The sequence below is a fragment of the Heptranchias perlo genome, chromosome 25 (assembly GCF_035084215.1).
Source record: "Heptranchias perlo isolate sHepPer1 chromosome 25, sHepPer1.hap1, whole genome shotgun sequence".
In the NCBI taxonomy this organism is placed as follows: Eukaryota; Metazoa; Chordata; class Chondrichthyes; order Hexanchiformes; family Hexanchidae; genus Heptranchias; species Heptranchias perlo.
In genome coordinates, this window is record NC_090349.1 from 4,384,074 (window position 1) to 4,672,431 (window position 288,358).

Sequence of the window (288,358 nt, forward strand, 5' to 3'; positions counted from 1 at the left end):
GCAGTATATATTATATAGAGAATAACACACAGTATATATGCTGGGAATAACACAGGCAGTATATATTATATAGAGAATAACACACAGTATATATGCTGGGAATAACACATGATGTGGAGATGCCGGTGATGGACTGGGGTGGACAAATGTAAGGAATCTTACAACACCAGGTTATAGTCCAACAATTTTATTTTAAAATCACAAGCTTTCGGAGATTATCCCCTTCGATTGTTGCGCGCCAGACAGGAGAGTTCCCTCCCAGTCGGGGAACACTTCAACAGTCAAGGACATTCAGCCACCGATCTTCGGGTAAGCGTTCTCCAAGGCGGCCTTCGAGACACACGACAACGCAAAATCGTCGAGCAGAAATTGATAGCCAAGTTCCGCACCCATGAGGACGGCCTCAACCGGGATCTTGGGTTCATGTCACGCTACACGTAACCCCACCAGCGAATAAAGGTTATCTGTTTTTAATACAACGGGTCATTCTCTGTCTTTCTCTTCCTTTCGGATGTTTCTCCCTCTCTCTCTCTGTCTTGTGTTCTGGCCGTTTGTATATTCGGTGGTCCTGTAGGTAACACCTCTCTGTCTGAACACTTTGATTGCCTTGACAACGGGCAGTTGGAAAGATTATCTGTAATCACCAGGTATTGTTCTCTGACTATAAATGCGAAACGTTCAAGGAGTCCCACGCTCACCTGACGAAGGAGATAATCTCTGAAAGCTTGTGATTTTCAAATAAGATCCCTGAGTGCAGGTTGCCTGCCCCACACTCGAGTACCAGACAAATGTGAGCTGACACTGTTCCACACTCATGGAGGCTGTGCTCAGCTGTACTGCAGGCCCGTGATTAGACACCTTCTAACTTCCAGAAACCCAATGTTATTTGGATGGCCATAGACACTGGGCCCACTATACGCAGGATAACTGAGCTGACTCGCTGAACTCTGTAACACTCCAGGCAATCTCAACTCATAGGGACTCTGCGGCACTGAAGGGCACCTCTGGTTTGGAGACTGGCAAGCATTGACGAGGGACAGATCGCGACCCCCTCCATTCTCCCAGACACTCTGCCCACAGTCCTTACTGCTCAACGCAGGGCCAAAGACAGCACTCAACTCCAGGGGATAGGCCGCCACTACACTGGCTGCTGGCTTGTCTTCACACGCTGGGAGGTTCTCTGACCCAGGCGTCATATTGTTGAACGCATTGAAAACCAATGGTTGCCCATGGATTATTTGCCCATTTGGGCTTCTCCCCTCATTCCTATGGTCTGTATGTGAAGCGGTTTCTTCACTGACTGAGAAGTTACTGTGAAATGAAAAGACAGTTCACTTTGTTTTTAAGTGCATGAAAATCTGAGTTTACATAATGGAGTGTGAGGCACAACGTAAACACCACAGAATATAACACAAGGCATAAACATGTACAAGGTGCATATGTTCAGTAAACTCCAGGAATTGGTCTGCACTGACCTCCAGGAATGGGTCTGCACTGACCTCCAGGAATTGGTCAGCACTGACCTCCAGGAATTGGTCTGCACTGACCTCCAGGAATTGGTCAGCACTGACCTCCAGGAATGGGTCTGCACTGACCTCCAGGAATGGGTCTGCACTGACCTCCAGGAATTGGTCAGCACTGACCTCCAGGAATTGGTCTGCACTGACCTCCAGGAATTGGTCAGCACTGACCTCCAGGAATTGGTCTGCACTGACCTCCAGGAATGGGTCTGCACTGACCTCCAAGAATTGGTCTGCACTGACCTCCAGCAATTAGTCAGCACTGACCTCCAAGAATTGGTCTGCACTGACCTCCAGGAATTAATCAGCACTGACGTCCAGGAATTGGTCAACACTGACCTCCAGGAATTGGTCAGCACTGACCTCCAGGAATTGGTCAGCACTGACCTCCAGGAATTGGTCAGCACTGACCTCCAGGAATGGGTCAGCACTGACCTCCAGGAATGGGTCTGCACTGACCTCCAGGAATTAGTCAGCACTGACCTCCAGGAATTGAACACCACTGACCTCCAGAAACTGGCCTACACTACCTCTAGGAATTGGTCAACACTGACCTCTAGGAATTCAACAGCACTGACCTCCAGGAATTGGCCAACACTGAGCTCCAGGAACTGGCGAACACTGACCTCCAGGAATTTAACAGCACTGACCTCCAGGAATTGGCCTAAACTCACCTCCAGAAACTGGTCAACACTGACCTTAGGAACTGGTCGACACTGACCTGCAGAAACTGGCCACCACTGACCTCCAGAAACTGGTCAGCACTGACCTCCAGGAAATGATCAACTCTGACCTCCAGGAATTGGTCAACACTGACCTCCAGGATTGGTCAACACTGACCTCCAGAAACTGGCCTACACTACCTCCAGGAATTGGTCAACACTGACCTCCAGGAATTCAACAGCACTGACCTCCAGGAACTGGTCAGCACTGACCTCAAGAAACTGGCCACACATGGCCTTGAGGGACTAGCAAGAGCAAAATGTTAAGGGACATGAACCTGACAGACTGACCACAATTGACCCTGAAGGACTGGTCATAATTACCTTGATGGACTGACCATAATTGACATCGAAGGACAGACAGTAATTAAAATTGAAGGACGGACCACTGTTGACCCTAAAGGACTGACCACAATTTACCTTGAAGTTCAGACCACAGTTGACCCTGAAGGACTGACCACAGTTGACCCTGAAGTTCAGACCACAGTTGACCCGGATTGACTGACCACAGTTGACCCTGAAGTTCAAGCCACGGTTGACCCTGAAGGACTGACCACAGTTGACCCTGAAAACTGGCCACAGTTGACCCTGAAGAACTGACCACAGTTGACCCTGAAGAACTGACCACAGTTGACCCTGAAAGATTGACCACAACTGACCCTGAATGACTGACCACAGTTAACCTGAAGGACTGACCACAGTTGACCCTGAATGACTGACCAAGGTTGATCCTCAATGACTGACCAACATTGACCCTGAAGGACTGACCACAGTTGACCCTGAAGGACTGACCACTCTTGACCCTGAAGGACTGACCACAGTTGACCCTGAAGGACTGACCACAGTTGACCCTGAAGGACTGACCACAGTTCACCCTGAAGTTCAGACCACAGTTGACCCTGAAGTATTGACCATGGTTGACCATGAAGTATTGACCATGGTTGACCATGAAGTATTGACCATGGTTGACCCTGAAGTATTGACCATGGTTGACCCTGAAGGACTGAAGATGCCATGTGATCTTTTACATCCACCTGTAGAGGCAAGTAAAATATCTCATCTAAAAGACAGCAGCTCCAACTTTGCAGCACCCCCTCAGTACTGCACTGTAGTGCCAGCCTAGATTATGTGCTTAAGTTCTGGAGTGGGGCTCGAACCCACGATCTTCTGATTCAGAGGCGAGAAGGCTGCCCTCCGCGGACCACACTATTGGTGATCTCACAGAGACTGTCAATCACTCACTGTTGTAACCGCAGTCTGTTTGCCAGTACAGTAGAGGCATTGGCAGAGATGAAATCATTTTAGTCAAATCAAGGGCCAGGTATGTCCCTCTAACCTGTTAATTGTATCTACTCACTGCAGATGGTGTGAGAGTGGATGGTTCCTGGGCCAAACCAGACATTCTAGGAAGGTGCCTGAGATTCTTGTGTGTTGATATAATGACTTTTAAACATAGGATGTGGGACGGTCAGCTCAGTTATTGACATTCTTTGCATCACTCTCGCCTCTGCCCTAAAACGGGAGTCTACACCTGCCCCATTACTGAAGTTGGCTCTATGACTATCTGCTTCCTCTTTCACTCTTCTTTTCCTCTCAACAGCTCTTAACTCTCTATCAAGCCCAAGTCTGACAAACCTAAGTCTGTCCAATCACAATGTGGTCTAAACCCAATGTGGTCCAATCGCAGTGTGGTCTAAACCCAATGTGGTCCAATCGCAGTGTGGTCTAAACCCAATGTGGTCCAATCGCAGTGTGGTCTAAACCCAATGTGGTCCAAACCCACGGTTTCTCTAGTAGGGTGATCCCTCTGTCTCTGAGGAACAAGGTAGTTACTGTCCTCCTCCAGTTTCCACTTACTTCCAACAGGGATCACGGAGAAGCAATGGGAGCCTCAGTGATTTTTCCTTCCCTAATACAGGGGTTCTGAGGCCAATTGCTGCAGGCCTCTTACTGCCCCAGCTGAGATCTGGAACTGGGATCGTCCCCGTCTCTATGACCCAGCTACTCACTGGATAAACATGCTGAAGCACTGGGGGAACCAGCTTAAAAACGCAAGCTTGGAATCCCTATGGAATACTTTTCGATTAACCCGTCTTCTCATGTGCTGGTTTTTAGCTTTGGTCGTGTGCTACACTGAGGATTCAGCCCTTCACTAAAGTTCCTGGATGAAGGAGTAGAAAAATCAGCTCTGGTTCCTGCTCCTCATGGTCTAGTGACACCTGCTGGAAAGGGCACAGTTCAGACATTGGGCAAGGACGGGACCAGATTCCACCAGATAGTGCAACAGCCCACCAAGTCTCATTACCGTGAATTCATGCACAAAGTCCAGCTGGGTGAGATACTAAGGATGGCTGACCAGGGATAGAACCGCAGAACCTTCCTACCCTGTAGGGTTCAGTATCACATCAAGCGTTGTCTTTATCAACAAGGCCATTGGCACTACCTTCAAATAGTCAACATTCTATGGCCTGAAATGTTATCTCAATGAATAAGAGTCAGTATCAGTGCACTCTATGATAGTCACTAATAAATCCAATAGGAACTTCAGGAGAAACGTCGTCACCCAGAGAGTGGTTAGAATGTGGAACTCGTTACCACAAGGAGTAGTTGAGGTGAATAGAATAGATGCATTTCAGGGGAAGCTAGATAAACACATGAGGGAGAAAGGAATAGAAGGTTATGCTGATAGGATAAGATGAAATAGGGTGGGAGGAGGCTCATGTGGAGCATAAACACCGGCATGGATCATAAGGTGTCAGCAGTGGCTCAGTGGACAGCACTCTTGCCTCTGAGCTAGAAGGCTGTGGGTTCAGGTCCCATTCCAGGGACTTGAGCTAAAGTAAACATTGGTCCCTTAGAGGATGAGACTGGGGAAATAATAATGGAAAACAAGGAAATGGCAGAGGAATTGAACAGATATTTTGCATCTGTCTTCACAGTAGAAGACACTAATAATATACCAATAATAGTAGAAAATCAGGGGCAAAGGCGAGGGAGGAACTAAAAACAATCACTATCACTAGAAAAAAAGTACTCTGTAAACTAATGGGTCTAAAGGCTGACAAGTCCCCTGGACCTGATGGCTTGCATCCGAGGGTCTTAAAGGAAGTGGCTACAGAGATAGTGGATGCATTGGTTGTAATCTTCCAGAATTCACTGGATTCTGGAAAGGTCCCAGCGGATTGGAAAATCACAAACGTAACACCCCTATTCAAGAAGGGAGTGAGACAGAAAGCAGGTAACTATAGACCAGTTAGCCTAACATCTGTCATTGGGAAAATGCTAGAATCCATTATTAAGGAAGTAGTAGCAGGACATTTGGAGACTCATAATACAATCAAGGAGAGTCAACATGGTTTTATGAAGGGGAAATCGTGTCTGACAAATTTATTAGAGTTCTTTGAGGAAGTAATGGGCAGGGTGGATAAAGGGGAACCATTGGATGCAGTATATTTGGATTTCCAAAAGGCATTCGATAAGATGCCACATAAAAGATTACTGCACAAGATAAGAGCTCATGGTGTTGGGGGTAATATACTGGCATGGGTAGAGGATTGGATAACTAGAAGATTGAACAGCTTGGGTCTATACTCATTGGAGTTTAGAAGAATGAGAGGAGATCTTATTGAAACATACAAGATTCTGAGGGGACCCAATAGGGTAGATGCTGAGAGGATGTTACCCCTCATGGGGGAATCTAAAACTAGGGGGCATAGTCTCAGAATAAGGGGTCGCCCATTTAAGATGGAAATGAGGAGGAATTTCTTCTCCCAGAGGGTTGTGAATCTTTGGAATTCTTTACCCCAAAAAGCTGTGGAGGCTGAGTCATTGATTTACATTCAAGGCTGAGTTAGACAAATTTTTGATCAGCAAGAGAGTCAAAGGATATGGGGAAAAGGCGGGAAAGTGGAGTTGAGGTAAAAATCAGATCAGCCATGATCTCATTAAATGTCGGAGCAGGCTCGAGGGGCCGAATGGCCTACTCCTGCTCCTATCTCTTATGGTCTTATAGCACAAAATCCTGGCTGATACTCCAGTGCTGAGGGAGTGCTGCATTGTTGGAGGTGCTGATTTTCGGATGAGATGTTGTCTTGAGGTCGCAAAAGCCACTATAGAAAGGTGAGTCTTTCTTTCCATATTGGACTGAATGGTCTGTTTCTCTGCTGCAAATTCTATGTAATTCTACTCACCACTGTGTCTCCTCCTTGCTGGGGGCAGACTGTTCACTGTTTGAGTTTCCCCAGCTTGCCCTGTTTAAACTCAGGGGAATTGATGTGACCGGAGCCCCCTCTTCCTGGTTGGGACCACCCACACTTCTACTGCGGACCACACAAAACTTTGTCTCCTCGGCCTCCAGACTCACATCTTGTTTCTGCTGCTTACAATCTATGGACCGAGAATGAAGAGCAAAACAAGAGTTTCTCAGTGTACATAACCCAGGAGTTTAACAGTGTACATAACCCCTGACATTCTCAGTGTACGTAATCCAGGAGTTTAGCAGTGTACATAATCCAGGAGTTTAACAGTGTACATAACCCCTGACTTTCTCAGTGTACGTAATCCAGGAGTTTAGCAGTGTACATAATCCAGGAGTTTAACAGTGTACATAACCCCTGACTTTCTCAGTGTACGTAATCCAGGAGTTTAGCAGTGTACATAATCCAGGAGTTTAACAGTGTACATAACCCCTGACTTTCTCAGTGTAAATAATCCAGGAGTTTAACAGTGTACATAACCCCTGACTTTCTCAGTGTACGTAATCCAGGAGTTTAGCAGTGTACATAATCCAGGAGTTTAGCAGTGTACATAATCCAGGAGTTTAACAGTGTAACCCTTAATACCCTTACCTAAAAAAAATCGATCAATCTCAGTTTTGAAATTTTCAATTGACCACCAGCCTCAACAGCTTTTTGGGCGAGACAGTTCCAGATTTCCACTCCCCTTTGTGTGAAGAACTGCTTCCTGACATCACCCCTGAATGGCCTAGCTCTAATTTTAAGATTAAGCCTCCTTGTTCTGAACTCTCCCACCAGAGGAAATAGTTACTCTCCATCTACCCTATTAAATGCCTTAGTCACCTTAAACACCCCAATTAGATCACCCCTTAATCTTCTACACTCAACGGAATATAAACCTAGTCTATGCAACCTGTCCTCATAATTTAACCCTTTCATTCTGGTGAATCTGCGCTGCACCCCCTCCAGGGCCAATATCTCCTTCCTGAGGTGCGGTGCCCAGAACTGAACCCAGTCTCCAGATGTGGTCTGACCAGAGCTCTGTACAGCTGGAACATCACTTCCACCCTTTGTATTCCAGCCAGGTAAAGGCCAACATTCCAAAAGCCTTTTTGATTACTTTTTGTACCTGTCAACTAGCTTTTAGTGATTTCACTATATGGACCCCTAAATCTCTCTGCTCATCCACAGTTCCTACGTTCTTTCCATTTAGGAAATAATCTTTCTTAGGTCTAAAGTGGATGACCTCACACTTTTCCACATTAAACACCATCTGACACAGTTTTGCCCACTCACTTAATCTATCACAGCCCCTTTCCAACTTTCTGCTCCCATCTACACTACTTACTGTGCCACCTAACATAGTGTCATCAGCAAAATTGCATATATGGCTTTCTATTCCTTAATTTAAGTTATTGATAAATATAGTGAAAAGCTGAGGCCCCAGTACAGACCCCTGAGGGACACCACTAGTCACATCCTGCCAATTAGAGTACATACCCATTATCTCTACTCTCTGTCTCCTGCCTCCTAACCAATTCCCTACCCATCCAGCAGAGGTGTAGTGGGTCGAATGGCCTTCTTCTGTGCTGTAAGATTCTATGATTCTATGTCAATAGATTGCCTCCAATTCCATGTGCTTACATTTTTGCTTACACTCCTTATGTGGAATCTTATCGAATGACTTCTAGAAGTCCATATAAATAACATCCATAGACACTCCCTTATCTGCAACGTAAGTGAGCCCCTCAAAAAGTTCAATTAGGTTAGTTAGAAATGCCTTACCCTTTACAAATCTATGCTGGCTCTATCTGATTAGCTCATATTTACCAAATACTCAGTCACTCTGTCCATAATAACAGATTCTAGTAACTTCCCCACAACAGACATTAGACTATTGGATCTATAATTTATTGGTTTCTCTCTTCCACCCTTCTTTCTGAACATAACGCAAGACTTTCTAAGTGTACATAATCCAGGGGTTTATCAGTGTACATAATCCAGGAGTTTCTCAGTTTAGATAATCCAATAATTTCACACTGTATATAATCCAGCGATTCTCAGTATACATAATACATGGTTTTCTCATGTGCATAATCCATGGGTTTCTCATGTACATAACCCAGGACTTTTTTAGTGCACATCTTCCAGCGTTTTTTCAGTGTAAATAATCCAGGAGTTTCTCTGTGTTGATAATCCAGGAGTTTCTCAGTGTTGATAATCCAGGAGTTTCTCTGTGTTGATAATCCAGGAGTTTCTCAGTGTAGATAATCCAGGAGTTTCTCAGTGTTGATAATCCAGGAGTTTCTCAGTGTTGATAATCCAGGAGTTTCTCTGTGTTGATAATCCAGGAGTTTCTCAGTGTAGATAATCCAGGAGTTTCTCAGTGTAGATAATCCAGGAGTTTCTCAGTGTTGATAATCCAGGAGTTTCTCTGTGTTGATAATCCAGGAGTTTCTCAGTGTTGATAATCCAGGGGTTTGTCAGTGTATATAATCCAGGAGTTTCTCTGTGTTGATAATCCAGGAGTTTCTCTGTGTTGATAATCCAGGAGTTTCTCAGTGTTGATAATCCAGGAGTTTCTCTGTGTTGATAATCCAGGAGTTTCTCAGTGTTGATAATCCAGGAGTTTCTCAGTGTTGATAATCCAGGAGTTTCTCTGTGTTGATAATCCAGGAGTTTCTCTGTGTTGATAATCCAGGAGTTTCTCAGTGTTGATAATCCAGGAGTTTCTCTGTGTTGATAATCCAGGAGTTTCTCAGTGTTGATAATCCAGGAGTTTCTCAGTGTTGATAATCCAGGAGTTTCTCTGTGTTGATAATCCAGGAGTTTCTCAGTGTAGATAATCCAGAAGTTTCTCAGTGTAGACACATGTGGAGTAGTCACAAACAGGAGAGAGAGCAGCGAGTTTCTCCTGATATTGCAGCGGGTTAGGCTGCAGGAAGCAGCAGGTTCTGTGCGGTCATCGTGTCTGAATATGCAGGCTTCAAATACACCAGTCGACTGAACTCAGAGAACCTGACCTACAGTTAAAAAAGGGCTGACAAATAAAAGCACAGGCCAGAATACAGGTCTATGACCAAGGCCACTGCTTCAAGACAGCTGAAGAAGTTTAAATCCTTTCTTATTGACTTCAGTTTGTATTTCTGTGCAAACTGAATTCCATTGGGCTGCCATGTTTGACAAGCAAAAATAAGTATTTACAATGGGAGTGCAGTAGGACATGAACTGATCACAACTTAAACTGTACTTATCATAGGGAAAAAACGAAGTACACAGAAGTACAACTTTAGCGATGGTGGATATAGAACCTTTTAGCAGTAGGGGCTCTGATGGTGTCAAAGTTATTTTCTAGGGGGGTGTCTGAGACCTGCCATTGGGTCCCATTTACACCCGTCCCATTTACACCCGTCCCATTTACACACGTCCCATTTACACCCCGTCCCATTTACACCCTGTCCCATTTACACCCGTCCCATTTTCTTTTCCATTGCAGTGAATGATATAAACAATCACAGGGGAGGAGAGTGGGGGAGAGAGAGCAGTTGGGGGCAATGAGGGCAGGGGAGTATGGAGGGGGAGTGAGGGTGGGGTAATTGGGGAGAGTAGGGGGAGTTGGGGGCTGAGGGGGAGTCGGGAATTGGGGGGGTGGGCGTGGTGTAACCCAAACGTCTGAATCTCTCTCGCCCTCTTTGCACTACCGCCCGAGACCAATTCCACTCTCTTTGTCCCTCCAAAGTAACAATCGATCCTTGATTTCCACACCATCTGAAGGTGAGTATAACACAACAGTCCTATAATATAGAGGAGAATGGCCTGGAACACTAGTTACAACCATAATGCCATAGAGACAAAAGAGGTATATCAGAGAAAATTTTTAATGCAAAAAGCATTGACGTAATGAACTTACCAATTTGGAGGGTCAATTTTCCTTATGCTTGGCCCCAATGAACACCCGGGAGAAAGGGCTCTCCACCGCGATTACATTGGGTGCAGAGAGGGGATGTGGAAAACTATAAGCTTTGACTGACTAAATTGACTTTCCAATACACTTAAACCATAAAGCTGACCATATTAATGTAGAAATACTGAACCATAAAAGAAGCAAAGCATGATGGAATAAGTTGACCATGTTAGCTGACCAGCTGAATACAATAGAACGCTTATGTTCGGTTCCCAGCAAAGACACACACAAGAGCTATTGTCTGATTATGAGATAACTGTCTGACTAGCAGAAATGAATGATCATATAGCCTTGAGACTGAGTACAAAACTGATAATAAAAACACTTTCTTAGGGGAAAGCCACTTTCCCCTAGACATTGTCTCGTGATGTTGAACAGGCATGGGAACCTAAAAAGGTTGGGTTCCCTATTTTTGATTGACTAACCACTTGACCAATGAGAGTGTACATGTACGCCCATATTCTATGATGGACAGACATTACTAATTGAACCGTATAAAAGTTAACCATTTCATCTGCTCAGCGAAGAGGTGGTTCCAACCATTGCTTGGACACAGCTTCCAACTTGTACAAGTTTCTTAATAAATTCTTACTTGTCTGAATTAAGTGTTTGGAGTTAATGCATTGTGTATAATTGGTAATTAAGTTTTCGACAGTTTCTTGGAGGTCCCACCGAGATCGCTTGTTATCTCCGGTAACTACGGACACAGTTGTCTGCATGAACCCAGACACACAGCGATTGAAAGGTGTATGCATTAACTGACGTGACTAATTCTTCTGTTTGCCTTTAGGAATTGGAAGGCGATCATAGGAAATCATAGAAGTTACAACATGGAAACAGGCCCTTCGGCCCAACATGTCCATGTCACCCAGTTTATACCACTAAGCTAGTCCCAGTTGCCTGCACTTGGCCCATATCCCTCTATACCCATCTTACCCATGTAACTGTCCAAATGCTTTTTAAAAGACAAAATTGTACCCGCCTCTACTACTGCCTCTGGCAGCTCGTTCCAGACACTCACCACCCTTTGAGTGAAAAAATTGCCCCTCTGGACCCTTTTGTATCTCTCCCCTCTCACCTTAAATCTATGCCCCCTTGTTATAGACTCCCCTACCTTTGGGAAAAGATTTTGACTATCTACCTTATCTATGCCCCTCATTATTTTATAGACTTCTATAAGATCACCCCTTAACCTCCTACTCTCCAGGGAAAAAAGTCCCAGTCTGTCTAACCTCTCCCTATAAGTCAAACCATCAAGTCCCGGTAGCATCCTAGTAAATCTTTTCTGCACTCTTTCTAGTTTAATAATATCCTTTCTATAATAGGGTGACCAGAACTGTACACAGTACTCCAAGTGTGGCCTCACCAATGCCCTGTACAACTTCAACAAGACATCCCAACTCCTGCATTCAATGTTCTGACCAATGAAACCAAGCATGCCGAATGCCTTCTTCACCACCCTATCCACCTGTGACTCCACTTTCAAGGAGCTATGAACCTGTACTCCGAGATCTCTTTGTTCTATAACTCTCCCCAACGCCCTACCATTAACGGAGTAGGTCCTGGCCCGATTCGATCTACCAAAATGCATCACCTCACATTTATCTAAATTAAACTCCATCTGCCATTCATCGGCCCACTGGCCCAATTTATCAAGATCCCGTTGCAATCCTAGATAACCTTCTTCACTGTCCACAATGCCACCAATCTTGGTGTCATCTGCAAACTTACTAACCATGCCTCCTAAATTCTCATCCAAATCATTAATATAAATAACAAATAACAGCGGACCCAGCACCGATCCCTGAGGCACATCACTGGACACAGGCATCCAGTTTGAAAAACAACCCTCTACAACCACCTGTCGTCAAGCCAATTTTGTATCCAATTGGCTACCTCACCTTGGATCCCATGAGATTTAACCTTATGCAACAACCTACCATGCGGTACCTTGTCAAAGGCTTTGCTGAAGTCCATGTAGACCACGTCCACTGCACAGCCCTCATCTATCTTCTTGGTTACCCCTTCAAAAAACTCAATCAAATTCGTGAGACATGATTTTCCTCTCACAAAACCATGCTGACTGTTCCTAATTAGTCCCTGCCTCTCCAAATGCCTGTAGATCCTGTCTCTCAGAATACCCTCTAACAACTTACCCACTACAGATGTCAGGCTCACCGGTCTGTAGTTCCCAGGCTTTTCCCTGCCGCCCTTCTTAAACAAAGGCACAACATTTGCTACCCTCCAATCTTCAGGCACCTCACCTGTAGCGGTGGATGATTCAAATATCTCTGCTAGGGGACCCGCAATTTCCTCCCTAACCTCCCATAACGTCCTGGGATACATTTCATCAGGTCCCGGAGATTTATCTACCTTGATGCGCGTTAAGACTTCCAGCACCTCCCTCTCTGTAATATGTACACTCCTCAAGACATCACTATTTATTTCCCCAAGTTCCCTAACATCCATGCCTTTCTCAACCGTAAATACCGATGTGAAATATTCATTCAGGATCTCACCCATCTCTTGTGGTTCCGCACATAGATGACCTTGTTGATCCTTAAGAGGCCCTACTCTCTCCCTAGTTACTCTTTTGCCCTTTATGTATTTGTAGAAGCTCTTTGGATTCTCCTTTGCCTTATCTGCCAAAGCAATCTCATGTCCCCTTTTTGCCCTCCTGATTTCTCTCTTAACTCTACTCCGGCAATCTCTATACTCTTCAAGGGATCCACTTGTTTCGTATAGACAAGGAAAGAAAAAGGGGACAGAGTGTGACGTGCGACAGATTACTCAATATTGTCAGCTGCGGTGATGTAGTAACGGGCTGAGAGAGAGCAATAACGGAGTAGATCTGTGAATACCGGTGATACTAGGAGTGAAGTTGAGGTTGCTGTATGGGACCGATAGACTGTCAGCTCCTAGTGAATAGAGGCGCCAGGAAAAGAGGTAACCAGTTACAGACTTGTTTTTTTAAAAAAAATTTTAGTGTAAAGTTATAATTTGGATAAGCGCAGACTAGATGTTGCGTAATTCGGAAAAGTGCGAAATTTACAAGTCTGTAGTGGCGACAAACGCAGACTGGTGTGGATGTCGTGGATTCGGAAAAAGTGCGAAATTCTGGTTTACCTGAATTACATGTTTAGGTAGAAACACTGATAGTGCTCAAGTGTAAGAGCACTTTTTTAAAAAAAATCTTGCGTAAGTCAGCTGATTCAACTAAGTGCAGACGTTTCTCTCACGCACCTAGTCTGGGCTGGTTATTGGGGCCAGGACCCTGGAGTGGGTGTAGAGAACACATGACGTCTTGTCCAATCAGCTGAATTATCAAGTATAGAATTGTGATAGTTAAGATCGGCCTTGATTGTTGTGTAATTACAGTGTGGAGGATTGTATAAACTATAAGCAGAATCCCTCCAAAGGGAACACCTGCTGCTTACATGTACAGAAACTTTGGGAAAGAAACAACTGACAAGTTGATAATTTGGTCCAAATGGACCAGAACTAAGAAATATCCCTTTCCCAAAGACGGTACATTTAATATGGATAGAATTAAGTGACTAGAAAAATGTTTAAAAGACAGAGACCCGGAAAAGAAAGGGTCCTTTTGTTTTGGTGTACTGTCTCTTTAAAAAAAGCCTGTCCTGATTGTGAGGTTTTTTTTCGGTGTTGTGGGCCACGCCCCCTTCTTACTGCGTCTTACGTGTTTTCTTCTTTTGTGTGTGTTTTGTCTTGTGTTCAATTCTGATAATGCTGAATTAAAATTGGAGTTATTGAGGTTAAGTGACCTATTAAATTCTGGTTCTTATAAAATGTGGGCATGTTAAATTCCAGACATGGGATCTTCTAAAAAATTGGCATTTTGAATTTTTATTTTTGTGATTGGCTGTGGTTTAAAAAAGGTTTAAAAAATTAACGGGACAGAAAAAAAGCTATCTGGTATCACCGTGATAGGAAAAGTCGGAAACCTGGAACAGCTCGGAGAGTTGGTTATAATCAAACCCACTAAAACTATGTGAAAAAAAAATGAATTGGAAAGCTATAGTTGTGTATGACGAGCAAATTATAAAACTTACGAAGACTAACTATAAACTAAAATGTACGATGGAAGATGTTATTTCCCGGTATGAATTTTTTCTAAACAAAAGAATTTATGTGAGAATTACGTTGACGTATGCTGGGAACGCTGCGTGAATCTGATATCTGACTCCTTCGTTTTGTTAAAAAGTTTAACCTTTCCAAGGACACCGACATCTGTTTTCAATTCACCAAGACAAAATGAGGTTTTAATTGTAAAAAAAGATAAAGTGCAGATTTAAAGAATTACAAGTTACAATTGCAGGATGATCTCTAGTTATAAATTAAACTGATCTTCGAAGCATTTTGTGCTATTGTGATTGATTAAACACTATGATTAAAAATAAATCTCAAAAATAGTGTGAAAAAGATAAAGTGAAAGCAATCCACAAATGTGAGAAGTGAAAAAAAAATTCAGTCAAAGCTGTGTGAAGTTAATGTTAACCCCTTCCATCCCAAGAAGCCAGACTGTCATGCCAAGCAGTTCAAACAGACAGAAATGACCCAGTCGGTTGAGAACTGTCTGAGGCTTGCCCAGAACACAGGTTGAACATGAGGTAACAATTGGTATAGGTTATATTATTAAAGTTGACCCAATTACTCGGAAATGCCAAAGGCACCCAGACAATGCTACAGTGAGAAAAAAATTGATAAGAAAGGAATGTAAAACAAATCGTATCAAAAGAAAGCATAGGTTAGACAATTGGAAGTCCATTACTTGAGCTATGTACTGACACAGGGTACTAAACGCCTATCAGTTTTACTCCGCCACAGTATGACAAGGAAGTTCGACAAGTTCGGGGGCTATTCACGAATAGTAGATACAATACAAGATCTGACCAAAGAGGGGAGACCTTCCCTGACAAATTATATAACTCGCATTGAGTATGCTAAGAAAGTTCAACAATTGCATCAACACCTCCTAACTCAAGTGTTAAAACAAAGCGAGACATGGAATGGAGGTGGACATCGTAAAAGAGATAGATTTGTACATCTTGAAAACACAGAGATTAGGACTTGGAGTTAGAAATTCCAGTCTGCAGTCCTACGTACATCTGTATGTGGGAGAGACAGTGTTTATTTCAGACAGGCTGCGTGCTCCAGAGAGAGAGAGAGAGGGACTAGGCAAATTCTCTCTCCTGTTTTATTTTCTGGATTTTGTTTCGGGTAAAAGGATTATTCCTTTGGATAAATAAATAATAAATGATGATTTGACAAATTAACCCCTTGGGCTCTCAAGAAGAGCCGCAATGGATTTTCTGTGTTTCTTTTAAAACAGGTGACCCTGGTTTTTGGGACCACGTGAGTGTTGATGGTGCAGGATTACCAAGAGTAGTTCTTTGACATAAAATGGCTTTACAAAGTTACGGTGCAACCTTTGCTGGAGAAATTTGGTGCAGGAAACGATCCAGTGGTGTTAAAAATTTAAGACTTTAGCTGCAGACATCAACAGATACCAAATGTCACAGCGTGGTGATATCAACCTGATTCTCTTCTTTTGAAAACATTTTGATTTGTTTTGTTTTAACCCATTTATTATCTTCCGAGACAGAGTGCTCGAGGTGGGAAGATATGGGAGTTACATCCAAAAGTAAATACAAGTACTTCTGTCTCTACTATAAAACCACAAAGCCTGGACATAATATGTTTCTGAAATTGGAATTGATAAGAAAAATTTATATGAGTTGCTATTCAAGCACTTGAGGAGAAAAATTTACTTGTAATTTAAGCGGATGATCAAATTATATTTTAAAATAAAAGAAGTCCAATCTAAATGGTTCCTATTAAATGCTGTGTATCAAGAATTCTTTTCGGGAGGGAAGAAAATTTTACATTGACAAGTCCTGTCAGTCCAACAATACTGCTCTCGAGTTGGGATAATTGTGAAATGATAGAAGGGACTCGGGCACAATGTAGTGGGATATTTTGGGGAATGAAAAGCGGTTCAAGAAGAAATTACGTAAAATAAACAAATTTTGGGATATTGGAGCTGACTGTAAATATTGTATCGGACAGTAACATTGATTTGGCAACATTAGATCAAAAGGTCAGAGATTTAGGGTCTCGCATTAAAGATATATTTAAAAATAAATGAAAATACAGATAAGGAATTGTCTGAGGATCAAATGCTGACCATACATTTGCAAAGGATAGCTACAGTGCTAGAAACACATGCCCAAACCATTAATAAATTAATAAAAGAGGAATATAACGTATCTTAGCAGGCGGCTGCTAATGACATCTGCAGTACATATGTTAACTGGATTGTGGAACAGACACGAGAGAACCTAGCCCAGATACAGGCAGGGGAAGTACCCTTATGAATAACGAATCAACAAACTGAGGGTGAACCTGACCTGTGGGCAGGATGGAGGTGGTACCTCCAAGCGGCTGTTAGCAAACAAGAACATCACCCCTTGCCAATTCAGGGCAATGGTGCGGGTGTACCCCACTCAAGTGGAGTGTAAACCTGACGGAGGAGGGCTCCTAGGGTTGGTACTAGTAATACTGGTGATGGCACCCGAAACCCAGGGACGAGAGGTGTACCAAGTACAGAATATTGGGGTAGTGAAGGATGGAATGCACATATCCCATCACAATATGTTACCATATGCTGAAAAAAAAATAGTAGGGAATTGGCTGGAACAAAATTAAAGGGATGTGTTACTAGACATGCTGTCACTGTGTGTCCACATAGTGTTGGACACAGCCCAGAAGCACAGTGTGGGTTTAACAATACCGGTACCAATCAGGATATTAACTGTACCATGGAGGCCCTAGAGGCGGATCTAAAACCCACTCAAGTGGCATATGCCGGAGAGGGCGAATATTGTGTTACAACTAATTTGAAAACATTTAAATATGCCAATCTAACTTGTGATATTTTAAGTCCAGAATTCTACTCCATTCCTGAAGTCCTGGTTCGGATTGGACCCGAGGAACTGGTAGAGATACACCGGCATAACCTCACCACCTTACAAGTTTCTGAGGATGTCAAAAAAGGACTTAAAAGAATATCAGGACACATTTGGGTATCTGACACCCCTGTTGCTTAAATACTTGAAAGCATTGCGAATGGAGATACGCCTCTCCCAGAAGGTTTATTATAACCTACAACAGGACAATAAAAACATTAAGCATGACATTGACCAAATTAAAGTCACCACCTGGTGAAATGACCTCTGGAATTTGGGACTGAATATACAGATCCATCCTTGGATTAGATTAATGTCACATGTATTAGTCGTAGTGCAGTTTGTTGTAATGTCCTTCTTGATTTTCATTGCATGTAATAAATGTAAGCAGAGGATGAAGGGTTTGGCAAAGATAGTAAAACAGAGCCTGGGTGAGAATGTCCCCATTGTCTCTGTGATTTCAACTAAGAACACATCTTAATGGTACCAGGAGTAGCACCCGCTGGGGTAAGGTGCATGTAAAAGGGGAGACAATTATAGTTTGATAGGATTATCAGATGCTCTGCCTCTCTTCCACCCAGACTGGTGGCCAACACGAAGGGAACCTGGTTAAGATGAGGTACAGCATCTAACGGGATATTGTAGGGATAAAATTTGGATTAAGGAATATAAAGGGGTGGGTCCCAATCTCGAGTTCAAAGGTCAGGCCTAGTAGTTGATTAATTAACCCATAAATCCCCATACAAGGACCCCGGCGGTGGCGTACAAAAAAAAACTGACTGATTAATTAAACTGTTATAAGAGACTGTTGCAGCATGGCATGTCCTAAACTTTTAAATCATATGAGAATAATTGGCTCGGCATGCCTGATCACGTGGGTGGGAACTGGCATAAAACCTGCTACAACCCCTGCTGCAAGCAGACTCAATCGTGTTTCAAGGGAACTGCATGTCAATACTTTTTTAAACATGTCATATATGTATGCAAGCGTCAAGGTATCTCTAGTTGCTGGGTGTGCTCACATATCCCAGTTCAATCCAAGGGAGGCATTCCACTCAGACCAGTCCCCCTAACTTCCCAAGAAATAGCGGAGTGGGTAATAAATCAAATTGAAATTAATGGGAACAGAATGCGAGATAGTGGCTGGATGAGTGCGAGAACAAATAAGACAATGTTTGTGAGAAAGCAATGGAAGGAGGACACAATCACAACAAAATGTGAAACCAGATTTCGGGGGTGGTACCAACCTAATTACGATCAGACCCATAAACCTCCTTTTCTAATCCTTACAAATACACCAACAACTAATGGAGCAATATGTTTGAGTAAGAATTCAGTAGGGGGTGATGTAATGGGATGGAGTAATTGCACTCAGTATATAAATATGACAGTAACCAGCATCAGTAGTACCATCAGATGGAAGCCTTGCACAGGTGGCCAAATTTACAAAGATAGAATAAACATAAAGAATTCCCCTGCAATCACTGCGTATAATGAAACCTACTTTATTTGTGGCCACAAGGCATACCCATGGTTGCCTCAAAGATGGACCGGATTATCTCACTTGGGATATGTGATCCCATATATCTGACACTCATCATCCCTGCCTCAATATCCTGCTGGGCAACGAGTAAAAAGGGTAATTACTGAGGCTGACCGATTCTGGGCCATTGCTTTCCCTAGGTGGGGAGTGAGCATGGCCACCAGAGAAATTATTAAATTAGCCAATATCTGGGAAATAGTTGCTAATGATACGGCAGAAGCCTTAAAGGAAATAAGCGCAAAAATGATAGCCATTCGTACGGTCACCTTACAAAACCGTATGGCCCTTGATTACCTGTTGGCAGAGAAAGGAGGAACATGCGCACTAATTGGATCTGAATGTTGTACCTACATACCTGATAGTTCAGAGAATATTACTAACTTGGCCGATCACATTCAAAGGTAAGTTGAGAAATTCAAGCAGCCCCCTTCGTTCACTCTTTGGGGCTGGGCAACAGGATGGCTGGGTTCTATTGGGACTTCTCTAGTTCAGGGACGAGTCATATCTATTGTTATAATTCTTATAGCCTGTTGCTTTGTCAAATGCTGCTGTGTTATGATGTCCAATCTGGGTACACATATAGTGCCCACAAATTTGATGGTGCAAGTAGGGGTGACACAGGATGAGGTGACACAGGAGGAGTTTGAATGTCTGGGTGGAATAATGCCTTATTAAAGTGTTGTCCTTTTATATATATATATATATATAGGACAAAAGGTGGGGAGGTGGAAAACTATAAGCTTTGACTGACTAAATTGATTTTCTAATACACTTAAACCATAAAGCTGACCATATTAATGTAGAAATACTGAACCATAAAAGAAGCAAAGCATGATGGAATAAGTTGACCATGTTAGCTGACCAGCTGAATACAATAGAACGCTTATGTTCGGTTCCCAGCAAAGACACACACAAGAGCTATTGTCTGATTATGAGATAACTGTCTGACTAGCAGAAATGAATGACCATATAGCCTTGAGACTGAGTACAAAACTGATAATAAAAACACTTTCTTAGGGGAAAGCCACTTTCCCCGAGACATTGTCTCGTGATGTTGAACAGGCATGGGAACCGAAAAGGTTGGGTTCCCTATTTTTGATTGACGAACCACTTGACCAATGAGAGTGTACATGTACGCCCATATTCTATGATGGACAGACATTACTAATTGAACCGTATAAAAGTTAACCATTTCATCTGCTCAGCGAAGAGGTGGTTCCAACCATTGCTTGGACACAGCTTCCAACTTGTACAAGTTTCTTAATAAATTCTGACTTGTCTGAATTAAGTGTTTGGAGTTAATGCATTGTGTATAATTGGAAATTAAGTTTTCGACAGGGTGAAGGTGAAACTCCGGCCGACATCTACAGGTCGATTGTCCACCTGCAAATGTGGAGGGAGGGGGCGTTCCTGGCCCCAGCACTCCTGCCACATTTACCTGGAGCATTATTCACTGGGTGTCGCAGTATAGAGACACTGTACCCCATCCAAACCCCCACCCTTACACACTCACACTGTACCCCATCCAACCCCCCACCCTTACACACTCACACTGTACCCCATCCAACCCCCCACCCTTACACACTCACACTGTACCCCATCCAACCCCCCACCCTTACACACTCACACTGTACCCCATCCAACCCCCCACCCTTACACACTCACACTGTACCCCATCCAACCCCCCACCTTACACACTCACACTGTACCCCATCCAACCCCCCACCCTTACACACTCACACTGTACCCCATCCAACCCCCCACCCTTACACACTCACACTGTACCCCATCCAAGCCCCACCCTTACACACTCACACTGTACCCCATCCAACCCCCCACCCTTACACACTCACACTGCACCCCATCCAACCCCCCACCCTTACACACTCACACTGTACCCCATCCAACCCCCCACCCTTACACACTCACACTGTACCCCATCCAACCCCCCACCCTTACACACTCACACTGTACCCCATCCAACCCCCCACCCTTACACACTCACACTGTACCCCATCCAACCCCCCACCCTTACACACTCACACTGTACCCCATCCAACCCCCCACCCTTACACACTCACACTGTACCCCATCCAACCCCCCACCCTTACACACTCACACTGTACCCCATCCAACCCCCCACCCTTACACACTCACACTGTACCCCATCCAACCCCCCACCCTTACACACTCACACTGTACCCCATCCAACCCCCCACCCTTACACACTCACACTGTACCCCATCCAACCCCCACCCTTACACACTCACACTGTACCCCATCCAACCCCCACCCTTACACACTCACACTGTACCCCATCCAACCCCCCACCCTTACACACTCACACTGTACCCCATCCAACCCCCCACCCTTACACACTCACACTGTACCCCATCCAACCCCCCACCCTTACACACTCACACTGTACCCCATCCAACCCCCCACCCTTACACATTCACACTGTACCCCATCCAACCCCCCACCCTTACACACTCACACTGTACCCCATCCCACTCCCCACCCTTACACACTCACACTGTACCCCATCCCACTCCCCACCCTTACACACTCACACTGTACCCCATCCAAACCCCCACCCTTACACACTCACACTGTACCCCATCCAACCCCCACCCTTACACACTCACACTGTACCCCATCCCACTCCCCACCCTTACACACTCACACTGTACCCCATCCAACCCCTCACCCTGACACACTCACACTGTACCCCATCCAACCGCCCACACTTACACACTCACACTGCACATCATCCAACACCCCACCCTTACACACTCACACTGTACCCCATCTGACACCCCACCCTTACACACTCACACTGTACCTCATCCGACACCCCACCCTTACACACTCACACTGTAACCTCATCCAACCCCCCACCCTTACACACTCACACTGTACCCCATCCAACCCCCAACCCTTACACACTCACACTGTAACCTCATCCAACCCCCCACCCTTACACACTCACACTGTACCCCATCCAACCCCCAACCCTTACACACTCACGCTGTACCCCATCCAACCCCCCACCCTTACACATTCACACTGTACCCCATCCCACTCCCCACCCTTACACACTCACACTGCACCCCATCCAACTCCCCACCCTTACACACTCACACTGTACCCCATCCAACCCCCACCCTTACACACTCACACTGTACCCCATCCAACCCCCCACCCTTACACACTCACACTGTACCCCAACCAACCCCCCACACTTACACACTCACACTGTACCCCAACCCACTACTCACCCTTAAACACTCACACTGTACACCAACCCACTCCCCACCCTTACACACTCACTGTACCCCATCCAACCCCCACCCTTACACACTCACACTGTACCCCATCCAACCCCCCACCCCTACACACTCACACTGTACCCCATCCAACCCCCCACACTTACACACTCACACTGTACCCCATCCAAACCCCCACCCTTACACACTCACACTATACCCCATCCAACCCCCTACCCTTACACACTCACACTGCACCCCATCCAACTCCCCACCCTTACACACTCACACTGTACCCCAGCCAACCCCCACCCTTACACACTCACACTGTACCCCATCCAAACCCCCACCCTTACACACTCACACTGTACCCCATCCAACCCCCACCCTTACACACTCACACTGTACCCCATCCAACCCCCCACCCTTACACACTCACACTGTACCCCATCCAACCCCCACCCTGACACACTCACACTGTAGCCCATCCAACCCCCCCACCCTTACACACTCACACTGTACCCCAACCCACTCCCCACCCTTACACACTCACTGTACCCCATCCAAACCCCCACCCTTACACACTCACACTGTACCCCATCCAACCCCCCACCCTTACACACTCACACTGTACCCCATCCAACCCCCCACACTTACACACTCACACTGTACTCCGTCCCACTCCCCACCCTTACACACTCACACTGTACCCCATCCAACCCCCCACCCTTACACACTCACACTGTACCCAATCCAACCCCCCACCCTTACACACTCACACTGTACCCCATCCAACCCCCCACCCTTACACACTCACACTGTACCTCATCCAACCCCCCACCCTTACACACTCACACCGTACCCCAAACCACTCCCCACCCTTACACACTCACTGTACCCCATCCAACACCCCACCCTGACACACTCACAATGTACCCCATCCAACCCACCACCCTTACACACTCACACTGTACCCCATCCAACCCCCCACCCTTACACACTCACACTGTACCCCATCCGACTCCCCACCCTTACACACTCACACTGTTACCCATCCAACCCCCCACCCTTACACACTCACACTGTACCCCAACCCACTCCCCACCCTTACACACTCACTGTACCCCATCCAACCCCCCACCCTGACACACTCACACTGTAGCCCATCCAACCCCCACCCTTACACACTCACACTGTGCCCCATCCAACCCCCCACCCTTACACACTCACACTGTACCCCATCCAACCCCCCACCCTTACACACTCACACTGTACCCCATCCGACTCCCCACCCTTACACACTCACACTGTTACCCATCCAACCCCCCACCCTTACACACTCACACTGTACCCCAACCCACTCCCCACCCTTACACACTCACTGTACCCCATCCAACCCGCCACCCTTACACACTCACACTGTAGCCCATCCAACCCCCCACCCTTACACACTCACACTGTACCCCATCCAACCCCCCCACCCTTACACACTCACACTGTACCCCATCCAACCCCCCAAATTTACACATTCACACTGTACCCCATCCAACCCCCCACCCTTACACACTCACACTGTACCCCATCCCACTCCCCACCCTTACACACTCACACTGTACCCCATCCAACCCCCCACCCTTACACACTCACACTGTACCCCATCCAACCCCCCACCCTTACACACTCACACTGTACCCCATCCAACCCCCCAAATTTACACATTCACACTGTACCCCATCCAACCCCCCACCCTTACACACTCACACTGTACCCCATCCCACTCCCCACCCTTACACATTCACACTGTACTCAATCCAACCCCCAACCTTACACACTCACACTGTACCCCATCCAACCCCCCACCCTTACACACTCACACTGTACCCCAACCAACCCCCCACCCTTACACACTCACACTGTACCCCAACCCACTCCTCACCCGTACACACTCACTGTACCCCATCCAACCCCCCACCCTGACACACTCACACTGTACCCCATCCAACCCCCCACCCTTACACACTCAAACTGTACCCCATCCAACCCCCCACCCTTACACACTCACACTGTAGCCCATCCAACCCCCCACCCTTACACACTCACACTGTACCCCAACCCACTCCCCACCCTTACACAATCACACCGTTACCCATCCAACCCCCCGCCCTTACACACTCACACTGTAACCCATCCAACCCCCTCACACTTACACACTCACACTGTACTCCGTCCCACTCCCCACCCTTACACACTCACACTGTACCCCATCCAACACCCAACCCTTACACACTCATACTGTACCCCATCCAACCCCCCACCCTTATACACTCACACTGTACCCAATCCAACCCCCCACCCTTACACACTCACACTGTACCCCATCCAACCCCCCACCCTTACACACTCACACTGTACCTCATCCAACCCCCCACCCTTACACACTCACACCGTACCCCAAGCCACACCCCACCCTTACACACTCACTGTACCCCATCCAACCCCCCACCCTGACACACTCACAATGTACCCCATCCAACCCCCCACCCTTACACACTCACACTGTACCCCATCCGACTCCCCACCCTTACACACTCACACTGTTACCCATCCAACCCCCACCCTTACACACTCACACTGTACCCCAACCCACTCCCCACCCTTACACACTCACTGTACCCCATCCAACCCACCACCCTTACACACTCACACTGTAGCCCATCCAACCCCCCACCCTTACACACTCACACTGTACCCCATCCAACCCCCACCCTTACACACTCACACTGTACCCCATCCAACCCCTCACCCTTACACACTCACACTGTACCCCATCCCACTCCCCACCCTTACACACTCACACTGTACCCCATCCAACCCCCCAAATTTACACATTCACACTGTACCCCATCCAACCCACCACCCTTACACACTCACACTGTACCCCATCCAACCCCCCACCCTTACACACTCACACTGTACCCCATCCAACCCCCACCCTTACACACTCACACTGAACCCCAACCTACCCCCCACCCTTACACACTCACACTGTACCCCAACCCACTCCTCACCCTTACACACTCACTGTACCCCATCCAACCCCCCACCCTGACAAACTTACACTGTACCCCATCCAACCCCCCACCCTTACACACTCAAACTGTACCCCATCCAACCCCCCACCCTTACACACTCACACTGTAGCCCATCCAACCCCCCACCCTTACACACTCACACTGTACCCCAACCCACTCCCCACCCTTACACAATCACACCGTTACCCATCCAACCCCCCAACCTTACACACTCACACTGTACCCCAACCCACTCCCCACGCTTACACACTCACTGTACCCCATCCAACCCCCACCCTAACACACTCACACTCTACCCCATCCAACCCCCCACCCTGACACACTCACACTGTAGCCCATCCAACCCCCACCCTTACACACTCACACTGTACCCCATCCAACCCCCCACCCTTACACACTCACACTGTACCCCATCCAACCCCCCACCCTTACACACTCACACTGTACCCCATCCAACCCCCCACCCTGACACACTCACATTGTATCCCATCCCACTCCCCACCCTTACACACTCACACTGTACCCCATCCAACCCCCCAAACTTAAACATTCACACTGTACCCAATCCAACCCCCCACCCTTACACACTCACACTGTACCCCATCCAAACCCCCACCCTTACACACTCATACTGTACCCCATCCAACCCCCACCCTTACACACTCACACTGTACCCCAACCACTCCCCACCCTTACACACTCACTGTACCCCATCCAACCCCCACCCTGACACACTCACAATGTACCCCATCCAACCCCCCACCCTTACACACTCACATTGTACCCCATCCAACCCCCCACCCTTACACACTCACACTGTACCCATCCAACCCCCCACCCTTACACACTCACACTGTACCCCATCCGACACCCCACCCTTACACACTCACACTGTACCCCAACCAACCCCCCACCCTTACACACTCACACTGTACCCCATCCCACTCCCCACCCTTACACACTCACACTGTACCCCATCCAACCCCCCACCCTTACACACTCACACTGTACCCCATCCAACTCCCCACCCTTACACACTCACACTGTACCCCATCCCACTCCCCACCCTTACACACTCACACTGTACCCCATCCCACTCCCCACCCTTACACACTCACATTGTAACCCCATCCCACTCCCCACCCTTACACACTCACAATGTACCCCATCCAACCCCCACCCTTACACACTCATACTGTACCCCATCCCACTCCCCACCCTTACACACTCACACTGTACCCCATCCAACCCCTACCCTTCCACACTCACACTGTACCCCATCCCACTCCCCACCCTTACACACTCACACTGTACCCCATCCAAACCCCCATAATCTTAACTTAGGGGCATAATCTTAAGTTAAGGGGCTGCTCTTTCAAAACTGAGATGAGGAGAAACTTCTTCACTCAGAGGGTGGTAGGTCTGTGGAATTTGCTGCCCCAGGAAGCTGTGGAAGCTACATCATTAGATAAATTTAAAACAGAAATAGACAGTTTCCTAGAAGTAAAGGGAATTAGGGGTTACGGGGAGCGGGCAGGAAATTGGACATGAATTTAGATTTGAGGTTAGGATCAGATCAGCCACGATCTTATTGAATGGCGGAGCAGGCTCGAGGGGCCGATTGGCCTACTCCTGCTCCAATTTCTTATGTTCTTATGTTCTTATCCAACCCCCCACCCTTACACACTCACATTGTACCCCATCCCACTCCCCACCCTTACACACTCACATTGTACCCCATCCCACTCCCCACCCTTACACACTCACAATGTACCCCATCCAACTCACCACCCTTACACACTCACACTGTACCCCATCCCACTCCCCACCCTTACACACTCACAATGTACCCCATCCAACTCCCCACCCTTACACACTCACACTGTACCCCATCCAACCACCCATCCTTACACACTCACACTGTACCCCATCCCACTCCCCACCCTTACACACTCACACTGTACCCCATCCAACCCCCACCCTTACACACTCACACTGTAAACCATCCAACCCCCACACTGACACACTCACACTGTACCCCATCCAACTCCCCACCCTTACACACTCACACTGTACCCAATCCAACTCCCCATCCTTACACACTCACATTGTACCCCATCCAAACCCCCACCCTTACACACTCACACTGTAACCCATCCAACCCCCCACCCTTACACACTCACATTGTACCCCATCCAAACCCCCACCCTTACACACTCACACTGTACCCCATCCAACCCCCCACCCTTACACACTCACATTGTACCCCATCCAACTCCCCAACCATACACACTCATACTGCACCCCATCCAACCCCCCACCCTTACACACTCACACTGTACCCCATCCAACCCCCCACCCTTACACACTCACACTGTACCCCATCCAACCCCCACCCTTAGACACTCACACTGTACCCCTTCCAAACCCCACCCTTACACACTCGCACTGTACCCCATCCAACCCCCCACCATTACACACTCACATGTACCCCATCCAACCCCCAACCTTACACACTCACACTGTAACCCATTCCAACTCCCCACCCTTACACACTCACAATGTAAACCATCCAACCCTCCACACTTACACACTCACACTGTACCCCATCCAACTCCCCACCCTTACACACTCACACTGTACCCCATCCAACTCCCCATCCTTACACACTCACATTGTTCCCCATCCAACCCCTCACCCTTACACACTCACACTGTACCCCATCCAACTCCCCACCCTTACACACTCATATTGTACCCCATCCAACCCCACCCTTACACACTCACACTGTACCCCATCTAACCCCCCAGCCTTACACACTCACACTGTACCCCATCCCACTCCCCACCCGTACACACTCACACTGTACCCCATCCAACCCCCCACCCTTACACACTCACACTGTACCCCATCCAACTCCCCACCCTTACACACTCACACTGTACCCCATCCAACCCCCCACCCTTACACACTCACACAGTACCCCATCCAACCCCCGCCCTTACACACTCTCACTGTACCCCATCCAACCCCCACCCTTACACACTCACACTGTACCCCATCCAACTCCCCACCCTTACACACTCACATTGTATCCCATCCCACTCCCCACCCTTACACACTCACACTGTACCCCATCCAACCCCACCACCCTTACACACTCACACTGTACCCCATCCAACCCCACCCTTACACACTCACACTGTACCCCATCCAACTCCCCACCCTTACACACTCACACTGTAAAGCATCCAACCCCCCACCCTTACACACTCACACTGTACCCCATCCAACTCCCCACCCTTACACACTCACACTGTACCGCATCCAACTCTCCACCCTTACACACTCACATTGCACCCCATCCAAACCCCCACCCTTACACACTCACACTGTACCCCATCCAACCCCCCACCCTTACACACTCACATTGTACCCCATCCAACTTACCACCCATACACACTCACACTGCACCCCATCCAACCCCCCACCCTTACACACTCACACTGTACCCCATCCCACTCCCCACCGTTACACACTCACATTGTACCCCATCCAACCCCCCACCCTTACATACTCACACTGTACCCCATCCAACCCCCACCCTTACACACTCACACTGTACCCCATCCCACTCCCCACCCTTACACACTCACATTGTACCCCATCCCACTCCATACTCTTACACACTCACACTGTACCCCATCCAACTCCCCACCCTTACACACACACATTGTACCCCTTCCCACTCCACACCCTTACACACTCACATTGAACCCCATCCCACTCCCCACCCTTACACACTCACACCGTATCCCATCCAACTCCCCACCCTTACACACTCACACTGTACCCCATCCAACTCCCCACCCTTACACACTCACACTGTACCCCATCCAACTCCCCACCCTTACACACTCACACTGTACCCCATCCAACTCCTCACCCTTACACACTCACACGGTACCCTATCCCACTCCCCACCCTTACACACTCACACTGTACCCCATCCAACTCCCCACCCTTTCACACTCACACTGTACCCCATCCCACTCCCCACCCTTACACACTCACACTGTACCCCATCCAACCCCCCACCCTTACACACTCACACCGTATCCCATCCAACTCCCCACCCTTACACACTCACTGTACCCCATCCAACTCCCCACCCTTACACACTCACACTGTACCCCATCCCACTCCCCACCCTTACACACTCACACTGTACCCCATCCCACTCCCCACCCTTACACACTCACACTGTAAACCATCCAACCCCCACCCTTACACACTCACACTGTACCCCATCCCACTCCCCACCCTTACACACTCACACTGTACCCCATCCCACTCCCCACCCTTACACACTCACACTGTACCCTATCCCACTCCTCACCCTTTCACAGAAATCCCTCCATGGCCTCGTCCCACCTCTTGCTGTAAACTCCTCCTGCCCAATAACCCTTCGAGACCTCTGCTTTCCTCTGACTCTGGCCTTGTGTGCATCCTCCCACCCTTTGCCCCACCATTGACGGCCGTGCCCTACACTCTGGAATTCCTTCCCTAAACCTCTCCACCTCCCTCTGCTCCTTTAAGACCTTCCGTAACACCCACCTCCGACCAAACTTGAGGCACCCCTCCTAATATCTCTTCCATTGGGGTGGAATGTGAGCTGTGAGGAGGATGCAAAGAGGCTCCAATGTGATTCAGACAAGTTGGGTGAGTGGACAAGAACATGGCAGATGCAGTATAACGTGGATAAATGTGAGGTTATCCACTTTGGTTGTAAAAACAGAAAGGCAGATTATCTGAATGATGATAGATTGGGAAAAGGGGAGGTGCAACGAGACCTGGGTGTCCTTGTACACCAGTCGCTGAAAGCGAGCATTCAGGTGCAGCAAGCAGTTAGGAAGGCGAATGGTATGTTGGCCTTCATTGCAAGAGGATGAGTACAGGAGCAGGGATGTCTTACTGCAGTTGTACAGGGCCTTGGTGAGACCACATCTGGTGTATTGTGTGCAGTTTTGGTCTCCTTATCTGAGGAAGGATGTCCTTGCCATGGAGGGAGTGCAACAAAGGTTTACCAGACTGATTTCTGGGATGGCAGGACTGATGTATGAGGAGAGATTGGGTCGACTAGGCCTATATTCACTCGAGTTTAGAAGAATGAGAGGTGATCTCATCGAAACATATAAAATTCTAACAGGACTAGACAGACTAGATGCAGGGAGGATGTTCCCGATGGCTGGGGAGTCCAGAACCAGGGGTCACAGTCTCAGGATACGGGGTATGCCATTTAGAACCGAGATGAGGAGAAATTTCTTCACTCAGAGGGTGGTGAACCTGTGGAATTCTCTACCACAGAAGGCAGTGGAGGCCAAGTCATTAAATGTATTCAAGAAGGAGATAGATATATTTCTTAAGTTAAATAGATCAAGGGATATGGGGAGAAAGCAGGAACAGGATACAGAGTTAGACGATGAGCCATGATCATTTTGAATGGCGGAGCAGGCCCGAAGGGCCGAATGGCCTAATCTTGCTCCTATTTCTATGTTTCCACGTTTGGCTCAGCATCCATTTTGTCTGATGACGCTCCTGCAAATCGCCTTGGTTTCCTATGTTAAAGACTGTATATAAGCACACGTTGTGTTGAATCTGATTGCTGTTACAAAGTTGACATGACTCCTGGTGAGAGAGTAATGTCCCGAGAGCTGGGAGAGAACTTTCAGCGGGGGGAGGGAACAGGTCAATGGGTTGGCTGTTCACTGGCAGAACTTGGCCCAGGACCTGTTACCTCAGCTCCCCACCTCCCTCAGGAGGACAACCCATGCTGGTTTGTACCCGGTTGGAACGGCAGTGTACCTGTGCTGGAGTCGCAGGCCCTCTCTGCAGCAGCCGGGCGTCTGTGGCACTGCAGGACTCTTGCTTCTCGTTCCCTGAAAGCACAAAAAGATCCACACTTAGGGTGTGAGCCCGGATCAGGGAGGGGTGCTGCTTATAACAGATTACTGACAGAACCAACATCCCCTTTTTGACTATTTGACTAGGAAATGCATCACAGCTGGGAACAATCCTTTCCTTACCCACTGTTCATGTACATATACTTTGTGGCAGTGGTCACAGGACAGTAAGCAGGAGTGGGAGTGGGAGCGGGAGTGGCAGCGGGAGCAGGAACAGGAGCAGGAACAGGAGCAGAAGCAGGACCACGAGCACAAGTGGGAGCAGGAGCAAGAGCTGGAATGGATGTGGGAGCAGGAGCATGAGTTGGAGTTTGGAGTTGGGAGTTTGGAGTTGGGAGTTTGGAGTTGGGAGTTTGGAGTTTGGAGTTTGGATTTGGAGTTTGGAGTTGGGAGTTTGAAGTTGGAGTTTGGAGTTGGAGTTTGGAGTTTGGATTTGGAGTTTGGAGTTGGAGTTTGGAGTTTGGATTTGGAGTTTGGAGTTGGAGTTTGGAGTTGGGAGTTTGAAGTTGGAGTTTGGAGTTGGAGTTTGGAGTTTGGAGTTTGGAGTTGGGAGTTGGGAGTTTGAAGTTGGAGTTTGGAGTTGGAGTTTGGAGTTTGGAGTTTGGAGTTGGGAGTTGGGAGTTTGAAGTTGGAGTTTGGAGTTGAAGTTGGAGTTTGGAGTTGGAGTTTGGAGTTTGGAGTTGGGAGTTGGGAGTTTGAAGTTGGAGTTTGGAGTTGAAGTTGGAGTTTGGAGTTGGAGTTTGGAGTTTGGAGTTGGAGTTTGGAGTTTGGGTTTGGAGTTTGGAGCGGGAGCGGGAGCAGAAGCGGGAGCAGAAGCGGGAGTGGGAGCAGGAGTGGAAGCGGAAGTAGGAGAAAGAGCAGGAGTGGAAGTGGGAGCGGGAGTGGGAGCGGGAGTAGGAGCAGGAGTGGGAGTGAGAGTGGGAATGGGATTGGGATCAGGAGCATGGCCAGGAGCACAAGTGGGATCAGGAGTAGGACCAGAAACAGGAGTGGGAGCAGGAGCAGGACCAGGAGCAGGAGTGGGAATAGGAACGAGAGCAGAAGCATGAATGGGAGGTGGGAGTATGAGCAGGACCAGTAGTGTGAATGGAAGCAGGAGCAAGAGCAACAGTGGGACTAGGAGTGGGAGCAGGAGCAGGAGTGGGAGTAGAAACAGGATCAGCAGCAGAACCAGGAACGGGAGCAGGAGTGGGAGTGGCATTGGGATTGAGAGCGGGACCAGGAGCAAGAATGGGAGCGGGAGCATGAGCTGGTGCACAAACGGGAGTGGGAGTACTTACATTTTGCTGTTCATTCCATTGGCCCTGAATCCCTTTGCAAAGGGATTATTATCGATCTTCAGCTGCGTAATCTGGAACAAAAGTAACACCCATCGGTCCCACAGTCATCAATAATTCCCGGGACCATCACAGGTGAACGTATCTGATGTAACTGCTTCCCCCCAATTTATAAAACAAGAACTAACTTTGCTCATGGGTAGTCTGAGGTCAGTTGTGATGTTCAGGACAGTCCCATTCCAAACTAAGGAGAAATTGAGCCTCAGGCTTCAGAGACAGGCTAGGCCTGTGCAAGAGGCCCTGCAGAGTGATTTCTAACCTGCAATCGGGGATTTTCTGGGCAGATTTAATGCTCTTTTTCAAAATTATGAGGTTTTTCACCGAATAAATTGTAATTACACGGTGAAATATACCAGGGGGGGAACAAATAAAAAAGGCGGCTGGAATCAAATTGCAGAACTAAATTCAGCGCTGGGATTGGGTGAAACTGCAGGGCCTTCAAGAGAACACTTTCTTGGGGGTTTCTGTGCTGGTCGATATCAACCAATTAAAAGGCATAAATTAATTATTTAAGCCAATTGCAATTGATATATCTGCACCTGAAAAACGATATGTACACCCACAGAGACACGAGACCCACAGAGAGACACGATACCCACAGAGACACGAGACCCACAGAGAGACACCATACCCACAGAGACACGAGACCCACAGAGAGACACGATACCCACAGAGAGACACTATACCCACAGAGACACGAGACCCACAGAGAGACACGATACCCACAGAGACACGAGACCCACAGAGAGACACCATACCCACAGAGACAATATACCCACAGAGACACGAGACCCACAGAGAGACACGATACCCACAGAGAGACACTGTACACACAGAGACAATATACCCACAGAGACACTATACCCACAGAGAGACACTATACCCACAGAGAGACACTATACCCACAGAGACACGATACCCACAGAGACAATATAACCACAAAGACACTGTATCCACAGAGAGACACTATACCCACGGAGACACTGTACCCAGAGAGAGACACGATACCCACAGAGACACTAAACCCACAGAGACATTACAACCACAGAGACTATCCACAGAGACACTATACCCACAGAGAGACACTATACCCACAGAGAGACGATACCCAAAGAGACACTATACCCACAGAGACACTATACTCAGAGAGACACTGTACCCACAGAGAGACACAATACACACAGAGAGACACTATACCCACAGAGAGACACTATACCCACAGAGAGACGATACCCAAAGAGACACTATACCCACAGAGACACTATACTCAGAGAGACACTGTACCCACAGAGAGACACAATACACACACAGAGACACTATACCCACAGAGGGACACTATACCCACAGAGACACTGTACCCACAGAGAGACACTGTACCCACGGAGACATTATACCCACAGAGGGACACTATACCCACAGAGAGACACTATACCCACAGAGAGACACTATACCCACAGAGACAATATACCCACAGAGACACTGTACCCACAGAGAGACACTATACCCACAGAGACAATATACCCACAGAGACACTATACCCACAGAGACACAAAACCCACAGAGAGACACTATACCCACAGACACACTATACCCACAGAGAGACACTATACCCACAGAGAGACACTATACCCACAGAGAGACAATATACCCACAGAGAGACACTATACCCACAGAGACAATATACCCACAGAGAGACACTATTCCCACAGAGAGACACTATACCCACAGAGAGACAATATACCCACAGAGAGACACTATACCCACAGAGAGACACGATACCCACAGAGAGACACGATACCCACAGAGACACTATACCCACAGAGAGACGATACCCAAAGAGACACTGTACCCACAGAGAGACACTATACCCACAGAGAGACACTATACCCACGGAGACACTATACCCACAGAGAGACGATACCCAAAGAGACACTGTACCCACAGAGAGACACTATACCCACAGAGAGACACTATACCCACGGAGACACTATACCCACAGAGAGACACTATACCCACAGAGAGGCGATACCCAAAGAGACACTATACCCACAGAGAGACACTATACCCACAGAGACACTGCACCCACAGAGAGACACTATACCCACAGAGACACTGTACCCACAGAGAGACACTAGACCCACAGAGAGACACGATACCCACAGAGACACTGTACCCACAGAGACACTGTACCCACAGAGAGACATTATACCCACAGAGAGACACTGTACCCAATGAGACACTATACCCACAGAGAGACACTATACCCACAGAGAGACACTATACCCACAGAGACACTGTACCCACAGAGAGACACTATACCCACAGAGAGACACTATACCCACAGAGACACCACACCCACAGAGAGACACTATACGCACAGAGACACTATACCCACAGAGAGACACTATACCCACAGAGACACCATACCCACAGAGACACCACACCCACAGAGAGACACTATACCCACAGAGACACTATACCCACAGAGAGACACTATACCCACAGAGAGACACTATACCCACAGAGACACTATACCCACAGAGAGACACTATACCCACAGAGAGACACTATACCCACACAGAGACACCACACCCACAGAGACACTAAACCCACAGAGAGACACTATACCCACACAGAGACACTATACCCACAGAGACACCACACCCACAGAGAGACACTATACCCACAGAGACACTGTACCCACAGAGAGACACTATACCCACAGAGAGACACGATACCCACAGAGACACTGTACCCACAGAGAGACACTATACCCACAGAGAGACACTATACCCACACAGAGACACCACACCCAAAGAGACACTAAACCCACAGAGAGACACTATACCCACAGAGACACTATACCCACAGAGAGACACTGTACCCACAGAGACACTATACCCACAGAGACACGATACCCACAGAGAGAGACTATACCCACAGAGACACTATACCCACAGAGAGACACTATACCCACAGAGACACTATACCCACAGAGAGACACTATACCCACAGAGACACTATACCCACAGAGAGACACTATACCCACAGAGAGACACTATACCCACAGAGAGACTATACCCACAGAGACACTATACCCACAGAGAGACAATATATCCACAGAGAGACACGACACCCACAGAGACAATACACCCACAGAGAGACACTATACCCACAGAGACATTATACCCACAGAGGGACACTATACCCACAGAGACACTATACCCACAGAGACACTGCACCCACAGAGAGACACTATACCCACAGAGAGACACTAAACCCACAGAGACAATACACCCACAGAGAGACACTATACCCACAGAGACAATACACCCACAGAGAGACACTATACCCACAGAGACACTGCACCCACAGAGAGACACTATACCCACAGAGAGACACTACACCCACAGAGACAATGCACCCACAGAGAGACACTATACCCACAGAGAGACACTGTACCCACAGAGAGACACTATACCCACAGAGACACTATACCCACAGAGAGACACTATACCCACAGAGACACTATACCCACAGAGACACTATACCCACAGAGAGACATTATTCCCACAGAGACGATCCACAGAGACACTATACCAACAGAGAGACACTATACCCACAGAGACACTATACCCACAGACACACTACACCCACAGAGAGACACTATACCCACAGAGACACTATACCCACAGAGAGACACTATACCCACAGAGACACTATACCCACAGAGAGACACTATACCCACAGAGACACGAGAACCACAGAGAGACTATACCCAAAGAGACACTATACTCACAGAGACACTGTACCCACAGAGAGACACTATACCCAGAGAGAGACACTGTACCCACAGAGAGACACTATACCCACAGAGAGACACTATACCCACAGAGACACTATACCCACAGAGAGACACTATACCCACAGAGACACAGTACCCACAGAGAGACACTATACCCACAGAGACACTGTACCCACAGAGAGACACTATACACACAGAGACACTATACCCACAGAGACAATACACCCACAGAGAGACACTATACCCACAGAGACACTGTACCCACAGAGACACAAAACCCGCAGAGAGACACTGTACCCTCAGAGACACTGCACCCACAGAGAGACACTATACCCACAGAGACACTAAACCCACAGAGAGACACTGTACCCACAGAGACACTGCACCCACAGAGAGACACTGTACCCACAGAGACAATATACCCACAGAGAGACACTATACCCACAGAGACACTATACCCACAGAGAGACACTATACCCACAGAGAGACATTATACCCACAGAGACACTATACCCACAGGGAGACACTATACCCACAGAGAGACATTATACCCACAGAGGGACACTATACCCACAGAGAGACATTATACCCACAGAGGGACACTATACCCACAGAGACACTATACTCACAGAGAGACACTATACCCACAGAGACACTATACCCACAGAGACACTGTATCCACAGAGAGACACTATACCCACAGAGACACTATACCCACTGAGAGACATTATACCCACAGAGACACGATAACCACAGAGAGACACTATACCCACAGAGAGACACTATACCCACAGAGACAATATACCCACAGAGAGACACTATAACCACAGAGACACTACACCCACAGAGAGACACAATACCCACAGAGAGACACTATAACCACAGAGACAATACACCCACAGAGAGACACTGTACCCACAGAAACACTACACCCACAGAGAGACACAATACCCACAGAGACACAATACCCACAGAGAGACACTACACCCACAGAGAGACACAATACCCACAGAGAGACACTATACCCACAGAGACAATACACCCACAGAGAGACACTATACCCACAGAGACACTGTACCCACAGAGACACAAAACCCGCAGAGAGACACTATACCCACAGAGACACTAAACCCACAGAGAGACACTGTACCCACAGAGACACTGCACCCACAGAGAGACACTATACCCACAGAGACACTATACCCACAGAGAGACACTATACCCACAGAGACACTATACCCACAGAGACACTGTACCCACAGAGAGACACTATACCCACAGAGACACTATACCCACAGAGAGACACTATACCCACAGAGGGACACTATACCCACAGAGACACTATACCCACAGAGAGACACTATACCCACAGAGACACTGTACCCACAGAGAGACACTATACCCACAGAGACACTATACCCACCGAGAGACATTATACCCACAGAGACACTATACCCACAGAGAGACACTATACCCACAGAGACACTGTACCCACAGAGAGACACTATACCCACAGAGACACTATACCCACAGAGAGACATTATACCCACAGAGAGACACTATACCCACAGAGAGACACTATAACCACAGAGAGACACTATACCCACAGAGACAGTATACCCACAGAGAGACACTATACCCACAGAGACACCATACCTGCAGAGAGACACTATACCCACAGAGACACTATACCCACAGAGAGACAATACACCCACAGAGAGACACTATACCCACAGAGACACTATACCCACAGAGAGACACGACAACCACAGAGACACTATACCCACAGAGAGACAATATACCCACAGAGACACTATACCCACAGAGAGACAATACACCCACAGAGAGACACTATACCCACAGAGACACTATACCCACAGAGACACTGCACCCACAGAGAGACACTGTACCCACAGAGACACTGTACCCACAGAGAGACACTATACCCACAGAGACACTAAACACACAGAGAGACACTATACCCACATAGACACTATACCCACAGAGAGACACTGTACCCAACGAGAGACACTATACCCACAGAGAGAAACTGTACCCACAGAGAGACACTATACCCTCAGAGACACTGTACCCACAGACAGACACTAAACCCACAGAGAGACACTATACCCACAGAGACACTGTACCCACAGAGAGACACTATACCCACAGAGACACTATATCCACAGAGAGAGACTATACCCACAGAGACACTATACCCACAGAGAGACACTATACCCACAGAGAGACAATATACCCACAGAGACACTATACCCACCGAGACACTATACCCACAGAGAGACACTGTACCCACAGAGAGACACTATACCCACAGAGACGCTATACCCACAGAGAGACGCTATACCCACAGAGAGACGCTATACCCACAGAGAGACACTATACCCACAGAGACACTATACCCACAGAGTCACAACACCCACAGAGACTATCCACAGAGACACTATACCCACAGAGAGACACGATACCCACAGAGAGACTATACACAAAGAGACACTGTACCCACAGAGACACTGTACCCACAGAGAGACACCATACCCACAGAGACACTATACCCACAGAGAGACAATATACCCACAGAGAGACAATATACCCACAGAAACACGAGACCCACGGAGAGACAATATACCCACAGAGAGACACTATACCCACAGAGACACTGTACCCATAGAGAGACAATATACCCACAGATAGACACTATACCCACAGAGAGACACGATACCCACAGAGACACTGCACCCACAGAGACACTATACCCACAGAGAGACAATACACCCACAGAGAGACACTGCACCCATCGAGAGACACTATACCCATCGAGAGACACTATACCCACAGAGAGACATTATACCCACAGAGAGACACTATACCCACAGAGAGACACTATACCCACGGAGACACCATACCCACAAAGAGACATTATACCACAGAGACACTATACCCACGGAGACACTATTGCCACAGAGAGACACTATACCCACAGAGACACCAGACCCACAGAGAGACACTATACCCACAGAGACACTACACCCACAGAGAGACAATATACCCACAGTGAGACACTACACCCACAGAGACACTATACCCAAAGAGAGACAATATACCCACAGTGAGACACTACACCCACAGAGAGACAATATACCCACAGAGAGACACTATACCCACAGAGAGACACGATACCCACAGAGACACTATACCCACAGAGAGACACTATACCCACAGAGAGACGATACCCAAAGAGACACTGTACCCACAGAGAGACACTATACCCACAGAGAGACACTATACCCACGGAGACACTATACCCACAGAGAGACACTATACCCACAGAGAGGCGATACCCAAAGAGACACTATACCCACAGAGAGACACTATACCCACAGAGACACTGCACCCACAGAGAGACACTATACCCACAGAGACACTACACCCACAGAGAGACAATATACCCACAGTGAGACACTACACCCACAGAGACACTATACCCAAAGAGAGACAATACACCCACAGAGAGACACTATACCCACAGAGACTCGAAACCCACAGAGAGACACTATAACCACAGAGACACAATACCCACAGAGAGACATTATACCCACAGAGACACGATACCCACAGAGAGACATTATACCCACAGAGAGACACTATACCCACAGAGAGACACTATACCCACAGAGACACTATACCCACAGAGAGACATTATACCCACAGAGACACGATACTCACAGAGAGACACTATACCCCCAGAGAGGCACGCTACCCATAGAGACACTATACCCACAGAGACACTACACCCACAGAGAGACACTATACCCACAGAGACACTATACCCACAGAGAGACACTATACCCACAGAGACACTATACCCACAGAGAGACACTATACCCACAGAGACACTATACCCACAGAGAGACACTATACCCACAGAGACACTACACCCACAGAGAGACACTATACCCACAGAGACACTATACCCACAGAGAGACACTATACCCACAGAGACACTACACCCACAGAGAGACATTATACCCACAGAGACGATCCACAGGGACACTATACCCACAGAGACACTATACCCACAGAGACACTACACCCACAGAGAGACACTATACCCACAGAGACACTATACCCACAGAGACAATACACCCACAGAAAGACACTATACCCACAGAGAGACACTATACCCACAGAGAGACACTATACCCACAGAGACGCTATACCCACAGAGAGACGCTATACCCACAGAGAGACACTATACCCACAGAGACACTATACCCACAGAGAGACACTATACCCACAGAGACGCTATACCCACAGAGAGACGCTATACCCACAGAGAGACACTATACCCACAGAGACACTATACCCACAGAGACACTATACCCACAGAAAGACACTATACCCACAGAGACACTATACCCACAGAGTCACAACACCCACAGAGACTATCCACAGAGACACTATACCCACAGAGAGACACGATACCCACAGAGAGACTATACACAAAGAGACACTGTACCCACAGAGACACTGTACCCACAGAGAGACACCATACCCACAGAGACACTATACCCACAGAGAGACAACATACCCACAGAGAGACAATATACCCACAGAAACACGAGACCCACGGAGAGACAATATACCCACAGAGAGACACTATACCCACAGAGACACTGTACCCACAGAGAGACAATATACCCACAGATAGACACTATACCCACAGAGAGACACGATACCCACAGAGACACTGCACCCACAGAGACACTATACCCACAGAGAGACAATACACCCACAGAGAGACACTGCACCCATCGAGAGACACTGTACCCATCGAGAGACACAATACCCACAGAGAGACACTATACCCACAGAGAGACACTGTACCCACAGAGAGACACTATACCCACAGAGACACTATACCCACAGAGAGACACTATACCCACAGAGACACTATACCCACAGAGACACTATACCCACAGAGAGACATTATTCCCACAGAGACGATCCACAGAGACACTATACCAACAGAGAGACACTATACCCACAGAGACACTATACCCACAGACACACTACACCCACAGAGAGACACTATACCCACAGAGACACTATACCCACAGAGAGACACTATACCCACAGAGACACTATACCCACAGAGAGACACTATACCCACAGAGACACGAGAACCACAGAGAGACTATACCCAAAGAGACACTATACTCACAGAGACACTGTACCCACAGAGAGACACTATACCCAGAGAGAGACACTGTACCCACAGAGAGACACTATACCCACAGAGAGACACTATACCCACAGAGACACTATACCCACAGAGAGACACTATACCCACAGAGACACAGTACCCACAGAGAGACACTATACCCACAGAGACACTGTACCCACAGAGAGACACTATACACACAGAGACACTATACCCACAGAGACAATACACCCACAGAGAGACACTATACCCACAGAGACACTGTACCCACAGAGACACAAAACCCGCAGAGAGACACTGTACCCTCAGAGACACTGCACCCACAGAGAGACACTATACCCACAGAGACACTAAACCCACAGAGAGACACTGTACCCACAGAGACACTGCACCCACAGAGAGACACTGTACCCACAGAGACAATATACCCACAGAGAGACACTATACCCACAGAGACACTATACCCACAGAGAGACACTATACCCACAGAGAGACATTATACCCACAGAGACACTATACCCACAGGGAGACACTATACCCACAGAGAGACATTATACCCACAGAGGGACACTATACCCACAGAGAGACATTATACCCACAGAGGGACACTATACCCACAGAGACACTATACTCACAGAGAGACACTATACCCACAGAGACACTATACCCACAGAGACACTGTATCCACAGAGAGACACTATACCCACAGAGACACTATACCCACTGAGAGACATTATACCCACAGAGACACGATAACCACAGAGAGACACTATACCCACAGAGAGACACTATACCCACAGAGACAATATACCCACAGAGAGACACTATAACCACAGAGACACTACACCCACAGAGAGACACAATACCCACAGAGAGACACTATAACCACAGAGACAATACACCCACAGAGAGACACTGTACCCACAGAAACACTACACCCACAGAGAGACACAATACCCACAGAGACACAATACCCACAGAGAGACACTACACCCACAGAGAGACACAATACCCACAGAGAGACACTATACCCACAGAGACAATACACCCACAGAGAGACACTATACCCACAGAGACACTGTACCCACAGAGACACAAAACCCGCAGAGAGACACTATACCCACAGAGACACTAAACCCACAGAGAGACACTGTACCCACAGAGACACTGCACCCACAGAGAGACACTATACCCACAGAGACACTATACCCACAGAGAGACACTATACCCACAGAGACACTATACCCACAGAGACACTGTACCCACAGAGAGACACTATACCCACAGAGACACTATACCCACAGAGAGACACTATACCCACAGAGGGACACTATACCCACAGAGACACTATACCCACAGAGAGACACTATACCCACAGAGACACTGTACCCACAGAGAGACACTATACCCACAGAGACACTATACCCACCGAGAGACATTATACCCACAGAGACACTATACCCACAGAGAGACACTATACCCACAGAGACACTGTACCCACAGAGAGACACTATACCCACAGAGACACTATACCCACAGAGAGACATTATACCCACAGAGAGACACTATACCCACAGAGAGACACTATAACCACAGAGAGACACTATACCCACAGAGACAGTATACCCACAGAGAGACACTATACCCACAGAGACACCATACCTGCAGAGAGACACTATACCCACAGAGACACTATACCCACAGAGAGACAATACACCCACAGAGAGACACTATACCCACAGAGACACTATACCCACAGAGAGACACGACAACCACAGAGACACTATACCCACAGAGAGACAATATACCCACAGAGACACTATACCCACAGAGAGACAATACACCCACAGAGAGACACTATACCCACAGAGACACTATACCCACAGAGACACTGCACCCACAGAGAGACACTGTACCCACAGAGACACTGTACCCACAGAGAGACACTATACCCACAGAGACACTATATCCACAGAGAGAGACTATACCCACAGAGACACTATACCCACAGAGAGACACTATACCCACAGAGAGACAATATACCCACAGAGACACTATACCCACCGAGACACTATACCCACAGAGAGACACTGTACCCACAGAGAGACACTATACCCACAGAGACGCTATACCCACAGAGAGACGCTATACCCACAGAGAGACGCTATACCCACAGAGAGACACTATACCCACAGAGACACTATACCCACAGAGACACTATACCCACAGAGTCACAACACCCACAGAGACTATCCACAGAGACACTATACCCACAGAGAGACACGATACCCACAGAGAGACTATACACAAAGAGACACTGTACCCACAGAGACACTGTACCCACAGAGAGACACCATACCCACAGAGACACTATACCCACAGAGAGACAATATACCCACAGAGAGACAATATACCCACAGAAACACGAGACCCACGGAGAGACAATATACCCACAGAGAGACACTATACCCACAGAGACACTGTACCCATAGAGAGACAATATACCCACAGATAGACACTATACCCACAGAGAGACACGATACCCACAGAGACACTGCACCCACAGAGACACTATACCCACAGAGAGACAATACACCCACAGAGAGACACTGCACCCATCGAGAGACACTATACCCATCGAGAGACACTATACCCACAGAGAGACATTATACCCACAGAGAGACACTATACCCACAGAGAGACACTATACCCACGGAGACACCATACCCACAAAGAGACATTATACCACAGAGACACTATACCCACGGAGACACTATTGCCACAGAGAGACACTATACCCACAGAGACACCAGACCCACAGAGAGACACTATACCCACAGAGACACTACACCCACAGAGAGACAATATACCCACAGTGAGACACTACACCCACAGAGACACTATACCCAAAGAGAGACAATATACCCACAGTGAGACACTACACCCACAGAGAGACAATATACCCACAGAGAGACACTATACCCACAGAGAGACACGATACCCACAGAGACACTATACCCACAGAGAGACACTATACCCACAGAGAGACGATACCCAAAGAGACACTGTACCCACAGAGAGACACTATACCCACAGAGAGACACTATACCCACGGAGACACTATACCCACAGAGAGACACTATACCCACAGAGAGGCGATACCCAAAGAGACACTATACCCACAGAGAGACACTATACCCACAGAGACACTGCACCCACAGAGAGACACTATACCCACAGAGACACTACACCCACAGAGAGACAATATACCCACAGTGAGACACTACACCCACAGAGACACTATACCCAAAGAGAGACAATACACCCACAGAGAGACACTATACCCACAGAGACTCGAAACCCACAGAGAGACACTATAACCACAGAGACACAATACCCACAGAGAGACATTATACCCACAGAGACACGATACCCACAGAGAGACATTATACCCACAGAGAGACACTATACCCACAGAGAGACACTATACCCACAGAGACACTATACCCACAGAGAGACATTATACCCACAGAGACACGATACTCACAGAGAGACACTATACCCCCAGAGAGGCACGCTACCCATAGAGACACTATACCCACAGAGACACTACACCCACAGAGAGACACTATACCCACAGAGACACTATACCCACAGAGAGACACTATACCCACAGAGACACTATACCCACAGAGAGACACTATACCCACAGAGACACTATACCCACAGAGAGACACTATACCCACAGAGACACTACACCCACAGAGAGACACTATACCCACAGAGACACTATACCCACAGAGAGACACTATACCCACAGAGACACTACACCCACAGAGAGACATTATACCCACAGAGACGATCCACAGGGACACTATACCCACAGAGACACTATACCCACAGAGACACTACACCCACAGAGAGACACTATACCCACAGAGACACTATACCCACAGAGACAATACACCCACAGAAAGACACTATACCCACAGAGAGACACTATACCCACAGAGAGACACTATACCCACAGAGACGCTATACCCACAGAGAGACGCTATACCCACAGAGAGACACTATACCCACAGAGACACTATACCCACAGAGAGACACTATACCCACAGAGACGCTATACCCACAGAGAGACGCTATACCCACAGAGAGACACTATACCCACAGAGACACTATACCCACAGAGACACTATACCCACAGAAAGACACTATACCCACAGAGACACTATACCCACAGAGTCACAACACCCACAGAGACTATCCACAGAGACACTATACCCACAGAGAGACACGATACCCACAGAGAGACTATACACAAAGAGACACTGTACCCACAGAGACACTGTACCCACAGAGAGACACCATACCCACAGAGACACTATACCCACAGAGAGACAACATACCCACAGAGAGACAATATACCCACAGAAACACGAGACCCACGGAGAGACAATATACCCACAGAGAGACACTATACCCACAGAGACACTGTACCCACAGAGAGACAATATACCCACAGATAGACACTATACCCACAGAGAGACACGATACCCACAGAGACACTGCACCCACAGAGACACTATACCCACAGAGAGACAATACACCCACAGAGAGACACTGCACCCATCGAGAGACACTGTACCCATCGAGAGACACAATACCCACAGAGAGACACTATACCCACAGAGAGACACTGTACCCACAGAGAGACACTATACCCACAGAGACACTATACCCACAGAGAGACACTATACCCACAGAGACACTATACCCACAGAGACACTATACCCACAGAGAGACATTATTCCCACAGAGACGATCCACAGAGACACTATACCAACAGAGAGACACTATACCCACAGAGACACTATACCCACAGACACACTACACCCACAGAGAGACACTATACCCACAGAGACACTATACCCACAGAGAGACACTATACCCACAGAGACACTATACCCACAGAGAGACACTATACCCACAGAGACACGAGAACCACAGAGAGACTATACCCAAAGAGACACTATACTCACAGAGACACTGTACCCACAGAGAGACACTATACCCAGAGAGAGACACTGTACCCACAGAGAGACACTATACCCACAGAGAGACACTATACCCACAGAGACACTATACCCACAGAGAGACACTATACCCACAGAGACACAGTACCCACAGAGAGACACTATACCCACAGAGACACTGTACCCACAGAGAGACACTATACACACAGAGACACTATACCCACAGAGACAATACACCCACAGAGAGACACTATACCCACAGAGACACTGTACCCACAGAGACACAAAACCCGCAGAGAGACACTGTACCCTCAGAGACACTGCACCCACAGAGAGACACTATACCCACAGAGACACTAAACCCACAGAGAGACACTGTACCCACAGAGACACTGCACCCACAGAGAGACACTGTACCCACAGAGACAATATACCCACAGAGAGACACTATACCCACAGAGACACTATACCCACAGAGAGACACTATACCCACAGAGAGACATTATACCCACAGAGACACTATACCCACAGGGAGACACTATACCCACAGAGAGACATTATACCCACAGAGGGACACTATACCCACAGAGAGACATTATACCCACAGAGGGACACTATACCCACAGAGACACTATACTCACAGAGAGACACTATACCCACAGAGACACTATACCCACAGAGACACTGTATCCACAGAGAGACACTATACCCACAGAGACACTATACCCACTGAGAGACATTATACCCACAGAGACACGATAACCACAGAGAGACACTATACCCACAGAGAGACACTATACCCACAGAGACAATATACCCACAGAGAGACACTATAACCACAGAGACACTACACCCACAGAGAGACACAATACCCACAGAGAGACACTATAACCACAGAGACAATACACCCACAGAGAGACACTGTACCCACAGAAACACTACACCCACAGAGAGACACAATACCCACAGAGACACAATACCCACAGAGAGACACTACACCCACAGAGAGACACAATACCCACAGAGAGACACTATACCCACAGAGACAATACACCCACAGAGAGACACTATACCCACAGAGACACTGTACCCACAGAGACACAAAACCCGCAGAGAGACACTATACCCACAGAGACACTAAACCCACAGAGAGACACTGTACCCACAGAGACACTGCACCCACAGAGAGACACTATACCCACAGAGACACTATACCCACAGAGAGACACTATACCCACAGAGACACTATACCCACAGAGACACTGTACCCACAGAGAGACACTATACCCACAGAGACACTATACCCACAGAGAGACACTATACCCACAGAGGGACACTATACCCACAGAGACACTATACCCACAGAGAGACACTATACCCACAGAGACACTGTACCCACAGAGAGACACTATACCCACAGAGACACTATACCCACCGAGAGACATTATACCCACAGAGACACTATACCCACAGAGAGACACTATACCCACAGAGACACTGTACCCACAGAGAGACACTATACCCACAGAGACACTATACCCACAGAGAGACATTATACCCACAGAGAGACACTATACCCACAGAGAGACACTATAACCACAGAGAGACACTATACCCACAGAGACAGTATACCCACAGAGAGACACTATACCCACAGAGACACCATACCTGCAGAGAGACACTATACCCACAGAGACACTATACCCACAGAGAGACAATACACCCACAGAGAGACACTATACCCACAGAGACACTATACCCACAGAGAGACACGACAACCACAGAGACACTATACCCACAGAGAGACAATATACCCACAGAGACACTATACCCACAGAGAGACAATACACCCACAGAGAGACACTATACCCACAGAGACACTATACCCACAGAGACACTGCACCCACAGAGAGACACTGTACCCACAGAGACACTGTACCCACAGAGAGACACTATACCCACAGAGACACTATATCCACAGAGAGAGACTATACCCACAGAGACACTATACCCACAGAGAGACACTATACCCACAGAGAGACAATATACCCACAGAGACACTATACCCACCGAGACACTATACCCACAGAGAGACACTGTACCCACAGAGAGACACTATACCCACAGAGACGCTATACCCACAGAGAGACGCTATACCCACAGAGAGACGCTATACCCACAGAGAGACACTATACCCACAGAGACACTATACCCACAGAGACACTATACCCACAGAGTCACAACACCCACAGAGACTATCCACAGAGACACTATACCCACAGAGAGACACGATACCCACAGAGAGACTATACACAAAGAGACACTGTACCCACAGAGACACTGTACCCACAGAGAGACACCATACCCACAGAGACACTATACCCACAGAGAGACAATATACCCACAGAGAGACAATATACCCACAGAAACACGAGACCCACGGAGAGACAATATACCCACAGAGAGACACTATACCCACAGAGACACTGTACCCATAGAGAGACAATATACCCACAGATAGACACTATACCCACAGAGAGACACGATACCCACAGAGACACTGCACCCACAGAGACACTATACCCACAGAGAGACAATACACCCACAGAGAGACACTGCACCCATCGAGAGACACTATACCCATCGAGAGACACTATACCCACAGAGAGACATTATACCCACAGAGAGACACTATACCCACAGAGAGACACTATACCCACGGAGACACCATACCCACAAAGAGACATTATACCACAGAGACACTATACCCACGGAGACACTATTGCCACAGAGAGACACTATACCCACAGAGACACCAGACCCACAGAGAGACACTATACCCACAGAGACACTACACCCACAGAGAGACAATATACCCACAGTGAGACACTACACCCACAGAGACACTATACCCAAAGAGAGACAATATACCCACAGTGAGACACTACACCCACAGAGAGACAATATACCCACAGAGAGACACTATACCCACAGAGAGACACGATACCCACAGAGACACTATACCCACAGAGAGACACTATACCCACAGAGAGACGATACCCAAAGAGACACTGTACCCACAGAGAGACACTATACCCACAGAGAGACACTATACCCACGGAGACACTATACCCACAGAGAGACACTATACCCACAGAGAGGCGATACCCAAAGAGACACTATACCCACAGAGAGACACTATACCCACAGAGACACTGCACCCACAGAGAGACACTATACCCACAGAGACACTACACCCACAGAGAGACAATATACCCACAGTGAGACACTACACCCACAGAGACACTATACCCAAAGAGAGACAATACACCCACAGAGAGACACTATACCCACAGAGACTCGAAACCCACAGAGAGACACTATAACCACAGAGACACAATACCCACAGAGAGACATTATACCCACAGAGAGACACTATACCCACAGAGAGACACTATACCCACAGAGACACGATACCCACAGAGAGACATTATACCCACAGAGAGACACTATACCCACAGAGAGACACTATACCCACAGAGACACTATACCCACAGAGAGACATTATACCCACAGAGACACGATACTCACAGAGAGACACTATACCCCCAGAGAGGCACGCTACCCATAGAGACACTATACCCACAGAGACACTACACCCACAGAGAGACACTATACCCACAGAGACACTATACCCACAGAGAGACACTATACCCACAGAGACACTATACCCACAGAGAGACACTATACCCACAGAGACACTATACCCACAGAGAGACACTATACCCACAGAGACACTACACCCACAGAGAGACACTATACCCACAGAGACACTATACCCACAGAGAGACACTATACCCACAGAGACACTACACCCACAGAGAGACATTATACCCACAGAGACGATCCACAGGGACACTATACCCACAGAGACACTATACCCACAGAGACACTACACCCACAGAGAGACACTATACCCACAGAGACACTATACCCACAGAGACAATACACCCACAGAAAGACACTATACCCACAGAGAGACACTATACCCACAGAGAGACACTATACCCACAGAGACGCTATACCCACAGAGAGACGCTATACCCACAGAGAGACACTATACCCACAGAGACACTATACCCACAGAGAGACACTATACCCACAGAGACGCTATACCCACAGAGAGACGCTATACCCACAGAGAGACACTATACCCACAGAGACACTATACCCACAGAGACACTATACCCACAGAAAGACACTATACCCACAGAGACACTATACCCACAGAGTCACAACACCCACAGAGACTATCCACAGAGACACTATACCCACAGAGGGACACGATACCCACAGAGAGACTATACACAAAGAGACACTGTACCCACAGAGACACTGTACCCACAGAGAGACACCATACCCACAGAGACACTATACCCACAGAGAGACAACATACCCACAGAGAGACAATATACCCACAGAAACACGAGACCCACGGAGAGACAATATACCCACAGAGAGACACTATACCCACAGAGACACTGTACCCACAGAGAGACAATATACCCACAGATAGACACTATACCCACAGAGAGACACGATACCCACAGAGACACTGCACCCACAGAGACACTATACCCACAGAGAGACAATACACCCACAGAGAGACACTGCACCCATCGAGAGACACTATACCCATCGAGAGACACAATACCCACAGAGAGACAATATACCCACAGATAGACACGATACCCACAGAGAGACACTATACCCACAGAGACACTGCACCCATAGAGAGACACTATACACACAGAGAGACACTATACCCACAGAGACACGATACCCACAGAGAGCCACTTTACCCACAGAGACACTACACCCACAGAGATAATACACCCACAGAGAGACAACACACCCACAGAGAGACACTGCACCCATCGAGAGACACTATACCCATCGAGAGACACTATACCCACAGAGAGACATTATACCCACAGAGAGACACTATACCCACAGAGAGACACTATACCCACAGAGACACTATACACACAGAGAGACATTATACCACAGAGACACTATACCCACGGAGACACGATTGCCACAGAGAGACACTATACCCACAGAGACACTATACCCACAGTGAGACACTATACCCACAGAGAGACATTATACCACAGAGACACTATACCCACGGAGACACTATTGCCACAGAGAGACACTATACCCACAGAGACACTATACCCACAGAGACACTATACCCACAGAGAGACACTATACCCACAGAGACACTCTACCCACAGAGAGACAATATACCCACAGTGAGACACTAGACCCACAGAGACACTATACCCGCAGAGAGACACTATACCCACAGAGACACCAAACCCACAGAGAGACACTATACCCACAGAGACACTATACACAGAGAGACAATATACCCACAGAGACACTGTACCCACAGAGGGACACTATACCCACAGAGAGACACTATACCCACAGAGAGACAAGAATCCCACAGAGAGACAATATACCCACAGGGAGACAATATACCCAAAGAGACACTATACCCACAGAGAGACAATATACCCACAGAGAGACACTAGACCCACAGAGACACTATACCCACATAGACAGTGTACCAACAGAGAGACACTATACCCACAAAGACACTATACCCACAGAGACACTATACCCACAGAGACACTGTACCCACAGAGACACGATACCCACAGAGACACTATACCCGCAGAGAGACACTATACCCACAGAGACACCAAACCCACAGAGAGACACTATACCCACAGAGACACTATACACAGAGAGACAATATACCCACAGAGACACTGTACCCACAGAGAGACACGAAACCCACAGAGAGAAAGTATACCCACAGAGAGACACAATACCCACAGAGACACTGTACCCACAGAGAGACACTATACCCACAGAGACGCTATACTCACAGAGAGACACTGTACCCACAGAGAGACACTATACCCACAGAGACGCTATACCCACAGAGAGACACTATACACACAGAGAGACACTATACCCACAGAGACGCTATACCCACAGAGAGACAATATACCCACAGAGAGACACAATACCCACAGAGACACTGTACCCACAGAAAGACACTATACCCACAGAGAGACAATATACACACAGAGAGACACTACACCCACAGAGAGACACTATACCCACAGAGAAACTACACCCACAGTGAGACACTATACCCAAAGAGAGACAATACACCCACAGAGAGACTCCATACCCACAGAGAAACTACACCCACAGAGAGACACTATACCCACAGAGACACGACACCCACAGAGAGACAGTGTACCCACAGAGATACTGTACCCACGGAGAGACACTGTACCCACAGAGACACTATACCCACAGAGAGACACTATACCCACAGGGACACTATACCCACAGAGACTCTATACCCACAGAGAGACACTATACCCACAGAGAGACACTATACCCACAGAGACACTGTACCCACAGAGAGACACTGTACCCACGAGACACTATACCCACAGAGAGACACTATACCCACAGAGAGACAACATACCCACAGAGAGACACTAGACCCACAGAGACACTATACCCACAGAGACACTGTACCAACAGAGAGACACTATACCCACAGAGACACTGTACCCACAGAGAGACACTGTACCCACGAGACACTATACCCACAGAGAGACACTATACCCACAGAGAGACAATATACCCACAGAGAGACACTAGACCCACAGAGACACTATACCCACAGAGACACTATACCCACAGAGACACTGTCCCCACAGAGACACTGTACCAACAGAGAGACAATATACCCACAGAGACACTATACCCACAGAGACACTGTCCCCACAGAGACACTGTACCAACAGAGAGACACTATACCCACAGAGACAATACACCCACAGAGAGACACTATACCCACAGAGACACTGTACCCACAGAGACACTATACCCGCAGAGAGACACTATACCCACAGAGACACAAAACCCACAGAGAGACACTGTACCCAGAGAGACACTGCACCCACAGAGAGACACAATACCCACAGAGACACTATACCCACAGAGAGACACTATACCCACAGAGAGACAATACCCACAGAGACACTATACCCACAGAGAGACTATACGCAAAGAGACACTATACCCACAGAGACACTATACCCACAGAGACACTATACCCACAGAGAGACTATTCGCAAAGAGACACTATACCCACAGAGACACTATACCCACAGAGAGACACCATACCCACAGAGACACTGTACCCACAGAGACATATACCCACAGAGACACTGTACCCACAGAGACACTACACCCACAGAGAGACATTATACCCACAGAGACTATCCACAGGGACACTATACCCACAGAGACACTATACCCACAGAGACACTACACCAACAGAGAGACAATATACCCACAGAGACACTATACCCACAGAGAGACACTATACCCACAGAGACACTATACCCACAGAGAGACACTATACCCACAGAGACACTACACCCACAGAGAGACACTATACCCACAGAGACAATACACCCACAGAGAGACACTATACCCACAGAGACACTGTACCCACAGAGAGACACTATACCCACAGAGACACTATACCCACCGAGAGACATTATACCCACAGAGACACTATACCCACAGAGAGACATTATACCCACAGAGAGACACTATAACCACAGAGAGACACTATAACCACAGAGAGACACTATACCCACAGAGACAGTATACCCACAGAGAGACACTATACCCACAGAGACACCATACCTACAGAGAGACACTATACCCACAGAGACACTATACCCACAGAGAGACAATACACCCACAGAGAGACACTATACCCACAGAGACACTGTACCCACAGAGACACTATACCCACAGAGAGACAATACACCCACAGAGAGACACTATACCCACAGAGACACTATACCCACAGAGACACTATACCCACAGAGAGACAATACACCCACAGAGAGACAATATACCCACAGAGACACTATACCCACAGAGACACTATACCCACAGAGACACTGCACCCACAGAGAGACACTGTACCCACAGAGACACTGTACCCACAGAGAGACACTATACCCACATAGACACTATACCCACAGAGAGAAACTGTACCCACAGAGAGACACTATACCCTCAGAGACACTGTACCCACAGACAGACACTAAACCCACAGAGAGACACTATACCCACAGAGACACTGTACCCACAGAGAGACACTATACCCACAGAGACACTATATCCACAGAGAGAGACTATACCCACAGAGACGCTATACCCACAGAGAGACACTATACCCACAGAGAGACAATATACCCACAGAGACACTATACCCACCGAGACACTATACCCACAGAGAGACACTATACCCACAGAGACGCTATACCCACAGAGAGACGCTATACCCACAGAGAGACACTATACCCACAGAGACACTATACCCACAGAGACACTATACCCACAGAAAGACACTATACCCACAGAGACACTATACCCACAGAGTCACAACACCCACAGAGACTATCCACAGAGACACTATACCCACAGAGAGACACTAGACCCACAGAGACACTATACCCACAGAGACACTGTACCAACAGAGAGACACTATACCCACAGAGACACTGTACCCACAGAGAGACACTGTACCCACGAGACACTATACCCACAGAGAGACACTATACCCACAGAGAGACAATATACCCACAGAGAGACACTAGACCCACAGAGACACTATACCCACAGAGACACTATACCCACAGAGACACTGTCCCCACAGAGACACTGTACCAACAGAGAGACAATATACCCACAGAGACACTATACCCACAGAGACACTGTCCCCACAGAGACACTGTACCAACAGAGAGACACTATACCCACAGAGACAATACACCCACAGAGAGACACTATACCCACAGAGACACTGTACCCACAGAGACACTATACCCGCAGAGAGACACTATACCCACAGAGACACAAAACCCACAGAGAGACACTGTACCCAGAGAGACACTGCACCCACAGAGAGACACAATACCCACAGAGACACTATACCCACAGAGAGACACTATACCCACAGAGAGACAATACCCACAGAGACACTATACCCACAGAGAGACTATACGCAAAGAGACACTATACCCACAGAGACACTATACCCACAGAGACACTATACCCACAGAGAGACTATTCGCAAAGAGACACTATACCCACAGAGACACTATACCCACAGAGAGACACCATACCCACAGAGACACTGTACCCACAGAGACATATACCCACAGAGACACTGTACCCACAGAGACACTACACCCACAGAGAGACATTATACCCACAGAGACTATCCACAGGGACACTATACCCACAGAGACACTATACCCACAGAGACACTACACCAACAGAGAGACAATATACCCACAGAGACACTATACCCACAGAGAGACACTATACCCACAGAGACACTATACCCACAGAGAGACACTATACCCACAGAGACACTACACCCACAGAGAGACACTATACCCACAGAGACAATACACCCACAGAGAGACACTATACCCACAGAGACACTGTACCCACAGAGAGACACTATACCCACAGAGACACTATACCCACCGAGAGACATTATACCCACAGAGACACTATACCCACAGAGAGACATTATACCCACAGAGAGACACTATAACCACAGAGAGACACTATAACCACAGAGAGACACTATACCCACAGAGACAGTATACCCACAGAGAGACACTATACCCACAGAGACACCATACCTACAGAGAGACACTATACCCACAGAGACACTATACCCACAGAGAGACAATACACCCACAGAGAGACACTATACCCACAGAGACACTGTACCCACAGAGACACTATACCCACAGAGAGACAATACACCCACAGAGAGACACTATACCCACAGAGACACTATACCCACAGAGACACTATACCCACAGAGAGACAATACACCCACAGAGAGACAATATACCCACAGAGACACTATACCCACAGAGAGACAATACACCCACAGAGAGACACTATACCCACAGAGACACTATACCCACAGAGACACTGCACCCACAGAGAGACACTGTACCCACAGAGACACTGTACCCACAGAGAGACACTATACCCACAGAGACACTAAACACACAGAGAGACACTATACCCACATAGACACTATACCCACAGAGAGACACTGTACCCACAGAGAGACACTATACCCACAGAGAGAAACTGTACCCACAGAGAGACACTATACCCTCAGAGACACTGTACCCACAGACAGACACTAAACCCACAGAGAGACACTACACCCACAGAGACACTGTACCCACAGAGAGACACTATACCCACAGAGACACTATATCCACAGAGAGAGACTATACCCACAGAGACGCTATACCCACAGAGAGACACTATACCCACAGAGAGACAATATACCCACAGAGACACTATACCCACCGAGACACTATACCCACAGAGAGACACTATACCCACAGAGACGCTATACCCACAGAGAGACGCTATACCCACAGAGAGACACTATACCCACAGAGACACTATACCCACAGAGACACTATACCCACAGAGAGACGCTATACCCACAGAGAGACACTATACCCACAGAGACACTATACCCACAGAGACACTATACCCACAGAGACACTATACCCACAGAGTCACAACACCCACAGAGACTATCCACAGAGACACTATACCCACAGAGAGACACGATACCCACAGAGAGACTATACACAAAGAGACACTGTACCCACAGAGACACTGTACCCACAGAGAGACACCATACCCACAGAGACACTATACCCACAGAGAGACAATATACCCACAGAGAGACAATATACCCACAGAAACACGAGACCCACGGAGAGACAATATACCCACAGAGAGACACTATACCCACAGAGACACTGTACCCATAGAGAGACAATATACCCACAGATAGACACTATACCCACAGAGAGACACGATACCCACAGAGACACTGCACCCACAGAGACACTATACCCACAGAGAGACAATACACCCACAGAGAGACACTGCACCCATCGAGAGACACTATACCCATCGAGAGACACTATACCCACAGAGAGACATTATACCCACAGAGAGACACTATACCCACAGAGAGACACTATACCCACAGAGACATCATACCCACAAAGAGACATTATACCACAGAGACACTATACCCACGGAGACACTATTGCCACAGAGAGACACAAAACCCACAGAGACACCAGACCCACAGAGAGACACTATACCCACAGAGACACTACACCCACAGAGAGACAATATACCCACAGTGAGACACTACACCCACAGAGACACTATACCCAAAGAGAGACAATATACCCACAGTGAGACACTACACCCACAGAGAGACAATATACCCACAGAGAGACACTATACCCACAGAGAGACACGATACCCACAGAGACACCATACCCACAGAGAGACACTATACCCACAGAGAGACGATACCCAAAGAGACACTGTACCCACAGAGAGACACTATACCCACAGAGAGACACTATACCCACGGAGACACTATACCCACAGAGAGACACTATACCCACAGAGAGGCGATACCCAAAGAGACACTATACCCACAGAGAGACACTATACCCACAGAGACACTGCACCCACAGAGAGACACTATACCCACAGAGACACTACACCCACAGAGAGACAATATACCCACAGTGAGACACTACACCCACAGAGACACTATACCCAAAGAGAGACAATACACCCACAGAGAGACACTATACCCACAGAGACACGAGAACCACAGAGAGACTATACCCAAAGAGACACTATACTCACAGAGACACTGTACCCACAGAGAGACACTATACCCAGAGAGAGACACTGTACCCACAGAGAGACACTATACCCACAGAGAGACACTATACCCACAGAGACACTATACCCACAGAGAGACACTATACCCACAGAGACACAGTACCCACAGAGAGACACTATACCCACAGAGACACTGTACCCACAGAGAGACACTATACACACAGAGACACTATACCCACAGAGACAATACACCCACAGAGAGACACTATACCCACAGAGACACTGTACCCACAGAGACACAAAACCCGCAGAGAGACACTGTACCCTCAGAGACACTGCACCCACAGAGAGACACTATACCCACAGAGACACTAAACCCACAGAGAGACACTGTACCCACAGAGACACTGCACCCACAGAGAGACACTGTACCCACAGAGACAATATACCCACAGAGAGACACTATACCCACAGAGACACTATACCCACAGAGAGACACTATACCCACAGAGAGACATTATACCCACAGAGACACTATACCCACAGGGAGACACTATACCCACAGAGAGACATTATACCCACAGAGGGACACTATACCCACAGAGAGACATTATACCCACAGAGGGACACTATACCCACAGAGACACTATACTCACAGAGAGACACTATACCCACAGAGACACTATACCCACAGAGACACTGTATCCACAGAGAGACACTATACCCACAGAGACACTATACCCACTGAGAGACATTATACCCACAGAGACACGATAACCACAGAGAGACACTATACCCACAGAGAGACACTATACCCACAGAGACAATATACCCACAGAGAGACACTATAACCACAGAGACACTACACCCACAGAGAGACACAATACCCACAGAGAGACACTATAACCACAGAGACAATACACCCACAGAGAGACACAATACCCACAGAGACACAATACCCACAGAGAGACACTACACCCACAGAGAGACACAATACCCACAGAGAGACACTATACCCACAGAGACAATACACCCACAGAGAGACACTATACCCACAGAGACACTGTACCCACAGAGACACAAAACCCGCAGAGAGACACTATACCCACAGAGACACTAAACCCACAGAGAGACACTGTACCCACAGAGACACTGCACCCACAGAGAGACACTATACCCACAGAGACACTATACCCACAGAGAGACACTATACCCACAGAGACACTATACCCACAGAGACACTGTACCCACAGAGAGACACTATACCCACAGAGACACTATACCCACAGAGAGACACTATACCCACAGAGGGACACTATAGCCACAGAGACACTATACCCACAGAGAGACACTATACCCACAGAGACACTGTACCCACAGAGAGACACTATACCCACAGAGACACTATACCCACCGAGAGACATTATACCCACAGAGACACTATACCCACAGAGAGACACTATACCCACAGAGACACTGTACCCACAGAGAGACACTATACCCACAGAGACACTATACCCACAGAGAGACATTATACCCACAGAGAGACACTATACCCACAGAGAGACACTATAACCACAGAGAGACACTATACCCACAGAGAGACACTATAACCACAGAGAGACACTATACCCACAGAGACAGTATACCCACAGAGAGACACTATACCCACAGAGACACCATACCTGCAGAGAGACACTATACCCACAGAGACACTATACCCACAGAGAGACAATACACCCACAGAGAGACACTATACCCACAGAGACACTATACCCACAGAGAGACACGACAACCACAGAGACACTATACCCACAGAGAGACAATATACCCACAGAGACACTATACCCACAGAGAGACAATACACCCACAGAGAGACACTATACCCACAGAGACACTATACCCACAGAGACACTGCACCCACAGAGAGACACTGTACCCACAGAGACACTGTACCCACAGAGAGACACTATACCCACAGAGACACTAAACACACAGAGAGACACTATACCCACATAGACACTATACCCACAGAGAGACACTGTACCCACAGAGAGACACTATACCCACAGAGAGAAACTGTGCCCACAGAGAGACACTATACCCTCAGAGACACTGTACCCACAGACAGACACTAAACCCACAGAGAGACACTATACCCACAGAGACACTGTACCCACAGAGAGACACTATACCCACAGAGACACTATATCCACAGAGAGAGACTATACCCACAGAGACACTATACCCACAGAGAGACACTATACCCACAGAGAGACAATATACCCACAGAGACACTATACCCACCGAGACACTATACCCACAGAGAGACACTGTACCCACAGAGAGACACTATACCCACAGAGACGCTATACCCACAGAGAGACGCTATACCCACAGAGAGACACTATACCCACAGAGACACTATACCCACAGAGTCACAACACCCACAGAGACTATCCACAGAGACACTATACCCACAGAGAGACACGATACCCACAGAGAGACTATACACAAAGAGACACTGTACCCACAGAGACACTGTACCCACAGAGAGACACCATACCCACAGAGACACTATACCCACAGAGAGACAATATACCCACAGAGAGACAATATACCCACAGAAACACGAGACCCACGGAGAGACAATATACCCACAGAGAGACACTATACCCACAGAGACACTGTACCCATAGAGAGACAATATACCCACAGATAGACACTATACCCACAGAGAGACACGATACCCACAGAGACACTGCACCCACAGAGACACTATACCCACAGAGAGACAATACACCCACAGAGAGACACTGCACCCATCGAGAGACACTATACCCATCGAGAGACACTATACCCACAGAGAGACATTATACCCACAGAGAGACACTATACCCACAGAGAGACACTATACCCACGGAGACACCATACCCACAAAGAGACATTATACCACAGGGACACTATACCCACGGAGACACTATTGCCACAGAGAGACACTATACCCACAGAGACACCAGACCCACAGAGAGACACTATACCCACAGAGACACTACACCCACAGAGAGACAATATACCCACAGTGAGACACTACACCCACAGAGACACTATACCCAAAGAGAGACAATATACCCACAGTGAGACACTACACCCACAGAGAGACAATATACCCACAGAGAGACACTATACCCACAGAGAGACACGATACCCACAGAGACACTATACCCACAGAGAGACACTATACCCACAGAGAGACGATACCCAAAGAGACACTGTACCCACAGAGAGACACTATACCCACAGAGAGACACTATACCCACGGAGACACTATACCCACAGAGAGACACTATACCCACAGAGAGGCGATACCCAAAGAGACACTATACCCACAGAGAGACACTATACCCACAGAGACACTGCACCCACAGAGAGACACTATACCCACAGAGACACTATACCCAAAGAGAGACAATACACCCACAGAGAGACACTATACCCACAGAGACTCGAAACCCACAGAGAGACACTATAACCACAGAGACACAATACCCACAGAGAGACATTATACCCACAGAGACACGATACCCACAGAGAGACATTATACCCACAGAGAGACACTATACCCACAGAGAGACACTATACCCACAGAGACACTATACCCACAGAGAGACATTATACCCACAGAGACACGATACTCACAGAGAGACACTATACCCCCAGAGAGGCACGCTACCCATAGAGACACTATACCCACAGAGACACTACACCCACAGAGAGACACTATACCCACAGAGACACTATACCCACAGAGAGACACTATACCCACAGAGACACTATACCCACAGAGAGACACTATACCCACAGAGACACTATACCCACAGAGAGACACTATACCCACAGAGACACTACACCCACAGAGAGACACTATACCCACAGAGACACTATACCCACAGAGAGACACTATACCCACAGAGACACTACACCCACAGAGAGACATTATACCCACAGAGACGATCCACAGGGACACTATACCCACAGAGACACTATACCCACAGAGACACTACACCCACAGAGAGACACTATACCCACAGAGACACTATACCCACAGAGACAATACACCCACAGAAAGACACTATACCCACAGAGACGCTATACCCACAGAGAGACACTATACCCACAGAGAGACACTATACCCACAGAGACGCTATACCCACAGAGAGACGCTATACCCACAGAGAGACACTATACCCACAGAGACACTATACCCACAGAGAGACACTATACCCACAGAGACGCTATACCCACAGAGAGACGCTATACCCACAGAGAGACACTATACCCACAGAGACACTATACCCACAGAGACACTATACCCACAGAAAGACACTATACCCACAGAGACACTATACCCACAGAGTCACAACACCCACAGAGACTATCCACAGAGACACTATACCCACAGAGAGACACGATACCCACAGAGAGACTATACACAAAGAGACACTGTACCCACAGAGACACTGTACCCACAGAGAGACACCATACCCACAGAGACACTATACCCACAGAGAGACAACATACCCACAGAGAGACAATATACCCACAGAAACACGAGACCCACGGAGAGACAATATACCCACAGAGAGACACTATACCCACAGAGACACTGTACCCACAGAGAGACAATATACCCACAGATAGACACTATACCCACAGAGAGACACGATACCCACAGAGACACTGCACCCACAGAGACACTATACCCACAGAGAGACAATACACCCACAGAGAGACACTGCACCCATCGAGAGACACTATACCCATCGAGAGACACAATACCCACAGAGAGACAATATACCCACAGATAGACACGATACCCACAGAGAGACACTATACCCACAGAGACACTGCACCCATAGAGAGACACTATACACACAGAGAGACACTATACCCACAGAGACACGATACCCACAGAGAGCCACTTTACCCACAGAGACACTACACCCACAGAGATAATACACCCACAGAGAGACAACACACCCACAGAGAGACACTGCACCCATCGAGAGACACTATACCCATCGAGAGACACTATACCCACAGAGAGACATTATACCCACAGAGAGACACTATACCCACAGAGAGACACTATACCCACAGAGACACTATACACACAGAGAGACATTATACCACAGAGACACTATACCCACGGAGACACGATTGCCACAGAGAGACACTATACCCACAGAGACACTATACCCACAGTGAGACACTATACCCACAGAGAGACATTATACCACAGAGACACTATACCCACGGAGACACTATTGCCACAGAGAGACACTATACCCACAGAGACACTATACCCACAGAGACACTATACCCACAGAGAGACACTATACCCACAGAGACACTCTACCCACAGAGAGACAATATACCCACAGTGAGACACTAGACCCACAGAGACACTATACCCGCAGAGAGACACTATACCCACAGAGACACCAAACCCACAGAGAGACACTATACCCACAGAGACACTATACACAGAGAGACAATATACCCACAGAGACACTGTACCCACAGAGGGACACTATACCCACAGAGAGACACTATACCCACAGAGAGACAAGAATCCCACAGAGAGACAATATACCCACAGGGAGACAATATACCCAAAGAGACACTATACCCACAGAGAGACAATATACCCACAGAGAGACACTAGACCCACAGAGACACTATACCCACATAGACAGTGTACCAACAGAGAGACACTATACCCACAAAGACACTATACCCACAGAGACACTATACCCACAGAGACACTGTACCCACAGAGACACGATACCCACAGAGACACTATACCCGCAGAGAGACACTATACCCACAGAGACACCAAACCCACAGAGAGACACTATACCCACAGAGACACTATACACAGAGAGACAATATACCCACAGAGACACTGTACCCACAGAGAGACACGAAACCCACAGAGAGAAAGTATACCCACAGAGAGACACAATACCCACAGAGACACTGTACCCACAGAGAGACACTATACCCACAGAGACGCTATACTCACAGAGAGACACTGTACCCACAGAGAGACACGATACCCACAGAGACGCTATACCCACAGAGAGACACTATACACACAGAGAGACACTATACCCACAGAGACGCTATACCCACAGAGAGACAATATACCCACAGAGAGACACAATACCCACAGAGACACTGTACCCACAGAAAGACACTATACCCACAGAGAGACAATATACACACAGAGAGACACTACACCCACAGAGAGACACTATACCCACAGAGAAACTACACCCACAGTGAGACACTATACCCAAAGAGAGACAATACACCCACAGAGAGACTCCATACCCACAGAGAAACTACACCCACAGAGAGACACTATACCCACAGAGACACGACACCCACAGAGAGACAGTGTACCCACAGAGATACTGTACCCACGGAGAGACACTGTACCCACAGAGACACTATACCCACAGAGAGACACTATACCCACAGGGACACTATACCCACAGAGACTCTATACCCACAGAGAGACACTATACCCACAGAGACACTGTACCCACAGAGAGACACTATACCCACAGAGACACTGTACCCACAGAGAGACACTGTACCCACGAGACACTATACCCACAGAGAGACACTATACCCACAGAGAGACAACATACCCACAGAGAGACACTAGACCCACAGAGACACTATACCCACAGAGACACTGTACCAACAGAGAGACACTATACCCACAAAGACACTGTACCCACAGAGAGACACTGTACCCACGAGACACTATACCCACAGAGAGACACTATACCCACAGAGAGACAATATACCCACAGAGAGACACTAGACCCACAGAGACACTATACCCACAGAGACACTATACCCACAGAGACACTGTACCAACAGAGAGACAATATACCCACAGAGACACTATACCCACAGAGACACTGTCCCCACAGAGACACTGTACCAACAGAGAGACACTATACCCACAGAGACAATACACCCACAGAGAGACACTATACCCACAGAGACACTGTACCCACAGAGACACTATACCCGCAGAGAGACACTATACCCACAGAGACACAAAACCCACAGAGAGACACTGTACCCAGAGAGACACTGCACCCACAGAGAGACACAATACCCACAGAGACACTATACCCACAGAGAGACACTATACCCACAGAGAGACAATACCCACAGAGACACTATACCCACAGAGAGACTATACGCAAAGAGACACTATACCCACAGAGACACTATACCCACAGAGACACTATACCCACAGAGAGACTATTCGCAAAGAGACACTATACCCACAGAGACACTATACCCACAGAGAGACACCATACCCACAGAGACACTGTACCCACAGAGACATATACCCACAGAGACACTGTACCCACAGAGACACTACACCCACAGAGAGACATTATACCCACAGAGACTATCCACAGGGACACTATACCCACAGAGACACTATACCCACAGAGACACTACACCAACAGAGAGACAATATACCCACAGAGACACTATACCCACAGAGAGACACTATACCCACAGAGACACTATACCCACAGAGAGACACTATACCCACAGAGACACTACACCCACAGAGAGACACTATACCCACAGAGACAATACACCCACAGAGAGACACTATACCCACAGAGACACTATACCCACAGAGACACTATACACACAGAGAGACATTATACCACAGAGACACTATACCCACGGAGACACGATTGCCACAGAGAGACACTATACCCACAGAGACACTATACCCACAGTGAGACACTATACCCACAGAGAGACATTATACCACAGAGACACTATACCCACGGAGACACTATTGCCACAGAGAGACACTATACCCACAGAGACACTATACCCACAGAGACACTATACCCACAGAGAGACACTATACCCACAGAGACACTCTACCCACAGAGAGACAATATACCCACAGTGAGACACTAGACCCACAGAGACACTATACCCGCAGAGAGACACTATACCCACAGAGACACCAAACCCACAGAGAGACACTATACCCACAGAGACACTATACACAGAGAGACAATATACCCACAGAGACACTGTACCCACAGAGGGACACTATACCCACAGAGAGACACTATACCCACAGAGAGACAAGAATCCCACAGAGAGACAATATACCCACAGGGAGACAATATACCCAAAGAGACACTATACCCACAGAGAGACAATATACCCACAGAGAGACACTAGACCCACAGAGACACTATACCCACATAGACAGTGTACCAACAGAGAGACACTATACCCACAAAGACACTATACCCACAGAGACACTATACCCACAGAGACACTGTACCCACAGAGACACGATACCCACAGAGACACTATACCCGCAGAGAGACACTATACCCACAGAGACACCAAACCCACAGAGAGACACTATACCCACAGAGACACTATACACAGAGAGACAATATACCCACAGAGACACTGTACCCACAGAGAGACACGAAACCCACAGAGAGAAAGTATACCCACAGAGAGACACAATACCCACAGAGACACTGTACCCACAGAGAGACACTATACCCACAGAGACGCTATACTCACAGAGAGACACTGTACCCACAGAGAGACACGATACCCACAGAGACGCTATACCCACAGAGAGACACTATACACACAGAGAGACACTATACCCACAGAGACGCTATACCCACAGAGAGACAATATACCCACAGAGAGACACAATACCCACAGAGACACTGTACCCACAGAAAGACACTATACCCACAGAGAGACAATATACACACAGAGAGACACTACACCCACAGAGAGACACTATACCCACAGAGAAACTACACCCACAGTGAGACACTATACCCAAAGAGAGACAATACACCCACAGAGAGACTCCATACCCACAGAGAAACTACACCCACAGAGAGACACTATACCCACAGAGACACGACACCCACAGAGAGACAGTGTACCCACAGAGATACTGTACCCACGGAGAGACACTGTACCCACAGAGACACTATACCCACAGAGAGACACTATACCCACAGGGACACTATACCCACAGAGACTCTATACCCACAGAGAGACACTATACCCACAGAGACACTGTACCCACAGAGAGACACTATACCCACAGAGACACTGTACCCACAGAGAGACACTGTACCCACGAGACACTATACCCACAGAGAGACACTATACCCACAGAGAGACAACATACCCACAGAGAGACACTAGACCCACAGAGACACTATACCCACAGAGACACTGTACCAACAGAGAGACACTATACCCACAGAGACACTGTACCCACAGAGAGACACTGTACCCACGAGACACTATACCCACAGAGAGACACTATACCCACAGAGAGACAATATACCCACAGAGAGACACTAGACCCACAGAGACACTATACCCACAGAGACACTATACCCACAGAGACACTGTACCAACAGAGAGACAATATACCCACAGAGACACTATACCCACAGAGACACTGTCCCCACAGAGACACTGTACCAACAGAGAGACACTATACCCACAGAGACAATACACCCACAGAGAGACACTATACCCACAGAGACACTGTACCCACAGAGACACTATACCCGCAGAGAGACACTATACCCACAGAGACACAAAACCCACAGAGAGACACTGTACCCAGAGAGACACTGCACCCACAGAGAGACACAATACCCACAGAGACACTATACCCACAGAGAGACACTATACCCACAGAGAGACAATACCCACAGAGACACTATACCCACAGAGAGACTATACGCAAAGAGACACTATACCCACAGAGACACTATACCCACAGAGACACTATACCCACAGAGAGACTATTCGCAAAGAGACACTATACCCACAGAGACACTATACCCACAGAGAGACACCATACCCACAGAGACACTGTACCCACAGAGACATATACCCACAGAGACACTGTACCCACAGAGACACTACACCCACAGAGAGACATTATACCCACAGAGACTATCCACAGGGACACTATACCCACAGAGACACTATACCCACAGAGACACTACACCAACAGAGAGACAATATACCCACAGAGACACTATACCCACAGAGAGACACTATACCCACAGAGACACTATACCCACAGAGAGACACTATACCCACAGAGACACGACACCCACAGAGAGACACTATACCCACAGAGACAATACACCCACAGAGAGACACTATACCCACAGAGACACTGTACCCACAGAGAGACACTATACCCACAGAGACACTATACCCACCGAGAGACATTATACCCACAGAGACACTATACCCACAGAGAGACATTATACCCACAGAGAGACACTATACCCACAGAGAGACACTATAACCACAGAGAGACACTATACCCACAGAGACAGTATACCCACAGAGAGACACTATACCCACAGAGACACCATACCTACAGAGAGACACTATACCCACAGAGACACTATACCCACAGAGAGACAATACACCCACAGAGAGACACTATACCCACAGAGACACTGTACCCACAGAGACACTATACCCACAGAGAGACAATACACCCACAGAGAGACACTATACCCACAGAGACACTATACCCACAGAGACACTATACCCACAGAGAGACAATACACCCACAGAGAGACAATATACCCACAGAGACACTATACCCACAGAGAGACAATACACCCACAGAGAGACACTATACCCACAGAGACACTATACCCACAGAGACACTGCACCCACAGAGAGACACTGTACCCACAGAGACACTGTACCCACAGAGAGACACTATACCCACAGAGACACTAAACACACAGAGAGACACGATACCCACATAGACACTATACCCACAGAGAGACACTGTACCCACAGAGAGACACTATACCCACAGAGAGAAACTGTACCCACAGAGAGACACTATACCCTCAGAGACACTGTACCCACAGACAGACACTAAACCCACAGAGAGACACTATACCCACAGAGACACTGTACCCACAGAGAGACACTATACCCACAGAGACACTATATCCACAGAGAGAGACTATACCCACAGAGACGCTATACCCACAGAGAGACACTATACCCACAGAGAGACAATATACCCACAGAGACACTATACCCACCGAGACACTATACCCACAGAGAGACACTATACCCACAGAGACGCTATACCCACAGAGAGACGCTATACCCACAGAGAGACACTATACCCACAGAGACACTATACCCACAGAGACACTATACCCACAGAAAGACACTATACCCACAGAGACACTATACCCACAGAGTCACAACACCCACAGAGACTATCCACAGAGACACTATACCCACAGAGAGACACGATACCCACAGAGAGACTATACACAAAGAGACACTGTACCCACAGAGACACTGTACCCACAGAGAGACACCATACCCACAGAGACACTATACCCACAGAGAGACAATATACCCACAGAGAGACAATATACCCACAGAAACACGAGACCCACGGAGAGACAATATACCCACAGAGAGACACTATACCCACAGAGACACTGTACCCATAGAGAGACAATATACCCACAGATAGACACTATACCCACAGAGAGACACGATACCCACAGAGACACTGCACCCACAGAGACACTATACCCACAGAGAGACAATACACCCACAGAGAGACACTGCACCCATCGAGAGACACTATACCCATCGAGAGACACTATACCCACAGAGAGACATTATACCCACAGAGAGACACTATACCCACAGAGAGACACTATACCCACAGAGACACCATACCCACAAAGAGACATTATACCACAGAGACACTATACCCACGGAGACACTATTGCCACAGAGAGACACAAAACCCACAGAGACACCAGACCCACAGAGAGACACTATACCCACAGAGACACTACACCCACAGAGAGACAATATACCCACAGTGAGACACTACACCCACAGAGACACTATACCCAAAGAGAGACAATATACCCACAGTGAGACACTACACCCACAGAGAGACAATATACCCACAGAGAGACACTATACCCACAGAGAGACACGATACCCACAGAGACACTATACCCACAGAGAGACACTATACCCACAGAGAGACGATACCCAAAGAGACACTGTACCCACAGAGAGACACTATACCCACAGAGAGACACTATACCCACGGAGACACTATACCCACAGAGAGACACTATACCCACAGAGAGGCGATACCCAAAGAGACACTATACCCACAGAGAGACACTATACCCACAGAGACACTGCACCCACAGAGAGACACTATACCCACAGAGACGCTATACTCACAGAGAGACACTGTACCCACAGAGAGACACGATACCCACAGAGACGCTATACCCACAGAGAGACACTATACACACAGAGAGACACTATACCCACAGAGACGCTATACCCACAGAGAGACAATATACCCACAGAGAGACACAATACCCACAGAGACACTGTACCCACAGAAAGACACTATACCCACAGAGAGACAATATACACACAGAGAGACACTACACCCACAGAGAGACACTATACCCACAGAGAAACTACACCCACAGTGAGACACTATACCCAAAGAGAGACAATACACCCACAGAGAGACTCCATACCCACAGAGAAACTACACCCACAGAGAGACACTATACCCACAGAGACACGACACCCACAGAGAGACAGTGTACCCACAGAGATACTGTACCCACGGAGAGACACTGTACCCACAGAGACACTATACCCACAGAGAGACACTATACCCACAGGGACACTATACCCACAGAGACTCTATACCCACAGAGAGACACTATACCCACAGAGACACTGTACCCACAGAGAGACACTATACCCACAGAGACACTGTACCCACAGAGAGACACTGTACCCACGAGACACTATACCCACAGAGAGACACTATACCCACAGAGAGACAACATACCCACAGAGAGACACTAGACCCACAGAGACACTATACCCACAGAGACACTGTACCAACAGAGAGACACTATACCCACAGAGACACTGTACCCACAGAGAGACACTGTACCCACGAGACACTATACCCACAGAGAGACACTATACCCACAGAGAGACAATATACCCACAGAGAGACACTAGACCCACAGAGACACTATACCCACAGAGACACTATACCCACAGAGACACTGTACCAACAGAGAGACAATATACCCACAGAGACACTATACCCACAGAGACACTGTCCCCACAGAGACACTGTACCAACAGAGAGACACTATACCCACAGAGACAATACACCCACAGAGAGACACTATACCCACAGAGACACTGTACCCACAGAGACACTATACCCGCAGAGAGACACTATACCCACAGAGACACAAAACCCACAGAGAGACACTGTACCCAGAGAGACACTGCACCCACAGAGAGACACAATACCCACAGAGACACTATACCCACAGAGAGACACTATACCCACAGAGAGACAATACCCACAGAGACACTATACCCACAGAGAGACTATACGCAAAGAGACACTATACCCACAGAGACACTATACCCACAGAGACACTATACCCACAGAGAGACTATTCGCAAAGAGACACTATACCCACAGAGACACTATACCCACAGAGAGACACCATACCCACAGAGACACTGTACCCACAGAGACATATACCCACAGAGACACTGTACCCACAGAGACACTACACCCACAGAGAGACATTATACCCACAGAGACTATCCACAGGGACACTATACCCACAGAGACACTATACCCACAGAGACACTACACCAACAGAGAGACAATATACCCACAGAGACACTATACCCACAGAGAGACACTATACCCACAGAGACACTATACCCACAGAGAGACACTATACCCACAGAGACACGACACCCACAGAGAGACACTATACCCACAGAGACAATACACCCACAGAGAGACACTATACCCACAGAGACACTGTACCCACAGAGAGACACTATACCCACAGAGACACTATACCCACCGAGAGACATTATACCCACAGAGACACTATACCCACAGAGAGACATTATACCCACAGAGAGACACTATACCCACAGAGAGACACTATAACCACAGAGAGACACTATACCCACAGAGACAGTATACCCACAGAGAGACACTATACCCACAGAGACACCATACCTACAGAGAGACACTATACCCACAGAGACACTATACCCACAGAGAGACAATACACCCACAGAGAGACACTATACCCACAGAGACACTGTACCCACAGAGACACTATACCCACAGAGAGACAATACACCCACAGAGAGACACTATACCCACAGAGACACTATACCCACAGAGACACTATACCCACAGAGAGACAATACACCCACAGAGAGACAATATACCCACAGAGACACTATACCCACAGAGAGACAATACACCCACAGAGAGACACTATACCCACAGAGACACTATACCCACAGAGACACTGCACCCACAGAGAGACACTGTACCCACAGAGACACTGTACCCACAGAGAGACACTATACCCACAGAGACACTAAACACACAGAGAGACACGATACCCACATAGACACTATACCCACAGAGAGACACTGTACCCACAGAGAGACACTATACCCACAGAGAGAAACTGTACCCACAGAGAGACACTATACCCTCAGAGACACTGTACCCACAGACAGACACTAAACCCACAGAGAGACACTATACCCACAGAGACACTGTACCCACAGAGAGACACTATACCCACAGAGACACTATATCCACAGAGAGAGACTATACCCACAGAGACGCTATACCCACAGAGAGACACTATACCCACAGAGAGACAATATACCCACAGAGACACTATACCCACCGAGACACTATACCCACAGAGAGACACTATACCCACAGAGACGCTATACCCACAGAGAGACGCTATACCCACAGAGAGACACTATACCCACAGAGACACTATACCCACAGAGACACTATACCCACAGAAAGACACTATACCCACAGAGACACTATACCCACAGAGTCACAACACCCACAGAGACTATCCACAGAGACACTATACCCACAGAGAGACACGATACCCACAGAGAGACTATACACAAAGAGACACTGTACCCACAGAGACACTGTACCCACAGAGAGACACCATACCCACAGAGACACTATACCCACAGAGAGACAATATACCCACAGAGAGACAATATACCCACAGAAACACGAGACCCACGGAGAGACAATATACCCACAGAGAGACACTATACCCACAGAGACACTGTACCCATAGAGAGACAATATACCCACAGATAGACACTATACCCACAGAGAGACACGATACCCACAGAGACACTGCACCCACAGAGACACTATACCCACAGAGAGACAATACACCCACAGAGAGACACTGCACCCATCGAGAGACACTATACCCATCGAGAGACACTATACCCACAGAGAGACATTATACCCACAGAGAGACACTATACCCACAGAGAGACACTATACCCACAGAGACACCATACCCACAAAGAGACATTATACCACAGAGACACTATACCCACGGAGACACTATTGCCACAGAGAGACACAAAACCCACAGAGACACCAGACCCACAGAGAGACACTATACCCACAGAGACACTACACCCACAGAGAGACAATATACCCACAGTGAGACACTACACCCACAGAGACACTATACCCAAAGAGAGACAATATACCCACAGTGAGACACTACACCCACAGAGAGACAATATACCCACAGAGAGACACTATACCGACAGAGAGACACGATACCCACAGAGACACTATACCCACAGAGAGACACTATACCCACAGAGAGACGATACCCAAAGAGACACTGTACCCACAGAGAGACACTATACCCACAGAGAGACACTATACCCACGGAGACACTATACCCACAGAGAGACACTATACCCACAGAGAGGCGATACCCAAAGAGACACTATACCCACAGAGAGACACTATACCCACAGAGACACTGCACCCACAGAGAGACACTATACCCACAGAGACACTACACCCACAGAGAGACAATATACCCACAGTGAGACACTACACCCACAGAGACACTATACCCAAAGAGAGACAATACACCCACAGAGAGACACTATACCCACAGAGACTCGAAACCCACAGAGAGACACTATAACCACAGAGACACAATACCCACAGAGAGACATTATACCCACAGAGACACGATACCCACAGAGAGACATTATACCCACAGAGAGACACTATACCCACAGAGAGACACTATACCCACAGAGACACTATACCCACAGAGAGACATTATACCCACAGAGACACGATACTCACAGAGAGACACTATACCCCCAGAGAGGCACGATACCCATAGAGACACTATACCCACAGAGACACTACACCCACAGAGAGACACTATACCCACAGAGACACTATACCCACAGAGAGACACTATACCCACAGAGACACTATACCCACAGAGAGACACTATATCCACAGAGACACTATACCCACAGAGAGACACTATACCCACAGAGACACTACACCCACAGAGAGACACTATACCCACAGAGACACTATACCCACAGAGAGACACTATACCCACAGAGACACTACACCCACAGAGAGACATTATACCCACAGAGACTATCCACAGGGACACTATACCCACAGAGACACCATACCCACAGAGACACTACACCCACAGAGAGACACTATACCCACAGAGACACTATACCCAAAGAGACAATACACCCACAGAAAGACACTATACCCACAGAGACGCTATACCCACAGAGAGACACTATACCCACCGAGACACTATACCCACAGAGAGACACTATACCCACAGAGACGCTATACCCACAGAGAGACGCTATACCCACAGAGACACTATACCCACAGAGAGACACTATACCCACAGAGACGCTGTACCCACAGGGAGACGCTATACCCACAGAGAGACGCTATACCCACAGAGACACTATACCCACAGAGACACTATACCCACAGAAAGACACTATACCCACAGAGACACTATACCCACAGAGTCACAACACCCACAGAGACTATCCACAGAGACGCTATACCCACAGAGAGACGCTATACCCACAGAGACACTATACCCACAGAGAGACACTATACCCACAGAGACGCTATACCCACAGAGAGACAACATACCCACAGAGAGACAATATACCCACAGAAACACGAGACCCACGGAGAGACAATATACCCACAGAGAGACACTATACCCACAGAGACACTGTACCCACAGAGAGACAATATACCCACAGATAGATACTATACCCACAGAGAGACACGATACCCACAGAGACACTGCACCCACAGAGACACGATACGCACAGAGAGACAATACACCCACAGAGAGACACTGCACCCATCGAGAGACACTATACCCATCGAGAGACACAATACCCACAGAGAGACAATATACCCACAGATAGACACGATACCCACAGAGAGACACTATACCCACAGAGACACTGCACCCATAGAGAGACACTATACACACAGAGAGACACTATACCCACAGAGACACGATACCCACAGAGAGCCACTTTACCCACAGAGACACTACACCCACAGAGATAATACACCCACAGAGAGACAACACACCCACAGAGAGACACTGCACCCATCGAGAGACACTATACCCACAGAGAGACATTATACCCACAGAGAGACACTATACCCACAGAGAGACACTATACCCACAGAGACACTCTACACACAGAGAGACATTATACCACAGAGACACTATACCCACGGAGACACGATTGCCACAGAGAGACACTATACCCACAGAGACACTATACCCACAGTGAGACACTATACCCACAGAGAGACATTATACCACAGAGACACTATACCCACGGAGACACTATTGCCACAGAGAGACACTATACCCACAGAGACACTATACCCACAGAGACACTATACCCACAGAGAGACACTATACCCACAGAGACACTCTACCCACAGAGAGACAATATACCCACAGTGAGACACTAGACCCACAGAGACACTATACCCAAAGAGAGACAATACACCCACAGAGAGACACAATACCCACAGAGACTCGAAACCCACAGAGAGACACTATACCCACAGAGACACAATACCCACAGAGAGACACTATACCCACAGAGACACTGTACCCACAGAGGGACACTATACCCACAGAGAGACACTATACCCACAGAGAGACAAGAATCCCACAGAGAGACAATATACCCACAGGGAGACAATATACCCAAAGAGACACTATACCCACAGAGAGACAATATACCCACAGAGAGACACTAGACCCACAGAGACACTATACCCACATAGACAGTGTACCAACAGAGAGACACTATACCCACAAAGACACTATACCCACAGAGACACTATACCCACAGAGAGACACTGTACCCACAGAGACACGATACCCACAGAGACACTATACCCGCAGAGAGACACTATACCCACAGAGACACCAAACCCACAGAGAGACACTATACCCACAGAGACACTATACACAGAGAGACAATATACCCACAGAGAAACTGTACCCACAGAGAGACACGAAACCCACAGAGAGAAAGTATACCCACAGAGAGACACAATACCCACAGAGACACTGTACCCACAGAGAGACACTATACCCACAGAGACGCTATACCCACAGAGAGACACTGTACCCACAGAGAGACACTATACCCACAGAGACGCTATACCCACAGAGAGACACTATACACACAGAGAGACACTATACCCACAGAGACGCTATACCCACAGAGAGACAATATACCCACAGAGAGACACAATACCCACAGAGACACTGTACCCACAGAAAGACACTATACCCACAGAGAGACAATATACACACAGAGAGACACTACACCCACAGAGAGACACTATACCCACAGAGAAACTACACCCACAGTGAGACACTATACCCAAAGAGAGACAATACACCCACAGAGAGACTCTATACCCACAGAGACACGACACCCACAGAGAGACAGTGTACCCACAGAGATACTGTACCCACGGAGAGACACTGTACCCACAGAGACACTATACCCACAGAGACACTATACCCACAGAGACTCTATACCCACAGAGAGACACTATACCCACAGAGAGACACTATACCCACAGAGACACTGTACCCACAGAGAGACACTGTACCCACGAGACACTATACCCACAGAGGGACACTATACCCACAGAGACACTATACCCACAGAGACACTGCACCCACAGAGAGACACTATACCCAGAGAGAGACACTAAACCCACAGAGACAATACACCCACAGAGAGACACTATACCCACAGAGACAATACACCCACAGAGAGACACTATACCCACAGAGACACTGCACCCACAGAGAGACACTATACCCACAGAGAGACACTACACCCACAGAGACAATGCACCCACAGAGAGACACTGTACCCACAGAGAGACACTATACCCACAGAGACACTATACCCACAGAGAGACACTATACCCACAGAGACACTATACCCACAGAGACACTATACCCACAGAGACGATCCACAGAGACACTATACCAACAGAGAGACACTATACCCACAGAGACACTATACCCACAGACACACTACACCCACAGAGAGACACTATACCCACAGAGACACTATACCCACAGAGAGACACTATACCCACAGAGACACTATACCCACAGAGAGACACTATACCCACAGAGACACGAGAACCACAGAGAGACTATACCCAAAGAGACACTATACTCACAGAGACACTGTACCCACAGAGAGACACTATACCCAGAGAGAGACACTGTACCCACAGAGAGACACTATACCCACAGAGAGACACTATACCCACAGAGACACTATACCCACAGAGAGACACTATACCCACAGAGAGACTATACGCAAAGAGACACTATACCCACAGAGACACTATACCCACAGAGACACTATACCCACAGAGAGACTATTCGCAAAGAGACACTATACCCACAGAGACACTATACCCACAGAGAGACACCATACCCACAGAGACACTGTACCCACAGAGACATATACCCACAGAGACACTGTACCCACAGAGACACTACACCCACAGAGAGACATTATACCCACAGAGACTATCCACAGGGACACTATACCCACAGAGACACTATACCCACAGAGACACTACACCAACAGAGAGACAATATACCCACAGAGACACTATACCCACAGAGAGACACTATACCCACAGAGACACTATACCCACAGAGAGACACTATACCCACAGAGACACTACACCCACAGAGAGACACTATACCCACAGAGACAATACACCCACAGAGAGACACTATACCCACAGAGACACTGTACCCACAGAGAGACACTATACCCACAGAGACACTATACCCACCGAGAGACATTATACCCACAGAGACACTATACCCACAGAGAGACATTATACCCACAGAGAGACACTATACCCACAGAGAGACACTATAACCACAGAGAGACACTATACCCACAGAGACAGTATACCCACAGAGAGACACTATACCCACAGAGACACTATACCCACAGAGAGACAATACACCCACAGAGAGACACTATACCCACAGAGACACTGTACCCACAGAGACACTATACCCACAGAGAGACAATACACCCACAGAGAGACACTATACCCACAGAGACACTATACCCACAGAGACACTATACCCACAGAGAGACAATACACCCACAGAGAGACACTATACCCACAGAGACACTATACCCACAGAGACACTGCACCCACAGAGAGACACTGTACCCACAGAGACACTGTACCCACAGAGAGACACTATACCCACAGAGACACTAAACACACAGAGAGACACTATACCCACATAGACACTATACCCACAGAGAGACACTGTCCCCACAGAGAGACACTATACCCACAGAGAGAAACTGTACCCACAGAGAGACACTATACCCTCAGAGACACTGTACCCACAGACAGACACTAAACCCACAGAGAGACACTATACCCACAGAGACACTGTACCCACAGAGAGACACTATACCCACAGAGACACTATATCCACAGAGAGAGACTATACCCACAGAGACGCTATACCCACAGAGAGACACTATACCCACAGAGAGACAATATACCCACAGAGACACTATACCCACCGAGACACTATACCCACAGAGAGACACTATACCCACAGAGACGCTATACCCACAGAGAGACGCTATACCCACAGAGAGACACTATACCCACAGAGACACTATACCCACAGAGACACTACACCCACAGAAAGACACTATACCCACAGAGACACTATACCCACAGAGTCACAACACCCACAGAGACTATCCACAGAGACACTATACCCACAGAGAGACACGATACCCACAGAGAGACTATACACAAAGAGACACTGTACCCACAGAGACACTGTACCCACAGAGAGACACCATACCCACAGAGACACTATACCCACAGAGAGACAATATACCCACAGAGAGACAATATACCCACAGAAACACGAGACCCACGGAGAGACAATATACCCACAGAGAGACACTATACCCACAGAGACACTGTTCCCATAGAGAGACAATATACCCACAGATAGACACTATACCCACAGAGAGACACGATACCCACAGAGACACTGCACCCACAGAGACACTATACCCACAGAGAGACAATACACCCACAGAGAGACACTGCACCCATCGAGAGACACTATACCCATCGAGAGACACTATACCCACAGAGAGACATTATACCCACAGAGAGACACTATACCCACAGAGAGACACTATACCCACAGAGACACCATACCCACAAAGAGACATTATACCACAGAGACACTATACCCACGGAGACACTATTGCCACAGAGAGACACAAAACCCACAGAGACACCAGACCCACAGAGAGACACTATACCCACAGAGACACTACACCCACAGAGAGACAATATACCCACAGTGAGACACTACACCCACAGAGACACTATACCCAAAGAGAGACAATATACCCACAGTGAGACACTACACCCACAGAGAGACAATATACCCACAGAGAGACACTATACCCACAGAGAGACACGATACCCACAGAGACACTATACCCACAGAGAGACACTATACCCACAGAGAGACGATACCCAAAGAGACACTGTACCCACAGAGAGACACTATACCCACAGAGAGACACTATACCCACGGAGACACTATACCCACAGAGAGACACTATACCCACAGAGAGGCGATACCCAAAGAGACACTATACCCACAGAGAGACATTATACCCACAGAGACACTGCACCCACAGAGAGACACTATACCCACAGAGACACTACACCCACAGAGAGACAATATACCCACAGTGAGACACTACACCCACAGAGACACTATACCCAAAGAGAGACAATACACCCACAGAGAGACACTATACCCACAGAGACTCGAAACCCACAGAGAGACACTATAACCACAGAGACACAATACCCACAGAGAGACATTATACCCACAGAGACACGATACCCACAGAGAGACATTATACCCACAGAGAGACACTATACCCACAGAGAGACACTATACCCACAGAGACACTATACCCACAGAGAGATATTATACCCACAGAGACACGATACTCACAGAGAGACACTATACCCCCAGAGAGGCACGATACCCATAGAGACACTATACCCACAGAGACACTACACCCACAGAGAGACACTATACCCACAGAGACACTATACCCACAGAGAGACACTATACCCACAGAGACACTATACCCACAGAGAGACACTATATCCACAGAGACACTATACCCACAGAGAGACACTATACCCACAGAGACACTACACCCACAGAGAGACACTATACCCACAGAGACACTATACCCACAGAGAGACACTATACCCACAGAGACACTACACCCACAGAGAGACATTATACCCACAGAGACTATCCACAGGGACACTATACCCACAGAGACACTATACCCACAGAGACACTACACCCACAGAGAGACACTATACCCACAGAGACACTATACCCACAGAGACAATACACCCACAGAAAGACACTATACCCACAGAGACGCTATACCCACAGAGAGACACTATACCCACCGAGACACTATACCCACAGAGAGACACTATACCCACAGAGACGCTATACCCACAGAGAGACGCTATACCCACAGAGACACTATACCCACAGAGAGACACTATACCCACAGAGACGCTATACCCACAGAGAGACGCTATACCCACAGAGAGACACTTTTCCCCACAGAGACACTATACCCACAGAAAGACACTATACCCACAGAGACACTATACCCACAGAGTCACAACACCCACAGAGACTATCCACAGAGACGCTATACCCACAGAGAGACGCTATACCCACAGAGACACTATACCCACAGAGAGACACTATACCCACAGAGACGCTATACCCACAGAGAGACAACATACCCACAGAGAGACAATATACCCACAGAAACACGAGACCCACGGAGAGACAATATACCCACAGAGAGACACTATACCCACAGAGACACTGTACCCACAGAGAGACAATATACCCACAGATAGACACTATACCCACAGAGAGACACGATACCCACAGAGACACTGCACCCACAGAGACACGATACGCACAGAGAGACAATACACCCACAGAGAGACACTGCACCCATCGAGAGACACTATACCCATCGAGAGACACAATACCCACAGAGAGACAATATACCCACAGATAGACACGATACCCACAGAGAGACACTATACCCACAGAGACACTGCACCCATAGAGAGACACTATACACACAGAGAGACACTATACCCACAGAGACACGATACCCACAGAGAGCCACTTTACCCACAGAGACACTACACCCACAGAGATAATACACCCACAGAGAGACAACACACCCACAGAGAGACACTGCACCCATCGAGAGACACTATACCCACAGAGAGACATTATACCCACAGAGAGACACTATACCCACAGAGAGACACTATACCCACAGAGACACTATACACACAGAGAGACATTATACCACAGAGACACTATACCCACGGAGACACGATTGCCACAGAGAGACACTATACCCACAGAGACACTATACCCACAGTGAGACACTATACCCACAGAGAGACATTATACCACAGAGACACTATACCCACGGAGACACTATTGCCACAGAGAGACACTATACCCACAGAGACACTATACCCACAGAGACACTATACCCACAGAGAGACACTATACCCACAGAGACACTCTACCCACAGATAGACAATATACCCACAGTGAGACACTAGACCCACAGAGACACTATACCCAAAGAGAGACAATACACCCACAGAGAGACACAATACCCACAGAGACTCGAAACCCACAGAGAGACACGAAACCCACAGAGACACTATACCCACAGAGACACTGTACCCACAGAGAGACACTATACCCACAGAGACACTATACCCACAGAGAGACTATACGCAAAGAGACACTATACCCACAGAGACACTATACCCACAGAGACACTATACCCACAGAGAGACTATTCGCAAAGAGACACTATACCCACAGAGACACTATACCCACAGAGAGACACCATACCCACAGAGACACTGTACCCACAGAGACATATACCCACAGAGACACTGTACCCACAGAGACACTACACCCACAGAGAGACATTATACCCACAGAGACTATCCACAGAGACACTATACCCACAGAGAGACACTATACCCACAGAGACACTATACCCACAGAGAGACACTATACCCACAGAGACACTACACCCACAGAGAGACACTATACCCACAGAGACAATACACCCACAGAGAGACACTATACCCACAGAGACACTGTACCCACAGAGAGACACTATACCCACAGAGACACTATACCCACCGAGAGACATTATACCCACAGAGACACTATACCCACAGAGAGACATTATACCCACAGAGAGACACTATACCCACAGAGAGACACTATACCCACAGAGACAGTATACCCACAGAGAGACACTATACCCACAGAGACACCATACCTACAGAGAGACACTATACCCACAGAGACACTATACCCACAGAGAGACAATACACCCACAGAGAGACACTATACCCACAGAGACACTGTACCCACAGAGACACTATACCCACAGAGACACTATACCCACAGAGAGACAATACACCCACAGAGAGACACTATACCCACAGAGACACTGTACCCACAGAGACACTATACCCACAGAGAGACAATACACCCACAGAGAGACACTATACCCACAGAGACACTATACCCACAGAGACACTATACCCACAGAGAGACAATACACCCACAGAGAGACAATATACCCACAGAGACACTATACCCACAGAGAGACAATACACCCACAGAGAGACACTATACCCACAGAGACACTATACCCACAGAGACACTGCACCCACAGAGAGACACTGTACCCACAGAGACACTGTACCCACAGAGAGACACTATACCCACAGAGACACTAAACACACAGAGAGACACTATACCCACATAGACACTATACCCACAGAGAGACACTGTACCCACAGAGAGACACTATACCCACAGAGAGAAACTGTACCCACAGAGAGACACTATACCCTCAGAGACACTGTACCCACAGACAGACACTAAACCCACAGAGAGACACTATACCCACAGAGACACTGTACCCACAGAGAGACACTATACCCACAGAGACACTATACCCACAGAGACACTATATCCACAGAGAGAGACTATACCCACAGAGACGCTATACCCACAGAGAGACACTATACCCACAGAGAGACAATATACCCACAGAGACACTATACCCACCGAGACACTATACCCACAGAGAGACACTATACCCACAGAGACGCTATACCCACAGAGAGACGCTATACCCACAGAGAGACACTATACCCACAGAGACACTATACCCACAGAGACACTATACCCACAGAGAGACATTATACCCACAGAGAGACACTATACCCACAGAGAGACACTATACCCACAGAGACACTATACCCACAGAGAGACATTATACCCACAGAGACACGATACTCACAGAGAGACACTATACCCCCAGAGAGGCACGATACCCATAGAGACACTATACCCACAGAGACACTACACCCACAGAGAGACACTATACCCACAGAGACACTATACCCACAGAGAGACACTATACCCACAGAGACACTATACCCACAGAGAGACACTATATCCACAGAGACACTATACCCACAGAGAGACACTATACCCACAGAGACACTACACCCACAGAGAGACACTATACCCACAGAGACACTATACCCACAGAGAGACACTATACCCACAGAGACACTACACCCACAGAGAGACATTATACCCACAGAGACTATCCACAGGGACACTATACCCACAGAGACACTATACCCACAGAGACACTACACCCACAGAGAGACACTATACCCACAGAGACACTATACCCACAGAGACAATACACCCACAGAAAGACACTATACCCACAGAGACGCTATACCCACAGAGAGACACTATACCCACCGAGACACTATACCCACAGAGAGACACTATACCCACAGAGACGCTATACCCACAGAGAGACGCTATACCCACAGAGACACTATACCCACAGAGAGACACTATACCCACAGAGACGCTATACCCACAGAGAGACGCTATACCCACAGAGAGACACTTTTCCCCACAGAGACACTATACCCACAGAAAGACACTATACCCACAGAGACACTATACCCACAGAGTCACAACACCCACAGAGACTATCCACAGAGACGCTATACCCACAGAGAGACGCTATACCCACAGAGACACTATACCCACAGAGAGACACTATACCCACAGAGACGCTATACCCACAGAGAGACAACATACCCACAGAGAGACAATATACCCACAGAAACACGAGACCCACGGAGAGACAATATACCCACAGAGAGACACTATACCCACAGAGACACTGTACCCACAGAGAGACAATATACCCACAGATAGACACTATACCCACAGAGAGACACGATACCCACAGAGACACTGCACCCACAGAGACACGATACGCACAGAGAGACAATACACCCACAGAGAGACACTGCACCCATCGAGAGACACTATACCCATCGAGAGACACAATACCCACAGAGAGACAATATACCCACAGATAGACACGATACCCACAGAGAGACACTATACCCACAGAGACACTGCACCCATAGAGAGACACTATACACACAGAGAGACACTATACCCACAGAGACACGATACCCACAGAGAGCCACTTTACCCACAGAGACACTACACCCACAGAGATAATACACCCACAGAGAGACAACACACCCACAGAGAGACACTGCACCCATCGAGAGACACTATACCCACAGAGAGACATTATACCCACAGAGAGACACTATACCCACAGAGAGACACTATACCCACAGAGACACTATACACACAGAGAGACATTATACCACAGAGACACTATACCCACGGAGACACGATTGCCACAGAGAGACACTATACCCACAGAGACACTATACCCACAGTGAGACACTATACCCACAGAGAGACATTATACCACAGAGACACTATACCCACGGAGACACTATTGCCACAGAGAGACACTATACCCACAGAGACACTATACCCACAGAGACACTATACCCACAGAGAGACACTATACCCACAGAGACACTCTACCCACAGATAGACAATATACCCACAGTGAGACACTAGACCCACAGAGACACTATACCCAAAGAGAGACAATACACCCACAGAGAGACACAATACCCACAGAGACTCGAAACCCACAGAGAGACACGAAACCCACAGAGACACTATACCCACAGAGACACTGTACCCACAGAGAGACACTATACCCACAGAGACACTATACCCACAGAGAGACTATACGCAAAGAGACACTATACCCACAGAGACACTATACCCACAGAGACACTATACCCACAGAGAGACTATTCGCAAAGAGACACTATACCCACAGAGACACTATACCCACAGAGAGACACCATACCCACAGAGACACTGTACCCACAGAGACATATACCCACAGAGACACTGTACCCACAGAGACACTACACCCACAGAGAGACATTATACCCACAGAGACTATCCACAGAGACACTATACCCACAGAGAGACACTATACCCACAGAGACACTATACCCACAGAGAGACACTATACCCACAGAGACACTACACCCACAGAGAGACACTATACCCACAGAGACAATACACCCACAGAGAGACACTATACCCACAGAGACACTGTACCCACAGAGAGACACTATACCCACAGAGACACTATACCCACCGAGAGACATTATACCCACAGAGACACTATACCCACAGAGAGACATTATACCCACAGAGAGACACTATACCCACAGAGAGACACTATACCCACAGAGACAGTATACCCACAGAGAGACACTATACCCACAGAGACACCATACCTACAGAGAGACACTATACCCACAGAGACACTATACCCACAGAGAGACAATACACCCACAGAGAGACACTATACCCACAGAGACACTGTACCCACAGAGACACTATACCCACAGAGACACTATACCCACAGAGAGACAATACACCCACAGAGAGACACTATACCCACAGAGACACTGTACCCACAGAGACACTATACCCACAGAGAGACAATACACCCACAGAGAGACACTATACCCACAGAGACACTATACCCACAGAGACACTATACCCACAGAGAGACAATACACCCACAGAGAGACAATATACCCACAGAGACACTATACCCACAGAGAGACAATACACCCACAGAGAGACACTATACCCACAGAGACACTATACCCACAGAGACACTGCACCCACAGAGAGACACTGTACCCACAGAGACACTGTACCCACAGAGAGACACTATACCCACAGAGACACTAAACACACAGAGAGACACTATACCCACATAGACACTATACCCACAGAGAGACACTGTACCCACAGAGAGACACTATACCCACAGAGAGAAACTGTACCCACAGAGAGACACTATACCCTCAGAGACACTGTACCCACAGACAGACACTAAACCCACAGAGAGACACTATACCCACAGAGACACTGTACCCACAGAGAGACACTATACCCACAGAGACACTATATCCACAGAGAGAGACTATACCCACAGAGACGCTATACCCACAGAGAGACACTATACCCACAGAGAGACAATATACCCACAGAGACACTATACCCACCGAGACACTATACCCACAGAGAGACACTATACCCACAGAGACGCTATACCCACAGAGAGACGCTATACCCACAGAGAGACACTATACCCACAGAGACACTATACCCACAGAGACACTATACCCACAGAGACACTATACCCACAGAGTCACAACACCCACAGAGACTATCCACAGAGACACTATACCCACAGAGAGACACGATACCCACAGAGAGACTATACACAAAGAGACACTGTACCCACAGAGACACTGTACCCACAGAGAGACACCATACCCACAGAGACACTATACCCACAGAGAGACAATATACCCACAGAGAGACAATATACCCACAGAAACACGAGACCCACGGAGAGACAATATACCCACAGAGAGACACTATACCCACAGAGACACTGTACCCATAGAGAGACAATATACCCACAGATAGACACTATACCCACAGAGAGACACGATACCCACAGAGACACTGCACCCACAGAGACACTATACCCACAGAGAGACAATACACCCACAGAGAGACACTGCACCCATCGAGAGACACTATACCCATCGAGAGACACTATACCCACAGAGAGACATTATACCCACAGAGAGACACTATACCCACAGAGAGACACTATACCCACAGAGACACCATACCCACAAAGAGACATTATACCACAGAGACACTATACCCACGGAGACACTATTGCCACAGAGAGACACAAAACCCACAGAGACACCAGACCCACAGAGAGACACTATACCCACAGAGACACTACACCCACAGAGAGACAATATACCCACAGTGAGACACTACACCCACAGAGACACTATACCCAAAGAGAGACAATATACCCACAGTGAGACACTACACCCACAGAGAGACAATATACCCACAGAGAGACACTATACCCACAGAGAGACACGATACCCACAGAGACACTATACCCACAGAGAGACACTATACCCACAGAGAGACGATACCCAAAGAGACACTGTACCCACAGAGAGACACTATACCCACAGAGAGACACTATACCCACGGAGACACTATACCCACAGAGAGACACTATACCCACAGAGAGGCGATACCCAAAGAGACACTATACCCACAGAGAGACACTATACCCACAGAGACACTGCACCCACAGAGAGACACTATACCCACAGAGACACTACACCCACAGAGAGACAATATACCCACAGTGAGACACTACACCCACAGAGACTCGAAACCCACAGAGAGACACTATAACCACAGAGACACAATACCCACAGAGAGACATTATACCCACAGAGACACGATACCCACAGAGAGACATTATACCCACAGAGAGACACTATACCCACAGAGAGACACTATACCCACAGAGACACTATACCCACAGAGAGACATTATACCCACAGAGACACGATACTCACAGAGAGACACTATACCCCCAGAGAGGCACGATACCCATAGAGACACTATACCCACAGAGACACTACACCCACAGAGAGACACTATACCCACAGAGACACTATACCCACAGAGAGACACTATACCCACAGAGACACTATACCCACAGAGAGACACTATACCCACAGAGACACTATACCCACAGAGAGACACTATATCCACAGAGACACTATACCCACAGAGAGACACTATACCCACAGAGACACTACACCCACAGAGAGACACTATACCCACAGAGACACTATACCCACAGAGAGACACTATACCCACAGAGACACTACACCCACAGAGAGACATTATACCCACAGAGACTATCCACAGGGACACTATACCCACAGAGACACTATACCCACAGAGACACTACACCCACAGAGAGACACTATACCCACAGAGACACTATACCCACAGAGACAATACACCCACAGAAAGACACTATACCCACAGAGACGCTATACCCACAGAGAGACACTATACCCACCGAGACACTATACCCACAGAGAGACACTATACCCACAGAGACGCTATACCCACAGAGAGACGCTATACCCACAGAGACACTATACCCACAGAGAGACACTATACCCACAGAGACGCTATACCCACAGAGAGACGCTATACCCACAGAGAGACACTATACCCACAGAGACACTATACCCACAGAAAGACACTATACCCACAGAGACACTATACCCACAGAGTCACAACACCCACAGAGACTATCCACAGAGACGCTATACCCACAGAGAGACGCTATACCCACAGAGACACTATACCCACAGAGAGACACTATACCCACAGAGACGCTATACCCACAGAGAGACAACATACCCACAGAGAGACAATATACCCACAGATAGACACTATACCCACAGAGAGACACGATACCCACAGAGACACTGCACCCACAGAGACACGATACGCACAGAGAGACAATACACCCACAGAGAGACACTGCACCCATCGAGAGACACTATACCCATCGAGAGACACAATACCCACAGAGAGACAATATACCCACAGATAGACACGATACCCACAGAGAGACACTATACCCACAGAGACACTGCACCCATAGAGAGACACTATACACACAGAGAGACACTATACCCACAGAGACACGATACCCACAGAGAGCCACTTTACCCACAGAGACACTACACCCACAGAGATAATACACCCACAGAGAGACAACACACCCACAGAGAGACACTGCACCCATCGAGAGACACTATACCCACAGAGAGACATTATACCCACAGAGAGACACTATACCCACAGAGAGACACTATACCCACAGAGACACTATACACACAGAGAGACATTATACCACAGAGACACTATACCCACGGAGACACGATTGCCACAGAGAGACACTATACCCACAGAGACACTATACCCACAGTGAGACACTATACCCACAGAGAGACATTATACCACAGAGACACTATACCCACGGAGACACTATTGCCACAGAGAGACACTGTACCCACAGAGACACTATACCCACAGAGACACTATACCCACAGAGAGACACTATACCCACAGAGACACTCTACCCACAGAGAGACAATATACCCACAGTGAGACACTAGACCCACAGAGACACTATACCCAAAGAGAGACAATACACCCACAGAGAGACACAATACCCACAGAGACTCGAAACCCACAGAGAGACACTATACCCACAGAGACACAATACCCACAGAGAGACACTATACCCACAGAGACACTGTACCCACAGAGGGACACTATACCCACAGAGAGACACTATACCCACAGAGAGACAAGAATCCCACAGAGAGACAATATACCCACAGGGAGACAATATACCCAAAGAGACAATATACCCACAGAGAGACAATATACCCACAGAGAGACACTAGACCCACAGAGACACTATACCCACATAGACAGTGTACCAACAGAGAGACACTATACCCACAAAGACACTATACCCACAGAGACACTATACCCACAGAGAGACACTGTACCCACAGAGACACGATACCCACAGAGACACTATACCCGCAGAGAGACACTATACCCACAGAGACACCAAACCCACAGAGAGACACTATACCCACAGCGACACTATACACAGAGAGACAATATACCCACAGAGACACTGTACCCACAGAGAGACACGAAACCCACAGAGAGAAAGTATACCCACAGAGACACACTATACACACAGAGACACTGTACCCACAGAGAGACACTATACCCACAGAGACGCTATACCCACAGAGAGACACTGTACCCACAGAGAGACACTATACCCACAGAGACGCTATACCCACAGAGAGACACTATACACACAGAGAGACACTATACCCACAGAGACGCTATACCCACAGAGAGACAATATACCCACAGAGAGACACAATACCCACAGAGACACTGTACCCACAGAAAGACACTATACCCAAAGAGAGACAATACACCCACAGAGAGACTCTATACCCACAGAGAAACTACACCCACAGAGAGACACTATACCCACAGAGACACGACACCCACAGAGAGACAGTGTACCCACAGAGATACTGTACCCACGGAGAGACACTGTACCCACAGAGACACTATACCCACAGAGACACTATACCCACAGAGACTCTATACCCACAGAGAGACACTATACCCACAGAGAGACACTATACCCACAGAGACACTGTACCCACAGAGAGACACTGTACCCACGAGACACTATACCCACAGAGAGACACTATACCCACAGAGAGACAACATACCCACAGAGAGACACTAGACCCACAGAGACACTATACCCACAGAGACACTGTACCAACAGAGAGACACTATACCCACAGAGACACTGTACCCACAGAGAGACACTGTACCCACGAGACACTATACCCACAGAGAGACACTATACCCACAGAGAGACAATATACCCACAGAGAGACACTAGACCCACAGAGACACTATACCCACAGAGACACTATACCCACAGAGACACTGTCCACACAGAGACACTGTACCAACAGAGAGACAATATACCCACAGAGACACTATACCCACAGAGACACTGTCCCCACAGAGACACTGTACCAACAGAGAGACACTATACCCACAGAGACAATACACCCACAGAGAGACACTATACCCACAGAGACACTGTACCAACAGAGACACTATACCCGCAGAGAGACACTATACCCACAGAGACACAAAACCCACAGAGAGACACTGTACCCAGAGAGACACTGCACCCACAGAGAGACACAATACCCACAGAGACACTATACCCACAGAGAGACACTATACCCACAGAGAGACAATACCCACAGAGACACTATACCCACAGAGAGACTATACGCAAAGAGACACTATACCCACAGAGACACTATACCCACAGAGACACTATACCCACAGAGAGACTATTCGCAAAGAGACACTATACCCACAGAGACACTATACCCACAGAGAGACACCATACCCACAGAGACACTGTACCCACAGAGACATATACCCACAGAGACACTGTACCCACAGAGACACTACACCCACAGAGAGACATTATACCCACAGAGACTATCCACAGGGACACCATACCCACAGAGACACTATACCCACAGAGACACTACACCAACAGAGAGACAATATACCCACAGAGACACTATACCCACAGAGAGACACTATACCCACAGAGACACTATACCCACAGAGAGACACTATACCCACAGAGACACTACACCCACAGAGAGACACTATACCCACAGAGACAATACACCCACAGAGAGACACTATACCCACAGAGACACTGTACCCACAGAGACACTATACCCGCAAAGAGACACTATACCCACAGAGACACTAAACCCACAGAGAGACACTGTACCCAGAGAGACACTGCGCCCACAGAGAGACACTATACCCACAGAGACACTATACCCACAGAGAGACACTATACCCACAGAGAGACAATACCCACAGAGACACTATTCCCACAGAGAGACACTATACCCACAGAGACACTAAACCCACAGAGACACTGTACCCACAGAGACACTGCACCCACAGAGAGACACAATACCCACAGAGACACTATACCCACAGAGACACGATACCCACAGAGACACTATACCCACAGAGAGACTATTCGCAACGAGACACTGTAGCCACAGAGACACTATACCCACAGAGACACTATACCCACAGAGAGACACTGTACCCACAGAGACACTATACCCACAGAGACACTATACCCACAGAGACACTGTACCCACAGAGAGACACTATACCCACAGAGGGACACTCTACCCACAGAGACACTATACCCACAGAGAGACACTATACCCACAGAGAGACACTATACCCACAGAGACACTATACCCACACAGAGACATTATACCCACAGAGATACTATACTCACAGAGAGACACTATACCCCCAGAGAGGCACGATACCCATAGAGACACTATACCCACAGAGAGACACTATACCCACAGAGAGACACTATACCCACAGAGACACGATACCCACAGAGACACTATACCCACAGAGAGACTATTCGCAAAGAGACACTGTAGCCACAGAGACACTATACCCACAGAGACACTGTACCCACAGAGACACTATACCCACAGAGAGACACTGTACCCACAGAGACACTATACCCACAGAGACACTATACCCACAGAGACACTGTACCCACAGAGAGACACTATACCCACAGAGAGACATTATACCCACAGAGAGACACTATACCCACAGAGAGACACTATACCCACAGAGAGACATTATACCCACAGAGACACTATACTCACAGAGAGACACTATACCCCCAGAGAGGCACGATACCCAAAGAGACACTATACCCACAGAGACACTACACCCACAGAGAGACACGATACCCACAGAGACACTATACCCACAGAGACACTATACCCACAGAGAGACACTATACCCACAGAGACACTATACCCACAGAGAGACACTATACCCACAGAGACACTACACCCACAGAGAGACACTATACCCACAGAGACACGATACCCACAGAGAGACACTATACCCACAGAGACTATCCACAGGGACACTATACCCACAGAGCCACTATACCCACAGAGACACTACACCCACAGAGAGACACTATACCCACAGAGACAATACACCCACAGAGAGACACTATACCCACAGAGACACTGTACCCACAGAGACACTATACCCGCAGAGACACTGCACCCACAGAGAGACACTATACCCACAGAGACACTACACCCACAGAGAGACAATATACCCACAGTGAGACACTACACCCACAGAGACTCGAAACCCACAGAGAGACACTATAACCACAGAGACACAATACCCACAGAGAGACATTATACCCACAGAGACACGATACCCACAGAGAGACATTATACCCACAGAGAGACACTATACCCACAGAGAGACACTATACCCACAGAGACACTATACCCACAGAGAGACATTATACCCACAGAGACACGATACTCACAGAGAGACACTATACCCCCAGAGAGGCACGATACCCATAGAGACACTATACCCACAGAGACACTACACCCACAGAGAGACACTATACCCACAGAGACACTATACCCACAGAGAGACACTATACCCACAGAGACACTATACCCACAGAGAGACACTATATCCACAGAGACACTATACCCACAGAGAGACACTATACCCACAGAGACACTACACCCACAGAGAGACACTATACCCACAGAGACACTATACCCACAGAGAGACACTATACCCACAGAGACACTACACCCACAGAGAGACATTATACCCACAGAGACTATCCACAGGGACACTATACCCACAGAGACACTATACCCACAGAGACACTACACCCACAGAGAGACACTATACCCACAGAGACACTATACCCACAGAGACAATACACCCACAGAAAGACACTATACCCACAGAGACGCTATACCCACAGAGAGACACTATACCCACCGAGACACTATACCCACAGAGAGACACTATACCCACAGAGACGCTATACCCACAGAGAGACGCTATACCCACAGAGACACTATACCCACAGAGAGACACTATACCCACAGAGACGCTATACCCACAGAGAGACGCTATACCCACAGAGAGACACTATACCCACAGAGACACTATACCCACAGAGACACTATACCCACAGAAAGACACTATACCCACAGAGACACTATACCCACAGAGTCACAACACCCACAGAGACTATCCACAGAGACGCTATACCCACAGAGAGACGCTATACCCACAGAGACACTATACCCACAGAGAGACACTATACCCACAGAGACGCTATACCCACAGAGAGACAACATACCCACAGAGAGACAATATACCCACAGAAACACGAGACCCACGGAGAGACAATATACCCACAGAGAGACACTATACCCACAGAGACACTGTACCCACAGAGAGACAATATACCCACAGATAGACACTATACCCACAGAGAGACACGATACCCACAGAGACACTGCACCCACAGAGACACGATACGCACAGAGAGACAATACACCCACAGAGAGACACTGCACCCATCGAGAGACACTATACCCATCGAGAGACACAATACCCACAGAGAGACAATATACCCACAGATAGACACGATACCCACAGAGAGACACTATACCCACAGAGACACTGCACCCATAGAGAGACACTATACACACAGAGAGACACTATACCCACAGAGACACGATACCCACAGAGAGCCACTTTACCCACAGAGACACTACACCCACAGAGATAATACACCCACAGAGAGACAACACACCCACAGAGAGACACTGCACCCATCGAGAGACACTATACCCACAGAGAGACATTATACCCACAGAGAGACACTATACCCACAGAGAGACACTATACCCACAGAGACACTATACACACAGAGAGACATTATACCACAGAGACACTATACCCACGGAGACACGATTGCCACAGAGAGACACTATACCCACAGAGACACTATACCCACAGTGAGACACTATACCCACAGAGAGACATTATACCACAGAGACACTATACCCACGGAGACACTATTGCCACAGAGAGACACTATACCCACAGAGACACTATACCCACAGAGACACTATACCCACAGAGAGACACTATACCCACAGAGACACTCTACCCACAGAGAGACAATATACCCACAGTGAGACACTAGACCCACAGAGACACTATACCCAAAGAGAGACAATACACCCACAGAGAGACACAATACCCACAGAGACTCGAAACCCACAGAGAGACACTATACCCACAGAGACACAATACCCACAGAGAGACACTATACCCACAGAGACACTGTACCCACAGAGGGACACTATACCCACAGAGAGACACTATACCCACAGAGAGACAAGAATCCCACAGAGAGACAATATACCCACAGGGAGACAATATACCCAAAGAGACAATATACCCACAGAGAGACAATATACCCACAGAGAGACACTAGACCCACAGAGACACTATACCCACATAGACAGTGTACCAACAGAGAGACACTATACCCACAAAGACACTATACCCACAGAGACACTATACCCACAGAGAGACACTGTACCCACAGAGACACGATACCCACAGAGACACTATACCCGCAGAGAGACACTATACCCACAGAGACACCAAACCCACAGAGAGACACTATACCCACAGCGACACTATACACAGAGAGACAATATACCCACAGAGACACTGTACCCACAGAGAGACACGAAACCCACAGAGAGAAAGTATACCCACAGAGACACACTATACACACAGAGACACTGTACCCACAGAGAGACACTATACCCACAGAGAGACACTATACCCACAGAGACGCTATACCCACAGAGAGACACTATACACACAGAGAGACACTATACCCACAGAGACGCTATACCCACAGAGAGACAATATACCCACAGAGAGACACAATACCCACAGAGACACTGTACCCACAGAAAGACACTATACCCAAAGAGAGACAATACACCCACAGAGAGACTCTATACCCACAGAGAAACTACACCCACAGAGAGACACTATACCCACAGAGACACGACACCCACAGAGAGACAGTGTACCCACAGAGATACTGTACCCACGGAGAGACACTGTACCCACAGAGACACTATACCCACAGAGACACTATACCCACAGAGACTCTATACCCACAGAGAGACACTATACCCACAGAGAGACACTATACCCACAGAGACACTGTACCCACAGAGAGACACTGTACCCACGAGACACTATACCCACAGAGAGACACTATACCCACAGAGAGACAACATACCCACAGAGAGACACTAGACCCACAGAGACACTATACCCACAGAGACACTGTACCAACAGAGAGACACTATACCCACAGAGACACTGTACCCACAGAGAGACACTGTACCCACGAGACACTATACCCACAGAGAGACACTATACCCACAGAGAGACAATATACCCACAGAGAGACACTAGACCCACAGAGACACTATACCCACAGAGACACTATACCCACAGAGACACTGTCCCCACAGAGACACTGTACCAACAGAGAGACAATATACCCACAGAGACACTATACCCACAGAGACACTGTCCCCACAGAGACACTGTACCAACAGAGAGACACTATACCCACAGAGACAATACACCCACAGAGAGACACTATACCCACAGAGACACTGTACCAACAGAGACACTATACCCGCAGAGAGACACTATACCCACAGAGACACAAAACCCACAGAGAGACACTGTACCCAGAGAGACACTGCACCCACAGAGAGACACAATACCCACAGAGACACTATACCCACAGAGAGACACTATACCCACAGAGAGACAATACCCACAGAGACACTATACCCACAGAGAGACTATACGCAAAGAGACACTATACCCACAGAGACACTATACCCACAGAGACACTATACCCACAGAGAGACTATTCGCAAAGAGACACTATACCCACAGAGACACTATACCCACAGAGAGACACCATACCCACAGAGACACTGTACCCACAGAGACATATACCCACAGAGACACTGTACCCACAGAGACACTACACCCACAGAGAGACATTATACCCACAGAGACTATCCACAGGGACACCATACCCACAGAGACACTATACCCACAGAGACACTACACCAACAGAGAGACAATATACCCACAGAGACACTATACCCACAGAGAGACACTATACCCACAGAGACACTATACCCACAGAGAGACACTATACCCACAGAGACACTACACCCACAGAGAGACACTATACCCACAGAGACAATACACCCACAGAGAGACACTATACCCACAGAGACACTGTACCCACAGAGACACTATACCCGCAAAGAGACACTATACCCACAGAGACACTAAACCCACAGAGAGACACTGTACCCAGAGAGACACTGCGCCCACAGAGAGACACTATACCCACAGAGACACTATACCCGCAGAGAGACACTATACCCACAGAGACACCAAACCCACAGAGAGACACTATACCCACAGCGACACTATACACAGAGAGACAATATACCCACAGAGACACTGTACCCACAGAGAGACACGAAACCCACAGAGAGAAAGTATACCCACAGAGACACACTATACACACAGAGACACTGTACCCACAGAGAGACACTATACCCACAGAGACGCTATACCCACAGAGAGACACTGTACCCACAGAGAGACACTATACCCACAGAGACGCTATACCCACAGAGAGACACTATACACACAGAGAGACACTATACCCACAGAGACGCTATACCCACAGAGAGACAATATACCCACAGAGAGACACAATACCCACAGAGACACTGTACCCACAGAAAGACACTATACCCAAAGAGAGACAATACACCCACAGAGAGACTCTATACCCACAGAGAAACTACACCCACAGAGAGACACTATACCCACAGAGACACGACACCCACAGAGAGACAGTGTACCCACAGAGATACTGTACCCACGGAGAGACACTGTACCCACAGAGACACTATACCCACAGAGACACTATACCCACAGAGACTCTATACCCACAGAGAGACACTATACCCACAGAGAGACACTATACCCACAGAGACACTGTACCCACAGAGAGACACTGTACCCACGAGACACTATACCCACAGAGAGACACTATACCCACAGAGAGACAACATACCCACAGAGAGACACTAGACCCACAGAGACACTATACCCACAGAGACACTGTACCAACAGAGAGACACTATACCCACAGAGACACTGTACCCACAGAGAGACACTGTACCCACGAGACACTATACCCACAGAGAGACACTATACCCACAGAGAGACAATATACCCACAGAGAGACACTAGACCCACAGAGACACTATACCCACAGAGACACTATACCCACAGAGACACTGTCCCCACAGAGACACTGTACCAACAGAGAGACAATATACCCACAGAGACACTATACCCACAGAGACACTGTCCCCACAGAGACACTGTACCAACAGAGAGACACTATACCCACAGAGACAATACACCCACAGAGAGACACTATACCCACAGAGACACTGTACCAACAGAGACACTATACCCGCAGAGAGACACTATACCCACAGAGACACAAAACCCACAGAGAGACACTGTACCCAGAGAGACACTGCACCCACAGAGAGACACAATACCCACAGAGACACTATACCCACAGAGAGACACTATACCCACAGAGAGACAATACCCACAGAGACACTATACCCACAGAGAGACTATACGCAAAGAGACACTATACCCACAGAGACACTATACCCACAGAGACACTATACCCACAGAGAGACTATTCGCAAAGAGACACTATACCCACAGAGACACTATACCCACAGAGAGACACCATACCCACAGAGACACTGTACCCACAGAGACATATACCCACAGAGACACTGTACCCACAGAGACACTACACCCACAGAGAGACATTATACCCACAGAGACTATCCACAGGGACACCATACCCACAGAGACACTATACCCACAGAGACACTACACCAACAGAGAGACAATATACCCACAGAGACACTATACCCACAGAGAGACACTATACCCACAGAGACACTATACCCACAGAGAGACACTATACCCACAGAGACACTACACCCACAGAGAGACACTATACCCACAGAGACAATACACCCACAGAGAGACACTATACCCACAGAGACACTGTACCCACAGAGACACTATACCCGCAAAGAGACACTATACCCACAGAGACACTAAACCCACAGAGAGACACTGTACCCAGAGAGACACTGCGCCCACAGAGAGACACTATACCCACAGAGACACTATACCCACAGAGAGACACTATACCCACAGAGAGACAATACCCACAGAGACACTATTCCCACAGAGAGACACTATACCCACAGAGACACTAAACCCACAGAGACACTGTACCCACAGAGACACTGCACCCACAGAGAGACACAATACCCACAGAGACACTATACCCACAGAGACACGATACCCACAGAGACACTATACCCACAGAGAGACTATTCGCAACGAGACACTGTAGCCACAGAGACACTATACCCACAGAGACACTATACCCACAGAGAGACACTGTACCCACAGAGACACTATACCCACAGAGACACTATACCCACAGAGACACTGTACCCACAGAGAGACACTATACCCACAGAGGGACACTCTACCCACAGAGACACTATACCCACAGAGAGACATTATACCCACAGAGAGACACTATACCCACAGAGAGACACTATACCCACAGAGACACTATACCCACACAGAGACATTATACCCACAGAGATACTATACTCACAGAGAGACACTATACCCCCAGAGAGGCACGATACCCATAGAGACACTATACCCACAGAGAGACACTATACCCACAGAGAGACACTATACCCACAGAGACACGATACCCACAGAGACACTATACCCACAGAGAGACTATTCGCAAAGAGACACTGTAGCCACAGAGACACTATACCCACAGAGACACTGTACCCACAGAGACACTATACCCACAGAGAGACACTGTACCCACAGAGACACTATACCCACAGAGACACTATACCCACAGAGACACTGTACCCACAGAGAGACACTATACCCACAGAGAGACATTATACCCACAGAGAGACACTATACCCACAGAGAGACACTATACCCACAGAGAGACATTATACCCACAGAGACACTATACTCACAGAGAGACACTATACCCCCAGAGAGGCACGATACCCAAAGAGACACTATACCCACAGAGACACTACACCCACAGAGAGACACGATACCCACAGAGACACTATACCCACAGAGACACTATACCCACAGAGAGACACTATACCCACAGAGACACTATACCCACAGAGAGACACTATACCCACAGAGACACTACACCCACAGAGAGACACTATACCCACAGAGACACGATACCCACAGAGAGACACTATACCCACAGAGACTATCCACAGGGACACTATACCCACAGAGCCACTATACCCACAGAGACACTACACCCACAGAGAGACACTATACCCACAGAGACAATACACCCACAGAGAGACACTATACCCACAGAGACACTGTACCCACAGAGACACTATACCCGCAGAGAGACACTATACCCACAGAGACACAAAACCCACAGAGAGACACTGTACCCAGAGAGACACTGCACCCACAGAGAGACACAATACCCACAGAGACACTATACCCACAGAGAGACACTATACCCACAGAGAGACAATACCCACAGAGACACTATACCCACAGAGAGACTATACGCAAAGAGACACTATACCCACAGAGACACTATACCCACAGAGACACTATACCCACAGAGAGACTATTCGCAAAGAGACACTATACCCACAGAGACACTATACCCACAGAAGACACCATACCCACAGAGACACTGTACCCACAGAGACATATACCCACAGAGACACTGTACCCACAGAGACACTACACCCACAGAGAGACATTATACCCACAGAGACTATCCACAGGGACACTATACCCACAGAGACACTATACCCACAGAGACAATACACCAACAGAGAGACAATATACCCACAGAGACACTATACCCACAGAGAGACACTATACCCACAGAGACACTATACCCACAGAGAGACACTATACCCACAGAGACAATACACCCACAGAGACACTACACCCACAGAGAGACACTATACCCACAGAGACAATACACCCACAGAGAGACACTATACCCACAGAGACACTGTACCCACAGAGACACTATACCCGCAAAGAGACACTATACCCACAGAGACACTAAACCCACAGAGAGACACTGTACCCAGAGAGACACTGCACCCACAGAGAGACACTATACCCACAGAGACACTATACCCACAGAGAGACACTATACCCACAGAGAGACAATACCCACAGAGACACTATTCCCACAGAGAGACACTATACCCACAGAGACACTAAACCCACAGAGACACTGTACCCACAGAGACACTGCACCCACAGAGAGACACAATACCCACAGAGACACTATACCCACAGAGACACGATACCCACAGAGACACTATACCCACAGAGAGACTATTCGCAAAGAGACACTGTAGCCACAGAGACACTATACCCACAGAGACACTGTACCCACAGAGACACTATACCCACAGAGAGACACTGTACCCACAGAGACACTATACCCACAGAGACACTATACCCACAGAGACACTGTACCCACAGAGAGACACTATACCCACAGAGGGACACTCTACCCACAGAGACACTATACCCACAGAGAGACATTATACCCACAGAGAGACACTATACCCACAGAGAGACACTATACCCACAGAGACACTATACCCACACAGAGACATTATACCCACAGAGATACTATACTCACAGAGAGACACTATACCCCCAGAGAGGCACGATACCCATAGAGACACTATACCCACAGAGAGACACTATACCCACAGAGAGACACTATACCCACAGAGACACGATACCCACAGAGACACTATACCCACAGAGAGACTATTCGCAAAGAGACACTGTAGCCACAGAGACACTATACCCACAGAGACACTGTACCCACAGAGACACTATACCCACAGAGAGACACTGTACCCACAGAGACACTATACCCACAGAGACACTATACCCACAGAGACACTGTACCCACAGAGAGACACTATACCCACAGAGAGACATTATACCCACAGAGAGACACTATACCCACAGAGAGACACTATACCCACAGAGACACTATACCCACAGAGAGACATTATACCCACAGAGACACTATACTCACAGAGAGACACTATACCCCCAGAGAGGCACGATACCCATAGAGACACTATACCCACAGAGACACTACACCCACAGAGAGACACGATACCCACAGAGACACTATACCCACAGAGACACTATACCCACAGAGAGACACTATACCCACAGAGACACTATACCCACAGAGAGACACTATACCCACAGAGACACTACACCCACAGAGAGACACTATACCCACAGAGACACGATACCCACAGAGAGACACTATACCCACAGAGACTATCCACAGGGACACTATACCCACAGAGCCACTATACCCACAGAGACACTACACCCACAGAGAGACACTATACCCACAGAGACACTATACACACAGAGCGACACTATACCCACAGAGACACTATAACCACAGAGACAGTACACCCACAGAGAGACACTATACCCACAGAGAGATTATACCCAAAGAGACACTATACCCACAGAGACACTATACCCACTGAGAGACACTATACCCACAGAGAGACACTATACCCACAGAGACACTATACCCACAGAGAGACACTATACCCACAGAGACACTATACCCAAAGAGACACTATACCCACAGAGAGACACTATACCCACAGAGACACTATACCCACAGAGAGACACTATACCCACAGAGTCACTATACCCACAGAGAGACACTATACCCACAGAGACGCTATACCCACAGAGAGACACTATACCCATAGAGAGACACTATACCCACAGAGGCACTATACCCACCGAGACACTATACCCACAGAGAGACACAATACCCACAGAGACTATCCACAGAGACACTATACCCACAGAGAGACACTATACCCACAGAGACACTATACCCACAGAGAGACACTATACCCACAGAGACACTATACCCACAGAGAGACACTACACCCACAGAGACTATCCACAGAGACACTATACCCACAGAGGGACACTATACCCACAGAGACACTATACCCACAGAGAGACACTATACCCACAGAGACACTATACCCACAGAGAGACACTATACCCACAGAGACACTATACCCACAGAGAGACACTATACCCACAGAGACGCTATACCCACAGAGAGACACTATACCAACAGAGACACTATACCCACCGAGACACTATACCCACAGAGAGACACTATACCAACAGAGACACTATACCCACAGAGAGACACTATACCAACAGAGACACTATACCCACAGAGAGACACTATACCAACAGAGACACTATACCCACAGAGACACTATACCCACAGAGAGACACTATACCAACAGAGACACTATACCCACAGAGACACTATACCCACAGAGAGACACTATACCAACAGAGACACTATACCCACAGAGAGACACTATACCAACAGAGACACTATACCCACAGAGAGACACTATACCAACAGAGACACTATACCCACAGAGACACTATACCCACAGAGAGACACTATACCAACAGAGACACTATACCCACAGAGAGACACTATACCAACAGAGACACTATACCCACAGAGAGACACTATACCCACAGAGACACTATACCCACAGAGAGACACTATACCCATAGAGAGACACTATACCCACAGAGACTATCCACAGAGACACTATACCCACAGAGAGACACAATACCCACAGAGACTATCCACAGAGACACTATACCCACAGAGCCACTATACCCACAGAGACACTACACCCACAGAGAGACACTATACCCACAGAGACACTATACACACAGAGCGACACTATACCCAAAGAGACACTATACCCACAGAGACACTATACCCACAGAGAGACTATACCCAAAGAGACACTATACCCACAGAGAGACACTATACCCACAGAGACACTATTCCCACAGAGAGACACTATACCCACAGAGACACTATACCCACAGAGAGACACTATACCCACAGAGACACTATACCCACAGAGAGACACTATACCCACAGAGACACTATACCCACAGAGAGACACTATACCCACAGAGACAATACACCCACAGAGAGACACTATACCCACAGAGACACTATACCCACAGAGAGACACTATACCCACGGAGAGACACTATACCCACAGAGACACTATACCCACAGAGAGACACTATACCCACAGAGAGACATTATACCCAGAGAGACACTGTACCCACAGAGAGACACTGTACCCACGAGACACCAGACCCACAGAGAGACAGTATACCCACAGAGAGACACTATACCCACAGAGACACTATACCCACAGAGACACTATACCCGCAGAGAGACACTATACCCACAGAGGCACTGAACCCACAGAGAGACACTGTACCCAGAGAGACACTATACCCACAGAGAGACACTATACCCACAGAGACACTATACCCACAGAGAGACTATACCCACAGAGAGACTATTCGCAAAGAGGCACTATACCCACAGAGACACGATACCCACAGAGACACTATACCCACAGAGAGACTATTCGCAGAGAGACACTATACCCACAGAGACACTATACCCACAGAGACACTATACCCACAGAGAGACACCATACCCACAGAGACACTGTACCCACAGAGACACTATACCCACAGAGACACTATACCCACAGAGAAACTATACCCACAGAGACACTGTACCCACAGAGAGACATAATACCCACAGAGACTATCCACAGAGACACTATACCCACAGAGAGACTAGACCCACAGAGACACTATACCCACAGAGAGACACTACACCCACATAGACTATCCACAGAGACACTGTACCCACAGAGTGACACTATACCCACAGAGACACTATACCCACAGAGAGACACTATACCCACAGAGACACTATACCCACAGAGAGACACGATACCCACAGAGAGACACTATACCCACAGAGACACTATACCCACAGAGAGACACGATACCCACAGAGAAACACTATACCCACAGAGACACTATACCCACAGAGAGACACGATACCCACAGAGAGACACAATACCCACCGAGACACTATACCCACAGAGAGACACTATACCAACAGAGACACTATACCCACAGAGAGACACTATACCCACAGAGAGATTATACCCAAAGAGACACTATACCCACAGAGACACTATACCCACTGAGAGACACTATACCCACAGAGAGACACTATACCCACAGAGACAATATACCCACAGAGACACTGTACCCACAGAGACACTATACCCGCAAAGAGACACTATACCCACAGAGACACTAAACCCACAGAGAGACACTGTACCCAGAGAGACATTGCACCCACAGAGAGACACTATACCCACAGAGACACTATACCCACAGAGAGACACTATACCCACAGAGAGACAATACCCACAGAGACACTATTCCCACAGAGAGACTATACGCAAAGAGACACTATACCCACAGAGACACTATACCCACAGAGACACTGTACCCACAGAGACATTATACCCGCAGAGAGACACTATACCCACAGAGACACTAAACCCACAGAGACACTGTACCCACAGAGACACTGCACCCACAGAGAGACACAATACCCACAGAGACACTATACCCACAGAGACACGATACCCACAGAGACACTATACCCACAGAGAGACTATTCGCAAAGAGACACTGTTGCCACAGAGACACTATACCCACAGAGACACTGTACCCACAGAGACACTATACCCACAGAGAGACACTGTACCCACAGAGACACTATACCCACAGAGACACTATACCCACAGAGAGACACTGTACCCACAGAGACACTATACCCACAGAGACACTGTACCCACAGAGAGACACTATACCCACAGAGGGACACTCTACCCACAGAGACACTATACCCACAGAGAGACATTATACCCACAGAGAGACACTATACCCACAGAGAGACACTATACCCACAGAGACACTATACCCACACAGAGACATTATACCCACAGAGATACTATACTCACAGAGAGACACTATACCCCCAGAGAGGCACGATACCCATAGAGACACTATACCCACAGAGAGACACTATACCCACAGAGGGACACTATACCCACAGAGACACGATACCCACAGAGACACTATACCCACAGAGAGACTATTCGCAAAGAGACACTGTAGCCACAGAGACACTATACCCACAGAGACACTGTACCCACAGAGACACTTTACCCACAGAGAGACACTGTACCCACAGAGACACAATACCCACAGAGACACTATACCCACAGAGACACTGCACCCACAGAGAGACAGTATACCCACAGAGAGACATTATACCCACAGAGAGACACTATACCCACAGAGACACTATACCCACAGAGAGACACTATACCCACAGAGACACTACACCCACAGAGAGACACTATACCCACAGAGACACGATACCCACAGAGAGACACTATACCCACAGAGACTATCCACAGGGACACTATACCCACAGAGCCACTATACCCACAGAGACACTACACCCACAGAGAGACACTATACCCACAGAGACACTATACACACAGAGCGACACTATACCCACAGAGACACTATACCCACAGAGACAGTACACCCACAGAGAGACACTATACCCACAGAGAGATTATACCCAAAGAGACACTATACCCAAAGAGACACTATACCCACTGAGAGACACTATACCCACAGAGAGACACTATACCCACAGAGACACTATACCCACAGAGAGACACTATACCCACAGAGACACTATACCCAAAGAGACACTATAGCCACAGAGAGACACTATACCCACAGAGACACTATACCCACAGAGAGACACTATACCCACAGAGACACTATACCCACAGAGAGACACTATACCCACAGAGACGCTATACCCACAGAGAGACACTATACCCATAGAGAGACACTATACCCACAGAGACACTATACCCACCGAGACACTATACCCACAGAGAGACATAATACCCACAGAGACTATCCACAGAGACACTATACCCACAGAGAGACTAGACCCACAGAGACACTATACCCACAGAGAGACACTACACCCACATAGACTATCCACAGAGACACTGTACCCACAGAGTGACACTATACCCACAGAGACACTATACCCACAGAGAGACACTATACCCACAGAGACACTATACCCACAGAGAGACACGATACCCACAGAGAGACACTATACCCACAGAGACACTATACCCACAGAGAGACACGATACCCACAGAGAGACACTATACCCACAGAGACACTATACCCACAGAGAGACACGATACCCACAGAGAGACACAATACCCACCGAGACACTATACCCACAGAGAGACACTATACCAACAGAGACACTATACCCACAGAGAGACACTATACCCACAGAGAGACACTATACCCACAGAGAGACACTATACCCACAGAGAGACACTATACCCACAGAGACGCTATACCCACAGAGAGACACTATACCCATAGAGAGACACTATACCCACAGAGAGACACTATACCCACAGAGACACTATACCCACAGAGAGACACTATACCCACAGAGACGCTATACCCACAGAGAGACACTATACCCATAGAGAGACACTATACCCACAGAGACACTATACCCACAGAGAGACACAATACCCACAGAGACTATCCACAGAGACACTATACCCACAGAGCCACTATACCCACAGAGACACTACACCCACAGAGAGACACTATACCCACAGAGACACTATACCCACAGAGAGACACTATACCCACAGAGAGACACTATACCCACAGAGAGACACAATACCCACAGAGACTATCCACAGAGACACTATACCCACAGAGCCACTATACCCACAGAGACACTACACCCACAGAGAGACACTATACCCACAGAGACACTATACACACAGAGCGACACTATACCCACAGAGACACTCTACCCACAGAGACAGTACACCCACAGAGAAACACTATACCCACAGAGAGATTATACCCAAAGAGACACTATACCCACAGAGACACTATACCCACAGAGAGACTATACCCAAAGAGACACTATACCCACAGAGAGACACTATACCCACAGAGACACTATTCCCACAGAGAGACACTATACCCACAGAGACACTATACCCACAGAGAGACACTATACCCACAGAGACACTATACCCACAAAGAGACACTATACCCACAGAGACACTATACCCACAGAGAGACACTATACCCACAGAGACAATACACCCACAGTGAGACACTATACCCACAGAGACACTATACCCACAGAGAGACACTATACCCACGGAGAGACACTATACCCACAGAGACACTATACCCACAGAGAGACACTATACCCACAGAGACACTATACCCACAGAGAGACACTATACCCACAGAGAGACACTATACCCAGAGAGACACTGTACCCACAGAGAGACACTGTACCCACGAGACACTATACCCACAGAGAGACAGTATACCCACAGAGAGACAATATACCCACAGAGACACTATACCCACAGAGACACTATACCCACAGAGACACTATACCCGCAGAGAGACACTATACCCACAGAGACACTGAACCCACAGAGAGACACTGTACCCAGAGAGACACTATACCCACAGAGAGACACTATACCCACAGAGAGACAATACCCACAGAGAGACTATTCGCAAAGAGACACTATACCCACAGAGACACGATACCCACAGAGACACTATACCCACAGAGAGACTATTCGCAAAGAGACACTATACCCACAGAGACACTATACCCACAGAGACACTGTACCCACAGAGACACTATACCCACAGAGAAACTATACCCACAGAGACACTGTACCCACAGAGACACAATACCCACAGAGAGACATTATACCCACAGAGACACTATACTCACAGAGAGACACTGTACCCCCAGAGAGGCACGATACACATAGAGACACTATACCCACAGAGACAATACACCCACAGAGAGACACTATACCCACAGAGACACTATACCCACAGAGACACTGTACCAACAGGGAGACACTACACCCACAGAGACACTATACCCACAGAGACAATACACCCACATAGAGACACTATACCCACAGAGACACTGTACCCACAGAGACACTACACCCACAGAGAGACACTATACCCACAGAGACACTATACCCACAGAGAGACACGACAGCCACAGAGGGACACTATACCCACAGAGACACTATACCCACAGAGAGACACTACACCCACAGAGAGACACTATACCCACAGAGACACTATACCCACAGAGAGACACTATACCCACAGAGACACTAAACACACAGAGAGACACTATACCCACAGAGACACTATACCCAGAGACACTGTACCCACAGAGACACTATACCCACAGAGACACTGTGCCCACAGAGAGCCCCCATACCCACAGAGACATTATACCCACAGAGGGACACTCTACCCACAGAGACACTATACCCACAGAGAGACATTATACCCACAGAGAGACACTATACCCACAGAGAGACACTATACCCACAGAGACACTATACCCACAGAGAGACATGAAACCCACAGAGACACTATACCCCCAGAGAGGCACGATACCCATAGAGACACTATACCCACAGAGACACTACACCCACAGAGAGACACTATACCCGCAGAGACACTATACACACAAAGAGACACTATACCCACAGAGACACTATACCCACAGAGAGACACTATACCCACAGAGACACTACACCCACAGAGAGACACTATACCCACAGAGAGACACTATACCCACAGAGAGACACTGTACCCACAGAGACACTATACCCACAGAGAGACACTATACCCACAGAGACACTATACACACAGAGAGACACTATACCCACAGAGACACTATACCCACAGAGAGACACTACACCCACAGAGACACTACACCCACAGAGAGACACTATACCCACAGAGACACGATACCCACAGAGAGACACTATACCCACAGAGACACTACACCCACAGAGAGACATTATACCCACAGAGACTATCCACAGGGACACTATACCCACAGAGACACTGCACCCACAGAGAGACATTATACCCACAGAGACTATCCACAGGGACACTATACCCACAGAGACACTATACCCACAGAGACACTACACCAACAGAGAGACAATATACCCACAGAGACACTATACCCACAGAGAGACACTATACCCACAGAGACACTATACCCACAGAGAGACACTATACCCACAGAGACACTACACCCACAGAGAGACACTATACCCACAGAGACAATACACCCACAGAGAGACACTATACCCACAGAGACACTGTACCCACAGAGAGACACTATACCCACAGAGACACTATACCCACCGAGAGACATTATACCCACAGAGACACTATACCCACAGAGAGACATTATACCCACAGAGAGACACTATACCCACAGAGAGACACTATACCCACAGAGACAGTATACCCACAGAGAGACACTATACCCACAGAGACACCATACCTACAGAGAGACACTATACCCACAGAGACACTATACCCACAGAGAGACAATACACCCACAGAGAGACACTATACCCACAGAGACACTGTACCCACAGAGACACTATACCCACAGAGAGACAATACACCCACAGAGAGACACTATACCCACAGAGACACTATACCCACAGAGACACTATACCCACAGAGAGACAATACACCCACAGAGAGACAATATACCCACAGAGACACTATACCCACAGAGAGACAATACACCCACAGAGAGACACTATACCCACAGAGACACTATACCCACAGAGACACTGCACCCACAGAGAGACACTGTACCCACAGAGACACTGTACCCACAGAGAGACACTATACCCACAGAGACACTAAACACACAGAGAGACACTATACCCACATAGACACTATACCCACAGAGAGACACTGTACCCACAGAGAGACACTATACCCACAGAGAGAAACTGTACCCACAGAGAGACACTATACCCTCAGAGACACTGTACCCACAGACAGACACTAAACCCACAGAGAGACACTATACCCACAGAGACACTGTACCCACAGAGAGACACTATACCCACAGAGACACTATATCCACAGAGAGAGACTATACCCACAGAGACGCTATACCCACAGAGAGACACTATACCCACAGAGAGACAATATACCCACAGAGACACTATACCCACCGAGACACTATACCCACAGAGAGACACTATACCCACAGAGACGCTATACCCACAGAGAGACGCTATACCCACAGAGAGACACTATACCCACAGAGACACTATACCCACAGAGACACTATACCCACAGAGTCACAACACCCACAGAGACTATCCACAGAGACACTATACCCACAGAGAGACACGATACCCACAGAGAGACTATACACAAAGAGACACTGTACCCACAGTGACACTGTACCCACAGAGAGACACCATACCCACAGAGACACTATACCCACAGAGAGACAATATACCCACAGAGAGACAATATACCCACAGAAACACGAGACCCACGGAGAGACAATATACCCACAGAGAGACACTATACCCACAGAGACACTGTACCCATAGAGAGACAATATACCCACAGATAGACACTATACCCACAGAGAGACACGATACCCACAGAGACACTGCACCCACAGAGACACTATACCCACAGAGAGACAATACACCCACAGAGAGACACTGCACCCATCGAGAGACACTATACCCATCGAGAGACACTATACCCACAGAGAGACATTATACCCACAGAGAGACACTATACCCACAGAGAGACACTATACCCACAGAGACACCATACCCACAAAGAGACATTATACCACAGAGACACTATACCCACGGAGACACTATTGCCACAGAGAGACACAAAACCCACAGAGACACCAGACCCACAGAGAGACACTATACCCACAGAGACACTACACCCACAGAGAGACAATATACCCACAGTGAGACACTACACCCACAGAGACACTATACCCAAAGAGAGACAATATACCCACAGTGAGACACTACACCCACAGAGAGACAATATACCCACAGAGAGACACTATACCCACAGAGAGACACGATACCCACAGAGACACTATACCCACAGAGAGACACTATACCCACAGAGAGACGATACCCAAAGAGACACTGTACCCACAGAGAGACACTATACCCACAGAGAGACACTATACCCACGGAGACACTATACCCACAGAGAGACACTATACCCACAGAGAGGCGATACCCAAAGAGACACTATACCCACAGAGAGACACTATACCCACAGAGACACTGCACCCACAGAGAGACACTATACCCACAGAGACACTACACCCACAGAGAGACAATATACCCACAGTGAGACACTACACCCACAGAGACTCGAAACCCACAGAGAGACACTATAACCACAGAGACACAATACCCACAGAGAGACATTATACCCACAGAGACACGATACCCACAGAGAGACATTATACCCACAGAGAGACACTATACCCACAGAGAGACACTATACCCACAGAGACACTATACCCACAGAGAGACATTATACCCACAGAGACACGATACTCACAGAGAGACACTATACCCCCAGAGAGGCACGATACCCATAGAGACACTATACCCACAGAGACACTACACCCACAGAGAGACACTATACCCACAGAGACACTATACCCACAGAGAGACACTATATCCACAGAGACACTATACCCACAGAGAGACACTATACCCACAGAGACACTACACCCACAGAGAGACACTATACCCACAGAGACACTATACCCACAGAGAGACACTATACCCACAGAGACACTACACCCACAGAGAGACATTATACCCACAGAGACTATCCACAGGGACACTATACCCACAGAGACACTATACCCACAGAGACACTACACCCACAGAGAGACACTATACCCACAGAGACACTATACCCACAGAGACAATACACCCACAGAGAGACACTATACCCACCGAGACACTATACCCACAGAGAGACACTATACCCACAGAGACGCTATACCCACAGAGAGACGCTATACCCACAGAGACACTATACCCACAGAGAGACACTATACCCACAGAGACGCTATACCCACAGAGAGACGCTATACCCACAGAGAGACACTATACCCACAGAGACACTATACCCACAGAGACACTATACCCACAGAAAGACACTATACCCACAGAGACACTATACCCACAGAGTCACAACACCCACAGAGACTATCCACAGAGACGCTATACCCACAGAGAGACGCTATACCCACAGAGACACTATACCCACAGAGAGACACTATACCCACAGAGACGCTATACCCACAGAGAGACAACATACCCACAGAGAGACAATATACCCACAGAAACACGAGACCCACGGAGAGACAATATACCCACAGAGAGACACTATACCCACAGAGACACTGTACCCACAGAGAGACAATATACCCACAGATAGACACTATACCCACAGAGAGACACGATACCCACAGAGACACTGCACCCACAGAGACACGATACGCACAGAGAGACAATACACCCACAGAGAGACACTGCACCCATCGAGAGACACTATACCCATCGAGAGACACAATACCCACAGAGAGACAATATACCCACAGATAGACACGATACCCACAGAGAGACACTATACCCACAGAGACACTGCACCCATAGAGAGACACTATACACACAGAGAGACACTATACCCACAGAGACACGATACCCACAGAGAGCCACTTTACCCACAGAGACACTACACCCACAGAGATAATACACCCACAGAGAGACAACACACCCACAGAGAGACACTGCACCCATCGAGAGACACTATACCCACAGAGAGACATTATACCCACAGAGAGACACTATACCCACAGAGAGACACTATACCCACAGAGACACTATACACACAGAGAGACATTATACCACAGAGACACTATACCCACGGAGACACGATTGCCACAGAGAGACACTATACCCACAGAGACACTATACCCACAGTGAGACACTATACCCACAGAGAGACATTATACCACAGAGACACTATACCCACGGAGACACTATTGCCACAGAGAGACACTATACCCACAGAGACACTATACCCACAGAGACACTATACCAACAGAGAGACACTATACCCACAGAGACACTCTACCCACAGAGAGACAATATACCCACAGTGAGACACTAGACCCACAGAGACACTATACCCAAAGAGAGACAATACACCCACAGAGAGACACAATACCCACAGAGACTCGAAACCCACAGAGAGACACTATACCCACAGAGACACAATACCCACAGAGAGACACTATACCCACAGAGACACTGTACCCACAGAGGGACACTATACCCACAGAGAGACACTATACCCACAGAGAGACAAGAATCCCACAGAGAGACAATATACCCACAGGGAGACAATATACCCAAAGAGACAATATACCCACAGAGAGACAATATACCCACAGAGAGACACTAGACCCACAGAGACACTATACCCACATAGACAGTGTACCAACAGAGAGACACTATACCCACAAAGACACTATACCCACAGAGACACTATACCCACAGAGAGACACTGTACCCACAGAGACACGATACCCACAGAGACACTATACCCGCAGAGAGACACTATACCCACAGAGACACCAAACCCACAGAGAGACACTATACCCACAGAGACACTATACACAGAGAGACAATATACCCACAGAGACACTGTACCCACAGAGAGACAATATACCCACAGATAGACACTATACCCACAGAGAGACACGATACCCACAGAGACACTGCACCCACAGAGACACGATACGCACAGAGAGACAATACACCCACAGAGAGACACTGCACCCATCGAGAGACACTATACCCATCGAGAGACACAATACCCACAGAGAGACAATATACCCACAGATAGACACGATACCCACAGAGAGACACTATACCCACAGAGACACTGCACCCATAGAGAGACACTATACACACAGAGAGACACTATACCCACAGAGACACGATACCCACAGAGAGCCACTTTACCCACAGAGACACTACACCCACAGAGATAATACACCCACAGAGAGACAACACACCCACAGAGAGACACTGCACCCATCGAGAGACACTATACCCACAGAGAGACATTATACCCACAGAGAGACACTATACCCACAGAGAGACACTATACCCACAGAGACACTATACACACAGAGAGACATTATACCACAGAGACACTATACCCACGGAGACACGATTGCCACAGAGAGACACTATACCCACAGAGACACTATACCCACAGTGAGACACTATACCCACAGAGAGACATTATACCACAGAGACACTATACCCACGGAGACACTATTGCCACAGAGAGACACTATACCCACAGAGACACTATACCCACAGAGACACTATACCCACAGAGAGACACTATACCCACAGAGACACTCTACCCACAGAGAGACAATATACCCACAGTGAGACACTAGACCCACAGAGACACTATACCCAAAGAGAGACAATACACCCACAGAGAGACACAATACCCACAGAGACTCGAAACCCACAGAGAGACACTATACCCACAGAGACACAATACCCACAGAGAGACACTATACCCACAGAGACACTGTACCCACAGAGGGACACTATACCCACAGAGAGACACTATACCCACAGAGAGACAAGAATCCCACAGAGAGACAATATACCCACAGGGAGACAATATACCCAAAGAGACAATATACCCACAGAGAGACAATATACCCACAGAGAGACACTAGACCCACAGAGACACTATACCCACATAGACAGTGTACCAACAGAGAGACACTATACCCACAAAGACACTATACCCACAGAGACACTATACCCACAGAGAGACACTGTACCCACAGAGACACGATACCCACAGAGACACTATACCCGCAGAGAGACACTATACCCACAGAGACACCAAACCCACAGAGAGACACTATACCCACAGAGACACTATACACAGAGAGACAATATACCCACAGAGACACTGTACCCACAGAGAGACACGAAACCCACAGAGAGAAAGTATACCCACAGAGACACACTATACCCACAGAGACACTGTACCCACAGAGAGACACTATACCCACAGAGACGCTATACCCACAGAGAGACACTGTACCCACAGAGAGACACTATACCCACAGAGACGCTATACCCACAGAGAGACACTATACACACAGAGAGACACTATACCCACAGAGACGCTATACCCACAGAGAGACAATATACCCACAGAGAGACACAATACCCACAGAGACACTGTACCCACAGAAAGACACTATACCCAAAGAGAGACAATACACCCACAGAGAGACTCTATACCCACAGAGAAACTACACCCACAGAGAGACACTATACCCACAGAGACACGACACCCACAGAGAGACAGTGTACCCACAGAGATACTGTACCCACGGAGAGACACTGTACCCACAGAGACACTATACCCACAGAGACACTATACCCACAGAGAGACAACATACCCACAGAGAGACACTAGACCCACAGAGACACTATACCCACAGAGACACTGTACCAACAGAGAGACACTATACCCACAGAGACACTGTACCCACAGAGAGACACTGTACCCACGAGACACTATACCCACAGAGAGACACTATACCCACAGAGAGACAATATACCCACAGAGAGACACTAGACCCACAGAGACACTATACCCACAGAGACACTATACCCACAGAGACACTGTCCCCACAGAGACACTGTACCAACAGAGAGACAATATACCCACAGAGACACTATACCCACAGAGACACTGTCCCCACAGAGACACTGTACCAACAGAGAGACACTATACCCACAGAGACAATACACCCACAGAGAGACACTATACCCACAGAGACACTGTACCAACAGAGACACTATACCCGCAGAGAGACACTATACCCACAGAGACACAAAACCCACAGAGAGACACTGTACCCAGAGAGACACTGCACCCACAGAGAGACACAATACCCACAGAGACACTATACCCACAGAGAGACACTATACCCACAGAGAGACAATACCCACAGAGACACTATACCCACAGAGAGACTATACGCAAAGAGACACTATACCCACAGAGACACTATACCCACAGAGACACTATACCCACAGAGAGACTATTCGCAAAGAGACACTATACCCACAGAGACACTATACCCACAGAGAGACACCATACCCACAGAGACACTGTACCCACAGAGACATATACCCACAGAGACACTGTACCCACAGAGACACTACACCCACAGAGAGACATTATACCCACAGAGACTATCCACAGGGACACCATACCCACAGAGACACTATACCCACAGAGACACTACACCAACAGAGAGACAATATACCCACAGAGACACTATACCCACAGAGAGACACTATACCCACAGAGACACTATACCCACAGAGAGACACTATACCCACAGAGACACTACACCCACAGAGAGACACTATACCCACAGAGACAATACACCCACAGAGAGACACTATACCCACAGAGACACTGTACCCACAGAGACACTATACCCGCAAAGAGACACTATACCCACAGAGACACTAAACCCACAGAGAGACACTGTACCCAGAGAGACACTGCGCCCACAGAGAGACACTATACCCACAGAGACACTATACCCACAGAGAGACACTATACCCACAGAGAGACAATACCCACAGAGACACTATTCCCACAGAGCGACACTATACCCACAGAGACACTAAACCCACAGAGACACTGTACCCACAGAGACACTGCACCCACAGAGAGACACAATACTCACAGAGACACTATAACCACAGAGACACGATACCCACAGAGACACTATACCCACAGAGAGACTATTCGCAACGAGACACTGTAGCCACAGAGACACTATACCCACAGAGACACTGTACCCACAGAGACACTATACCCACAGAGAGACACTGTCCCCACAGAGACACTATACCCACAGAGACACTATACCCACAGAGACACTGTACCCACAGAGAGACACTATACCCACAGAGGGACACTCTACCCACAGAGACACTATACCCACAGAGAGACATTATACCCACAGAGAGACACTATACCCACAGAGAGACACTATACCCACACAGAGACATTATACCCACAGAGATACGATACTCACAGAGAGACACTATACCCCCAGAGAGGCACGATACCCATAGAGACACTATACCCACAGAGAGACACTATACCCACAGAGAGACACTATACCCACAGAGACACGATACCCACAGAGACACTATACCCACAGAGAGACTATTCGCAAAGAGACACTGTAGCCACAGAGACACTATACCCACAGAGACACTGTACCCACAGAGACACTATACCCACAGAGAGACACTGTACCCACAGAGACACTATACCCACAGAGACACTATACCCACAGAGACACTGTACCCACAGAGAGACACTATACCCACAGAGAGACATTATACCCACAGAGAGACACTATACCCACAGAGAGACACTATACCCACAGAGAGACATTATACCCACAGAGACACTATACTCACAGAGAGACACTATACCCCCAGAGAGGCACGATACCCAAAGAGACACTATACCCACAGAGACACTACACCCACAGAGAGACACGATACCCACAGAGACACTATACCCACAGAGACACTATACCCACAGAGAGACACTATACCCACAGAGACACTATCCCCACAGAGAGACACTATACCCACAGAGACACTACACCCACAGAGAGACACTATACCCACAGAGACACGATACCCACAGAGAGACACTATACCCACAGAGACTATCCACAGGGACACTATACCCACAGAGCCACTATACCCACAGAGACACTACACCCACAGAGAGACACTATACCCACAGAGACAATACACCCACAGAGAGACACTATACCCACAGAGACACTGTACCCACAGAGACACTATACCCGCAGAGAGACACTATACCCACAGAGACACAAAACCCACAGAGAGACACTGTACCCAGAGAGACACTGCACCCACAGAGAGACACAATACCCACAGAGACACTATACCCACAGAGAGACACTATACCCACAGAGAGACAATACCCACAGAGACACTATACCCACAGAGAGACTATACGCAAAGAGACACTATACCCACAGAGACACTATACCCACAGAGACACTATACCCACAGAGAGACTATTCGCAAAGAGACACTATACCCACAGAGACACTATACCCACAGAAGACACCATACCCACAGAGACACTGTACCCACAGAGACATATACCCACAGAGACACTGTACCCACAGAGACACTACACCCACAGAGAGACATTATACCCACAGAGACTATCCACAGGGACACTATACCCACAGAGACACTATACCCACAGAGACACTACACCAACAGAGAGACAATATACCCACAGAGACACTATACCCACAGAGAGACACTATACCCACAGAGACACTATACCCACAGAGAGACACTATACCCACAGAGACAATATACCCACAGAGACACTACACCCACAGAGAGACACTATACCCACAGAGACAATACACCCACAGAGAGACACTATACCCACAGAGACACTGTACCCACAGAGACACTATACCCGCAAAGAGACACTATACCCACAGAGACACTAAACCCACAGAGAGACACTGTACCCAGAGAGACACTGCACCCACAGAGAGACACTATACCCACAGAGACACTATACCCACAGAGAGACACTATACCCACAGAGAGACAATACCCACAGAGACACTATTCCCACAGAGAGACACTATACCCACAGAGACACTAAACCCACAGAGACACTGTACCCACAGAGACACTGCACCCACAGAGAGACACAATACCCACAGAGACACTATACCCACAGAGACACTATACCCACAGAGAGACTATTCGCAAAGAGACACTGTAGCCACAGAGACACTATACCCACAGAGACACTGTACCCACAGAGACACTATACCCACAGAGAGACACTGTACCCACAGAGACACTATACCCACAGAGACACTATACCCACAGAGACACTGTACCCACAGAGAGACACTATACCCACAGAGGGACACTCTACCCACAGAGACACTATACCCACAGAGAGACATTATACCCACAGAGAGACACTATACCCACAGAGAGACACTATACCCACAGAGACACTATACCCACACAGAGACATTATACCCACAGAGATACTATACTCACAGAGAGACACTATACCCCCAGAGAGGCACGATACCCATAGAGACACTATACCCACAGAGAGACACTATACCCACAGAGAGACACTATACCCACAGAGACACGATACCCACAGAGACACTATACCCACAGAGAGACTATTCGCAAAGAGACACTGTAGCCACAGAGACACTATACCCACAGAGACACTGTACCCACAGAGACACTATACCCACAGAGAGACACTGTACCCACAGAGACACTATACCCATAGAGACACTATACCCACAGAGACACTGTACCCACAGAGAGACACTATACCCACAGAGAGACATTATACCCACAGAGAGACACTATACCCACAGAGAGACACTATACCCACAGAGACACTATACCCACAGAGAGACATTATACCCACAGAGACACTATACTCACAGAGAGACACTATACCCCCAGAGAGGCACGATACCCATAGAGACACTATACCCACAGAGACACTACACCCACAGAGAGACACGATACCCACAGAGACACTATACCCACAGAGACACTATACCCACAGAGAGACACTATACCCACAGAGACACTATACCCACAGAGAGACACTATACCCACAGAGACACTACACCCACAGAGAGACACTATACCCACAGAGACACGATACCCACAGAGAGACACTATACCCACAGAGACTATCCACAGGGACACTATACCCACAGAGCCACTATACCCACAGAGACACTACACCCACAGAGAGACACTATACCCACAGAGAGACAATACCCACAGAGACACTATACCCACAGAGAGACTATACGCAAAGAGACACTATACCCACAGAGACACTATACCCACAGAGACACTATACCCACAGAGAGACTATTCGCAAAGAGACACTATACCCACAGAGACACTATACCCACAGAAGACACCATACCCACAGAGACACTGTACCCACAGAGACATATACCCACAGAGACACTGTACCCACAGAGACACTACACCCACAGAGAGACATTATACCCACAGAGACTATCCACAGGGACACTATACCCACAGAGACACTATACCCACAGAGACACTACACCAACAGAGAGACAATATACCCACAGAGACACTATACCCACAGAGAGACACTATACCCACAGAGACACTATACCCACAGAGAGACACTATACCCACAGAGACAATACACCCACAGAGACACTACACCCACAGAGAGACACTATACCCACAGAGACAATACACCCACAGAGAGACACTATACCCACAGAGACACTGTACCCACAGAGACACTATACCCGCAAAGAGACACTATACCCACAGAGACACTAAACCCACAGAGAGACACTGTACCCAGAGAGACACTGCACCCACAGAGAGACACTATACCCACAGAGACACTATACCCACAGAGAGACACTATACCCACAGAGAGACAATACCCACAGAGACACTATTCCCACAGAGAGACACTATACCCACAGAGACACTAAACCCACAGAGACACTGTACCCACAGAGACACTGCACCCACAGAGAGACACAATACCCACAGAGACACTATACCCACAGAGACACTATACCCACAGAGAGACTATTCGCAAAGAGACACTGTAGCCACAGAGACACTATACCCACAGAGACACTGTACCCACAGAGACACTATACCCACAGAGAGACACTGTACCCACAGAGACACTATACCCACAGAGACACTATACCCACAGAGACACTGTACCCACAGAGAGACACTATACCCACAGAGGGACACTCTACCCACAGAGACACTATACCCACAGAGAGACATTATACCCACAGAGAGACACTATACCCACAGAGAGACACTATACCCACAGAGACACTATACCCACACAGAGACATTATACCCACAGAGATACTATACTCACAGAGAGACACTATACCCCCAGAGAGGCACGATACCCATAGAGACACTATACCCACAGAGAGACACTATACCCACAGAGAGACACTATACCCACAGAGACACGATACCCACAGAGACACTATACCCACAGAGAGACTATTCGCAAAGAGACACTGTAGCCACAGAGACACTATACCCACAGAGACACTGTACCCACAGAGACACTATACCCACAGAGAGACACTGTACCCACAGAGACACTATACCCATAGAGACACTATACCCACAGAGACACTGTACCCACAGAGAGACACTATACCCACAGAGAGACATTATACCCACAGAGAGACACTATACCCACAGAGAGACACTATACCCACAGAGACACTATACCCACAGAGAGACATTATACCCACAGAGACACTATACTCACAGAGAGACACTATACCCCCAGAGAGGCACGATACCCATAGAGACACTATACCCACAGAGACACTACACCCACAGAGAGACACGATACCCACAGAGACACTATACCCACAGAGACACTATACCCACAGAGAGACACTATACCCACAGAGACACTATACCCACAGAGAGACACTATACCCACAGAGACACTACACCCACAGAGAGACACTATACCCACAGAGACACGATACCCACAGAGAGACACTATACCCACAGAGACTATCCACAGGGACACTATACCCACAGAGCCACTATACCCACAGAGACACTACACCCACAGAGAGACACTATACCCACAGAGACACTATACACACAGAGCGACACTATACCCACAGAGACACTATACCCACAGAGACAGTACACCCACAGAGAGACACTATACCCACAGAGAGATTATACCCAAAGAGACACTATACCCACAGAGACACTATACCCACTGAGAGACACTATACCCACAGAGACACTATACCCACAGAGAGACACTATACCCACAGAGACACTATACCCAAAGAGACACTATACCCACAGAGAGACACTATACCCACAGAGACACTATACCCACAGAGAGACACTATACCCACAGAGTCACTATACCCACAGAGAGACACTATACCCACAGAGACGCTATACCCACAGAGAGACACTATACCCATAGAGAGACACTATACCCACAGAGGCACTATACCCACCGAGACACTATACCCACAGAGAGACACAATACCCACAGAGACTATCCACAGAGACACTATACCCACAGAGAGACACTATACCCACAGAGACACTATACCCACAGAGAGACACTATACCCACAGAGACACTATACCCACAGAGAGACACTACACCCACAGAGACTATCCACAGAGACACTATACCCACAGAGAGACACTATACCCACAGAGACACTATACCCACAGAGAGACACTATACCCACAGAGACACTATACCCACAGAGAGACACTATACCCACAGAGACACTATACCCACAGAGAGACACTATACCCACAGAGACGCTATACCCACAGAGAGACACTATACCAACAGAGACACTATACCCACCGAGACACTATACCCACAGAGAGACACTATACCAACAGAGACACTATACCCACAGAGAGACACTATACCAACAGAGACACTATACCCACAGAGAGACACTATACCAACAGAGACACTATACCCACAGAGACACTATACCCACAGAGAGACACTATACCAACAGAGACACTATACCCACAGAGACACTATACCCACAGAGAGACACTATACCAACAGAGACACTATACCCACAGAGAGACACTATACCAACAGAGACACTATACCCACAGAGAGACACTATACCAACAGAGACACTATACCCACAGAGACACTATACCCACAGAGAGACACTATACCAACAGAGACACTATACCCACAGAGAGACACTATACCAACAGAGACACTATACCCACAGAGAGACACTATACCCACAGAGACACTATACCCACAGAGAGACACTATACCCATAGAGAGACACTATACCCACAGAGACTATCCACAGAGACACTATACCCACAGAGAGACACAATACCCACAGAGACTATCCACAGAGACACTATACCCACAGAGCCACTATACCCACAGAGACACTACAACCACAGAGAGACACTATACCCACAGAGACACTATACACACAGAGCGACACTATACCCAAAGAGACACTATACCCACAGAGACACTATACCCACAGAGAGACTATACCCAAAGAGACACTATACCCACAGAGAGACACTATACCCACAGAGACACTATTCCCACAGAGAGACACTATACCCACAGAGACACTATACCCACAGAGAGACACTATACCCACAGAGACACTATACCCACAGAGAGAAACTATACCCACAGAGACACTATACCCACAGAGAGACACTATACCCACAGAGACACTATACCCACAGAGAGACACTATACCCACAGAGAGACAATACCCACAGAGACACTATTCCCACAGAGAGACTATACGCAAAGAGACACTATACCCACAGAGACACTATACCCACAGAGACACTGTACCCACAGAGACATTATACCCGCAGAGAGACACTATACCCACAGAGACACTAAACCCACAGAGACACTGTACCCACAGAGACACTGCACCCACAGAGAGACACAATACCCACAGAGACACTATACCCACAGAGACACGATACCCACAGAGACACTATACCCACAGAGAGACTATTCGCAAAGAGACACTGTTGCCACAGAGACACTATACCCACAGAGACACTGTACCCACAGAGACATTATACCCACAGAGATACTATACTCACAGAGAGACACTATACCCCCAGAGAGGCACGATACCCATAGAGACACTATACCCACAGAGAGACACTATACCCACAGAGGGACACTATACCCACAGAGACACGATACCCACAGAGAGACTATTCGCAAAGAGACACTGTAGCCACAGAGACACTATACCCACAGAGACACTGTACCCACAGAGACACTTTACCCACAGAGAGACACTGTACCCACAGAGACACAATACCCACAGAGACACTATACCCACAGAGACACTGCACCCACAGAGAGACACTATACCCACAGAGAGACATTATACCCACAGAGAGACACTATACCCACAGAGACACTATACCCACAGAGAGACACTATACCCACAGAGACACTACACCCACAGAGAGACACTATACCCACAGAGACACGATACCCACAGAGAGACACTATACCCACAGAGACTATCCACAGGGACACTATACCCACAGAGCCACTATACCCACAGAGACACTACACCCACAGAGAGACACTATACCCACAGAGAGACACTATACCCACGGAGAGACACTATACCCACAGAGACACTATACCCACAGAGACAGTACACCCACAGAGAGACACTATACCCACAGAGAGATTATACCCAAAGAGACACTATACCCACAGAGACACTATACCCACTGAGAGACACTATACCCACAGAGAGACACTATACCCACAGAGACACTATACCCACAGAGAGACACTATACCCACAGAGACACTATACCCAAAGAGACACTATAGCCACAGAGAGACACTATACCCACAGAGACACTATACCCACAGAGAGACACTATACCCACAGAGACACTATACCCACAGAGAGACACTATACCCACAGAGACGCTATACCCACAGAGAGACACTATACCCATAGAGAGACACTATACCCACAGAGACACTATACCCACCGAGACACTATACCCACAGAGAGACATAATACCCACAGAGACTATCCACAGAGAGAGTATACCCACAGAGACACTAGACCCACAGAGACACTATACCCACAGAGAGACACTACACCCACATAGACTATCCACAGAGACACTGTACCCACAGAGTGACACTATACCCACAGAGACACTATACCCACAGAGAGACACTATACCCACAGAGACACTATACCCACAGAGAGACACGATACCCACAGAGAGACACTATACCCACAGAGACACTATACCCACAGAGAGACACGATACCCACAGAGAGACACTATACCCACAGAGACACTATACCCACAGAGAGACACGATACCCACAGAGAGACACAATACCCACCGAGACACTATACCCACAGAGAGACACTATACCAACAGAGACACTATACCCACAGAGAGACACTATACCCACAGAGAGACACTATACCCACAGAGAGACACTATACCCACAGAGACGCTATACCCACAGAGAGACACTATACCCATAGAGAGACACTATACCCACAGAGAGACACTATACCCACAGAGACACTATACCCACAGAGAGACACTATACCCACAGAGACGCTATACCCACAGAGAGACACTATACCCATAGAGAGACACTATACCCACAGAGACACTATACCCACAGAGAGACACAATACCCACAGAGACTATCCACAGAGACACTATACCCACAGAGCCACTATACCCACAGAGACACAACACCCACAGAGAGACACTATACCCACAGAGACACTATACCCACAGAGAGACACTATACCCACAGAGAGACACTATACCCACAGAGAGACACAATACCCACAGAGACTATCCACAGAGACACTATACCCACAGAGCCACTATACCCACAGAGACACTACACCCACAGAGAGACACTATACCCACAGAGACACTATACACACAGAGCGACACTATACCCACAGAGACACTCTACCCACAGAGACAGTACACCCACAGAGAAACACTATACCCACAGAGAGATTATACCCAAAGAGACACTATACCCACAGAGACACTATACCCACAGAGAGACTATACCCAAAGAGACACTATACCCACAGAGAGACACTATACCCACAGAGACACTATTCCCACAGAGAGACACTATACCCACAGAGACACTATACCCACAGAGAGACACTATACCCACAGAGACACTATACCCACAAAGAGACACTATACCCACAGAGACACTATACCCACAGAGAGACACTATACCCACAGAGACAATACACCCACAGAGAGACACTATACCCACAGAGACACTATACCCACAGAGAGACACTATACCCACGGAGAGACACTATACCCACAGAGACACTATACCCACAGAGAGACACTATACCCACAGAGAGACACTATACCCAGAGAGACACTGTACCCACGAGACACTATACCCACAGAGAGACAGTATACCCACAGAGAGACAATATACCCACAGAGACACTATACCCACAGAGACACTATACCCACAGAGACACTATACCCGCAGAGAGACACTATACCCACAGAGACACTGAACCCACAGAGAGACACTGTACCCAGAGAGACACTATACCCACAGAGAGACACTATACCCACAGAGAGACAATACCCACAGAGAGACTATTCGCAAAGAGACACTATACCCACAGAGACACGATACCCACAGAGACACTATACCCACAGAGAGACTATTCGCAAAGAGACACTATACCCACAGAGACACTATACCCACAGAGACACTGTACCCACAGAGACACTATACCCACAGAGAAACTATACCCACAGAGACACTGTACCCACAGAGACACAATACCCACAGAGAGACATTTCCCCACAGAGACACTATACTCACAGAGAGACACTGTACCCCCAGAGAGGCACGATACACATAGAGACACTATACCCACAGAGACAATACACCCACAGAGAGACACTATACCCACAGAGACACTATACCCACAGAGACACTGTACCAACAGGGAGACACTACACCCACAGAGACACTATACCCACAGAGACAATACACCCACATAGAGACACTATACCCACAGAGACACTGTACCCACAGAGACACTACACCCACAGAGAGACACTATACCCACAGAGACACTATACCCACAGAGAGACACGACAGCCACAGAGGGACACTATACCCACAGAGACACTATACCCACAGAGAGACACTACACCCACAGAGAGACACTATACCCACAGAGACACTATACCCACAGAGAGACACTATACCCACAGAGACACTAAACACACAGAGAGACACTATACCCACAGAGACACTATACCCAGAGACACTGTACCCACAGAGACACTATACCCACAGAGACACTGTGCCCACAGAGAGCCCCCATACCCACAGAGACATTATACCCACAGAGGGACACTCTACCCACAGAGACACTATACCCACAGAGAGACATTATACCCACAGAGAGACACTATACCCACAGAGAGACACTATACCCACAGAGACACTATACCCACAGAGAGACATGAAACCCACAGAGACACTATACCCCCAGAGAGGCACGATACCCATAGAGACACTATACCCACAGAGACACTACACCCACAGAGAGACACTATACCCGCAGAGACACTATACACACAGAGAGACACTATACCCACAGAGACACTATACCCACAGAGAGACACTATACCCACAGAGACACTACACCCACAGAGAGACACTATACCCACAGAGAGACACTATACCCACAGAGAGACACTGTACCCACAGAGACACTATACCCACAGAGAGACACTATACCCACAGAGACACTATACACACAGAGAGACACTATACCCACAGAGACACTATACCCACAGAGAGACACTACACCCACAGAGACACTACACCCACAGAGAGACACTATACCCACAGAGACACTATACCCACAGAGAGACACTATACCCACAGAGACACTACACCCACAGAGAGACATTATACCCACAGAGACTATCCACAGGGACACTATACCCACAGAGACACTGCACCCACAGAGAGACACTATACCCACAGAGACACTGTACCCACAGAGACACTATACCCGCAGAGAGACACTATACCCACAGAGACACTAAACCCACAGAGAGACACTGTACCCAGAGAGACACTATACACACAGAGCGACACTATACCCACAGAGACACTCTACCCACAGAGACAGTACACCCACAGAGAAACACTATACCCACAGAGAGATTATACCCACAGAGACACTATACCCACAGAGACACTATACCCACAGAGAGACTATACCCAAAGAGACACTATACCCACAGAGAGACACTATACCCACAGAGACGCTATTCCCACAGAGAGACACTATACCCACAGAGACACTATACCCACAGAGAGACACTATACCCACAGAGACACTATACCCACAAAGAGACACTATACCCACAGAGACACTATACCCACAGAGAGACACTATACCCACAGAGACAATACACCCACAGAGAGACACTACACCCACAGAGACACTATACCCACAGAGAGACACTATACCCACGGAGAGACACTATACCCACAGAGACACTATACCCACAGAGAGACACTATACCCACAGAGAGACACTATACCCAGAGAGACACTGTACCCACAGAGAGACACTGTACCCACGAGACACTATACCCACAGAGAGACAGTATACCCACAGAGAGACAATATACCCACAGAGACACTATACCCACAGAGACACTATACCCACAGAGACACTATACCCGCAGAGAGACACTATACCCACAGAGACACTGAACCCACAGAGAGACACTGTACCCAGAGAGACACTATACCCACAGAGAGACACTATACCCACAGAGAGACAATACCCACAGAGAGACTATTCGCAAAGAGACACTATACCCACAGAGACACGATACCCACAGAGACACTATACCCACAGAGAGACTATTCGCAAAGAGACACTATACCCACAGAGACACTATACCCACAGAGACACTGTACCCACAGAGACACTATACCCACAGAGAAACTATACCCACAGAGACACTGTACCCACAGAGACACAATACCCACAGAGAGACATTATACCCACAGAGACACTATACTCACAGAGAGACACTGTACCCCCAGAGAGGCACGATACACATAGAGACACTATACCCACAGAGACAATACACCCACAGAGAGACACTATACCCACAGAGACACTATACCCACAGAGACACTGTACCAACAGGGAGACACTACACCCACAGAGACACTATACCCACAGAGACAATACACCCACATAGAGACACTATACCCACAGAGACACTGTACCCACAGAGACACTACACCCACAGAGAGACACTATACCCACAGAGACACTATACCCACAGAGAGACACGACAGCCACAGAGGGACACTATACCCACAGAGACACTATACCCACAGAGAGACACTACACCCACAGAGAGACACTATACCCACAGAGACACTATACCCACAGAGAGACACTATACCCACAGAGACACTAAACACACAGAGAGACACTATACCCACAGAGACACTATACCCAGAGACACTGTACCCACAGAGACACTATACCCACAGAGACACTGTGCCCACAGAGAGCCCCCATACCCACAGAGACATTATACCCACAGAGGGACACTCTACCCACAGAGACACTATACCCACAGAGAGACATTATACCCACAGAGAGACACTATACCCACAGAGAGACACTATACCCACAGAGACACTATACCCACAGAGAGACATGAAACCCACAGAGACACTATACCCCCAGAGAGGCACGATACCCATAGAGACACTATACCCACAGAGACACTACACCCACAGAGAGACACTATACCCGCAGAGACACTATACACACAGAGAGACACTATACCCACAGAGACACTATACCCACAGAGAGACACTATACCCACAGAGACACTACACCCACAGAGAGACACTATACCCACAGAGAGACACTATACCCACAGAGAGACACTGTACCCACAGAGACACTATACCCACAGAGAGACACTATACCCACAGAGACACTATACACACAGAGAGACACTATACCCACAGAGACACTATACCCACAGAGAGACACTACACCCACAGAGACACTACACCCACAGAGAGACACTATACCCACAGAGACACTATACCCACAGAGAGACACTATACCCACAGAGACACTACACCCACAGAGAGACATTATACCCACAGAGACTATCCACAGGGACACTATACCCACAGAGACACTGCACCCACAGAGAGACACTATACCCACAGAGACACTGTACCCACAGAGACACTATACCCGCAGAGAGACACTATACCCACAGAGACACTAAACCCACAGAGAGACACTGTACCCAGAGAGAAACTGCACCCACAGAGAGACACAATACCCACAGAGACACTATACCCACAGAGACACAATACCCACAGAGACTATCCACAGAGACACTATACCGACAGAAAGACACTATACCCACAGAGAGACTAGACCCACAGAGACACTATACCCACAGAGAGACACTATACCCACAGAGAGACGATACCCACAGAGAGACAATATACGCACAGAGAGACTATACCCACAGAGACACTGTACCAAAGAGAGACAATATACCCACAGAGAGCCACAAAACTCACAGAGACACTGCACCCACAGAGAGACACTATACCCACAGAGACACTATACCCACAGAGAGACACAATACCCACAGAGACTATCCACAGAGACACTATACCCACAGAGAGACTAGACCCACCGAGACACTATACCCACAGAGACACCACACCCACAGAGACACTATACCCTCAGAGACACCACACCCACAGAGACACTATACCCACAGAGACACTGCACCCACAGAGAGACACTATACCCACAGAGAGACACTATACCCACAGATTGACACTATACCCACAGAGACACTATACCCACAGAGTGACACTATACCCACAGAGACACTACAGCCACAGAGGGACACTATACCCACAGAGACACTTTCCCCACAGAGAGACACTATACCCAAAGAGACACTGTACCCACAGAGAGACACTATACCCACAGAGACACTGTACCCACAGAGAGACACTATACCTACAGAGAGACACTATACCCACAGAGACACTAAACCCACAGAGAGACACTATACCCACAGAGACACGATACCCACAGAGTGACACTATACCCACAGAGACACTATACCCACAGAGGGACACTATACCCACAGAGACACTGTCCCCACAGAGACACTATACCCACAGAGAGACACTGTAACCACAGAGACAATACACCCACAGAGACACTATACCCACAGAGAGACACTATACCCACAGAGACACTATACCCACAGAGACACTGTCCCACAGAGACACGACACCCACAGAGAGACACTATACCCACAGAAGGACACTATACACACAGAGAGAAACTATACCCACAGAGAGACAATATGCCCACAGAGAGACACTATACCCACAGAGAGACAAATTACCCACAGAGACACTATACCCACAGAGACACTATACCCACACAGAGACACTATACCCACAGAGACAATAAACAAACAAAGAGACACTATACCCACAGAGACACTATACCCACAGAGATACACTATACCCACAGAGAGACACTATACCCACAGAGAGACAGTACCCACAGAGACACTATACCCACAGAGAGACACTATACCCACAGAGACACTAAACCCACAGAGAGGCACTATACCCACAGAGAGACACTACAGCCACAGAGAGACACTACACCCACAGAGAGACACTATACCCACAGAGAGACACTATACCCACAGAGAGACGGTACCCACAGAGACACTATACCCACAGAGAGAAACTATACCCACAGAGACACTACACCGACAGCGAGACACTACACCCACAGAGAGACACTATACCCACAGAGACACTATACCCACAGAGACACTATACCCACAGAGAGACACGATAACCACAGAGAGACACTATACCACAGAGACACTATACTCACAGAGAGACACTATACCCCCAGTGAGACACTATACCCAAAGAGAGACACTATACCCACAGAGACACTACACCCACAGAGAGACACTGTACCCACAGAGACTATCCACAGGGACACTATACCCACAGAGACACTATACCCACAGAGACACTATACCCACAGAGAGACACTATACCCACAGAGACACTATACCCGCAGAGAGACACTATACCCACAGAGACACTGAACCCACAGAGAGACACTGTACCCAGAGAGACACTATACCCACAGAGAGACACTATACCCACAGAGACACTATACCCACAGAGAGACTATACCCACAGAGAGACTATTCGCAAAGAGACACTATACCCACAGAGACTCGATACCCACAGAGACACTATACCCACAGAGAGACTATTCGCAGAGAGACACTATACCCACAGAGACACTATACCCACAGAGACACTATACCCACAGAGAGACACCATACCCACAGAGACACTATACCCACAGAGAAACTATACCCACAGAGACACTGTACCCACAGAGACACAATACCCACAGAGAGACATTATACCCACAGAGACACTATACTCACAGAGAGACACTGTACCCCCAGAGAGGCACGATACACATAGAGACACTATACCCACAGAGACAATACACCCACAGAGAGACACTATACCCACAGAGACACTATACCCACAGAGACACTGTACCAACAGGGAGACACTACACCCACAGAGACACTATACCCACAGAGACAATACACCCACATAGAGACACTATACCCACAGAGACACTGCACCCACAGAGACACTACACCCACAGAGAGACACTATACCCACAGAGACACTATACCCACAGAGAGACACGACAGCCACAGAGGGACACTATACCCACAGAGACACTATACCCACAGAGAGACACTACACCCACAGAGAGACACTATGCCCACAGAGACACTATACCCACAGAGAGACACTATACCCACAGAGACACTAAACACACAGAGAGACACTATACCCACAGAGACACTATACCCACAGAGACACTGTACCCACAGAGACACTATACCCACAGAGACACTGCGCCCACAGAGAGCCACTATACCCACAGAGACATTATACCCACAGAGGGACACTCTACCCACAGAGACACTATACCCACAGAGAGACATTATACCCACAGAGAGACACTATACCCACAGAGAGACACTATACCCACAGAGAGACATGAAACCCACAGAGACACTATACCCCCAGAGAGGCACGATACCCATAGAGACACTATACCCACAGAGACACTACACCCACAGAGAGACACTATACCCGCAGAGACACTATACACACAGAGAGACACTATACCCACAGAGACACTATACCCACAGAGAGACACTATACCCACAGAGACACTACACCCACAGAGAGACACTATACCCACAGAGAGACACTATACCCACAGAGAGACACTGTACCCACAGAGACACTATACCCACAGAGAGACACTATACCCACAGAGACACTATACACACAGAGAGACACTATACCCACAGAGACACTATACCCACAGAGAGACACTACACCCACAGAGACACTACACCCACAGAGAGACACTACACCCACAGAGACACTATACCCACAGAGAGACACTATACCCACAGAGACACTACACCCACAGAGAGACATTATACCCACAGAGACTATCCACAGGGACACTATACCCACAGAGACACTACACCCACAGAGAGACACTATACCCACAGAGACAATACACCGACAGAGAGACACTATACCCACAGAGACACTGTACCCACAGAGACACTATACCCGCAGAGAGACACTATACCCACAGAGACACTATACCCACAGAGAGACACTATACCCACAGAGACACTATACCCACAGAGAGACACTATACCCACAGAGACACTACACCCACAGAGAGACACTATACCCACAGAGACACTGTACCCACAGAGACACTATACCCGCAAAGAGACACTATACCCACAGAGACACTAAACCCACAGAGAGACACTGTACCCAGAGAGACATTGCACCCACAGAGAGACACTATACCCACAGAGACACTATACCCACAGAGAGACACTATACCCACAGAGAGACAATACCCACAGAGACACTATTCCCACAGAGAGACTATACGCAAAGAGACACTATACCCACAGAGACACTATACCCACAGAGACACTGTACCCACAGAGACATTATACCCGCAGAGAGACACTATACACACAGAGACACTAAACCCACAGAGACACTGTACCCACAGAGACACTGCACCCACAGAGAGACACAATACCCACAGAGACACAATACCCACAGAGACACTATACCCACAGAGACACTATACCCACAGAGAGACTGTTCGCAAAGAGACACTGTTGCCACAGAGACACTATACCCACAGAGACACTGTACCCACAGAGACACTATACCCACAGAGAGACACTGTACCCACAGAGACACTATACCCACAGAGACACTGTACCCACAGAGAGACACTATACCCACAGAGGGACACTCTACCCACAGAGACACTATACCCACAGAGAGACATTATACCCACAGAGAGACACTATACCCACAGAGACACTATACCCACACAGAGACATTATACCCACAGAGATACTATACTCACAGAGAGACACTATACCCCCAGAGAGGCACGATACCCATAGAGACACTATACCCACAGAGAGACACTATACCCACAGAGAGACACTATACCCACAGAGACACGATACCCACAGAGACACTATACCCACAGAGAGACTATTCGCAAAGAGACACTGTAGCCACAGAGACACTATACCCACAGAGACACTGTACCCACAGAGACACTTTACCCACAGAGAGACACTATACCCACAGAGAGACACTATACCCACAGAGACACAATACCCACAGAGACACTATACCCACAGAGACACTATACCCACAGAGAGACATTATACCCACAGAGAGACACTATACCCACAGAGACACTATACCCACAGAGAGACACTATACCCACAGAGACACTACACCCACAGAGAGACACTATACCCACAGAGACACGATACCCACAGAGAGACACTATACCCACAGAGACTATCCACAGGGACACTATACCCACAGAGCCACTATACCCACAGAGACACTACACCCACAGAGAGACACTATACCCACAGAGACACTATACACACAGAGCGACACTATACCCACAGAGACACTATACCCACAGAGACAGTACACCCACAGAGAGACACTATACCCACAGAGAGATTATACCCAAAGAGACACTATACCCACAGAGACACTATACCCACTGAGAGACACTATACCCACAGAGAGACACTATACCCACAGAGACACTATACCCACAGAGAGACACTATACCCACAGAGACACTATACCCAAAGAGACACTATAGCCACAGAGAGACACTATACCCACAGAGACACTATACCCACAGAGAGACACTATACCCACAGAGACACTATACCCACAGAGAGACACTATACCCACAGAGACGCTATACCCACAGAGAGACACTATACCCATAGAGAGACACTATACCCACAGAGACACTATACCCACCGAGACACTATACCCACAGAGAGACATAATACCCACAGAGACTATCCACAGAGACACTATACCCACAGAGAGACTAGACCCACAGAGACACTATACCCACAGAGAGACACTACACCCACATAGACTATCCACAGAGACACTGTACCCACAGAGTGACACTATACCCACAGAGACACTATACCCACAGAGAGACACTATACCCACAGAGACACTATACCCACAGAGAGACACGATACCCACAGAGAGACACTATACCCACAGAGACACTATACCCACAGAGAGACACGATACCCACAGAGAGACACTATACCCACAGAGACACTATACCCACAGAGAGACACGATACGCACAGAGAGACACAATACCCACCGAGACACTATACCCACAGAGAGACACTATACCAACAGAGACACTATACCCACAGAGAGACACTATACCCACAGAGAGACGCTATACCCACAGAGAGACACTATACCCACAGAGAGACACTATACCCACAGAGACGCTATACCCACAGAGAGACACTATACCCATAGAGAGACACTATACCCACAGAGAGACACTATACCCACAGAGAGACACTATACCCACAGAGACACTATACCCACAGAGAGACACTATACCCACAGAGACGCTATACCCACAGAGAGACACTATACCCATAGAGAGACACTATACCCACAGAGACACTATACCCACAGAGAGACACAATACCCACAGAGACTATCCACAGAGACACTATACCCACAGAGCCACTATACCCACAGAGACACTACACCCACAGAGAGACACTATACCCACAGAGACACTATACCCACAGAGAGACACTATACCCACAGAGAGACACTATACCCACAGAGAGACACTATACCCACAGAGACACTATACCCACAGAGAGACACTATACCCACAGAGACGCTATACCCACAGAGAGACACGATACCCATAGAGAGACACTATACCCACAGAGACACTATACCCACAGAGAGACACAATACCCACAGAGACTATCCACAGAGACACTATACCCACAGAGCCACTATACCCACAGAGACACTACACCCACAGAGAGACACTATACCCACAGAGACACTATACACACAGAGCGACACTATACACACAGAGACACTCTACCCACAGAGACAGTACACCCACAGAGAAACACTATACCCACAGAGAGATTATACCCACAGAGACACTATACCCACAGAGACACTATACCCACAGAGAGACTATACCCAAAGAGACACTATACCCACAGAGAGACACTATACCCACAGAGACACTATTCCCACAGAGAGACACTATACCCACAGAGACACTATACCCACAGAGAGACACTATACCCACAGAGACACTATACCCACAAAGAGACACTATACCCACAGAGACACTATACCCACAGAGAGACACTATACCCACAGAGACAATACACCCACAGAGAGACACTATACCCACAGAGACACTATACCCACAGAGAGACACTATACCCACGGAGAGACACTATACCCACAGAGACACTATACCCACAGAGAGACACTATACCCACAGAGAGACACTATACCCAGAGAGACACTGTACCCACAGAGAGACACTGTACCCACGAGACACTATACCCACAGAGAGACAGTATACCCACAGAGAGACAATATACCCACAGAGACACTATACCCACAGAGACACTATACCCACAGAGACACTATACCCGCAGAGAGACACTATACGCACAGAGACACTGAACCCACAGAGAGACACTGTACCCAGAGAGACACTATACCCACAGAGAGACACTATACCCACAGAGAGACAATACCCACAGAGAGACTATTCGCAAAGAGACACTATACCCACCGAGACACGATACCCACAGAGACACTATACCCACAGAGAGACTATTCGCAAAGAGACACTATACCCACAGAGACACTATACCCACAGAGACACTGTACCCACAGAGACACTATACCCACAGAGAAACTATACCCACAGAGACACTGTACCCACAGAGACACAATACCCACAGAGAGACATTATACCCACAGAGACACTATACTCACAGAGAGACACTGTACCCCCAGAGAGGCACGATACACATAGAGACACTATACCCACAGAGACAATACACCCACAGAGAGACACTATACCCACAGAGACACTATACCCACAGAGACACTGTACCAACAGGGAGACACTACACCCACAGAGACACTATACCCACAGAGACAATACACCCACATAGAGACACTATACCCACAGAGACACTGTACCCACAGAGACACTACACCCACAGAGAGACACTATACCCACAGAGACACTATACCCACAGAGAGACACGACAGCCACAGAGGGACACTATACCCACAGAGACACTATACCCACAGAGAGACACTACACCCACAGAGAGACACTATACCCACAGAGACACTATACCCACAGAGAGACACTATACCCACAGAGACACTAAACACACAGAGAGACACTATACCCACAGAGACACTATACCCAGAGACACTCTACCCACAGAGACACTATACCCACAGAGACACTGTGCCCACAGAGAGCCCCCATACCCACAGAGACATTATACCCACAGAGGGACACTCTACCCACAGAGACACTATACCCACAGAGAGACATTATACCCACAGAGAGACACTATACCCACAGAGAGACACTATACCCACAGAGACACTATACCCACAGAGAGACATGAAACCCACAGAGACACTATACCCCCAGAGAGGCACGATACCCATAGAGACACTATACCCACAGAGACACTACACCCACAGAGAGACACTATACCCGCAGAGACACTATACACACAGAGAGACACTATACCCACAGAGACACTATACCCACAGAGAGACACTATACCCACAGAGACACTACACCCACAGAGAGACACTATACCCACAGAGAGACACTGTACCCACAGAGACACTATACCCACAGAGAGACACTATACCCACAGAGACACTATACACACAGAGAGACACTATACCCACAGAGACACTATACCCACAGAGAGACACTACACCCACAGAGACACTACACCCACAGAGAGACACTATACCCACAGAGACACTATACCCACAGAGAGACACTATACCCACAGAGACACTACACCCACAGAGAGACATTATACCCACAGAGACTATCCACAGGGACACTATACCCACAGAGACACTGCACCCACAGAGAGACACTATACCCACAGAGACAATACACCGACAGAGAGACACTATACCCACAGAGACACTGTACCCACAGAGACACTATACCCGCAGAGAGACACTATACCCACAGAGACACTAAACCCACAGAGAGACACTGTACCCAGAGAGAAACTGCACCCACAGAGAGACACAATACCCACAGAGACACTATACCCACAGAGACACAATACCCACAGAGACTATCCACAGAGACACTATACCGACAGAAAGACACTATACCCACAGAGAGACTAGACCCACAGAGACACTATACCCACAGAGAGACACTATACCCACAGAGAGACGATACCCACAGAGAGACAATATACGCACAGAGAGACTATACCCACAGAGACACTGTACCAAAGAGAGACAATATACCCACAGAGAGCCACAAAACTCACAGAGACACTGCACCCACAGAGAGACACTATACCCACCGAGACACTATACCCACAGAGAGACACAATACCCACAGAGACTATCCACAGAGACACTATACCCACAGAGAGACTAGACCCACCGAGACACTATACCCACAGAGACACCACACCCACAGAGACACTATACCCTCAGAGACACCACACCCACAGAGACACTATACCCACAGAGACACTGCACCCACAGAGAGACACTATACCCACAGAGAGACACTATACCCACAGAGTGACACTATACCCACAGAGACACTATACCCACAGAGTGACACTATACCCACAGAGACACTACAGCCACAGAGGGACACTATACCCACAGAGACACTTTCCCCACAGAGAGACACTATACCCAAAGAGACACTGTACCCACAGAGAGACACTATACCCACAGAGACACTGTACCCACAGAGAGACACTATACCTACAGAGAGACACTATACCCACAGAGACACTAAACCCACAGAGAGACACTATACCCACAGAGACACGATACCCACAGAGTGACACTATACCCACAGAGACACTATACCCACAGAGGGACACTATACCCACAGAGACACTGTCCCCACAGAGACACTATACCCACAGAGAGACACTGTAACCACAGAGACAATACACCCACAGAGACACTATACCCACAGAGAGACACTATACCCACAGAGACACTATACCCACAGAGACACTGTACCCACAGAGACACTACACCCACAGAGAGACACTATACCCACAGAAGGACACTATACACACAGAGAGAAACTATACCCACAGAGAGACAATATGCCCACAGAGAGACACTATACCCACAGAGAGACAAATTACCCACAGAGACACTATACCCACAGAGACACTATACCCACACAGAGACACTATACCCACAGAGACAATAAACAAACAAAGAGACACTATACCCACAGAGACACTATACCCACAGAGATACACTATACCCACAGAGAGACACTATACCCACAGAGAGACAGTACCCACAGAGACACTATACCCACAGAGAGACACTATACCCACAGAGACACTAAACCCACAGAGAGGCACTATACCCACAGAGAGACACTACAGCCACAGAGAGACACTTCACCCACAGAGAGACACTATACCCACAGAGAGACACTATACCCACAGAGAGACGGTACCCACAGAGACACTACCCCACAGAGAGAAACTATACCCACAGAGACACTACACCGACAGCGAGACACTACACCCACAGAGAGACACTATACCCACAGAGACACTATACCCACAGAGACACTATACCCACAGAGAGACACGATAACCACAGAGAGACACTATACCACAGAGACACTATACTCACAGAGAGACACTATACCCCCAGTGAGACACTATACCCAAAGAGAGACACTATACCCACAGAGACACTACACCCACAGAGAGACACTGTACCCACAGAGACTATCCACAGGGACACTATACCCACAGAGACACTATACCCACAGAGACACTATACCCACAGAGAGACACTATACCCACAGAGACACAATACCCACAGAGACACTATACCCACAGAGAGACAATATACCCACAGAGACACTATACCCACAGAGAGACACTATACCCACAGAGACAATACACCCACAGAGAGACACTATACCCACGGAGACACTATACCCACAGAGACACGATACCCACAGAGAGACACTATACCCACAGAGAGTCACTATACCCACATAGAGACACTATACCCACGGAGACACTATACCCACAGAGACACTATACCCACGGAGAGACACTATACCCACAGAGACACTATACCCACAGAGGGACACTATACCCACAGAGACACTATACCCACAGAGAGACACTATACCCACAGAGACACTATACCCACAGAGGGACACTATACCCACAGAGACACGATACCGACAGAGTGACACGATACCCACAGAGACACTATACCCACAGAGGGACACTATACCCACAGAGACACGATACCCACAGAGAGACACTATACCCACAGAGACACTGTCCCCACAGAGAGACACTATACCCACAGAGAGACACTATACCCACAGAGTCACTCTACCCACAGAGAGACACTATACCCACAGAGACACTGTCCCCACAGAGAGACACTATACCGATAGAGACACTATACCCACAGAGACACGACACCCACAGAGAGACACTATACTAACAGAGAGACAATATACCCACAGAGACAATATACCCAAAGAGAGACAATATACCCACAGAGAGACACTATACCCGCAGAGACACTGTACCAACAGAGAGACACTGTCCCCACAGAGACACTATACCCACAGATACACTATACCCACAGAGAGACACTGTACCCACAGAGACAATACACCCACAGAGAGACACAATACCCACAGAGACACTATACCCACAGAGACACTATACCCACAGAGACACTACACCCACAGAGAGACACTATACCCACAGAAGGACACTATACACACAGAGAGAAACTATACCCACAGAGAGACAATATACCCACAGAGAGACACGATACCCACAGAGAGACAAAGTACCCACAGAGACTCTACACCCACAGAGACACTATACCCACACAGAGACAGTATACCCACAGAGACACTAAACAAACACAGAGACACTATACCCACAGAGACACTATACACACAGAGAGACACTATACCCACAGAGAGACACTGTACCCACAGAGACACGATACCCACAGAGAGACACAGTACCCACAGAGACACAGTACCCACAGAGACACTATACCCACAGAGAGACACTATACCCACAGAGAAACTATACCCACAGAGACACTACACCGACAGCGAGACACTACACCCACAGAGAGACACTATACCCACACAGAGACACGATACCCACAGAGAGACACTATACCCACAGAGACACTATACCCACAGAGACACTATACCCACAGAGAGACACAATAACCACAGAGAGACACTATACCCACAGAGACACTGTACCCACAGAGAGACACTATACCCACAGAGACATTATACCCACAGAGAGACACTGTACCCACAGAGACACTATACCCACAGAGAGACACTATACCCACAGAGACACTATACCCACAGAGAGACACTATACCCACAGAAAGACACTGTACCCACAGAGACGCTATACCCACAGAGAGACACTATACCCACAGAGAGACACTATACCCACAGAAACACTGTACCCACAGAGAGACACTATACCCACAGAGAGACACTATACCCACAGAGACACTGTACCCACAGAGCGACACTATACCCACAGAGAGACACGATACCCACAGAGACACTGTACCCACAGAGAGACACTATTCCCATAGAGACACTACACCCACAGAGACAATACACCCACAGAGAGACACTGTACACACAGAGAGACAATATACCCTCAGAGACAATATACCCACAGAGAGACAATACACCCACAGAGAGACACTATACCCACAGAGACACTGTACCAACAGAGAGACACTATACCCACAGAGACTATCCACAGAGACACTATACCCACAGAGAGACACTATACCCACAGAGACATTATACCCACAGAGGGATAATATACCCACAGAGACACTATACCCACAGAGAGGCACTATACCCACAGAGAGACACGATACCCACAGAGAGACATTATACCCACAGAGACACTACACCCACAGAGAGACACTGTACCCACAGAGACTATCCACAGGGACACTATTCCCACAGAGACACTATACCCACAGAGACACTATACCCACAGAGACACAATACCCACACAGAGACACTATACCCACAGAGACACTATACCCACAGAGACACTAAACCCACACAGAGACACTGTTCCCACAGAGACACTATACCCACAGAGAGACACTATACCCACAGAGAGACACTATACCCACAGATAAACTATACCCACAGAGAGACACTATACCCACAGAGACACAATACCCACAGAGACACTATACCCACAGAGAGACACGATACCCACAGAGACACTTTTCCCACAGAGAGACACTACACCCACAGAGAGACTATACCCACAGAGACACTACACCCACAGAGAGACACTATACCCACAGAAGGACACTATACCCACAGAGAGACACTATACCCACAGAGAAACTATACCCACAGAGAGACACTATACCCACAGAGAGACAATATACCCACATAGACACTATACCCACAGAGAGACAATATACCCACAGAGAGACACTATACCCACAGAGAGACACTATACCCACAGAGACACTATACCCACAGAGAGACACAATACCCACAGAGTCACTACACCCAGAGAGAGACACTATACCCACAGAGACACTATACTCACAGAGACACTGTACCCACAGAGACACTATACCCACAGAGACACTGTACCCACAGAGAGACACTATACCCACAGAGAGACATTATACCCACAGAGGGACACTCTACCCACAGAGACACTATACCCACAGAGAGACATTATACCGACAGAGAGACACTATACCCACAGAGAGACACTATACCCACAGAGACACTATACCCACAGAGAGACATTATACCCACAGAGACACTATACCCACAGAGAGACACTATACTCCCAGAGAGGCACGATACCCATAGAGACACTATACCCACAGAGAGACATTATACCCACAGAGGGACACTCTACCCACAGAGACACTATACCCACAGAGAGACATTATACCCACAGAGAGACACTATACCCACAGAGAGACACTATACCCACAGAGACACTATACCCACAGAGAGACATTATACCCACAGAGGGACACTCTACCCACAGAGACACTATACCCACAGAGAGACATTATACCCACAGAGAGACACTATACCCACAGAGAGACATTATACCCAGAGAGGGACACTCTACCCACAGAGACACTATACCCACAGAGAGACATTATACCCACAGAGACACTATACCCACAGAGACACTACACCCACAGAGAGACACTATACCCACAGAGACACTATAACCACAGAGAGACACTATACCCACAGAGACACTGTACCCACAGAGACACTATACCCACAGAGAGACACTATACCCACAGAGACACTATACCCACAGAGAGACACTATACCCACAGAGACTATCCACAGGGACACTATACCCACAGAGAGACACTATACCCACAGAGAGACACTATACCCACAGAGAGACACTATACCCACAGAGAGACACTATAGCCACGGAGTCACTATACCCACAGAGAGACACTGTACTCACAGAGTCACTATACCCGCAGAGAGACACTATACCCACAGAGACAATACACCCACAGAGAGACACTATACCCACAGAGACACTATACCCGCAGAGAGACACTATACCCACAGAGACACTAAACCCACAGAGAGACACTGTACCCAGAGAGACACTGCACCCACAGAGACACTGTACCCACAGAGAGACACTGTACCTACAGAGACACTATACCCACAGAGACACTATACCCACAGAGAGACACTATACCCACGGAGACACTATACCCACAGAGACACGATACCCACAGAGAGGCACTATACCCACAGAGACACTGTCCCCACAGAGAGACACTATACCCACAGAGAGACACTATACCCACAGAGACACTATACCCACAGAGAGACACTATACCCACAGAGAGACAATACCCACAGAGACACTATACCCACAGAGAGACGATACGCAAAGAGACACTATACCCACAGAGACACTATACCCACAGAGACACGATACCCGCAGAGAGATACTATACCCACAGAGACACTATACCCACAGAGAGACACCATACCCACAGAGACACTGTACCCACAGAGACACTGTCCCCACAGAGACACTATACCCACAGAGAGACACTGTACCCACAGAGACACTATACTCACAGAGACACTGTACCCACAGAGACACACCATACCCACAGAGACACTGTACCCACAGAGACACTGTCCCCACAGAGACACTATACCCACAGAGAGACACTGTACCCACAGAGACACCATACCCACAGAGACACCGTACCCAAAGAGACACTATACCCACAGAGACACTGTACCCACAGAGACACTATACCCACAGAGAGACACTATACCCACAGAGACACTAAACCCACAGAGAGACACTGTACCCAGAGAGAAACTGCACCCACAGAGAGACACAATACCCACAGAGACACTATACCCACAGAGACACAATACCCACAGAGACTATCCACAGAGACACTATACCGACAGAAAGACACTATACCCACAGAGAGACTAGACCCACAGAGACACTATACCCACAGAGAGACACTATACCCACAGAGAGACGATACCCACAGAGAGACAATATACGCACAGAGAGACTATACCCACAGAGACACTGTACCAAAGAGAGACAATATACCCACAGAGAGCCACAAAACTCACAGAGACACTGCACCCACAGAGAGACACTATACCCACCGAGACACTATACCCACAGAGAGACACAATACCCACAGAGACTATCCACAGAGACACTATACCCACAGAGAGACTAGACCCACCGAGACACTATACCCACAGAGACACCACACCCACAGAGACACTATACCCTCAGAGACACCACACCCACAGAGACACTATACCCACAGAGACACTGCACCCACAGAGAGACACTATACCCACAGAGAGACACTATACCCACAGAGTGACACTATACCCACAGAGACACTATACCCACAGAGTGACACTATACCCACAGAGACACTACAGCCACAGAGGGACACTATACCCACAGAGACACTTTCCCCACAGAGAGACACTATACCCAAAGAGACACTGTACCCACAGAGAGACACTATACCCACAGAGACACTGTACCCACAGAGAGACACTATACCTACAGAGAGACACTATACCCACAGAGACACTAAACCCACAGAGAGACACTATACCCACAGAGACACGATACCCACAGAGTGACACTATACCCACAGAGACACTATACCCACAGAGGGACACTATACCCACAGAGACACTGTCCCCACAGAGACACTATACCCACAGAGAGACACTGTAACCACAGAGACAATACACCCACAGAGACACTATACCCACAGAGAGACACTATACCCACAGAGACACTATACCCACAGAGACACTGTACCCACAGAGACACTACACCCACAGAGAGACACTATACCCACAGAAGGACACTATACACACAGAGAGAAACTATACCCACAGAGAGACAATATGCCCACAGAGAGACACTATACCCACAGAGAGACAAATTACCCACAGAGACACTATACCCACAGAGACACTATACCCACACAGAGACACTATACCCACAGAGACAATAAACAAACAAAGAGACACGATACCCACAGAGACACTATACCCACAGAGATACACTATACCCACAGAGAGACACTATACCCACAGAGAGACAGTACCCACAGAGACACTATACCCACAGAGAGACACTATACCCACAGAGACACTAAACCCACAGAGAGGCACTATACCCACAGAGAGACACTACAGCCACAGAGAGACACTACACCCACAGAGAGACACTATACCCACAGAGAGACACTATACCCACAGAGAGACGGTACCCACAGAGACACTATACCCACAGAGAGAAACTATACCCACAGAGACACTACACCGACAGCGAGACACTACACCCACAGAGAGACACTATACCCACAGAGACACTATACCCACAGAGACACTATACCCACAGAGAGACACGATAACCACAGAGAGACACTATACCACAGAGACACTATACTCACAGAGAGACACTATACCCCCAGTGAGACACTATACCCAAAGAGAGACACTATACCCACAGAGACACTACACCCACAGAGAGACACTGTACCCACAGAGACTATCCACAGGGACACTATACCCACAGAGACACTATACCCACAGAGACACTATACCCACAGAGAGACACTATACCCACAGAGACACTATACCCACAGAGAGACACTATACCCACAGAGACAATACACCCACAGAGAGACACTATACCCACGGAGACACTATACCCACAGAGACACGATACCCACAGAGAGACACTATACCCACAGAGAGTCACTATACCCACATAGAGACACTATACCCACGGAGACACTATACCCACAGAGACACTATACCCACGGAGAGACACTATACCCACAGAGACACTATACCCACAGAGGGACACTATACCCACAGAGACACTATACCCACAGAGAGACACTATACCCACAGAGACACTATACCCACAGAGGGACACTATACCCACAGAGACACGATACCGACAGAGTGACACGATACCCACAGAGACACTATACCCACAGAGGGACACTATACCCACAGAGACACGATACCCACAGAGAGACACTATACCCACAGAGACACTGTCCCCACAGAGAGACACTATACCCACAGAGAGACACTATACCCACAGAGTCACTGTACCCACAGAGAGACACTATACCCACAGAGACACTGTCCCCACAGAGAGACACTATACCGATAGAGACACTATACCCACAGAGACACGACACCCACAGAGAGACACTATACTAACAGAGAGACAATATACCCACAGAGACAATATACCCAAAGAGAGACAATATACCCACAGAGAGACACTATACCCGCAGAGACACTGTACCAACAGAGAGACACTGTCCCCACAGAGACACTATACCCACAGATACACTATACCCACAGAGAGACACTGTACCCACAGAGACAATACACCCACAGAGAGACACAATACCCACAGAGACACTATACCCACAGAGACACTATACCCACAGAGACACTGTACCCACAGAGACACTACACCCACAGAGAGACAATATACCCACAGAGAGACACTATACCCACAGAGAGACACTATACCCACAGAGACACTATACCCACAGAGAGACACAATACCCACAGAGACACTACACCCAGAGAGAGACACTATACCCACAGAGACACTATACTCACAGAGACACTGTACCCACAGAGACACTATACCCACAGAGACACTGTACCCACAGAGAGACACTATACCCACAGAGAGACATTATACCCACAGAGGGACACTCTACCCACAGAGACACTATACCCACAGAGAGACATTATACCGACAGAGAGACACTATACCCACAGAGAGACACTATACCCACAGAGACACTATACCCACAGAGAGACATTATACCCACAGAGACACTATACCCACAGAGAGACACTATACTCCCAGAGAGGCACGATACCCATAGAGACACTATACCCACAGAGAGACATTATACCCACAGAGGGACACTCTACCCACAGAGACACTATACCCACAGAGAGACACTATACCCACAGAGAGACACTATACCCACAGAGACACTATACCCACAGAGAGACATTATACCCACAGAGGGACACTCTACCCACAGAGACACTATACCCACAGAGAGACATTATACCCACAGAGAGACACTATACCCACAGAGAGACATTATACCCAGAGAGGGACACTCTACCCACAGAGACACTATACCCACAGAGAGACATTATACCCACAGAGACACTATACCCACAGAGACACTACACCCACAGAGAGACACTATACCCACAGAGACACTATAACCACAGAGAGACACTATACCCACAGAGACACTGTACCCACAGAGACACTATACCCACAGAGAGACACTGTACCCACAGAGACACTATACCCACAGAGAGACACTATACCCACAGAGACTATCCACAGGGACACTATACCCACAGAGAGACACTATACCCACAGAGAGACACTATACCCACAGAGAGACACTATACCCACAGAGACACTATACCCACAGAGAGACACTATACCCACAGAGACACTATACCCACAGAGAGACACTATAGCCACGGAGTCACTATACCCACAGAGAGACACTGTACTCACAGAGTCACTATACCCGCAGAGAGACACTATACCCACAGAGACAATACACCCACAGAGAGACACTATACCCACAGAGACACTATACCCGCAGAGAGACACTATACCCGCATAGAGACACTATACCCACAGAGACACTAAACCCACAGAGAGACACTGTACCCAGAGAGACACTGCACCCACAGAGACACTGTACCCACAGAGAGACACTGTACCTACAGAGACACTATACCCACAGAGACACTATACCCACAGAGAGACACTATACCCACGGAGACACTATACCCACAGAGACACGATACCCACAGAGAGGCACTATACCCACAGAGACACTGTCCCCACAGAGAGACACTATACCCACAGAGAGACACTATACCCACAGAGACACTATACCCACAGAGAGACACTATACCCACAGAGAGACAATACCCACAGAGACACTATACCCACAGAGAGACGATACGCAAAGAGACACTATACCCACAGAGACACTATACCCACAGAGACACGATACCCGCAGAGAGATACTATACCCACAGAGACACTATACCCACAGAGAGACACCATACCCACAGAGACACTGTACCCACAGAGACACTGTCCCCACAGAGACACTATACCCACAGAGAGACACTGTACCCACAGAGACACTATACTCACAGAGACACTGTACCCACAGAGACACACCATACCCACAGAGACACTGTACCCACAGAGACACTGTCCCCACAGAGACACTATACCCACAGAGAGACACTGTACCCACAGAGACACTATACTCACAGAGACACTGTACCCACAGAGACACACCATACCCACAGAGACACTGTACCCACAGAGACACTGTCCCCACAGAGACACTATACCCACAGAGAGACACTGTACCCACAGAGACACCATACCCACAGAGACACCGTACCCAAAGAGACACTATACCCACAGAGACACTGTACCCACAGAGACACTATACCCGCAGAGAGACACTATACCCACAGAGACACTAAACCCACAGAGAGACACTGTACCCAGAGAGAAACTGCACCCACAGAGAGACACAATACCCACAGAGACACTATACCCACAGAGACACAATACCCACAGAGACTATCCACAGAGACACTATACCGACAGAAAGACACTATACCCACAGAGAGACTAGACCCACAGAGACACTATACCCACAGAGAGACACTATACCCACAGAGAGACGATACCCACAGAGAGACAATATACGCACAGAGAGACTATACCCACAGAGACACTGTACCAAAGAGAGACAATATACCCACAGAGAGCCACAAAACTCACAGAGACACTGCACCCACAGAGAGACACTATACCCACCGAGACACTATACCCACAGAGAGACACAATACCCACAGAGACTATCCACAGAGACACTATACCCACAGAGAGACTAGACCCACCGAGACACTATACCCACAGAGACACCACACCCACAGAGACACTATACCCTCAGAGACACCACACCCACAGAGACACTATACCCACAGAGACACTGCACCCACAGAGAGACACTATACCCACAGAGAGACACTATACCCACAGAGTGACACTATACCCACAGAGACACTATACCCACAGAGTGACACTATACCCACAGAGACACTACAGCCACAGAGGGACACTATACCCACAGAGACACTTTCCCCACAGAGAGACACTATACCCAAAGAGACACTGTACCCACAGAGAGACACTATACCCACAGAGACACTGTACCCACAGAGAGACACTATACCTACAGAGAGACACTATACCCACAGAGACACTAAACCCACAGAGAGACACTATACCCACAGAGACACGATACCCACAGAGTGACACTATACCCACAGAGACACTATACCCACAGAGGGACACTATACCCACAGAGACACTGTCCCCACAGAGACACTATACCCACAGAGAGACACTGTAACCACAGAGACAATACACCCACAGAGACACTATACCCACAGAGAGACACTATACCCACAGAGACACTATACCCACAGAGACACTGTACCCACAGAGACACTACACCCACAGAGAGACACTATACCCACAGAAGGACACTATACACACAGAGAGAAACTATACCCACAGAGAGACAATATGCCCACAGAGAGACACTATACCCACAGAGAGACAAATTACCCACAGAGACACTATACCCACAGAGACACTATACCCACACAGAGACACTATACCCACAGAGACAATAAACAAACAAAGAGACACTATACCCACAGAGACACTATACCCACAGAGATACACTATACCCACAGAGAGACACTATACCCACAGAGAGACAGTACCCACAGAGACACTATACCCACAGAGAGACACTATACCCACAGAGACACTAAACCCACAGAGAGGCACTATACCCACAGAGAGACACTACAGCCACAGAGAGACACTACACCCACAGAGAGACACTATACCCACAGAGAGACACTATACCCACAGAGAGACGGTACCCACAGAGACACTATACCCACAGAGAGAAACTATACCCACAGAGACACTACACCGACAGCGAGACACTACACCCACAGAGAGACACTATACCCACAGAGACACTATACCCACAGAGACACTATACCCACAGAGAGACACGATAACCACAGAGAGACACTATACCACAGAGACACTATACTCACAGAGAGACACTATACCCCCAGTGAGACACTATACCCAAAGAGAGACACTATACCCACAGAGACACTACACCCACAGAGAGACACTGTACCCACAGAGACTATCCACAGGGACACTATACCCACAGAGACACTATACCCACAGAGACACTATACCCACAGAGAGACACTATACCCACAGAGACACAATACCCACAGAGACACTATACCCACAGAGAGACAATATACCCACAGAGACACTATACCCACAGAGAGACACTATACCCACAGAGACAATACACCCACAGAGAGACACTATACCCACGGAGACACTATACCCACAGAGACACGATACCCACAGAGAGACACTATACCCACAGAGAGTCACTATACCCACATAGAGACACTATACCCACGGAGACACTATACCCACAGAGACACTATACCCACGGAGAGACACTATACCCACAGAGACACTATACCCACAGAGGGACACTATACCCACAGAGACACTATACCCACAGAGAGACACTATACCCACAGAGACACTATACCCACAGAGGGACACTATACCCACAGAGACACGATACCGACAGAGTGACACGATACCCACAGAGACACTATACCCACAGAGGGACACTATACCCACAGAGACACGATACCCACAGAGAGACACTATACCCACAGAGACACTGTCCCCACAGAGAGACACTATACCCACAGAGAGACACTATACCCACAGAGTCACTGTACCCACAGAGAGACACTATACCCACAGAGACACTGTCCCCACAGAGAGACACTATACCGATAGAGACACTATACCCACAGAGACACGACACCCACAGAGAGACACTATACTAACAGAGAGACAATATACCCACAGAGACAATATACCCAAAGAGAGACAATATACCCACAGAGAGACACTATACCCGCAGAGACACTGTACCAACAGAGAGACACTGTCCCCACAGAGACACTATACCCACAGATACACTATACCCACAGAGAGACACTGTACCCACAGAGACAATACACCCACAGAGAGACACAATACCCACAGAGACACTATACCCACAGAGACACTATACCCACAGAGACACTGTACCCACAGAGACACTACACCCACAGAGAGACACTATACCCACAGAAGGACACTATACACACAGAGAGAAACTATACCCACAGAGAGACAATATACCCACAGAGAGACACGATACCCACAGAGAGACAAAGTACCCACAGAGACTCTACACCCACAGAGACACTATACCCACACAGAGACACTATACCCACAGAGACACTAAACAAACACAGAGACACTATACCCACAGAGACACTATACACACAGAGAGACACTATACCCACAGAGAGACACTGTACCCACAGAGACACGATACCCACAGAGAGACACAGTACCCACAGAGACACAGTACCCACAGAGACACTATACCCACAGAGAGACACTATACCCACAGAGAAACTATACCCACAGAGACACTACACCGACAGCGAGACACTACACCCACAGAGAGACACTATACCCACACAGAGACACGATACCCACAGAGAGACACTATACCCACAGAGACACTATACCCACAGAGACACTATACCCACAGAGAGACACAATAACCACAGAGAGACACTATACCCACAGAGACACTGTACCCACAGAGAGACACTATACCCACAGAGACATTATACCCACAGAGAGACACTGTACCCACAGAGACACTATACCCACAGAGAGACACTATACCCACAGAGACACTATACCCACAGAGAGACACTATACCCACAGAAAGACACTGTACCCACAGAGACGCTATACCCACAGAGAGACACTATACCCACAGAGAGACACTATACCCACAGAAACACTGTACCCACAGAGAGACACTATACCCACAGAGAGACACTATACCCACAGAGAGACACTATACCCACCGAGACACTGTACCCACAGAGCGACACTATACCCACAGAGAGACACGATACCCACAGAGACACTGTACCCACAGAGAGACACTATTCCCATAGAGACACTGCACCCACAGAGACAATACACCCACAGAGAGACACTGTACACACAGAGAGACAATATACCCTCAGAGACAATATACCCACAGAGAGACAATACACCCACAGAGAGACACTATACCCACAGAGACACTGTACCAACAGAGAGACACTATACCCACAGAGACTATCCACAGAGACACTATACCCACAGAGAGACACTATACCCACAGAGACATTATACCCACAGAGGGACAATATACCCACAGAGACACTATCCCCACAGAGAGGCACTATACCCACAGAGAGACACGATACCCACAGAGAGACATTATACCCACAGAGACACTACACCCACAGAGAGACACTGTACCCACAGAGACTATCCACAGGGACACTATTCCCACAGAGACACTATACCCACAGAGACACTATACCCACAGAGACACAATACCCACACAGAGACACTATACCCACAGAGACACTATACCCACAGAGACACTAAACCCACACAGAGACACTGTTCCCACAGAGACACTATACCCACAGAGAGACACTATACCCACAGAGAGACACTATACCCACAGATAAACTATACCCACAGAGAGACACTATACCCACAGAGACACAATACCCACAGAGACACTATACCCACAGAGAGACACGATACCCACAGAGACACTTTTCCCACAGAGAGACACTACACCCACAGAGAGACTATACCCACAGAGACACTACACCCACAGAGAGACACTATACCCACAGAAGGACACTATACCCACAGAGAGACACTATACCCACAGAGAAACTATACCCACAGAGAGACACTATACCCACAGAGAGACAATATACCCACATAGACACTATACCCACAGAGAGACAATATACCCACAGAGAGACACTATACCCACAGAGAGACACTATACCCACAGAGACACTATACCCACAGAGAGACACAATACCCACAGAGACACTACACCCAGAGAGAGACACTATACCCACAGAGACACTATACTCACAGAGACACTGTACCCACAGAGACACTATACCCACAGAGACACTGTACCCACAGAGAGACACTATACCCACAGAGAGACATTATACCCACAGAGGGACACTCTACCCACAGAGACACTATACCCACAGAGAGACATTATACCGACAGAGAGACACTATACCCACAGAGAGACACTATACCCACAGAGACACTATACCCACAGAGAGACATTATACCCACAGAGACACTATACCCACAGAGAGACACTATACCCCCAGAGAGGCACGATACCCATAGAGACACTATACCCACAGAGAGACATTATACCCACAGAGGGACACTCTACCCACAGAGACACTATACCCACAGAGAGACATTATACCCACAGAGAGACACTATACCCACAGAGAGACACTATACCCACAGAGACACTATACCCACAGAGAGACATTATACCCACAGAGGGACACTCTACCCACAGAGACACTATACCCACAGAGAGACATTATACCCACAGAGAGACACTATACCCACAGAGAGACATTATACCCAGAGAGGGACACTCTACCCACAGAGACACTATACCCACAGAGAGACATTATACCCACAGAGACACTATACCCACAGAGACACTACACCCACAGAGAGACACTATACCCACAGAGACACTATAACCACAGAGAGACACTATACCCACAGAGACACTGTACCCACAGAGACACTATACCCACAGAGAGACACTATACCCACAGAGACACTATACCCACAGAGAGACACTATACCCACAGAGACTATCCACAGGGACACTATACCCACAGAGAGACACTATACCCACAGAGAGACACTATACCCACAGAGAGACACTATACCCAAAGAGACACTATACCCACAGAGAGACACGATACCCACAGAGACACTATACCCACAGAGAGACACTATAGCCACGGAGTCACTATACCCACAGAGAGACACTGTACTCACAGAGTCACTATACCCGCAGAGAGACACTATACCCACAGAGACAATACACCCACAGAGAGACACTATACCCACAGAGACACTATACCCGCAGAGAGACACTATACCCACAGAGACACTAAACCCACAGAGAGACACTGTACCCAGAGAGACACTGCACCCACAGAGACACTGTACCCACAGAGAGACACTGTACCTACAGAGACACTATACCCACAGAGACACTATACCCACAGAGAGACACTATACCCACGGAGACACTATACCCACAGAGACACGATACCCACAGAGAGGCACTATACCCACAGAGACACTGTCCCCACAGAGAGACACTATACCCACAGAGAGACACTATACCCACAGAGACACTATACCCACAGAGAGACACTATACCCACAGAGAGACAATACCCACAGAGACACTATACCCACAGAGAGACGATACGCAAAGAGACACTATACCCACAGAGACACTATACCCACAGAGACACGATACCCGCAGAGAGATACTATACCCACAGAGACACTATACCCACAGAGAGACACCATACCCACAGAGACACTGTACCCACAGAGACACTGTCCCCACAGAGACACTATACCCACAGAGAGACACTGTACCCACAGAGACACTATACTCACAGAGACACTGTACCCACAGAGACACACCATACCCACAGAGACACTGTACCCACAGAGACACTGTCCCCACAGAGACACTATACCCACAGAGAGACACTGTACCCACAGAGACACCATACCCACAGAGACACCGTACCCAAAGAGACACTATACCCACAGAGAGACACTGTACCCACAGAGACACTATACCCACAGAGACACTATACCCACAGAGAGACACTGTACCCACAGAGACACTATACCCACAGAGACACTCTCCTCACAGAGACACTGTACCCAAAGAGAGACACCATACCCACAGAGACACTGTACCCACAGAGACACTGTACCCACAGAGAGACATTATACCCACAGAGGGACACTCTACCCACAGAGACACTATACCCACAGAGAGACATTATACCGACAGAGAGACACTATACCCACAGAGAGACACTATACCCACAGAGACACTATACCCACAGAGAGACATTATACCCACAGAGACACTATACCCACAGAGAGACACTATACCCCCAGAGAGGCACGATACCCATAGAGACACTATACCCACAGAGAGACATTATACCCACAGAGGGACACTCTACCCACAGAGACACTATACCCACAGAGAGACATTATACCCACAGAGAGACACTATACCCACAGAGAGACACTATACCCACAGAGACACTATACCCACAGAGAGACATTATACCCACAGAGGGACACTCTACCCACAGAGACACTATACCCACAGAGAGACATTATACCCACAGAGAGACACTATACCCACAGAGAGACATTATACCCAGAGAGGGACACTCTACCCACAGAGACACTATACCCACAGAGAGACATTATACCCACAGAGACACTATACCCACAGAGACACTACACCCACAGAGAGACACTATACCCACAGAGACACTATAACCACAGAGAGACACTATACCCACAGAGACACTGTACCCACAGAGACACTATACCCACAGAGAGACACTATACCCACAGAGACACTATACCCACAGAGAGACACTATACCCACAGAGACTATCCACAGGGACACTATACCCACAGAGAGACACTATACCCACAGAGAGACACTATACCCACAGAGAGACACTATACCCAAAGAGACACTATACCCACAGAGAGACACGATACCCACAGAGACACTATACCCACAGAGAGACACTATAGCCACGGAGTCACTATACCCACAGAGAGACACTGTACTCACAGAGTCACTATACCCGCAGAGAGACACTATACCCACAGAGACAATACACCCACAGAGAGACACTATACCCACAGAGACACTATACCCGCAGAGAGACACTATACCCACAGAGACACTAAACCCACAGAGAGACACTGTACCCAGAGAGACACTGCACCCACAGAGACACTGTACCCACAGAGAGACATTGTACCTACAGAGACACTATACCCACAGAGACACTATACCCACAGAGAGACACTATACCCACGGAGACACTATACCCACAGAGACACGATACCCACAGAGAGGCACTATACCCACAGAGACACTGTCCCCACAGAGAGACACTATACCCACAGAGAGACACTATACCCACAGAGACACTATACCCACAGAGAGACACTATACCCACAGAGAGACAATACCCACAGAGACACTATACCCACAGAGAGACGATACGCAAAGAGACACTATACCCACAGAGACACTATACCCACAGAGACACGATACCCGCAGAGAGATACTATACCCACAGAGACACTATACCCACAGAGAGACACCATACCCACAGAGACACTGTACCCACAGAGACACTGTCCCCACAGAGACACTATACCCACAGAGAGACACTGTACCCACAGAGACACTATACTCACAGAGACACTGTACCCACAGAGACACACCATACCCACAGAGACACTGTACCCACAGAGACACTGTCCCCACAGAGACACTATACCCACAGAGAGACACTGTACCCACAGAGACACCATACCCACAGAGACACCGTACCCAAAGAGACACTATACCCACAGAGAGACACTGTACCCACAGAGACACTATACCCACAGAGACACTATACCCACAGAGAGACACTGTACCCACAGAGACACTATACCCACAGAGACACTCTCCTCACAGAGACACTGTACCCAAAGAGAGACACCATACCCACAGAGACACTGTACCCACAGAGACACTGTACCCACAGAGAGACACTGTACCTACAGAGACACTATACCCACAGAGACACTATACCCACAGAGAGACACTATACCCACGGAGACACTATACCCACAGAGACACGATACCCACAGAGAGGCACTATACCCACAGAGACACTGTCCCCACAGAGAGACACTATTCCCACAGAGAGACACTATACCCACAGAGACACTGTACCCACAGAGAGACACTATACCCACAGAGACACTGTCCCCACAGAGAGACACTATACCCATAGAGACACTATACCCACAGAGACACGACACCCACAGAGACACTATACCCACAGAGAGACACTATACCCACAGAGACACTATACCCACAGAGACACGACACCCACAGAGACACTATACCCACAGAGAGACACGATACCCACAGAGACTATCCACAGAGACACTATACCCACAGAGAGACACTATACCCACAGAGACATTATACCCACAGAGGGACAATATACCCACAGAGACACTATACCCACAGAGAGACACTATACTCACAGAGAGACACTATACCCATAGAGACACGATACCCACAGAGAGACATTATACCCACAGAGACACAACACACAGAGAGACACTATACCCCCAGTGAGACACTATACCCATAGAGACACTATACCCACAGAGACACTACACCCACAGAGAGACACTGTACCCACAGAGACTATCCACAGGGACACTATTCCCACAGAGACACTATACCCACAGAGACACTATACCCACAGAGACACAATACCCACACAGAGACACTATACCCACAGAGACACTATACCCACACAGAGACACTATACCCACAGAGACACTAAACCCACACAGAGACACTATACCCACAGAGACACTATACCCACAGAGAGACACTATACCCACAGAGAGACACTATACCCACAGAGAGACACTATACCCACAGAGACACAATACCCACAGAGACACTATACCCACAGAGAGACACTATACCCACAGAGAGACACTATACCCACAGAGAGACACTATACCCACAGAGAGACACTATACCCACAGAGAGACACTATACCCACAGAGACACTATACCCACAGAGAGACACAATACCCACAGAGACACTACACCCAGAGAGAGACACTATACCCACAGAGACACTATACCCACAGAGAGACACTATACCCACAGATACACTATACCCACAGAGAGACACTATACCCACAGAGACACTATACCCACAGAGAGACACTATAACCACAGAGACACTACACCCAAAGAGAGACACTATACCCACAGAGACACTATACCCACAGAGAGACACTCTACCCACAGAGACACTATACCCACAGAGAGACATTATACCCACAGAGAGACACTATACCCACAGAGACACTATACCCACAGAGAGACATTATACCCACAGAGACACTATACTCACAGAGAGACACTATACCCCCAGAGAGGCACGATACCCACAGAGACACTATACCCACAGAGACACTACACCCACAGAGAGACACTATACCCACAGAGAGACACTATACCCACAGAGAGACACTATACCCACAGAGACACTGTACCCACAGAGAGACACTATACCCACAGAGAGACACTTTACCCACAGAGACGATCCACAGGGACACTATACCCACAGAGAGACACTATACCCACAGAGACACTATACCCACAGAGACACTAAACCCACACAGAGACACTGTTCCCACAGAGACACTATACCCACAGAGAGACACTATACCCACAGAGACACAATACCCACACAGAGACACTATACCCACAGAGACACTATACCCACACTGAGACACTATACCCACAGAGACACTAAACCCACACAGAGACACTATACCCACAGAGACACTATACCCACAGAGAGACACTATACCCACAGAGAGACACTATACCCACAGAGACACAATACCCACAGAGACACTATACCCACAGAGAGACACTATACCCACAGAGAGACACTATACCCACAGAGAAACTATACCCACAGAGAGACACTATACCCACAGAGACACTATACCCACAGAGAGACACAATACCCACAGAGACACTACACCCAGAGAGAGACACTATACCCACAGAGACACTATACCCACAGAGAGACACTATACCCACAGATACACTATACCCACAGAGAGACACTATACCCACAGAGACACTATACCCACAGAGAGACACTATAACCACAGAGACACTACACCCAAAGAGAGACACTATACCCACAGAGACACTATACCCACAGAGAGACACTCTACCCACAGAGACACTATACCCACAGAGAGACATTATACCCACAGAGAGACACTATACCCACAGAGACACCATACCCACAGAGAGACATTATACCCACAGAGACACTATACTCACAGAGAGACACTATACCCCCAGAGAGGCACGATACCCACAGAGACACTATACCCACAGAGACACTACACCCACAGAGAGACACTATACCCACAGAGAGACACTATACCCACAGAGAGACACTATACCCACAGAGACACTGTACCCACAGAGAGACACTATACCCACAGAGAGACACTTTACCCACAGAGACTATCCACAGGGACACTATACCCACAGAGAGACACTATACCCACAGAGACACTATACCCACAGAGACACTAAACCCACACAGAGACACTGTTCCCACAGAGACACTATACCCACAGAGAGACACTATACCCACAGAGAGACACTATACCCACAGATAAACTATACCCACAGAGAGACACTATACCCACAGAGACACAATACCCACAGAGACACTATACCCACAGAGAGACACGATACCCACAGAGACACTTTTCCCACAGAGAGACACTACACCCACAGAGAGACTATACCCACAGAGACACTACACCCACAGAGAGACACTATACCCACAGAAGGACACTATACCCACAGAGAGACACTATACCCACAGAGAAACTATACCCACAGAGAGACACTATACCCACAGAGAGACAATATACCCACAGAGAGACATTATACCCACAGAGAGACACTATACCCACAGAGAGACATTATACCCAGAGAGGGACACTCTACCCACAGAGACACTATACCCACAGAGAGACATTATACCCACAGAGACATTATACCCACAGAGACACTACACCCACAGAGAGACACTATACCCACAGAGACACTATAACCACAGAGAGACACTATACCCACAGAGACACTGTACCCACAGAGACACTATACCCACAGAGAGACACTATACCCACAGAGACACTATACCCACAGAGAGACACTATACCCACAGAGACTATCCACAGGGACACTATACCCACAGAGAGACACTATACCCACAGAGAGACACTATACCCACAGAGACACTATACCCACAGAGAGACACTATACCCACAGAGACACTATACCCACAGAGAGACACTATAGCCACGGAGTCACTATACCCACAGAGAGACACTGTACTCACAGAGTCACTATACCCGCAGAGAGACACTATACCCACAGAGACAATACACCCACAGAGAGACACTATACCCACAGTGACACTATACCCGCAGAGAGACACTATACCCACAGAGACACTAAACCCACAGAGAGACACTGTACCCAGAGAGACACTGCACCCACAGAGACACTGTACCCACAGAGAGACACTGTACCTACAGAGACACTATACCCACAGAGACACTATACCCACAGAGAGACACTATACCCACGGAGACACTATACCCACAGAGACACGATACCCACAGAGAGGCACTATACCCACAGAGACACTGTCCCCACAGAGAGACACTATACCCACAGAGAGACACTATACCCACAGAGACACTATACCCACAGAGAGACACTATACCCACAGAGAGACAATACCCACAGAGACACTATACCCACAGAGAGACGATACGCAAAGAGACACTATACCCACAGAGACACTATACCCACAGAGACACGATACCCGCAGAGAGATACTATACCCACAGAGACACTATACCCACAGAGAGACACCATACCCACAGAGACACTGTACCCACAGAGACACTGTCCCCACAGAGACACTATACCCACAGAGAGACACTGTACCCACAGAGACACTATACTCACAGAGACACTGTACCCACAGAGACACACCATACCCACAGAGACACTGTACCCACAGAGACACTGTCCCCACAGAGACACTATACCCACAGAGAGACACTGTACCCACAGAGACACCATACCCACAGAGACACCGTACCCAAAGAGACACTATACCCACAGAGAGACACTGTACCCACAGAGACACTATACCCACAGAGACACTATACCCACAGAGAGACACTGTACCCACAGAGACACTATACCCACAGAGACACTCTCCTCACAGAGACACTGTACCCAAAGAGAGACACCATACCCACAGAGACACTGTACCCACAGAGACACTGTACCCACAGAGAGACACTGTACCTACAGAGACACTATACCCACAGAGACACTATACCCACAGAGAGACACTATACCCACGGAGACACTATACCCACAGAGACACGATACCCACAGAGAGGCACTATACCCACAGAGACACTGTCCCCACAGAGAGACACTATTCCCACAGAGAGACACTATACCCACAGAGACACTGTACCCACAGAGAGACACTATACCCACAGAGACACTGTCCCCACAGAGAGACACTATACCCATAGAGACACTATACCCACAGAGACACGACACCCACAGAGACACTATACCCACAGAGAGACACTATACCCACAGAGACACTATACCCACAGAGACACGACACCCACAGAGACACTATACCCACAGAGAGACACGATACCCACAGAGACTATCCACAGAGACACTATACCCACAGAGAGACACTATACCCACAGAGACATTATACCCACAGAGGGACAATATACCCACAGAGACACTATACCCACAGAGAGACACTATACTCACAGAGAGACACTATACCCATAGAGACACGATACCCACAGAGAGACATTATACCCACAGAGACACTATACTCACAGAGAGACACTATACCCCCAGTGAGACACTATACCCATAGAGACACTATACCCACAGAGACACTACACCCACAGAGAGACACTGTACCCACAGAGACTATCCACAGGGACACTATTCCCACAGAGACACTATACCCACAGAGACACTATACCCACAGAGACACAATACCCACACAGAGACACTATACCCACAGAGACACTATACCCACACAGAGACACTATACCCACAGAGACACTAAACCCACACAGAGACACTATACCCACAGAGACACTATACCCACAGAGAGACACTATACCCACAGAGAGACACTATACCCACAGAGAGACACTATACCCACAGAGACACAATACCCACAGAGACACTATACCCACAGAGAGACACTACAGCCACAGAGAGACTATACCCACAGAGACACTACACCCACAGAGAGACACTATACCCACAGAAGGACACTATACCCACAGAGAGACACTATACCCACAGAGAAACTATACCCACAGAGAGACACTATACCCACAGAGAGACACTATACCCACAGAGAGACACTATACCCACAGAGACACTATACCCACAGAGAGACACAATACCCACAGAGACACTACACCCAGAGAGAGACACTATACCCACAGAGACACTATACCCACAGAGAGATACTATACCCACAGATACACTATACCCACAGAGAGACACTATACCCACAGAGACACTATACCCACAGAGAGACACTATAACCACAGAGACACTACACCCAAAGAGAGACACTATACCCACAGAGACACTATACCCACAGAGAGACACTCTACCCACAGAGACACTATACCCACAGAGAGACATTATACCCACAGAGAGACACTATACCCACAGAGACACTATACCCACAGAGAGACATTATACCCACAGAGACACTATACTCACAGAGAGACACTATACCCCCAGAGAGGCACGATACCCACAGAGACACTATACCCACAGAGACACTACACCCACAGAGAGACACTATACCCACAGAGACACTATAACCACAGAGAGACACTATACCCACAGAGACACTGTACCCACAGAGAGACACTATACCCACAGAGAGACACTTTACCCACAGAGACTATCCACAGGGACACTATACCCACAGAGAGACACTATACCCACAGAGAGACACTATACCCACAGAGAGACACTATACCCACAGAGAGACAGTATACCCACAGATTCGCTATACCCACAGAGAGACACTGTACCCACAGAGTCACTATACCCGCAGAGAGACACTATACCCACAGAGACAATACACCCACAGAGAGACACTATACCCACAGAGACACTATACCCGCAGAGAGACACTATACCCACAGAGACACTAAACCCACAGAGAGACACTGTACCCAGAGAGACACTGCACCCACAGAGAGACACAATACCCACAGAGACACTATACCCACAGAGAGACACTATACCCACAGAGAGACAATACCCACAGAGACACTATACCCACAGAGAGACTATACGCAAAGAGACACTATACCCACAGAGACACTATACCCACAGAGACACGATACCCGCAGAGAGACACTATACCCACAGAGACACTATACCCACAGAGAGACACCATACCCACAGAGACACTGTACCCACAGAGACACTATACCCACAGAGAGACACTGTACCCACAGAGACACTATACCCACAGATAGACACTGTACCCACAGAGACACTATACCCACAGAGACACTGTACCCACAGAGACACTGTCCCCACAGAGACACTATACCCACAGAGAGACACTGTACCCACAGAGACACCGTACCCACAGAGACACTATACCCACAGAGAGACACTGTACCCACAGAGACACTATACCCACAGAGACACTATACCCACAGAGAGACACTGTACCCACAGAGACACTATACCCACAGAGACACTATACTCACAGAGACACTGTACCCACAGAGAGACACCATACCCACAGAGACACTGTACCCACAGAGACACTGTACCCACAGAGACACTATACCCACAGAGACACTATACCCACAGAGAGGCACTATACCCACAGAGAGACACTATACCCACGGAGACACTATACCCACAGAGACACTATACCCACAGAGAGACACTATACCCACAGAGAGACACTGTACCCACAGAGTGACACTATAACCACAGAGACACGATACCCACAGAGTGACACTATACCCACAGAGACACTATACCCAAAGAGGGACACTATACCCACAGAGACACTATACCCACAGAGAGAAACTACACCCACAGAGAGACACTGTACCCACAGAGACGCTATACACACAGAGAGACACTATACCCACAGAGAGACACGATACCCACAGAAACGCTGTACCCACAGAGAGACACTATACCCACAGAGAGACACTATACCCACAGAGAGACACTATACCCACCGAGACACTGTACCCACAGAGAGATACTATTCCCATAGAGACACTACACCCACAGAGACAATACACTCACAGAGAGACACTGTACACACAGAGAGACAATATACCCACAGAGACACTATACCCACAGAGAGACAATACACCCACAGAGAGACTCTATACCCACAGAGACACTGTACCAACAGAGAGACACTATACACACAGAGACACTTTACCCACAGAGACACTATACCCACAGAGACACTGTACCCACAGAGACACTGTAACAACAGAGAGACACTATACACACAGAGACACGAAACCCACAGAGACAATACACCCACAGAGAGACACTATACCCACAGAGACACTGTACCCACAGAGACACTATACCTACAGAGAGACACGACACCCACAGAGACAATACACCCACAGAGAGACACTATACCCACAGAGACATTATACCCACAGAGGGACAATATACCCACAGAGACACTATACCCACAGAGAGACACTATACCCACAGAGAGACACTGTACCCACAGAGACACGATACCCACAGAGAGACATTATACCCACAGAGACACTATACTCACAGAGAGACACTATACCCCCAGTGAGACACTATACCCATAGAGAGACGATACCCACAGAGACACTACACCCACAGAGAGACACTGTACCCACAGAGACTATCCACAGGGACACTATTCCCACAGAGACACTATACCCACAGAGACACTATACCCACAGAGACGCTATACCCACAGAGACACTAAACCCACACAGAGAAACTATACCCACAGAGACACTATACCCACAGAGACACTATACCCACAGAGACACTATACCCACAGAGAGACACTATACCCACAGAGACACAATACCCACAGAGACACTATACCCACAGAGAGACACTATACCACAGAGACACGATACCCACAGAGAGACACTATACCCACAGTGACACGATAACCACAGAGAGACACTGTACCCACAGAGACACTATACCCACAGAGAGACACTATACCCACAGAGAGACACTATACCCACAGAGACACTATACCCACAGAGAGACACTATACCCACATAGATACTATACCCACAGAGAGACACTATACCTACAGAGACACTACACCCACAGAGACAATACACCCACAGAGAGACACTATACCCACAGAGAGACACTATACCCACGGAGACACTATACCCACAGAGACACGATACCCACAGAGAGGCACTATACCCACAGAGAGACACTATACCCACGGAGACACTATACCCACAGAGACACGATACCCACAGAGAGACACTATACCCACAGAGAGACACTATACCAACATAGATACTATACCCACAGAGAGACACTATACCTACAGAGACACTACACCCACAGAGACAATACACCCACAGAGAGACACTATACCCACAGAGAGACACTATACCCACTGAGACACTATACCCACAGAGACACGATACCCACAGAGAGGCACTATACCCACAGAGAGACACTATACCCACCGAGACACGATACCCACAGAGACACTATACCCACAGAGACACTATACCTACAGAGAGACACGACACCCACAGAGACAATACACCCACAGAGAGACACTATACCCACAGAGACATTATACCCACAGAGGGACAATATACCCACGGGGACACTATACCCACAGAGAGACACTATACCCACAGAGAGACACTATACCCACAGAGACACGATACCCACAGAGAGACATTATACCCACAGAGACACTATACTCACAGAGAGACACTATACCCCCAGTGAGACACTATACCCATAGAGAGACTATACCCAAAGAGACACTACACCCACAGAGAGACACTGTACCCACAGAGACTATCCACAGGGACACTATTCCCACAGAGACACTATACCCACAGAGACACTATACCCACAGAGAGACACTATACCCACAGAGACACTATACCCACAGAGACACTATACCCACAGAGACACTAAACCCACACAGAGAAACTATACCCACAGAGACACTATACCCACAGAGACACTATACCCACACAGAGACACGATACCCACAGAGACACTATACCCACAGAGACACTATACCCACAGAGAGACACTGTACCCACAGAGACACAATACCCACAGAGAGACACTATACCCACAGTGACACGATAACCACAGAGAGACACTGTACCCACAGAGACACTATACCCACAGAGAGACACTATACCCACAGAGAGACACTATACCCACAGAGACACTATACCCACAGAGAGACACTATACCCACAGAGAGACACTACACCCACATAGATACTATACCCACAGAGAGACACTATACCTACAGAGACACTACACCCACAGAGACAATACACCCACAGAGAGACACTATACCCACAGAGAGACACTATACCCGCGGAGACACTATACCCACAGAGACACGATACCCACAGAGAGGCACTATACCCACAGAGAGACACTATACCCACGGAGACACTATACCCACAGAGACACGATACCCACAGAGAGACACTATACCCACAGAGAGACACTATACCCACAGAGAGACACTATAACCACAGAGACACGATACCCACAGAGTGACACTATACCCACAGAGACACTATACCCACAGAGGGACACTATACCCACAGAAACACTATCCCCACAGAGAGACACAATACCCACAGAGACACTGTCCCCACAGAGAGACATTTTACCCACAGAGAGACACTATACCCACAGAGACACTGTACCCACAGAGAGACACTATACTCACAGAGACACTGTCCCCACAGAGAGACACTATACCCACAGAGACACTATACCCACCGAGACACGATACCCACAGAGACTCTGTACCCACAGAGAGACACTATACCCACAGAGAGACACTATACCCACCGAGAGACACTATACCCACAGAGACAGTATACCCACAGAGGGACAATATACCCACAGAGACACTATACCCACAGAGAGACACTATACCCATAGAGACACGATACCCACAGAGAGACATTATACCCACAGAGACACTATACTCACAGAGAGACACTATACCCCCAGTGAGACACTATACCCATAGAGACACTATACCCACAGAGACACTACACCCACAGAGAGACACTGTACCCACAGAGACTATCCACAGGGACACTATTCCCACAGAGACACTATACCCACAGAGACACTATACCCACAGAGACACAATACCCACAAAGAGACACTATACCCACAGAGACACTATACCCACACAGAGACACTATACCCACAGAGACACTAAACCCACACAGAGACACTATACCCACAGAGACACTATACCCACAGAGAGACACTATACCCACAGAGACACTATACCCACAGAGAGACACTATACCCACAGAGACACAATACCCACAGAGACACTATACCCACAGAGAGACACTGTACCCACAGAGACACTTTTCCCACAGAGAGACACTATACCCACAGAAGGACACTATACCCACAGAGAGACACTATACCCACAGAGCAACTATACCCACAGAGAGACACTATACCCACAGAGAGACAATATACCCACATAGACACTATTCCCACAGAGAGACAATATACCCACAGAGAGACACTATACCCACAGAGAGACACTATACCCACAGAGACACTATACCCACAGAGAGACACAATACCCACAGAGACACTACACCCAGAGAGAGACACTATACCCACAGAGACACTATACCCACAGAGAGACACTATACCCACAGAGACACTATACCCACAGAGAGACACTATACCCACAGAGACACTATACCCACAGAGAGACACTATACCCACAGAGACACTATACCCACAGAGAGACACTATAACCACAGAGACACTATACCCGCAGAGAGACACTATACCCACAGAGACAATACACCCACAGAGAGACACTATACCCACAGAGACACTATACCCGCAGAGAGACACTATACCCACAGAGACACTAAACCCACAGAGAGACACTATACCCACATAGACACTGTACCCACAGAGACATTATACCCACAGAGGGACACTCTACCCACAGAGACACTATACCCACAGAGAGACATTATACACACAGAGAGACACTATACCCACAGAGAGACACTATACCCACAGAGACACTATACCCACAGAGAGACATTATACCCACAGAGACACTATACTCACAGAGAGACACTATACCCCCAGAGAGGCACGATACCCACAGAGACACTATACCCACAGAGACACTACACCCACAGAGAGACACTATACCCACAGAGACACTATAACCACAGAGAGACACTATACCCACAGAGACACTGTACCCACAGAGACACTATACCCACAGAGAGACACTATACCCACAGAGACACTATACCCACAGAGAGACACTATACCCACAGAGACTATCCACAGGGACACTATACCCACAGAGAGACACTATACCCACAGAGAGACACTATACCCACAGAGACACTATACCCACAGAGATACACTATACCCACAGAGAGACACTATACCCACAGAGTCACTATACCCGCAGAGAGACACTATACCCACAGAGACAATACACCCACAGAGAGACACTATACCCACAGAGACACTATACCCGCAGAGAGACACTATACCCACAGAGACACTAAACCCACAGAGAGACACTGTACCCAGAGAGACACTGCACCCACAGAGAGACACAATACCCACAGAGACACTATACCCACAGAGAGACACTATACCCACAGAGAGACAATACCCACAGCGACACTATACCCACAGGGAGACTATACGCAAAGAGACACTATACCCACAGAGACACTATACCCACAGAGACACTATACCCGCAGAGAGACACTATACCCACAGAGACACTATACCCACAGAGAGACACCATACCCACAGAGACACTGTACCCACAGAGAGACATATTACCCACAGAGACACTATACCCATAGAGAGACATTATACCCACAGAGACACTATACCCACAGAGAGACACTATACCCACAGAGACACTATACTCACAGAGACACTGTACCCACAGAGACACTATACCCACAGAGACACTATACCCACGGAGACACTATACCCACAGAGACACGATACCCACAGAGAGGCACTATACCCACAGAGAGACACTATACCCACGGAGACACTATACCCACAGAGACACGATACCCACAGAGAGACACTATACCCACAGAGAGACACTATACCCACAGAGAGACACTATAACCACAGAGACACGATACCCACAGAGTGACACTATACCCACAGAGACACTATACCCACAGAGGGACACTATACCCACAGAGACACTATCCCCACAGAGAGACACAATACCCACAGAGACACTGTCCCCACAGAGAGACATTTTACCCACAGAGAGACACTATACCCACAGAGACACTGTACCCACAGAGAGACACTATACTCACAGAGACACTGTCCCCACAGAGAGACACTATACCCACAGAGACTCTGTACCCACAGAGAGACACGATACCCACAGAGACTCTGTACCCACCGAGACACGATACCCACAGAGACTCTGTACCCACAGAGAGACACGATACCCACAGAGACTATCCACAGAGACACTATACCCACCGAGAGACACTATACCCACAGAGACATTATACCCACAGAGGGACAATATACCCACAGAGACACTATACCCACAGAGAGACACTATACCCATAGAGACACGATACCCACAGAGAGACATTATACCCACAGAGACACTATACTCACAGAGAGACACTATGCCCCCAGTGAGACACTATACCCATAGAGACACTATACCCACAGAGACACTACACCCACAGAGAGACACTGTACCCACAGAGACTATCCACAGGGACACTATTCCCACAGAGACACTATACCCACAGAGACACTATATCCACAGAGACACAATACCCACACAGAGACACTATACCCACAGAGACACTATACCCACACAGAGACACTATACCCACAGAGACACTAAACCCACACAGAGACACTATACCCACAGAGAGACACTATACCCACAGAGAGACACTATACCCACAGAGACACTATACCCACAGAGACACTATACCCACAGAGAGACACAATACCCACAGAGACACTATACCCACAGAGAGACACTATACCCACAGAGACACTTTTCCCACAGAGAGACACTATACCCACAGAAGGACACTATACCCACAGAGAGACACTATACCCACAGAGAAACTATACCCACAGAGAGACACTATACCCACAGAGAGACAATATACCCACATAGACACTATTCCCACAGAGAGACAATATACCCACAGAGAGACACTATACCCACAGAGAGACACTATACCCACAGAGACACTATACCCACAGAGAGACACAATACCCACAGAGACACTACACCCAGAGAGAGACACTATACCCACAGAGACACTATACCCACAGAGAGACACTATACCCACAGAGACACTATACCCACAGAGATACACTATACCCACAGAGACACTACACCCACAGAGAGACACTATACCCACAGAGACACTATACCCACAGAGAGACACTATAACCATAGAGACACTATACCCGCAGAGAGACACTATACCCACAGAGACAATACACCCACAGAGAGACACTATACCCACAGAGACACTATACCCGCAGAGAGACACTATACCCACAGAGACACTAAACCCACAGAGAGACACTATACCCACATAGACACTGTACCCACAGAGACACTATACCCACAGAGGGACACTCTACCCACAGAGACACTATACCCACAGAGAGACATTATACACACAGAGAGACACTATACCCACAGAGAGACACTATACCCACAGAGACACTATACCCACAGAGAGACATTATACCCACAGAGACACTATACTCACAGAGAGACACTATACCCCCAGAGAGGCACGATACCCACAGAGACACTATACCCACAGAGACACTACACCCACAGAGAGACACTATACCCACAGAGACACTATAACCACAGAGAGACACTATACCCACAGAGACACTGTACCCACAGAGACACTATACCCACAGAGAGACACTATACCCACAGAGACACTATACCCACAGAGAGACACTATACCCACAGAGACTATCCACAGGGACACTATACCCACAGAGAGACACTATACCCACAGAGAGACACTATACCCACAGAGAGACTCTATACCCACAGAGACACTATACCCACAGAGAGACACTATACCCACAGAGAGACACTATACCCACAGAGTCACTATACCCACAGAGAGACACTATACCCACAGAGTCACTATACCCGCAGAGAGACACTATACCCACAGAGACAATACACCCACAGAGAGACACTATACCCACAGAGACACTATACCCGCAGAGAGACACTATACCCACAGAGACACTATACTCACAGAGACACTGTACCCACAGAGACACTAAACCCACAGAGACACTATACCCACAGAGACACTGTACCCACAGAGAGACACTATACCCACAGAGACACTATACCCACAGAGAGACATTATACCCTCAGAGAGACACTATACCCACAGAGAGACACTATACCCTCAGAGAGACGCTATACCCACAGAGAGACACTATACACACAGAGACACTGTACCCACAGAGAGACACTTTACCAACAGAGACACTATACCCACAGAGACACTGTACCCACAGAGACACTATACCCACAGAGAGACACTATACCCACAGAGACATTATACCCACAGAGACACTATACCCACAGAGAGACACTATACCCTCAGAGAGACACTATACCCTCAGAGAGACACTATACCCACAGAGACACTATACCCACAGAGACACTATACGCACAGAGAGACACTATACCCACAGAGACACTATACCCACAGAGACACTATACCCACAGAGACACTGTACCCACAGAGAGACGCTCTACCCACAGAGACACTATACCCACAGAGAGACATTATACCCTCAGAGAGACACTATACCCACAGAGAGACACTATACCCACAGAGACACTGTACCCACAGAGAGACACTATACCCACAGAGACACTATACCCACAGAGAGACACTATACCCACAGAGACACTATACCCACAGAGAGACACTATACCCACAGAGACTATCCACAGGGACACGATACCCACAGAGAGACACTATACCCACAGAGAGACACTATACCCACAGAGAGACACTATACCCACACAGAGACACTATACCCACAGAGACACTATACCCACAGAGAGACACTATACCCACAGAGACACAATACCCACAGAGACACTATACCCACAGAGAGACACTATACCACAGAGACACGATACCCACAGAGAGACACTATACCCACAGTGACACGATAACCACAGAGAGACACTGTACCCACAGAGACACTATACCCACAGAGAGACACTATACCCACAGAGAGACACTATACCCACAGAGACACTATACCCACAGAGAGACACTATTCCCACAGTGAGACACTATACCCACAGAGATACTATACCCACAGAGAGACACTATACCTACAGAGACACTACACCCACAGAGACAATACACCCACAGAGAGACACTATACCCACAGAGAGACACTATACCCACGGAGACACTATACCCACAGAGACACGATACCCACAGAGAGGCACTATACCCACAGAGAGACACTATACCCACGGAGACACTATACCCACAGAGACACGATACCCACAGAGAGACACTATACCCACAGAGAGACACTATACCCATAGAGAGACACTATAACCACGGAGACACGATACCCACAGAGTGACACTATACCCACAGAGACACTATACCCACAGAGGGACACTATACCCACAGAGACACTATACCCACAGAGAGACACAATACCCACAGAGACACTGTCCCCACAGAGAGACACTTTACCCACAGAGAGACACTATACCCACAGAGACACTGTCCCCACAGAGAGACACTATACCCACAGAGACACTATACCCACCAAGACACGATACCCACAGAGACTCTGTACCCACAGAGAGACACGATACCCACAGAGACTATCCACAGAGACACTATACCCACCGAGAGACACTATACCCACAGAGACATTATACCCACATAGGGACAATATACCCACAGAGACACTATACCCACAGAGAGACACTATACCCACAGAGAGACACTATACCCATAGAGACACGATACCCACAGAGAGACATTATACCCACAGAGACACTATACTCACAGAGAGACACTATACCCCCAGTGAGACACTATACCCGCAGAGAGACACTATACCCACAGAGACACTGAACCCACAGAGAGACACTATACCCACATAGACACTGTACCCACAGAGACATTATACCCACAGAGGGACACTCTACCCACAGAGACACTATACCCACAGAGAGACATTATACACACAGAGAGACACTACACCCACAGAGAGACACTATACCCACAGAGACACTATACCCACAGAGAGTCATTATACCCACAGAGACACTATACTCACAGAGAGACACTATACCCCCAGAGAGGCACGATACCCACAGAGACACTATCCCCACAGAGACACTACACCCACAGAGAGACACTATACCCACAGAGACACTATAACCACAGAGAGACACTATACCCACAGAGACACTGTACCCACAGAGACACTATACCCACAGAGAGACACTATACCCACAGAGACACTATACCCACAGAGAGACACTATACCCACAGAGACTATCCACAGGGACACCATACCCACAGAGAGACACTATACCCACAGAGAGACACTATACCCACAGAGAGACACTATACCCACAGAGACAATATACCCACAGAGAGACACTATACCCACAGAGACACTATACCCACAGAGTCACTATACCCACAGAGAGACACTACACCCACAGAGTCACTATACCCACAGAGAGACACTATACCCACAGAGACAATATACCCACAGAGAGACACTATACCCACAGAGACACTATACCCACAGAGAGACACTATACCCACAGAGACACTATACCCACAGAGAGACACTATACCCACAGAGACTATCCACAGGGACACTATACCCACAGAGAGACACTATACCCACAGAGAGACACTATACCCACAGAGACAATATACCCACAGAGAGACACTATACCCACAGAGACACTATACCCACAGAGAGACACTATACCCACAGAGTCACTATACCCACAGAGAGACACTATACCCACAGAGACAATACACCCACTGAGAGACACGATACCCACAGAGACACTATACCCGCAGAGAGACACTATACCCACAGAGACACTAAACCCACAGAGAGACACTGTACCCAGAGAGACACTGCACCCACAGAGAGACACAATACCCACAGAGACACTATACCCACAGAGAGACACTATACCCACAGAGAGACAATACCCACAGCGACACTATACCCACAGAGAGACTATACGCAAAGAGACACTATACCCACAGAGACACTATACCCACAGAGACACTATACCCGCAGAGAGACACTATACCCACAGAGACACTATACCCACAGAGAGACACCATACCCACAGAGACACTGTACCCACAGAGAGACATATTACCCACAGAGACACTATACCCACAGAGAGACATTATACCCACAGAGACACGATACCCACAGAGAGACACTATACCCACAGAGACACTATACTCACAGAGACACTGTACCCACAGAGACACTATACCCAAAGAGACACTATACCCACAGAGACACTGTACCCACAGAGACACTATACCCACATAGACATTATACCCACAGAGAAACTATACCCACAGAGAGACACTATACCCACAGAGAGACACTATACCCTCAGAGAGACACTATACCCTCAGAGAGACACTATACCCACAGAGACACTGTACCCACAGAGAGACACTCTCCCCTCAGAGAGACACTATACCCACAGAGAGACACTATACCCACAGAGACACTATACCCACAGAGACACTATACCCACAGAGACACTATACCCACAGAGAGACACTCTACCCACAGAGACACTATACCCACAGAGAGACATTATACCCTCAGAGAGACACTATACCCACAGAGAGACACTATACCCACAGAGACACTGTACCCACAGAGAGACACTATACCCACAGAGACACTATACCCACAGAGAGAACTATACCCACAGAGAGACACTATACCCACAGAGACTATCCACAGGGACACTATACCCACAGAGAGACACTATACCCACAGAGAGACACTATACCCACAGAGAGACTATACCCACAGAGAGACACTATACCCACAGAGACAATATACCCACAGAGAGACACTATACCCACAGAGACACTATACCCACAGAGAGACACTATACCCACAGAGTCACTATACCCACAGAGAGACACTATACCCACAGAGTCACTATACCCGCAGAGAGACACTATACCCACAGAGACAATACACCCACAGAGAGACACTATACCCACCGAGACACTATACCCGCAGAGGGACACTATACCCACAGAGACACTAAACCCACAGAGAGACACTGTACCCAGAGAGACACTGCACCCACAGAGACACTATACCCACAGAGACACTATACCCACAGAGACACTATACCCACAGAGAGACACTATACCCACAGAGACACAATACCCACAGAGACACAATACCCACAGAGAGACACTATACCCACAGAGAGACAATACCCACAGAGACACTATACCCACAGAGAGACTATACGCAAAGAGACACTATACCCACAGAGACACTATACCCACAGAGACACTATACCCGCAGAGAGACACTGTACCCACAGACAGACACTATACCCACAGAGACACTATACCCACAGAGAGACACTATACCCACAGACAGACACTATACCCACAGAGACACTATACCCACAGAGACACTGTACCCACAGAGAGACACTGTACCCACAGAGACACTATACCCACAGAGACACTATACCCACAGAGAGACACTATACCCACGGAGACACTATACCCACAGAGACACGATACCCACAGACAGACACTATACCCACAGAGAGACACTATACCCACAGAGAGACACGAAAAACCACAGAGACACGATACCCACAGAATGACACTATACCCACAGAGACACTATACCCACAGAGAGACACTATACCCACAGAGAGACACGAAAAACCACAGAGACACGATACCCACAGAATGACACTATACCCACAGAGACACTATACCCACAGAGGGACACTATACCCACAGAGACACTATACCCACAGAGAGACACTATACCCACAGAGAGACACTGTACCCACAGAGACGCTATACCCACAGAGAGACACTATACCCACAGAGAGACACTATACCCACAGAGAGACACTATACCCACCGACACACTGTACCCACAGAGAGATACTATACCACAGAGAGACACGATACCCACAGAGACACTGTACCCACAGAGAGACACTATTCCCATAGAGACACTACACCCACAGAGACAATACACCCACAGAGAGACACTGTACACACAGAGAGACAATATACCCACAGAGACAATATACCCACAGAGAGACACTATACCCACAGAGACACTATACCCACAGAGAGACAATACACCCACAGAGAGACACTATACCAACAGAGACACTGTACCAACAGAGAGACTCTATACACACAGAGACACTTTACCCACAGAGACACTATACCCACAGAGACACTGTACCCACAGAGACACTGTAACAACAGAGAGACACGAGACACACAGAGACACTATACCCACAGAGACAATACACCCACAGCGAGACACTATACCCACGGAGACACTGCACCCACAGAGACACTATACCCGCAGAGAGACACTATACCCACAGAGACACTAAACCCACAGAGAGACACTGTACCCACAGAGACAATGCACCCACAGAGAGACACTATACCCAGAGAGAAACTATACCCTCATAGAGACACTGTACCCACAGAGACACTATATCCACAGAGAGACACTATACGCACAGAGACACTATACCCACCGAGACACGATACCCACAGAGACACGAAACCCACAGAGACACGATACCTACAGAGAGACACGACACCCACAGAGACAATACACCCACAGAGAGACACTATACCCACAGAGACATTATACCCACAGAGGGACAATATACCCACAGAGACACTATACCCACAGAGAGACACTATACCCACAGAGAGACATTATACCCACAGAGACACTATACTCACAGAGAGACACTATCCCCCCAGTGAGACACTATACCCACAGAGAGACACCATACCCACAGAGACACTATCCCCACAGAGACACGATACCTACAGAGAGACACGACACCCACAGAGACAATACACCCACAGAGAGACACTATACCCACAGAGACACTATACCCACAGAGACACTATACCCACACAGAGACACTATACCCACAGAGACACTAAACCCACACAGAGACACGATACCCACAGAGACACTATACCCACAGAGACACTATACCCACAGAGACACTAAACCCACACAGAGACACTATACCCACAGAGACACTATACCCACAGAGAGACACTATACCCACAGAGAAACAATACCCACAGAGACACTATACCCACAGAGAGACACTATACCCACAGAGACACGATACCCACAAAGAGACACTATACCCACAGTGACACGATAACCACAGAGAGACACTGTACCCACAGAGACACTATACCCACAGAGAGACACCATACCCACAGAGAGACACTATACCCACAGAGACACTATACCCACAGAGAGACACTATACCCACAGAGATACACGATACCCACATAGAGACTATACCCACAGAGAGACACGATACCCACAGAGACACTACACACACAGAGACAATACACCCACAGAGAGACACTATACCCACAGAGACACTATACCCACAGAGACACGATACCCACAGAGACACTATACCCATAGAGACACGATACCCACAGACAGGCACTGTACCCACAGAGAGACACTATACCCACGGAGACACTATACCCACAGAGAGACACTACACACACAGAGACAATACACCCACAGAGAGACACTATACCCACAGAGAGACACGATACCCACAGAGAGACACTATACCCACGGAGACACTATACCCATAGAGACACGATACCCACAGAGAGGCACTATACCCACAGAGAGACACTATACCCACGGAGACACTATACCCACAGAGACACGATACCCACAGAGAGACACTATACCCACAGAGAGACACTATAACCACAGAGACACGATACCCACAGAGTGACACTATACCCACAGAGACACTATACCCACAGAGGGACACTATACCCACAGAGACACTATACCCACAGAGAGACACTATACCCACAGAGACACTGTCCCCACAGAGAGACACTATACCCACAGAGAGACAATATACCCACAGAGACACTGTACCCACAGAGAGACACTGTACTCACAGAGACACTGTCCCCACAGAGAGACACTATACCCATAGAGACACTATACCCACAGAGACACGACACCCACAGAGACACTGTACCCACAGAGAGACACTATACCCACAGAGACACTATATCCACCGAGACACGATACCCACAGAGTCTCTATACCCACAGAGAGACACGATACCCACAGAGACTATCCACAGAGACACTATACCCACAGAGAGACACTATACCCACAGAGACATTATACCCACAGAGGGACAATATACCCACAGAGACACTATACCCACAGAGAGACACTATACCCACAGAGAGACACTTTTCCCATAGAGACACGATACCCACAGAGAGACATTATACCCACAGAGACACTATACTCACAGAGAGACACTATACCCCCAGTGAGACACTATACCCATAGAGACACTATACCCACAGAGACACTACACCCACACAGAGACACTATACCCACAGAGACACTGTACCCACAGAGACGATCCACAGAGACACTATACCCACAGAGACACTATACCCACAGAGAGACACTATACCCACAGAGACACTATACCCACAGAGACACTAAACCCACACAGAGACACGATACCCACAGAGACACTATACCCACAGAGAGACACTATACCCACAGAGACACTATACCCACAGAGAGACACTATACCCACAGAGACACAATACCCACAGAGACACTATACCCACAGAGAGACACTATACCCACAGAGACACTTTTCCCACAGAGAGACACTATACCCACAGAGACACAATACCCACAGAGACACTATACCCACAGAGAGACACTATACCCACAGAGACACTATACCCACAGAGAGACACTATACCCACAGAGACACGACACCCAGAGAGAGACACTATACCCACAGAGACACTATACCCACAGAGAGACACTATACCCACAGAGACACTATACCCACAGAGAGACACTATAACCACAGAGACACTACACCCACAGAGAGACACTATACCCACAGAGACACTATACCCACAGAGAGACACTATACCCACAGAGACACTATACTCACAGAGACACTGTACCCACAGAGACACTATACCCACAGAGACACTATACCCACAGAGAGACATTATACCCACAGAGAGACACTATACCCACAGAGAGACACTATACCCCCAGAGAGGCACGATACCCACAGAGACACTATACCCACAGTGACACTACACCCACAGAGTGACAATACACCCACAGAGACACTATACCCACAGAGACACTACACCCACAGAGAGACATTATACCCACAGAGACACTATACTCACAGAGAGACACTATACCCCCAGAGAGGCACGATACCCACAGAGACACTATACCCACAGTGACACTACACCCACAGAGAGACACTATACCCACAGAGACACTATAACCACAGAGAGACAGTATACCCACAGAGACACTATACCCACAGAGAGACACTATACCCACAGAGACACTACACCCACAGAGAGACATTATACCCACAGAGACACTATACTCACAGAGAGACACTATACCCCCAGAGAGGCACGATACCCACAGAGACACTATACCCACAGAGACACTACACCCACAGAGAGACACTATACCCACAGAGACACTATAACCTCAGAGAGACACTATACCCACAGAGACACTATACCCACAGAGAGACACTATACCCACAGAGACACTACACCCACAGAGAGACACTATACCAACAGAGACACTATACCCACAGAGAGACACTATACCCACAGAGACACTATACCCACAGAGAGACACTATACCCACAGAGACACTATACCCACAGAGAGACACTATACCCACAGAGACACTATACCCACAGAGAGACACGATACCCACAGAGACTATCCACAGGGACACTATACCCACAGAGACACTATACCCACAGAGAGACACTATACCCACAGAGACACTATACCCTCAGAGAGACACTATACCCACAGAGAGACAATATACCCACAGAGACACTATACCCACAGAGAAACACTATACCCACAGAGACACTATACCCACAGAGAGACACTATACCCACAGAGACACTATACCCACAGAGAGACACGATACCCACAGAGACTATCACCAGGGACACAATACCCACAGAGACACTATACCCACAGAGACACTATAACCACAGAGAGACAGTATACCCACAGAGACACTATACCCACAGAGAGACACTATACCCACAGAGACACTACACCCACAGAGAGACATTATACCCACAGAGACACGATACTCACAGAGAGACACTATACCCCCAGAGAGGCACGATACCCACAGAGACACTATACCCACAGAGACACTACACCCACAGAGAGACACTATACCCACAGAGACACTATAACCACAGAGAGACACTATACCCACAGAGACACTATACCCACAGAGAGACACTATACCCACAGAGACACTACACCCACAGAGAGACACTATACCCACAGAGACACTATACCCACAGAGAGACACTATACCCACAGAGACACTATACCCACAGAGAGACACTATACCCACAGAGACACTATACCCACAGAGAGACACTATACCCACAGAGACACTATACCCACAGAGAGACACGATACCCACAGAGACTATCCACAGGGACACTATACCCACAGAGACACTATACCCACAGAGAGACACTATACCCACAGAGACACTATACCCTCAGAGAGACACTATACCCACAGAGTTACTATACCCACAGAGAGACACGATACCCACAGAGACTATCCACAGGGACACTATACCCACAGAGACACTATACCCACAGAGAGACACTATACCCACAGAGACACTACACCCACAGAGAGACACTATACCCACAGAGACAATACACCCACAGAGAGACACTATACCCACAGAGACACTATGCCCGCAGAGAGACACTATACCCACAGAGACACTAAACCCACAGAGAGAAACTGTACCCAGAGAGACACTGCACCCACAGAGAGACACAATACCCACAGAGAGACAATAACCACAGAGACACTATACCCACAGAGAGACTATACGCAAAGAGACACTATACCCACAGAGACACTATACCCACAGAGACACTATACCCACAGAGAGACACTGTACCCACAGAGACACTATACCCACAGAGACACTATACTCACAGAGACACTGTACCCACAGAGAGACACCATACCCACAGAGACACTGTACCCACAGAGACACTGTCCCCACAGAGACACGATACCCACAGAGAGACACTGTACCCACAGAGACACTATACCCACAGAGACACTATACCCACAGAGAGACACTGTACCCACAGAGACACTATACCCACAGAGACACTATACTCATTGAGACACTGTACCCACAGAGACACTATACCCACAGAGATACTGTACCCACAGAGAGACACTATACCCACAGAGACATTATACCCACAGAGGGACACTCTACCCACAGAGACACTATACCCACAGAGAGACATTATACCCACAGAGACACTATACTCACAGAGAGAAACTATACCCCCAGAGAGGCACGATACCCACAGAGACACTATACCCACAGAGAGACACTATACCCACAGAGACACTATACCCACAGAGAGACACTATACCCACAGAGAGACACTATACCCACAGAGACACTATACCCACAGAGAGACATTATACCCACAGAGACACTGGACTCAAAGAGAGAAACTATACCCCCAGAGAGGCACGATACCCACAGAGACACTATACCCACAGAGAGCCACTATACCCACAGAGACACTATACCCACAGAGAGACACTATACCCACAGAGACACTATACCCACAGAGAGACACTATACCCACAGAGACATTATACCCACAGAGGGACACTCTACCCACAGAGACACTATACCCACAGAGAGACATTATACCCACAGAGACACTATACTCACAGAGAGAAACTATACCCCCAGAGAGGCACGATACCCACAGAGACACTATACCCACAGAGAGACACTATACCCACAGAGACACTATACCCACAGAGAGACACTATACCCACAGAGAGACACTATACCCACAGAGACACTATACCCACAGAGAGACATTATACCCACAGAGACACTGGACTCAAAGAGTGAAACTATTCCCCCAGAGAAGCACGATACCCACAGAGACACTATACCCACAGAGAGCCACTATACCCACAGAGACACTATACCCACAGAGAGACACTATACCCACAGAGACACTATACCCACAGAGAGACACTATACCCACAGAGACACTACACCCACAGAGAGACACTATACCCACAGAGACACTACACCCACAGAGAGACACTATACCCACAGAGACACTATCCCCACAGAGACACTATACCCACAGAGAGACACTATACCCACAGAGACACTTTTCCCACAGAGAGACACTATACCCACAGAGACACAATACCCACAGAGACACTATACCCACAGAGAGACACTATACCCACAGAGACACTATACCCACAGAGAGACACTATACCCACAGAGACACTATACCCACAGAGAGACACTATACCCACAGAGACACGACACCCAGAGAGAGACACTATACCCACAGAGACACTATACCCACAGAGAGACACTATACCCACAGAGACACTATACCCACAGAGAGACACTATAACCACAGAGACACTACACCCACAGAGAGACACTATACCCACAGAGACACTATACCCACAGAGAGACACTATACCCACAGAGACACTTTCCTCACAGAGACACTGTACCCACAGAGACACTATACCCACAGAGACACTATACCCACAGAGAGACATTATACCCACAGAGACACTATACCCACAGAGACACTATACCCACAGAGAGACACTGTACCCACAGAGACACTATACCCACAGAGACACTATACTCATTGAGACACTGTACCCACAGAGACACTATACCCACAGAGATACTGTACCCACAGAGAGACACTATACCCACAGAGACATTATACCCACAGAGGGACACTCTACCCACAGAGACACTATACCCACAGAGAGACATTATACCCACAGAGACACTATACTCACAGAGAGAAACTATACCCCCAGAGAGGCACGATACCCACAGAGACACTATACCCACAGAGAGACACTATACCCACAGAGACACTATACCCACAGAGAGACACTATACCCACAGAGAGACACTATACCCACAGAGACACTATACCCACAGAGAGACATTATACCCACAGAGACACTGGACTCAAAGAGAGAAACTATACCCCCAGAGAGGCACGATACCCACAGAGACACTATACCCACAGAGAGCCACTATACCCACAGAGACACTATACCCACAGAGAGACACTATACCCACAGAGACACTATACCCACAGAGAGACACTATACCCACAGAGACATTATACCCACAGAGGGACACTCTACCCACAGAGACACTATACCCACAGAGAGACATTATACCCACAGAGACACTATACTCACAGAGAGAAACTATACCCCCAGAGAGGCACGATACCCACAGATACACTATACCCACAGAGAGACACTATACCCACAGAGACACTATACCCACAGAGAGACACTATACCCACAGAGAGACACTATACCCACAGAGACACTATACCCACAGAGAGACATTATACCCACAGAGACACTGGACTCAAAGAGTGAAACTATACCCCCAGAGAGGCACGATACCCACAGAGACACTATACCCACAGAGAGCCACTATACCCACAGAGACACTATACCCACAGAGAGACACTATACCCACAGAGACACTATACCCACAGAGAGACACTATACCCACAGAGACACTATACCCACAGAGAGACACTATACCCACAGAGACACTACACCCACAGAGAGACACTATACCCACAGAGACACTACACCCACAGAGAGACACTATACCCACAGAGACACTATCCCCACAGAGACACTATACCCACAGAGAGACACTATACCCACAGAGACACTTTTCCCACAGAGAGACACTATACCCACAGAGACACAATACCCACAGAGACACTATACCCACAGAGAGACACTATACCCACAGAGACACTATACCCACAGAGAGACACTATACCCACAGAGACACTATACCCACAGAGAGACACTATACCCACAGAGACACGACACCCAGAGAGAGACACTATACCCACAGAGACACTATACCCACAGAGAGACACTATACCCACAGAGACACTATACCCACAGAGAGACACTATAACCACAGAGACACTACACCCACAGAGAGACACTATACCCACAGAGACACTATACCCACAGAGAGACACTATACCCACAGAGACACTTTCCTCACAGAGACACTGTACCCACAGAGACACTATACCCACAGAGACACTATACCCACAGAGAGACATTATACCCACAGAGAGACACTATACCCACAGAGAGACACTATACCCCCAGAGAGGCACGATACCCACAGAGACACTATACCCACAGTGACACTACACCCACAGAGTGACAATACACCCACAGAGACACTATACCCACAGAGACACTACACCCACAGAGAGACATTATACCCACAGAGACACTATACTCACAGAGAGACACTATACCCCCAGAGAGGCACGATACCCACAGAGACACTATACCCACAGTGACACTACACCCACAGAGAGACACTATACCCACAGAGACACTATAACCACAGAGAGACAGTATACCCACAGAGATACTATACCCACAGAGAGACACTATACCCACAGAGACACTACACCCACAGAGAGACATTATACCCACAGAGACACTATACTCACAGAGAGACACTATACCCCCAGAGAGGCACGATACCCACAGAGACACTATACCCACAGAGACACTACACCCACAGAGAGACACTATACCCACAGAGACACTATAACCTCAGAGAGACACTATACCCACAGAGACACTATACCCACAGAGAGACACTATACCCACAGAGACACTACACCCACAGAGAGACACTATACCAACAGAGACACTATACCCACAGAGAGACACTATACCCACAGAGACACTATACCCACAGAGAGACACTATACCCACAGAGACACTATACCCACAGAGAGACACTATACCCACAGAGACACTATACCCACAGAGAGACACGATACCCACAGAGACTATCCACAGGGACACTATACCCACAGAGACACTATACCCACAGAGAGACACTATACCCACAGAGACACGATACCCTCAGAGAGACACTATACCCACAGAGAGACAATATACCCACAGAGACACTATACCCACAGAGAAACACTATACCCACAGAGACACTATACCCACAGAGAGACACTATACCCACAGAGACACTATACCCACAGAGAGACACGATACCCACAGAGACTATCACCAGGGACACAATACCCACAGAGACACTATACCCACAGAGACACTATAACCACAGAGAGACAGTATACCCACAGAGACACTATACCCACAGAGAGACACTATACCCACAGAGACACTACACCCACAGAGAGACATTATACCCACAGAGACACGATACTCACAGAGAGACACTATACCCACAGAGACACTATACCCACAGAGAGACACTATACCCACAGAGACTATCCACAGGGACACTATACCCACAGAGACACTATACCCACAGAGAGACACTATACCCACAGAGACACTATACCCTCAGAGAGACACTACACCCACAGAGAGACACTATACCCACAGAGACACTATAACCACAGAGAGACACTATACCCACAGAGACACTATACCCACAGAGAGACACTATACCCACAGAGACACTACACCCACAGAGAGACACTATACCCACAGAGACACTATACCCACAGAGAGACACTATACCCACAGAGACACTATACCCACAGAGAGACACTATACCCACAGAGACACTATACCCACAGAGAGACACTATACCCACAGAGACACTATACCCACAGAGAGACACGATACCCACAGAGACTATCCACAGGGACACTATACCCACAGAGACACTATACCCACAGAGAGACACTATACCCACAGAGACACTATACCCTCAGAGAGACACTATACCCACAGAGTTACTATACCCACAGAGAGACACGATACCCACAGAGACTATCCACAGGGACACTATACCCACAGAGACACTATACCCACAGAGAGACACTATACCCACAGAGACACTACACCCACAGAGAGACACTATACCCACAGAGACAATACACCCACAGAGAGACACTATACCCACAGAGACACTATGCCCGCAGAGAGACACTATACCCACAGAGACACTAAACCCACAGAGAGACACTGTACCCAGAGAGACACTGCACCCACAGAGAGACACAATACCCACAGAGACACTATACCCACAGAGAGACACTATACCCACAGAGAGACAATAACCACAGAGACACTATACCCACAGAGAGACTATACGCAAAGAGACACTATACCCACAGAGACACTATACCCACAGAGACACTATACCCACAGAGAGACACCATACCCACAGAGACACTATACCCACAGAGAGACACTGTACCCACAGAGACACTATACCCACAGAGACACTATACTCACAGAGACACTGTACCCACAGAGAGACACCATACCCACAGAGACACTGTACCCACAGAGACACTGTCCCCACAGAGACACTATACCCACAGAGAGACACTGTACCCACAGAGACACTATACCCACAGAGACACTATACCCACAGAGAGACACTGTACCCACAGAGACACTATACCCACAGAGACACTATACTCATTGAGACACTGTACCCACAGAGACACTATACCCACAGAGATACTGTACCCACAGAGAGACACTATACCCACTGAGACATTATACCCACAGAGGGACACTCTACCCACAGAGACACTATACCCACAGAGAGACATTATACCCACAGAGACACTATACTCACAGAGAGAAACTATACCCCCAGAGAGGCACGATACCCACAGAGACACTATACCCACAGAGAGACACTATACCCACAGAGACACTATACCCACAGAGAGACACTATACCCACAGAGAGACACTATACCCACAGAGACACTATACCCACAGAGAGACATTATACCCACAGAGACACTGGACTCAAAGAGAGAAACTATACCCCCAGAGAGGCACGATACCCACAGAGACACTATACCCACAGAGAGCCACTAGACCCACAGAGACACTATACCCACAGAGAGACACTATACCCACAGAGACACTATACCCACAGAGAGACACTATACCCACAGAGACACTATACCCACAGAGAGACACTATACCCACAGAGACACTACACCCACAGAGAGACACTATACCCACAGAGACACTACACCCACAGAGAGACACTATACCCACAGAGACACTATCCCCACAGAGACACTATACCCACAGAGAGACACTATACCCACAGAGACACTACACCCACAGAGAGACACTATACCCACAGAGACACTATACACACAGAGAGACACTATACCCACAGAGAGACTATACCCAAAGAGACACTGTACCCACAGAGACACTACACCCACAGAGAGACACTATACCCACAGAGACACTACACCCACAGAGAGACACTATACCCACAGAGACACTATACCCACAGAGACACTGTACCCACAGAGAGACACTATACCCACAGAGAGACTATACCCAAAGAGACACTGTACCCACAGAGACACTATACCCACAGAGAGACAATATACCCACAGAGACACGACACCCACAGAGAGACACTGTACCCACAGAGACACTATACCCACTGAGAGACACTATACCCACAGAGACACTATACCCACAGAGAGACACGATACCCACAGAGACACTATACCCACAGAGAGACACTATACCCACAGAGACACTATACCCACAGAGAGACACTATACCCAAAGATACACTGTACCCACAGAGAGACACTATACCCACAGAGAGAAACTATACCCACAGAGAGACACTATACCCACAGAGACACTATACCCACAGAGAGACACTATACCCACAGAGACGCTATACCCACAGAGAGACACTATACCCATAGAGAGAACACTATACCCACAGAGAGACACAATACCCACAGAGACTATCCACAGAGACACTATACCGACAGAAAGACACTATACCCACAGAGAGACTAGACCCAAAGAGACACTGCACCCACAGAGAGACACTATACCCACAGAGACACTATACCCACAGAGACACTGCACCCATAGAGAGACACTATACCCACAGAGAGACACTATACCCACAGAGACACTATACCCACAGAGAGACACTATACCCACAGAGGCACCACACCCACAGAGACACTATACCCACAGAGACACTATACCCACAGAGACACTATACCCACAGAGAAACTGCACCCACAGAGAGACACTATACCCACAGAGAGACACTATACCCACAGAGTGACACTATACCCACAGAAACACTATAGCCACAGAAGGACACGATACCCACTGAGACAAAATACCCACAGAGAGACACTATACCCAAAGAGACACTGTACCCACAGAGAGACACTATACCCACAGAGACACTGTACCCACAGAGAGACACTATACCTGCAGAGACACTGTACCCACAGAGAGACACTATACCTACAGAGAGACACTATACCCACAGAGACACTAAACCCACAGAGAGACACTACTCCCATAGAGACACTATACCTACAGAGAGACACTATACCCACAGAGACACTGTACCCACAGAGAGACACTATACCCACAGAGATACTGTACCCACAGAGAGACACTATACCTACAGAGAGACACTATACCCACAGAGACACTAAACCCACAGAGACACTACTCCCATAGAGACACTACACCTACAGAGAGACACTATACCCACAGAGACACTAAACCCACAGAGAGACACTACACCCATAGAGACACTATACCCACAGACAAAATACACCCACAGAGAGACACTGTACACACAGAGAGACAATATACCCACAGAGACACTATACCCACAGAGAGACAATACACCCACAGAGAGACACTATACCCACAGAGACACTATACCCACAGAGACACTGTACCAACAGAGAGACACTATACACACAGAGACACTATACCCACAGAGACACTATACCCACAGAGACACTGTACCCACAGAGACACTGTAACAACAGAGAGACACTATACCCACAGAGACACGATACCCACAGAGACAATACACCCACAGAGAGACACTATACCCACAGAGAGACACTATACCCACAGAGACACTGTACCCACAGAGAGACACTATACCTACAGAGAGACACTATACCCAAAGAGACACGATACCCACAGAGAGACACTATACCCACAGAGACACTAAACCCACAGAGAGACACTATACCCACAGAGAGACACTACTCCCATAGAGACACTACACCCACAGACACAATACACCCACAGAGAGACACTATACCCACAGAGACACTATACCCACAGAGAGACAATACACCCACAGAGAGACACTATACCCACAGAGACACTGTACCAACAGATAGACACTATACACACAGAGACACTATACCCACAGAGACACTATACCCACAGAGACACTGTAACAACAGAGAGACACTATACCCACAGAGACACTATACCCACAGAGGGACAATATACCCACAGAGACATTATACCCACAGAGGGACAATATACCCACAGAGACACTATACATACAGAGCGACACTATACCCACAGAGAGACACTATACCCACAGAGACACGATACCCACAGAGAGACATTATACCCACAGAGACACTATACTCACAGAGAGACACTATACCCCCAGTGAGACACTATACCCATAGAGACACTATACCCACAGAGACACTACACCCACAGAGAGACACTGTACCCACAGAGAGACACTATACCCACAGAGACTATCCACAGGGACACTATTCCCACACAGAGACACGATACCCACAGAGACACCATACCCACAGAGACACTATACCCACACAGAGACACTATACCCACAGAGACACTAAACCCACACAGAGACACTATACCCACAGAAACACTATACCCACAGAGAGACACTATACCCACAGAGAGACACTATACCCACAGAGACACTATACCCACAGAGAGACACTATACCCACAGAGACACTATACCCACAGAGAGACACTATACCCACAGAGAGACACTATACCCACAGAGACACTACACCCACAGAGAGACACCATACCCACGGAGACACTATACCCACAGAGACACGATACCCACAGAGAGGCACTATACCCACAGAGAGACACTATACCCACGGAGACACTATACCCACAGAGACACGATACCCACGGAGAGACACTATACCCATAGAGAGACACTATAACCACAGAGACACGATACCCACAGAGTGACACTATACCCACAGAGACACTATACCCACAGAGGGACACTATACCCACAGAGACACTATACCCACAGAGTGACACTATACCCACAGAGACACTATACCCACAGAGAGACACTATACCCACAGAGACACTGTCCCCACAGAGAGACACTATACCCACAGAGAGACACTATACCCACAGAGACACTGTACCCACAGAGAGACACTATACCCACAGAGACACTGTCCCCACAGAGAGGCACTATACCCATAGAGACACTATACCCACAGAGACACGACACCCACAGAGACACTATAACCACAGAGAGACACGATACCAACAGAGACTATCCACAGAGACACTATACCCACAGAGAGACACTATACCCACAGAGACATTATACCCACAGAGGGACAATATCCCCATAGAGACACTATACCCACAGAGATACTGTACCCACAGAGAGACACTATACCTACAGAGAGACACTATACCCACAGAGACACTAAACCCACAGAGACACTACTCCCATAGAGACACTATACCTACAGAGAGACACTATACCCACAGAGACACTAAACCCACAGAGAGACACTACACCCATAGAGACACTATACCCACAGACAAAATACACCCACAGAGAGACACTGTACACACAGAGAGACAATATACCCACAGAGACACTATACCCACAGAGAGACAATACACCCACAGAGAGACACTATACCCACAGAGACACTATACCCACAGAGACACTGTACCAACAGAGAGACACTATACACACAGAGACACTATACCCACAGAGACACTATACCCACAGAGACACTGTAACAACAGAGAGACACTATACCCACAGAGACACGATACCCACAGAGACACTATACCCACAGAGAGACAATACACCCACAGAGAGACACTATACCCACAGAGACACTGTACCCACAGAGACACTATACCCGCAGAGAGACACTATACCCACAGAGACACTATACCCACAGAGAGACACTATACCCACAGAGACACCACACCCACAGAGACAATACACCCACAGAGAGACACTATACCCACAGAGAGACACTATACCCACAGAGACACTGTACCCACAGAGAGACACTATACCTACAGAGAGACACTATACCCAAAGAGACACGATACCCACAGAGAGACACTATACCCACAGAGACACTAAACCCACAGAGAGACACTATACCCACAGAGAGACACTACTCCCATAGAGACACTACACCCACAGACACAATACACCCACAGAGAGACACTGTACACACAGAGAGACAATATCCCCACAGAGACAATATACCCACAGAGAGACACTATACCCACAGAGACACTATACCCACAGAGAGACAATACACCCACAGAGAGACACTATACCCACAGAGACACTGTACCAACAGATAGACACTATACACACAGAGACACTATACCCACAGAGACACTATACCCACAGAGACACTGTAACAACAGAGAGACACTATACCCACAGAGACACTATACCCACAGAGGGACAATATACCCACAGAGACATTATACCCACAGAGGGACAATATACCCACAGAGACACTATACATACAGAGCGACACTATACCCACAGAGAGACACTATACCCACAGAGACACGATACCCACAGAGAGACATTATACCCACAGAGACACTATACTCACAGAGAGACACTATACCCCCAGTGAGACACTATACCCATAGAGACACTATACCCACAGAGACACTACACCCACAGAGAGACACTGTACCCACAGAGAGACACTATACCCACAGAGACTATCCACAGGGACACTATTCCCACACAGAGACACTATACCCACAGAGACACCATACCCACAGAGACACTATACCCACACAGAGACACTATACCCACAGAGACACTAAACCCACACAGAGACACTATACCCACAGAGACACTATACCCACAGAGAGACACTATACCCACAGAGAGACACTATACCCACAGAGACACTATCCCCACAGAGACACTACACCCACAGAGAGACACCATACCCACGGAGACACTATACCCACAGAGACACGATACCCACAGAGAGGCACTATACCCACAGAGAGACACTATACCCACGGAGACACTATACCCACAGAGACACGATACCCACGGAGAGACACTATACCCATAGAGAGACACTATAACCACAGAGACACGATACCCACAGAGTGACACAATACCCACAGAGACACTATACCCACAGAGGGACACTATACCCACAGAGACACTATACCCACAGAGTGACACTATACCCACAGAGACACTATACCCACAGAGAGACACTATACCCACAGAGACACAGTCCTCACAGAGAGACACTATACCCACATAGAGACACTATACCCACAGAGACACTGTACCCACAGAGAGACACTATACCCACAGAGACACTGTCCCCACAGAGAGGCACTATACCCATAGAGACACTATACCCACAGAGACACGACACCCACAGAGACACTATACCCACAGAGAGACACGATACCAACAGAGACTATCCACAGAGACACTATACCCACAGAGAGACACTATACCCACAGAGACATTATACCCACAGAGGGACAATATACCCACAGAGACACTATACCCACAGAGAGACACTATACCCACAGAGAGACACTATACCCATAGAGACACGATACCCACAGAGAGACATTATACCCACAGAGACACTATACTCACAGAGAGACACTATAACCCCAGTGAGACACTATACGCATAGAGACACTATACCCACAGAGACACTACCCCCAGAGAGAGACACTGTACCCACGGAGACTATCCACAGGGACACTATTCCCACAGAGACACTATACCCACAGAGACACTATACCCACAGAGACACTATACCCACACAGAGACACTATACCCACAGAGACACTAAACCCACAGAGAGACACTATACCCACAGAGACACCACACCCACAGAGACACTATACCCACAGAGAAACTGCACCCACAGAGAGACACTATACCCACAGAGTGACACTATACCCACAGAAACACTATAGCCACAGAGGGACACTATACCCACAGAGACACAATACCCACAGAGAGACACTATCCCCAAAGAGACACTGTACCCACAGAGAGACACTATACCCAGAGAGAGACACTATACCCACAGAGAAACTGTACCCACAGAGAGACACTATACCTACAGAGAGACACTATACCCACAGAGACACTATACCCACAGAGTGACACTATACCCACAGAAACACTATAGCCACAGAGGGACACTATACCCACAGAGACACAATACCCACAGAGAGACACTATACCCAAAGACACACTGTACCCACAGAGAGACACTATCCCCAGAGAGAGACACTATACCCACAGAGACACTGTACCCACAGAGAGACACTATACCTACAGAGAGACACTATACCCATAGAGACACTACACCCACAGACACAATACACCCACAGAGAGACACTGTACACACAGAGAGACAATATACCCACAGAGACAATATACCCACAGAGAGACACTATACCCACAGAGACACTATACCCACAGAGACACTGTACCAACAGAGAGACACTATACACACAGAGACACTATACCCACAGAGACACTGTACCAACAGAGAGACACTATACACACAGAGACACTATACCCACAGAGACACTATACCCACAGAGACACTGTACCAACAGAGACACTATACCCACAGAGACAATATACCCAGGGAGAGACACTATACCCACAGAGACACTGTACCCACAGAGACACTATACCCGCAGAGAGACACTATTACCACAGAGACACTAAACCCACAGAGAGACACTGTTCCCACAGAGACACTGCACCCACAGAGAGACACTATGCCCATAGAGAAACGATACCCACAGAGAGACACTATACCCTCATAGAGATACTGTACCCACAGAGACACTATACCCACAGAGACACTATACCCACAGAGAGACACTATACCCACAGAGACACTACACCCACAGAGAGACACTATACCCACAGAGACACTATACCCACAGAGAGACACTATACCCACAGAGTGACACTATACCCACAGAAACACTATAGCCACAGAGGGACACTATACCCACAGAGACACAATACCCACAGAGAGACACTATCCCCAAAGAGACACTGTACCCACAGAGAGACACTATACCCAGAGAGAGACACTGTACCCACAGAGAAACTGTACCCACAGAGAGACACTATACCTACAGAGAGACACTATACCCACAGAGACACTATACCCACAGAGTGACACTATACCCACAGAAACACTATAGCCACAGAGGGACACTATACCCACAGAGACACAATACCCACAGAGAGACACTATACCCAAAGACACACTGTACCCACAGAGAGACACTATCCCCAGAGAGAGACACTATACCCACAGAGACACTGTACCCACAGAGAGACACTATACCTACAGAGAGACACTATACCCATAGAGACACTACACCCACAGACACAATACACCCACAGAGAGACACTGTACACACAGAGAGACAATATACCCACAGAGACAATATACCCACAGAGAGACACTATACCCACAGAGACACTATACCCACAGAGACACTGTACCAACAGAGAGACACTATACACACAGAGACACTATACCCACAGAGACACTGTACCAACAGAGAGACACTATACACACAGAGACACTATACCCACAGAGACACTATACCCACAGAGACACTGTACCAACAGAGACACTATACCCACAGAGACAATATACCCAGAGAGAGACACTATACCCACAGAGACACTGTACCCACAGAGACACTATACCCGCAGAGAGACACTATACCCACAGAGACACTAAACCCACAGAGAGACACTGTTCCCACAGAGACACTGCACCCACAGAGAGACACTATGCCCATAGAGAAACGATACCCACAGAGAGACACTATACCCTCATAGAGATACTGTACCCACAGAGACACTATACCCACAGAGACACTCTACCCACAGAGAGACACTATATCCACAGAGACACTATACCCACAGAGAGACACTATACCCACAGAGACACTATACCCACAGAGAGACACTATACCCACAGAGACACTACACCCACAGAGAGACACTATACCCACAGAGACACTATACCCACAGAGAGACACTATACCCACAGAGACACTATACCCACAGAGAGACACTATACCCACAGAGACACTGTACCCACAGAGAGACACTATACCCACAGAGACAAACTATACCCACAGAGAGACACTATACCCACAGAGACACTTTACACACAGGGAGACACTATACCCACAGAGACACTATACCCACAGAGAGACACTATACCCACAGAGATGCTATACCCACAGAGAGACACTGTACCCATAGAGAGACACGATACCCACAGAGAGACACAATACCCACAGAGACTATCCACAGAGACACTATACCGACAGAAAGACACTATACCCACAGAGAGACTAGACCCAAAGAGACAGTGCACCCACAGAGAGACACTATACCCACAGAGACACTATACCCACAGAGACACTGCACCCATAGAGAGACACTAAACCCACAGAGAGACACGAGACCCACAGAGACACTATACCCACAGAGAGACACTATACCCACAGAGACACCACACCCACAGAGACACTATACCCACAGAGAAACTGCACCCACAGAGAGACACTATACCCACAGAGTGACACTATACCCACAGAAACACTATAGCCACAGAGGGACACTCTACCCACAGAGACACAATACCCACAGAGAGACACTATACCCAAAGAGACACTGTACCCACAGAGAGACACTATACCCAGAGAGAGACACTATACCCACAGAGACACTGTACCCACAGAGAGACACTATACCTACAGAGAGACACTATACCCACAGAGACACTATACCCACAGAGTGACACTATACCCACAGAAACACTATAGCCACAGAGGGACACTATACCCACAGAGACACAATACCCACAGAGAGACACTATACCCAAAGAGACACTGTACCCACAGAGAGACACTATACCCAGAGAGAGACACTATACCCACAGAGACACTGTACCCACAGAGAGACACTATACCTACAGAGAGACACTATACCCATAGAGACACTACACCCACAGACACAATACACCCACAGAGAGACACTGTACACACAGAGAGACAATATACCCACAGAGACAATATACCCACAGAGAGACACTATACCCACAGAGACACTATACCCACAGAGACACTGTACCAACAGAGAGACACTATACACACAGAGACACTATACCCACAGAGACACTGTACCAACAGGGAGACACTATACACACAGAGACACTATACCCACAGAGACACTATACCCACAGAGACACTGTACCAACAGAGAGACACTATACCCACAGAGACACTATACCCACAGAGACACTGTACCCACAGAGACACTATACCCACAGAGACAATATACCCAGAGAGAGACACTATACCCACAGAGACACTGTACCCACAGAGACACTATACCCGCAGAGAGACACTATCCCCACAGAGACACTAAACCCACAGAGAGACACTGTACCCACAGAGACACTGCACCCACAGAGAGACACTATGCCCATAGAGACACGATACCCACAGAGACTCTATACCCACAGAGAGACACGATACCCACAGAGACTCTATACCCACAGAGAGACACTGTACCCACAGAGACACTATACCCACAGAGACACTATACCTACAGAGAGACACGTCACCCACAGAGACAATACACCCACAGAGAGACACTATACCCACAGAGACATTATACCCACAGAGGGACAATATAACCACAGATACACTATACCCACAGAGAGACACTATACCCACAGAGAGACACTATACCCACAGAGACACGATACCCACAGAGAGACATTATACCCACAGAGACACTATACTCACAGAGAGACACTATACCCGCAGTGAGACACTATACCCACAGAGACACTACACCCACAGAGAGACACTGTACCCACAGAGACTATCCACAGGGACACTATTCCCACAGAGACACTATACCCACAGAGACACTATACCCACAGAGACACTATACCCACACAGAGACACTATACCCACAGAGAGACACTATACCCCCAGTGAGACACTATACCCATAGAGACACTATACCCACAGAGACACTACACCCACAGAGAGACACTGTACCCACAGAGACTATCCACAGGGACACTATACCCACAGAGACACTATACCCACAGAGACACTAATCCCACACAGAGACACTATACCCACAGAGACACTGTACCCACAGAGAGACACTATACCCACAGAGACACTATACCCACAGAGAGACACTATACCCACAGAGAGACACTATACCCACAGAGACACTATACCCACAGAGAGACATTATACCCACAGAGACACTGGACTCAAAGAGAGAAACTATACCCCCAGAGAGGCACGATACCCACAGAGACACTATACCCACAGAGAGCCACTAGACCCACAGAGACACTATACCCACAGAGAGACACTATACCCACAGAGACACTATACCCACAGAGAGACACTATACCCACAGAGACACTATACCCACAGAGAGACACTATACCCACAGAGACACTACACCCACAGAGAGACACTATACCCACAGAGACACTACACCCACAGAGAGACACTATACCCACAGAGACACTATCCCCACAGAGACACTATACCCACAGAGAGACACTATACCCACAGAGACACTACACCCACAGAGAGACACTATACCCACAGAGACACTATACACACAGAGAGACACTATACCCACAGAGAGACTATACCCAAAGAGACACTGTACCCACAGAGACACTACACCCACAGAGAGACACTATACCCACAGAGACACTACACCCACAGAGAGACACTATACCCACAGAGACACTATACCCACAGAGACACTGTACCCACAGAGAGACACTATACCCACAGAGAGACTATACCCAAAGAGACACTGTACCCACAGAGACACTATACCCACAGAGAGACAATATACCCACAGAGACACGACACCCACAGAGAGACACTGTACCCACAGAGACACTATACCCACTGAGAGACACTATACCCACAGAGACACTATACCCACAGAGAGACACGATACCCACAGAGACACTATACCCACAGAGAGACACTATACCCACAGAGACACTATACCCACAGAGAGACACTATACCCAAAGATACACTGTACCCACAGAGAGACACTATACCCACAGAGAGAAACTATACCCACAGAGAGACACTATACCCACAGAGACACTATACCCACAGAGAGACACTATACCCACAGAGACGCTATACCCACAGAGAGACACTATACCCATAGAGAGAACACTATACCCACAGAGAGACACAATACCCACAGAGACTATCCACAGAGACACTATACCGACAGAAAGACACTATACCCACAGAGAGACTAGACCCAAAGAGACACTGCACCCACAGAGAGACACTATACCCACAGAGACACTATACCCACAGAGACACTGCACCCATAGAGAGACACTATACCCACAGAGAGACACTATACCCACAGAGACACTATACCCACAGAGAGACACTATACCCACAGAGGCACCACACCCACAGAGACACTATACCCACAGAGACACTATACCCACAGAGACACTATACCCACAGAGAAACTGCACCCACAGAGAGACACTATACCCACAGAGAGACACTATACCCACAGAGTGACACTATACCCACAGAAACACTATAGCCACAGAAGGACACGATACCCACTGAGACAAAATACCCACAGAGAGACACTATACCCAAAGAGACACTGTACCCACAGAGAGACACTATACCCACAGAGACACTGTACCCACAGAGAGACACTATACCTGCAGAGACACTGTACCCACAGAGAGACACTATACCTACAGAGAGACACTATACCCACAGAGACACTAAACCCACAGAGAGACACTACTCCCATAGAGACACTATACCTACAGAGAGACACTATACCCACAGAGACACTGTACCCACAGAGAGACACTATACCCACAGAGATACTGTACCCACAGAGAGACACTATACCTACAGAGAGACACTATACCCACAGAGACACTAAACCCACAGAGACACTACTCCCATAGAGACACTACACCTACAGAGAGACACTATACCCACAGAGACACTAAACCCACAGAGAGACACTACACCCATAGAGACACTATACCCACAGACAAAATACACCCACAGAGAGACACTGTACACACAGAGAGACAATATACCCACAGAGACACTATACCCACAGAGAGACAATACACCCACAGAGAGACACTATACCCACAGAGACACTATACCCACAGAGACACTGTACCAACAGAGAGACACTATACACACAGAGACACTATACCCACAGAGACACTATACCCACAGAGACACTGTACCCACAGAGACACTGTAACAACAGAGAGACACTATACCCACAGAGACACGATACCCACAGAGACAATACACCCACAGAGAGACACTATACCCACAGAGAGACACTATACCCACAGAGACACTGTACCCACAGAGAGACACTATACCTACAGAGAGACACTATACCCAAAGAGACACGATACCCACAGAGAGACACTATACCCACAGAGACACTAAACCCACAGAGAGACACTATACCCACAGAGAGACACTACTCCCATAGAGACACTACACCCACAGACACAATACACCCACAGAGAGACACTATACCCACAGAGACACTATACCCACAGAGAGACAATACACCCACAGAGAGACACTATACCCACAGAGACACTGTACCAACAGATAGACACTATACACACAGAGACACTATACCCACAGAGACACTATACCCACAGAGACACTGTAACAACAGAGAGACACTATACCCACAGAGACACTATACCCACAGAGGGACAATATACCCACAGAGACATTATACCCACAGAGGGACAATATACCCACAGAGACACTATACATACAGAGCGACACTATACCCACAGAGAGACACTATACCCACAGAGACACGATACCCACAGAGAGACATTATACCCACAGAGACACTATACTCACAGAGAGACACTATACCCCCAGTGAGACACTATACCCATAGAGACACTATACCCACAGAGACACTACAGCCACAGAGAGACACTGTACCCACAGAGAGACACTATACCCACAGAGACTATCCACAGGGACACTATTCCCACACAGAGACACGATACCCACAGAGACACCATACCCACAGAGACACTATACCCACACAGAGACACTATACCCACAGAGACACTAAACCCACACAGAGACACTATACCCACAGAAACACTATACCCACAGAGAGACACTATACCCACAGAGAGACACTATACCCACAGAGACACTATACCCACAGAGAGACACTATACCCACAGAGACACTATACCCACAGAGAGACACTATACCCACAGAGAGACACTATACCCACAGAGACACTACACCCACAGAGAGACACCATACCCACGGAGACACTATACCCACAGAGACACGATACCCACAGAGAGGCACTATACCCACAGAGAGACACTATACCCACGGAGACACTATACCCACAGAGACACGATACCCACGGAGAGACACTATACCCATAGAGAGACACTATAACCACAGAGACACGATACCCACAGAGTGACACTATACCCACAGAGACACTATACCCACAGAGGGACACTATACCCACAGAGACACTATACCCACAGAGTGACACTATACCCACAGAGACACTATACCCACAGAGAGACACTATACCCACAGAGACACTGTCCCCACAGAGAGACACTATACCCACAGAGAGACACTATACCCACAGAGACACTGTACCCACAGAGAGACACTATACCCACAGAGACACTGTCCCCACAGAGAGGCACTATACCCATAGAGACACTATACCCACAGAGACACGACACCCACAGAGACACTATAACCACAGAGAGACACGATACCAACAGAGACTATCCACAGAGACACTATACCCACAGAGAGACACTATACCCACAGAGACATTATACCCACAGAGGGACAATATCCCCATAGAGACACTATACCCACAGAGATACTGTACCCACAGAGAGACACTATACCTACAGAGAGACACTATACCCACAGAGACACTAAACCCACAGAGACACTACTCCCATAGAGACACTATACCTACAGAGAGACACTATACCCACAGAGACACTAAACCCACAGAGAGACACTACACCCATAGAGACACTATACCCACAGACAAAATACACCCACAGAGAGACACTGTACACACAGAGAGACAATATACCCACAGAGACACTATACCCACAGAGAGACAATACACCCACAGAGAGACACTATACCCACAGAGACACTATACCCACAGAGACACTGTACCAACAGAGAGACACTATACACACAGAGACACTATACCCACAGAGACACTATACCCACAGAGACACTGTACCCACAGAGACACTGTAACAACAGAGAGACACTATACCCACAGAGACACGATACCCACAGAGACACTATACCCACAGAGAGACAATACACCCACAGAGAGACACTATACCCACAGAGACACTGTACCCACAGAGACACTATACCCGCAGAGAGACACTATACCCACAGAGACACTATACCCACAGAGAGACACTATACCCACAGAGACACCACACCCACAGAGACAATACACCCACAGAGAGACACTATACCCACAGAGAGACACTATACCCACAGAGACACTGTACCCACAGAGAGACACTATACCTACAGAGAGACACTATACCCAAAGAGACACGATACCCACAGAGAGACACTATACCCACAGAGACACTAAACCCACAGAGAGACACTATACCCACAGAGAGACACTACTCCCATAGAGACACTACACCCACAGACACAATACACCCACAGAGAGACACTGTACACACAGAGAGACAATATCCCCACAGAGACAATATACCCACAGAGAGACACTATACCCACAGAGACACTATACCCACAGAGAGACAATACACCCACAGAGAGACACTATACCCACAGAGACACTGTACCAACAGATAGACACTATACACACAGAGACACTATACCCACAGAGACACTATACCCACAGAGACACTGTAACAACAGAGAGACACTATACCCACAGAGACACTATACCCACAGAGGGACAATATACCCACAGAGACATTATACCCACAGAGGGACAATATACCCACAGAGACACTATACATACAGAGCGACACTATACCCACAGAGAGACACTATACCCACAGAGACACGATACCCACAGAGAGACATTATACCCACAGAGACACTATACTCACAGAGAGACACTATACCCCCAGTGAGACACTATACCCATAGAGACACTATACCCACAGAGACACTACACCCACAGAGAGACACTGTACCCACAGAGAGACACTATACCCACAGAGACTATCCACAGGGACACTATTCCCACACAGAGACACTATACCCACAGAGACACCATACCCACAGAGACACTATACCCACACAGAGACACTATACCCACAGAGACACTAAACCCACACAGAGACACTATACCCACAGAGACACTATACCCACAGAGAGACACTATACCCACAGAGACACTATACCCACAGAGAGACACTATACCCACAGAGACACTATACCCACAGAGAGACACTATACCCACAGAGACACGATACCCACAGAGAGACACTATCCCCACAGAGACACTACACCCACAGAGAGACACCATACCCACGGAGACACTATACCCACAGAGACACGATACCCACAGAGAGGCACTATACCCACAGAGAGACACTATACCCACGGAGACACTATACCCACAGAGACACGATACCCACGGAGAGACACTATACCCATAGAGAGACACTATAACCACAGAGACACGATACCCACAGAGTGACACAATACCCACAGAGACACTATACCCACAGAGGGACACTATACCCACAGAGACACTATACCCACAGAGTGACACTATACCCACAGAGACACTATACCCAAAGAGAGACACTATACCCACAGAGACACAGTCCCCACAGAGAGACACTATACCCACATAGAGACACTATACCCACAGAGACACTGTACCCACAGAGAGACACTATACCCACAGAGACACTGTCCCCACAGAGAGGCACTATACCCATAGAGACACTATACCCACAGAGACACGACACCCACAGAGACACTATACCCACAGAGAGACACGATACCAACAGAGACTATCCACAGAGACACTATACCCACAGAGAGACACTATACCCACAGAGACATTATACCCACAGAGGGACAATATACCCACAGAGACACTATACCCACAGAGAGACACTATACCCACAGAGAGACACTATACCCATAGAGACACGATACCCACAGAGAGACATTATACCCACAGAGACACTATACTCACAGAGAGACACTATACCCCCAGTGAGACACTATACGCATAGAGACACTATACCCACAGAGACACTACCCCCAGAGAGAGACACTGTACCCACGGAGACTATCCACAGGGACACTATTCCCACAGAGACACTATACCCACAGAGACACTATACCCACAGAGACACTATACCCACACAGAGACACTATACCCACAGAGACACTAAACCCACAGAGAGACACTATACCCACAGAGACACCACACCCACAGAGACACTATACCCACAGAGAAACTGCACCCACAGAGAGACACTATACCCACAGAGTGACACTATACCCACAGAAACACTATAGCCACAGAGGGACACTATACCCACAGAGACACAATACCCACAGAGAGACACTATCCCCAAAGAGACACTGTACCCACAGAGAGACACTATACCCAGAGAGAGACACTATACCCACAGAGAAACTGTACCCACAGAGAGACACTATACCTACAGAGAGACACTATACCCACAGAGACACTATACCCACAGAGTGACACTATACCCACAGAAACACTATAGCCACAGAGGGACACTATACCCACAGAGACACAATACCCACAGAGAGACACTATACCCAAAGACACACTGTACCCACAGAGAGACACTATCCCCAGAGAGAGACACTATACCCACAGAGACACTGTACCCACAGAGAGACACTATACCTACAGAGAGACACTATACCCATAGAGACACTACACCCACAGACACAATACACCCACAGAGAGACACTGTACACACAGAGAGACAATATACCCACAGAGACAATATACCCACAGAGAGACACTATACCCACAGAGACACTATACCCACAGAGACACTGTACCAACAGAGAGACACTATACACACAGAGACACTATACCCACAGAGACACTGTACCAACAGAGAGACACTATACACACAGAGACACTATACCCACAGAGACACTATACCCACAGAGACACTGTACCAACAGAGACACTATACCCACAGAGACAATATACCCAGGGAGAGACACTATACCCACAGAGACACTGTACCCACAGAGACACTATACCCGCAGAGAGACACTATTACCACAGAGACACTAAACCCACAGAGAGACACTGTTCCCACAGAGACACTGCACCCACAGAGAGACACTATGCCCATAGAGAAACGATACCCACAGAGAGACACTATACCCTCATAGAGATACTGTACCCACAGAGACACTATACCCACAGAGACACTATACCCACAGAGAGACACTATACCCACAGAGACACTACACCCACAGAGAGACACTATACCCACAGAGACACTATACCCACAGAGAGACACTATACCCACAGAGTGACACTATACCCACAGAAACACTATAGCCACAGAGGGACACTATACCCACAGAGACACAATACCCACAGAGAGACACTATCCCCAAAGAGACACTGTACCCACAGAGAGACACTATACCCAGAGAGAGACACTGTACCCACAGAGAAACTGTACCCACAGAGAGACACTATACCTACAGAGAGACACTATACCCACAGAGACACTATACCCACAGAGTGACACTATACCCACAGAAACACTATAGCCACAGAGGGACACTATACCCACAGAGACACAATACCCACAGAGAGACACTATACCCAAAGACACACTGTACCCACAGAGAGACACTATCCCCAGAGAGAGACACTATACCCACAGAGACACTGTACCCACAGAGAGACACTATACCTACAGAGAGACACTATACCCATAGAGACACTACACCCACAGACACAATACACCCACAGAGAGACACTGTACACACAGAGAGACAATATACCCACAGAGACAATATACCCACAGAGAGACACTATACCCACAGAGACACTATACCCACAGAGACACTGTACCAACAGAGAGACACTATACACACAGAGACACTATACCCACAGAGACACTGTACCAACAGAGAGACACTATACACACAGAGACACTATACCCACAGAGACACTATACCCACAGAGACACTGTACCAACAGAGACACTATACCCACAGAGACAATATACCCAGAGAGAGACACTATACCCACAGAGACACTGTACCCACAGAGACACTATACCCGCAGAGAGACACTATACCCACAGAGACACTAAACCCACAGAGAGACACTGTTCCCACAGAGACACTGCACCCACAGAGAGACACTATGCCCATAGAGAAACGATACCCACAGAGAGACACTATACCCTCATAGAGATACTGTACCCACAGAGACACTATACCCACAGAGACACTCTACCCACAGAGAGACACTATATCCACAGAGACACTATACCCACAGAGAGACACTATACCCACAGAGACACTATACCCACAGAGAGACACTATACCCACAGAGACACTACACCCACAGAGAGACACTATACCCACAGAGACACTATACCCACAGAGAGACACTATACCCACAGAGACACTATACCCACAGAGAGACACTATACCCACAGAGACACTGTACCCACAGAGAGACACTATACCCACAGAGACAAACTATACCCACAGAGAGACACTATACCCACAGAGACACTTTACACACAGGGAGACACTATACCCACAGAGACACTATACCCACAGAGAGACACTATACCCACAGAGATGCTATACCCACAGAGAGACACTGTACCCATAGAGAGACACGATACCCACAGAGAGACACAATACCCACAGAGACTATCCACAGAGACACTATACCGACAGAAAGACACTATACCCACAGAGAGACTAGACCCAAAGAGACAGTGCACCCACAGAGAGACACTATACCCACAGAGACACTATACCCACAGAGACACTGCACCCATAGAGAGACACTAAACCCACAGAGAGACACTATACCCACAGAGACACTATACCCACAGAGAGACACTATACCCACAGAGACACCACACCCACAGAGACACTATACCCACAGAGAAACTGCACCCACAGAGAGACACTATACCCACAGAGTGACACTATACCCACAGAAACACTATAGCCACAGAGGGACACTCTACCCACAGAGACACAATACCCACAGAGAGACACTATACCCAAAGAGACACTGTACCCACAGAGAGACACTATACCCAGAGAGAGACACTATACCCACAGAGACACTGTACCCACAGAGAGACACTATACCTACAGAGAGACACTATACCCACAGAGACACTATACCCACAGAGTGACACTATACCCACAGAAACACTATAGCCACAGAGGGACACTATACCCACAGAGACACAATACCCACAGAGAGACACTATACCCAAAGAGACACTGTACCCACAGAGAGACACTATACCCAGAGAGAGACACTATACCCACAGAGACACTGTACCCACAGAGAGACACTATACCTACAGAGAGACACTATACCCATAGAGACACTACACCCACAGACACAATACACCCACAGAGAGACACTGTACACACAGAGAGACAATATACCCACAGAGACAATATACCCACAGAGAGACACTATACCCACAGAGACACTATACCCACAGAGACACTGTACCAACAGAGAGACACTATACACACAGAGACACTATACCCACAGAGACACTGTACCAACAGGGAGACACTATACACACAGGGAGACACTATACCCACAGAGACACTATACCCACAGAGACACTGTACCAACAGAGAGACACTATACCCACAGAGACACTATACCCACAGAGACACTGTACCCACAGAGACACTATACCCACAGAGACAATATACCCAGAGAGAGACACTATACCCACAGAGACACTGTACCCACAGAGACACTATACCCGCAGAGAGACACTATACCCACAGAGACACTAAACCCACAGAGAGACACTGTACCCACAGAGACACTGCACCCACAGAGAGACACTATGCCCATAGAGACACGATACCCACAGAGACTCTATACCCACAGAGAGACACGATACCCACAGAGACTCTATACCCACAGAGAGACACTGTACCCACAGAGACACTATACCCACAGAGACACTATACCTACAGAGAGACACGTCACCCACAGAGACAATACACCCACAGAGAGACACTATACCCACAGAGACATTATACCCACAGAGGGACAATATAACCACAGATACACTATACCCACAGAGAGACACTATACCCACAGAGAGACACTATACCCACAGAGACACGATACCCACAGAGAGACATTATACCCACAGAGACACTATACTCACAGAGAGACACTATACCCGCAGTGAGACACTATACCCACAGAGACACTACACCCACAGAGAGACACTGTACCCACAGAGACTATCCACAGGGACACTATTCCCACAGAGACACTATACCCACAGAGACACTATACCCACAGAGACACTATACCCACACAGAGACACTATACCCACAGAGACACTATACCCACAGAGAGACACTATACCCCCAGTGAGACACTATACCCATAGAGACACTATACCCACAGAGACACTACACCCACAGAGAGACACTGTACCCACAGAGACTATCCACAGGGACACTATACCCACAGAGACACTATACCCACAGAGACACTAATCCCACACAGAGACACTATACCCACAGAGACACTGTACCCACAGAGAGACACTATACCCACAGAGAGACACTGTACCCACAGAGACTATCCACAGGGACACTATACCCACAGAGACACTATACCCACAGAGACACTAAACCCACACAGAGACACTATACCCACAGAGACACCATACCCACAGAGAGACACTATACCCACAGAGAGACACTATACCCACAGAGACACTATACCCACAGAGAGACAATACCCACAGAGACACTATACCCACAGAGAGACACTATACCCACAGAGACACAATACCCACAGAGACACTATACCCACAGAGACACTTTACCCACAGAGAGACACTATACCCACAGAGAGACACGATACCCACAGAGACACTATACCCACAGAGAGAAACTACAGCCACAGAGCGACACTACACCCACAGAGAGACTATACCCACAGAGACACGATACCCACAGAGAGACACTATACCCACAGAGAGACACTATACCCACAGAGACACTATACCCACAGAGAGTCACTATACCCACAGAGACACTACACCCACACAGACAATACACCCACAGAGAGACACTTTACCCATGGAGACACTATACCCACAGAGACACTATACCCACAGAGAGACACTATACCCACAGAGAGACACTATACCCACAGAGACACGATACCCACAGAGTGACACTATACCCACAGTGACACTATACCCACAGAGGGACACTATACCCAAAGAGACACTATACCCACAGAGAGACACTATACCCACAGAGACACTGTCCCCACAGAGAGACACTACACCCACAGAGAGACACTATACCCACAGAGTCACTGTACTCACAGAGAGACACTATACCCACAGAGACACTATACCCATAGAGACACTATACCCACAAAGACACTACACCCACAGAGACAATACACCCACAGAGAGACACTATGCCCACAGAGAGACAATATACCCACAGAGACAATATACCCAAAGAGAGACACTATACCCACAGATACACTATACCCACAGAGAGACACTGTACCCACAGAGACAATACACCCACAGAGAGACACAATACCCACAGAGACACTATACCCACAGAGACACTATACCCACAGAGAGACACTATACCCACAGAGACACTATACCCACAGAGACACTGTACCCACAGAGACACTACACCCACAGAGAGACACTATACCCACAGAAGGACACTATACCCACAGAAGGACACTATACCCACAGAGAAACTATACCCACAGAGAGTAAATATACCCACAGAGAGACACTGTACCCACAGAGAGACAATATACCCACAGAGACACAATACCCACAGAGACACTATACCCACAGAGACACTAAACCCACACAGAGACACTATACCCACAGAGACACTATACCCACAGAGAGACACTATACCCACAGAGACACTATACCCACAGAGAGACACTATACCCACAGAGACACAATACGCACAGAGACACTATACCCACAGAGAGACACTATACCCACAGAGACACTAAACCCACAGAGAGGCACTATACCCACAGAGAAACTACACCCACAGAGAAACTATACCCACAGAGAAACTACAACCAACAGAGAAACTATACCCACAGAGACACTACACCGACAGCGAGACACTACACCCACAGAGAGACACTACACTCACACAGAGACATGATACCCACAGAGAGACACTATATCCACAGAGACACTATACCCACAGAGACACTATACCCACAGAGAGACACGATAACCACAGAGAGACACTATACCCACAGAGACACTATACCCACAGAGAGACACTATACCCACAGAGACACTATACCCACAGAGAGACACTGTACCCACAGAGACACTATACCCACAGAGAGACACTATACCCACAGAGACACTATACCCACAGAGAGACACTATACCCACAGAGAGTCACTGTACCCACAGAGAGACACTATACCCACAGAGACACTATACCCACAGATAGACACTATAACCACAGAAACACTGTACCCACAGAGAGACACTATACCCACAGAGATGCTATACCCACAGAGAGACACTATACCCACAGAGAGACACTATACCCACAGAGACACTATACCCACAGAGAGACACTATACCCACAGAAACACTGTACCCACAGAGAGACACTGTACCCACAGAGAGAGACTTTTCCCACAGAGACGCTATACCCACAGAGAGACACTATACCCACAGAGAGACACTATAACCACAGAAACACTGTACCCACAGAGAGACACTATACCCACAGAGACGCTATACCCACAGAGAGACACTATACCCACAGAGAGACAATATACCCACAGAAACACTGTACCCACAGAGAGACACTATACCCACAGAGAGACACTATACCCACAGAGACACTATACCCACAGAGAGACACTATACCCACAGAAACACTGTACCCACAGAGAGACACTATACCCACAGAGAGACACTATACCCACAGAGACACTATACCCACAGAGAGACACGATACCCACAGAGACTATCCACAGAGACACTATACCCACAGGGAGACACTATACCCACAGAGACACTATTCCCACAGAGAGACACTATACCCACAGAAACACTGTACCCACAGAGAGACACTATACCCACAGAGAGACACTATACCCACAGAGACACTCTCCCCACAGAGAGACACGATACCCACAGAGACTATCCACAGAGACACTATACCCACAGGGAGACACTATACCCACAGAGACACTATACCCACAGAGAGACACTATAACCACAGAGAGACGATACCCACAGAGTGACACTATACCCACAAAGACACTATACCCACAGAGGGACACTATACCCACAGAGACACTATACCCACAGAGAGACACTATACCCACAGAGACACTGTCCCCACAGAGAGACACTATACCCACAGAGAGACACTATACCCACAGAGTCACTGTACCCACAGATAGACACTATACCCACAGAGACACTGTCCCCACAGAGAGACACGAAACACACATGGAGACACTATACCCATAGAGACACTATACCCACAGAGACAATACACCCACAGAGAGACACTATACCCACAGAGAGACAATATACCCACAGAGACACTATACCCACAGAGAGACACTATACCCACAGAGACACTGTACCAACAGAGAGGCACTATACCCACAGATACACTATACCCACAGAGAGACACTGTACGCACAGAGACACTATACCCACAGAGACACTGTACCCACAGAGACACTACACCCACAGAGAGACACTATACCCACAGAGACACTATACCCACAGAGAGACACTATACCCACAGAGACACTATACCCACAGAGACACTGTACCCACAGAGACACTACACCCACAGAGAGACACTATACCCACAGAAGGACACTATACCCACAGAGAGACACTATACCCACAGAGAAACTATACCCACAGAGAGACAATATACCCACAGAGAGACACTATACCCACAGAGAGACACTATACCCACAGAGACACTATTCCCACAGAGACACTGTACCCACAGAGACACTGTACCAACAGGGAGACACTATACCCACAGAGACACTATACCCACAGAGACAATACACCCACAGAGAGACACTATACCCACAGAGATACAATACCCACAGAGAGACACTATACCCACAGAGAGACACTGTACCCACAGAGACACTATACCCACAGAGACACTGTCCCCACAGAGACATTGTACCAACAGGGAGACACTATACCCACAGAGACACTATACCCACAGAGACAATACACCCACAGAGACACTATACCCACAGAGAGACACTATACCCACAGAGAGACAATATACCCACAGAGACACAATACCCACAGAGACACTATACCCACAGAGACACTAAACCCACACAGAGACACTATACCCACAGAGACACTATACCCACAGAGAGACACTATACCCACAGAGACACTATACCCACAGAGAGACACTATACCCACAGAGACACAATACCCACAGAGAAACTATACCCACAGAGAGACACTATACCCACAGAGACACTAAACCCACAGAGAGGCACTATACCCACAGAGAAACTACACCCACAGAGAAACTATACCCACAGAGAAACTACACCCACAGAGAAACTATACCCACAGAGACACTACACCGACAGCGAGACACTACACCCACAGAGAGACACTACACTCACACAGAGACATGATACCCACAGAGAGACACTATATCCACAGAGACACTATACCCACAGAGACACTATACCCACAGAGAGACACGATAACCACAGAGAGACACTATACCCACAGAGACACTATACCCACAGAGAGACACTATACCCACAGAGACACTATACCCACAGAGAGACACTGTACCCACAGAGACACTATACCCACAGAGAGACACTATACCCACAGAGACACTATACCCACAGAGAGACACTATACCCACAGAGAGTCACTGTACCCACAGAGAGACACTATACCCACAGAGACACTATACCCACAGATAGACACTATAACCACAGAAACACTGTACCCACAGAGAGACACGATACCCACAGAGACTATCCACAGAGACACTATACCCACAGGGAGACACTATACCCACAGAGACACTATACCCACAGAGAGACACTATAACCACAGAGAGACGATACCCACAGAGTGACACTATACCCACAAAGACACTATACCCACAGAGGGACACTATACCCACAGAGACACTATACCCACAGAGAGACACTATACCCACAGAGACACTGTCCCCACAGAGAGACACTATACCCACAGAGAGACACTATACCCACAGAGTCACTGTACCCACAGATAGACACTATACCCACAGAGACACTGTCCCCACAGAGAGACACGAAACACACATGGAGACACTATACCCATAGAGACACTATACCCACAGAGACAATACACCCACAGAGAGACACTATACCCACAGAGAGACAATATACCCACAGAGACACTATACCCACAGAGAGACACTATACCCACAGAGACACTGTACCAACAGAGAGGCACTATACCCACAGATACACTATACCCACAGAGAGACACTGTACGCACAGAGACACTATACCCACAGAGACACTGTACCCACAGAGACACTACACCCACAGAGAGACACTATACCCACAGAGACACTATACCCACAGAGAGACACTATACCCACAGAGACACTATACCCACAGAGACACTGTACCCACAGAGACACTACACCCACAGAGAGACACTATACCCACAGAAGGACACTATACCCACAGAGAGACACTATACCCACAGAGAAACTATACCCACAGAGAGACAATATACCCACAGAGAGACACTATACCCACAGAGAGACACTATACCCACAGAGACACTATTCCCACAGAGACACTGTACCCACAGAGACACTGTACCAACAGGGAGACACTATACCCACAGAGACACTATACCCACAGAGACAATACACCCACAGAGAGACACTATACCCACAGAGATACAATACCCACAGAGAGACACTATACCCACAGAGAGACACTGTACCCACAGAGACACTATACCCACAGAGACACTGTCCCCACAGAGACATTGTACCAACAGGGAGACACTATACCCACAGAGACACTATACCCACAGAGACAATACACCCACAGAGACACTATACCCACAGAGAGACACTATACCCACAGAGAGACAATATACCCACAGAGACACAATACCCACAGAGACACTATACCCACAGAGACACTAAACCCACACAGAGACACTATACCCACAGAGACACTATACCCACAGAGAGACACTATACCCACAGAGACACTATACCCACAGAGAGACACTATACCCACAGAGACACAATACCCACAGAGAAACTATACCCACAGAGAGACACTATACCCACAGAGACACTAAACCCACAGAGAGGCACTATACCCACAGAGAAACTACACCCACAGAGAAACTATACCCACAGAGAAACTACACCCACAGAGAAACTATACCCACAGAGACACTACACCGACAGCGAGACACTACACCCACAGAGAGACACTACACTCACACAGAGACATGATACCCACAGAGAGACACTATATCCACAGAGACACTATACCCACAGAGACACTATACCCACAGAGAGACACGATAACCACAGAGAGACACTATACCCACAGAGACACTATACCCACAGAGAGACACTATACCCACAGAGACACTATACCCACAGAGAGACACTGTACCCACAGAGACACTATACCCACAGAGAGACACTATACCCACAGAGACACTATACCCACAGAGAGACACTATACCCACAGAGAGTCACTGTACCCACAGAGAGACACTATACCCACAGAGACACTATACCCACAGATAGACACTATAACCACAGAAACACTGTACCCACAGAGAGACACTATACCCACAGAGATGCTATACCCACAGAGAGACACTATACCCACAGAGAGACACTATACCCACAGAGACACTATACCCACAGAGAGACACTATAGCCACAGAAACACTGTACCCACAGAGAGACACTGTACCCACAGAGAGAGACTTTTCCCACAGAGACGCTATACCCACAGAGAGACACTATACCCACAGAGAGACACTATAACCACAGAAACACTGTACCCACAGAGAGACACTATACCCACAGAGACGCTATACCCACAGAGAGACACTATACCCACAGAGAGACACTATACCCACAGAAACACTGTACCCACAGAGAGACACTATACCCACAGAGAGACACTATACCCACAGAGACACTATACCCACAGAGAGACACTATACCCACAGAGAGACACTATACCCACAGAGACACTATACCCACAGAGAGACACTATACCCACAGAAACACTGTACCCACAGAGAGACACTGTACCCACAGAGAGAGACTTTTCCCACAGAGACGCTATACCCACAGAGAGACACTATACCCACAGAGAGACACTATAACCACAGAAACACTGTACCCACAGAGAGACACTATACCCACAGAGACGCTATACCCACAGAGAGACACTATACCCACAGAGAGACACTATACCCACAGAAACACTGTACCCACAGAGAGACACTACACCGACAGCGAGACACTACACCCACAGAGAGACACTACACTCACACAGAGACATGATACCCACAGAGAGACACTATATCCACAGAGACACTATACCCACAGAGACACTATACCCACAGAGAGACACGATAACCACAGAGAGACACTATACCCACAGAGACACTATACCCACAGAGAGACACTATACCCACAGAGACACTATACCCACAGAGAGACACTGTACCCACAGAGACACTATACCCACAGAGAGACACTATACCCACAGAGACACTATACCCACAGAGAGACACTATACCCACAGAGAGTCACTGTACCCACAGAGAGACACTATACCCACAGAGACACTATACCCACAGATAGACACTATAACCACAGAAACACTGTACCCACAGAGAGACACTATACCCACAGAGATGCTATACCCACAGAGAGACACTATACCCACAGAGAGACACTATACCCACAGAGACACTATACCCACAGAGAGACACTATACCCACAGAAACACTGTACCCACAGAGAGACACTGTACCCACAGAGAGAGACTTTTCCCACAGAGACGCTATACCCACAGAGAGACACTATACCCACAGAGAGACACTATAACCACAGAAACACTGTACCCACAGAGAGACACTATACCCACAGAGACGCTATACCCACAGAGAGACACTATACCCACAGAGAGACACTATACCCACAGAAACACTGTACCCACAGAGAGACACTATACCCACAGAGAGACACTATACCCACAGAGACACTATACCCACAGAGAGACACTATACCCACAGAGACACTATACCCACAGAGAGACACTATACCCACAGAAACACTGTACCCACAGAGAGACACTATACCCACAGAGAGACACTATACCCACAGAGACACTATACCCACAGAGAGACACGATACCCACAGAGACTATCCACAGAGACACTATACCCACAGGGAGACACTATACCCACAGAGACACTATTCCCACAGAGAGACACTATACCCACAGAAACACTGTACCCACAGAGAGACACTATACCCACAGAGAGACACTATACCCACAGAGACACTCTCCCCACAGAGAGACACGATACCCACAGAGACTATCCACAGAGACACTATACCCACAGGGAGACACTATACCCACAGAGACACTATACCCACAGAGAGACACTATAACCACAGAGAGACGATACCCACAGAGTGACACTATACCCACAAAGACACTATACCCACAGAGGGACACTATACCCACAGAGACACTGTACCCACAGAGACACTGTACCAACAGGGAGACACTATACCCACAGAGACACTATACCCACAGAGACAATACACCCACAGAGAGACACTATACCCACAGAGAGACAATATACCCACAGAGAGACACTATACCCACAGAGAGACACTATACCCACAGAGACACTATTCCCACAGAGACACTGTACCCACAGAGACACTGTACCAACAGGGAGACACTATACCCACAGAGACACTATACCCACAGAGACAATACACCCACAGAGAGACACTATACCCACAGAGATACAATACCCACAGAGAGACACTATACCCACAGAGAGACACTGTACCCACAGAGACACTATACCCACAGAGACACTGTCCCCACAGAGACATTGTACCAACAGAGAGACACTATACCCACAGAGACACTATACCCACCGAGACACTAAACCCACAGAGAGACACTATACACATAGAGAGACAATATACCCACAGAGAGACAATATACCCACAGACAGACACTACACCCACAGAGAGACTAGACCCACAGAAACACTATACCCACAGAGAGACACTATACCCACAGAGAGACTAGACCCACAGAGACACCATACCCACAGTGACACTGCACCCACAGAGACTATCCACCGAGACACTATACCCACAGAGAGGCAATATACCCACAGACAGACACTACACCCACAGAGACACTATCCCCACAGAGACACTTTTCCCACAGAGAGACACTATACCCACAGAGACACTATACCCACAGAGAGACACGATACCCACAGAGACACTATACCCTCAGAGAGACACTATACCCACAGAGACACTATACCCACAGAGAGACACTATACCCACAGAGACATTATACCCACAGAGAGACACGATACCCACAGAGACACTATACCCACAGAGAGACACTCTACCCACAGAGAGACACGATACCCACAGAGACGCTATACCCACAGAGAGACACTATATTCACAGAGACACGATACCCACAGAGACACTATACCCACAGAGAGACACTTTACCCACAGAGAGACACTATACTCACAGAGTCACTGTACCCACAGAGACACTGTACCCACAGAGAGACACTATACCCACAGAGACACTATACCCACAGAGAGACACTATACCCACAGAGACACTGTACCCACAGAGAGACACTATACCCGCAGAGAGACACTATACCCACAGAGTCACTATACCCACAGTGTCACTGTACCCACAGAGACACTGTACCCACAGAGAGACACTATACCCGCAGAGAGACACTATACCCACAGAGTCACTATACCCACAGAGTCACTGTACCCACAGAGACATTGTACCCACAGAGAGACACTATACCCGCAGAGAGACACTATACCCACAGAGACACTACACCCACAGAGAGACACGATACCCACAGAGACACTGTACCCACAGAGACACGATATCCATCGAGACACTATACCCACAAAGACAATACACCCACAGAGACAATACACCCACAGAGAGACACTGTACCCACAGAGAGACACTATACCCACAGAGACACTGTCCCCACAGAGACACTGTACCAACAGAGAGACACTATACCCACAGAGACACTGTACCAACAGAGAGACACTATACCCACAGAGACACTATACCCACAGAGACACTATACCCACAGAGAGACACCATACCCACAGAGACACTATACCCACAGAGACACTATACCCACAGAGAGACACTATACCCACAGAGACACTATACCCACAGAGACACTATACCAACAGAGAGACACGATACCCACAGAGACTATCCACAGAGACACTATACCCACAGAGAGACACTTTACCCACAGAGAGACACTATACCCACAGTGACACTATACCCACAGAGAGACAATATACACACAGAGAGACACTATACCCAAAGAGACACTATACCCACAGAGAGACAATATACCCACAGAGAGACACTATACCCACAGAGACACTGCACCCACAGAGAGACACTATACCCACAGAGAGACACTATACCCACAGAGAGACACTACACCCACAGAGACACTATACCCACAGAGAGACACTACACCCACAGAGACACTGTACACACAGAGAGACTATACCCACAGAGTGACACTATACCCACAGAGACACTATACCCACAGAGGGACACTATACCCACAGAGACACTATACTCACAGAGAGACACTATACCCACAGAGACACTATACCCACAGAGAGACACTATACCCACAGAGACACTATACCCACAGAGACACTATACCCACAGAGAGACACTATACCCACAGAGACACTATACCCACAGAGACACTATACCCACAGAGAGACACTATACCCGAAGAGACACTATACCCACAGAGAGACACTATACCCACAGAGAGACACGATACCCACAGAGACTATCCACAGAGACACTATACCCACAGAGAGACACTATACCCACAGAGAGACACTATACCCAAAGAGACACTATACCCACATAGACACTATACCCACAGAGTCACTATACCCAAAGAGACACTATACCCACATAGACACTATACCCACAGAGAGACACCATACCCACAGAGACAATACACCCACAGAGAGACACGATACCCACAGAGAGACACTATACCCACAGAGACACTATACCCACAGAGACACTGTACCCACAGAGAGACACTATACCCACAGAGAGACACTATACCCACAGAGACAATACACCCACAGAGAGACACTATACCCACAGAGAGACACTATACCCACAGAGACACTATACCCACAGAGACACTATACCCACAGAGAGACACTATACCCACAGAGACACTATACCCACAGAGAGACACTATACCCACAGAGACACTATACCCACAGAGACACTATATCAACAGAGAGACACGATACCCACAGAGACTATCCACAGAGACACTATACCCACAGAGAGACACAATACCCACAGAGAGACACTATACCCAAAGAGACACTATACCCACATAGACACTATACCCACAGAGACACTATACCCACAGAGAGACACTATACCCACAGAGACACTATACCCACAGAGACACTGTACCCACAGAGAGACACTACACCCACAGAGACAATACACCCACAGAGACAATACACCCACAGAGACACTGTACCCACAGAGAGACACTACACCCACAGAGACAATACACCCACAGAGACAATACACCCACAGAGACACTATACCCACAGAGACACTGTACCCACAGAGAGACACTACACCCACAGAGACAATACACCCACAGAGACAATACACCCACAGAGAGACACTATACCCACAGAGAGACACTATACCCACAGAGACACTATACCCACAGAGACACTATACCCACAGAGAGACACTGTACCCGAAGAGACACTATACCCACAGAGAGACACTATACCCACAGAGAGACACGATACCCACAGAGACTATCCACAGAGACACTATACCCACAGAGAGACACTATACCCACAGAGAGACACTATACCCAAAGAGACACTATACCCACATAGACACTATACCCACAGAGACACTATACCCAAAGAGACACTATACCCACATAGACACTATACCCACAGAGAGACACTATACCCACAGAGACAATACACCCACAGAGAGACACTATACCCACAGAGAGACACTATACCCACAGAGACACTATACCCACAGAGACACTGTACCCACAGAGAGACACTATACCCACAGAGACAATACACCCACAGAGAGACACTATACCCACAGAGAGACACTATACCCACAGAGACACTATACCCACAGAGACACTATACCCACAGAGAGACACTATACCCACAGAGACACTATACCCACAGAGAGACACTATACCCACAGAGACACTATACCCACAGAGACACTATATCAACAGAGAGACACGATACCCACAGAGACTATCCACAGAGACACTATACCCACAGAGAGACACGATACCCACAGAGCGACACTATACCCAAAGAGACACTATACCCACATAGACACTATACCCACAGAGAGACACTATACCCACAGAGACACTATACCCACAGAGACACTGTACCCACAGAGAGACACTACACCCACAGAGACAATACACCCACAGAGACAATACACCCACAGAGAGACACTATACCCACAGAGAGACACTATACCCACAGAGACACTATACCCACAGAGAGACACTGTACCCACAGAGAGACACTGTACCCACAGAGACACTGTACCCACAGAGAGACACTGTCCCCACAGAGACACTGTACCCACAGAGAGACACTATACCCCCAGAGAGACATAATACCCACAGAGAGTCACTATCCCCACAGGGAGACACTATACCCACAGATACACTGTACCCACAGAGAGACACTATACCCACAGAGATACTAAACCCACAGAGAGACACTACACCCACAGAATCATGGTACGAACAGATTCAATGTACCTCCCGCAGAAGCCCATCCCTCTGTTACCCTAACTCTCCCATCGTACCCATCCCTCTGGTACCCTAACTCCCTAACTCTCCCATCGTACCCATCCCCCTGGTACCCTAACTCTCTCATCGTACCCATCCCTCTGGTACCCTAACTCTCCCATCGTACCCATCCCTCTGATACCCTAACTCTCCCATCGTACCCATACCCCTGGTACCCTAACTCTCCCATCGTACCCATCCCTCTGGTACCCTAACTCCCTAACTCTCCCATCGTACCCATCCCCCTGGTACCCTAACTCTCTCATCGTACCCATCCCTCTGGTACCCTAACTGTCCCATCGTACCCATACCCCTGGTACCCTAAATCTCCCATCGTACCCATCCCTCTGTTACCCTAACTGTCCCATCGTACCCATACCCCTGGTACCCTAACTCTCCCATCGTACCCATCCCTCTGGTACCCTAACTGTCCCATCGTACCCATACCCCTGGTACCCTAAATCTTCCATCGTACCCATCCCTCTGTTACCCTAACTCTCCCATCGTACCCATCCCTCTGTTACCCTAACTCTCCCATCGTACCCATACCCCTGGTACCCTAACTCTCCCACCGTACCCATACCCCTGGTACCCTAAATCTCCCATCGTACCCATCCCTCTGTTACCCTAACTCTCCCATCGTACCCATCCCTCTGGTACCCTAACTGTCCCATCGTACCCATACCCCTGGTACCCTAAATCTCCCATCGTACCCATCCCTCTGTTACCCTAACTCTCCCATCGTACCCATCCCTCTGGTACCCTAACTGTCCCATCGTACCCATACCCCTGGTACCCTAAATCTCCCATCGTACCCATCCCTCTGGTACCCTAACTCTCCCATCGTACCCATCCCTCTGGTACCCTAACTGTCCCATCGTACCCATCCCTCTGGTACCCTAACTGTCCCATCGTACCCATCCCTCTGTTACCCTAACTCTCTCATCGTACCCATCCCCCTGGTACCCTAACTCCCTAACTCTCCCATCGTACCCATCCCTCTGATACCCTAACTCCCTAACTCTCCCATCGTACACATCCCTCTGGTACCCTAACTCCCTAACTCTCCCATCGTACACATCCCCCTGGTACCCTAACTCTCCCATCGTACCCATCCCTCTGATACCCTAACTCTCCCATCATACCCATCCCTCTGGTACCCTAACTCTCTCATCGTACCCATCCCTCTGGTACCCTAACTCTCTCATCGTACCCATCCCTCTGGTACCCTAACTCTCCCATCGTACCCATCCCTCTGATACCCTAACTGTCCCATCGTACCCATACCCCTGGTACCCTAACTCTCCCATCGTACCCATCCCTCTGGTACCCTAACTCTCCCATCGTACCCATCCCTCTGGTACCCTAACTCTCCCATCGTACCCATCCCTCTGGTACCCTAACTCTCCCATCGTACCCATCCCTCTGGTACCCTAACTCTCCCATCGTACCCATCCCTCTGGTACCCTAACTGTCCCATCGTACCCATACCCCTGGTACCCTAAATCTCCCATCGTACCCATCCCTCTGGTACCCTAAATCTCCCATTGAAACCTCTAGTACCCCAACTCTTCAATCTCAGCATCCCGTCACAGTGAGGAAAGAAATAATATCACAGGGAACGAACAATAGATTTTTAAAAGCTGGTGGAGGGAGAGATAATGTGAAGGGAAATCAGGACTCTGATTCCGACATGTGGGAATGATCAGATCAGAATTCAAATTCAAACTCCGTTTGCCAGCTGTGTTTGAATGGCTGTGGAGACAGAGCATTGAAGAGGCAGTGACGGAGTGATTACCTGTGCGTTCTGATAGGCTGTCACTGCGATGAAGACCATCTCGGGGAACACAAAGGTGGCAAAGCTATTCCAGCGGAGACTGTAAAGATCATTGGCCTGAACCACATGAAAGCGAGGCTGGTATCTGTGCATCGAGTGCAGGATGATCTGGAAGAGCAAGTTTTTGCCCGCGGTTAGACAGCCCGCCAGAAACTGGAATCTTCGAAAGTTAACATATGAATGTTTAATGTTTATATGCAGTTCACAGGATACATACAGATGAGGTGCCCATCTTAATTATCCCATCCGAAAATACCCTACATTCCCCCTCCCCCATTTCATAAATCATTCCTGGCTCTCCATCTCCCTGTGCGGAATGCGGCACCATCCCATGTATTGAGCTCTCCATGTATGGACAGCCTCATGCCATCAGCCCGAGGTTTGCAGAGCATGAAGTATCTTTGTCTGCTGTTTTAATAGAGACCTTAACCCATTTTATTTTGAACACTAATATTCAAAGGGCCTGATTTCAAGGCTGTCGAATCAGGTGTGCCAGGACCTGCTGGTATAGATGGTGGCGTCTAGGCTGTACTCGTTATTGGCCTCCTTGGCAGATCTCCTTTCATGCAGTGCCATCAAAATCAGGACACGCTGTGATTGGGGTGCTTCATGAGACATCCATATCTCACTGGTACCATTGTCATCTGCAGTCCCAGCTTTCTTTGGGAATGGAGGTCTCTGCGGGCCCTGCTCACCTGACAAGGTGAGGGACGTGCTATCTCTCCGCAGATGTGGGTACTGGCAAGTGGGGCAGAAAACATCTTTTATGCAGCCTGACCTGCCTGGCATCCCCCCCCCCCCCCCCACAAGGGTCCTCTTCATCTTCCAAACATATCAGATAGGGGAATTCCCATTGGGGAACCCACTGGTTTCCGTAGTGGCACTGTAACCAAAATCTAATTTGGAACAAAAGGTGTATAAGTGTCTTAAGGGCCAGCAGGAAAAGAAAATGATGGAAAGCTGTTGAGAAAAGGTTGAACCCCGCCCCTTAACATTGCTGTGCCCTCTCCATGACCCTCCATGACCTACTAACCCTCAGCACCCATTTCACATGGGCACAGCTCGGAATGGATGTGCTGCACGACCGAACATCAGGAAATGGTGTTCGGGCTGTCCTGCTCCTCACCAACTTAATATTGAAATAAAGCTCCTGCCGACCAGTGGCCACTGGCTATGGGAAACTGAGAGTGAGGTAAGGTGGTCAACTCAAGCACTGGGGAAGTAACAGTTAATCAGTGGAGAGTATTTCACACTCGTGACTCCATTTCATGGAGTGCGGTGACACTGTCACAGGCCAAAATACATACAGCATCAAAACACCATAAACCTGTCCCAGAAACTCCACAGGTGCACAGGCGGATTAGCAGGCTGGCAGTCCCCCTCCCTCTCCTCTCCGTACGCACGCCCCCCGGTCTTGGTTCACTGATCAGTTCCGCAGTAGGATCCCCAAACAGGTGTGCAATCGGGTCTCGATGTTGGTGATTGGACAGAGTTTAGATAAACGCTACCACGAGGGCCCCGGGAGAGACAGTGCACCCACGGTAGAACGGTCTGCTGCCTGTGACCCCCGACCCCCTCAGGAGGTCATGCATGGTCTGATGGGCCCTTCTACCCTATTCTATTAGGAGAAAAGTCTTGTATTTATACAGCTTCTTAGCACGTCTCTTGGAAATGTCTCAAAGGGCATCACACAATTACTTTGAAGTGAAGTGTAGGAGATGTAGTGTTATGTAGGAGGCCTTGGGAGGAGGTGCCGGAAGAGCATAAAAGGCCATCCCAAGCCATTGACCAGAAAGGAGCAGGCTGCCGTGGGATGGGCACACAGGCACTTCCCTGCCAGGTACGGTTACCAACCCTCCCGGATTGTCCTGGAGCCTCCAGAGATTAAAAATTAATTTCCCAGATGCTACTGCCAGGAGAAAAATCGTAGGGGCATAAAAAATATCGGAGGTGGGAGTAAAGGATTTTTGGCTGACAGTCAAGAATTATCCAATCGGGTGATGAATAGTCTGTTCTCTCTCAATTGGCCATGGGAAGGCAGCGCTCCGCGAGGATTGACGTATCAGGCGACCAATGGTGGGGGCAGGGAGGTCGGAGGTGGGAGGTCATGTGATGAAACCTCTTGGAATACGTCCAACCAGAGTTGGCGACCCCATTGCCAGATCACCTGAACCAGAAGTAACATTATGAAGTTCAGAAGAGTAGATATAAGCGAGCTCCCACTCCCTCCTCGGCCCCCCCATACTGAACAGCAAGGGCTCCTGGCTGGGAAAAATGTCCAGGAGACAGAGAGTGAGCCTCTTCACCAGTGGTATATTGGACTGGCCCATTGCCAGCAGAGATCCAGGGAATTAGCGCTGATTACTGGGCAGCCGGTGAAGGCCACAAACTGAGTGACAGCTTCGTTGAGATGAACAACTCATTTGGGCAAGGAAGAGTTGCTCTTGACTCTTGGTCACTGCTTTACAGTAGCTGGGATAATGGGGCCAGCAATGGATGGTCCTGGTGTATATGGCTGCATGCCGAGGTCGTACAGTTTGGCGCAGCCCTGTATAGTGGTCACCTCCACATCTGAAGGAGAAGACAATCTGACAAGGAACTGGGAAAGAGTCTAATCATTTACACAACGTCTATCTATCATTCAGACTGTAGACAGACAAATGGCTGCATCAGATTATGATTATAAACCTCAAGAGTAAAATGTAATTTTGGCTGAACTTCCTGATTCATTAATATCCGTGTAAACCACACCAAAAGTGAGAAGATTTCCCAGCACACACATCCCGAACAGTTAATGAGGACCAAAATTCACCAAAAACTATCAGTAAATCTTCTGATCCCTTCATCTCTTCAGTGTCTTTTAGTCTTTACATATTTCTATAAAACCAACAGTGAACCTTATTGTGAGGTAGAACCGTGTGTTGAGGGACAACCTGCTGTTAATCAACTGGCTGAAACAGGCTCTACTCCAACAAGAATTACCCTGAGTTGATAACCTTACATGTCCGTGCTGGTCAAGGGTGTTGTTAGTTAGCTTGAGCTTGTGGAAAGAGATAGGCTTGCTCATCCATGAAGACCCGAAGCTGGGAGAATCCGGGTGGATGTAGAAGCGCCTGGGAAGGCTGGGTTCCGCTTTCCCTCCTGCCTCCCAACACTTGGACTGCCATTTATAACGTATGTTATCCACCGGAACAACGTCCATCAGCATAGTGTACTGAGAATGGGGATCCAGGCCCGACACACTCACACGGCACTGAGGGAAAGTCCGTCTGTCAGAGAGACAACAGAGCACTGAATTAAGAACTTCCACCTCGAAGGAATCACAAAGCACCCAGTCCGCCTCCCCCAAACAAACTGCTCGTTAGGATTCTGAATGGCTGGATTCTTTTAGTTTGACAGCCCACCCAAAGGCACTGACTCCATGCTGGATCCAGTCCCATGGTAACCAGCCTCAGCTGTGGTACATTGCCCAAACAGCCAATCTTCATGTGTGAACCTACATACTGAGACTATTCATTCACGGAGGGCGTCACGTCTATGCCTGTTTCGGTTCCCATCTGACATCTACACACACAGACTAGTCGCAGTTCCCAGCCTTTGTCCCAGCCATACAGCTTAGTTAACTCAGTTAACTCAGTTAACTCAGCCTGGAGCAGAGACTGACCCGGGGACCGTCTGGTTTGCTGGGATCAACAATAACTGAGTGTGCCGAACAATTGAAAATTGAACTCACTGAGTTCTGGAAAAGTCCCCTTTGTGATGGACATTTGGGGTAATCAACCACCCATTATACATCTCTTGCGATTTTCATTTCCAATGACTTCAACTCCCATTGGCCCTTAAACTGGCGGGTTCCCTAATCTCCTGCCATAACTTCAGGGGGGATAGAGGGGTCCTCAGAAAAACATTGTAAAGGACTATAATCAGTCACTTACATCCTTCCTCAAGGGGAATCACAGAAGTGACAGCCCAGTGGTCGGACTGTGCTGATTGATAACCTGCGGTGAATGTACTGATTGATAACCTGCAATATGACTGTACTGATAGATAGTCTGCAGCGTAACTCCACTGATTCATATTGATAGCCTGCTGTATGACTGTATTGATTGATAGCCTGCTGTATGACTGTACTGATTGATAGCCAGCTGTATGACTGTACTGATTGATAGCCTGCTGTATGACTGTACTGATTGATAGCCTGCTGTATGACTGTACTGATTGATAGCCTGCTGTATGACTGTACGGATTGATCGACTGCAGTACGACTGTACTGATTGATAGCCTGCTGCATGACCGTACTGATTGATAGCCTGCTGCATGACTGTACTGATTGATAGCCTGCTGTATGACTGTACTGAATAATAGCCTGCTGTATGACTGTACTGATTAACAGCCTGCTGTATGGCTGTACTGATTGATAGCCTGCTGTATGACTGTACTGATTGATAGCCTGCTGCATGACCGTACTGATTGATAGCCTGCTGCATGACCGTACTGATTGATAGCCTGCTGCATGACTGTACTGATTGATAGCCTGCTGTATGACTGTACTGAATAATAGCCTGCTGTATGACTGTACTGATTAACAGCCTGCTGTATGGCTGTACTGAATAATAGCCTGCTGTATGACTGTACTGATTAACAGCCTGCTGTATGGCTGTACTGATTGATAGCCTGCTGTATGACTGTACTGATTGATAGCCTGCTGCATGACCGTACTGATTGATAGCCTGCTGCATGACCGTACTGATTGATAGCCTGCTGCATGACTGTACTGATTGATAGCCTGCTGTATGACTGTACTGAATAATAGCCTGCTGTATGACTGTACTGATTAACAGCCTGCTGTATGGCTGTACTGATTGATAGGCTGCTGTATGGCTGTACTGATTGATAGCCTGCTGTATGACTGTACTGATTGATCGACTGCAGTATGACTGTACTGATTAACAGCCTGCTGTATGACTATACTGAATAATATCCTGCAGTGTGACAGTACGAGTTCATAGCCTGCACTGTCAATGGACTGATTGATAGGCTGCAGTGTGACTGTGCTGATTGATTGCCGGCAGTGTGACTGTACTGAACGATAGCCTGCAGTGTGACTGTACTGATTCATATACTGCAGTGTGACTGTACAGAATGATAATCTGCAGTGTGAATGTACTAATTGAGAGCCTGCAGTGTGACCGTACTGAATCATAGACTGTGGTGTGACTGTTTTGGTTGAAAGCCTGCAGTGTGACCGTACTGAATCATAATCTGCAGTGCGACTGTACTTTCGATAACCTGCAGTACGACTGTACCGATTGATAACCTGCACTGTGAATGTAGCGATTGATGAAATGCAGTGTGACTGCTGATACATTTTTTTTATTCGTTCATGGGATGTGGGCGTCGCTGGCGAGGCCGGCATTTATTGCCCATCCCTAATTGCCCTTGAGAAGGTGGTGGTGAGCCGCCTTCTTGAACCGCTGCAGTCCGTGTGGTGAAGGTTCTCCCACAGTGCTGTTAGGAAGGGAGTTCCAGGATTTTGACCCAGCAACGATGAAGGAACGGCGATATATTTCCAAGTCGGGATGGTGTGTGACTTGGAGGGGAACGTGCAGGTGATGTTATTCCCATGTGCCTGCTGCCCTTGTCCTTCTAGGTGGTAGAGGTTGCGGGTTTGGGAGGTGCTGTCGAAGAAGCCTTGGCGAGTTGCTGCAGTGCATCCTGTGGATGGTACACACTGCAGCCACAGTGCGCCGGTGGTGAAGGGAGTGAATGTTTAGGGTGGTGGATGGGGTACCAATCAAGCGGGCTGCTTTGTCCTAGATGGTGTCGAGCTTCTTGAGTGTTGTTGGAGCTGCACTCATCCAGGCAAGTGGAGAGTATTCCATCACACTCCTGACTTGTGCCTTGTAGATGGTGGAAAGGCTTTGGGGAGTCAGGAGGTGAGTCACTTGCCGCAGAATACCCAGCCTCTGACCTGCTCTTGTAGCCACAATATTTATGTGGCTGATCCAGTTAAGTTTCTGGTCAATGGTGATCCCCAGGATTGATGGTGGGGGATTCGGTGATGGTAATGCCGTTGAATGTCAAGGGGAGATGGTTAGACTCTCTCTTGTTGGAGATGGTCATTGCCTGGCACTTGTCTGGCGCGAATGTTACTTGCCACTTATCAGCCCAAGCCTGGATGTTGTCCAGGTCTTGCTGCATGCGGGCACGGAGTGCTTCATTATCTGAGGGGTTGCGAATGGAACTGAACACTGTGCAATCATCAGCGAACAGCCCCATTTCTGACCTTATGATGGAGGGAAGGTCATTGATGAGGCAGCTGAAGATGGTTGGGCCTAGGACACTGCCCTGAGGAACTCTTGCAGCAATGTCCTGGGGCTGAGATGATTGGCCTCCAACAATCACTACCATCTTCCTTTGTGCTAGGTGTGACTCCAGCCACTGGAGAGTTTTCCCCCTGATTCCCATTGACTTCAATTTTACCACGGCTCCTTGGTGCCACATTCGGTCAAATGCTGCCTTGATGTCAAGAGCAGTCACTCTCACCTCACCTCTGGATTTCAGCTCTTTTGTCCATGTTTGGACCAAGGCTGTAATGAGGTCTGGAGCCGAGTGGTCCTGGCGGAACCCAAACTGAGCATCGGTGAGCAGGTTATTGGTGAGTAAGTGCCGCTTGATAGCACTGTCGACGACGCCTTCCATCACTTTGCTGATGATTGAGAGTAGACTGATGGGGCGGTAATTGGCCGGATTGGATTTGTCCTGCTTTTTGTGGACAGGACATAACTGGGCAATTTTCCACATTGTCGGGTAGATGCCAGTGTTGTAGCTGTACTGGAACAGTTTGGCTAGAGGCGCAGCTAGTTCTGGAGCACAAATCTTCAGCTCTACAGCCGGGATGTTGTCGGGGCCCATAGCCTTTGCTGTATCCAGTGCAGTCAGCCGTTTCTTGATATCACGTGGAGTGAATCGAATTGGCTGAAGACTGGCTTCTGTGATGGTGGGGATATTGGGAGGAGGCCGAGATGGATCATCCACTCAGCACTTCTGACTGAAGATGGTTGCAAACGCTTCAGCCTTGTCTTTTGCACTCACGTGCTGGACTCCGCCATCATTGAGGATGGGGAAGTTTACAGAGCCTCCTCCTCCTGTTAGTTGTTTAATTGTCCACCACCATTCACGACTGGATGTGGCAGGACTTCAGAGCTTTGATCTGGTCCGTTGGTTGTGGAATCACTTAGCTCTGTCTATAGCATGTTGCTTCCGCTGTTTAGCATGCATGTAGTCCTGAGTTGTAGCTTTAGCAGGTTGGCACCTCATTTTTAGGTACGCCTGGTGCTGTTCCTGGCATGCTCTTCTACACTCCTCATTGAACCAGGGTTGATCTCCTGGCTTGTTGGTAATGGTAGAGTGAGGAATATGCCGGGCCACGAGGTTACAGATTGTGGTGGAATACAATTCTGCTGCTGACGGCCCACAGCACCTCATGGATGCCCAGTTTTGAGCTGCTAGATGTGTTCTGAATCTATCCCATTTAGCACGGTGATAGTGCCACACAACATGTTGGATGGTGTCCTCAGTGTGAAGACGGGACTTCATCTCCACAAGGACTGTGCGGTCATTACTCCTACCAATACTGTCATGGACAGATGCATCTACGACAGGCAGATTGGTGAGGACGAGGTCAAGTAGGTTTTTCCCTCATCACCTGCCACAGGCCCAGTCTGGCAGCTATGTCCTTCAGGACTCGGCCAGCTTGGCCAGTAGTGGTGCTACCGAGCCATTCTTGGTGTTGGACATTGAAGTCCCCCACCCAGAGTACATTCTGTGCCCTTGCTACTCTCAGTGCTTCCTCCAAGTGGTGTTCAACATGGAGGAGGACTGGTTCATCAGCTGAGGGAGGCAGTAGGTGGTAATCAGCAGGAGGCTTCCTTGCCCATGTTTGACCTGATGCCATGAGATTTCATGGGGTCCGGAGTCAATGTTGAGGACTCCCAGGGCCTCTCCCTCCTGACTGTATATCACTGTACCGCCACCTCTGGTCGGTCTGTCCTGCCGGTGGGACAGGACATACCCAGGGATGGTGATGGAAGAGTCTGGGACGTTGGCTGAAAGGTATGATTCTGTGAGTATGGCGATGTCAGGCTGTTGCTTGACTCGTCTGTGGGACAGCTCTCCCAATTTTGGCACAAGTCCCCTGATGTTCGTGAGGAGGACTTTGCAGGGTCGACTGGGCTTGGTTTGGCGTTGTCGTGTCCGGTGCCTAGTGGTCCAATGCCAGGTGATCCGTCCGGTTTTATTCTTATTGTGACTTTTTGTAGCAAGATTTTACAACTGAGTACAACTAGGCCATTTCAGAGGGCAATTGAGAATCAACCACATTGCTGTGGGTCTGGAGTCACATATAGGCCAGACCGGGTAAGGACGGCAGGTTTCCTTCCCTGAAGGGCATTAGTGAACCAGATGGGTTTTTACGACAATCCGGTAGTTTCATGGCCATCATTACTGATACTAGTTTTTTTTAAGTTTATTTTTAATTAATTGAATTTAAATTCCCAGCTGCCATTACGGGATTTGAACTCATGACTCCGGATTATTATCTAGACCGCTTGGATTACTAGTCCACTAAAATAACCACGATGCTTCCATGCCCAATTGACGGCAGTATGACTGTACTGATTCATATACTGCAGTGTGACTGTACTGATTGATAGCTTGCAGTGTGACTGTACTGATTGATAGCTTGCAGTGTGACTGTACTGATTGATAGCTTGCAGTGTGACTGTACTGATTGATAGCTTGCAGTGTGACTGTATGAATTGATAATCTGCAGTGTGACTGTACTGAACTGTAGCCAGCAGTGTGACTGTACTGAATGATAGACTGCAGTTTAACTGGATTGATTGATAAGCTGCAGTGTGACTGTACTGAATTATAATTTGCAGTGTGACTGTACTGATTCATAGACTGCAGTGTGACTATACAGATTTGTTAATCTGCAGTGTGACTGTTCTGATTGATAGCCTGCAGTGTGACAGTACTGATTGATCGACTGCAGTGTGACTGTACAGAATGATATCCTGCAGTGTGACTGTACTGAATGGTAGCCTGCAGTGTGACTGTACTGATTCATATACTGCAATGTGACTGTACTGATTGATAGCCTGTAATATGACTGTACAGACTGATCGACTGCAGCGTGGCTGTACAGAATGATAGCCTGCCGTGTGAATGTACTGATTGATAATCTGCAGTGTGACTGTCCTGAATGATAGCCTGCAGTATGACTGTACTGAACGGTAGCCAGCAGTGTGACTGTACTGAATGATAGCCAGCAGAATGACTGTACTGATCGATAACCTGAGGTATGACTGTATTGATTGATTGACTGCATTGGAACTGTACTGAATGACAGACTGAAATGTGACTGCACTATTTGATAGACTGCAGTGTGACTGTACTGAATCATAATCTGCAGTGTGACTGCATTCAATGAAAGCCTGCAGCGTGACTGTACTGATTGATTGACATCAGCGTGGCCATACTGAATGATAGACTGCAGTCTTACTGTATGGATTGATAGACTACCGAGTGACTGTACAGAATGGTAGTGAGCAGTGTTACTGTACTGATTCGTCGACTGCAGTGTAACTGCACTGAATGATAGACTGCAATGTGACTGTACAGATTGATAGACGGTGATGTGACTGTATTAAATAATAATCTGCGGTGTGACGGTAAAAAATGATAATCTGAAGTGTCTGTGCTGAATGATAATTGACAGTGTGACTGTACTGAATGATTACCTGCAGTGTAATTAGACTGAATGATACCCTGAATGACACCCGAGTACACTTGCATGCACCATGCAGAAATTTATCACATGCTACTGCCAGAATCAGGGGCAGATTTGAAATTTATTTTCCTCAGTTAAGTTTTAAAATCACTGTGGTCAGATGGAGAGAGCTGGCTCACAGTGGGCAGTAGCTGTGGGCACAGACTGTCCGTATCTGCTGGTTGATGAAAGCACCTTCCAGTGTGAGGGGGCCAGTGAGCAATCTGAATTCAGGGCACAGACACGAGCCTCAGACCTCAGAATAAACAGGAGGCAACATAAAAATCACAGACCCCAGGCATCTACCTTCCTGATTTAGTGATGATCATCTCATTTCCCCCAGTGTGAAACTGGTGCCACAGTGCCTTGTTCTCTAGGACAAGCTGTATTGAGCTGGAGGTGGCTGGTCGAATGTGGGAGTGTTGAGCCGAGTTGGAGTGGAGAGCTGGTCCGTCAAAGGGTGAGCAGGTGTGGTCATAGCGGCACGGAGGAGGGAGCTCGTAATCTGCCGGAGAGAAAGGGGACATTAATCTCACCCACAATGTACCCCATCACCGTGTCCCTCACCCACACTGTACCCCATCACCCTGTCCCTCACCCACACTGTACCCCATCACCCTGTCCCTCACCCACACTGTACCCCATCACCCTGTCCCTCACCCACACTGTACCCCATCACCCTGTCCCTCACCCACACTGTACCCCATCACCCTGTCCCTCACCCACACTGTACCCCATCACCCTGTCCCTCACCCACACTGTACCCCATCACCCTGTCCCTCACCCACACTGTACCCCATCACCCTGTCCCTCACTCACACTGCACCCCATCGCCCTGTCCCTCACTCACACTGTACCCCATCACCCTGTCCCTCACCCACACTGTACCCCATCACCCTGTCCCTCACCCACACTGTACCCCATCACCCTGTCCCTCACTCACACTGTACCCCATCACCCTGTCCCTCACCCACACTGTACCCCATCACCCTGTCCCTCACTCACACTGTACCCCATCACCCTGTCCCTCACTCACACTGTACCCCATCACCCTGTCCCTCACTCACACTGTACCCCATCACCCTGTCCCTCACTCACACTGTACCCCATCACCCTGTCCCTCACTCACTGTACCCCATCACCCTGTCCCTCACTCACTGTACCCCATCACCCTGCCCCTCACTCACACTGTACCCCATCACCCTGTCCCTCACTCACACTGTACCCCATCACCCTGTCCCTCACCCACACTGTACCCCATCACCCTGTCCCTCACCCACACTGTACCCCATCACCCTGTCCCTCACTCACATTGTACCCCATCACCCTGTCCCTCACCCACACTGTACCCCATCACCCTGTCCCTCACCCACACTGTACCCCATCACCCTGTCCCTCACCCACACTGTACCCCATCACCCTGTCCCTCACCCACACTGTACGCCATCACCCTGTCCCTCACTCACTGTACCCCATCACCCTGTCCCTCACTCACACTGTACCCCATCACCCTGTCCCTCACTCACTGTACCCCATCACCCTGTCCCTCACCCACACTGTACCCCATCACCCTGTCCCTCACTCACACTGTACCCCATCACCCTGTCCCTCACTCACACTGTACCCCATCACCCTGTCCCTCACTCACTGTACCCCATCACCCTGTCCCTCACCCACACTGTACCCCATCACCCTGTCCCTCACTCACACTGTACCCCATCACCCTGTCCCTCACTCACTGTACCCCATCACCCTGTCCCTCACCCACACTGTACCCCATCACCCTGTCCCTCACTCACACTGTACCCCATCACCCTGTCCCTCACCCACACTGTACCCCATCACCCTGTCCCTCACCCACACTGTACCCCATCACCCTGTCCCTCACTCACACTGTACCCCATCACCCTGTCCCTCACTCACACTGTACCCCATCACCCTGTCCCTCACTCACACTGTACCCCATCACCCTGTCCCTCACTCACACTGTACCCCATCACCCTGTCCCTCACTCACACTGTACCCCATCACCCTGTCCCTCACCCACACTGTACCCCATCACCCTGTCCCTCACTCACATTGTACCCCATCACCCTGTCCCTCACCCACACTGTACCCCATCACCCTGTCCCTCACTCACACTGACACCCCATCACCCTGTCCCTCACTCACACTGTACCCCATCACCCTGTCCCTCACTCACTGTACCCCATCACCCTGTCCCTCACTCACTGTACCCCATCACCCTGTCCCTCACTCACACTGTACCCCATCACCCTGTCCCTCACCCACACTGTACCCCATCACCCTGTCCCTCACTCACACTGTACCCCATCACCCTGTCCCTCACCCACACTGTACCCCACCACCCTGTCCCTCACTCACTGTACCCCATCACCCTGTCCCTCACTCACACTGTACCCCATCACCCTGTCCCTCACCCACACTGTACCCCATCACCCTGTCCCTCACTCACACTGTACCCCATCACCCTGTCCCTCACCCACACTGTACCCCATCACCCTGTCCCTCACTCACACTGTACCCCATCACCCTGTCCCTCACCCACACTGTACCCCATCACCCTGTCCCTCACCCACACTGTACCCCATCACCCTGTCCCTCACCCACACTGTACCCCATCACCCTGTCCCTCACCCACACTGTACCCCATCACCCTGTCCCTCACTCACACTGTACCCCATCACCCTGTCCCTCACCCACACTGTACCCCATCACCCTGTCCCTCACTCACACTGTACCCCATCACCCTGTCCCTCACTCACACTGTACCCCATCACCCTGTCCCTCACCCACACTGTACCCCATCACCCTGTCCCTCACCCACTGTACCCCATCACCCTGTCCCTCACCCACTGTACCCCATCACCCTGTCCCTCACCCACTGTACCCCATCACCCTGTCCCTCACTCACTGTACCCCACCACCCTGTCCCTCACCCACACTGTACCCCATCACCCTGTCCCTCACCCACACTGTACCCCAACACCCTGTCCCTCACCCACACTTTACCCCATCACCCTGTCCCTCACTCACACTGTACCCCATCACCCTGTCCCTCACCCACACTGTACCCCATCACCCTGTCCCTCACTCACACTGTACCCCATCACCCTGTCCCTCACTCACACTGTACCCCATCACCCTGTCCCTCACCCACACTGTACCCCACCACCCTGTCCCCCACCCACACTGTACCCCATCACCGTGTCCCTCACCCACACTGTACCCCACCACCCTGTCCCTCACTCACACTGTACCTCATCACCCTGTCCCTCACCCACACTGTACCCCATCACCCTGCCCCTCACTCACACTGTACCCCATCACCCTGTCCCTCACTCACTGTACCCCATCACCCTGTCCCTCACTCACTGTACCCCATCACCCTGTCCCTCACCCACACTGTACCCCATCACCCTGCCCCTCACCCACACTGTACCCCATCGCCCTGTCCCTCACCCACACTGTACCCCATCGCCCTGTCCCTCACTCACACTGTACCCCACCACCCTGTCCCTCACCCACTGTACCCCACCACCCTGTCCCTCACCCACACTGTACCCCATCTCCCTGTCCCTCACCCACACTGTACCCCACCACCCTGTTCCTCACCCACACTGTACCCCACCACCCTGTCCCTCACCCACACTGTACCCCACCACCCTGTCCCTCACTCACTGTACCCCATCACCCTGTCCCTCACCCACACTGTACCCCATCACCCTGTCCCTCACTCACACTGTACCCCACCACCCTGTCCCTCACTCACACTGTACCCCATCACCCTGTCCCTCACCCACACTGTACCCCATCACCCTGTCCCTCACTCACACTGTACCCCATCACCCTGTCCCTCACTCACACTGTACCCCATCACCCTGTCCCTCACCCACACTGTACCCCATCACCCTGTCCCTCACCCACACTGTACCCCATCACCCTGTCCCTCACTCACACTGTACCCCATCACCCTGTCCCTCACTCACACTGTACCCCATCACCGTGTCCCTCACCCACACTGTACCCCACCACCCTGTCCCTCACCCACACTGTACCCCATCACCCTGTCCCTCACCCACACTGTACCCCATCACACTGTCCCTCACCCACACTGTACCCCATCACCCTGCCCCTCACCCACACTGTACCCCATCATCCTGCCCCTCACTCACACTGTACCCCATCACCCTGTCCCTCACTCACTGTACCCCATCACCCTGTCCCTCACCCACACTGTACCCCATCACCCTGCCCCTCACCCACACTGTACCCCATCGCCCTGTCCCTCACCCACACTGTACCCCATCACCCTGCCCCTCACCCACACTGTACCCCATCGCCCTGTCCCTCACCCACACTGTACCCCACCACCCTGTCCCTCACCCACACTGTACCCCATCACCCTGTCCCTCACCCACACTGTACCCCACCACCCTGTCCCTCACCCACACTGTACCCCATCACCCTGTCCCTCACCCACACTGTACCCCATCACCCTGTCCCTCACCCACACTGTACCCCATCACCCTGTCCCTCACCCACACTGTACCCCATCACCCTGTCCCTCACTCACACTGTACCCCATCACCCTGTCCCTCACCCACACTGTACCCCATCACCCTGTCCCTCACTCACACTGTACCCCATCACCCTGTCCCTCACCCACACTGTACCCCATCACCCTGTCCCTCACTCACACTGTACCCCATCACCCTGTCCCTCACCCACACTGTACCCCATCACCCTGTCCCTCACCCACACTGTACCCCATCACCCTGTCCCTCACGCACACTGTACCCCATCACCCTGTCCCTCACGCACACTGTACCCCATCACCCTGTCCCTCACCCACACTGTACCCCACCACCCTGTCCCTCACCCACACTGTACCCCATCACCCTGTCCCTCACTCACTGTACCCCATCACCCTGTCCCTCACTCACACTGTACCCCATCACCCTGTCCCTCACTCACACTGTACCCCATCACCCTGTCCCTCACCCACACTGTACCCCATCACCCTGTCCCTCACTCACACTGTACCCCATCACCGTGTCCCTCACCCACACTGTACCCCATCACCCTGTCCCTCACCCACACTGTACCCCATCACCCTGTCCCTCACTCACTGTACCCCATCACCCTGTCCCTCACCCTCACTGTACCCCATCACCCTGTCCCTCACCCACACTGTACCCCATCACCCTGTCCCTCACTCACACTGTACCCCATCACCCTGTCCCTCACTCACACTGTACCCCATCACCCTGTCCCTCACCCACACTGTACCCCACCACCCTGTCCCTCACCCACACTGTACCCCATCACCCTGTCCCTCACTCACACTGTACCCCATCACCCTGTCCCTCACCCACACTGTACCCCATCACCCTGTCCCTCACCCACACTGTACCCCATCACCCTGTCCCTCACCCACACTGTACCCCATCACCCTGTCCCTCACTCACACTGTACCCCATCACCCTGTCCCTCACTCACACTGTACCCCATCACCCTGTCCCTCACCCACACTGTACCCCATCACCCTGTCCCTCACCCACACTGTACCCCATCGCCCTGTCCCTCACTCACACTGTACCCCATCACCCTGTCCCTCACTCACTGTACCCCATCACCCTGTCCCTCACCCTCACTGTACCCCATCACCCTGTCCCTCACTCACACTGTACCCCACCACCCTGTCCCTCACCCACACTGTACCCCATCACCCTGTCCCTCACTCACACTGTACCCCATCACCCTGTACCTCACCCACACTGTACCCCACCACCCTGTCCCTCACCCACACTGTACCCCATCACCCTGTCCCTCACTCACACTGTACCCCATCACCCTGTCCCTCACCCACACTGTACCCCATCACCCTGTCCCTCACCCACACTGTACCCCATCACCCTGTCCCTCACTCACTGTACCCCATCACCCTGTCCCTCACTCACACTGTACCCCATCACCCTGTCCCTCACCCACACTGTACCCCATCACCCTGTCCCTCACTCACACTGTACCCCATCACCCTGTCCCTCACCCACACTGTACCCCATCACCCTGTCCCTCACTCACACTGTACCCCATCACCCTGTCCCTCACTCACACTGTACCCCATCACCCTGTCCCTCACTCACACTGTACCCCATCACCCTGTCCCTCACTCACACTGTACCCCATCACCCTGTCCCTCACTCACACTGTACTTAAAATTAATGACAGTCTGTCTGCCCACACCACACTGTGAGTAATAATCAGCCCACACCACACTGAGAGTAATAATCAGCCCACACCACACTGAGAGTAATAATCAGCCCACACCACACTGAGAGTAATAATCAGCCCACACCACACTGAGAGTAATAATCAGCCCACACCCCACTGTGAGTAATAATCAGCCCACACCCCACTGAGAGTAATAATCAGCCCACACCACACTGAGAGTAATAATCAGCCCACACCACACTGAGAGTAATAATCAGCCCACACCACACTGAGAGTAATAATCAGCCCACACCACACTGAAAGTAATAATCAGCCCACACCACACTGAGATAATAATCAGCCCACACCACACTGAGAGTAATAATCAGCCCACACCACACTGAGAGTAATAATCAGCCCACACCACACTGAGAGTAATAATCAGCCCACACCACACTGAGAGTAATAATCAGCCCACACCCCACTCGAAGGAACAATCGGCCTCCACCCCAATTAAAGGGACAATCACCCATCAACCACTTGATGCGACAATCAGCCCACACCCTGTTTAAAGTGACAATTACAGAACTCCCCAATTAAAGGGACAATCAGCCCACAACCTTCTAAAAGGGGCAATCTGCACTTGCCCCGTTCAATGGAACAATCATCACACACCAGGCTTAAAGGGACAATCAGCCCACACCCCACTTAAAGGGACAATCATCAAACACCCCACTTAAAGGGACAGTCACTTGTGACTACAGCCCTCTCCATAGATGTGCTGGCTCCTACCTTTCAGTCGTATTGCCTCCTGCTGGTGCTGTGTGTAGCTGCAGGTGTTGAGGTGGAGATGGGGATTGGATATGGCAGGTCCCAGACTGAATTCCCTGCTGCCATTCCCAGCGTAGAGCTCAGCCTCAAACATCTTCCCCACAGTGGCCCACCGCTCCATCTGAGAGACGGTGAGTGAGTGAAGAGAGACGGTCTATTTGTAGCGGGACGGCTCCCTGCTCTCACATCGTACATCAAAGCTGGGACCAAGACTCCCTCGGGCAATGCAGCACCTCTAACAGCCCCGAGTACGTCCTTACTGCCCCAGGGACGAGGCTGCGTTACAGTAAAAGCCACTTTTGTTGCCATATTGATTATTTCGTGTTAAAAATGCGACTTAAAGTGACACTAATTATTGCAGTTAACTCTCCTTCCAGACCCATAAAACTCTATTGACATCATTCAGACCTGTAAATCTGGAGCTGCTGAGTGCCTCCCTTCACAACCAGCGAATCCCCAAACTGGTACCGGCTTCGACCGTCACCTGCTCAGCCTTGTGTGCCAAGAGATCTCGATGACCAGGGGCCTGATCCTCTGGTTAAACTCGAACCTGGTGCACTGTTTATAATGGAATCTGATGGTCTGTTTACACTGGAAACTGATGGTCTGTTTACACTGGGACCTGATGGTCTGTTTACACTGGAATCTGATGGTCTGTTTACACTGGGATCTGATGGTCTGTTTACACAGGGATCTGATGGTCTGTTTACACTGGGACCTGATGGTCTGTTTACACTGGGATCTGATGGTCTGTTTACACTGGAATCTGATGGTCTGTTTACACTGGGATCTGATGGTCTGTTTACACAGGGATCTGATGGTCTGTTTACACTGGGACCTGATGGTCTGTTTACACTGCGATCTGATGGTCTGTTTAAACTGGGATCTGATGGTCTGTTTACACTGGGACCTGATGGTCTGTTTACACTGGGACCTGATGGTTTGTTTACACCGGAATCTGATGGTTTGTTAACACTGGGACCTGATGGTCTGTTTGCACTGGGATCTGATGGTTTGTTTACACTGGAATCTGATGGTTTGTTTACACTGGGACCTGATGGTCTGTTTGCACTGGGACCTGATGGTTTGTTTACACTGGAATCTGATGGTCTGTTTACACTGGGACCTGATGGTCTGTTTACACTGGGATCTGATGGTTTGTTTACACTGGAATCTGATGGTTTGTTTACACTGGGACCTGATGGTCTGTTTGCACTGGGATCTGATGGTTTGTTTACACTGGGACCTGATGGTTTGTTTACACTGGGACCTGATGGTCTGTTTACACTGGGATCTGATGGTCTGTTTACACTGGAATCTGATGGTCTGTTTACACTGGGACCTGATGGTCTGTTTACACTGGGACCTGATGGTCTATTTACACTGGGATCTGATGGTTTGTTTACACTGGGACCTGGTGGTCTGTTTACATTGGGATCTGATGGTTTGTTTACACTGGGACCTGATGGTTTGTTTACACTGGGACCTGATGGTTTGTTTACACTGGGACCTGATGGTTTGATTACACTGCGATCTGATGGTCTGTTTACACTGGGACCTGATGGTCTGTTTACACTGGGATATGATGGTCTGTTTACACTGGGACCTGATGGTCTGTTTACACTGGGACCTGATGGTCTGTTTACACTGGGACCTGATGGTCTGTTTACACTGGGATCTGATGGTCTGTTTACACTGGGACCTGATGGTCTGTTTGCACTGGGACCTGATGGTCTGTCTACACTGGGATCTGATGGTCTGTTTACACTGGGACCTGATGGTCTGTTTACACTGGGACCTGATGGTTTGTTTACACTGGGACCTGATGGTCTGTTTGCACTGGGACCTGATGGTCTATTTACACTGGGATCTGATGGTTTGTTTACACTGGGACCTGGTGGTCTGTTTACACTGGGACCTGATGGTCTGTTTACACTGGGACCTGATGGTCTGTTTACACTGGGATCTGATGGTCTGTTTACACTGGGACCTGATGGTCTGTTTACACTGGGACCTGATGGTTTGTTTACACTGCGATCTGATGGTCTGTTTACACTGGGACCTGATGGTCTGTTTACAATGGGATCTGATGGTCTGTTTACACTGGGACCTGATGGTTTGTTTACACTGGGACCTGATGGTCTGTTTACACTGGGACCTGATGGTCTGTTTACACTGGGATCTGATGGTCTGTTTACACTGGGACCTGATGGTCTGTTTACACTGGGACCTGATGGTCTGTTTACACTGGGATCTGATGGTCTGTTTACACTGGGACCTGATGGTCTGTTTACACTGGGACCTGATGGTTTGTTTACATTGGGACCTGATGGTCTGTTTACACTGGGATCTGATGGTCTGTTTACACTGGGACCTGATGGTCTGTTTACACTGGGATCTGATGGTCTGTTTACACTGGAATCTGATGGTCTGTTTACACTGGGATCTGATGGTCTGTTTACACAGGGACCTGATGGTCTGTTTACACTGGGACCTGATGGTCTGTTTACACTGCGATCTGATGGTCTGTTTAAACTGGGATCTGATGGTCTGTTTACACTGGGACCTGATGGTCTGTTTACACTGGGACCTGATGGTTTGTTTACACCGGAATCTGATGGTTTGTGTACACTGGGACCTGATGGTCTGTTTGCACTGGGATCTGATGGTTTGTTTACACTGGTATCTGATGGTTTGTTTACACTGGGACCTGATGGTCTGTTTGCACTGGGATCTGATGGTTTGTTTACACTGGAATCTGATGGTTTGTTTACACTGGGACCTGATGGTCTGTTTACACTGGGACCTGATGGTTTGTTTACACTGGAATCTGATGGTTTGTTTACACTGGGACCTGATAGTCTGTTTGCACTGGGATCTGATGGTTTGTTTACACTGGGACCTGATGGTTTGTTTACACTGGGACCTGATGGTCTGTTTACACTGGGATCTGATGGTCTGTTTACACTGGAATCTGATGGTCTGTTTACACTGGGATCTGATGGTCTGTTTACACTGGGACCTGATGGTCTGTTTACACTGGGATCTGATTGTCTGTTTACACTGGGACCTGATGGTCTGTTTACACTGGGATCTGATGGTCTGTTTACACTGGGACCTGATGGTCTGTTTACACTGGAATCTGATGGTCTGTTTACACTGGGATCTGATGGTCTGTTTACACTGGGACCTGATGGTCTGTTTACACTGGGACCTGATGGTCTGTTTACACTTGGACCTGATGGTTTGTTTACACTGGGACCTGATGGTCTGTTTACACTGGGACCTGATGGTCTGTTTACACTGGGATCTGATGGTCTGTTTACACTGGGATCTGATGGTCTGTTTACACTGGGATCTGATGGTTTGTTTACACTGGGACCTGATGGTCTGTTTACACTGGGACCTGATGGTCTGTTTACACTGGGACCTGATGGTCTGTTTACACTGGGATCTGATGGTCTGTTTACACTGGGATCTGATGGTCCGTTTACACTGGGACCTGATGGTCTGTTTACACTGGGACCTGATGGTCCGTTTACACTGGGATCTGATGGTCTGCTTGCACTGGAATCTGATGCTCTGTTTACACTGGGACCTGATGGTCTGTTTACACTGGGATCTGATGGCCTGTTTACACTGGGACCTGATGGTTCGTTTACACTGGGATCTGATGGTCTGTTTACACTGGGACCTGATGGTCTGTTTACACTGGGACCTGATGGTCTGTTTACACTGGGACCTGATGGTCTGTTTACACTGGGACCTGATGTTCTGTTTACACTGGGATCTAATGGTCTGCTTGCACTGGAATCTGATGGTTTGTTTACACTGCGATCTGATGGTTAGTTTACACTGGGATCTGATGGTCTGTTTACACTGGGACCTGATGGTCTGTTTACACTGGGACCTGATGGTTTGTTTACACTGTGATCTGATGGTCTGTTTACACTGGGATCTGATGGTCTGTTTGCACTGGGACCTGATGGTCTGTTTACATTGGGACCTGATGGTCTGTTTACACTGGGACCTGATGGTCTGTTTACACTGGGACCTGATGGTCCATTTACACTGGGAACTGATGGTCTGTTTACACTGGAATCTGATGGTCCGTTTACACTGGGACCTGATGGTCTGTTTACACTGGGACCTGATGGTCTGTTTACACTGGGACCTGATGGTCTGTTTACACTGGAATCTGATGGTCTGTTTACACTGGGACCTGATGGTTTGTTTACACTGGGACCTAATGGTCTGTTTACACTGGGATCTGATGGTTTGTTTACACTGGGACCTCATGGTCTGTTTACACTGGGACCTGATGGCCTGTTTACACTGGGACCTGATGGTCCGTTTACACTGGAATCTGATGGTCTGTTTACACTGGGACCTGATGGTCTGTTTACACTGGGATCTGATGGTTTGTTTACACTGGGATCTGATGGTTTGTTTACACTGGGATCTGATGTGTCTGTTTACTCTGAGACCTGATAGTCTGTATACACTTGGACCTGATGGTCTGTTTACACTGGGATCTGATTGTCTGTTTACACTGGGACCTGATGGTCTCTTTACACTGGGACCTGATGGTCTGTTTACACTGGGATCTGATGGTCTGTTTACACTGGGACCTGATGGTCTGTTTACACTGCGATCTGATTGTCTGTTTACACTGGGACCTGATGGTCTGTTTACACTGGGACCTGATGGTTTGTTTACACTGGGACCTGATGGTATGTTTACACTGGGACCTGATGGTTTGTTTACACTGAAATCTGAAGGTCTGTTTACACTGGGATCTGATGGTCTGTTTACACTGGGACCTGATGGTCTGTTTACACTGGGACCTGATGGTCTGTTTACACTGGGATCTGATGGTCTGTTTACACTGGGACCTGATGATCTATTTACACTGGGATCTGATGGTCTGTTTACACTGGGACCTCATGGTTTGTTTACACTGGGACCTGATGGTCTGTTTACACTGGGACCTGATGGTCTGTTTACACTGGGACCTGATGGTCTATTTACACTGGGATCAGATGGTTTGTTTACACTGGGACCTGGTGGTCTGTTTATACTGGGATCTGATGGTTTGTTTACACTGGGACCTGATGGTTTGTTTACACTGGGACCTGATGGTTTGTTTACACTGGGACCTGATGGTCTGTTTACACTGGGATCTGATGGTCTGTTTGCACTGGGACCTGATGGTCTGTTTACACTGGGATCTGATGATCTGTTTATAATGGGACCTGATGGTCTGTTTACACTGGGATCTGATGGTCTGTTTACACTGGGACCTGATGGTCTGTTTACACTGGAATCTGATGGTCTGTTTACACTGGGATCTGATGGTCTGTTTACACTGGGACATGATGGTCTGTTTACACTGGGACCTGATGGTCTGTTTACACTGGGACCTGATGGTTTGTTTACACTGGGACCTGATGGTCTGTTTACACTGTGATCTGATGGTCTGTTTACACTGGGATCTGATGGTCTGTTTACACTGGGACCTGATGGTCTTTTTACATTGGGATCTGATGGTCTGTTTACACTGGAATCTGATGGTCTGTTTACACTGGGACCTGTTGGTCTGTTTACACTGGGATCTGATGGTCTGTTTACACTGGGACCTGATGTACCGTTTACACTGGGATCTGATGGTCTGTTTACACTGGGACCTGATGGTCTGTTTACACTGGGATCTGATTGTCTGTTTACACTGGGACCTGATGGTTTGTTTACACTGGGACCTGATGGTGTGTTTACACTGGGACCTGATGGTCTGTTTACACTGGGATCTGATGGTCTGCTTGCACTGGAATCTGATGGTTTGTTTACATTGCGATCTGATGGTTTGTTTACACTGGGACCTGATGGTCTGTTTACACTGGAATCTGATGGTCTGTTTACACTGGGATCTGATGGTCTGTTTACACTAGGACCTGATGGTCTGTTTACACTGGGATCTGATTGTCTGTTTACACTGGGATCTGATGGTCTGTTTACACTGGGACCTGATAGTTTGTTTACACTGGAATCTGATGGTTTGTTTACACTGGGACCTGATGGTCTGTTTGCACTGGGATCTGATGGTTTGTTTACACTGGGACCTGATGGTCTGTTTACACTGGGATCTGATTGTATGTTTACACTGGGACCTGATGGTCTGTTTACACTGGGATCTGATGGTCTGTTTACACTGGGACCTGATGGTCTGTTTACACTGGAATCTGATGGTCTGTTTACACTGGGATCTGATGGTCTGTTTACACTGGGACCTGATGGTCTGTTTACACTGGGACCTGATGGTCTGTTTACACTGGGACCTGATGGTTTGTTTACACTGGGACCTGATGGTCTGTTTACACTGGGACCTGATGGTCTGTTTACACTGGGATCTGATGGTCTGTTTACACTGGGATCTGATGGTCTGTTTACACTGGGATCTGATGGTTTGTTTACACTGGGACCTGATGTTCTGTTTACACTGGGACCTGATGGTCTGTTTACACTGGGACCTGATGGTCTGTTTACACTGCAATCTGGTGGTCTGTTTACACTGGGACCTGATGGTCCGTTTACAATGGGATCTGATGGTCTGCTTGCACTGGAATCTGATGGTCTGTTTACACTGGGACCTGATGGTCTGTTTACACTGGGATCTGATGGTCTGTTTGCACTGGGATCTGATGGTCTGTTTACACTCGGACCTGATGGTCTGTTTACACTGGGACCTGATGGTCTGTTTACACTGGGACCTGATGGTCTGTTTACACTGGAATCTGATGGTCTGTTTACACTGGGACCTGATGGTCTGTTTACACTGGGACCTGATGTACCGTTTACACTGGGATCTGATGGTCTGTTTACACTGGGACCTGATGGTCTGTTTACACTGGGATCTGATTGTCTGTTTACACTGAGACCTGATGGTTTGTTTACACTGGGACCTGATGGTGTGTTTACACTGGGACCTGATGGTCTGTTTACACTGGGATCTGATGGTCTGCTTGCACTGGAATCTGATGGTTTGTTTACATTGCGATCTGATGGTTTGTTTACACTGGGACCTGATGGTCTGTTTACACTGGAATCTGATGGTCTGTTTACACTGGGATCTGATGGTCTGTTTACACTAGGACCTGATGGTCTGTTTACACTGGGATCTGATTGTCTGTTTACACTGGGATCTGATGGTCTGTTTACACTGGGACCTGATAGTTTGTTTACACTGGAATCTGATGGTTTGTTTACACTGGGACCTGATGGTCTGTTTGCACTGGGATCTGATGGTTTGTTTACACTGGGACCTGATGGTCTGTTTACACTGGGATCTGATTGTATGTTTACACTGGGACCTGATGGTCTGTTTACACTGGGATCTGATGGTCTGTTTACACTGGGACCTGATGGTCTGTTTACACTGGAATCTGATGGTCTGTTTACACTGGGATCTGATGGTCTGTTTACACTGGGACCTGATGGTCTGTTTAAACTGGGACCTGATGGTCTGTTTACACTGGGACCTGATGGTTTGTTTACACTGGGACCTGATGGTCTGTTTACACTGGGACCTGATGGTCTGTTTACACTGGGATCTGATGGTCTGTTTACACTGGGATCTGATGGTCTGTTTACACTGGGATCTGATGGTTTGTTTACACTGGGACCTGATGTTCTGTTTACACTGGGACCTGATGGTCTGTTTACACTGGGACCTGATGGTCTGTTTACACTGCAATCTGGTGGTCTGTTTACACTGGGACCTGATGGTCCGTTTACAATGGGATCTGATGGTCTGCTTGCACTGGAATCTGATGGTCTGTTTACACTGGGACCTGATGGTCTGTTTACACTGGGATCTGATGGTCTGTTTGCACTGGGATCTGATGGTCTGTTTACACTCGGACCTGATGGTCTGTTTACACTGGGACCTGATGGTCTGTTTACACTGGGACCTGATGGTCTGTTTACACTGGAATCTGATGGTCTGTTTACACTGGGATCTGATGGTCTGTTTACACTGGGACCTGATGGTCTGTTTACACTGGGACCTGATGGTCTGTTTACACTGGGACCTGATGGTTTGTTTACACTGGGACCTGATGGTCTGTTTACACTGGGACCTGATGGTCTGTTTACACTGGGATCTGATGGTCTGTTTACACTGGGATCTGATGGTCTGTTTACACTGGGATCTGATGGTTTGTTTACACTGGGACCTGATGGTCTGTTTACACTGGGACCTGATGGTCTGTTTACACTGGGACCTGATGGTCTGTTTACACTGCAATCTGGTGGTCTGTTTACACTGTGACCTGATGGTCCGTTTACAATGGGATCTGATGGTCTGCTTGCACTGGAATCTGATGGTCTGTTTACACTGGGACCTGATGGTCAGTTTACACTGGAATCTGATGGTCTGTTTACACTGGGACATGATGGTCTGTTTACACTGGGATCTGATGGTCTGTTTACACTGGGACCTGATGGTCCGTTTACACCGTGATCTGATGGTCTGTTTACACTCGGACCTGATGGTCTGTTTACACTGGGACCTGATGGTCTGTTTACACTGGGACCTGATGGTCTGTTTACACTGGGACCTGATGGTCTGTTTACACTGGGATCTAATGGTCTGCTTGCACTGGAATCTGATGGTTTGTTTACACCTCGATCTGATGGTTTGTTTACACTGGCATCTGATGGTCTGTTTACACTGGGACCTGATGGTCTGTTTACACTGGGACCTGATGGTTTGTTTACACTGGAATCTGATGGTCTGTTTACACTGGGACCTGATGGTCTGTTTACACTGGGACCTGATGGTCTGTTTACATTGGGACCTGATGGTCTGTTTACACTGGGACCTGATGGTCTGTTTACACTGGGACCTGATGGTCTGTTTACACTGGGATCTGATGGTCTGTTTGCACTGGGACCTGATGGTCTGTTTACACTGGGATCTGATGATCTGTTTATAATGGGACCTGATGGTCTGTTTACACTGGGATCTGATGGTCTGTTTACACTGGGACCTGATGGTCTGTTTACACTGGAATCTGATGGTCTGTTTGCACTTGGATCTGATGGTCTGTTTACACTGGGACATGATGGTCTGTTTACACTGGGACCTGATGGTCTGTTTACACTGGGACCTGATGGTTTGTTTACACTGGGACCTGATGGTCTGTTTACACTGGGACCTGATGGTCTGTTTACACTGGGATCTGATGGTCTGTTTACACTGGGATCTGATGGTCTGTTTACACTGGGATCTGATGGTTTGTTTACACTGGGACCTGATGGTCTGTTTACACTGGGACCTGATGGTCTGTTTACACTGGGACCTGATGGTCTGTTTACACTGCAATCTGGTGGTCTGTTTACACTGGGACCTGATGGTCCGTTTACAATGGGATCTGATGGTCTGCTTGCACTGGAATCTGATGGTCTGTTTACACTGGGACCTGATGGTCTGTTTACACTGGAATCTGATGGTCTGTTTACACTGGGACATGATGGTCTGTTTACACTGGGATCTGATGGTCTGTTTACACTGGGACCTGATGGTCCGTTTACACTGTGATCTGATGGTCTGTTTACACTCGGACCTGATGGTCTGTTTACACTGGGACCTGATGGTCTGTTTACACTGGGACCTGATGGTCTGTTTACACTGGGACCTGATGGTCTGTTTACACTGGGATCTAATGGTCTGCTTGCACTGGAATCTGATGGTTTGTTTACACTGCGATCTGATGGTTTGTTTACACTGGCATCTGATGGTCTGTTTACACTGGGACCTGATGGTCTGTTTACACTGGGACCTGATGGTTTGTTTACACTGGAATCTGATGGTCTGTTTACACTGGGACCTGATGGTCTGTTTACACTGGGACCTGATGGTCTGTTTACATTGGGACCTGATGGTCTGTTTACACTGGGACCTGATGGTCTGTTTACACTGGGACCTGATGGTCTGTTTACACTGGGATCTGATGGTCTGTTTGCACTGGGACCTGATGGTCTGTTTACACTGGGATCTGATGATCTGTTTATAATGGGACCTGATGGTCTGTTTACACTGGGATCTGATGGTCTGTTTACACTGGGACCTGATGGTCTGTTTACACTGGAAACTGATGGTCTGTTTGCACTGGGATCTGATGGTCTGTTTACACTGGGACATGATGGTCTGTTTACACTGGGACCTGATGGTCTGTTTACACTGGGACCTGATGGTTTGTTTACACTGGGACCTGATGGTCTGTTTACACTGGGACCTGATGGTCTGTTTACACTGTGATCTGATGGTCTGTTTACACTGGGATCTGATGGTCTGTTTACACTGGGACCTGATGGTCTTTTTACACTGGGATCTGATGGTCTGTTTACACTGGAATCTGATGGTCTGTTTACACTGGGACCTGTTGGTCTGTTTACACTGGGATCTGATGGTCTGTTTACACTGGGACCTGATGTACCGTTTACACTGGGATCTGATGGTCTGTTTACACTGGGACCTGATGGTCTGTTTACACTGGGATCTGATTGTCTGTTTACACTGGGACCTGATGGTTTGTTTACACTGGGACCTGATGGTGTGTTTACACTGGGACCTGATGGTCTGTTTACACTGGGATCTGATGGTCTGCTTGCACTGGAATCTGATGGTTTGTTTACATTGCGATCTGATGGTTTGTTTACACTGGGACCTGATGGTCTGTTTACACTGGAATCTGATGGTCTGTTTACACTGGGATCTGATGGTCTGTTTACACTAGGACCTGATGGTCTGTTTACACTGGGATCTGATTGTCTGTTTACACTGGGATCTGATGGTCTGTTTACACTGGGACCTGATAGTTTGTTTACACTGGAATCTGATGGTTTGTTTACACTGGGACCTGATGGTCTGTTTGCACTGGGATCTGATGGTTTGTTTACACTGGGACCTGATGGTCTGTTTACCCTGGGATCTGATTGTATGTTTACACTGGGACCTGATGGTCTGTTTACACTGGGATCTGATGGTCTGTTTACACTGGGACCTGATGGTCTGTTTACACTGGAATCTGATGGTCTGTTTACACTGGGATCTGATGGTCTGTTTACACTGGGACCTGATGGTCTGTTTACACTGGGACCTGATGGTCTGTTTACACTGGGACCTGATGGTTTGTTTACACTGGGACCTGATGGTCTGTTTACACTGGGACCTGATGGTCTGTTTACACTGGGATCTGATGGTCTGTTTACACTGGGATCTGATGGTCTGTTTACACTGGGATCTGATGGTTTGTTTACACTGGGACCTGATGATCTGTTTACACTGGGACCTGATGGTCTGTTTACACTGGGACCTGATGGTCTGTTTACACTGCAATCTGGTGGTCTGTTTACACTGGGACCTGATGGTCTGTTTAAACTGGGACCTGATGATCTGTTTACACTGGGACCTGATGGTCCGTTTACACTGGGATCTGATGGTCTGCTTGCACTGGAATCTGATGGTCTGTTTACACTGGGACGTGATGGTCTGTTTACACTGGGATCTGATGGTCTGTTTACACTGGGACCTGATGGTCCGTTTACACTGGGATCTGATGGTCTGTTTACACTCGGACCTGATGGTCTGTTTACACTGGGACCTGATGGTCTGTTTACACTGGGACCTGATGGTCTGTTTACACTGGAATCTGATGGTCTGTTTACACTGGGACATGATGGTCTGTTTACACTGGGATCTGATGGTCTGTTTACACTGGGACCTGATGGTCCGTTTACACTGTGATCTGATGGTCTGTTTACACTCGGACCTGATGGTCTGTTTACACTGGGACCTGATGGTCTGTTTACACTGGGACCTGATGGTCTGTTTACACTGGGACCTGATGGTCTGTTTACACTGGGATCTAATGGTCTGCTTGCACTGGAATCTGATGGTTTGTTTACACTGCGATCTGATGGTTTGTTTACACTGGCATCTGATGGTCTGTTTACACTGGGACCTGATGGTCTGTTTACACTGGGACCTGATGGTTTGTTTACACTGGGACCTGATGGTCTGTTTACACTGGGACCTGATGATTTGTTTACACTGGGACCTGTTGATCTGTTTACACTGGAATCTGATGGTCTGTTTACACTGGGATCTGATGGTCTGTTTACACTGGGACCTGATGGTCAGTTTACACTGGGACCTGATGGTCTGTTTACACTGGGACCTGATGGTTTGTTTACACTGGGACCTGATGGTCTGTTTACACTGGGACCTGATGGTCTGTTTACACTGGGATCTGATGGTCTGTTTACACTGGGATCTGATGGTCTGTTTACACTGGGATCTGATGGTTTGTTTACACTGGGACCTGATGGTCTGTTTACACTGGGACCTGATGGTCTGTTTACACTGGGACCTGATGGTCTGTTCACACTGCAATCTGGTGGTCTGTTTACACTGGGACCTGATGGTCTGTTTACACTGGGACGTGATGGTCTATTTACACTGGGACCTGATGGTCCGTTTACACTGGCATCTGATGGTCTGCTTGCACTGGAATCTGATGGACTGTTTACACTGGGACCTGATGGTCTGTTTACACTGGGATCTGATGGTCTGTTTACACTGGGACCTGATGGTCCGTTTACACTGGGATCTGATGGTCTGTTTACACTCGGACCTGATGGTCTGTTTACACTGGGACCTGATGGTCTGTTTACACTGGAATCTGATGGTCTGTTTACACTGGGACCTGATGGTCTGTTTACACTGGGATCTGATGGTCTGTTTACACTCGGACCTGATGGTCTGTTTACACTGGGACCCGATGGTCTGTTTACACTGGGACCTGATGGTCTGTTTACACTGGGATCTAATGGTCTGCTTGCATTGGAATCTGATGGTTTGTTTACACTGCGATCTGATGGTTTGTTTACACTGGGATCTGATGGTCTGTTTACACTGGGACCTGATGGTCTGTTCACACTGGGACCTGATGGTTTGTTTACACTGGGATCTGATGGTCTGTTTACACTGGGACCTGATGGTCTGTTTACACTGGGACCTGATGGTCTGTTGACATTGGGACCTGATGGTCTGTTTACACTGGGACCTGATGGTCCGTTTACACTGGGACCTGATGGTCCGTTTACACTGGGACCTGATGGTCTGTTTACACTGGAATCTGATGGTCCGTTTACACTGGGACCTGATGGTCTGTTTACACTGGGACCTGATGGTCTGTTTACACTGGGACCTGATGGCCTGTTTACACTGGAATCTGATGGTCTGTTTACACTGGGACCTGATGGTTTGTTTACACTGGGACCTGATGGTCTGTTTACACTGGGATCTGATGGTTTGTTTACACTGGGACCTCATGGTCTGTTTACACTGGGACCTGATGGTCTGTTTACACTGGGACCTGATGGTCCGTTTACACTGGAATCTGATGGTCTGTTTACACTGGGACCTGATGGTCTGTTTACACTGGGATCTGATGGTTTGTTTACACTGGGATCTGATGGTTTGTTTACACTGGGATCTGATGTGTCTGTTTACTCTGGGACCTGATGGTCTGTATACACTTGGACCTGATGGTCTGTTTACACTGGGATCTGATTGTCTGTTTACACTGGGATCTGATGGTCTGTTTACACTGGGACCTGATAGTTTGTTTACACTGGAATCTGATGGTTTGTTTACACTGGGACCTGATGGTCTGTTTGCACTGGGATCTGATGGTTTGTTTACACTGGGACCTGATGGTCTGTTTACACTGGGATCTGATTGTATGTTTACACTGGGACCTGATGGTCTGTTTACACTGGGATCTGATGGTCTGTTTACACTGGGACCTGATGGTCTGTTTACACTGGAATCTGATGGTCTGTTTACACTGGGATCTGATGGTCTGTTTACACTGGGACCTGATGGTCTGTTTACACTGGGACCTGATGGTCTGTTTACACTGGGACCTGATGGTTTGTTTACACTGGGACCTGATGGTCTGTTTACACTGGGACCTGATGGTCTGTTTACACCTGGATCTGATGGTCTGTTTACACTGGGATCTGATGGTCTGTTTACGCTGGGATCTGATGGTTTGTTTACACTGGGACCTGATGGTCTGTTTACACTGGGACCTGATGGTCTGTTTACACTGGGACCTGATGGTCTGTTTACACTGCAATCTGGTGGTCTGTTTACACTGGGACCTGATGGTCTGTTTAAACTGGGACCTGATGATCTGTTTACACTGGGACCTGATGGTCCGTTTACACTGGGATCTGATGGTCTGCTTGCACTGGAATCTGATGGTCTGTTTACACTGGGACGTGATGGTCTGTTTACACTGGGATCTGATGGTCTGTTTACACTGGGACCTGATGGTCCGTTTACACTGGGATCTGATGGTCTGTTTACACTCGGACCTGATGGTCTGTTTACACTGGGACCTGATGGTCTGTTTACACTGGGACCTGATGGTCTGTTTACACTGGAATCTGATGGTCTGTTTACACTGGGACATGATGGTCTGTTTACACTGGGATCTGATGGTCTGTTTACACTGGGACCTGATGGTCCGTTTACACTGTGATCTGATGGTCTGTTTACACTCGGACCTGATGGTCTGTTTACACTGGGACCTGATGGTCTGTTTACACTGGGACCTGATGGTCTGTTTACACTGGGACCTGATGGTCTGTTTACACTGGGATCTAATGGTCTGCTTGCACTGGAATCTGATGGTCTGTTTACACTGCGATCTGATGGTTTGTTTACACTGGCATCTGATGGTCTGTTTACACTGGGACCTGATGGTCTGTTTACACTGGGACCTGATGGTTTGTTTACACTGGGACCTGATGGTCTGTTTACACTGGGACCTGATGATTTGTTTACACTGGGACCTGATGATCTGTTTACACTGGAATCTGATGGTCCGTTTACACTGGGATCTGATGGTCTGTTTACACTCGGACCTGATGGTCTGTTTACACTGGGACCTGATGGTCTGTTTACACTGGGACCTGATGGTCTGTTTACACTGGAATCTGATGGTCTGTTTACACTGGGACATGATGGTCTGTTTAAACTGGGATCTGATGGTCTGTTTACACTGGGACCTGATGGTCCGTTTACACTGTGATCTGATGGTCTGTTTACACTCGGACCTGATGGTCTGTTTACACTGGGACCTGATGGTCTGTTTACACTGGGACCTGATGGTCTGTTTACACTGGGACCTGATGGTCTGTTTACACTGGGATCTAATGGTCTGCTTGCACTGGAATCTGATGGTTTGTTTACACTGCGATCTGATGGTTTGTTTACACTGGCATCTGATGGTCTGTTTACACTGGGACCTGATGGTCTGTTTACACTGGGACCTGATGGTTTGTTTACACTGGGACCTGATGGTCTGTTTACACTGGGACCTGATGATTTGTTTACACTGGGACCTGTTGATCTGTTTACACTGGAATCTGATGGTCTGTTTACACTTGGATCTGATGGTCTGTTTACACTGGGACCTGATGGTCAGTTTACACTGGGACCTGATGGTCTGTTTACACTGGGACCTGATGGTTTGTTTACACTGGGACCTGATGGTCTGTTTACACTGGGACCTGATGGTCTGTTTACACTGGGATCTGATGGTCTGTTTACACTGGGATCTGATGGTCTGTTTACACTGGGATCTGATGGTTTGTTTACACTGGGACCTGATGGTCTGTTTACACTGGGACCTGATGGTCTGTTTACACTGGGACCTGATGGTCTGTTCACACTGCAATCTGGTGGTCTGTTTACACTGGGACCTGATGGTCTGTTTACACTGGGACGTGATGGTCTATTTACACTGGGACCTGATGGTCCGTTTACACTGGCATCTGATGGTCTGCTTGCACTGGAATCTGATGGACTGTTTACACTGGGACCTGATGGTCTGTTTACACTGGGATCTGATGGTCTGTTTACACTGGGACCTGATGGTCCGTTTACACTGGGATCTGATGGTCTGTTTACACTCGGACCTGATGGTCTGTTTACACTGGGACCTGATGGTCTGTTTACACTGGAATCTGATGGTCTGTTTACACTGGGACCTGATGGTCTGTTTACACTGGGATCTGATGGTCTGTTTACACTCGGACCTGATGGTCTGTTTACACTGGGACCCGATGGTCTGTTTACACTGGGACCTGATGGTCTGTTTACACTGGGATCTAATGGTCTGCTTGCACTGGAATCTGATGGTTTGTTTACACTGCGATCTGATGGTTTGTTTACACTGGGATCTGATGGTCTGTTTACACTGGGACCTGATGGTCTGTTCACACTGGGACCTGATGGTTTGTTTACACTGGGATCTGATGGTCTGTTTACACTGGGACCTGATGGTCTGTTTACACTGGGACCTGATGGTCTGTTGACATTGGGACCTGATGGTCTGTTTACACTGGGACCTGATGGTCCGTTTACACTGGGACCTGATGGTCCGTTTACACTGGGACCTGATGGTCTGTTTACACTGGAATCTGATGGTCCGTTTACACTGGGACCTGATGGTCTGTTTACACTGGGACCTGATGGTCTGTTTACACTGGGACCTGATGGCCTGTTTACACTGGAATCTGATGGTCTGTTTACACTGGGACCTGATGGTTTGTTTACACTGGGACCTGATGGTCTGTTTACACTGGGATCTGATGGTTTGTTTACACTGGGACCTCATGGTCTGTTTACACTGGGACCTGATGGTCTGTTTACACTGGGACCTGATGGTCCGTTTACACTGGAATCTGATGGTCTGTTTACACTGGGACCTGATGGTCTGTTTACACTGGGATCTGATGGTTTGTTTACACTGGGATCTGATGGTTTGTTTACACTGGGATCTGATGTGTCTGTTTACTCTGGGACCTGATGGTCTGTATACACTTGAACCTGATGGTCTGTTTACACTGGGATCTGATTGTCTGTTTACACTGGGATCTGATGGTCTGTTTACACTGGGACCTGATAGTTTGTTTACACTGGAATCTGATGGTTTGTTTACACTGGGACCTGATGGTCTGTTTGCACTGGGATCTGATGGTTTGTTTACACTGGGACCTGATGGTCTGTTTACACTGGGATCTGATTGTATGTTTACACTGGGACCTGATGGTCTGTTTACACTGGGATCTGATGGTCTGTTTACACTGGGACCTGATGGTCTGTTTACACTGGAATCTGATGGTCTGTTTACACTGCGATCTGATGGTCTGTTTACACTGGGACCTGATGGTCTGTTTACACTGGGACCTGATGGTCTGTTTACACTGGGACCTGATGGTTTGTTTACACTGGGACCTGATGGTCTGTTTACACTGGGACCTGATGGTCTGTTTACACTGGGATCTGATGGTCTGTTTACACTGGGATCTGATGGTCTGTTTACACTGGGATCTGATGGTTTGTTTACACTGGGACCTGATGGTCTGTTTACACTGGGACCTGATGGTCTGTTTACACTGGGACCTGATGGTCTGTTTACACTGCAATCTGGTGGTCTGTTTACACTGGGACCTGATGGTCTGTTTAAACTGGGACCTGATGATCTGTTTACACTGGGACCTGATGGTCCGTTTACACTGGGATCTGATGGTCTGCTTGCACTGGAATCTGATGGTCTGTTTACACTGGGACGTGATGGTCTGTTTACACTGGGATCTGATGGTCTGTTTACACTGGGACCTGATGGTCCGTTTACACTGGGATCTGATGGTCTGTTTACACTCGGACCTGATGGTCTGTTTACACTGGGACCTGATGGTCTGTTTACACTGGGACCTGATGGTCTGTTTACACTGGAATCTGATGGTCTGTTTACACTGGGACATGATGGTCTGTTTACACTGGGATCTGATGGTCTGTTTACACTGGGACCTGATGGTCCGTTTACACTGTGATCTGATGGTCTGTTTACACTCGGACCTGATGGTCTGTTTACACTGGGACCTGATGGTCTGTTTACACTGGGACCTGATGGTCTGTTTACACTGGGACCTGATGGTCTGTTTACACTGGGATCTAATGGTCTGCTTGCACTGGAATCTGATGGACTGTTTACACTGCGATCTGATGGTTTGTTTACACTGGCATCTGATGGTCTGTTTACACTGGGACCTGATGGTCTGTTTACACTGGGACCTGATGGTTTGTTTACACTGGGACCTGATGGTCTGTTTACACTGGGACCTGATGATTTGTTTACACTGGGACCTGATGATCTGTTTACACTGGAATCTGATGGTCTGTTTACACTGGGATCTGATGGTCTGTTTACACTGGGACCTGATGGTCAGTTTACACTGGGACCTGATGGTCTGTTTACACTGGGACCTGATGGTTTGTTTACACTGGGACCTGATGGTCTGTTTACACTGGGACCTGATGGTCTGTTTACACTGGGATCTGATGGTCTGTTTACACTGGGATCTGATGGTCTGTTTACACTGGGATCTGATGGTTTGTTTACACTGGGACCTGATGGTCTGTTTACACTGGAACCTGATGGTCTGTTTACACTGGGACCTGATGGTCTGTTCACACTGCAATCTGGTGGTCTGTTTACACTGGGACCTGATGGTCTGTTTACACTGGGACCTGATGGTCTATTTACACTGGGACCTGATGGTCCGTTTACACTGGCATCTGATGGTCTGCTTGCACTGGAATCTGATGGACTGTTTACACTGGGACCTGATGGTCTGTTTACACTGGGATCTGATGGTCTGTTTACACTGGGACCTGATGGTCCGTTTACACTGGGATCTGATGGTCTGTTTACACTCGGACCTAATGGTCTGTTTACACTGGGACCTGATGGTCTGTTTACACTGGAATCTGATGGTCTGTTTACACTGGGACCTGATGTTCTGTTTACACTGGGATCTGATGGTCTGTTTACACTGGGACCTGATGGTCCGTTTACACTGGGATCTGATGGTCTGTTTACACTCGGACCTGATGGTCTGTTTACACTGGGACCCGATGGTCTGTTTGCACTGGGACCTGATGGTCTGTTTACACTGGGATCTAATGGTCTGCTTGCACTGGAATCTGATGGTTTGTTTACACTGCGATCTGATGGTTTGTTTACACTGGGATCTGATGGTCTGTTTACACTGGGACCTGATGGTCTGTTCACACTGGGACCTGATGGTTTGTTTACACTGGGATCTGATGGTCTGTTTACACTGGGACCTGATGGTCTGTTTACACTGGGACCTGATGGTCTGTTGACATTGCGACCTGATGGTCTGTTTACACTGGGACCTGATGGTCCGTTTACACTGGGACCTGATGGTCCGTTTACACTGGGACCTGATGGTCTGTTTACACTGGAATCTGATGGTCCGTTTACACTGGGACCTGATGGTCTGTTTACACTGGGACCTGATGGTCTGTTTACACTGGGACCTGATGGCCTGTTTACACTGGAATCTGATGGTCTGTTTACACTGGGACCTGATGGTTTGTTTACACTGGGACCTGATGGTCTGTTTACACTGGGATCTGATGGTTTGTTTACACTGGGACCTCATGGTCTGTTTACACTGGGACCTGATGGTCTGTTTACACTGGGACCTGATGGTCCGTTTACACTGGAATCTGATGGTCTGTTTACACTGGGACCTGATGGTCTGTTTACACTGGGATCTGATGGTTTGTTTACACTGGGATCTGATGGTTTGTTTACACTGGGATCTGATGTGTCTGTTTACTCTGGGACCTGATGGTATGTATACACTTGGACCTGATGGTCTGTTTACACTGGGATCTGATGGTTTGTTTACACTGGGACCTGATGGTTTGTTCACACTGTGACCTGATGGTCTGCTTACACTGGGACCTGATGGTCTGTTTACACTTGGATGTGATTGTCTGTTTACACTGGGACCTGATGGTCTGTTTACACTGGGACCTGATGGTCTGTTTACACTGGGATCTGATGGTCTGTTTACACTGGGACCTGATGGTCTGTTTACACTGCGATCTGATTGTCTGTTTACACTTGGACCTGATGGTCTGTTTACACTGGGACCTCATGATTTGTTTACACTGGGACCTGATGGTCTGTTTACACTGGGACCTGATGGTTTGTTTACACTGGAATCTGATGGTCTGTTTACACTGGGATCTGATGGTCTGTTTACACTGGGACCTGATGGTCTGTTTACACTGGGACCTGATGGTCTGTTTACACTGGGATCTGATGGTCTGTTTACACTGGGACCTGATTATCTGTTTACACTGGGATCTGATGGTCTGTTTACACTGGGACCTCATGGTTTGTTTACACTGGGACCTGATGGTCTGTTTACACTGGTACCTGATGGTCTGTTTACACTGGGACCTGATGGTCTATTTACACTGGGATCAAATGGTTTGTTTACACTGGGACCTGGTGGTCTGTTTACACTGGAATCTGATGGTCTGTTTACAATGGGACCGAATGGTCTGTTTACAGTGGGATCTGATGGACTGTTTACACTGGGACCTGATGTACCGTTTACACTGGGATCTGATGGTTTGTTTACACTGGGACCTGGTGGTCTGTTTACACTGGGATCTGATGGTCTGTTTACACTGGGACCTGATGGTTTGTTTACACTGGGACCTGATGGTCTGTTTACACTGGGACCTGATGGTCTGTTTACACTGGGACCTGATGGTCTGCTGCACTGGAATCTGATGGTTTGTTTGCACTGCGATCTGCTGGTCTGTTTACACTGGGACCTGATGGTCTGTTTACACTGGGAACTGATGGTCTGCTTGCACTGGAATCTGATGGTTTGATTACACTGGGACCTGATGGTCTGTTTACACTGGGACCTGATGGTCTGTTTACACTGGGACCTGATGGTTTGTTTACACTGGGATATGATGGTCTGTTTACACTGGGATCTGATGGTCTGTTTACACTGGGACCTGATGGTCTGCTTGCACTGGGACCTGATGGTCTGTTTACACAGGGACCTGATGGTCCGTTTACACTGGGAACTGATGGTCTGTTTACACTGGGACCTGATGGTCTGTTTACACTGGGACCTGATGGTTTGTTTACACTGGGCTCGGATGGTCTGTTTACACTGGGATCTGATGGTCTTTTTACACTGGGACCTGATGGTCTGTTTACACTGGGACCTGATGGTCCGTTTACACTGGCACCTGATGGTCTGTTTACACTGGAATCTGATGGTCTGTTTACACTGGGATCTGATGGTCTGTTTACACTGGGACCTGATGGTCTGTTTACACTGGGACCTGATGGTCTGTTTACACTGGGACCTGATGGTCTGTTTACACTGGGACCTGATGGTCTGCTTGCACTGGAATCTGATGGTTTGTTTACACTGCGATCTGATGGTTTGTTTGCACTGGGACCTGATGGTCTGTTTGCACCGGGACCTGATGGTCTGTTTACACTGGGACCTGATGTTATGTTTACACTGGGCTCGGATGGTCTGTTTACACTGGGATCTGATGGTCTTTTTACACTGGGACCTGATGTTCTGTTTACATTGGGACCTGATGGTCCGTTTACACTGGGACCTGATTGTCTGTTTACACTGGGACCTGATGGTCCGTTTACACTGGGACCTGATGGTCCGTTTACACTGGGACCTGATGGTCTGTTTACACTGGAATCTGATGGTCCGTTTACACTGGAGCCTGATGGTCTGTTTACACTGGGACCTGATGGTCTGTTTACACTGGGACCTGATGGTCTGTTTACACTGGAATCTGATGGTCTGTCTACACTGGGACCTGATGGTTTGTTTACACTGGGACCTGATGGTTTGTTTACACTGGGATCTGATGATTTGTTTACACTGGGACCTGATGGTCTGTTTACACTGGGATCTGATGGTCTGTTTACACTGGGACCTGATGGTTTGTTTACACTGGGATCTGATGGTTTGTTTACACTGGGATCCGATGGTTTGTTTACACTGGGATCTGATGTGTCTGTTTACACTGGGACCTGATCGTCTGTTTACACTGGGACCTGATGCTCTGTTTACACTGGGATCTGATGGTTTGTTTACACTGGGACCTGATGTTTTGTTTACACTGGGATCTGATGGTCTGTTTACACTGGGACCTGATGGTCTGTTTACACTGCGATCTGATGGTCTGTTTACACTGGGACCTGATGGTCTGTTTACACTGGGGCGTGATGGTCTGTTTACACTGGGATCTGATGGTCTGTTTACACTGGGATCTGATGGTCTGCTTGCACTGGAATCTGATGGTCTGTTTACACTGGGACCTGATGGTCTGTTTACACTGGGAACTGATGGTCCGTTTACACTGGGATCTGATGGTCTGCTTGCACTGGAATCTGATGGTCTGTTTACACTGTGACCTGATGGTCTGTTTACACTGGGATCTGATGGTCTGTTTACACTGGGACCTGATGGTCCGTTTACACTGGGATCTGATGGTCTGTTTACACTGGGACCTGATGGTCCGTTTACACTGGGATCTGATGGTCTGTTTACACTCGGACCTGATGGTCTGTTTGCACCGGGACCTGATGGTCTGTTTACACTGGGACCTGATGGTTTGTTTACACTGGGCTCGGATGGTCTGTTTACACTGGGATCTGATGGTCTTTTTACACTGGGACCTGATGTTCTGTTTACATTGGGACCTGATGGTCCGTTTACACTGGGACCTGATTGTCTGTTTACACTGGGACCTGATGGTCCGTTTACACTGGGACCTGATGGTCCGTTTACACTGGGACCTGATGGTCTGTTTACACTGGAATCTGATGGTCCGTTTACACTGGAGCCTGATGGTCTGTTTACACTGGGACCTGATGGTCTGTTTACACTGGGACCTGATGGTCTGTTTACACTGGAATCTGATGGTCTGTCGACACTGGGACCTGATGGTTTGTTTACACTGGGACCTGATGGTTTGTTTACACTGGGATCTGATGATTTGTTTACACTGGGACCTGATGGTCTGTTTACACTGGGATCTGATGGTCTGTTTACACTGGGACCTGATGGTCCGTTTGCACTGGAATCTGATGGTCTGTTTACACTGGGACCTGATGGTCTGTTTACACTGAGATCTGATGGTTTGTTTACACTGGGATCTGATGGTTTGTTTACACTGGGATCCGATGGTTTATTTACACTGGGATCTGATGTGTCTGTTTACACTGGGACCTGATCGTCTGTTTACACTGGGACCTGATGCTCTGTTTACACTGGGATCTGATGGTTTGTTTACACTGGGACCTGATGTTTTGTTTACACTGGGATCTGATGGTCTGTTTACACTGGGACCTGATGGTCTGTTTACACTGCGATCTGATGGTCTGTTTACACTGGGACCTGATGGTCTGTTTACACTGGGGCGTGATGGTCTGTTTACACTGGGATCTGATGGTCTGTTTACACTGGGATCTGATGGTCTGCTTGCACTGGAATCTGATGGTCTGTTTACACTGGGACCTGATGGTCTGTTTACACTGGGAACTGGTGGTCCGTTTACACTGGGATCTGATGGTCTGCTTGCACTGGAATCTGATGGTCTGTTTACACTGTGACCTGATGGTCTGTTTACACTGGGATCTGATGGTCTGTTTACACTGGGACCTGATGGTCCGTTTACACTGGGATCTGATGGTCTGTTTACACTGGGACCTGATGGTCCGTTTACACTGGGATCTGATGGTCTGTTTACACTGGGACCTGATGGTCCGTTCACACTGGGATCTGATGGTCTGTTTACACTAGGACCTGATTGTCCGTTTACACTGGGATCTGATGGTCTGTTTACACTGGGACCTGATGGTCTGTTTACACTGGGACCTGATGGTCTGTTTACACTGGGACCTGATGCTCTGTTTACACTGGGATCTGATGGTTTGTTTACACTGGGACCTGATGTTTTGTTTACACTGGGATCTGATGGTCTGTTTACACTGGGACCTGATGGTCTGTTTACACTGCGATCTGATGGTCTGTTTACACTGGGACCTGATGGTCTGTTTACACTGGGATCTGATTGTCTGTTTACACTGGGACCTGATGGTCTGTTTACACTGGGACCTGATGGTTTGTTTACACTGGGACCTGATGGTCTGTTTACACTGGGACCTGATGGTTTGTTTACACTGGAATCTGAAGGTCTGTTTGCACTGGGATCTGATGGTCTGTTTACACTGCAATCTGGTGGTCTGTTTACACTGGGATCTGATGGTTTGTTTACACTGGGACCTGATGGTCTGTTTACACTGGGACCTGATGGTCTGTTTACACTGGGACCTGATGGTCTGTTTACACTGCAATCTGGTGGTCTGTTTACACTGGGACCTGATGGTCTGTTTAAACTGGGACCTGATGATCTGTTTACACTGGGACCTGATGGTCCGTTTACACTGGGATCTGATGGTCTGCTTGCACTGGAATCTGATGGTCTGTTTACACTGGGACGTGATGGTCTGTTTACACTGGGATCTGATGGTCTGTTTGCACTGGGACCTGATGGTCCGTTTACACTGGGATCTGATGGTCTGTTTACACTCGGACCTGATGGTCTGTTTACACTGGGACCTGATGGTCTGTTTACACTGGGACCTGATGGTCTGTTTACACTGGAATCTGATGGTCTGTTTACACTGGGACATGATGGTCTGTTTACACTGGGATCTGATGGTCTGTTTACACTGGGACCTGATGGTCCGTTTACACTGTGATCTGATGGTCTGTTTACACTCGGACCTGATGGTCTGTTTACACTGGGACCTGATGGTCTGTTTACACTGGGACCTGATGGTCTGTTTACACTGGGACCTGATGGTCTGTTTACACTGGGATCTAATGGTCTGCTTGCACTGGAATCTGATGGTTTGTTTACACTGCGATCTGATGGTTTGTTTACACTGGCATCTGATGGTCTGTTTACACTGGGACCTGATGGTCTGTTTACACTGGGACCTGATGGTTTGTTTACACTGGGACCTGATGGTCTGTTTACACTGGGACCTGATGATTTGTTTACACTGGGACCTGATGATCTGTTTACACTGGAATCTGATGGTCTGTTTACCCTGGGATCTGATGGTCTGTTTACACTGGGACCTGATGGTCAGTTTACACTCGGACCTGATGGTCTGTTTACACTGGGACCTGATGGTTTGTTTACACTGGGACCTGATGGTCTGTTTACACTGGGACCTGATGGTCTGTTTACACTGGGATCTGATGGTCTGTTTACACTGGGATCTGATGGTCTGTTTACACTGGGATCTGATGGTTTGTTTACACTGGGACCTGATGGTCTGTTTACACTGGGACCTGATGGTCTGTTTACAGTGGGACCTGATGGTGTGTTCACACTGCAATCTGGTGGTCTGTTTACACTGGGACCTGATGGTCTGTTTACACTGGGACCTGATGGTCTATTTACACTGGGACCTGATGGTCCGTTTACACTGGCATCTGATGGTCTGCTTGCACTGGAATCTGATGGACTGTTTACACTGGGACCTGATGGTCTGTTTACACTGGGATCTGATGGTCTGTTTACACTCGGACCTGATGGTCTGTTTACACTGGGACCTGATGGTCTGTTTACACTGGAATCTGATGGTCTGTTTACACTGGGACCTGATGGTCCGTTTACACTGGGATCTGATGGTCTGTTTACACTCGGACCTGATGGTCTGTTTACACTGGGACCCGATGGTCTGTTTACACTGGGACCTGATGGTCTGTTTACACTGGGATCTAATGGTCTGCTTGCACTGGAATCTGATGGTTTGTTTACACTGCGATCTGATGGTTTGTTTACACTGGGATCTGATGGTCTGTTTACACTGGGACCTGATGGTCTGTTCACACTGGGACCTGATGGTTTGTTTACACTGGGATCTGATGGTCTGTTTACACTGGGACCTGATGGTCTGTTTACACTGGGACCTGATGGTCTGTTGACATTGGGACCTGATGGTCTGTTTACACTGGGACCTGATGGTCCGTTTACACTGGGACCTGATGGTCCGTTTACACTGGGACCTGATGGTCTGTTTACACTCGGACCTGATGGTCTGTTTACACTGGGACCTGATGGTCTGTTTACACTGGGACCTGATGGTCTGTTTACACTGGGACCTGATGGTCTGTTTACACTGGGATCTAATGGTCTGCTTGCACTGGAATCTGATGGTTTGTTTACACTGCGATCTGATGGTTTGTTTACACTGGCATCTGATGGTCTGTTTACACTGGGACCTGATGGTCTGTTTACACTGGGACCTGATGGTTTGTTTACACTGGGACCTGATGGTCTGTTTACACTGGGACCTGATGATTTGTTTACACTGGGACCTGATGATCTGTTTACACTGGAATCTGATGGTCTGTTTACCCTGGGATCTGATGGTCTGTTTACACTGGGACCTGATGGTCAGTTTACACTCGGACCTGATGGTCTGTTTACACTGGGACCTGATGGTTTGTTTACACTGGGACCTGATGGTCTGTTTACACTGGGACCTGATGGTCTGTTTACACTGGGATCTGATGGTCTGTTTACACTGGGATCTGATGGTCTGTTTACACTGGGATCTGATGGTTTGTTTACACTGGGACCTGATGGTCTGTTTACACTGGGACCTGATGGTCTGTTTACAGTGGGACCTGATGGTGTGTTCACACTGCAATCTGGTGGTCTGTTTACATTGGGACCTGATGGTCTGTTTACACTGGGACCTGATGGTCTATTTACACTGGGACCTGATGGTCCGTTTACACTGGCATCTGATGGTCTGCTTGCACTGGAATCTGATGGACTGTTTACACTGGGACCTGATGGTCTGTTTACACTGGGATCTGATGGTCTGTTTACACTCGGACCTGATGGTCTGTTTACACTGGGACCTGATGGTCTGTTTACACTGGAATCTGATGGTCTGTTTACACTGGGACCTGATGGTCCGTTTACACTGGGATCTGATGGTCTGTTTACACTCGGACCTGATGGTCTGTTTACACTGGGACCCGATGGTCTGTTTACACTGGGACCTGATGGTCTGTTTACACTGGGATCTAATGGTCTGCTTGCACTGGAATCTGATGGTTTGTTTACACTGCGATCTGATGGTTTGTTTACACTGGGATCTGATGGTCTGTTTACACTGGGACCTGATGGTCTGTTCACACTGGGACCTGATGGTTTGTTTACACTGGGATCTGATGGTCTGTTTACACTGGGACCTGATGGTCTGTTTACACTGGGACCTGATGGTCTGTTGACATTGGGACCTGATGGTCTGTTTACACTGGGACCTGATGGTCCGTTTACACTGGGACCTGATGGTCCGTTTACACTGGGACCTGATGGTCTGTTTACACTGGAATCTGATGGTCCGTTTACACTGGGACCTGATGGTCTGTTTACACTGGGACCTGATGGTCTGTTTACACTGGGACCTGATGGCCTGTTTACACTGGAATCTGATGGTCTGTTTACACTGGGACCTGATGGTCTGTTTACACTGGGACCTGATGGTCTGTTTACACTGGGATCTGATGGTTTGTTTACACTGGGACCTCATGGTCTGTTTACACTGGGACCTGATGGTCTGTTTACACTGGGACCTGATGGTCCGTTTACACTGGAATCTGATGGTCTGTTTACACTGGGACCTGATGGTCTGTTTACACTGGGATCTGATGGTTTGTTTACACTGGGATCTGATGGTTTGTTTACACTGGGATCTGATGTGTCTGTTTACTCTGGGACCTGATGGTCTGTATACACTTGGACCTGATGGTCTATTTACACTGGGATCTGATGGTTTGTTTACACTGGGACCTGATGGTTTGTTCACACTGTGACCTGATGGTCTGCTTACACTGGGACCTGATGGTCTGTTTACACTTGGATCTGATTGTCTGTTTACACTGGGACCTGATGGTCTGTTTACACTGGGACCTGATGGTCTGTTTACACTGGGATCTGATGGTCTGTTTACACTGGGACCTGATGGTCTGTTTACACTGCGATCTGATTGTCTGTTTACACTTGGACCTGATGGTCTGTTTACACTGGGACCTCATGATTTGTTTACACTGGGACCTGATGGTCTGTTTACACTGGGACCTGATGGTTTGTTTACACTGGAATCTGATGGTCTGTTTACACTGGGATCTGATGGTCTGTTTACACTGGGACCTGATGGTCTGTTTACACTGGGACCTGATGGTCTGTTTACACTGGGATCTGATGGTCTGTTTACACTGGGACCTGATTATCTGTTTACACTGGGATCTGATGGTCTGTTTACACTGGGACCTCATGGTTTGTTTACACTGGGACCTGATGGTCTGTTTACACTGGTACCTGATGGTCTGTTTACACTGGGACCTGATGGTCTATTTACACTGGGATCAAATGGTTTGTTTACACTGGGACCTGGTGGTCTGTTTACACTGGAATCTGATGGTCTGTTTACACTGGGACCTAATGGTCTGTTTACAGTGGGATCTGATGGACTGTTTACACTGGGACCTGATGTACCGTTTACACTGGGATCTGATGGTTTGTTTACACTGGGACCTGGTGGTCTGTTTACACTGGGATCTGATGGTCTGTTTACACTGGGACCTGATGGTTTGTTTACACTGGGACCTGATGGTCTGTTTACACTGGGACCTGATGGTCTGTTTACACTGGGACCTGATGGTCTGCTTGCACTGGAATCTGATGGTTTGTTTACACTGCGATCTGCTGGTCTGTTTACACTGGGACCTGATGGTCTGTTTACACTGGGAACTGATGGTCTGCTTGCACTGGAATCTGATGGTTTGATTACACTGGGACCTGATGGTCTGTTTACACTGGGACCTGATGGTCTGTTTACACTGGGACCTGATGGTTTGTTTACACTGGGATATGATGGTCTGTTTACACTGGGATCTGATGGTCTGTTTACACTGGGACCTGATGGTCTGCTTGCACTGGGACCTGATGGTCTGTTTACACAGGGACCTGATGGTCCGTTTACACTGGGAACTGATGGTCTGTTTACACTGGGACCTGATGGTCTGTTTACACTGGGACCTGATGGTTTGTTTACACTGGGCTCGGATGGTCTGTTTACACTGGGATCTGATGGTCTTTTTACACTGGGACCTGATGGTCTGTTTACACTGGGACCTGATGGTCCGTTTACACTGGCACCTGATGGTCTGTTTACACTGGAATCTGATGGTCTGTTTACACTGGGATCTGATGGTCTGTTTACACTGGGACCTGATGGTCTGTTTACACTGGGACCTGATGGTCTGTTTACACTGGGACCTGATGGTCTGTTTACACTGGGACCTGATGGTCTGCTTGCACTGGAATCTGATGGTTTGTTTACACTGCGATCTGATGGTTTGTTTGCACTGGGACCTGATGGTCTGTTTGCACCGGGACCTGATGGTCTGTTTACACTGGGACCTGATGGTTTGTTTACACTGGGCTCGGATGGTCTGTTTACACTGGGATCTGATGGTCTTTTTACACTGGGACCTGATGTTCTGTTTACATTGGGACCTGATGGTCCGTTTACACTGGGACCTGATTGTCTGTTTACACTGGGACCTGATGGTCCGTTTACACTGGGACCTGATGGTCCGTTTACACTGGGACCTGATGGTCTGTTTACACTGGAATCTGATGGTCCGTTTACACTGGAGCCTGATGGTCTGTTTACACTGGGACCTGATGGTCTGTTTACACTGGGACCTGATGGTTTGTTTACACTGGGATCTGATGATTTGTTTACACTGGGACCTGATGGTCTGTTTACACTGGGATCTGATGGTCTGTTTACACTGGGACCTGATGGTCCGTTTACACTGGAATCTGATGGTCTGTTTACACTGGGACCTGATGGTCTGTTTACACTGAGATCTGATGGTTTGTTTACACTGGGATCTGATGGTTTGTTTACACTGGGATCCGATGGTTTGTTTACACTGGGATCTGATGTGTCTGTTTACACTGGGACCTGATCGTCTGTTTACACTGGGACCTGATGCTCTGTTTACACTGGGATCTGATGGGTTGTTTACACTGGGACCTGATGTTTTGTTTACACTGGGATCTGATGGTCTGTTTACACTGGGACCTGATGGTCTGTTTACACTGCGATCTGATGGTCTGTTTACACTGGGCCCTGATGGTCTGTTTACACTGCGATCTGATGGTCTGTTTACACTGGGACCTGATGGTCTGTTTACACTGGGACCTGATGGTCCGTTTACACTGGGATCTGATGGTCTGTTTACACTGGGACCTGATGGTCCGTTTACACTGGGATCTGATGGTCTGTTTATACTGAGACCTGATGGTCCGTTCACACTGGGATCTGATGGTCTGTTTACACTAGGACCTGATTGTCCGTTTACACTGGGATCTGATGGTCTGTTTACACTGGGACCTGATGGTCTGTTTACACTGGGACCTGATGGTCTGTTTACACTGGGACCTGATGCTCTGTTTACACTGGGATCTGATGGTTTGTTTACACTGGGACCTGATGTTTTGTTTACACTGGGATCTGATGGTCTGTTTACACTGGGACCTGATGGTCTGTTTACACTGCGATCTGATGGTCTGTTTACACTGGGACCTGATGGTCTGTTTACACTGGGATCTGATTGTCTGTTTACACTGGGACCTGATGGTCTGTTTACACTGGGACCTGATGGTTTGTTTACACTGGGACCTGATGGTCTGTTTACACTGGGACCTGATGGTTTGTTTACACTGGAATCTGAAGGTCTGTTTGCACTGGGATCTGATGGTCTGTTTACACTGGGACCTGATGGTTTGTTCACACTGGGATCTGATGGTTTGTTTACACTGGGACCTGATGGTTTGTTTACACTGGGACCTGATGGTTTGTTTACACTGCGATCTGATGGTCTGTTTACACTGGGACCTGATGGTCTGTTTACACTGGGACCTGATGGTTTGTTTACACTGGGACCTGATGGTCTGTTTACACTGGGATCTGATGGTCTGTTTACACTGGGACCTGATGGTCTGTTTACACTGGGATCTGATGGTCTGTTTACACTGGGACCTGATGGTCTCTTTACACTGGGATCTGATGGTCTGTTTACACTGGGACCTGATGGTCTGTTTACTCTGGAATCTGATGGTCTGTTTACACTGGGATCTGATGGTCTGTTTACACTGGGACCTGATGGTCTGTTTAAAATGGGACCTGATGGTTTGTTTACACTGGGACCTGATGGTTTGTTTACACTGGGACCTGATGGTCTGTTTACACTGGGACCTGATGGTCTGTTTACACTGGGATCTGATGGTCTGTTTACACTGGGACCTGATGCTCTGTTTACACTGGGACCTGATGGACTATTTACACTGGGATCTGATGGTTCGTTTACACTGGGACCTGGTGGTCTGTTTACACTGGGATCTGATGGTTTGTTTACACTGGGACCTGATGGTTTGTTTACACTGGGACCTGATGGTTTGTTTACACTGCGATCTGATGGTCTGTTTACACTGGGACCTGATGGTCTGTTTACACTGGGACCTGATGGTCTGTTTACACTGGGACCTGATGGTTTGTTTACACTGGGACCTGATGGTCTGTTTACACTGGGACCTGATGGTCTGTTTACACGGGGATCTGATGGTTTGTTTACATTGGGATCTGATGGTCTGTTTACACTGGGGCGTGATGGTCTGTTTACACTGGGATCTGATGGTCTGTTTACACTGGGACCTGATGGTCTGTTTACACTGGGACCTGATGGTCTGTTTACACTGGGACCTGATGGTCTGTTTACACTGGGACCTGATGGTCTGCTTGCACTGGAATCTGATGGTTTGTTTACACTGCGATCTGATGGTTTGTTTGCACTGGGACCTGATGGTCTGTTTGCACCGGGACCTGATGGTCTGTTTACACTGGGACCTGATGGTTTGTTTACACTGGGCTCGGATGGTCTGTTTACACTGGGATCTGATGGTCTTTTTACACTGGGACCTGATGTTCTGTTTACATTGGGACCTGATGGTCCGTTTACACTGGGACCTGATGGTCTGTTTACACTGGGACCTGATGGTCCGTTTACACTGGGACCTGATGGTCCGTTTACACTGGGACCTGATGGTCTGTTTACACTGGAATCTGATGGTCCGTTTACACTGGAGCCTGATGGTCTGTTTACACTGGGACCTGATGGTCTGTTTACACTGGGACCTGATGGTCTGTTTACACTGGAATCTGATGGTCTGTCTACACTGGGACCTGATGGTTTGTTTACACTGGGACCTGATGGTTTGTTTACACTGGGATCTGATGATTTGTTTACACTGGGACCTGATGGTCTGTTTACACTGGGATCTGATGGTCTGTTTACACTGGGACCTGATGGTTTGTTTACACTGGGATCTGATGGTTTGTTTACACTGGGATCCGATGGTTTGTTTACACTGGGATCTGATGTGTCTGTTTACACTGGGACCTGATCGTCTGTTTACACTGGGACCTGATGCTCTGTTTACACTGGGATCTGATGGTTTGTTTACACTGGGACCTGATGTTTTGTTTACACTGGGATCTGATGGTCTGTTTACACTGGGACCTGATGGTCTGTTTACACTGCGATCTGATGGTCTGTTTACACTGGGACCTGATGGTCTGTTTGCACTGGGGCGTGATGGTCTGTTTACACTGGGATCTGATGGTCTGTTTACACTGGGATCTGATGGTCTGCTTGCACTGGAATCTGATGGGCTGTTTACACTGGGACCTGATGGTCTGTTTACACTGTGAACTGATGGTCCGTTTACACTGGGATCTGATGGTCTGCTTGCACTGGAATCTGATGGTCTGTTTACACTGTGACCTGATGGTCTGTTTACACTGGGATCTGATGGTCTGTTTACACTGGGACCTGATGGTCCGTTTACACTGGGATCTGATGGTCTGTTTACACTGGGACCTGATGGTCCGTTTACACTGGGATCTGATGGTCTGTTTACACTCGGACCTGATGGTCTGTTTGCACCGGGACCTGATGGTCTGTTTACACTGGGACCTGATGGTTTGTTTACACTGGGCTCGGATGGTCTGTTTACACTGGGATCTGATGGTCTTTTTACACTGGGACCTGATGTTCTGTTTACATTGGGACCTGATGGTCCGTTTACACTGGGACCTGATTGTCTGTTTACACTGGGACCTGATGGTCCGTTTGCACTGGGACCTGATGGTCCGTTTACACTGGGACCTGATGGTCTGTTTACACTGGAATCTGATGGTCCGTTTACACTGGAGCCTGATGGTCTGTTTACACTGGGACCTGATGGTCTGTTTACACTGGGACCTGATGGTCTGTTTACACTGGAATCTGATGGTCTGTCTACACTGGGACCTGATGGTTTGTTTACACTGGGACCTGATGGTTTGTTTACACTGGGATCTGATGATTTGTTTACACTGGGACCTGATGGTCTGTTTACACTGGGATCTGATGGTCTGTTTACACTGGGACCTGATGGTCCGTTTGCACTGGAATCTGATGGTCTGTTTACACTGGGACCTGATGGTCTGTTTACACTGAGATCTGATGGTTTGTTTACACTGGGATCTGATGGTTTGTTTACACTGGGATCCGATGGTTTGTTTACACTGGGATCTGATGTGTCTGTTTACACTGGGACCTGATCGTCTGTTTACACTGGGACCTGATGCTCTGTTTACACTGGGATCTGATGATTTGTTTACACTGGGACCTGATGTTTTGTTTACACTGGGATCTGATGGTCTGTTTACACTGGGACCTGATGGTCTGTTTACACTGCGATCTGATGGTCTGTTTACACTGGGACCTGATGGTCTGTTTACACTGGGGCGTGATGGTCTGTTTACACTGGGATCTGATGGTCTGTTTACACTGGGATCTGATGGTCTGCTTGCACTGGAATCTGATGGTCTGTTTACACTGGGACCTGATGGTCTGTTTACACTGGGAACTGATGGTCCGTTTACACTGGGATCTGATGGTCTGCTTGCACTGGAATCTGATGGTCTGTTTACACTGGAATCTGATGGTCTGTCTACACTGGGACCTGATGGTCTGTTTACACTGGGACCTGATGGTCCGTTTACACTGGGATCTGATGGTCTGTTTACACTGGGACCTGATGGTCCGTTTACACTGGGATCTGATGGTCTGTTTACACTGAGACCTGATGGTCCGTTCACACTGGGATCTGATGGTCTGTTTACACTAGGACCTGATTGTCCGTTTACACTGGGATCTGATGGTCTGTTTACACTGGGACCTGATGGTCTGTTTACACTGGGACCTGATGGTCTGTTTACACTGGGACCTGATGCTCTGTTTACACTGGGATCTGATGGTTTGTTTACACTGGGACCTGATGTTTTGTTTACACTGGGATCTGATGGTCTGTTTACACTGGGACCTGATGGTCTGTTTACACTGCGATCTGATGGTCTGTTTACACTGGGACCTGATGGTCTGTTTACACTGGGATCTGATTGTCTGTTTACACTGGGACCTGATGGTCTGTTTACACTGGGACCTGATGGTTTGTTTACACTGGGACCTGATGGTCTGTTTACACTGGGACCTGATGGTTTGTTTACACTGGAATCTGAAGGTCTGTTTGCACTGGGATCTGATGGTCTGTTTACACTGCAATCTGATGGTCTGTTTACACTGGGATCTGATGGTTTGTTTACACTGGGACCTGATGGTCTGTTTACACTGGGATCTGATGGTCTGTTTACACTGGGACCTGATGGTCTGTTTACACTGCAATCTGGTGGTCTGTTTACACTGGGACCTGATGGTCTGTTTAAACTGGGACCTGATGATCTGTTTACACTGGGACCTGATGGTCCGTTTACACTGGGATCTGATGGTCTGCTTGCACTGGAATCTGATGGTCTGTTTACACTGGGACGTGATGGTCTGTTTACACTGGGATCTGATGGTCTGTTTACACTGGGACCTGATGGTCCGTTTACACTGGGATCTGATGGTCTGTTTACACTCGGACCTGATGGTCTGTTTACACTGGGACCTGATGGTCTGTTTACACTGGGACCTGATGGTCTGTTTACACTGGAATCTGATGGTCTGTTTACACTGGGACATGATGGTCTGTTTACACTGGGATCTGATGGTCTGTTTACACTGGGACCTGATGGTCCGTTTACACTGTGATCTGATGGTCTGTTTACACTCGGACCTGATGGTCTGTTTACACTGGGACCTGATGGTCTGTTTACACTGGGACCTGATGGTCTGTTTACACTGGGATCTAATGGTCTGCTTGCACTGGAATCTGATGGTTTGTTTGCACTGCGATCTGATGGTTTGTTTACACTGGCATCTGATGGTCTGTTTACACTGGGACCTGATGGTATGTTTACACTGGGACCTGATGGTTTGTTTACACTGGGACCTGATGGTCTGTTTACACTGGGACCTGATGATTTGTTTACACTGGGACCTGATGATCTGTTTACACTGGAATCTGATGGTCTGTTTACACTGGGATCTGATGGTCTGTTTACACTGGGACCTGATGGTCAGTTTACACTGGGACCTGATGGTCTGTTTACACTGGGACCTGATGGTTTGTTTACACTGGGACCTGATGGTCTGTTTACACTGGGACCTGATGGTCCGTTTACACTGTGATCTGATGGTCTGTTTACACTCGGACCTGATGGTCTGTTTACACTGGGACCTGATGGTCTGTTTACACTGGGACCTGATGGTCTGTTTACACTGGGATCTAATGGTCTGCTTGCACTGGAATCTGATGGTTTGTTTGCACTGCGATCTGATGGTTTGTTTACACTGGCATCTGATGGTCTGTTTACACTGGGACCTGATGGTATGTTTACACTGGGACCTGATGGTTTGTTTACACTGGGACCTGATGGTCTGTTTACACTGGGACCTGATGATTTGTTTACACTGGGACCTGATGATCTGTTTACACTGGAATCTGATGGTCTGTTTACACTGGGATCTGATGGTCTGTTTACACTGGGACCTGATGGTCAGTTTACACTGGGACCTGATGGTCTGTTTACACTGGGACCTGATGGTTTGTTTACACTGGGACCTGATGGTCTGTTTACACTGGGACCTGATGGTCTGTTTACACTGGGATCTGATGGTCTGTTTACACTGGGATCTGATGGGCTGTTTACACTGGGATCTGATGGTTTGTTTACACTGGGACCTGATGGTCTGTTTACACTGGGACCTGATGGTCTGTTTACACTGGGACCTGATGGTCTGTTCACACTGCAATCTGGTGGTCTGTTTACACTGGGACCTGATGGTCTGTTTACACTGGGACCTGATGGTCTATTTACACTGGGACCTGATGATCCGTTTACACTGGCATCTGATGGTCTGCTTGCACTGGAATCTGATGGACTGTTTACACTGGGACCTGATGGTCTGTTTACACTGGGATCTGATGGTCTGTTTACACTCGGACCTGATGGTCTGTTTACACTGGGACCTGATGGTCTGTTTACACTGGAATCTGATGGTCTGTTTACACTGGGACCTGATGGTCCGTTTACACTGGGATCTGATGGTCTGTTTACACTCGGACCTGATGGTCTGTTTACACTGGGACCCGATGGTCTGTTTACACTGGGACCTGATGGTCTGTTTACACTGGGATCTAATGGTCTGCTTGCACTGGAATCTGATGGTTTGTTTACACTGCGATCTGATGGTTTGTTTACACTGGGATCTGATGGTCTGTTTACACTGGGACCTGATGGTCTGTTCACACTGGGACCTGATGGTTTGTTTACACTGGGATCTGATGGTCTGTTTACACTGGGACCTGATGGTCTGTTTACACTGGGACCTGATGGTCTGTTGACATTGGGACCTGATGGTCTGTTTACACTGGGACCTGATGGTCCGTTTACACTGGGACCTGATGGTCCGTTTACACTGGGACCTGATGGTCTGTTTACACTGGAATCTGATGGGCCGTTTACACTGGGACCTGATGGTCTGTTTACACTGGGACCTGATGGTCTGTTTACACTGGGATCTGATGGTTTGTTTACACTGGGACCTCATGGTCTGTTTACACTGGGACCTGATGGTCTGTTTACACTGGGACCTGATGGTCCGTTTACACTGGAATCTGATGGTCTGTTTACACTGGGACCTGATGGTCTGTTTACACTGGGATCTGATGGTTTGTTTACACTGGGATCTGATGGTTTGTTTACACTGGGATCTGATGTGTCTGTTTACTCTGGGACCTGATGGTCTGTATACACTTGGACCTGATGGTCTGTTTACACTGGGATCTGATGGTTTGTTTACACTGGGACCTGATGGTTTGTTCACACTGTGACCTGATGGTCTGCTTACACTGGGACCTGATGGTCTGTTTACACTTGGATCTGATTGTCTGTTTACACTGGGACCTGATGGTCTGTTTACACTGGGACCTGATGGTCTGTTTACACTGGGATCTGATGGTCTGTTTACACTGGGACCTGATGGTCTGTTTACACTGCGATCTGATTGTCTGTTTACACTTGGACCTGATGGTCTGTTTACACTGGGACCTCATGATTTGTTTACACTGGGACCTGATGGTCTGTTTACACTGGGACCTGATGGTTTGTTTACACTGGAATCTGATGGTCTGTTTACACTGGGATCTGATGGTCTGTTTACACTGGGACCTGATGGTCTGTTTACACTGGGACCTGATGGTCTGTTTACACTGGGATCTGATGGTCTGTTTACACTGGGACCTGATTATCTGTTTACACTGGGATCTGATGGTCTGTTTACACTGGGACCTCATGGTTTGTTTACACTGGGACCTGATGGTCTGTTTACACTGGTACCTGATGGTCTGTTTACACTGGGACCTGATGGTCTATTTACACTGGGATCAAATGGTTTGTTTACACTGGGACCTGGTGGTCTGTTTACACTGGAATCTGATGGTCTGTTTACACTGGGACCTAATGGTCTGTTTACAGTGGGATCTGATGGACTGTTTACACTGGGACCTGATGTACCGTTTACACTGGGATCTGATGGTTTGTTTACACTGGGACCTGGTGGTCTGTTTACACTGGGATCTGATGGTCTGTTTACACTGGGACCTGATGGTTTGTTTACACTGGGACCTGATGGTCTGTTTACACTGGGACCTGATGGTCTGTTTACACTGGGACCTGATGGTCTGCTTGCACTGGAATCTGATGGTTTGTTTACACTGCGATCTGCTGGTCTGTTTACACTGGGACCTGATGGTCTGTTTACACTGGGAACTGATGGTCTGCTTGCACTGGAATCTGATGTTTTGATTACACTGGTCCTGATGGTCTGTTTACACTGGGACCTGATGGTCTGTTTACACTGGGACCTGATGGTTTGTTTACACTGGGATATGATGGTCTGTTTACACTGGGATCTGATGGTCTGTTTACACTGGGACCTGATGGTCTGCTTGCACTGGGACCTGATGGTCTGTTTACACAGGGACCTGATGGTCCGTTTACACTGGGAACTGATGGTCTGTTTACACTGGGACCTGATGGTCTGTTTACACTGGGACCTGATGGTTTGTTTACACTGGGCTCGGATGGTCTGTTTACACTGGGATCTGATGGTCTTTTTACACTGGGACCTGATGGTCTGTTTACACTGGGACCTGATGGTCCGTTTACACTGGCACCTGATGGTCTGTTTACACTGGAATCTGATGGTCTGTTTACACTGGGATCTGATGGTCTGTTTACACTGGGACCTGATGGTCTGTTTACACTGGGACCTGATGGTCTGTTTACACTGGGACCTGATGGTCTGTTTACACTGGGACCTGATGGTCTGCTTGCACTGGAATCTGATGGTTTGTTTACATTGCGATCTGATGGTTTGTTTGCACTGGGACCTGATGGTCTGTTTGCACCGGGACCTGATGGTCTGTTTACACTGGGACCTGATGGTTTGTTTACACTGGGCTCGGATGGTCTGTTTACACTGGGATCTGATGGTCTTTTTACACTGGGACCTGATGTTCTGTTTACATTGGGACCTGATGGTCCGTTTACACTGGGACCTGATTGTCTGTTTACACTGGGACCTGATGGTCCGTTTACACTGGGACCTGATGGTCCGTTTACACTGGGACCTGATGGTCTGTTTACACTGGAATCTGATGGTCCGTTTACACTGGAGCCTGATGGTCTGTTTACACTGGGACCTGATGGTCTGTTTACACTGGGACCTGATGGTTTGTTTACACTGGGATCTGATGATTTGTTTACACTGGGACCTGATGGTCTGTTTACACTGGGATCTGATGGTCTGTTTACACTGGGACCTGATGGTCCGTTTACACTGGAATCTGATGGTCTGTTTACACTGGGACCTGATGGTCTGTTTACACTGAGATCTGATGGTTTGTTTACACTGGGATCTGATGGTTTGTTTACACTGGGATCCGATGGTTTGTTTACACTGCGATCTGATGGTTTGTTTGCACTGGGACCTGATGGTCTGTTTGCACCGGGACCTGATGGTCTGTTTACACTGGGACCTGATGGTTTGTTTACACTGGGCTCGGATGGTCTGTTTACACTGGGATCTGATGGTCTTTTTACACTGGGACCTGACGTTCTGTTTACATTGGGACCTGATGGTCCGTTTACACTGGGACCTGATTGTCTGTTTACACTGGGACCTGATGGTCCGTTTACACTGGGACCTGATGGTCCGTTTACACTGGGACCTGATGGTCTGTTTACTCTGGAATTTGATGGTCCGTTTACACTGGAGCCTGATGGTCTGTTTACACTGGGACCTGATGGTCTGTTTACACTGGGACCTGATGGTCTGTTTACACTGGAATCTGATGGTCTGTCTACACTGGGACCTGATGGTTTGTTTACACTGGGACCTGATGGTTTGTTTACACTGGGATCTGATGATTTGTTTACACTGGGACCTGATGGTCTGTTTACACTGGGATCTGATGGTCTGTTTACACTGGGACCTGATGGTCCGTTTACACTGGAATCTGATGGTCTGTTTACACTGGGACCTGATGGTCTGTTTACACTGAGATCTGATGTTTTGTTTACACTGGGATCTGATGGTTTGTTTACACTGGGATCCGATGGTTTGTTTACACTGGGATCTGATGTGTCTGTTTACACTGGGACCTGATCGTCTGTTTACACTGGGACCTGATGCTCTGTTTACACTGGGATCTGATGGTTTGTTTACACTGGGACCTGATGTTTTGTTTACACTGGGATCTGATGGTCTGTTTACACTGGGACCTGATGGTCTGTTTACACTGCGATCTGATGGTCTGTTTACACTGGGCCCTGATGGTCTGTTTACACTGCGATCTGATGGTCTGTTTACACTGGGACCTGATGGTCTGTTTACACTGGGACCTGATGGTCCGTTTACACTGGGATCTGATGGTCTGTTTACACTGGGACCTGATGGTCCGTTTACACTGGGATCTGATGGTCTGTTTACACTGAGACCTGATGGTCCGTTCACACTGGGATCTGATGGTCTGTTTACACTAGGACCTGATTGTCCGTTTACACTGGGATCTGATGGTCTGTTTACACTGGGACCTGATGGTCTGTTTACACTGGGACCTGATGGTCTGTTTACACTGGGACCTGATGCTCTGTTTACACTGGGATCTGATGGTTTGTTTACACTGGGACCTGATGTTTTGTTTACACTGGGATCTGATGGTCTGTTTACACTGGGACCTGATGGTCTGTTTACACTGCGATCTGATGGTCTGTTTACACTGGGAACTGATGGTCTGTTTACACTGGGATCTGATTGTCTGTTTACACTGGGACCTGATGGTCTGTTTACACTGGGACCTGATGGTTTGTTTACACTGGGACCTGATGGTCTGTTTACACTGGGACCTGATGGTTTGTTTACACTGGAATCTGAAGGTCTGTTTGCACTGGGATCTGATGGTCTGTTTGCACTGGGACCTGATGGACTGTTTACACTGGGATCTGATGGTCTGTTTACACTGGGACCTGATGGTCTGTTTACACTGGGATCTGATTGTCTGTTTACACTGGGACCTGATGGTCTGTTTACACTGGGACCTGATGGTTTGTTTACACTGGGACCTGATGGTCTGTTTACACTGGGACCTGATGGTTTGTTTACACTGGAATCTGAAGGTCTGTTTGCACTGGGATCTGATGGTCTGTTTACACTGGGACCTGATGGTTTGTTTACACTGGGATCTGATGGTTTGTTTACACTGGGACCTGATGGTTTGCTACACTGGGACCTGATGGTTTGTTTACACTGCGATCTGATGGTCTGTTTACACTGGGACCTGATGGTCTGTTTACACTGGGACCTGATGGTTTGTTTACACTGGGACCTGATGGTCTGTTTACACTGGGATCTGATGGTCTGTTTACACTGGGACCTGATGGTCTGTTTACACTGGGATCTGATGGTCTGTTTACACTGGGACCTGATGGTCTGTTTACACTGGGATCTGATGGTCTGTTTACACTGGGACCTGATGGTCTGTTTACACTGGAATCTGATGGTCTGTTTACACTGGGATCTGATGGTCTGTTTACACTGGGACCTGATGGTCTGTTTAAAATGGGACCTGATGGTTTGTTTACACTGGGACCTGATGGTTTGTTTACACTGGGACCTGATGGTCTGTTTACACTGGGACCTGATGGTCTGTTTACACTGGGATCTGATGGTCTGTTTACACTGGGACCTGATGCTCTGTTTGCACTGGGACCTGATGGTCTATTTACACTGGGATCTGATGGTTCGTTTACACTGGGACCTGGTGGTCTGTTTACACTGGGATCTGATGGTTTGTTTACACTGGGACCTGATGGTTTGTTTACACTGGGACCTGATGGTTTGTTTACACTGCGATCTGATGGTCTGTTTACACTGGGACCTGATGTTCTGTTTACACTGGGACCTGATGGTCTGTTTACACTGGGACCTGATGGTTTGTTTACACTGGGACCTGATGGTCTGTTTACACTGGGACCTGATGGTCTGTTTACACGGGGATCTGATGGTTTGTTTACATTGGGATCTGATGGTCTGTTTACACTGGGGCGTGATGGTCTGTTTACACTGGGATCTGATGGTCTGTTTACACTGGGATCTGATGGTCTGCTTGCACTGGAATCTGATGGTCTGTTTACACTGGGACCTGATGGTCTGTTTACACTGGGAACTGATGGTCCGTTTACACTGGGACCTGATGGTCTGCTTGCACTGGAATCTGATGTTCTGTTTACACTGGGACCTGATGGTCTGTTTCCACTGGGATCTGATGGTCTGTTTACACTGGGACCTGATGGTCCGTTTACACTGGGATCTGATGGTCTGTTTACACTGGGACCTGATGGTCCGTTTACACTGGGATCTGATGGTCTGTTTACACTGAGACCTGATGGTCCGTTCACACTGGGATCTGATGGTCTGTTTACACTAGGACCTGATTGTCCGTTTACACTGGGATCTGATGGTCTGTTTACACTGGGACCTGATGGTCTGTTTACACTGGGACCTGATGGTCTGTTTACACTGGGATCTGATGGTCTGCTTGCACTGGAATCTGATGGTTTGTTTACACTGCGATATGATGGTCTGTTTACACTGGGACCTGATGGTCTGTTTACACTGGGACCTGATGGTTTGTTTACACTGGGATATGATGGTCTGTTTACACTGGGATCTGATGGTTTGTTTACACTGGAATCTGAAGGTCTGTTTGCACTGGGATCTGATGGTCTGTTTACACTGGGACCTGATGGTTTGTTTACACTGGGATCTGATGGTTTGTTTACACTGGGACCTGATGGTTTGTTTACACTGGGACCTGATGGTTTGTTTACACTGCGATCTGATGGTCTGTTTACACTGGGACCTGATGGTCTGTTTACACTGGGACCTGATGGTTTGTTTACACTGGGACCTGATGGTCTGTTTACACTGGGATCTGATGGTCTGTTTACACTGGGACCTGATGGTCTGTTTACACTGGGATCTGATGGTCTGTTTACACTGGGACCTGATGGTCTGTTTACACTGGGATCTGATGGTCTGTTTACACTGGGACCTGATGGTCTGTTTACACTGGAATATGATGGTCTGTTTACACTGGGATCTGATGGTCTGTTTACACTGGGACCTGATGGTCTGTTTAAAATGGGACCTGAT

The 288,358-nt window shown here is 48.2% G+C and overlaps 1 protein-coding gene across 1 annotated transcript; it reads right to left on the bottom strand.

The window, feature by feature from the left end:
- Window positions 1-4,451: 4,451 nt before the first annotated feature.
- Window positions 4,452-238,413, bottom strand: LOC137342428 (T-box-containing protein TBX6L-like). The gene is made up of 7 exons (XM_068006350.1): window positions 238,193-238,413; window positions 231,053-231,320; window positions 228,013-228,159; window positions 32,578-32,648; window positions 31,200-31,273; window positions 6,433-6,628; window positions 4,452-4,461 (listed from the first exon to the last, which is right to left on the bottom strand). Exons 1-7 carry the CDS (start codon window positions 238,411-238,413, stop codon window positions 4,452-4,454), a joined length of 987 nt encoding a protein of 328 aa, XP_067862451.1.
- Between the last annotated feature and the right edge of the window lie 49,945 nt (window positions 238,414-288,358).

Bases quoted from the DNA above. Each gene is read 5' to 3' on its own strand.
- LOC137342428 (XM_068006350.1), bottom strand. From the start codon at position 238,413: ATGTCCCCTTTCTCTCCGGCAGATTACGAGCTCCCTCCTCCGTGCCGC. The intron at 32,649-228,012 runs GTAATCACTCCG...CTTTTGTTCCAG, and splicing joins CAGCCTATCAGAACGCACAG to ATTACGCAGCTGAAGATCGA. The intron at 31,274-32,577 runs GTAAGTACTCCC...TTGTGCTTTCAG, and splicing joins AATGGAATGAACAGCAAAAT to GGAACGAGAAGCAAGAGTCC.